This window comes from Python bivittatus, unplaced genomic scaffold, assembly GCF_059951505.1.
Source record: "Python bivittatus isolate LINGU-HERP-01145 unplaced genomic scaffold, Pbiv_v1 ctg000530_np1212, whole genome shotgun sequence".
NCBI classification, from domain to species: Eukaryota; Metazoa; Chordata; class Lepidosauria; order Squamata; family Pythonidae; genus Python; species Python bivittatus.
Window position 1 is genome coordinate 5620567 of NW_028277085.1, and position 257184 is coordinate 5877750.

The 257184-nt window shown below is 43.5% G+C and overlaps 5 protein-coding genes across 14 annotated transcripts; 3 read left to right on the plus strand and 2 right to left on the minus strand.

Annotated features, from left to right (window-relative positions):
- The first annotated feature begins 47630 nt into the window (after window positions 1-47630).
- ADPGK (ADP dependent glucokinase) lies at window positions 47631-61801 on the plus strand. 7 transcript variants are annotated; one of them, XM_088148460.1, is made up of 9 exons: window positions 47631-47875; window positions 48565-48715; window positions 49293-49625; window positions 50092-50317; window positions 52637-52699; window positions 54242-54362; window positions 56250-56446; window positions 57135-57233; window positions 58041-61800. In XM_088148460.1, the coding sequence occupies exons 3-9, from the start codon at window positions 49408-49410 to the stop codon at window positions 58590-58592; spliced, it is 1476 nt and encodes a 491-aa protein (XP_088004586.1). In that variant the 5' UTR covers window positions 47631-47875; window positions 48565-48715; window positions 49293-49407; the 3' UTR covers window positions 58593-61800. The 7 variants fall into 7 exon arrangements, with proteins under 7 accessions (XP_088004586.1, XP_088004590.1, XP_088004587.1 ...); XM_088148464.1 differs by having other exon boundaries at window positions 58044-61800; XM_088148461.1 differs by having other exon boundaries at window positions 48568-48715.
- Window positions 61802-62760: 959 nt separating this feature from the next.
- Window positions 62761-94810, minus strand: BBS4 (Bardet-Biedl syndrome 4). 4 transcript variants are annotated; one of them, XR_015797482.1, is made up of 17 exons: window positions 94627-94810; window positions 88414-88465; window positions 80776-80855; window positions 78905-78968; window positions 78218-78329; window positions 76416-76488; window positions 73229-73282; window positions 70921-71048; window positions 70337-70391; window positions 69476-69544; window positions 68086-68238; window positions 66747-66918; window positions 66370-66439; window positions 65251-65389; window positions 64715-64904; window positions 63417-63627; window positions 62761-63307 (listed from the first exon to the last, which is right to left on the minus strand). XR_015797482.1 is itself a non-coding variant. In XM_025169519.2 (16 exons), the coding sequence occupies exons 1-16, from the start codon at window positions 94648-94650 to the stop codon at window positions 63491-63493; spliced, it is 1557 nt and encodes a 518-aa protein (XP_025025287.1). In that variant the 5' UTR covers window positions 94651-94810; the 3' UTR covers window positions 62762-63490. The 4 variants fall into 4 exon arrangements, 3 of the variants coding, with proteins under 3 accessions (XP_025025287.1, XP_007432887.1, XP_088004585.1); XM_025169519.2 differs by having other exon boundaries at window positions 62762-63627; window positions 94642-94810; XM_007432825.3 differs by having other exon boundaries at window positions 62762-63627; window positions 94627-94809.
- A 4860-nt stretch (window positions 94811-99670) lies between these two features.
- ARIH1 (ariadne RBR E3 ubiquitin protein ligase 1) lies at window positions 99671-128544 on the minus strand. The gene is made up of 14 exons (XM_007432826.4): window positions 127904-128544; window positions 118066-118133; window positions 115048-115192; window positions 112652-112744; window positions 111824-111879; window positions 109819-109885; window positions 108349-108455; window positions 108016-108058; window positions 107136-107207; window positions 105472-105602; window positions 105098-105155; window positions 102432-102692; window positions 100976-101088; window positions 99671-100432 (listed from the first exon to the last, which is right to left on the minus strand). Exons 1-14 carry the CDS (start codon window positions 128300-128302, stop codon window positions 100348-100350), a joined length of 1698 nt encoding a protein of 565 aa, XP_007432888.3. The 5' UTR covers window positions 128303-128544; the 3' UTR covers window positions 99671-100347.
- A 3659-nt stretch (window positions 128545-132203) lies between these two features.
- On the plus strand, window positions 132204-146265 carry HEXA (hexosaminidase subunit alpha). The gene is made up of 14 exons (XM_088148466.1): window positions 132204-132511; window positions 135880-135972; window positions 136524-136589; window positions 136676-136722; window positions 137549-137659; window positions 138646-138747; window positions 139401-139533; window positions 140294-140474; window positions 141230-141316; window positions 141698-141770; window positions 142822-143002; window positions 144168-144258; window positions 145133-145237; window positions 145992-146265. Exons 1-14 carry the CDS (start codon window positions 132274-132276, stop codon window positions 146047-146049), a joined length of 1566 nt encoding a protein of 521 aa, XP_088004592.1. The 5' UTR covers window positions 132204-132273; the 3' UTR covers window positions 146050-146265.
- A 37140-nt stretch (window positions 146266-183405) lies between these two features.
- Window positions 183406-193697, plus strand: LOC148214785 (CUGBP Elav-like family member 4). The gene is made up of 3 exons (XM_088148685.1): window positions 183406-183930; window positions 191241-191323; window positions 193647-193697. The coding sequence occupies exons 1-3, from the start codon at window positions 183585-183587 to the stop codon at window positions 193695-193697; spliced, it is 480 nt and encodes a 159-aa protein (XP_088004811.1). The 5' UTR covers window positions 183406-183584.
- The last annotated feature ends 63487 nt before the right edge of the window (window positions 193698-257184 follow it).

The window sequence follows — 257184 nt, forward strand, 5'->3', positions numbered from 1 at the left end:
TAATTTGTGAGCAAACAATAATGTAAGACCCATCACTTATTTCAATTTATGAGTACCTATAAAAATACTGAGGTAGGACATGCCTACAGTTAATCACACCAACAGTTCTTTTGAGCTAGCATATTTAGGTCTAACGGGGGAGCAGGTACAACCCCCAAATTTCAAGAAGCTTTGTCCATCCCACCCTGATACTCAGTAGCTAAATTTAATATGCATAAAATGTGTGCGCTCCAATTTAATGTTTTTCCCTGCTCCTGAAAAAAATCAGTTTTCTTTAGTTTGTATCTTCTTTTTCCACGTATGGATGGCTTCCTCTTCTTTTATGATGTGTTTCTAGCCTTGTTCTTCACCATCCTTTGAAGAGTCTCTAGAAGCTCAGTCTTTGAGCAGAGAGAGGTTTCTTCTCCTCTGTGTCTGAGGGTGCATATCAATACCAAAGCAGAATGCAAATATGGCTACTTCATATACCAAAGCTTCAAAAATGTAGCCTGAACAGTTGATAGGGCTGGCAGGTCTATATTCAAAGAACATGCCCAGCATCAGAAGATAAACCCACTGAGATGCCCCACAACTCAGACATGTCTGAGACTAAAAAAAAAAAAAAATTAGACAAGAACCTTTTAATAGTGTGAGGTTCAAAAAGAGATAATGCTAGAGTCTTCAGCTTCCTTCCTCAAGCTTCCGTTGAATTTTTCTTTCTGCTGAGACAACATTCGCCTGAAGGTTCAGCCATTAGGGCTCATCTGGAACTTCCCATGGTCCTGTCTGAAGTTGTTTTTTGCATAAGGAGACTTCTCCCTTAATTTTGCCGGACTGGCATTGCCTGATTAGACAACATGTACTAATTTCTTCACTGATTTACCTTGACTAAATTGTACCGACCTAGGCTGGGCTCCATCAGATATCAAGAGTTTCCTTTATGAGCTCAGATAACTCAAAACAGGTCTTGCAGGCTCTTGGGAAGTTGGCCTCGCTATCATCCTGCAGAATAGCATGATATTCAATTCACCAGGCCAGACATTGTGACAGCATTAAAACTGTGCTTTAAAAAACTACAGCAGCCACGACTAAGTTTATGGCTTTATGCAAATGGGCTACCCATATGCAAATTACCTCATTAATGATTTGCATAAAATATTCCTACAACGAGAATGGAATGCATCTAGGTTTCTCCCTCCCTATTATTTTGAAAGATGAATACATGAAACCAGGAGATGCACAGGAAATAAATCGTAAGAGACAATCGGGTTCTACGTGCTTGTTCAGTCTCCCTTCCATGACTGCTACTAATAAATTGTGAACGTCTGCTCGTGGTTTGCTTTCATTGATGCAGAGCACAATTGTTTCTCTCTTAAGAGAGGTGAGATCCAAAGCTTCTTGATGCATCCCTCAGTTTTGGGACCAAGAATCCATTCCTCGATCAGGAACGGATGGAGTAACAGCTCTGAAAATGAGTTTGATGGCAAGAAATCAATGCCAACTTTTCTGCTCAGCTACGAAATTCATGGGGTGACATTGATCAAGGCAGCCTTGCAGGGCTATTCTAGAGATAAGTCCTATGAGGAAAGGCACAAATATCTGAATAGTACTACTCTGGAGAAGAGAAAAATAGCAATAGGGCAAATGGCTCTATTACAGCAGACTCATTCTCCAACCTTACCATCCCTCTTCAGTGGAGCGCCTCACTTTTATGTCCTCCCATCATTCTAGTTTGAAGTCATACATGGTCAAATCCCACCCTCCATTTGCACCTATCCACGTTCTGCAGGAATGGTGGCCCATGTTCTGTTCTACTTGTCCTATTATAAGCTTTTCAGGGGAACCAGTGCCTTCTTCTGGGTGATGTTCCTCGTACACCAGAAAAGACATTGAGGGATGATCTTCAATCTAATTGCTGACAAAAAAGGACAATGCTGGTAGCCAACCTTTGAGCCTAGTTCTGTTGGATTCTTTAAAACATGAGTCACAATACATTAGGACATTTGTTTTAGGTGAATTAAGTGAGTCATCCTAACTGAGACAGTATGCCAGTGGCTGGCTGGGGAATTCTGGGAGTTGAAGTCCACACATCTTCAAGTTCCCAAGGTTGAGAAACACTGGAATATGCTATATATTGGTGGTTCTCAAAATTTGCTCTCAGGACCCCTTTACCTTCTTAAAAATGATTGAGGACTCCAGAGAGCTTTGGTTTATGTGGGTTATTATCTATCAATGTATTTGAAATTAAAGCTGAGCAATTTTAAAATATTTGACTTCACAGACCTCCTGAAAGAGTCTTGGGACCCCAGACTAGACTTTGAGATCTGCTGCTATATATTTTGCTTTTTGTACTTTAGGGGGGGTATCTGATCAAGAGTCATAATAAAGTTTGTATTGCCATCATGATAGTAACTGATGATCAGCTGGGCAGAAAACTAGAACTACCAGAAGAGAAAAAGGGGAAGGATTTTGGTTAAAAAGTAAATGTTTCCTATAGGATACTGAAGGAGATGGAGGGACCCTTCTTGATGGAGGTATTTAAGGAAAGGATGGACAGCTTTCTGTCCGAAAGGTTGTTAACTGCATCCTCCAAGGCAGATCATGTAAAGAGTGGTGGTTAGGCTAAATGACCCATGAAGTCACTTCCAACTTTCTGATGTTATCTTGAGGTTCCTGGAATAAGAATAAAAATGTAGAGGTGTAATCTTTTCTGGATCCACTTGCTGTACTTTTCAAAGATCCAAATGGCATCAGAAGCTGAAATCATAGAGTCTATGGAGAGAGGGGTAAAATGGCCCTGCAGGAAGGCTTGTTCACTGCAATGTTTGGTCTAGCACAGTGTTGTCCAAACTGGACTTCAACTCCCAGAATTCCCCAGCCAGCCATTTCAAGAATGATCCCACCTCTTGATCCTCATGCTGGCTGGGGAATTCTGGGAGTTGAAGTCCACTCATCTTAAAGTGGCCAAGTTTGGACAACACTGGTCTAGCATCTTGTGAGTCTTAGCATTCCTGCATTTATCTCATCTCTTTTTACAACCATTCATCAGCCTCTACTACATCTTATACCAGTGAATTCCAGGAGTTAATCAAGGGTTGGGTAAAAAATTCTCTTTTCTGCATCCCAACGATTTTCTGAGTATGGCTTGCCCAGGAAGGTAAAGTCAATGCTGTAGTTTTTGATGTGTCATCTTTCGAAAACCAGTCTAAGAAATTAGAGCATTTTGTGCAGCTTTCTACAATGTGTCAGGGGTTGTTGTTGTTTTCCCAATTCCACAATCCTGTATCATTAAAACAGATTTTGCCTAAATGGTCTGAACCCTCTTTCCCTCCCTCTTCCTGGCCTTAGTCCCAATTCACTTCCCCAAATATCACAGGCTTTTCACGGTCCATATATAGAAAGAGTGAGAAAGAGTGCGCATTTGCGCATATTCTCCTTTCAAACTGAGTTGGCTCATATCTTTGAGAAGAAGTTGTTATTTCAAGCTTCTGCCAGCATGCATGAGCATACCCAAGTCTGTAGGGTAGTTATTTGTCTTTGGTATGGGAAAGCGGTAACAGCATTGGACTCGGACCAAGGAAATATGGGTTCACATCTACTGTCAGCCACAGAAGTTCATGGGTGATTGGAAACCAGCCACTATCACTCAGCTGGTTTCTAATCACCCTTAATCCACCCACTTATTCCTCAAGACTGTTATTGGAGCTTTGTATGTGCACTCCTGAGATCCTGGAGGAAAGATGGGCTTCACATCAAATAAATAAATATATCAAGATAGACATTTATGGCGTGCTGCATAAGTACGTTTGGCAGCACCATCATGCGTTGGGAAGCATGTTTTTTAAACTTGGTTGGACTTATGAACATGGACTTACAAACAGCCTCTTGGAATGTAACCTGTTCATAAGTAGAGGACTGTTTGTAGTTATAGACTGTGGTCAGCTGACCTTATGCTCGCTACCCAGGCAACTGTACATGTATAATCATCCCTGGGCAAATTCCAGGTTTCCTCTTCTCTTTGAGCTACTGAGTATTAAACTGGGTGGATTTGCAGAGCACTCCATAAAGCAGGTCATATGGCAATCTTCTGGTCCCTCACATCCTACAAGTTTAACCTTCCTCCTCCCACCATCACCAGGAAGTGAGCTGGGTTTTTGAAAAACAAGCATCAATTTAACTTTGGGATGTCCTTCATTAAAACCCACTGAAAGTCACTGTTTGTATTGGCCAGATCCCTAGTTCCAGCACATGTCTGGGGCATGTATAAAGAACAGTGCCGCATCCTGTCCAGATTAGCTCTTTCAACCAGCACACCAGCTTCATTAGCTACTTCCTGCCTCTCTTCTGCTTGCAGTGTTCATGCGGGGACAAATCAGCTTGCAGGAATAGAGCCAAAGATGCCACATGGCCAGGGAGGCAGCTGTTTCCTGGCTTGCTCTCTGCACATCACCGTACCCGCTATTTACTTGGTGGCAGCAAGAGATGCCTTAATACTGACATCTTAGGTTATGGTACTGGAAATATCTCTTCTGGCAAATCAGAGCCAGAAAGAAACACAGTCCGTGTGTGCTCCTTGCAAAAACCTTGCCCAATATCCATTCGGTCTTGTTCAAGTACAGGGCAGGTGGTAACCAGGAGGAGTCCAATTCTGGAACAGGGAGATATGGCTGTTTCACTGGGGATGAAATAGATGATGTGAAGGACCAGAACCTTTAGGGCTCTTTTATGAGCTCACAATGAGAAACCAATTTGACTATCTTTGCAAGCAAAATTTGCACCAAAATTCAGAATCTGAGCCAGGTAGCCAGTTCCATTCCTTCCCTCTTCCTCTACCTGATCATAGAACACCTGTGTGGCTCTCCTGATGCTCCAGAACTACAACTCCCAGCAAGTCCAGCTCTCAAGAGGTGGGATCGTTCTTGAAATGATTTCCCACCATTTTGGGCCAGGAACCCCAGGTGGGTGGGCACAACTTCTGTGAACAGATTCAAACGGCTGACCCAATTCAGAATGAGTCAATTCAATTGGACAGTTCCAATTAACCCAACTAGTTGCCCTGCTCAGATTTTCAAATCAGTTCTAATTCATCCAACTGATTTGCAGGCATCAGATCCTATGTTTCAATCCAAATCATCCGTCTGATTTGAAAAGTTGATTCAATTCAGAGATTCAGTCTAAGGGTTTTCAAACGGACCTCCAAGCAAAGCTCTGCATTTGCCCTTATGAAAACTCCTGTGTGATTGTTAAGATCATCTTGACAAAGGAGAAAGCCAACATTCCCGTAAGGACCAAGGGGAAAAATGGAACTTTCCAAACTCAGTGATGCTTGTATGCAGATTCATCCACTTGATATATGATTGTTTTGCTTTCTTATGTCTTCTTTTCCTGCCTTTCCTCCACCCCCAAAAGTAAGCATGGCTTCTCTTCAGCAAAAAGATTGCCATGTCCCTGTTAATGCAAACTTGTCTGAGACTAAGTCCCATTTAATTCACAAAGATGGCTTTCAACAGGTAGGGCTCCATGGGCTTTGGTTTAAATTATTCCACTCTGCTTCTCCCATGCTCCAAAGAGCAAACCCAAAAAAGCTTTGGTGACAGTCACGCCCATGACAGAGGTCACCTGTACCGACAGACAGGAGACTCGCTTCTTCCTGTGCTCTCAGGCTAGGAACACACAGACATCAGCTTCCCAGACTCCCCACCTGTGCGTCACTCGCATGGCTCCCCACTGCTCACGGCCAAATGGCCTCGGGTGGAAGGAAGTTCATCAAGGCAAACATAAAAGACCCTCTGGAAATGGGTCCCAGAGCTGCTGGGTTGTCCTGTTGACGTCATGCTTTGATGGACAGTCACACCCCTATATCCTGGGATGGGGTGCTGGGTGGGGGAGGATGCTTTTTTATAGCTGCTCCCTGCCGTAAAAGTACAATGAAGTCACGAGCCAACAGCTGGCTTTTTCCTGAGACAGCTGGATTGTTGGCTTTTCCCCCTGTTCTTCATCCACTTGCTTCTGGTTTTCTACTGGAGAAGCTCAGAACAAGGACAGGAGGTGGCAGCTATTTTGCCAGAAGGTAGCTAAGGGAGACACACCTTGACACATGTACCTGGTAGCCGCATGATTTTGGAGTGGCTAGCCTGCTCTGTGGGGAGGCCAAACGGGGAGGAAGAACTTAACTGTTGGACCATGGCTGCCATGATTTACTGACTAAGTTCCTCTCTTGCCATGTTTCCTGGGGAGGAGGCTGAAATAGTGAGACTCAGTAGGATGCAACCACGTGACTGTCTGGACTGACATATCACACTAGGCTTGATCAGGGTTTGATGAATAAACCATGGTCTGTTTGGGGTTTATGGAATAAACCACACGTTGTGGGGTTCATATGCCTTGCTCTGCCACAAATCACACTTTTGAAGCCACTCTTGCAGTGTTCTCTCATTCTGGCCTAGTGCGATATGTGTATCTAACCCCCGTCTTATTAGGAGGGGGTAATAAAGATGCACCCCATTGAGCATTGCCACCAGCAGCTGAATTTCATGTCTGAATAACAGACAAGGTTCTGCTTATTTGCCCAAAAGAAATAAAGTAAAAGTTACATCTGAATGGCGGTGACCAGGATACTTGCTCAGTGTAGGTTTGCACAACACTATAAGCCATTAAAGAAAACAAGCAAGGTTAAACTAACCAAGTTTAACGTGTTGTGGGACTGCTAAATCCTTCACTGACCAATGTTAAGCATGTCTTATAAACCCAGCCATTACTGTTCTGTCTGACTGGGAACTCAGGACTGCAGAAATATATAGACACCTAGTAGAAGCCATAATATGTGATGTCATCATTGCACCAAGGCCCCCAATCACGATGTCATGACACCAGTGACATCACTCCCCCCCCCCAATGCCCATCCAGACATGAGCAAGGTTCAGTTGTGTTTCTCAACAAACATTACTCCAGATGTGCAAAACAAACCGGAAAGACAAGCTTGTTCTACCATCACTTGTCCAGATTCATGCCATTCTCACGTTAGCAATGTCAGCTTTTTCCGTGCCTTCCAGCAGGGTTTTAATTACTTTCCCTGTTATTCCTTTGAATTTACATCCTGCTTTTCCATCAAGCAAGACAATCAAAGCAGCTAGCAATGCGATCAACACCCCCACGCCCAAATGCAAATGGAAAATAAGAAACACGGGATCATGAGAACATGATTAAACATACTGCAACAATCTAAAGTCATTTCTAGGAAATTCGAATAAATAAAAAAAAGGTCATCTGCCCCTTGGATTCTAGGAAACTGTTTCCAGTTGTAGAGTCAACCCAGATGGTGCCGTTTTGGACACCCTCCAGCTATTCAAGTTATTTTTTTCTACAGACAATAGTTTAAAAACAAAACAGAACCAAACCTGTGTTGTGTCTGCATCCTTTATTGCCTCCACAAGGTGGACAGAGGCGGAAAAATATTGGGTTTTCAGGAGAAGCACACAAGAAGAAGAATCCAGCTACTTTACAGTTTGGAGGAACAAGGATCTGTAACCAAACATGGAAAGGATGAGTCATCCTGGAGAAGATCGGAGTAGTAGATGATCCAAATGCACTGTTTGAATCACGAAGCATCTGTGCTTTTTGCACCACACAAGGCTTAGAGCAGTGTTTCTCAACCTTGGCAACTTCCAGATGTGTGGACTTCAACTTCCAGAATGCTCAGCAATGGATGTAGTAGCTGGAGAAATGTGGAATTTGAAGTCAGTGCACTGGAAGGTCATCCACATTGGGAATGCTGGCTTGAAGACATACCCAGCATGATAGATAGAGGTTTTCTATCTGTGGGATGGCAGACAGAATGCTCCACTGTTTTGGTCAAATGAATGTTACTCAGAAGACAACTTACAACAAAATACAGACTTTCCTCAAGGGAAAGTATCCTGTAGCCTTCCAGATTTTTCTGAATTGTAATTCCCAGCATGCCTCACCATTGCCCTTGCTGACTGGGCCTTCTGGGTGCTGTAGTGCAGCAATATCTAGAAGGCCACGGGTTCTCCAGTCACAACCTCATACTTTGGCCTTGTATTTAGGCTACAAAAATCCAGAAGATCCCTAAAAAGAGGTTATTGTATTTCTTTGCTGCGATCTAGTGGTTATCAGGGGTTTTGCAGCCCGCATCTGATGGCCAAACCAGGTTTATTGAATAGATCAGCATGGGCTGAATTTGCACAACGTGTTACATTTCAAGTCATGGTTTCTAATCCATAATGGATTGCCGAATCCATTCCCCCAAGACACAAAGCCCAAAGCAACAAATCCTAGCAGGGTTTATGTCTATGTTTCAGTGCAGTCTCCCGCAATTTCAAGTCTTTGAAAGCAGGGTGCGTGCAAAAAGCCAAGCAAATCAGCATCACGTATCCCCTATACAAAATTGGGGGTCCCTGTTTTCCACAACCAAGAAGCTCAAATTTGCAAAAGCTTGGAAAGCATTTATACCTGTAGAGTAAGTAGGGCTACATCTAGTTCAGCTACTTTCTCCCTTCTAAATTCTCTATTCACCATTCCCGTGTGTTATACTGCGTAATTCCAACCCAAATGCCAGCTTGAGAGAAGCCGCAATGAACGCTACACAATTCCAACTGCGTCTGCTAAATGTTGTTCACGTCTCAGATCAAACTGGAAAGTTTTGCCGATCGGGGTTCTTTGTACCACCAAAGACAGCCGAGTATAAGGATGGAGGGGGAAATGTCACATCTGGCTGAGCTTGTCTTTTTTTTACCAAGCTGGAGCCCAACCCTGGGAACGACTCTAGCCCTGACGTCATCAGTTCAGGCAAATATGCTGACAAGAGGAACTGGTTGGGTTCACACGATGCATGAAACAGTGAGCCACGGTTCAGAAACCACAGCAGCTGAGTTGGCAGAACCTTCCAAACCCAACCCACACTCATTATGGTTTAGCAGAGTGGGCACCCCAACCGCCCCCAGGGTTAAACGGAGCTGGTCTGTGCAGTTCTGCTGAGATCAACAGGGGACCAGCTGGAAAGGGAACTGCGTCTTGCCACCTAAGCAACTGAGGTTATGAACGCTCACTGCATTCTTGCCGGGGGCGACCGGTGCCTCTGAATCACGTTGTGTAATAGGCTATATCATTGCCAGGTTTAATAAGTCTAATGAGAACTGGCTCCCACCCTGAAGCGCAGGCTGTGACTTGCTCTGAGCCAGCTTTTCTAGGAGCCGCTCAAGAAGGGAGCCAAACTCATTGTATCTCCACCCCAAAGCTTCCCTGACAACCCGACCCGCCTCGTCCTGGGCTGAGGCACGGAAGAGAAACGGGTTCCGTCTGCGTTTTAAGGAGCACCGGTCACATTTTGCCACTCCCAGCGCAAAAACGAGGCACAGTACAGGTTTTCTGCGTGGGCTATTAAAAAGTGGCATCTCGCCATAATGAAGGCTCTCGCCCAAAGAAGCCTCGTTGATGAATTGTGTGAGCTTTGGCTCATTAAGCCATTGATTAATTGTATCTGCATAAAGGAGAGAGAAAGCATAGTCAGAGGATTACTACTTGAATGCTATGAAAGAGTTTTGTTGCCCCCATCACCCCGAATTCCTTGACTTCCCTTCCTGGGACCACGCCGATTTCTCAGGGAAATTATAGTTCAATGCCCCAAAGTATCTAAGAAATGCCTGGTTCCTTGAGGATTCTAAAGGGATAGAAGAATATACCTCCTCTCCCAAGAAGGAAGACATAATCTTGATTTCAGTGCACCTGGCTTGCAGGGTGCTAAGCCATGGTTTAACCTTGGATTGTTAGATAAGTCACATAATGCTAAGCCTTAAACCACCTTTTAAAATCTCAGTGGCTGCATTCACCAAAAATATTAGCCGAAACCAAATAAGCTGCTTACGTTTGACTGTGGTGAGTACAGTCAGCTTGTATGTTAAATAGGAAAGAAAACTAGCTTATGTGGGTGCATTTGTGTGTGCGTGTACGTGTGTGTGTGAGAGAGAGAAAGAAAGGCTATTTTGAGCTCCAGAAAGGCCCTACTATCAATGCTCTCGCTGTGGATCTGTGGGGAAAGCGAATTTGCAGCTTGCAACATTGTGAAGCTGGTTGACTCCACCTTTGCCCCTCTGGCACGGTTATAAATCAATCCAATTATTACAGAACCATCTGAAGCCTTCCGTGAATTCTCCTGTCAAAAGACAGCCCAACCTGGGCGAGGATTTGTTCTTCTGGAATTTCTCATTGCTCTGGACCCTCGGGAGGGTGGAAGAACCCTTTTCTTTTAAAGGGCACCTAGTGGGCAAAGGAGCAGATGGGGTCGTGGTGACTTCTCAAAAGAAGCAGGTCTTCTCCCACGGCTGGCTCGGCTTCTTTGCAGGTCCCTCCTTGTCTTGGAGGACTGGCTTGCTTTCCGACAGAGAAAAAAGGGGGAACTTTGGGGCTGTGTTGGGGGGCTCCATACAGGGCCCCTGAGAAGCCCAGCAAAGAGCCGATGGTTCAGCCAGAGCCAGGGCCACAGTGACCTTCACAAAATCTGGCATTTATGTGAACAGCTGTAACATCTGTGCTGACATTCAATACGCCGAGAATCATAACAGGCTATCGATTGATTCCGCCGTTGGGCTGCAGCGACCAGCCAGCTGGGTTAAAGCAGAAATCTCCCCCAAAGGATAAGAGTTGACAATTAGGTGCATTATTGGACCTTTTACGCCTTCCTCGACCGTTTCCGGCCCCGGCTGGCTGCTGGAGACGCAGGAGTACGGCTAGATGGAACGCAGATCGAGTCAGCCCGGCCAGTTTTATGTTCTAATTCAAAATTTATAACTCTCGGAAGAGAACTCAGCACAGCTAATAACTTTGCTGTCCTTCGGATAAAAGAGGCAAAGGAGGGAGGGAGCTGAGCGGTCTTCCCCAACCTGGCGCCCTCCGGAGGAGCTGGACGACGACTCTCAGAACGCCAGGAAGCCTGGCGACTGTTGACCAGGTTGGGGAAAGCTGCTTCATAAAACAGTTATGGCATTATGCTTCTGAGATTGCCACTGTGGCTAAGTACTGGAGGGAGGATTAACATTAGCCTGTGGTTAAACACGCATATATAAACACACGTGCAGGATAATCCATCAAGGAGAATATGCTACTGCAAGGCTGAGAGGCCTTGTTTCTTTTCAGGTTACAGGCTACACTGGGGAAGAAAGTTGGCATCTTGCATCATTGTGGGCAATCCAGTGATGCCCCTGAAGGCCACTTGGAACCTACTGCTGGTCCAGCACACAGCAACAGGGGCAGCGATGGGCGTGCTATCCCCGCGGCATGTGAACTACACTGGCGGCCAGTTTGGCTCCAGGTGCAATTCAAGGTGCTGGTTATTACTTCTGAAGCCCTTCATGGCATAGGGCCTGGCTCTTTGGGGGGCTGCCTCTCTCTGATAGTTTCTGCCCATCCCGTGAGATCAGGCAGAGGGGGTGCGCTCCAAGTCCTTTCGATTAAACAGCGTTGCCTATTGAGACCATCTTCTGTGGTGGCACCTGCCCTCTGGAACACCATTCCTCCAGAGGTCTATATGGCTCCCACCCTGGTGAAATTTCAAAAGTATTTGAAGCCCTGGGTGTTCTCCCAGACTGGGGGTAGGGTGGATATTGAGCCTTGTCGCTTGTCTTTTGCTATGTAGTATCTTTTTTTGCGAAGACCCAGCTCTCTGGCAAAGGCTGTAATGCTGGGAAAGGTGGAAGGAAAGAGAAGAGGATGACCAGCCACAAGGTGGATGGGCTCAGTTACACCATGGGTGATGGGGGCACCATTGGGAGACTTGAAAAAACAGGTTAGGGATAGATCGCCATGGAGAAAATCTATCCATGTGGTCACTAGGAGTCAAAAGCAACTTGATGGCACATAATTAATCCATCAATCAGGTTTTTTTTCCAGATGATTCTTTTTTTCCCTGTTTTATGGTTCCCCCGTACTTTTTAAATTGTAAGCCATCTTGAGTTGGAGGGGTCTCTACATGTAATTAATTGTTAAACATTACAAAAGTGGACGTAGCCTAGATTTCCAAGGGGGCTTGAATTAGGATTTCCAAGGTTTGTCGAACAACATTTTAATCTTTTTGCATCTCTCCCAAAGCTTAAACATCCCTTCCCCCCCCCCCCCCCATCTTAGAAAATGGCAGAACGCTGCAATTTTGGGCTGTCCACTGCCCACCTTTCATGGTCGAAGGCAGACCCGGGAACAGTAAGGGGAAACAAAGCTCTTTTGAAAGCACATGTAATTCCCAGGCTGTGGGCTGCCTCCTGCCGCATCAAAGCCTTTTAACTGATCTGCACATCTTCTCGGCACAAGAAAATGTTCATGCAAAGAAACAACCAGCCAGGATATCCTGCTTTTCCCATCTGCTAAAGAAAAATGGTGCAAATGAAGAAAGACGGTCACACAGTTTTCCTTGAGTGTTTATCTCCATGCTGATGTTGATTAGGGTGGCCACAAGGTATGGTTAAGAAAGTCAAGATGGCAGCTGGAACAGTGTCATCAAAGCTCTGCCTGTTTTTATGTACATCATGCACAGAAGGGTTCCTTTGAACGGAGTCAGAATGGGAGCCATATGAATCTCTGTGGGGCTCATACAATAAATTTAAAAAATGTCATTTGACAGCAAATGTGTTAGATGTTGAACTGAGAATGACTTAAGCTTTTCCTTCATTCTCCAGAGTGTGGATCTGCGATGCCATTTTTGCCACTGACAATGAAGGATCAGCCTCATTCCATATTGAACTAACCCCCTGTTCACTACTCTGAGGGGTAGCACCTCTCTACGATTTGGGGGATGGATCTTTGCTATCATCTGCTAGCAGAGCTTTTCCACTGGAGTTCTTGAGGGCCGGATGAGAGATCTTCTCGTTTCAAAACAGATGCTCTTCACCAATACGTTCTGCTCCCTATCCTGTAGAAGACCAGGAGGAGACTTTCACAAACATACAAAAGGCTTAATTCTCTTCTGTGAAACTTGGAAAAGGGCATGCTGTCAGGGTTCCAAACTAGGCTTTAAACCCAGCCACAACAGCGGCAGAGCTCATTCCTTGGCAGTGGCCTAACTTCCTCTCCCTGCCCCTGTCGTCTGCCTCCTTGAAGTCATTCTACCCCCTCCCCATGGCTTTCCATGCTCTTTCAAATCACAAAGAAGATATACGGTCATGGGTTCCGCCGACAGGCTGATCAATGCGCTTCATGCATAGCCGTGCTCTCTGCCCCTAATAAATATCGATCCTTTTTGTTCCCTGCAATGCTGCAGCAATGCGGCCTAAGCATCAGCCATATTTAATCTATCTCCATGCCTTTATGTGCGAGGACGTACCAAGCAGCACTTACTATCCCACGGATAACATTCAGGATTCAAAGCATATCTCAATGAGAAGGGCAGTCCTTCCCAACCTCTGGGTTTTCCCTAGTTTTTCAGACTACCTTCCCCATCAGGCCCAGCCAAAAGGGCCAGTAGTCAGGGCTGACAGGGGGCTGCAGTCCAAAATGTCTGGAAACCCCAAAGCTCAGGAAAGTTGAATTGGTAATCAGAATGAATTTGGAAATTCCGGTAACATTGGGGTTGAAGATGGGGGACTTGCAGTAGCTCCTGTTCAATTGACATTGTTAAAACTCAATGGCTTTGTGTGCGTGTATGTGCTGTAGCTAAAATAAAGGAAAAATAAGTGCATTAAACTCCAAAAGAAAAAATGTTTGAAGGATAGAAAAAAGGGGGTGCAAATCACTGACCACAAACCTAGGAATCAATCATTTGTAGGCCAGACAGATAAATTATATTAACGTGCAGCAGGTATCTCCAGATTCAACGCCAGCCACAGTCTATTAACTTGAAAAGTCAAGAAGAAAAGACCTACAATTTAAATCTTGGGAGTGAAATACACACACACACACACACACACACACACACAGGGAGAGAGAGAGAGCTTGATTCTTGCATGTGTCAGTAGACAGATCTTCTGAGTGTATATATAGTCTGCAGTAAAGCAACTTAACTAGCCACGCTGAATCTGTGAAGCTTCTACAGTTACTAAATGCAGAGATGATTTTGGAGGGTCAATATTTATGGCCATGCTCGATGAAGTCTAACACCCAGCCCTGCTGTAACGTCAGAAGGACACCAACATTGGGGAAGGGTGCTTCAAATGACTTTAGGCCATGTTAGGTAACCATATCCAGCAAGGGTTTCCCAAAAGTTACAGATCACCCCAATTTACACCAATAGGTGGGACTAACTGAAAGGTCCTGAATAGTTCTACCATTCTTCATGTACTTTATGAACTCCCTCACCATCTGGCTTGCTTTCATCTTGGCTTGCTTGGAGCTTTCATCTGTGTGGAAAGAACCAAATGGAACTTTGCAAGTTTAGTTTAAGTTTACACTAAATGAGAAGACTAAAAATTCTGCTCTTCTGGGATGGGAAAAAGGTCCCTCATGAAAGAATGCTGAAGAATTCCCCAGAGATGCTCAAGGCCAGCTCTTCTTAGGGTCACTGAAAAGTAGGAATAGCTGGGTTGCCCCAACTTGCACAGTCCCACTACAGCAAGGGAATCCCACTGGGGTATTGTGTGAGAAGAGAGATGTACGGAATCTCTGCCAAAGCCACCTGGAATGAATTCTCTGGGCAAGCAGAAACAGCTCAAGTTACGTTGCAGTTAGTTGTACAGTCTTTGATCAGATGCCATGTTGTTTGCTTCATCTGGCAACCCAGTTCTAGGGCAACTTATGCATGGGAAATATATTTTTGGGGCGGGGGTCCCTTTTCCTTGCAAGCTGTTTCTTGGGAAGCTTGCTGGCTAAGAGAAAGGAGATATGGATCTCACACAAGTCTCCAATGGCATTTGGCAGCTTCCACTCATCTGATGCCAAGGCACCAGCAATCAAAGACAACGACCTAGGAACCAGATGAGTTTTGAGGAAGCGAAGGCATCTTGGCTTAGAAGCCACTCTTCTCCTGCTTGAATCTGGGGCCAGAATCACACTATTTTGAAAGCAGGTATTACTTTCTTTGGCTGTGTGAGAACCATATTTCATGACTTGACCTTCGTCCAGAAAGTGATGATGATGGCGACATAATCAGAGTTCCAGGTATGGATAGGGTGATGGTGGGGGAGAGAAATATGTGGACATGGGGCTCTGCAACCTCACAGTGGCTGTGGTGGGAGATGGATTTTTCCCTTTCCTATTCTGCTCTTCCCATTGAAGTTAATGGGAGGAGAAAAATCATTGCAGCCTGGTGCAGAATTAGAATCTGATCAGGAAATTCCATATAGTTTAACATATAACATATATCTGCTCCATGTCTTTTAATTCCTCCTATTGGGTTCACTAGTTCATGTAGGTGGTGTCCTCAATGGTCAAGTTAAATTTTGCAAATATAATTGCCACCATAGTAGCATCTGAACAACTTTGGTGAGTTGACCATCTTCACTGACACAGCAAGTTTGAAATTTACACGAGCTCATTAAATCATGATTTAATGGAGGGTTGGTTAATAAACAGAGTTATCTGATTCAAAACAAAGCTAAACCAAAGCTAACGAACCTCACTATGGTTTGACTATAAAGAGTCAACTGGGCAGAAGTTCCAAAGCTATAGACTGTGGCCTTGTTTAGAAGTAATATTCCCAGTCCAACATACTATATTATTTCTTTAAAGGGGAACAAAAAAGCTTGAGTTTCCACTGCTCCCCACCTCCAACTAATCCTGCATCTGACTTCAGATAAGACTTCTCATTTCTTAAACCAGTCTAGACATGTAAACACTCCCCAGAATTTTGCTAGTTAAGGAAATAAAGGAAAAAATTGGAAGCAACCTGAAATATATGTAATGCTGACTTTCTTACTGACTCCAAACTTCTTTCGCTGCCTGCAAAACCCACATTGCACTGTTTATGCTTAGCATATCAAATTGTGCCATGCAGGAATGTTTATGAGACATTCTGGAGCAACTGTCTCAACTGATTGATTTGAATATTTTTCTAGGTCAACTTTTTCAGTGTTTTAAAAAAAAAACCCTCCAGGGAAATACCCAAGGACCTCTGCATTCTGAAGCAAAACCAGTCTGTTTAGGGGAGATCATATACAGATAAGCTCAACACCCTGATCCTAGCCTCAAAAGAACTGCTTTAGTTTTGTAATATCACAAGGAGCATCATAAAAAAGGTCTTTATAAGACCTCCAGTGTTACATGTTCTTACAGGTCGTCCTCGTTTAGCGACCACAATGGAGACTGGCCACTTGGTCGTTAAATGAAGCAGTTGCTAAGTGAAACATCATGATTTTACAATCTTACTTCATCTTTCCTTTGCTTTACAGACCTGCAAAGGTTGTCAATGCGAGGATTGGTCATAAAGTTACTTTTTCATCACTGTTGCAACTGCAAACGGTCACTAACCAAGGCAGTTGCTAAATGAGGACGACCTGTACAGGTAGTCCCCGGGTTAAGAATGCCTGGTTTACAGATGACTCATAGTTAAGAATGGAGTCTATTGTAGCAAAATTCAACTTAAATACACAATGATTTGAGTTAAATGCACAATGGTTCAAGTTCATTACACAACACCACTTATACGGCTGTGAGAGCTGGACCATAAAGAAGGCTGAGCGCCAAAGAATTGATGCCTTTGAACTGTGGTGCTGGAGAAGACTCTTGAGAGTCCCCTGGACTGCTAGGAGGTCAAACCAGTCAATCTTAAAGGAAATCAACCCTGACTGCTCATTGGAAGGATCGATAATGAAGCTCAAGCTCAGATACTTTGGTCACCTAATGCGAAGAGAGATCTCTTTGGAGAAGACCCTGATGCTGGGAAAGATTGAAGGAAAAAGGAGAAGAGGACGGCAGAGGATGAGATGGTTAGATAGCATCACTGAAGCAATGAGCATGAAACTGAGCAAACTCAGGGAGGCAGTGAAGGACAGGAAGGCCTGGCGCAATATGGTTCATGGGGTCACGAAGAGTCGGACACGACTTAACGACTAAACAACAACAAATTCAACTTAAGGACAGACCTTGGGAACAGAACTCATTCTTAAACTGAGGACTACCTGTATTTATACAGATACTCAGGATACCTAGAAATCAATATACAGTTATTGCTCACTTGCTGAACCAAAAGCTTTCTTATACACACCCATGCACGTCCACCCAACTGCAAATCAAAGTGACCTTTCTAGATTTTTGTTGCAGAAAAATTAAGGAGGAGACCACACCATGCATGGTACCTCATTCCAGGTGAAGGCTCCTAAGTATTACCATTTCTAGCAATTTCTCTAATATTCAGTAAGGTTTGGCAAGTCCCAGCTTGGATTTTTTCTCGCATCTCCTGGCCCTTTTCCATGTGAGTGTCATCCCCTCCTCTGGTTCACATGAAAACCAACCCCTTGTTTTGAGAACCAGCTCTTCTCTTGAGACCTATCTTCTGTCGCATCTCAGATGTCTTTATCCTGGTATATTTCCACAGGCTGCCTAAGTTGAAATCTTGCACCACATACCTTTTTGCTTGGACAGGGGAGCTTGGGAGCTCCATTTTTCACCCATGTCCCTTTATACCTTCACACAAACTTTAGACAAACATGCACATTAAAACAAAAACAAGCACTACAAACCTGAGAGCCAGTGTGAGGAAGGTGTTAAGGTGTTGGACTGGCGACAGGGGGAACCAGCTTCCTGTCCACCCTGTTCCTCCTGAAGTCTGTTGGCTGACTTGGGGCCCATCCTTCTCTCTCAGCTCTACCTACTCACAGGGTCATAGTTGCAGGGAAAATAGGAGAAGGAAATGTTTTGGACACCAGCTTAAAGCCCTTTTTGAAAGGTGGGATATGCATCTAGCAAATATTAAATAAATATATACACTAACTGCTGTATTGGGTGGGCCCAGGCAGAGCCCCAACAGCCATGGCTCAAGGATATCTGAGAAAGGCTCTTTTTGTCTCTAGAATTCTATCATTCTACAGGGCAACAATGGAACAATATGTTAATTTTAATCCAACATGAGGCAGGGGGTGATTTTGTGCTCCCTAGACACACCTTCCATTGTTATTAGCATTTGAGAAGTAGGAGAAAATTTAAAAAAAACAAACATTGAAATTGCTAGCATTATAATAAAGGAAAGCACCTCTATTATTCAGTGGGAAATATTTCCAGAAAGACAAAATACTGAAGTTTATGCTGGGTGGGAAAGTCAAGGTGGGGGTTGGGGCAGATTTAAGCTAAGTTGTAGCGATGAACAGTTGGAAAGCTCAGGATTGAGAAGGCCCTTTTTCGAATGCCTTGGGAAAAGATCTTCATGTTTTGAGAAGGACAATGCAGCTATTCAGGTCAAATTCAAAGGTGATTCAATTCATTTCTTGAATCAAATGGACTTTCCAAATTCAATCATTAGGTGATTTAGAAGATTCTGCAGGTACAGATGATTCATTTTTTTCCCTGCCTTGATTTAGAAAGCTATATCAACCCAATTCAATTATCTGATCTGAAGATCCACACTGAATCCATTCTCCAAATGGATCCAATTTGTTGATTGGAACTGGATTTTAGGACAGATTCACACAGGCTTAGCTTTGGATAAATAGAACCTAAGTCTTAAAAAGGTTTTGGTTCATTCTGGAAGACAACATATTTATAGGAGAGGTTTTCCCCCAGCGTCTCCCTCTTAGATCACTTAATCACAGCAAAGCTCATTAATCAGATGAAAAAAGCAAGCTCAGCCAGAAATTTCTTATGCTACCTGGCATCCTTTTTCAGAAATCACGGCACACAGACTGAAGCTCCATTTGATTAAATATTTGCCAAGAAACAACCCCCCACACACACCAATTTCTGGAAGTGTAATGGAGAGATTAATTTTCAGTGTATTTTTATATGTTTTGTATCGTACCTCCAGATCCATCAAAGCATTCTTATTTTTAAAATGGGTGACAGCGATGTGTGACGCAACACACTTTATAGGCTTCATGGTATCCAAAAGGTCCACAACAGTTGCCAGTACCGGCCCCAGATTCTAGGGCTGCCTGAGACAAAGAACAAGATGGCATCTTCTACTACTAACACAATATGGTCGCTTTTCACTTATTCCTTCAACCATGGGCTGATACCACTTCATTCTGCATCACACACACAACTAGAGCAGGATGGCAAAGGGGGATGGGGGCTGAGGAGGAAGAGGTAATGGTCCTTCTGGCTCAACAGATATTTAATTCACAGTTTTCATAGCCTGCCTTAATTAAAAGACTCTGGGTGGGTGGAGTTACACACATTCATTTTTTTAAAAAACATAATAATACAGTAAATCAAACTTCCTCACAAGATCGCGATTGGAAGCTCCGCAAAATCCATCTGTTTTCAGTTATGTCTGAAATGCCATGAGGAAGGGGGCTTTATGAACTTGTAAGAGAAGGAAGTTCAAAGTATGGGGGACATCACAGAGAAAGCCACTCTGTCTTGTCCATATCTCCCTAACTTCAGAAAGAGGGGAGACTCTGAACAGGCCTTCTTGAGATGTTCCCACCAAAGGGGCAGGAAGGTTTCTGCCCGGTTTCAAGCCAGCAACTTTCTGTTCACAAGGCAAGTATTCTAACAATCGAACTTTTGGAGAATTATACTTCTGTGTCTGTGTCAGTCTGTGGCCTGAAGCATTTTCCTCAGCCTGACTCATGGTAAGGCTGGTCCTGCAAATCTCACCTGAGCAATTTAATACAGAGAATCTAGAAGCCTTCTTTCCCGCCCTAAGCTTTCTCTGCCAGAAAAGCTCTAGCCCAACCTCCATGTGAACATCCTCAATACAATCTCCTAATCCCACTAAGCTTCTTGCTTAGCTCCTTGTGTATACAGCTCCTTCCTGTCTCAGAGTCCTATCCACAAAAGAGGCTACTCGCTGTGTGTAAGCTTTCCTCCACCACAACATCAGAACCAACCAGAAACAGGAAGCACGTCCAGATGTTTTTCAGTGCAACAGCTTCGCTCTTCTCCTGTTGGCCCAGCTAGAGACGGACCCTAGCTAGGGCAGGATTTCTGCAGTCTCTGAGAAGTAGGAGAAGCCAGCAGGCCTGCCCTCCCCTAAACAAGCCATGCCTTTTGCAAATCCCTTGTAAACTGTTTACCTTGCCCCAGAGGGGATGACACAGCAGAGGCAGCTGGTTTTGTTTTCCCTCAGATGCCCCTTGTTCTGGAGTTGTGCACTCACTCGTTCTGTGGGAAAGTTGGGGGGGGGGGTCTATGAGCCCCCCCCCCCATCTTCCTTCCATGTGTTCAGGAAATACCCTTCACTCTTTAGCCATTTTTCATGACCTTGACTAAAAGCAGCATCGGAAGAGATGGCCAAATCCTGCCTCATTTGAAGGTCAACCCTCCAATGGGACTTAAGGCCCAACCCAGGGATTTACTGAACCACCGTGAGCAATGAGGCTCATTCATCTGAGCTAAATCTGAGAGAATGCAAGCAATGACCTTCAACAGCAACAAGAATTCTCATGATATTCCAGGAGAATTCATAACCATGGTGTTGCTGGTTAGAGAGACGATACGCCATGGAGTTTGTGCTAAGGCTTTGCAAAGAAGCAACCTAGAACTCTAAACTGTTGTGTTCTACAGGCTAGTTGTATGCTGCCCCTGTCCCTTTAAGCTCCAGGAATAGGGTCTGTAAAAAACCACTAAGGAAGGAAGACACCAGGACAACTTCCCCAAATGGACAGAAACAGAAATCAGTCTTACAATGATGGGAATCACCCTAGGAAAAGGCAAAGAGAAAGCAAAACATGGGGAATTTAAGCAAAGCTTTGTTATCCTCAATACCTTCTAGAACAGCCACATTGAAGATTCAGGCTGTTATCTCCTCAGAGGTCCTTGGCAGGGTGCGATGTGGAGCTTCAGGCAGAGCACAGCCTTCTTTTGGCCTCTCGTCTCCTTCAGTCTTGCAGGTAACAAAGCTTTTTAGGATGAGGTTCCACGTTTCCTGCCAAGTCGTGTTCTTCAGTACTAAGTGCCTGCAGCTGAGGCAGGCAGGACAGTTCAACCAGCTGAACTTCACTCTGTAGAGCAGTGTTTCTCAACCATGGCCACTTTAAGACGTGTGCCTTCAACTCCCAGAATGCCTCAGCCAGCCATGCTGGCTAGGGAATTCTGGGAGCTGAAGTCCACATGTCTTAAAGTGGCCAAGGTTGAGAAACACTGCTGTAGAGGCTTTAAACTTTCTGAACCCTAGTGGTTGAAGTCCCTGACTAAGATGGCCTCGCTTGACGATTGTTTTTGAACGACTTTGTTTAAAAAAAAAGTCTATGCACTGCATTCACACAACACATTTAATCGGGTCAGTTAAAGGCCAGGTGGCATAGCACTCTACATTTGACTAGTATAAACCTAGGGTTCATTTGTGGTGACGAAGCATGTTGTCCAATAAACCCATTGGCTTAACTTAGGATTCAAGAGATCATGCAAACCCAAACAGTGGGTTGATTCAGTAACTGTGGGCTAACTGTGGGTATACAAATGCCGTCATTGTTGCATGGTTTCTCCAGCAACAGTGCAGCTACAAGCATCCACGAATATCAATGACGCGTCCCTTTTGGAGACTTGTCCTGTGAACAAGCTCTCAGGCCAGGGATGAGCAACTTGGGGACAGGAGATTGCTTGTTGACCCAAAAGCCAAGGACGTCCTCCAACGGCACCACTGAATTCTGGTTCCTTGCCATTTCAAGGCAGGAAACCCATAGAAGCCACAATGTAGGCTTAAAATAGGTGTAATGGACTTTTAAAAACAGACAGAAACCATTTAACCCCCCCTCCCCCCCCAAAGAAAGGAAAGAAACAGCCTGCTTGGATACATGATGGAGCCCACCCAATCTCATCACCAGCTCACACCCTGCAGGGCCTAAGCCATGCAATGTCATTAACTGTGGCCCCAAATGTTGCCCCCACCCCAATCTTAGAAGGTCCTCACTACCCAAACATTTCAGGCTGCAGTAAAGGTTACTGGCACAACAGAGGAAGGGCTGACCTTCCTTTGAAGAATTAATTCTAGCAGTTCCCCAGCTAGGTCTCGGCACTGCATGGAATGTTTTTCATACTTGTGGCTTTGACCACAACGGGCAAAAGCAGAAATCAAACCGTATGTCTCAAAAGCACTGGTTGTCTTTAAGCAGAATACTGTTCATTGTCTGAACATTGTTTTTTTGTTAAGATATCTAATCTAGAATCCGATAATGCATGCAGAAATATTCAGCATCCTCCAATAGATGGATTGATCTGAGCACCTTTCTTTCTGTCCCAGGGTTTCTGAAGCAATCAAAAGAGCAATGTACGAAAACAAGAAATTAATCAACTGCAAATACAAAGAGCAGCAAGGCACCAGAAATGGAAAACCAAGAATCACTAAGGCAATAATAGAACAAAAGGGTTGAATAAGAAAGGTTTTGCTGGCACCTCAATATCAATAAACAAATGCGGTTCCCAAATTTATTTGGGGAGGTGAAATGCTGCTAATGTAAATTCTCTTCCCTGCTTATTTCTCTTGCCAAGGAAAGAGTGGGACCATCAGAATTGGATTTTCAATCAGGTCTCCAAGCAGAATGAGCTACAGGTTCCCCATGACACCACAGGGCTGATATATTGTATTTCAAAATGAGCAAAATTAAACACCCAGAGCTCATGTGCACATAGCTATACATTTCGTTGCTATAGTGCTGCTCCTTCATGCTAGAGGTCTCAAGACCTCCCCTCTTAAGGGGGACTTATATCGTTTTTAATGCTATAATGGCTACTGACCAGTAGGAGGCACTATGCAACCAGTGTCATCCTGATTGGGATTCATCAGGCGTAGGTAGTCTCCCTATGCTAAAACCCTTCGCTGGGATTTGAACTCAAGGTCTTTGCACTGAGATGTAACGGTATGTGGGAATGACCTTGGGAGACAGGTGGAAGAGCCGCAGACTAGATCATGCTGCCCAGAGTCACTTAGTGTGAGATGGGCGACCATATAAGTTTGATAAATAAATAAAAATAAATAAAAAATAATGGTCAGACGAAAGGCAGCTGAGCCCACAGAAGGAATGTGGACCTGGCAAACATCTCAGAAGGGACCCTCCCTAGTTTCTTGGACTGTAAAAACAAGGGGGGAGAGATGTACTTTCAGACTTACAAGGTTCCATTAATGTAATCTTACAATAAAAGTAGAACTAGTACTTCTGAATGTGTTTCTTGTCTGGGCTACCTTGAAGGGCTGACAAGAACCTTGCAAGTCTCAAAGTACCTCTCTCTCCCCTTGTCTTTACAGTCTAAGAAACTAGGGAGTGTCCCTTCTGAGATGTTTGCCATGCTCCCATTGTTTCTGCGGCTCAGCTGTCTCTTATCTGACCATGGTCTAGTCTGTGGCTCTTCCCCCTGTCTCCCAAGATCATTCTCACATACCATTACACAAAGTGACTAGATAGCACTTTAAGCTTTAGAGCTATCTCAGCCTGGTTGTCAGTAGCTTCTAAGAAGGTTGTCTATAGGTGCTACGAGACCTCTCCTTTTTGATGCACTCTTAAACTAGAGAGCTACTGGGCCTCATACTAAATCTCAGTTGGTCAGCACATGTGGGAGGCCATTTTTACCTCTCTGGGTGATCTTCACTACTTGTGGATTCAGATTTGCCACACCATGGTGGTCACTACTTGTAGTCCTCAACTTATGACCACAATTGGGACCGGAACTTGCATTGCTAAGTGATGCGGTCATTGAGTGAGTTGCGTCTGATTTTATGACTTTTTTTGCTGCGGTTGTTAAGCAAATCCAGCTTCCCCCATTGACTTTGCTGGTCGGAAGCCCCCTGGGAAAGTCGCAAATGGCAATCACGTGACCCCAGGACACAGCAACCATCATAAATACATGCGAGTTGCCAAGCACCCAAATTTTGATCATGTGACCGCAGGGACGCTGTGATGGTCGTAAGTGTGAGCACTGGTCATAAGTCACTTTTTTCAACATTCTAGCTGAATGCATTGTGTGAACACAGCCAAGAAAAGTGAAGCTTGTTGGGAGGAGAACATCAGCAAGAGGTTACAATGCAGCCAGGAAGGAGATGATCCTAAAAGGAGGAAGGATTAAGCATTATGGGTAGCTCAGAAGTACTAGCTAATGAAAGGCAATTGTGCTTTTTATTATAGCCCAACTGCAGTATAATAAGTGACTTCAGCTAGGAATGGTTAAAATCAAGAGCCAGAACAGATTCTTGGGGCGGGGGGGAAGCTAAATCATAAAGCTGGGGCCAACGTCTTTTAAGCTAGCGACAGTATCTTATGAAAGAACTGTTTTCTTAGCTTAACGTGCATGTGTACCCCAGCAGTCTCTGTAGACTGAATAAAGTAAAGCAAAATTATTCCAATGATTAAGAGGGGAGATTAGGTTCCAATATGGAAAATATTTACTCAGCCGAAAGCTAGCTAATTCATTATCTGCCACAAGACATTTTTAAGTTCTGTATTATAATTGGACTGGATAAAGGCATTTGCTGCCTGTACAAATATGGATTTAAAAATCCAGTTTGTCCCCTAATTCTGGAGCAGGGGAAGATGATGCAGAAAAGCGAAAATATTTCATCTTGGTGGATCCAGCTAATTTTGGTGCTTCTGAACTTCAACGACAGTAGTAAATAGTAATTTTCTGTCAGGGTATAACCCAAGACTCTTATTTAAGCTGCTTGTTCCATAAGCAGAAACATTTGATTGACAAGCTGCTTGTGTTCACTCTAAATAGAAGAGAAAGATTTTATTTTTAAGATTAGAAGGAGAGAAAGGAACTGGGAGGCCTCCACCATCTTTAATGTCTACAGTATCCTGCCTTGGATAGATCTCCTGCAGTGGGTCCGGATGCTGCCAGCCACTTTAATTCCCCACAAAACGTGTCCTCCCTGAGCAGGCCTGTTCAAAGGAAGATCTAGAGCTCATTGCATTAAAACAGCACGTTCATCCTGGTAACCCAGAGGAGAGATTCCCTGGATCCTCTCAACCAGGCCAACAACTGAATGATTGGCCTGCTCTGAGGAATATCGGTAGCAGAGGATAAAAGCTGAGTTAATGGCCAGGAAATGGCATCCATTACAAGCCACAGCAACATCAAAATGACACGTCATGTTATCCTCATGAAAATGACCAAATTATGATCGTTTGCATCATGATATGCAAAGACATACATTGCATCTCGAGGGATACCATCATGACCCGTGTGTTGTCACGTGCCCTGGTTGCACTCCCCAAAAGATGCCCACAGGGCCAGGTGAAGGACTGTCTGCCTATGAAGTAGTAAACTCATGAATAAAGTTTTCTTCATAAAGAAGGCCTTAAAAAAGGATGCTTGCAAAAGCTAATGGCCTGTAATTAGGATTAGGGTTGTGGGACTATCTAACCATCCTGCATCTCATGGGCACTACGGAAAGGCCTTCCCCCTCTTGGACGTGGACCCTATTTTGAACCCACTGAACCTGACCGTCTCTTGGTCCAGTGGGCAAGGGGAAAAAATCAGCTGAACATGCAAGAACCAGAATGTTTCAGAAGCTTGAAACTAGAATACTGTAATGCAGTGTTTCTCAATCTTGGCAACCTGAAGATGTGTGGACTTCAACTCCCAGAATTCCCCAAGCTGGCTGGGGAATTCTGGGAGTTGAAATCCACACATCTTCCAGTTACCAAGGTTGAGAAACACTACTGTAATGACTAATAATGGAGCTGTCCATCAAATGGTGCTGGTGTCAGTCTTGCATACCAAAGGGCCAGGTCTGAACAGCAGGGGAGCTGTCCAGAGGTTTATGTATGTGAGAGCTGACCCAACTGAGAGTTGCCCCAGCAACTTTCAGGCAGGCTATACGGCTTAGAATTATTGTGTCTCTGAGTTCATGAGCAGGTCCTGATCACAACTATATGAACGGCAAGAATGTCTCTATCTTAGCACAGCTCAGGGCTCTCAATTCCTACCAGATGAGTTGGTTATCAGCTTCAGGCAAGGCTTGGTGGTAGCTCCACTCTAGAGATGCAGAAGGGGGTTACCATGCCCAAGCTTCAGCTTTCTATGGTCTATAATGCAAAGAGAGATCAGAGGAGTCAGAATCCTGGAAACAATTCGCCATATCACTCCAAGCAGTGGACCTTGGAGAAGAAAAAAGCAGCAACCATGACCCAAGAGTCCCACAACAATGTTGCTTCAAACATGGATGCACAACCAACTTGAGCAGCAGCCCATCAACTGCACCTCATCTGCAAGCATTTGGGCCTTTAAAAGTTGGCATTTTTAGCTTGCAGGGAGACTGGCTGGGTGTGGGCGAAGTTTGGATTGGCTCAATTTCTGTTTTTGAGTCTGAGTCTAGGAGGAGAGATGTCTCCATGCCTTCTGGGGGTGGAAGATTCTCCAGCAGGGAGTCACTGGGTCTGGGAGAGAAACCAAGGATCAGGACAGAGGTTATCCAAGACAGTCCAAAGCTGCAAGATGAATCCATTGGCAGTCTTCAACATAAAAGACACTTGAGGGACACGTCTCTTCCTAGATTGCAATCTCAGCTTTTCTTTTCTGTTTTGATTTGGCTGTCCGGTCCTGGTTTTTCCAAAGCTTTGGGAGCAGGGAGGGGATTAATCTCTGGTGAGCACATGAATTGAGACTGGTTGTGTGCAGAGGCTAGTGAGATTCGTCCCTCATGGAATACCTTGTGAGGGACCATTCTCTCTTGGAAGATGGCTGCAGCGAAGAAAAGGAGGGGGCCCTGTGCTCGTTAAACAACTGGCAGTGGGCAATAAAAAGAAAAGCTGGGGTTGGGTGAGCAGAGTATGCTGCATTCAACAAAAGAACTGGTTCTTTTTAGAAAGGACTTCTCCTTTAATCAAAGCACAGCTTTGCTCTAATTCCTATTATTTAATCTGATCACACTGTATCGACAGCTCTCTTTTCTCTGGATTAGGCAGCTATTACCTTATGCATTTCCCTACCTGCATATCCACCCCCTCTGTCTCTGCTCGTGGATTTCTCTCCTACCTTCTCATCAAATATGATAAGCAGTTCACGGGAAAGGCCGTGATCTAACAGTCCTCTAGGCTGAGGCCTCCGTTCCCCCGATTGCTCCACTCCTCCATGGTGAGGAGCCAGTCCCAGAGAACATCAATAAACAACCTTTAATCGGGGACTTATAATGAGACAGGAAAAAAGCAAAGACAGAGAGAAACCTTCAGACAAAGAAGTCTCTGTTTGGTCTTCCTTGTTTCTGAGTCATGGGATGTTCCAGTGCAAAGTCTAGCGTTTCCTCTGGAGAAGAGAGCCTCAGAAACTTAAGTTACCACCAAGTCACACTTTCCTGAATGTCAGCCACATGAAACACAGTGGGGTTTGCTTTTGACTGAACATGCCTTGCATTCGGTCGCTGAGACCTCTTTGTAAGCATTCCCACTCATAATCAGCTCAGGCAAGACGTGCTGGCAGCAAAGCTGGTGAGAAGTTAGAGGAAGTTCTCATTCCAGTATATGGGAAGGGAAGGCGATGCAGCCCAGACTTAAAGAGGTATGAATAAATTGTTCTATAAAAATCCTGCTCCTTATTGTGGGTTTGAGCTTCATATTCCATCCTTTGAGGCACTGGAATTCCCAAAGTGGTTTAGAAATCGTGGCCAAGTGGAATGGTCAAAGTTCACAGGATTGTAGAGGCAGAAGTGGGACAGCGAGGTCTTGGTTCAACCCTGCCTTGGGGCAAGAATTCAAATTATAGTGCCCAGAGAAAGGCAACCACCACTTCCTTTGCTTAACCAACTCCACAGTCCAATTGTTCATACTATTTGGATGTTTCTCTTAACATTCAACTGGAATCTGCTTTCCTGTAATTGAAGTCCATTATTCTATCTCCTGCATTCCAGGACAATAGAGGACAGCTTGGGGATGTCTTCTGTGTTGCATCTCTTCAGGTATGGAAGTCCCTGTCCTAGTCCTCTCCTTTCTCATTCTCAAGGCTAAACGTCTTCAGATCCTGTCTTCAAAAGAGTTAGTTCCCAGTGCTGTGGTCAAATGGGTCATCTTTCTTTGCTCCTCTTCTGGTTTTAATGAATCCTTCTTAAACTCTGGTGCCTTGGACCTGAGCAAAGAAATGGGGTCCAAAGCAGAACAGGAAGTATGGAGAGGCAGTTGGTCCACCAATGTTTCTGAATATCTCTGATGTAACAGAGAAAAGCTATTGACTTTCTGTCTCACTCAGCATCAGGTTAGTTGTTCTGAGAAGCAGGATGCCTCTGATCTAATTCAGGGCATCTCTCTTCCATCCTTTTCTGTCAGGATAGGAAAGATCAGCTTTATCTATCCTGGTACTTTTCTAGATCTTTTGGGCTACTGTATACCCCGTCTGAAGGCTAGGTTTGAAAACTTCCCTCAGCATAAGGTAAGAGTTGGTTCACAGATTGATAAAGATCCAGGAGACTGTTATGCAGCCAGGCAGCTGAAAGCTGGTCCCTTATAAGCAAAGGGACCTGCCTTCACAGAAAGGTGGTCAGAAAGAAAATCAAGACCCCAACTCATCCATCTCAATAAATCTTGCTAAAGAGAACTCGGTGAGCCTGTGCTTGGAAAGGATCATGATGTTGTAGGGTGCAGCCAAACAGCCTGATGGGTATTTCACTTGTTTGAATTCAGTTCCGCACTGAGGCTAAGAATGGATATAACCTCGATCTTTGAGCTGGACATTGTAGTCCTTATTCTTCACAAGGCAAACTTTCTCAGAAGCTCTTTTGGCTTTAAGAGTTCTCCATTCTGTGCCTTAAGAAGAACTGATTTGATCTGTTCCAGTAAGACAAAGAATTAATAGATTCTTTGAGAGTTGTGGACTGTTTGACGAACACTTCATTAAAGAATTGTTGAAACCCCGACTGTTTCTCCTGCAGAGGCTGTTCGCCACTCAAGTATCAATGCCGCCATTGAATGGAAGAGCTAAAATCCTCTGCTTCAAGCTGGTGAGGTTTGCTTGCAAAGACTTTTTGGCACCACAGCGTCTTGCCGTGGGTATTTGTTTTTCCATCTGCCAAACTTACCCGCCTGCCTTTTAAATCATGTTGTGCTAGCAAACAGAAAGCCTTGGGTGGCTGGAGCAATGATCTTTCGTTGGTCCTCCAAGCAGAGATACTGAAGCATAGGTTTAAGACTGGACTGCAACGGGCAGTTGCTGCAGGAGCAGACCGAGAGGCTGCCGAGGAGTTGAAAGTTGTTAACAAAATAGCCAACACCGCACTAGCACTCTTTGCTACCTTGTCAATTACGGTGAGGCATATACCACGACACAAGCGGATTTTTGCTGTATAAAGCGTTGAGAGAACAAAACTGCATGGCAATTCCCTCGGCAAAGTTGCTTTTCAGGGCTGACTTGAAAGGAGATGAGATCAAAACCTTTACATGAATATACTTATCAGAGATCTGCCAAACATGGAAGGTGTCTTTTGCTATTTTGAGCCCCCCTACAGACTGACTGGGGCAACACCTCAAACGTTGGCAACTGCTGATAGGGGACAACTTGGAATGCCCGTGTATGTGGCAATCTGGACTTTCTAGAGTTTGCGATATGCTCCGCAACTCTGAAAACTACAGTGCATAGGGGAAGGGAGGGAAAATGCACGAGAAAGGGGTTAAAACATGGAGAAAGGTGCATGCATTAAAGGTGGTTAAGTTTCTTTGCCCCGGGGGTGTCCACAGGATATGGTTCAAAAAAAGTCAGGAAGGCACCTGACTGTCCGAAGCAACGCATGGCAGACACGATGCTCATAAAAACTGATGGCACTTCAATCACTGCTTTGCAGCCCCTATGTTGACTTTTTTGACCATACCTTGCAGACCCTCCTGGTTTGCAGCCTCAATGCTTAATTCTTGTCCTGTTTTCCAGATGGTGTTAGGAAGTTGGGGAAGGCATTCCGCAGTAGTTAACGGGCCCATTGATGAAAGACAAGGCCCACTGTGCCTGCAGGCTCATAGTCTAACCCATTTGGCAAAAAAAGAGGGGAGGGGGGGAGAAAGGAAAGGAAAGAGGTTAAAAAACACCAGTCTTTCTGAGCCAGCAATACCCCTATTTTGGGATGCCTGCTGCTAAACCAGATCCCCTTACTCTGCACTGGAGAAGCAACGATCACTGGTTGAAAAATGAACAGATTGTTTGCAAATGATACGGAGAGGATGCATTTGAATGTGTGCGCGCCTTAACACATTGCTATATCTTGCAAATGAATGTGATGAATTTCCTCTTATTTAAAGGTAGGAGACAAAAGGAGTTTGCTGATTGGCTCATGATGATGTCATGCCAGAAGAATAGAAGGATATTCATTCTCTGCCCCCTCCTTTTCTTTTATGTGTACACGCACACACGCGCACACACAGGTTGTTAACTTACGCATAAAGAACCTTTTGCAGCCCTCGTTTCCAGCATTCAGTACAGGAAGGGGTTTTGTCTCCCCCGAGTGAGTGTTTGGTTCCTTTCTTCTGTGAGAACATAATATTCACTTTGGCGCATACATCGTCTTTTACAGACCAATTTTCAACAGGAGAGAAAGGTGCAGACCTGTAATTTGGGGGTAGGGGGTGGTTGGGTCAGGGTGACTTGCAATAAGCTGTTGCTGGGATTGGAAAGAAAAATAGGTTTTTGCTCGCTGCAAAGTTTTCAAAGCTGCAATCCGCTGCTCACTTATCTGAGAGTAAGTCCCATTGAACTCAGTGAGGTTTACTTCTGAGTAAAGGGTGGTATAAGGGCATAGCGTCCTCCTTTCGAGCACGTACATGCACGCGCATGTATGTTTGCGTATGAACGTATATAGGCAGCAAAATTTCTCTGGCACGATAGTTTTCCATTGCGGTTTTCCTCTGTTGAGTATGAACGTCCCGTTTAAGGGGATTTTGGCTGCTTGCCTGTCTGTCAATAGCTTGAAACTATTGGATGAATTTGTCCAGGAATGGAGTCTTTGGTGCTCCTTGAGCAATTTAAATTGTTTGCAAATCTTATTTCTCCAAAATGGTTATGGCTAGAGCGGGTCTCCTTTAATCTGGGCAGAGCTGCTGCTTGGCCTTTAAAATCTGGGATCCTGATATCCTCTTCCTCCTCCTCCCCTGATGTTTCCCCGGCAACAGTTCCACACATCTGGATACAGAAGGGTTTTCATGCAAGCATGTTGTAGGGGTTGGTTCCCAGCCTAATAAAGATTCTGGGGATTGTTATATGAACAGCTAGCTGTAAGCTTTTGTCCATGATAAGGCCTGCCAAAGCTGAGGAAGCTATTAGAAAAATCAAAAATTCTCTGTCCTCAGGTAAACAAGAATGTATGGGTTGTAAATAGGAATTCTGGCAACTCCATCTCTTTCATTTCAATAATCTTGTTAAAGAAGACTTTGAAAATCTTGCATGCAAAGAATCCTTTTCAGTCTGAGGGGGCTGTCAAAGAGCCTATCATGTGTAAGCAAGCAATCTGGACAGGCTTTCATGAAACACGATGCAAAGTAAGATACTTCACTTGAAGATGATAAGTTCTCCTATGACCATCCATCAAAATCCACCAAATAACTCTTCTATATTTGTTCTCAGGTTCTATCCCCCCAGGATCTCTATTTAAAAGGACCGAGTCACCTTTAAGGTCTGGAAAGACTTCTGTCAAGCTCTTTTTCAGAGCTGTTGCCACCTGAAATGGAGAAGAGTGTGGACCTTGGATCTACAGCAGCCTTCCTGAATCCAGTGTCTTTTAGATGTATGGGCTGGGAAACTGGAGTCTATAGCTCCAACATTTCTAGGGGACACCAGATTGGGAATAGGCCAAGCTCCTATGAATCAGAGAGCCTAGCTGGGGAATTTGAGGTTGGCTTCATGGATAACAGGTCTCTCAACTAATTCCTTGCTGCCACCTTCAACATCTGCCATGTAAGGCCACTAGCTCATTCTGCCTCACTGTAGGGCTGGCCTTGGCCAAGACAAGCAGGACCAAACAATCATATGCTTGATGTCCTATTGACATCTTACTTCTCACCTTGCCAATCCCTCGCCCTCTGCACCTTAACTGTCCTCAGAACGCAACCCCTACCTCTCCCTCTCTTCCTTGCAGCGCTTAGCAATCTTGGGCCTCTAAAAGAGAAGAGACTTGATTTCACATTAACTCCAAGCTGCTGGAGTGTCTCTTCTCAAAGCCAGGACAGATTCATTTGTCTTAAGGGGGCTCAGAGAAGGCACACAGGCTGTTAGGAAGATGGAGCGTGCCTAGCAGGCTCCCTTGATGGCTGTGTGGAAGACTTCTGGCATCTGGGCTGTCAGGAAAGGCTAAAGGTGCTGAGCGATCTGCCATTCTCTGAGTCTGGATTGAGGTTTTTTTGACAAGTGTCTGTGAGGCTATTCCTAGCCGTTGCCTAGCATCATGTTGATGCCGTGTGTGTGCGCACGCATGTGTGTGTGTATTATTCTCCAATTTGCTTCCTCTGATTTTGCAGAAGCAGAATTGCATCTGATGCACACTGAAAAAAAGTGGGGGAACAAAATTCTCCCATCTGTCCAACACGTTTTTAAAAAGCCTTTTTCCCATTTGCAGAATCCACAGGGCGGCTTTCAAGCAAATGACAAAAATGACAAACTGGCAAGTGGCAGTCCAGTGCAATATGTACCAGTGCCCGGGGTGTATGGATCCAATTCTCACACACACACACACACACAAAATAAGTTCTACGGTCTGCACGAACGGGTTGGATCAATCTACATCGGAGCTCCTCCAATTGCGCAGAGTAAAAGAAAGGAGAAAGCAAGTTGTATTGAAAGCTAATTTTGTAGGCAAGAGAAATGAATGGGAATGAATTGGGAACAACATGCAGGGATAGCCTTCCATCACTCCACTCAACGGCACAGGGCTCATCTGCGCCTTTGGTTTCCTGTGCAACGGAGTACGATTTTGGCACTGTGGAATCTGTCCTTGTCTATATTTACCACTCTCTCGGATGGGAGTTCTTTAGATTCTTAATTAATTTGTTTCTCATGTGTCAACCACTTCCCCCTTCTCGTTGGAGGGCGTTATTGGTTTATAATGCACAGTAGAGGCTGCTTGGAGAGTGACATGAATCAATTCCCCAGGTGGAGGATTGTTTTTAAGTAATCAGGGTTGTCAAAGCAGCACATTGATCCTCACCCCTCTCACTTGGAGGGCTTGCACTGTGGGGAGAGGAGAAACAAGGAAAGGTATCATTTCAGGGTGTTTTCAAATTCCAGTTGACACTGCAAGAATGAGGCGATGGAAGAGTAAATAAATGAGAGTAAAATAGTTTCCCTCTGTATGTGCAGGTGTGTGTGCATATATGTGTATATGATTATGTGGTCTGAATAATCAATAGCCCAGCAATCAGATAGTTCACTGCCAGGCAAAATTCCAAATAACCCAAAGATTAAGGATGGGTGATCCTACCAATTTTGATTTCCCCCATCATCTTGTTTTTATTGGTTTTTATCCACATTGGTTCATCAAAACATCAGAATTTATAGTTTGCATTTGGGGCACATTCAACACACTTATCTATGTTTCTAAGTTTGCCTAAGGTAAACAGTTGTTGCAGAAACCATGTTTATACATACTAATTTCATGACTATACGCAATTTTGATTCAGGCTTTTCCAACGTCTGTTTTAATGGTTGGCAAAGTGCACGTCTAAATTTGGAGATGTGCAAATTTTGAGTGATGATAGCTAAATTCCAGCTTGCAGGTAGATTCGAAAATAAGGAATTTGTATTCTAAATGCATTCAGATGAGAACAAAACAAACATTTCTCCCATTCCTACCAAATTGCTTACCTGAAGGTGGTTCTGCTCAGGCAGCGCTCTGAAATTCAGTCCCTACAACCTGGGTCAGAGGGAAGAGGAAAACTGAGAAGAGTCAAGAAGAACAGCAGAAAACATTACCCTACCTTCAGCCACTGAAAGAAACCCCATGAACATCGGAGCAACCAGGACAATGAAGGCTACCTTTGCATTGCATCCTGTTGATTTCTGCCACTCATCATCATTCCTTCCCTTCTCCTACTCACATTGCAAGGATAGGCTGGTAGAAATTCAGCTGCAAAAGGGTCTGGAGAAAGGAGATAAAAGATGCATCCCTTGAAATAAATAGTGGAGGATGATGAGAAGGTCTTGAAGACAACACGCACGAGTGTTCACTGCACAGAGATGAGAAGGTACTAACCTTAGCAGAGAGGGCACCAAAGAGTCTGGCCTTTTGCTCACCATCTTATGCATGCATGGTGGCCAGCCAGGTACATCATACTCAAAAGATACCCTTTAATCTCTTGAGGAAGCCCTGTGGTCACACACACCTTCATCATGTGCATAGCCAGTGTGGCTTTAGGGGCAATCAACAGGGGATTAGTAGAAGAGTCATTTTTGACTCCTAGTGACCACATAGATAGATTTTCTCTGTGACAACTTGTCCCTTACCTGGTCCTTCAGGTAACCTTCCAGTGGGGCACTCATTGCCACTCTGAGTCCATCCCCCTTGCTGCTGGTTGTCCTCTTCTTCTCTTTACTTCCATCTTTCCTAGCATTAAAGCCTCCTCCGGAGAGCCGGGTCTTTGCATAACATGCCAAAGCACAGAGAGACACAAACCCATAGACAGAGGGGCGAACTGGGTTAATCTGCGGAGATGAAAGCTTATAGCCCAATAATGTTGGTCAGTCTTGAAGTTGCTACCACTCTGTCCCTATTCTGAAACCTGCCTGTTGGTACAAGTTGGGGCTTTCCTCTGTTCCCCAACCTGCAAAAGAGGAAGCCACCAAACAGTCTGGCGTGCACCAGGGGTGAGCAAAGGGGGGTCATCCAGGTGCTTTGTAATTCAGTCGTAACCTTTGCAAGACTCCAAAAATCCTCCTGTTTCTTTTTACCTCATCTTTGGTTCTCACATCATATTAAAACCAAAAGTAATTTGCATGCTTGAGTGATGATAGCTAAATTCCAGCTTGCAGGTAGATTCGAAAATAAGGAATTTGTATTCTAAATGCGTTCAGGTGGGAACAAAACAAACATTTCTCCCATCCCTTGATGCTTAAGTGTGTTCGTGTGAATCCAGGCAGTGTAAGGTGGGAACTATGACCAAGGATTCATCATGGTTGTGTGAGTGTATGTGTGTGTGCATCATTAACCATGGTTAAACAAATCAATATGAATGCAATGTAATTAATGTGCCTGTTATCAAGTGTCCACTGAAGCCAATAGCCTAGTAAACAGGAGCCTGCTATCTTCTAAAATATATCCTGTATACTTTCTAGAATTATATTTTAATGGGTAAGTTTTACTATCCTGGATAAAAAGGATTCCTCCTTTGCATTTCACATACTGGCTCATATTTTCAATGAGGCCCCAGTCCATTCACGAGCGCAGTCTGGTGCAAATGACCCTCCTTGCCTTCTAAACAAAACTGGTCCTGATTTTCCCTCCCATGTTTCCAACTAGCATGGTCTGTGATCAAAGCTGGTGGAGTGTGCCTCTAGAAGAAGACGTCATCTGGACCCATCAGTGAAAGGGCTGGATGATTACCCAATGAGATCCTTGTGTGAACAGCATTTATCTTTGAATCGGTTCCATTTCTTGCCATAGATTGTTCCAATAGCCCCTGGTATAATGGTTCAACTCTGTATTGTAAATCCAACATGTAAAGCTTTCTGGAGTATCTGTTCTGCTCATCCTCCTTGCCACCTCCTGTTATCCCAGACTCTGTTTTTCACCTTGCATTATATCATCATCACCATGACCACCAGCATCATCCCTTTCAATTCACTGAGCTTCATGACGAATCCTACACTCCTATTTTCTGCCTGTTATTGCCTGGTTTGTGTTGTGTGCTGTCCTTAATCCATGAAATATGTAATGTGGCAATAAATCTGCTAGAAAAAACAGGATTTGCCATACCCTGAATACCAGAGAGGGAGTAAAAAAAGGGAAAGGGCAGAGCGCCCCCTAGTGTTTGCCCAACACCCTGCAGGAGAGCCCTGCAGCCTGAACACATGGAATCTTCAAGAATCTTTACTTCCCATCCATGTTCTAAACATGCCTTAAATACGTTTGCTGTTTTGAGTATCAAGCATAAAACTCCTTCCTTCAGCCGCTAGGTTTCCTCAGAAATGTAAATGGAGAACTAAACCATCAATCCAAAGACATTTTTGTTGATCTCATCAGGCGAGACTTTCAAGAAGAAAGCTAGACTCCATAGATTGTCCAGAATCCAACATAGTCTGGGACAATCCACCAAATCCCTTACAGTGACACTCTTCCCAAATCCATTTCTTTCTATAGTGTAGACCAGCATTTTTGAAACTTAGCAACTTTAAGATGTGTGGACTTCAGTTCCCAGAATTCTGTAGACCAAGGGTGTCTGCAGACCAAGGGTGCCATTGGCTTCCAAATGGCAGCCATGACCGGGCAATCAAAGCCCCACCCCCTTTTAACATACATCCACACACTACATGCATGTAGAAAGAAGTGGGGCTTGGGTCACTTGGTCATATCTGCCAGTTTGAAGCCAGGGATGATTGTTGCAGACACCCATAGTTTAAACAAAATAGCTATAAACTGGGGCTGTGTAGTGCTCTGAGTTTAAAGGGAAAATGTGCTTCATAGTACACCTGAGCACACACGTTGCTTCCCTCCCAATAATGCTGCAGATGTCAGTGGCAGCTGTGTGATCTCTGGAAAAGATGCAGCTGCTTTAAGAGCTGCTGCTTGAAAGCCTTCCGTTGCTCCAACCCATTGTTTTCCCTTTGAATCCAACATCCTTCTATAAATGCAGAGAAATTTGATTTTTGCTACCAAAGTCAATTAAAAGTAAGTGCATACTGTTTCAGCGTCCAACTAGGTTCTGCTGGTCAGTTTCACTGGAATAGATCCAAATCCTAGCCTAATTAATTTCAGTCAAAGAAAGCACTTCATTAGGTTGGTCTCTAAGTTACTTCATGGACTTTTTCTCTGCAAGATGCTTTACTTCAGCATGTTGGAGAAAGCATGAGGTGACACTGATGGATCAATAGAGAAGTTATATCCAAGGCAAGGTTGTTATCTAGCTGGACTGATCCAGTTTATGCAAACTAGTTATTAACTTTTTCTAAGTAATGAGCAAGAGCAACCATTTAGCACCTTTCAAGACCAATGAGCAGGAACCAGCGGCAAGCAAAATTGGGGGCCCTTTCTGCTTGGTTTTGAGTGGGAAGGGATGGACTAAGGGGGAGCAGCATGGCCCCATCCAAGGCAATGTTAAGGATCAATCTGAGTCTTCAGATTCAGAGGCTAGAGAGCTTGACCAGGCTGATCTTCAGCTTACATCACAGAAATTAGTTGAAGGACGCATACCTGAGAAGATGCAACTGGAGGCTGAGTCAGCAGATTCAGAGTCTGAGCTGAGTCAGCAACACCACGCAAAGTGAGAACAGAGGAGGAAAGAAAGTCAAGTTGTCTTCTTGAAAGAACGAACCATGACTTGGCCAATGATCAGGAGGTCCCTGGTGGCACCATTTCAAAATAACAAAAGTTTATTTAAAAGCTTAAGTTTTTGCAAACTACAGCTCACTCTATCAGATGCACAGAACCAATTAAGTAGGTAACCAGGATAACCCTAACTCTAACTGCAGTTTTGTGGCAATCAATATTCCAACCCCACTTGCCTGTGGCCCTCTCCTTCTGCTGCTTTGGATTCCTTGGGTTACCCATCTGGATTCTTGGGTCAGGCCTAAATGGGTGTTTTCGATCTGAAAAATTAGCTTTCATGTTTTCATCCTCTAAACACAGAGTTTACAGTCTGCAAGGAACCTATGTGACTCCAGTTAAGGATTTCTAACTGCAAGAAATACCTTGAGTTTGTATCAGAAGCTGGCTGTGGGTGTGTAAGTGGCAGTGCAGAACAGGTGTCTGGCAATGCCAGCCTAGAAGTATGCTGGCTGGGGAATTCTGGGAGTTGAAGTCCACCCATCTTAAAGTTGCCAAGATTGAGAAACACTGGCCTACAGGAAGAGGAGCAAGAAGGCATCTCTGAGCACAGGTCCTGCCTCTCACTCTTCAGTTGGCCCTACCCCTAATTTAGAGAACATCCCTAATGGATCTTTTTAGATATTGACCTCCAGTGGACAGTGTTGAACCTGTATCAGAAAGAGGATCATTCAAGCAACAGCGGAAGTAAATACTAAACTTGCTGACTGTCCTAGCTAAATCCGAAAAGAAACTTCCTTTGAAGCACTTAACAGCAGAGTGTAATTCAGAAAGAACTATCCAAGATGATTCTGATTACTTAGGATGTTGTCAAGAAGGCAAGGGGTTAAGATGTAGAATCTCGAAATCTGAACACACCCAACCTGTAGCACTCATTTATTAAGTGAGTGAATTCATTACGGCAGGATTTGATGAGCCATTTGAACTTCTGTTTCCCAGAATGCAAGACTGAAGTGCTAACCATCCTTTTCCCCAATAAGACTGACCATGAAAGATCCACCTCCTCCTTGTTAATAATATTTTGAGATCCTCCTATGTCTTTCCCAGCCCTAGAGATCTATCTTACACATACATCCTCTCAATGCATCTCAGGCAGGTGAGATGTTTCTTCTAGGATTCTAATTTCTGTAATATCTATGTGCTTCAAAAGACGAGGCCCCTTATTCAGGTAAGTGAAGAGACCTATGACTGGTCATTGTAAGCCCCACTGACTTGGGGTAAGGGATCCTCCAATATTCTATTATTATTTATTAGCTGGTAATTAATCAACTGAGATACTTCATGGGGAAAATGTTCTAAAAATGGATAATCAGTAAGCTTCATTAAGTGGGGGAGAGATCTGAGGCAGACCAAATTGAGCAGTAAGGATACTGTGAGAATAAAGGACCTGATTTATTAGTTTTAAACCCACCTGACTCCAGAACAACCCTGGGGGGCTTACATTATGAAGGAATAAGAAGCAATAATAGACAGAAGAAATCATGTATGTCCACACAAGTCAAACTTCATAAACCACACAAAATATAAGGAAAGGGGGCTCAGTAGCCACCCTACTCCAGGGCTTGGGAGAATTTAAAGACTTCTGGAACACCACCAGGGTGGGAGTCCCTACATTTGGGGGAGACTATTTCCAGAAAGCCGGCATCACAAGGAACCCCCTTCGACTGATAAAGGGAAACGTTTGAAAGGATTTGCTCATTTGCACACTATTGGGACGATCAGCCCTTCCAAAGCAAGTGTGATTCCAATTGGATGGCTGAGAAGCTCACTCCCATTTCAGTCCTAAATTCTAAATTCTGACAACCAGTGTTCAGTTGCTTATTGCATTCATTTAAAAAAAGAGACACACCTTGTTCTGTATGATATGACGGACCGCAGAACTGTCATGCATTTCACAGTTGTAGCTGTCGGTGACTTGGACGTGCTCTGTCATTAACACCTCGCCGTATAATTAGAAGCCCAGTAGGAAGTAAAAAGAGAGTTGTTCTTTGCAGCTGACAGCCCATTTGCAAAAGGAGGGTTGTGTATCCTGTTTAGGTGACAAGTGAAAATTAATCTGGCAATTCAAATAAAATAACTTGGCACCAATCTCCTCTGGCTGATACTATCTGCTCAGCCAAGGCCAGGAATGAAATTCCTGGAAGTCAGTGCACAATATGGAAAAGTCCCGGATGATTTTTGTATCCTGTGGAGCAGATACACAAACGTGTTCATCACTTACAAGTACTCTAAATTTCCCCTTTGGCAGGCATTTATATGTAAGGAAACCTTCTCAAAGCAACAGTTCGTCCCATTTGTCTTGGAGTTGGGGGAACCCCTTGATTGTTTTTGAAAATCCAAACTCCACTTCCCAATCTTTTGAGGAAGAAGTTTCAAATCCTCCAAAGGTGGCTAATATCCCACCTGGTGAACCCCTGGATTCTGCTGGGTAGGGGGTCCCTGTTCCAACTAAGCCTTGCTTGGGCAAGAAAACTCTCCTGACATTTTATCTATTGATTTATTTTCAGAACTTATATGGCAGCCTATCCCGTATAATGATTCTAGGTGGCTCATAACAATCAATAAAAACAAGTTAAAAACAAAAACACCCTCCCCCCCAGGCACCAGATCAAACAGCCTCCCAGCTCAACCCTCATCCTAGCCCAATGCTTGGGTGAAGAACCGGGTCTTCACGGCCTTTAGGAAGGCTAACAGGGTAGAGATGAAGTTGTCCTCGGTTATTCTTCTGCCTCCTGGTTCATCTTTGGGCTGTGGCTTGCTCTGAACTGTTTGGTTCTGGCACCTAAATTTTCAGGTCGCCATAGGCATGAAACTCTGACATATATATTGATTATGGAGTCTTGTAGAGGGCTTGTCATGGGTTCTTTCTTTTTTTTCAAACAGTACCCAATTTTGATTTACACAGACGCAAAAGCGCCAAAAAGCACTGGATCCTGGACACTTGGGGTTTTCTGTCTCCCATAAGGGTGAGGAATGTTTTTTATTTCCAACACTACCCAAGATATAAATGTGATATATACAAATACGTGTTGGGGGTTCTTTCTATAACTATTATCTTAACCTACACTCTATTTACTAAATGATTTATACTATATTCTACTACTACTGCTATTACTATACACTATACTATTATAGTAGTAGTAGTACTAAGCCTCACTAGAGAGCATTGTGCAGAGGCAGGACAGCCATCTGTCTGTAAGTGCTTGAATTTGAATTCCTGCACTGAGCAAGGGGTTGGATTCAAGGGCCTCAACAGCCCTTCCACCTCTATGCTCCTTAGATTCACCTGGTCATCCAACTCTATGGTTCTAATGAGCCTCAACAGCCCTTCCACCTCTATGCTCCTTAGATTCACCTGGTCATCCAACTCTATGGTTCTAATGGGCCTCAACAGCCCTTCCACCTCTATGCTCCTTAGATTCACCTGGTCATCCAACTCTATGGTTCTAATGGGCCTCAACAGCCCTTCCACCTCTATGCTCCTTTGATTCATCCGGTCATCCAACTCTATGGTTCTAATGGGCCTCAACAGCCCTTCCACCTCTATGCTCCTTAGATTCACCTGGTCATCCAACTCTATGGTTCTAATGGGCCTCAACAGCCCTTCTACCTCTATGCTCCTTTGATTCATCCGGTCATCCAACTCTATGGTTCTAATGGGCCTCAACAGCCCTTCCACCTCTATGCTCCTTAGATTCACCTGGTCATCCAACTCTATGGTTCTAATAGGCCTCAACAGCCCTTCCACCTCTATGCTCCTTTGATTCATCCGGTCATCCAACTCTATGGTTCTAATGGGCCTCAACAGCCCTTCCACCTCTATGCTCCTTAGATTCACCTGGTCATCCAACTCTATGGTTCTAATAGGCCTCAACAGCCCTTCCACCTCTATGCTCCTTTGATTCATCCGGTCATCCAACTCTATGGTTCTAATGGGCCTCAACAGCCCTTCCACCTCTATGCTCCTTAGATTCACCTGGTCATCCAACTCTATGGTTCTAATGGGCCTCAACAGCCCTTCCAGCTCTATGCTCCTTAGATTCACCTGGCCATCCAACTCTATGGTTCTAATGGGCCTCAACAGCCCTTCCACCTCTATGCTCCTTTGATTCATCCGGTCATCCAACTCTATGGTTCTAATGGGCCTCAACAGCCCTTCCACCTCTATGTTCCTTAGATTCACCTGGTCATCCAACTCTATGGTTCTAATGGGCCTCAACAGCCCTTCCACCTCTATGCTCCTTTGATTCATCCGGTCATCCAACTCTATGGTTCTAATGGGCCTCAACAGCCCTTCCACCTCTATGCTCCTTAGATTCACCTGGTCATCCAACTCTATGGTTCTAATGGGCCTCAACAGCCCTTCCACCTCTATGCTCCTTAGATTCACCTGGTCATCCAACTCTATGGTTCTAATGGGCCTCAACAGCCCTTCCACCTCTATGCTCCTTAGATTCACCTGGTCATCCAACTCTATGGTTCTAATGGGCCTCAACAGCCCTTCCACCTCTATGCTCCTTAGATTCACCTGGTCATCCAACTCTATGGTTCTAATGGGCCTCAACAGCCCTTCCACCTCTATGCTCCTTAGATTCACCTGGTCATCCAACTCTATGGTTCTAATGGGCCTCAACAGCCCTTCCACCTCTATGCTCCTTAGATTCACCTGGTCATCCAACTCTATGGTTCTAATGGGCCTCAACAGCCCTTCCACCTCTATGCTCCTTAGATTCACCTGGTCATCCAACTCTATGGTTCTAATGGGCCTCAACAGCCCTTCTACCTCTATGCTCCTTTGATTCATCCGGTCATCCAACTCTATGGTTCTAATGGGCCTCAACAGCCCTTCCACCTCTATGCTCCTTAGATTCACCTGGTCATCCAACTCTATGGTTCTAATGGGCCTCAACAGCCCTTCCACCTCTATGCTCCTTTGATTCATCCGGTCATCCAACTCTATGGTTCTAATGGGCCTCAACAGCCCTTCCACCTCTATGTTCCTTAGATTCACCTGGTCATCCAACTCTATGGTTCTAATGGGCCTCAACAGCCCTTCCACCTCTATGCTCCTTTGATTCATCCGGTCATCCAACTCTATGGTTCTAATGGGCCTCAACAGCCCTTCCACCTCTATGCTCCTTAGATTCACCTGGTCATCCAACTCTATGGTTCTAATGGGCCTCAACAGCCCTTCCACCTCTATGCTCCTTAGATTCACCTGGTCATCCAACTCTATGGTTCTAATGGGCCTCAACAGCCCTTCCACCTCTATGCTCCTTAGATTCACCTGGTCATCCAACTCTATGGTTCTAATGGGCCTCAACAGCCCTTCCACCTCTATGCTCCTTAGATTCACCTGGTCATCCAACTCTATGGTTCTAATGGGCCTCAACAGCCCTTCCACCTCTATGCTCCTTAGATTCACCTGGTCATCCAACTCTATGGTTCTAATGGGCCTCAACAGCCCTTCCACCTCTATGCTCCTTAGATTCACCTGGTCATCCAACTCTATGGTTCTAATGGGCCTCAACAGCCCTTCCACCTCTATGCTCCTTTGATTCATCCGGTCATCCAACTCTATGGTTCTAATGGGCCTCAACAGCCCTTCCACCTCTATGCTCCTTAGATTCACCTGGTCATCCAACTCTATGGTTCTAATGGGCCTCAACAGCCCTTCCACCTCTATGCTCCTTTGATTCATCCGGTCATCCAACTCTATGGTTCTAATGGGCCTCAACAGCCCTTCCACCTCTATGCTCCTTAGATTCACCTGGTCATCCAACTCTATGGTTCTAATAGGCCTCAACAGCCCTTCCACCTCTATGCTCCTCTGATTCATCCGGTCATCCAACTCTATGGTTCTATGATTCAGTGATCTCTTGTCCCCTAGCAATGCCTATCCATTTGCTTTCACTTATGCTCTGTACGTAAATATTACGAGAAATGCCTTGAGTCTCCATTTCTCCAAAGCGGACCCAAACGGAGCAGATTTCCCCCCTGAAACGTCTCCCTAGTCACGTGGCTTGTACAATCTCCTTTTTTCATTATCTGCGGATTACAAAGAAATTAAAAAAACACCCCAAACTGGGATGGAAGCTAATCACCTCTGGGTAGAAGTGGCAAGCAATCTGCCTGCAACACAGCCTCTGATAAAACCTTTCTAATGAAAGAATCCATGCGATGATGCTACGCTTGTTGCCGTTTTGCAAGCAGGCCGAATTACGATGTTTGGCATCAGCGGAAGAAGGCTCCTGGAGGTTACGATCCTATGAACCCAAATGGGGTCTATTTAGCAACTTCTCTGTTGGTTCTCTTGTACACTCTCTCTATACACTATACCAGTGTTTCTCAACCTTGGCAGCTTGAAGATGTGTGGACTTCAACTCCCAGAATTCCCCAGCCAGTAAGGCTGGTTGGGGAATTCTGGGAGTTGAAGTCCACACATCTTCAAGTTGCCAAGGTTGAGAAACACTGCACTATACATTTTTACCAGTTCTGGATTGATTTAAGACTGTGCACGCTTAACCAAGTTCATGAATTAACTCATTTTCTGGATTTGCCCAGGACACCGAACCATAAATGAACCCAAGTCCCTGGGTTTGCACAACATACTAGAACAACTTGTGTGTGTGTGCGCGCCTTCGAGTCAGTGTTGTCTCCTGTGATTGCCCAATGAAGTCCCTGCAGCTTTCTTGGCAAGATTTTCAGAAGTGGTTCGCCACTGCCTCCTTCCTAGGGCTCAGAGAGAGTGACCGGCCCAAGGTCACCCAGTTGACTTCGTGCCTAAGGCGGGACTAGAACTCACCGTCTCCTGGTTTCTAACCTGGTGCCTTCACCTCCAGACCAACCTGGCTCTCTAGATCTAATCTACCTTCACGCAAATGTTCTGTTCTGCAAATAGAGTCCTAACCTTCTCTCTGTCCCAGTTAAGGGTGCTAGGTGGAGACAGGCTAACTGTTGTGACTGTTGTCCAACATCCGGTGACTGTGGAAGGACCTTCCCTCTCCTGCAGCTGCTGGAAGAGAATACATTGCGCAGTGCATTGCTGGAGATTCCTTGGTGGCATGCCCAGATACCACCTCTATTTCAGTTCCACCAGGAGGGCACCAGTGGTGGCAATTCTTCTTCCCTGTCGCTTCCTAGCTTGCAGCCACCCTCCCTCCGTACCCCGCAACCACAGAGCTGCTCTCATCCACATTTACCACTATGGCCCATCGGAGGCCTCTGAGAACCCCCCATGTGGGGAGTAAAGGCGGTAGTCCTCCTCCTCCTCCTCCACTGCCGGCATCCAGGGGTGCTTTGGTTCCACCCCCCATCTTTTCCTTGACATTTGACTCAGCGGTCCCGTTCCCTTAAACTGCGTATTCTTTTAAATACCGTCAGCTGCCCAGAGTCTTGTAGCACCGGTTATTCGGTGGGGCTGGCGTTCGGGGGCGCCTCTCCTTGTAGGCTTCCCTTGGCTGCTGTAAGAAGAGAATGTCGCCCTAGACGAGCCGTTGGGCCGATCTGGCAAATTTGCAGCCTTATTTGCGATGGCTGGATATTCCCTGTGCTGGTGGTGATGGATAGGCGAGCCTCTGCTCCTTGTCACTAATCTGTCACTTGTATATATGGGGACATGGTGGTTATGCAAGAAATGCATTGAAAGAGCTCTGTTTTGCGGCAACAGTATAAAGTGCCTGGTTTTCTTCTTTAGGGACTCGGTTCTCCATCTTCACCACTTCAGTGAAATTTACTGTAGCTTATACTAAAAAAGATTGTGAGTTTTATTAAGAGTTTCTCGAGGGCAATTTTCCTTCCCAGGTGTTATATATCTTTGATTTTCAGGAGCTGCAAAGCAAGGGGGGCGAGTCCTAGAAGAAAAACCAACAGCTAATAAAAAGCACAGGGATATTTCTTAACAGGCCTTTTGTTTCATTTTTCTTTACAGTTTTAAAGAACACACACAACATTTCAAGCCCCGAGTAGAAAACATCACGAAAGGAAAGGAAACGCTGCACTGAAAAGGAAGACTTTGCAAACAAAATAGAGGCAAAGCTTTTTGAATTATTGATCTTTGCAAATGTAAAAGCCCAAAATGGAACACAGGGAGTTTTACATTTGGAAGAACCCCTTTTTACTACAGATGTGGCTCTTTATAGGCCATGGTTCATTTAACAAAGGCTTATTGTATATAAACCATAATTGGCTGGGTTCATACAACATGATAACCAGAAAGCCTGTTAACTAATCACAGTGGATGAGTTCACACAGTTCACTGAATTATGAGAGGATGCATGGATAAATTATGGAGGAATGCATAATGCACTGAATTATGAGGAACACACGGCTCATAGGCGACCCCCAAGGGATCCCATCTGCATTCCTTGGAGGGACCAAGCTCACGGCCCTAAAATCTGGCATCTGAGTGGTTGAATATTGCCAGCACAATTTTAAGCCCCTTCCCCCAACCCAAATCACCCCTCAAAATTAGGAGGAAAACGTCCCACGATGCTACTGCATTACCACAAGTCTTCTCATGCCCCTTTTATGAGGAGGAGGAATTATGGAGTCCCCAAGCAGAATAACATGGCCGACCCTGAGCTAAACCCAACCAAGCAATGTAGATGATGGCTTAAGTTGGAATAAAGCATTGAACCAATTTGTAGTCCCATTCTCCCTTGCCCCCTCCCCCCCCAAAAGGGTTAGGGTCTTTTTTTTTTTGGCCCTGCCAACTTCTATTAATAAATTCACATTCAATGTGGTGGTTTTATGACTGGATAAGATTTGAGAAGGTAGATGGTTAGAAGGAGATGGACTTATGTCACAAGGGGACTGGATATAAGAGGATGTGTGTCTTCTGTAATATGCTGGCACGCAGAGACCCCCTACGCACAGGCCTTTTTTGAATGTTGATAACAGATGATATGGCAATATGGGTTTTGTGGTTAACCCAAAGAACAAACACCAGTAAGCCTGATTACAGCAGTCAGCACACCCTCACACAACAAAGGGCGGGTTTTATTGTCTACAATTGCACTGGAGCTTCTACAGATCCCTTTGGAAGAGTGACAGATTGCCCTCTCACCAAATTTCTAAGCATGGCAGAATAGAGAAATCAGGCTAAATGGGAAATACTTTTGCCCGGCTCCAAATGGAGCTTTGACTGAGATAGGACTTGGGGCGAGTTGAGATGGGGCGCAGGACTTGCTAGATTTTGAGACCCTGAATTCTCGGCGTCAGAGGCACAGAACGTGCCCCAAAATACGTACGAAGCGTGTTTCTGTCAATGAGGCAGTCCAGTCGCAGACTCTGGCTTTGAGATAAAAAGTGGCAAAGGGTTTTCAACCTGCTGCTCCCTCCAGAGATTTTGGACTACAATAACCATCACCCTGAGCTCCGGTCCTCGTTCAACACTGTGACCCTCTGATGGACCCCAAATAGTACTCCAGTGCCCATCCTCTCTGGCTCCCCACCCCGGACCTTCCTCCTGCCCTTCCCCAGGGGTGCTGGGGGCCGCCCCATCCTCCCCAGCCGCTGAGCATCTTTCAGGGCCCTCCAGATCCGTGGGGCTATAGCGCCCATCATCCCCAGCGAACACACTCCCTTACCCTTCCTCCCAACCAGCTGGGTTGGCCACCTTGGCGAGGATGATGGGAACTGAGATCCAGCTAGCCCACGGGTTGCTTCTGGCGGGGCCGGCTACTGTAATCTCTGAATATTTTAAATTACATTAAATGAAAGATAAGAATATTTTAAACTGTCCGGAGCCTTGGTGATTGGGCGGTGCACAAAGGGGCGTCATTCGTGAACCCCTAATGCAAATACTGATCCTTCTACCAAGCTGCTTCAATCAGACCTAAATTTCACTAATTCTAAGCTTGCCGCCGCCGCCGCCGCCGCCGCCGCCGCCTTTGGCCGAGCGATGCCCAGCGTTAGCAAAGGCAGGGCGAACCCACGTCCCAAACCTCGCGCCTCCGGACCGAGAGCCGCAGCCGCAGCCGCAGCCGCAGCCGGCCGGAAGCAAAACGCGATGAAGCCGGAGCCCGTCCCGCGCCTTCGCCCTTAACGCGTCCCAGGTTTCCTCCCCCCGCCGCTTCTCAGTGGTTTCTCCGAGGTAGGCGGCGCTTCCTTTCATTCGAGGCATCCCATAGGCGCACCGTCCTTGCCTTTCTTTCATATTCGTTCCCCCCCGTTTCTGCTCGAAGGTTGGTACGTTCCCTTCGAAGGCCGGCGCGGGCCGCGCACTTTACGCTTCCGTTGCCGCATTCTGGGAAGGCCGCTGCGCCCGAGAAAGGCGCCGTGCGAAGCCGGCTACGCGACCTCCGTAGAGGCTCCGCTTACTCCGCCTCGGGCGGCGCGGCCGGGGGACGGAAACGGCGTAGCGGGCGCTCGCCCTCGGACGTGGCGCGGGGCCGGACCGCGGGGCCGGGAGGGCGCCGGCCGCCGAGCCGAACGGTAACGCAGCCCCGCGGCTCCCCTCCCGCCGAGGCCTCCCCGGATCTCTTGGCGGAGGGCGGCCGGGCCGGGGCGGCAGAAGTCCGGGGTCCCTGGTGGCAGCGGGGGGAGGGGGCAGGACCCCCCGATGGACCCCGAATAGTACTCCAGCGCCCATCATCTCTGGCCCGCCCAGTGCTCTCCTCCTGCCCTTCCACAGATACGCTGAGGGCCGCCCCATCCTCCCCAGCCGCTGAGCATCTTTCAGGGCCCTCCAGATCTGTGGGGCTACAATGCCCATCATCCCCAGCCAACACGCTCCCTTCCCCTTCCTCCTAGGTATGCGGGATTACAGCCCCCATCATCTGGGGCCTCTTCCTTTCCCCATCACCTTACAGGCCTGTGAAGCTGCAGCTCCCATCATCCCCAGCCAACACGTCCCCTCCCCTTGCTTCCTGGTATTTATATATTTAGTTTCAACCCTTCTTTATTATTTTTACAAATAACTCAAGGCGGTGAACATACAATTTCTGTAGGTAGAATAGACTATTCCATGATCTTAATGTTAGGAAGGGTTTTTTAAATATTTCAATGAAATCTAGGTTTTGGGGGGACGGGTTAGATTTTTTATCCCACCTTTATTATTTTTACAAATAACTCAAGGCGGTGAACATACCTCATACTCCTTCCTCCTCCTATTTTCCCCGCAGCAGCAACCCTGCAAGATGAATTGGGCTGAGAGCGACTGACCGGCCCAAAGTCACCCAGCCGGCTCTCGTGCCTCAGGCGGGACTTGAACTCACCATCTCCTGGTTTCTAGCCTGGGGCCTTCACCACTAGACCAAACTGGCTCTCAAACTGGTATGCTGGACTAAAAGACCCATCATCCGCACACCGCTCCCCCCCCCCGAATAATAACAACACTCATTCAGAAAGTCATGCTGGGTGTTTCTGTGCAGGACATAGGCACCACAGCTAATACAATAAAAAATAAAGCAGGAGCAACAGTTGCTCTTAAATTTTGTGCATGCCATTCCAAACCTGGTGGGCATCAATCTTTGAAGTTTTCTTCTGCAATTTTTTTTTTTTAATTTTTCCACCAGCCCATTCCTCTGAGCCTCTCCCCCCTCGTAATGCGTTGCAGGTTGAAGTTGCCGAAGAACCAAACGAAGCCACAGTGCTGCAGTTGGGAATAGAAAAATCTGGGAGGAATCGCCCCCAAAGGGGTGAACAACCAACCACCAAGTGGGCTTGCGAGAACCTTTGTCCGGGTTGCTGTACAGCAGTGTTGTCCAAACTTGGCCACTTTAAGATGAGTGGACTTCAACTCCCAGAATTCCCCAGCCAGGAGTTGAAGTCCACTCATCTTAAAATGGCCAGGTTTGGACAACACTGCTGTACAGGCTCCGCTTATTCGTGTTCAAATCTTTCTTTTTAGATTGTGATCTGTTCTGAAGATGGTGATCCCTGAACCCCCTTCAACTGCTGGCAGGCCTTGAGAGACTCGCTCTATACATCTCACTCATCCTCAGCCTCAGTGCCAAGACATCGCCATGTGGCACAAGGCCGTGTGTGTGGCCCTGCTGGCCTTGGCCACCGGCTACATCTTCTGGCTGGACCCTGCTTTGCCAGACGTTTTGTTGGAGTATCTCTCGGGTTCCTTCCTGTGCCAACTCTGGGGGGATCCTGGGTCCCCAGAAGTCAGCATGGCAGCGGCATGGGATGCCCTCATCACCCGGCCAGCTAAGCAGTGGAACAGAGTTGCTGTGGGGTAAGGAGTGATCAACTGGTGGTTTGTGTGACATAGTTTTGAAGAGCGCCCGACTCTCGATGACTCGGAGCGTTCTACATTTTTAAAAAATCAGAACAGTGAAATGACAAATGTGGGATATTGTTGTTTAGATTATCCCCAGCTAACAGAATCATCTGTTGTCTGCTATAAAGCAACTATCTCAGAAACTTGCTGGAGACGAAGCTTTCCAGCTGGGCGTCTTTGTTGGGGTATGTCTCCCTGGCAGAATCCATCTGTGGCTGCCTGCTTCTGTGGCACGTGGGATGTGGACTTTTTCCATGATGGGGAACTTTCTTGGGGGGGGTGTGAAATGCCCATGCTTCGTTTTTCCCACAGGAAAATTGCCATCCCACGTCCCTCTTGATGCAGAAGGGCCTATGCGAACGGAAGGGGGTTGCACAGAGAGTTGATGTGGGATTGCCCTCTCCCTTCGCTTGCTCTTCAGGGTCAACGCCTGTGTAGATGTGGTCCTGTCTGGGGTGAAGCTGCTGCAGGCCCTTGGCTTCCACGGCGAGGTTGGGAAAGACCATTCTGTGTTGCATTCCGCCGCAGATTTGGAAGAAGCCTTTGTCCACTTTATGCGGAAGGGAGCCGCTGCAGAACGGTTTTTCAGTGACGCAGACGCCTTCCACCACATCGCAGAGACGGCTTCCGATTATCCTGGCGCGCAGGTAGGTTCTTCAGTTCAGGGTTCCTCGACCTCAGCAACTTTAAGATGGGTGGACTTCAATTCCCAGAATTCCCCAGCCAGCCATGCTGGGTGGGGAATTCTGGGAGTTGGAGTCCACCCATCTTAAAGTTGCTGAGGTTGAGGAACCCTCCTTCAGTTGGAAAGGAGGTACTCGTGGCTCAGTTGGTATCATGAAGGCCTATTCTAGAAGTGTGCAATATTTGGATCCGAAACAGGCGTGCTAAGGATCCAAAGCATTCTTGCCCTTTCTGGATCTGAGTATTACACGTTACTAGCTTTTTTGTATTACCAACAATCACGTCAAAATAACAAAGTCTTGGTCTCTGGTTAGATTATTGCCATGTTTTTCAAACTTGGCCACTTTAAGATGTGTGGACTTCAACTCCCAGAGTTCCCCAGCCAGAATTCTGGGAGTTGAAGTCCACACATCTTAAAAGTGGCCAAGTTTGAAAAACACCAAGGTAGAGGAACTACAGTCTGAAAAAGTGTTATCTTACAAAGCTTATGCTACACAAGCTAGTATGTGTCAGGCATCCCCCAAGTTTTATTTTGCGATGGGCTTAAATGATGAGACTCTCCCATTTCCTAAAAAAACACCTGGTTTGTGTGCAGTACTATATTTTCAAAAAGCATTTTTGGCCTCGGCAGGTGACAACACCTCCCTGACCTGGAAGGACAAGCAGGATTGGGGCTGGTTATTACTTGAGTCACCTGGGAATTCCAGAGTTAAGCTGGGAAGTTGAAGAAATATTCCCAGATAGATTTTCTTCATGATGATCTGTTCCTTACATGGTCCTTCAGGTCTTCCAATGGTGCCCCCATCACCACTGTAACCGAGTCCATCCCCCTTGCTGCTGGTTATCCTCTTTTCTTTCCTTCCATCTTTCCCAGCATTATAGACTTTTCAAGAAAGCTAAGTCTTCATTTTAATTAATTATGTGCCACCACGTTGGTGTCGACTTTTAGCGACCACATAGATATACTCCATGACGATCTGTCCCTAACCTGTTACTTCAGCTCTTCCAATTCACTGAGTCTTGCTGCCGGTCATCTTCTTCTCTTTCCCAGCATCAGAGCTGGCTCTTCGCATAATGTGTCCGAAGTAGGCTAATTTGAGCCAAATTCCCAAAGAAGGCAGTGGCAAATCACTTCCAATATAATGCTGCCAAGGAAACTGCCTGGATGTGGTCAGCAGGAATCAACTCCTGCATTTTTCCCTTTTAATTTTCTTTTAATAAAGGCATTAGGGGATAGCTATATCTCTCTCTCTAACATGGGGATGAAATTGGTATCAGGCTGGCCTTGCAAATAAGCTTTTGTAATTAAACTTCCTACAGCTGGGTTCAGCTGGCCTAAAGAATGAAAATGTGAAACATTGCCCAATGCTACAGAACACACCAGTTTTCCAAGGCTACCTCGAGCCTGTGTTTCTTGAATAACCTGTTTGAATAATTTCAGGTAGATAGCGAATCTTCTGAAATTTATAACTATGTAAATTTCTGCAAAGTCATGCCAGTTCTTTGCTGCCAGCTCTACCAGAAGCTCTAAATCTGCTGTGAGTTGACAGCTTATTTTATCATTCATCAATCTCATTTTAATTTAGGACTTGATTAATAGGTTTAAAATTCTTCATGTTATAACACTCGCATTTACAAGACATTTGAGAGGCTGGAGGGCTTTCTGCATGAGCTCAAGGAGCTGTGGGTCAATTTTTCCAGCTCTATACAAACAAGCACAAATCTGTCCCATTTGTACTTATTTTGGGAGATTTAGTAGCAGACTAGAATTAGCGATATCTGATGTTCAGAATGTGTTTCTGAAAGCAGGAAGACTGCTGGTCCTCTCTGGGAGGTGGAGTTTGCAGTCTGTTCTTCATTAAAAAAAATATGTAGAGCAGATGAGCGAACCAAAATAAAACTGAAAGCAATGAAGAACTGAAAATGTCTGCAAGATTCAGAAGCAAATGTGTCAAGGAACTGAAAGCTTGAATAGAGATACGTCCAGCAACTGAGAATTCATAATCAAGAGAGCTCCCCAAACAATCCTGCCTGTTCTCACCATCTCTCCCTTTTTCTTCTTCTCTCGCTCTCCAATTTTAAGTATGTATAAAATTGTTCCCACAGAAATCTACAGCATTGGAAAATGGCACTGACCCATGAAACCTTATGCTTAAATGTAATTGGTTGATTTTTAAAATGCCACCTCTCTCTATCTCTCTCATACTATTTCAGTATTGGCAAAAGACTTAACAGTGTTTCCTCGTTGGAAAGTGGATTCATGAATTCTTACTTTCTTGCAGTTATATGTCGGAGGAAATGCTGCTCTTATTGGCCAGAAAATTGCATCTCATCCTGAGCTAAAGGTAAACCCTCAAACCCCAAACTTTATTCTTTGCCTGTAACTGGAGACTATACCGTCCCACTGGTTTTCGTGTTAAAAGCCTAGCACATAATATCGCATCATTCTCTCTCTCTTATCAAATACTCTTACAGCTATAGCAAGGGGTGACTGATGTCCTGCAGCTCTCATAGAGGTGCACGTGTTAATAGTTTAAAGCTACCCCATCAGCAGCCTCCCGTTTTTATTACACATTTGCAAATCCACAAAGAACAGGTTGGCAAAGAGTGGTAGGGAACAGCGGATGAATTTTTTTTTTTTAAATAAGCATGAGTAAAGGCCATTGTGCCCGTCCTTTTCATTACAGTGTAGCTGCTGTTTTTCTTCCACCCTCTCTAGCCAAGAAAGGCCTGCTTGTTTGCTTGGCTTGTTTGTTTATATATTTATGGAATTTATACACTATCTTAATCCAATTGGACTCCAGATGTGATGGATGCTACTCTGATGAAACATAAAAACAGCCCTCTGGCCACAGAAGGCAGTACATGGTGAGGAAAGCAGCAGGCCCTCATCATAGCAAGGGGGGGAAAATGTGAATAGGTGAATCAGGAAGTTAAAAAAAAAAGGCAAATCCCTAGTAACTTTTCAGTAATTATTTGTAAGAGGACTTACTTCTTCCCATCTGCATTTTGTATTATGGCTCGAGATGCGCTTGACACATCACAAAGGATTTATGGATTCATTCTTAGTAACGTAAACCATGTTTAGTAACAGTTTACTAATTGAATCAAACAGCAGCATTTGTATACGTAAGTATGAGTGGGAGATGTTTGCTGTTCTTCAGGAATTTCGCATACAGCTGCTGTCTGTATCGTGATGATAATGTAGTTTAAGATAATGTAAGCAAATTACAAATGGACAACGTAAATGGATTCTCCGTGCCCTTACTATGGCCAAAAGACTCATACTGTAGCATTGGAAAGATAAATGTATGGCCCCATTTAGTCAATGGATTGAAGACCTGATTGTACTTGCTACTTATAAGCGGATGGCCTACAGATATAAACTTTGTATGGACAAGTACAATGAAATATGGGACTCATTTATGCAAAATACAGTAGGTTAATTTTTTTTTTAAATGATAGCTGTATTAGAAATATATACATACTAGAATAACATTCGCATTAGATAAGCATATATAGAATTGGGTTGTATTTCTTTCATTTTTTTGTTAAAGCACTTTCTTTGTGTTTTATTTTTCCTTTTCAATAATAAAAACATTAAAAAAAAAAAGCAAATGACACAGGTCTGTTCCTTGGAGCTTTCAGTCTAAATTTAGATCTTGAGCAACAGAGAGGCAAAAGTAATCAGGGATGAATATGAACAAATGTGGCTTCACAAACATGTCATGATCGACCTTTATATCCTGTTTTTAATTTATCAATCAATACGGAAATGTGTTGCCTGCATATGCTATGCATCTATAAATGACCAGGATCAAAAATGGAAAATTCATTAAGAATGTAGCAAATTTGAGAGAAGCTATTATCAGTCTGTTCACTTGTAGGTTCTACTCTGTGGCCCGATTGGCCCTAAACTCCATGAGTTACTTGACGAGAATGTAATGGTCCCTCCAGAATCACTGCAAGAATTAGATGAATATCATCTTATTTTGGAATACCAAGCAGGTATGTGCCATTTGGAGATACAGAAAGCTCACTGGTAGAATAATGTAAATAACTATAATGTAAAAGGACTATAATGTAAAGGACTATATCGTTAATATGCAGCCGCGCAGACTATTGCTGGAGCCCCAAGGAGGGCCCATGTAACGCCTCTGCTCCGCGAGCTGCATTGGGTGCCAGTTTGCTTTCAGGTCCAATTCAAGGTGTTGGTTGTCACCTTTAAAGCCCTACATGGCATGGGACCAGGTTATCTAAGGGACCGCCTTTCCCCTATGACTTCAACCCGTCCCACCCGATCACACAGAGAGGGCATGCTTCGGACCCCCTCGGTGAAAGAACTTCAACTGGCGGGGTCCAGAAGGCGGGCCTTCTCTGCGGTAGCCCCCGCTCTTTGGAACATTCTGCCCCAGGAGGTGCGATTGGCCCCCTCACTCCTGGCCTTCCGTAAGGCTTTGAAGACCTGGTTCTGCCACCTGGCCTGGGGTGGGGAGGGAATACCTCAAGCGTGGGGATGGCTAGCCCCATACAGGCCTTCTGCCTCCAGCCTCAGATTTTTCATCCTCTTGGTCTCTCCTTCTTTTTAGTAATGTTTTTAATTAAGGTTTTATGTATTTATATATTTTATGTTTTTAATGTTTGTTGTGAATTGCCCAGAGTTCCCCATTGGGGGGAGATGGGCGGCTGAAAAATTTAATAAATAAATAAATAAATAAATAAATAAATAAATAAATAAAATGTTGTAACCACTAATGTGTCCAGTTTAAGAAAGGTCCTGGTTGTCAGCTGGTCACCATCACAAATCCACTGGTTAGCCATTATAGCTTAGTTTCAGATTTGTAACATGGGAATCACAGAGCTCTTTAAGAGTTGATTCATATGTTGAACTCTAATAGAGAAATGCCCAAATCCCAAAATAGCAGAAAATTAAAAAAAAAACATATTTGCCAATATTGCAGAAGTTTTTAAAATAGTTGCACTGCCCTGTTGCCTGTCTGGGAACTATATGCGGGAAAGGACCACTGGCACTTGGAATTGATTGCAATCTGTAATGGATTTCCTTTTGAACTTGAGTTCAGATGCTTACGTGTGATCAAACTGGAGAATGGGAGGCAAGCAGTGAGCATGCTCAGTAGAAGTCTGCCAAAGGTAAAAGATTTGGCAATGAAGCTAATTCACGAGACCTGTTCTTTCACGGGACTTTGATCTGCCACGCATCGTTCTGCTTTCAGCAATATTTTGAGTCCCCCGAGGCCTGGAATTTTCAGTAATGAATATGCATAGCTCTGCTTTAAAAAGAGAAAGTACAGAAAACTAAAACGGTGATGATGATGATGACCTGTTGGTGTTGGCATTGTTTATTTAGACGTTAGGAGCTGATCTCTGATTCATCTAGTTAAAGTTTGAATTGAGGGAATTTGAAGGACAAACCCAGAGGTGGACTTTAAAAAAAAAAGGACTCAAATCTGTCAAGGTTATGACAATGCATACAGCTAAAGGAACAATGCCAAATGAACAGGGCAGCTCAGAATGCAATGCGGTGCATTCTTAAATAGCCTCTTTACCTGGCACCATTTTGCATGGGTGGAATGGCTTAGGAAGCCAACTGTAGAAAGAGCCTTCTTTCTTTCACCCTCTTTGTCATATTCTACTTATTTTACCCTGCAGAGTAGCTACTCTGACTAGCGGAGGTTCCAAAACTATGAGGTTACAGCCTGAATATCCTTAGAAGGTGAGGGGCCTAGTGGCGCTCTCTATACAGATAAAGTTTATTCCTCTCTTGATAACAGAAGATCAGGAGAAGCCATAAGAGCTGTGATGAATGCAAAGATGCATCTGCAAAAATTTCATGTAATTGTGGGGTTTGTGTGTGTGGGGGGATGTGTTTATCAGGTGAAGAATGGGGAGAGCTGAGAGCTCCGAACGCCAACCGATTCATCTTCTCCCATGACCTGTCTAATGGGGCCATGAACATGTTAGAAGTATTTGTGTCCAGCCTGGAAGAATTTCAGCCAGACCTGGTGGTGCTTTCAGGGTTCCATATGATGGAAGGACAGACCAGAGAGCTACGTCAGAAGAGGCTCCTAAAGGTAAGACCCAAAGTGCTTTGGTTCCTCTTTTAAAAACTTCCCTACAACTATTTTGTTACTTTAAAAGACCGTAGATATAGCTTTATTGTCAGGATGCGGGGCATGGGATACACTCTAGTTGGCAACCTACAGTCCGCGGGCCAAATCTGGCCCACTAAATTTTTGTATGGCCCATGGGCTAAGACTATGTGGGCAGGCAGCAGATGGTCAAGCCCAAGCCTCGGCCAAGCTCCCAGGGTGAGGGGAGGGGCCAGTGGCAGGGATCCTGGGCAGTGTCCTATCAGCGGCCTCCTTGCTGGTGGGCCAGTGCTGCCAATGGCTGCCATGCTCCTTGGCCCACAGACCTGCCAGCCATGCCCACTGAGGCTGAAGGGACAGATCTGGCCCTTTACAGGTAAAGCTTGCTGACTCCTGGCCTAATCCATTATCCTCCAGCTTGGAGCATGTCTCCAGACTGCCATGCTAGCGATTATGGGAGTTGACATCCAGCATGACCAATGCAGAATTATCTAGGAAGATGGAATCATCCCCTTTCTTTTGCACTGCAAGAAGATATGCTTGAAGGTCCACCAACCAGCAGCCATCCAATCAGAAAGAAGCTGGCTGAATTCAGTGATTCCCTTCTGCTATCTTCCTATGCATTTGCTTCCCCTAATCTGTATTTTTTGGGGGGGGGGTGTTTCTGCAGGCTGTAACTTCCATTTCTGACATTCCCACGGATGTCCCGATCCATCTGGAATTAGCCGGTATGACTGACCCAGATCTCATGAGGGAAATAATTTACCAGGTAATCACAATGGCAGAGTATGTCCTTGCATTCAGAATAAATGGAAGCTGTGAGATGAATTTAAATTATCTGGAATGCTGTAAACAAGACAGAATTAACTATTTAATGTGGAAGAAAGACCTTGGTCAGAGATTAGCACTGCCTATTTTACATATTATGAGGCAGGAACAAGCATTCTCTGCCACAGGTCAAGATCCAGGTGCACCAAAATGGCAGGTCACTGCAGACTCCACAAGCCAAAAGTCACTTATTTGAGGTGGCAAGGATATCCAGCTGTCTTTTGGCACGCTTGATTCAAAATTTTGCTTTAATTTCCAAATTCTATAGTTCTGCAGGGCTGAGAGAGAAGGGGTGTGTTTAGAATATCTGATTTTTGAAACTGGCTGGCTAGTTGTTAACAGTCTAAGTCAGTGTTGTCCAAACTTGGCCACTTTGAATGGACTTCAGCTCCCAGAATTCTGGGAGTTGAAGTCCACTCATCTTAAAGTGGCCAAGTTTGGACAACACTGGTCTAAGTAATCTTTGAACATAGGCATAAATTAAGTCAATACCTTTCCTAAGAATGGAATAATCAACATCAAATAATGGTTTCTCACTTGGAGGGAACGATTTAGCTTTTTTGTAGTGCTGTCTGTGTTCCCTAGGAAGTTGCAATGGGGCTGCTGCTCCCTTGCTTGAGTTGCACTATGTGAGTTTCAGGACTGGCACATAGTCACAGCTTCTGCATTGATGTATCTGCTAGTGAAGCCCTCATCTTTAGATGTTGGACTCCTCCCACATTGTCCTATCACTTGGTCTGTCTGTTAGCAGATCTTCCCTCTTGTGAACTCCATTGGCTTGAACGAACAGGAGCTGCTGTTCCTTACCCAGGCAGCCTCGGGGCCTCACACCTCGATAACGTCCTGGAATGGTGTTCCGGATGTGGGTGTGGTCAGCGACATCATTTTCTGGATCTTGAAAGAGCACGGGAGGACTTCAGCAAAGGCTTCGGATCTCACTCGGATCCACTTTCATACGTTGGCCTATCACCTCTTGGCTACCGTGGATGGGTACTGGGCCAACCAGGTGGCTGCGGTGGCTGCTGGAGCAAGAGTGGCGGGGACTCAAGCGTGTGACACCCAGACCATCGATGCGAGCAAAGTCTTCCTGAAAGCCCCGCTGGAGTTTGCCACTTCCAAGATGGAGGGGGCCTCCAGAGTCTCCTTAAATCCGAAGGAGCCTGTATCGGAATGGCACAGGAATGGCGTCGCTTTCCATTACACCCCCGTGCTGGTGTGTAAAAGTCCTCTGCGGACTGTTGGCCTCGGGGACGCCATTTCTGCCGAAGGACTCCTTTATTCAGAAATCCATCCTCATTAACCACTGAATTAAGTGATCACTCCAAAATTTATACCAAGCAGGTACAGAGTGGAAGTTAGGGTTTGATCAAGAACCAAAAGGGGGGGGGGGGGAAATGGGTACTGTCCAGAAGCTGCATTATTGCCACGGGAATGTTTACAGTGCAATGGGAAGGTATGAGTTGTTCATTGGAGGGGACACCTTTTGGTCGGAGGGAGAAAGCAAAGGGGCCTATATTTTAATTTAAGACAATTTAATTTGCCATAATTTCTAAAGGGGCATTGTAAGAGGAGATGGTGGTGCCTGATTATCCCAGGTAGGATATATGGATCTTTTTCATATTCATATCCCCCAGGCAGAAGTAAAAAAACTTACTTCTTCACATTCCTGACATTGCAAGACCCAGCCTTCTACTTGTTTGACGGTGGGACGACCAATATATTTCTCTTTTATCTTTCCTATTTCCAAAGATGCACCAGCCTATAAATAGGACGCAAGAAAAGGGTTCTCCTCTCAGGCTCGTGAAATTACCAAGCCTGCTGTCAAAATATCAAGAGTATTTCCTTGGCCGGATAATGCTAAATTTCTTCTTCCTTTTTCTTTCGCTGTTGCTACTTTCAAAGGCGTTTTACTTTTATTGGCAAGGTGATTCTTGAATGTGAGACAGTTTATTTTATCTGTTAACAGCAAATATATGTGTATGCAAAGGCTGGGGGCTGGTCCTTGAAAGGAGAGCCTACAGTACAATCGCTGCTGTCTTCTTAGTGTAACACAGGACAAGTTGCAATAACTCTGTGCAAAATGCTGAAGTACACCTTGCTTAAGCCTTAACGTGGCTCCTAATAAACAACCGTAAAACAACATTTTTAACTGAAGTTTGATTAAGACAACTGGGCTTCTGGCATTCTTGGCTTGCTACATTAGCATCAGGCCTTGGACTCTCATGAATATGGACTTTAACTGTTCATTCCACCTTTTTCTTTGCAGTCCAGCATAGCAACAGTCAGCCTATGAGTCATTTATATAAATACATAAAACAGAGAATCTGCTGGTATCTAAAGCTGGATAAAAGGTGAGGGCGTAAGCCAGTGGAGGCGTGAAGCTTGGCTGCAAAAATTCAGACCTAAATCTGTGCTCGATAATTCCCACTACGCAATATTAGACTTCAGTGGTTTTAATATATACGTGGTTGTTATGAGATTAAGAGGTGTGTTTTTGTCCCAGAGAGGAAGGGCGAGATAAAAGTATAACTAAAGATGGAACTGAAATCTTCAGAGTGGCGTTTGATTGTGGTAGAAGTAAATCAGAGTGGGATTAACACCAGTAGACTTTAACAAGGTATGCTCTGCATTCCCTTCTTTTTAATGTCATTGTAAACTTACTCAGACTCAAGGAAATCGAGTAGTTTCATTCTAAATCTATTGAAAAAATTCCCCAGATTAGTATGTTCTATTTATTCATTTTTTAAAGTGGGGTACAATCTCTCTCTCCAGTTGAAGTAACCCAAATTTTGCATTGCTGTGAAATTGACAAACTTTAAACTTTCCCCTCTTGGGACTGAATAAATGTAACTTTAAATGCTTCTTTGGATCATATTTTGGAAAACTGCCCATATCTTTTCACTGAAAGCAATGATACGGCTTGCATCAGGACTGGTGGGAAGGGGGATGTTTAATTCTTCCCATTTCAGGAGGCTTTTTCCTTGCTTGGCTGAATGTTCGAGAACTCCAATGTAATTAGACACTTGGGTGGGCTTCCGATAGAAGACAGCTTGGAGGAGTGAGCACCAGAATGGTGTCACTGATGAACTAGCAGCTAAAAACTACAAGACTTGAATATCTTTTGCACTTGCTCTTTTTTATAAGAGAAATCTTGGCAGTTAAACGTGCAGCTTCATTCTACAGGTTTTTGCACTGCTTATAATGGTGCACTGCTTTCATTCCACAATGGCCACTATGTAGTGGCTCTACAGGAAAAGCACTTGATAGTTTTTGCTTTTACTCCTTACCTTAGTCCCTTTTAAATTTCAAGTTTATTTCGTTTTGTTCAAGACTAGCAAGCGTTTAATTTTTAAACAATTTAATCCTAGTTAGAGTCACACATGCTGTATTTCGAGCCACTAACCATGCTAATGTCCCATTCACATATTTCCTTATCTTTGGCCTTTCTGTTTCATTGCATTTCTTGTTCTTTGGAATCCAGCTTTCCCTACCCATTCCACTAGAACAATGTTTCTCAACCTTGGTGACTTTAAGATGTGTGGACTTCAACTCCCAGAATTCTGGCTGGGGAATTCTGGGAGTTGCAGTCTACACATCTTAAAGCTGACAAGGTTGAGAAACACCACACTAGAACAAAGCAGCAGCATGAGCTGAAGACTTGCACACCTTACTCTGTCCTCCTTAACATGATCTCCTTCAGGTGTGTGGGAGTTAAAAGTCCCAGCTGACACATGGGGCAGAAATTCTGTAAGTTGCCCAAATATATTTGAAGGGGAGGCTGAACTACAAATAAGGTGATTGCTTCTTAAGGTTACTGCTAAAGGAATTAAAAACATGGACCCGTGTGCCTTTCTGTATGCCTGGAGGCTTCTTCCCATTGTTCTCTTGCACAGTGTTTTCCTGATCTTTTTCATTTTTAAAAATACAACTCTGGCCCCAAACAATTGTTCCGCCCCCTTTAAGACCCTAGCTGCTGGGCGAGTCTGATCACAGGCCTTTCCCTGCAAGGATAATGGGACTGCCAAGTACCAGGGCTTTATACCCAGAGATAAATCTCCCTTACCATTCTCCTTGCCTCCAACTGTTTGGTTACAACAGTCCTATGTTGTAATTAAAACCAACATCAATTAATTGTAATCAAATTACCAAAATTCTCAGGGAGATGTTGGCTTGAGGACCGAATGTAGGATCCAGTGCTTTAAACTGCATAGTTTAAATGGGCAAAGCAACCATTTTCTTGGTGCCAGGCAGTTGCAAACTCAGCTGTGACATGAAAACTACCTTTTAATTTCTTTCTTTTTTTTTCTTTCAATAAATAACCGCAGGGATTGAGTGGACCATTTAAAGAGCGTTCTCTGAAGAGTTTCTTGCCAAAGTGTTCTGCCTGCATGGTTCCTATGAAATAAGTATTTTTTTTATCCTGTATGATGTCTCAATTATATGGTTGTAAAAATCCTACCATGCTATACAACAGTGTTTTCAATAAATGTTGTTTTGCATTTAATGTACAAAAGTAGCCTGTCCTGTTTTATATACTTCACAGGTTGGAATAACTGAAAAGGAAAAAAAACTAAGAGAACAGGATGCTACCTTTTGCCAAAACAGATAGCTCTCTAGGATTTCAAAGAAAGGGACTTTAGTTTTCTAAACTTACCAAGAAATGCGATTGAAGCTGGACCTTGTCTATGCAGCATATGGTAGACTAATGCCTTTCACAACTTCAGCTTTGTTCCTGCTTATATTGAGAGAAATTACTGTTCAGTAAAGGGAGGGCTACTATCCACTTCAGTGACACCGTATATAAAGGCCCACACAGTCCCCTTGGCTTCAATGTTCAAGCTTCAGTTTGTTCTACCTGAGTGTAACTCATAAGCTGAAGAACCTCTTCCTTGCTAATATGGGCAACTGGGCCTAAGTATGGGGTCTTGCTTTACTTCAACAAAGTATATTTCCCTAGTTCAGGGCAGGACTTTAACGAACCTAAGACAGTCCAGTCCCTGCTTTCCCCTTCAGACAGATACCCCAGATCTTCCAGGAAGCTTTGCTCAAGGTAACCTACATGAAACTCTCTTTGTTGCTTTAGCAGTTGCAACTAATTTAGGTGTGCCATCAGCTGGTACAAATGTGTTCATTTCCCAAAGGTAATTTCGCTGTCTTATTCTGTTTGCTATTGAGTCTTCTAATCCTTTTATATTTGTCTGAGAGAGTTGTGGACAGAGATATCTACAGGATCCAATGCTTTCATCAAAATGACAAAACAAGCATTGTGTCATCACACTACAAGCTCTGCCCCTTTTGTATCTCCATGCAATGTGGTATATGTACAAAAGGGGTGGGAATTATAGCACAACACTTGTTTTCTGTCACACACATACACACATTCCACAGCTACCTCTGGTTATGGACCAGCCTAATGCCCATATTATATTCACAATATAAGGGAGTTCAATACCAGGGGAAAAGTAATATATAGAAGGGATTTTAGTCAATTCATTACTTCTTTATTTATACAAAAAAACTTAGCCCATCCAATATATGTACTTTTCTACTATGTTGTCTGTAAGTAAATTCCACCATGAAGTAGTTGGTGAAGGAGGGAAGAATCTGTTCCTCAGTCACTTAAGTGGTCCCACTGGGTTCCAAAGAAGTGGCAGGAAACGCAGAAGTCCTATGAAAGCATTTGCAGCAAAAGCAGCTGGATTCTACCCAAGTTTGACAATCTTAAACAAGTTACTTGTTTGAGGAATATACAAGTGGGTACTTCTCGTTACCATTCAACAGAACAGTTAGGTGATAGGTTCAGAAATGCTACCCAACAGTAACTCAGCACCACTAGAAAAATACTAGAATAGGAAGGGCTATAATCTCAAAATCTAGAGGCGTCCCTCCGATGGTGCTGTCCTTAGTCAAAACGTAATATAATAGACTCACTTCTCTTCCTGTTGTGAAGGTCCAATTGCTTCCAGGAAAAGCTACTCAAACCTTGTCTCTATCTTGACGGCATCTTTAATTAGCCTACGTGTGGAATGTTAAGGAAACAACACAATTTCCAAGCATCTCATCAGCTAATTGTGTGCAAGAGGGCTGTTGCGCTCTTTGGTCTGGTGCAAAGTTTGTAGGATACTAAATGCACCTTGTCCCTATGCATCCAATAGGATGAATACACCACTCTACAAGCTGTCCAAGTTGGCCATCTCTTCAAGATTCCTTGGCTTGTTCAATGGGCTGAATTTGCTCCTGCCGTTTTATTGTAAGTTCCTCAGCAGTAGGCTCATTGGGTTTAGGCTCCAATGGTAGGGAAGGAACCTTTGCCAGCTGAGTTGAACTTCCAATAGCTGAAGAAGGAAAGAGCACAAATCAGTGATACAACCTTTCTTATCTTCCAGTTAAAAAGCGGTGAAATACATATTGATACTGATTATGTTTCTGTATTGCTTCCTTTATGGTGCTGGAAATTCAACACTTCTGTACTTCATTCTTCCCTTTATCTTCTCCACTTCATTTATTTTATTGATCTATTATGCTGTCTCCTTACCAAAGGACCTGAAATATTGCAAAGAATCTAAACATCCACACAAGTTTGAGACTTCTACAGTTCTACACTGAAGACCCCAATTAGGGCTTAGTCAGCCAAGAATTTACCACTTTTCCATTCTTCCCCCCAAATTGCCATCCTTTTTGTTTTACTGCCTTCTTCTTTAATTAAAAGTTCTCTTATACACCACTTTACTACTCTGAATTGGGTTCTTAAATAAATCAATCGCTTCCCGTTCTGTGGTCATCACTTTTAAGAGATACTGCTGACACTGTGCAGTTTCCTTAGGCTTCCATTCTGCTTTCTGTCATGTGCTGGTATTCTCTCTTTCTCCCTCTGCTGCCCTGCCATCAGCAAGACGAAAGAGACAAATCTTATGAGGGTACCTTTCTGCACAGCTGAGTTCAGATTTCATTGGGGGGTTCTCCCCCTTATCCTGGCAGTGTTTGGGCCCGATGGTTAGATGAGCTCTGCTGGTTAATGTTTTTTGACGGGTTGTGTTGTGTTTGTGGCCCTAGTTGTTGTTAAACTGATGTGGTTTTTAACCCTTGCATGGTGCCGAGAGTCACTTTTGTGAGATGGGCGGCAATATAAATGGTTTATATAGATAAGTATCTAGTATGAATGAGAAGACACAGCAATGGAATCAACATATGACGCTCTACCTATCTCGGGTTATGGTCACCCCTCCTTTTAATCTGGGCAGGTGCAAAACTAGATATAAACATTTGGCTGAAGCCAGCAAACTACTACCCAAGACATGTCAGGGGCCACTGAATTCAAGCTTTGTTGAGTAGCTCCCAGCTCTATGAGTTCTTCCCTAATATTCACACAACCAAGAAGGCAGGCCTGATTCTGCTTATGCAAACAGGCACAAGAAAACCTACCTTGACTCATGGTCTTTGCATACCCAGCTGCAGAAGACATCGCCTGTCCCAGAGCTTGATTAGAACCCAATGGCTGTGTGCTGGATGCTGTCCCTCTTGGCTTTGACTTTGAGTCTTTACCAGGTTTAGCCCAGATTGCAACTTCTCCAAGCTGTAAGGCAGTGCCCAGTTTCTGGGCTATATCCACCATCTGGCCATGCAAGAGAAAAAGAAGGAGAACTGAATGCCTGGTCAAATCCTGGAGCAGATTTCACCCAAGTCCCATACCAGTTTTCCTTTCACATGAAGAAAATAAGAACCTTGAAAGATGTCTACATATATTTGGAAAAACGTCTCCTCAATCTGTCAGCTGTTTCCAGAAGCAATTTTAATATTTGAGAGGGACACAAATTGAATCCTCTCACTTGACTAAGGTATACGTTTAAGAAGCCTACTTTCACTAATACAGATATCTTCTCTAATAGAACACCTTGATTAAGTCAACTGCTCTGATCCCCTGCTGTGGAAGCTCCCATTAGTAGTTTAAGTCAACATACCTCAGGATCAAATTCCAGTGTGCTTTCTTTTAACGCATGGACCTTTCTTTTCATCTCATAGTACTGAAGAACAGCCCCCTTCTTATCTCCTTGATTGTACAGCAGTATTGCATAATTCAGACTTATGAGAGGGTTGCATCTGTAACCCAGAAGACAAACAACGAGGGGTAGTCTTAACTTGCTATTGGTCAGTTAGGGGTAAAAGCAGACAAATGTGACCAGTTGTGTGTAGTCACCGAATTCTTTAATATAGATATGATTACAGAGGCTTGATTTTGTGGTCAGGTCCAGGTCAGTGAATTAGGCTAAGCATAGGAAGAGAGAGCATTTGTGACTTTGAAAAATTGTTTTCATTGGATTGTTGTGCTTTAACCTCTGCGTGTTCCATGCTTCCAGAACAGGACAGAAACTCAGATCGTTGGGGTTCAGGGTCCAAAACGCAGCTAAAAGTCACTCTTTGGGAGTTTGCTCCCATGCTGAAGTGGGATGAATGGCTACACAGGAGTGGGCCTTTCCCCCCCAACTTCTGGAATATTCCCCCCACTGAGGGATGCTAGGTGCTGGTCTTATTGTCATTTCAGCACCAGGCAAAGATATCCTCATTTTCCCAGGCCTTTTAATAATACGTTACGTCTGCTGTGATTTTTAGCTTTTTATTGATGCTTTTACTTTCTTACCCTATAGTTTTTAACTGCAACTGCTATTTTTAATGGTAAACCCCTGAGATTACTGTTACTAGGAAGCTGCATTGAAAAGCTTTAAATAAATCAATTAAATAATAGAATCACATCACTTTTCCCTGCCTTAGCATGTTTTTGTGATTACGTGGGCTAATCATTCTGGGGCAGGGATGCTATAGAATTACCCAATCCCAAGCAATAATGTTTACAGAGGAAATATCAGGGGCAAGAAAGGCACGGATCTGCTTTTTGATCAAGAATCATGGTCACCATCTTCTGGGCCTGCTTTTCATTTACAAAAATAAGTTAGGAAAGTTGTATATCTAACACCAATAAGCCTCACAATCCAGCTTTTGGCTCTGAAGGAGACAAGGCTCTACAGCATCATTTGCGTTGAGTACAGAGGAAGCACTCCCTAAAATTAGGTCAGTAGACATACGTGTCCAGTGCTGAAGCTTTCTGATAGGCTAGCCTGGCATTTTCAGCATCTTCAAGATTTGTCAGGGCAACTAAAATCAGGAAAGAAAAAAAAACAGAAGGGTTTATCTCCCTAATGTGGAGGAACTCTAAATTAAATTGTACACTTGAACCACGGTCATGTTCATTTTAAAGAATGAAGGTCCTCATTCTTAAAGTGAAATTATCTTAACATAATCTTTTAGGAAGGATTGAGACCATTAATAAGAACTGTATGCCTAAAAGACTGCATCGATTAATACTAGCTATCATAGCAAAGCAGATGTTTCTGGATGCCAGTAATCAGAAATTTCACTGTGGTAGCTAGGGAAGCATGGAGGGCAGGTGCAGCATTCATACCTGCTAACAACATGTAAAGTTCTGCCAACTTTGGCTGGAGATGGACAGCTGCACTGATGAAGTGGAAGGCAGAAGCATACTGATGCATTGTCAGATGGACCAGCCCAAGATTGTACAGGATCTTCCAGTCAAAGGGTGCAAGGTAGTTTGCCCGTTTCAGGCAGCTGATGGCCTGTGGAAGAACATTATTCTGTCACTAAGGGAGAAGACGGGGACCTTCCAAGGCTACCTTCTGGGGCTTTACTGCCCCTATGAAACAGCAGTGCCTTTCTCCAAAAGAAATGCTACTCTTCACTTGCAGATCCTGGCTAAAGTGAACTTAATGAGATGAAACTCGATCTACTCGCTCTCTGATAGATCAGTCCGTTCATTAGAACCCACTGAAGTCCATCCTTTGGCACAACGTATTTGCAATGTAGGAAATGTATTAACTGCTTTCACCCTAAGAGTCACATTTGGGCTGAGGGTAAATTCAGCTGCATACATATGTACATAAGTGCAAGAGCACAGATACACAGCTTTCTCTCTTGTACTGAACTGGGGAAGAGAGTAGGCAAGAATTAACCTTGCCCATCTTCTTCCCCAGTTCAGTGGTGCTCCCAACTCCAGCAACAGGAATGGGGCAACGTGCATCTGGGTTCGGTGGCACAGCAGACTTCTGAGGGTCATGTGTGACATAGAGATCATTGTTCATTCATGGTCATTTATGTTAGAGAAGAGCCAATAAAGTATAGAATGTTACTATATAGCTAAATAGTTCAGACAGATTAAAAAAAAAAGAGGTGTCAGAGCCATTAATTGCTCAGTGGGGAACTGGATAGTCTTAAAACATGTACACATACTTGGAACAGCTGCATATCAAACAGTGCGCGTACCCCTCTGAGGCACATGGCCCAGAAGACAAGGTTAGAGGTTCAAAGATTGAGAGGTACTGGTGCTTGATCAAGTATTCACAAATCCCCCAAGTCAGGATGCTCTGGTGAGAATGCCAGAGGCAGAACACACTGGGAAATGGAGAAACAGCAGGAGTCTCTTCCTTGCTGTTTCTTATTTTCTCCAAATGTTGGGGCGAACGAGATACAACCCTCCTCCCTCTCCCTGTGTATGCGCGGCCCCCCTCCCCAAGCCAGAGGCTTTGAAAAGAAAGCGGTGTGCTGGGAAACAGCCGAAGTAAAAACACTGAAGAAAGAGCCTCCTCTCTTTCTCACATCCAAGGAGCACGGCAACACGAGAAACACATGGAGGAAGAGAAAGAGCCAGTGGGAGACGGAGGGAGAAGCTCTGTTCTTCATCCTACTGAACAAACAGGGAGAGCAAGGAATAGGAAGCAAACACCTACCGCTACATATTTCTTTTTGCCAAAAAAGCACATCGCGATGTTGTTCCAAAGCGGAGGGCTCTCAGGAACAGCACAAGCAACTATTCGGTACTTGCTGAGAGCAACATCAAAGTCCCCGTGTGTTTGCATCATACTGCCAGCTGCCAAGATGGCCTTTGAAAGACAAAAAGCCCAACTGAAGTAGGCCAACTAAGGGAACTTTTCACTAATAGAGATTAAGTAAATATGGCATGAAGTTCACATTTTTAGAGCGCTAAATGGAGACGTGTTGCCTTAAGGATCAGGAATGCATCCAAAGGCAGAGACATTGCAAAAATTGTGGCCCAAAAGGTGAGAGGAATGTGATACTGCAAGCCAGAAATAACTGAATTCTTGTGGTCTGGAAGTGGGGGCCGAAATGATAAAGGTGGTTCATGCTATTCCATTCTTCTTTGACTCAGTTGCTTATTTACATACATACATACGTACGTACATACGTACATACGTAGTCTTTTGGGGTAAGCAAGTTTATACAAAGTACAGGAAAGCAGTAAGAAACAGTAAGCCAAGGACATCTAGGTATGAGGTAGGAAAAATAGAAGGAAATAGCTAAATCTAGTTTAGACCCTTCACTGTACCTTTCAAAACCAATTATCCTTGCTTCTGCTATGACAATGTACCACTTCATACATTCCCTTTTGGGTTCCTCTTTTTTTTGAAGATCTCTATTCATCCGCAAGTTTCATGGGAACCATTCACTCTTCTTTTGTTTATCTGCTTTGAGATTCAAACCGCATTTGTTCCTTCTTTCGATCTAACTACTCCCAATATACTTCTTTCATGCTATTCACATACTTTTGCATTTACTACCATTCATTCTGGAACTGCCTCTCATTTTACTACATACCCTTCTTAACTATCCCATTCTTGCTATAGCCAACTTACTTTCATGTTGCCCCTGACATACTCAACTCTCATTTCCATTTAACAAAGCAGAGAGAAACCCATTTCATACACAGCCATTTTTGCTTATTTCAAAAAACATTCATTACTTGCAACATTTTTACCATTTGCACATCTTAATATTTCTCTGTTTTCCTATTCTTCATAAACAGCCTATCAAGATAAATTCATCTACTTGTCATTTACGTATAACTTGCAATTGTTCATTTTCTAACCTCTAACACCGTCACATTTATACATTTATTCATAAATACATTAAACCAGCAAGGGGCCATCATACATCTTGTCTTACTTCCAGCTCAGCATCAAGCCATTTGCTAAGCAATCCATATACTTTCATGCCTGCTTTACTTCCACACTACACTACTCCTCACTGCATTCCACAATTATCTTTATATATGTATAAAACTATCATAATTTAAGCTTATCTTCCTATTCTCCAAGTTACCTTATAGTTGCAGGGGTCATATGTGAGTGCATTCCCAAGGTACTCAAAGGCTTTCTGATAAATTTCAAGCTAAGAAAAGAAAAAGCATGAGCAGAAAGTGACTTAACACATTGATCACTGTGGATTATTACACTGTCATTGCATCCAAGAAAGGTACTCCTATGCATTAAGTTCCAAGTAACACAGCATCAGAGGATCACAGCAGACTAGTAAAGGGGACATTCACTGCCTTCCCATCTTCAAAATTCAAAGTATGAATTTTGCATGTAACATCCAATGGAAGTGGGGAGACTCTCTCTTACTCACTCTCTCATTCTCTTTCTGTACTTTGCTCTTCCCAGAGATAACCTCATCTGAAAGATCTCCTAGACATCAGTCTATAACCAAAGGTCCAGGAAAGGGTCCTGCCCAGAACACCAGGAATAGAGCTTGAATACAGGCCCAGATTCTATAAACTCATTTTAGACAAAAGCTAGGGATTTGATGGAGCAACAGAAGTGATAAAATTGCCAGCAATAGCATCATCTCTTTATGCCCAGGAAAAATTGAAACTCATGTTTCTATAGCTCACACACAACCTAGTATTTTCAACCACCCTTTTTCCAAGGCCATGTAGTTACCCAGAAGCAATGGCAATGCATTTATATTAAAGGACATCTGGCCAAGCGTCTATTTGCCCAGCTTTACTGAATTCCTAGTTTGGGCATATAAGAAGACTGGAAGAGAGCCTTCAGTCTGCAAATTAGATGCGGGGTGGAGAGGATAACATGGTGGAGGTTTACTTTCAATGCAAAGATGCCTGAATGGAAAAGCCATCTACTGCCAACTATAACTACCTAATTAATTACCAACTTCTCATACCTCAAGGTAAAGTAAGCCCAGAGTTGTAAGGAGCTCTGTGTTTTCAGGAGAGAATCTGAAACACACAGAAATAGAGATCACAGGATTTTAAGGCATCTATTGCCATCATTAATTCCAAGCAGTATTCATTCTTACGCAGGGGAATGAATAAGCCTCACAACAGGTGGCCCAAAATATCACGGTGCTTGAGGAAGAAAGTACCAACGTTTTCTGTAACAATGATTAAAAATATATCTTCTTTTAATGGCAACATCTAATTAGCCAGTCAAAATAGCCTGTCTCCAGTTTAAAGTCAATTTAATTGGTTTTGGATTAAAAGTTTAGGGGTTTACCAAGCCATGCGCGTGCTGGGCTTTGCCTCTATGCTGGCAGTTGATGTTAAAAATACTATGCTGAATTATTGCACATAGCACAGATTCCAGTCAAATCCCAATATACAGATAGGTGTACATAGATAATTGCCCCAAACATTTACAGTAAGTATTGATCTTGGACTCTGAAATCAGCTTTACCATATGGAGCTATGCCATCTTTCCTGCCTCTCCCTCCACACCTAAAGAGAGGAAAGAAAGAAAACATCTTACTCCACTGCCTTTTTGTAGACTTCAATGGCTTTGTCTCTATCTCCCTCCATCAGGTAGATTTTCCCCAGCATTATGTATGTCAGGTCATGTCGGTTGAGCTGCAAGGCGTTGTTTAGTTGATCTTTTGCCTGAATGGAAGACAAAGAATGGGCTTGGAATTGGCAATGTTACCATCACCCTGAGCCAGCCTGAACACAGTTCTTATTCTATGGTGGCTTTTGCTGAAACAGACCTACCTCTCCCCAACAATGTCAAGCAACTGCTGGGGGGGTGGGGGAGAGAGGGGAGAAAAAACATATAAATGCTGGGCTTTCTATTACTTGTACTCTTCATGGCTGCCAAAAATGAAAGCAGAAGGGCAGTGTGTTGAAAGTTTGGCTACCCCTTCATTCTAGAAAATAGTAAGCAAGCCTAAACCTAGAACCAATTGGATGTGGAGTTCGATCCTGGGTCTATCAGGCAGCCCACTGATCTTCCTGGGCTGAATGAATAGTTGCTCCTCAAGGACCCCAGCTGGGAAAAGAGTTCCCCAGCCCTGCTATCACTACTGGGCTTCTTTTATGTGGAGAAAGAAAATTGCATGCAAATGTATGACAACCTTCTGCACTGTAGGATTGTCCACGTGAGTACTACAACGTTGGCACTACAATTCCCAGCATGTCCAGCCACGTTCCAATACATTTAGAAAGCTCCAGTTTGGGAAAATGTACCAGATGGTAAGCTTTCTCCCCAATTATCTGGCCCACTTAGGAGCCATGGCACCCTTATCTTCAGCCAGCCTTCTTCCACATGGGCTGTGTTCCTGCAACATGTGTCACATGCATCGAGGTAACTGATGGTCTGGGAGTGGCTGACCTGGTTTACCCTCCCATCCAAACAGATCCTTACAAAGCAAGCAAAAGGAAATATAACAGGTAAAGTAACAGCCTGTCATTCAACTGTGATTTCTGAATCCCCTCTACTTTCGACAATTATTTATGTGTACATGATTTTAAAATGTCTCTTGGCTGTTCATAATTTTTCCAGATTGAATCTGTCATCTATGGTGCTACTTCCGAGCCTTCTACCTTTGGCGCTTTATTCCCCCAACCCCCATGTAAAACTGTAATTCATTACATGAAGCTTTGAGGACGGGCTCTTTCTCTTTCTCTCTCATTCTATCCCTTTTCCCCATCCCCGTTCCCACCCACACACCACCCACCCACTCCAAATTCTGCAGTAAATGAGTTCTCATTTTCTCTCTCCTTCCTTAAATGCCACCAGCCAAGCTGGGGAGTAAGCTCTGGGCTGAGACTAGAGTTGCTCTGGGTTTGAGGAAGTGTAAAGAAGCTAAAGATGCCAGCCGACCTGGAGGTACCAGGGTTTTATAGGTCATCCTGCAAAGAAGTGCTGATGCCAGCATGAAGCTCAGAATTGATGAAGTGTGCCGAGACAAAACAGTTTCTTCCTGCTAAACCATCCCCATCAAAAGGCATTGATTCGAAGGTCTTCTTTTCCTCTCCTCCAGACCCAGCTGGTGGGAGGGAGGGGAAAAGTTTTGATATTTCTCCCCCAGGCACATTAAAAAGGGGGGGGGGTTGGGGGAGACAGAGAGAGAGAAAGGCGCTTACCATTTTAAAAAAAGAATTGCTGAATGCAGCACAGCATATTCATTGCTAAAAGGTATAAATGGCACAACACTCTGTAGACTTCATTATATTTTATAGGCTGATGTAAGTTAGCGCAAGGGGGACAGTGTGTGATGCGGGGAGGGGGGGAGAAACAAGAGAGTTCCTCAACCTAGCAGCAAAAAACACTAGCAAGCCTCCCATTGAAAAGCAAAGATCACCTCACGCAAATGGGAGAGTAGGGAGGAACCATTTTTCATGGCTGGAGAAAAGCAAGCCAAGGAACCTTCCTTAATAAAATCTTGGCTTGGTCTTAGCAACCAGAACAAGCAAACAAGTTCTGACTGCGATGTTACTGGAAGAGGCAGCATCGGTACAAGGAACAAGCAGCCGCATCGCTCTTAAATGTCTTCATTGGAAAGGTACAGGAACCAGTTGTGACCTGCACTTAGGAGGGTTGCGGGACAAAGCTGAAGCAGCAAGATGGCATAGTCCCAGCTGAAGATCCTTTTTCACACGGGCGCTTAAATGTATCAAGTAATGAGGTGCAGATTCTGGCATTCGAATCGGAATTGAGAAACGGCTTAGAATTTTGGAGAATTCCTGACTGAGCCAATAAAAGCTGGGACCTTGAGCCTCATGGATTTCCCATCATGTAAAACAGAGATGGTCTTCCAGAGAACTGAACTGCCCACGTTTACCTTGTTGAAATATTTCAGCTGCATGTAGCACACTCCCAAGTTATGGAAGATTTCCTAGGTATGAAAAGAGGGGAAGTTTATACACAAGGGAACGGAAACCATTTCTCATTGCATATTGCAAAATGCTGAGGTCAAGTTCATTATTTACCACAAAAAACAAACAGGCAAACACACTGCAAATAATCTCAGGATTCATTAGTAATTTCAGCCCATAAATCAGCCTTTCCCAACCTGCTGCCCTCCTGCGGGACATCTGAGAGGAGAATGCTGCATGTTAAAATCCAACATATCTGAACAGCAGGCAGTTGGGAAAGATTACCAAGATACAGATATAATGAAAAGGGCACCTTGGTAAAGATGTAGTCAAATATGCCAGTTAAACCTTCTTCTGAGGCTAACAGCCTATGTGGTGCAATGGCTAAGATGTTGGACCAGGAATGGAGAGACCCAGGTTCTGGTCTACCCTCAGACACAGAAACTCACTGAGACCAGGTCTCTCTCTGTCTCTCAGGTCAACCTAACTCACAAGGTTGTTATAGGGGAAAATAGAAGGAAATCTATTTTTGCTGCTTGGAGCTCCTGAATAAAAGGAAGGATCTAAATCAAAGGAATCCTGTACATAATTCCAATCTTAATCTAGACCAGTGTTTCTCAACCTCAGCCACTTTAAGATGTGTGGACTTCAACTTCTAAGTCCACATGTCTTAAAAGTGGCTGAGGTTGAGAAACACTGATCTAGACAGTTAAATTTTAATGTATGGATGCAGAAAATAAAATTTTGGTTCAATATCAATATCATGCAATAAAAAGGTAGAACTGTTTACCATATGACCATGTTATTCCAACTTCCTAGGTTTGCTGCTGGAATACTGCAGAAGTTCTAAATCCCACAACTGGCCAACATTTAATTGAGTCCAGAGAATAACCACCACAATGAAAGAATGCATGTTTAAGCTTCTGGGCCTATCCTCTGAGAAAAATATTTCTTCCAGATGAGGAAAAATTAGAAGATGGGATATAAAACAGAGCAATCAAGGAACATAGATTACATACCAAAATTATGCCCAAAAAATAGAATTCAATGAGGGTAGCAGCTAAATGCTATACAATAAATATTTGATTATAGTAACCAAACCCTACTTCTGACCACAACTTAGAATTCCCACAAGAGGTAAAACATGCTCTCCTGTACTGTAATTGTTTTGAGAAAGAAAATGCAAAAACTGCTATAAACAAGCAAAGTCCAGACTTGTATTTTTCTACTAGATTATTAAATGAGGAAGTAATCCTTTCTTAGAAGAAGCCTGCTGAAAACCTTGAAAGATTGAGAAAACTGAGCAATGTTGCTTAATAACTCTCTCTTAAAAGAATCATTAGGCAGATCATTGTGACCTTTTTGGACCTGACAAAGGACAGTCAGAAAGTTATCGTGCTTGTAGGTTGTAGCCTATTCAATTCTTAATGTTCAGGTAACAGGCCAGTTTCTCTCTGGGTGGATCATCTTTCCAATCAATATTGAATTTAACACCAGCCCACAGCATGAAAAGAGACATACAAATGACATACATTTTATAGCAACCATGTGGATTTAACAAGACAAAAGAGCCTATTCAAACAGTGGGTTGGCTGTTACTGAGAGTCATAAAGTGCTGCCATCTTTAATGTAAGAGAATGTCATCCACGCAAGTGAAGCCTGATTAGGAGAGCTGTTTATGCTTCCAAAGAGAAAGATCTCCCTATGGGAGGAGGGGGCACAAGTTACAAAACGTATTTTGTAATTATGAATTTTATGGAGGGTTGGAGGGAAGTATGTTGTTTGGGATTGCCTGGTTTGGAATTCTGGAGTTCTTTTTGGGGGGGGGAGGCAACATATAAACTTAGATAATAAAATCTTTGGGGGCATCTGCAATTTTATTATTATTACTTTTTATTTCCCCAGGCCTTGACAAGTTTTTAGAACTTTTATGTTTATTAGTTACAGGCAACCTGCCAACTTCAGCCTTTTGCAAGGATCAGTTGCTAAGTTTGGGAATAATGATTTTTTCTTTGCAGCCTACTGGTTAAAGATGAGGGAAAGATGGTGCACCAGAAGAGGAAGGAGAGGTAGTGTCAACTACTTCTGGATCTGGCCCTGGCTAGACTCAGATGTAGCTCCTAAGAGGTGGGGATGGTGTTCTTTATAATAATTTTAAAAATCCTCATTCCTGGTGTATTGACTCTTGAATTAACATGGCCTGGTACTGTTATGTTCCAGCAGTTCTGCTTATGCATATTTTAGCTGAAAATTTGGTTACCTACTCTAAGAACCCTATAAGAAACATCCTAAATCAGTGTTTCTCAACCTCGGCAGTTCGAAGATGTATGGACTTCAACTCCCAGAATTCTGGGGAATTCTGGGAGTTGAAGTTCATACATCTTCGAACTGCCGAGGTTGAGAAACACTATCGTAAACAAACAAACAGCTGTGCTTTGGCAGAGATATCTTTTGGCATCGGGAGCTGCAGCCTGTACATTTCGGCTCATGATCTTTGGCCTCTGCTGGTAAGCTGTGAAGAAGTGATTAACAAGCACCTAGCATTCAAGTGGCAGAGTCTACTAAGCCAAATTTTATTTTCCTGACCAGTATTGAGACAGGCAGCCAACCTCGTGCGTATCCAGCAGAGACACCCATGCTTCTTCCATTTTGTTCTACCTCTGGAGATGGCTGGATATTGCATCTCAGACCTTACGTCACAGGGCCTGAACCCAACCTTAACCCTAACCAAAGAACAGTCTGTCCTTGCTTACATGTTCATCCCATCCTAAGCCGAGCTGTTCACCTATACAACAGAAGCCCTTTGGGCTACCGGAGCAGCATTTTCTCCTGCAAGTTGTATCGCTGTCCTGCCAGTTTCATCTTAGAAGCTTCTCCACCTGAGCCATGTTTTTAAGGAGTGGTTGCTACTCATATAAAGAAGAAAAAAATGTATTGTCGAAGGCTTTCATGGCCGGCATACGATGGCTGGTGTGGGTCTTCCAGGCTGTGTGGCCGTGTTCTGGAAGTTCCAGAACACGGCCACACAGCCCGGAAGACCCACACCAGCCAAGAAAAAAATGGTCTAGAACTAGCCTGTGGTCCTTCCCTGATCTGTCCATATCCAACCCTAACACGTCTATTTAGGAGTAAGGAGGAGAGCCTTACACATACCCAGTCCTTCTGGTTGTGCTGAGCTGCATCGCTGTAGACTTCAACAGCTGCTTTGTGTTTGCCCAGAAGAAACCTGCAACAAATTCCCACTTCTTATTTTTCTCAGCTTGTTTACTGGAGAAGTAATGGTTTGTCAGCCACGGGATCAAAGGGAGCTTTAGGGATACCACTTGCATTCTCAGCCAGAACAGAGCAGCCGAGAGCTGCCTAAAGAATTATAATCTTTATCACCAGAGAGGGACAGTCATCTCCTCTGAGCTGGGTAAAAAACATTTTATTCGAACCCTTCACCCTGCTTTCCTGATCCAAGGCCAGAGGCAGTCATAGCATGCCGGAAAAGCAGGATCTCTCAGGTGGCTCTAGAGATACACAAAAGGCAGCTAAACACAAGGAATGACGTGAGGGGTAAAAATAAAATAAGATGACTGTCTTGGGAGCACAATCAAAACCCTGCCCTTTTGTACATGGGTGGGATGTTCAGGTGAGTACAAAAGAAATGAGGCTTCAAACCACCATCTTGCCCTTTTTGACTCCTCCCCGCTCCTCAGCCCTCCTTTAAATAAACACAGACATGAATTACAGTTTGTTAATAATTCCAAATCCAAAATGTGCTATGGTTGGGTTCACATAACATGTTAGGCTACTACTGGCTAAAGGAGAGTAGGAGTGTTTATGGCTGAGCCTGTGGTTAGGAACGCAGCCTTTCTCTTCGCAGGGTATGTGAGCCAGGTGCTCAGGTAAGATATCATGAGGTTCGTTCTGAAAAATTAACACAACAAACAGCTTTGAAATCTCTTAAAATGAAGGATAAACTTAATTCAGTTTTGGTCTATACCAGTGTTTCTCAACCTTTAGGACTTTAATTATTATTATTATGCATGTTAGCTCAGTGTTTCTCAACCTTGGCAACTTTAAGATGGGTGGACTTCACCTCCCAGAATTCCCCCCCCCCCAGCATAGCTGGCTGGGGAATTCTGGGAGGTGAAGTCCACCCATCTTAAAGTTGCCAAGGTTGAGAAACACTGGTCTATAAAATACTGCTATAGTTAGAAATACTGAATATGAATGTTCAGAACGTTTGCATTTCTCCTTAATATTACAAGTGTATTCATATACATCTGTCTGCACTCCCAAGTTTTTATTCTTTTCTTCATCATCTGTTTTACACTTTAGCTTTTCTTTCAGTTCTAGTTTGCTGAGTTTTACTTACATTTTTCAATTAAATAAACAAATAAAAGAGCATAATATGATTTGCTTGGGTTTAGCATGATATATGAACATAGCAATTGTATTTGGTTAACCTAGGTTTAGTGTTTTACATGTTGCGTGAACCCAGACGCTCTGTCTTCTGGGGATGATGGTCAGCAACTTCAAGGGTTTGAAAAAAGCTTTACGACATATCTCCTTTGAGAACTGGCCTATTAATCATTATACAATACCTTCAAATTCAGAAGAAATATACCAGTGTTTTGGGCTTCACTTGTGTGAATCAAACTAACTGTGGTTTATTAAACCACAAGCTCAGGACAATATGCCAATAGATAGAGGGGGGTTCGGGGGGAGGAGAATAATAGAATGAGTTATTGTCTTCCTGCTCTGCTTGCATGCTTCCTTGACGTATCAAGATCGCTGGGCTCCTGAATCATTGGTCTGATCCAGCTGGGTTCTGAAGCATGCAGTCAAGAAAAATATATGACAGAGGAGTTGGATCATGCACACAGGGATACAAATGTCATTGACACCATCTTGAGAAGCTCCACCCCATATGACATCTCAGACCCGAAGAATAAAATTACACTTACAGGGACCGGGCCACCTGCTTGAGGTTGTCTGCACATCGAGGCCTCAGAATAGCACAAGTCTGGAAAAGCTCCAGAGATTCATGAATTTTCCCTTCCAAGCGAAAGATCAAAGCTGAGAAATAATATTGTCATAGCACATTAATCAGGAGAATCCCTTATTAATATTTTAATTTCTGCTAGCTGTTTTACGGAACAGCCCTAAAGGCTGTTAAGTTCTGCCCTAAAGGACAGCCTAAAATTATTTTAAATACATAGATAAATGAACAAGGAGGGTAGCTATCCTCTTCTTGGTTACACTTCTATTCAAAACTGCACTTTCCCAAAGCTATTTTTAATTTTAAACACACACTGGGATTGCAACACATGACCTGATGAGTAACATATAAATTGCCCCTATGCTGCATGGAGGTGTGATCCAGATTTTCCAAGTCACCATATGTAAATTACTTTACCTCCTCAAAGGAAGAGACTGGCTTGAATTTCATGCATCTCCCCTTCCCTTAAATACCAAACAGCCAGAGATTGTGCAAATATTCCACTTTCAGATTTTTCTAGAAAACAGGATGTGCTGGATTATTAAAGCACCATAAACTTGGACAATCCCCGAAGAGGTGGCTGTGTGTTCTTACAAAACACACAAATTCAGCTTGAAACCTGTTTAACCATGGAGGAATCATTTTTGCTTACCTTGAACGTAGACTGCGTACTCACACATTCCTTGGGTCTCCTGCAGTTGCTCTTTTATAGTAATCTGAACCACAAAGGAAGAGAGATTCAATAATGAGAATTTTTATTTCAGACAAGATGCAGAATGTCATTAACAACCCAATGCCTGGTCCTTTCACAAGAGCAACGCAACACTGAGCTAGCATTTGTTACGGAAGATCAGTCTTCGGGAAAGGATGGCACTGATGTTAGAATGTCTTTCCTAAGAATAAGAGATGGTGCTAGGTTGCGTACAGTATGTGTATGTTTTTATTATCATTACATTTTATCTTATAACAATGTTGCCTTATTTTTTATCAAACTTTGTAAGCTGCTTGAAGTCAGTCTGATTGTTTATGTATTAACTTCTATGCTGCTTCAAACATTTAACCCAAACTCTTGTGAAACGGGCTTAGATAAATATTAGAAATTTCTTAGCACAAGTAATAAAAGCTGAGCCACATTCTAAGAAAACTGCTCCAGTTAGGTGCAACATGGGATTTGGGCAACAGGACATAAATGGCCTGCTAAAGGCCAATTAATAAGCATTTGGCTGAACAGAATAAATGTTCTTGTTGATCAGCCTAACACATCAAGAAGAAACTCAGTTGCAGAAGCAATGCCTCATCTATGCCTACAGTATATCTCTTTTGTATTTTGTATTACCAGTCAAGCATCATTCTAGCAAGTAAAAGGACTGTCTCTGAAATGTTGACTTAGAGACCCACTGTGACAGAATCATGCAACTTTTGTTCATCCAGTCACTTACAAAACCAGTCCTGTACAATCGGCAGACAAACTCTGTACGTGGCCATTTCCTCACCGTGACCCATCTATTATTGAGGTTCTATAAAGCCTGTGCCCCATTACTGATATATCAACATAGTGACAGTTGGAAGATGTGGGAAGCTGGTCCAAATCACTAGTGAGGAAACACTGTTCTATACTTTACTTTTTTATGCCTGATGGTGAAACAAATAAGTTGTTCTCAGAAGAGAAGTCCCCTTCCGAAACATAACCAGCTAGAAAAGTCAATATTTGTCTGGGCAAAGGGGGGGGGGGACATAATAAAGCTGATGCTTCCACTGAATCAGAATGAACAAGTCAGAAGAGCAACTGCAACCATGAGCTTGTTAAATCAGAGCAAAGAAGGAAGCATGCAGACACAGCTGTTCCTTAGGATGAGGGAAGAATGGTAACAAGTGATTCTATGGTATTATAAGTAAAAACAGTCCTTCATCAGGAAAAAGGCCCTCCAAGTGAACACAACTTATGTGTCACATATTTCTTCCCCTCTTGCATGACAGGTTTCATGCTGTCACACAACACTCTGCAACTTGGTGCAGATCTCTCTGACAAACCACTGGCTGGGAAAGACTACTTTCCACCATTCAGCATCATCCCCAATTCAGAGTTATCCCAAAGAGTACCCTAATCAACTTCAGATCATCCATCGGATAGCAATCCTGGTTAGTACTAACCACAGCTAATCACATTAATTAGGACTCTTGGGGGAACAAGGGAATTTGCATAAAGAAAGGAGGGAAGCTAAACCCTGGCTTGGAGAACCATGGAAAACCAAACTGAACCCTATCCTGAGAACAAACACCTGGGTTCTTCCTCCTCCCTAAAATTAGGGTCTCTTGTTAAATGGTTGTTCAAGGAATGACATGCTCTCATCTGGTTTGCGTGGTTTGTTTCCTTGGCAACATTTTTGCAGGTAACATTTTGGCCCTTTCCTTCTTCTTCCTAGGGCTGAAAAAGAATGACTGGCCCAAGGTCATCCAGCTGGCCTCATGCCTAAGGCTGGACTAGCCCAGGGTATTTAACCACTGCACCAAACTGGCTCCTACCTTACATGCATCATAATCTTTGCGGACGTAGTACAAGTGGATCAGCCAGTTCCTTTTCTCCAGAATGGGAAGGTCAGGCACTGTGAAACAGGATGACAGAATAAATATTTAGAGAATAAGTGACTGTCTCTGTTTTAAGACTCGGGCCTCCAAAGTTGTGCCCAGAGCAACATGAGGCAATATCTGCTTTCCTTGCTCCAATGTAGCAGAAGGCAGCAGCAGGAGAAAGATGTCATGCTATACAATGGAGAAGATTTTTGAAAGATTACAGCGGGAGACCCAGGAATGCTGAAGATGACACAAAGTCATGGAAACCACTACGTATCTAATGATCTTGCATTCCAATCTCATTTCTGAGTTGTTCAAAGCAATTAATATCACACTGAAAGCAATCTCATAACAAAAACAAATGTAAGACTAAAAGAAAAAATCTCCTTTCTCCAAGCCAACAAATAGACATTCAACAATATTTCAGGTCAATGACAGACAAGAAGTTCCACAAACTGAACACTGTCACAAAAAAATCCATTCCCTGATCCATTCCAACTGTACAAGAGCAGTGAGCTCTTGGAGGGGGTGACTGTGTAGGAGCAGATTATCCTTCATCCCAAAGTCTAAGGCTGGGGGGGGGGGGGTGTTTCACATCTGTCAACCCCCCACTGCCTTTCCAAAACCAGCTGCATGGTAATTTTCCTGTGAGAGATGGGGAAACAGTATTACACACAGGCTGTAATTGTATTAACTAATTGATTTCCTCTTATTTTAATTACATACAGGTTAACCCATATTTAATTCTTATTCTGGTCCTGCTGCTTCACACTTTTTAGATTATAGCCTCTGGTTTGAAAAAGGTTGCTCGTTCCTGTTCAAAAGCAATAAAGGTTTTTAGAGATAATAAACAACCCTTTAAAGTAGGCCCTGAACCAGACTAAATTTTACTCCTTTTTGAATTCTATGGAGCATCAAGCTGGCTATCACTAGAAGGGCAATGAGACTGAGATACCATGACAAATCTTTTCCTCTTACTGTGGAGGGGGGGCACGGGCGGTCAATGTTAAGCTCTCCAGCGCTCTGGCTCACAATATGATCAATAGGAGGGAGCCCACAGCAACTAATTAGGATCCGGTATTGCTTTTCCCAACCACCTCTATGCTGGATTGAAAGTTTTTAAGAATACTCCTCCGTTCCCATCATACCAACATGACTTGGAGTGCACCAAACCCATTCCTGCAGCTGAAAGGTTGGTAAGCCAAGGTAACCATAGCAACTAATAGGGGAAAAAAATGTTTGTAAGTGGATATTATGATAAAAGAGCTCAGCAGAAAACAAGGGGGGAAAAGCTGCTGAGACAGCAAACGCAGAGGTGATGGTGAAGAACCTATAGGGCAAGTGTTGGCAAAAACTTTCCCTCTTGAATCAGGTAGTTCTTAATTCATATCAAGAAAAGTCTCCTTCCAGATCACACTGGCTCAAATTCAGCCTGCCTCCACTATGTCTCCGACTCACCCCTTCCTTGAGCGAAGGGGACTGGTTTGCAAAAAAGGGAATAAACCATCTGAAATAGGTTGCTCGGGTGCTACAATGAATGCTAATCACAGAAAGCATACCTCTAGAGCTTTTGCAATATGTTGGACTAGCATACTCAATTTGTCCAATTTATTTTCAAGGTGGCAGGAAGGACAAGCCCTCTATATATGGGGAATCACTGCAGTCACCTTCAGTAGCACTGGAGCTCCACTGTCAACCAATGGACAAATGTAATGTTTTTAGCAGTTTTGCTGCAGGGTAATCATCAGTGGACGTCCTAAGAATTGGTATTCAAGCATAATTTCTCTGAGCCTGGTGCAACCAATATAGTATGTTTCCCTTTATTTAAAAGCCAAGAAAAACTGAGAGATAAAATTGTACTGTAATTTCTTTCAGTTCTCTTTGTTTAAACTGAGTTTTTTGAATGCCTAAACTGGATTTACGATCAGGCATGGAAGAATGATACAGCAGATGTGACAGCGTGATCTTTCAACCCAGATTATCCAGGGACAGGGAACAGTATCAGCTCTTTGGCTTTGGAGATCAGAAGTACAACTCACATAGGCTATGCTAAACATATCTTCTCAGGACTTATTCCCAGGTAAGCAAGCACAGAATTATAGGCTCATTTAGTTATATCTGATCTGTGGCCTGTAAATCATGGTCACAATGTTGTACCTGGGATCCAAATGAGCTTGACTGTTTTTGCCCATCCTTAGTAGTGCCATATCCACAGTTCATCTTCTTGTGTGCACAAATGCCTATGGGAGCTAAGGAACTCTGTATCTTGAAATTCTTGAGACACATGTCCTACAGAGAGGCTTACTTCTTCTATCTCAATCATTATAACTATTAGGATTTTCTAGGCAAATGTGCCCGCACAATCACTATCTCTCAGAGCATGTCACCCAGCAATATTCCTCCAGCTGTTCTAACTCTGCCTCAGGTTGGCTCCAGCTGAACTTGTAAGACCTTGACACCATCATATAGTTCCAGTGAAACAAATTTGTAAAAATGTCCTTCACTGCATCCTTCTTCCTCAAGCCCATTTCTGTCCTGCAGACAGTCCAACAAATGCATCAATAGATTTCTTTAAAGCACAAAATCTTGGCAACCCCAGTCTTCAAACACAGCAGGCCCAAATATGGAATGTTTGCTTTCCCAGTTTCAGAGAAAGCCTACTGTCGCTGCTTGTCTCGTTTTAGCTTTGCCTTGTTACATTAAAAGTGTGAGGAAATAAAAATTATGAATGTTTCCATTTTGTGGCAGCATTTGGATTTTTTAGCCCAGTGGGACTCATGCTTCATCTTTAAAAGAAGCCAAGGAAACTACGGGAACAAGGAGAGAGATGACAGCAACAGAAGAGCAAAGAGGAAGAGCTCTGGCACAAGTTCAACAACCTGACATTAGTGTGAATTAGTCTTACATTGACAGCCAGGTGCCTTTGATTCTCCTCAGCAAGGCACAAGGGAAAATTAGAACATACATACATACTCTATTTTCTTTGCACACCAACATTTTAAAATTATAATCTCTTTAAAACAAAAGAAGTTGGAGAAATCACCATATTATATCGGTCTTCCCCAATCTGGCTACTCGAAGTTTGCCACCTAAAGAGAATGCTGGCAAAGATCAGTGATTGGAATTGTAGTCCAATATTTCTGCAAAGTTCAGGTTGGTAAGATTTATATGCATCAGTTCCCTTTATCTAATGCCAAGGTTAATCAGAGATGCATAATCAATTCTCTAAACAGAGGGGCCTTACTGCATCACACTGTACATAATCCAAATATCTGAAGGTTATAGACATATTTCTTCCCCTACGCACACACAGCAGGTAGCTTTGAAATCTCTGTATTCCCAAACACTGTTATTGTCTCAGTGCTTAATGTTCTCTTTGCTCACTTTTTCAAACAGCCACTGGAATCAACTCTAAATCAAACAATAAACCTGTATGGCTTACAGTTATTTACAGTCAACTGGGTTTAATAAAACCTATCATAAACAATTCTGATGCTTGCAACAAAGCTATAATTCATCTCGCTATCCTGTATTAATAGTCCCTATACACCAGAAAAGCAAAAGTTTGATTGAAATGGCCAAAAAAAAAAAAAGACCATTTAAGCGAACAAAGAAAAGGAACACGTTTCTGACTCTGCATCTCCCCTTAGTGGAAAACAAGCAGTATGACAAGGTTTCTTTTTTCTTTCCAGATGCCTCCAAATGTCTGAAAGAGAGGGTACAATGTGGGGCTTCTGCTGATATTAGAAATAATTTGTCTCCTGATATAGTTACACCAATAGCAGCATTTGTAGGTATCAGCTTATTTAGAAACCCTCACCATTGTTGAAATTGAACGATGCAGTGTCTTAAAGAGGTTAGAGCTATCCCATTTGCCAGATGGATCACTTCAGGCTGACAGTGGCTCAGTTCACACAACTCATTAAATCAAAGCCAATAAAACAGATGATGGCTTAGGGTGCTATCTGAAGCCATTTTACTTTGGCAGAATCCAGAGCATACAAATCATTTAGACAGCTTCAGAATGGAATGGGGAAAAAATGGGATTTCCATGTAGGATTATACATTTATCTACTTCTTAAGTCTGAGTATTCTTGTAATATTAAAACAGATTATGACCAGTGTTGAAAAAAAGAAGGGTGAAATCATATAAACAGTGGTGCTTACCTATGCAAGAGTTACACTTATTCTTAAGAAGTCTCCCAAAGTTAATCAGCTTTCAAAATACTTGCGAAACATAAACCCCCAAATATACAATCCAGTCCATTAAGCATACAGTATTTGTTTTCAGCTGAAATCAATTCTGCACTATCTTAATCTTTCCACTGAAACAGAGATATAAAACAGGTAAGCTCTACCCATCAATGCTTTAAAAGGCCTGGAGGGTCTTAAAACAGAAACTTTTGTGATGGTACAATTTCCCAGACAAAAGCAGAAGCAGTTAAATTCACCTATCACCACTGGCCCTTTTGATGTTGTAGCTGGCATGTGCTAAATCTCACGGGGTGCTCTATGTTGGCTGGGAAATGCAGCTCTGGAAAAGTATGACAAAGAAGCACTTACGGCAAAAAAAAAAGAAAAAGAAAGCCACTCTCATGCATAATTATCAATATGCTCTGCATTCACCCAGCAGGAAATTCAATCTACCTCAACCTTATTCCATCAGAAGAGATTTACCATACTCCACTGTTCCGCATTTATTTCAACAAGAGAAAATTCAAACGAGCAATTCCATTTAGTGTTCTGCTTCTGTACAGTAAAAAGCCTGTGATGAATCTGCCTAAAAATCAGGAACCTTCCAGTTGAGTCTTTCATTGTACAATTGCTCTGAAATCGTTCTCAGAATTTTATGGCAGGCCGAATGGATAATGTCATCCTCTAATTATATTAATCGTACGTTCTCCTACTGCTCTGTTACATTCATCTTTTTCTCAATCACAAAATACTCAGTAAGGAAATAAGGAGCAGAACTGCAATGGCATTTATAGCAGAGGCAAGCAGGAAAACAGGCAATTGAGTCAAGACAGGAAAGGCTGTTGGTGTGCATGGCAAGTTGCAGATACCCTTTCCTTCTCAATGTATTTACTGCGCACATACAGTAGCAATGAGGCCATTACGGCTGGCGCATGTCCAGAGCCACATGTCCAAGAGGCAGTGGTGAAACAAACGCAGCAGACTTTGCTCCCCAAGAACAAACATTTCACTGTGAGGGGAAAGGTCTTTTCTCCAGCCCCCTTCAACTTGGATCTCCTATCCACTCCCTCTCCCAGGATTTTTATGGGCTTACAAACAGACAGCAAATGCCCCAAACACGGCAGAGTTTCTTTCTGGGTAATCATGAAGGCTGTAATCTGACTGTAAGGCTGCAATCCACTTTCTGGTGTTCACTGAAATTAATATCCTAATTTAACATTTCCATATGAAGGAACACAGGAGGTTTCAAACTATCTTTACTGCTCCCATTACAGTATAGATACAGAGTTTGGGAATAATGAATCAAAGGAACATGTTCCATAAAATGGAAAGGGAGACAGGTAACTGAAGATGTGATAAAGCTTTTCTTTCCTTCCCTCATTATCTGGAAATGGAACAGAATCCAGCTTTATTATCCCCATGCCAAGATCCTTCTAAAATTGTTAACCCCAAATCAATCATTTTAAATAAAGATCCTTTCCAATATTAATTAAAGCTTTCTTGTTTGAGAGCATTCCTTTTGATCACAGCTGAGGAATTAAGAGATGAATTGCCTAATGAAGTACAAATGCACCCACGTCAATTTCATTTCCTGCAAAATGAGGGAAGGGTTTAATTACTGGGTTTCTTGCATCATTTTTACTTTCTCTTTCTCTTTGAAATGTACAACCAGAACAAGCTCTCAGATCTGAGACAATATTTTGTAGAGCAAAGGCACTGGCTGATTGTGGCCGTCTGAAGTATAGGATGGTTTAAAGCAAGTAAAAACAGACTCCAAGTGATCAGGCACAGTCCGAAGCTTTAGAAAAGTTGGTTCCAGTTAAATTCTAGGCCACAAACGCAAAGAAGAGACAGTGGATTAGTAAATTTCCTGAGTTTACTTCCAACAAGTACAGTTTCCAATAAACTATTTCAGCCACAGTTATTTGCTCTTGCTGCTGCTAAGCTGCAAAAAGTTATAACAGCAGGATCCCTGTTTTCCCCTTACTACATCTGGTTTGAATTATTTCAAAGGGAGGAAGTTTATTCTTAATACTCAACTGCCTTTGCATTACTCATAAATTCCAGAAAGAGAGCTTTATTCTGTTCCTCTTTGCCCGCTTGGAAACAGCACACAAGTAAGCTATTGAGCTTCACAATAAAGCTGACACTGCCACTACTTCTGATGTGATACATTACAAAGGGATAAAACAGGCACTATTGGTTTGTATCTCTCAATAAACCCACCTAATTGGGAAACTTAGTAAATTTCTCATTTTTTAAAAATCATCCTTGATATACTGGAAGAACAATTAGGTAACATCACCACTGTGAATAATGCAAGACCTTTAAAGGACTTCAGTGGGTGGGTGGCCATAAAACTAGCAATAATGACAACCAAAATACCACATAATAAGATTAATCAAAGCACCCACAAAAACAGGGGCTAAATAGTTCAAAATCACATGGCTGGGTATTCTTAGATTAAATTACCAATCCTCAACCCCACCCCACTCATTTATACAAGCAACATCCTGAATAAGATATGTAAAACCAAAAGTATACATCTCTGTACTTCTTGAGAGGATCTGTACTGGGGGAAGAGGAAGCGCTATGTGGGCTATGTGGAAGTTCCCACGTATCTTATTCCAAACCAACAGATTACCCCTCCTTAGTGGCTTCATTTAAATGTTAAACAGCAGAAAGGAGAGAACCAAACCCTGGTATCACATCAGACTCTGCCCACAAAGAATCAAGAGATTGGCAGATCTGACTGACTTTATTGGGAACACACTGTGCAAACTGGTCAGAGCAGCCATGCAGGAAATCTACCTGTTGTTCTCTCCCCAGAAGGGAGTGGACCATCCTAAACAAGGCTCTTGACTCACAGCTCATCAATATAACAAGGGCAGAGAAGTGACAACTTTTTGCCTCCCCTGATCATCATAGAATCACGCTTGAGTTAAGTATTCAACAGAACTGCCTGTCAGATGGCTGGGAAACTCCCCAAGTGCCCACCAGAATCTATCCAGATCCATAAGGTATATAGGGCAGACCATGTGAATTAACCTATTCGTCCATGGCTGGCAGTGAATCTCATCCAGACCACAATGACATATCAAGTCAAGTCTCTTTATTTCAGTCCTTTACCAGCAAAACAAAGCTTTGAAAAATAGGATGATAGCTGTCCCATTGAAATAATAGTGCAACCTATATAGTATAAAAATTGACTAATTTTTTTAACTGCTAACACAAACTATAAAAATTATGATACCAATACAATTAAAACTCTAAATATGTCTAAAATTTGTAAATTTATTAAACTGAAGCGTTTCCTACACATACCGACAAGTGAATACATTAGAGGCAGTAATTAAAATGGGTAAAATAACTATAGAGATATAAATTAGAACAAACCTCTTCCTGATCTGGCTTTGGGAAGTTCTGTTGCTGCTGGCTGGGATGCAGTCTGAAATAATATAAAAATAGTAGCAAAAGTATGTCAGAATTAAAAATTTAAACGAATCACATTATTCACAAGTTCCAAAATTTAGATCAGTAAATACACACAACTGTGGAAAAAAAAGAGAAAAGCCAACAGCATATTCTCACGCATATTTTTTGTTAGAACCTAGAATTCAAATGTATTACTGCCTCTGAACTCAAAGGTCTGATTTAGCTATTATAGTTAAAATCTAGTGCCTTTTAAAAAGTTATTTAACCCAAAGCCCCTCTTCTGTACTTGCAAATTCCAAACATAAATGGCATTCTATATGAAACTATATTTCTTCTTGTCTAGTCTAAATCTTTCTAATATTTGAATTCTGATACTGGATGGGAGGGGGAATCTCTCTGAACTACAGTAACCGAATTATGCTGCAAATTGTGTCCAACTTTGCCATCTCATCACATATTTGTTTTTTAAAAAATAATAACCTCCCCCCAAATACACATGTGTTTTCTTGAGAGAAGGTACCCTACAAGCTCAGTAATTCTGGATGCCCCTTCCTAAAGTTTGCCAGTTCTGTAGAATGAATATTATACGTGCCATCACAGAATACACCTAACTGATATACCTTGTGACCTCTTAACAAAAAAGTTGCTGGTAATCAGCTGAGTATTAGCTGATTAGTTATTATCAGCAATATAATAGTTTAATTCCATTCCCTTCCAGTTGCTATGTTCCCTCCATTATTATTAACACTGAAGATTATTAATTATTCTGAAGTTCAGAATTTTCAAACATGAAACAATGATCTCACTTGTCCTGGTGGCTGCAATTCCCAGCAGCAACGGCATGAAAGAAGCCAGAAAAGTTTTGTTTTTTTTGTCTTTTTGGAGACCAGAGGACATGCCTGTTTGTTACACACACACACACACACACACACACACAATCAAATACCTTGTGGTATTTTAAAAATTCATAAATGTAGAGCAGCTAAATCATTGTCGTCTACCTAATTAAATACATGAAGTGTCATTCTAGGTATCTATAAACACGGAGGGAGATAAAAATGAGATCAGAGAAATGAAATGCAGAAAACACAGGAAGTGATAATTACCTAATCGTTGATAAGGTAATTGTCACAGCCAATAGCTCCTGCATTTCATTCCCTTTGACTCCTTTGGTTACAGTCCTTCCCTTCCCTATCAACCATCTATGGTCAGAATAACATCTTATATCTCTCATGGCATAATACAATCATTAGACACTAAGGTGCCTTCAGATACTTCCTTGTTTTTGGCGCAACAACCTAATTCCGCTACCCTTTTGGAAACTGACTGCACGCAGATACCTTAAGAACCCAAGATGCTGAGCTGCACTTCTTTTTGGCAAGCACACATTGCTTTTTAAACCAACTCTGCTCTCTTCTGAAAGCTGAAGATGCACCAGGGATAAGAAGGGGCAGAACTGCTGATTAGGTTCAAAGCAAAGCACAAAAAAGTCCCTAATCTGTTCTTCAGCGAGTCTTCCTTTGTAGACTCAGCATTCAGTTAAAACATGGCCATTTCAAGAACAAATAGTGGCATTAATCATAGTCAGTGACGTCACTAAATCAAGAGAACAAAGCAAATATGAAAGTATTGTTTTCCTTTTTAACTTGGCAGGTTTAGCCTTTGCCCTGAAGTTTGTAATTCCAGTAAATAAGCCCCACTCCCCACCTCTAACATCACAGGCACCGTCACCTAGATATATATAGGTGATAATTTTTACCTAATAAAAATAGCATATTGCCAATATCATATCTTTGAAAACCAGAGAAGGGTGGAGGGAGAGAATGAATTGTTTTAAAAAAAATCAGTATCTCACTGTTGAATCATAGCTCATTTATCCTAAATGAGCCAGATGTCCTTCAGGGAAAGTACTATATATAAGTTATGCCAGAAAAGGTCTCCCAAGGCCCTCTGAAAGAAGAAGCTGCAGAAGGAAATACAGTACTTTCAGTCTGGTAGTAGGTCCTTAAACTCTCGCAGAAAGAAATATACTGACGTTTCTAAAACCATGTTGATTTAGGAGCTGAGATTGGCTGCAAGACTGGCAAAGGGTCTACCTTCATGCCAATAACAGTAATGTTATTATTGTCCTAATCAGTACAATCTCTCCCCACCCCCTCCTTTTAAAAGTAAACATCTTGATGATCAAAAACATGATCCAATAGCAGGAAGCAGTGAATGAACCTAGACTACTAAATGTTGTAACTGTGCACACAAGCTTCTCTTTAGGGCAAAGGAGCTGCTTTGTTATCCCCTACGGAGCCAACAACATTGGCCTTTTCACTGGAGGTCTAGCAGCACAAAGCACCTTTTATCAGCAAAGACTGCCACATCAGTCAACCACCACTAATAGGGCATTTTTTGTGCTTTGGAATCAATTGGATTATTATACCATGTTGGAAGTGGATCTGCCGTTGAGGACAATCTGCAAAATATGGGTAGCATAGCTCTGAGGCCAGTGAACCCAGTTATATGGAATGTACCTTGTCAGCCACAAAGTAACTTCACCGACTCCAGAGATATTTCTGGTCTCCATACAAAGATTGACTTGTAGCAAATCCTATTTTGTTTGAGACCACATTACCTTAAGGCAGTCTTATAGGTAGGCAGTTGAGGGAGTGGATGAATCACTTCCAAACAGAAGTTCATCCTTGCATATGAATGAACAAAAGGAAATGGCCTTATTTACAATCTGCTTTCCAGACCCCCTTCTCTCACACAAACCTGCTGGGTGACTGAGATTCTGTTTAGATGCTTGCCAGTGACCCCACAGCAGAGCTGTTTTGGTTGGGTTTCACTGCTTACGGCATGGTTTTCCCTGGGCAGTTTTAGCTGGCAGCAATTCCATCTTTCTTTTAAACCTTTTAGAGAGCCAGTTTGGTGTAGTGGATAAGGTGCTGGCCTAGAAACCAGGAGACTGAGTTCCAGGCCTCCCTTGGGCATGAAAGCCAAGTGGGTGACATTGGGCCAGTCCTTCTCTCTCAGCCCAACCCACCTCACAGGGTTGTTGCTGCTGTGGGGAAAAGAAGAGGCAGGAATATTACGAATGTTGGCTGCCTTGAATTATATATAAAAAAGGCGGGATAAAAATCTAACAACAAAAACAGTAATAATTTAAGAGATGTTTGCCCAGATTATTCTAAAAAGTGGAGTATCGTAAGGCTTTATCTGCTGCTATTGTTTGATGCTGTTTTACAGGGTATGTTTCTTGGTGATTGGCTTCATTTTGATACAGTATATGAAGAGATTTTTACTTGAAAATAGCTTAGAATTCATTCAGTAAAATTATGTGCCATCAGACAAAAGGGGTCATACCTAGGGCAGAGCTCCGGAAACAAAAAGAAGTTTTGTTTAGGTAAACTGTTGCTTTGATTTCTTATAGCCCATGTGCTTCACTGCTCAGAGGGGAACCTTTACATTTGAACTCAGGTTTTTTAGAATCACTGCTGTTAAGCACTTCTGACTTCAATAGTGCTGTAAGGTAATACAGAACAAGTGAACAGATTTTTTAAAAAAATAGTTTGAAGCTTTCTCCATAATACCTTGAGACGCAGAGTTAACTGTGCTGGATGGAAACGGTGCTTTAGTGAAAAATTCAGTTCCAAAAATCTTACCCCAATTAAAATGTCAAAACTTTCCTGTTGTAGTACCAAATATAGTCAAGCAGAATAGATAATCAGTTGGCTCGTAGATTGTAATTCTTTTGCCAAAGGCAGCATGCTGAGCTAAAGCTTTTATTAAAAGAGCTATTAAAAATCCTGGAATGTGTTTATAAAGAACCAAGATTCTAAGTACACTCTCCAGCTGTGACCAGCAAAAGAAAAAAAAGATACATCCATGAGTCATATCTTTTGAAGAGAAATACTGAAGAATATTTTAACAAATTCAGTAGTAAACCAGGTTGCCATAAACAGAGAGCAGAGTTTAAAATCTGCAAAGGTACTGATGAAATTTTTGTGTGTGATCTTCTCTTTACTAAAATCTGGTTTATATTCACAGCAGAGTGAGATGTAAAAGTTCTGAAGTTGTAGAATGGACTATAGTATTATCATTTTTGAAACACCATTGGGGGAGGGGAGAATGAAGATTTTTTAAAATTACCCTTAACAATATTAAGCAGAGAAAAACAATAAAAAGATTATCGTCAGCCTTCTGGGAAACTGAATGGATTTTTTTTTTTTTTTTACTTTTTAATGATTATCCAGCAACCATTTCATCAGAGCAGTAAAGGGAAAAACTGAGATTTATATAACATTCAGAAGTGGTACCTGCAGTTTCTACTTTTCCTTCTCATTCCCCACTCCATATCTTTTTCATTTTGTATCATCTTCTTGGCTTTTAAATGTGACTGCAAAATCTGTCTCTTTTTATAGATAGATAAGTATTGTTGAGATCCTTCCAGGAAAATGAGGAGTCAGCATGGCCATTCCCTAAACATATGATTTAGTATTTAGGATACCACAGGATGCTAATTTGTATAAGTGTGTGTGTTTGATAATAAACAAACACTACCCCCAAAAATGAGGACTACTATATATTAGCTGCAAAAATCTAGAAGGCAAGAACATGGCAGCAAATATCTGGTTACACAGATCTACTTGGAATCAAACCTAAAGGACAGAATTTATTCTAAATGAAGTTAAAAAAACAGCACTTGAACACATATAAAACATCAGAACCTGAGATGCTTCTTTCCTTATTTTCTCATGTTTCCTTCCTTTATTCTTACTCACTGCCTTTTAGACCAGAAGCTTAGGCCATGGCTCTTTTTTTTTTTTAAAAAAACTTGTTTGGCCAAACATGAACTAGCAAAAGATCTCAGATGTGGAAAACCAATGTAGCATTCCAATCTAAAGTATCTTAGTCCTTCAGTGAGTTACAAAATTCTGCTCAGAGGATCAGTGGGCTTTAGGAAACTACAAAAGTTGCCTGCAGAACTTCGATGGGACTCCAAGTCTCCTACTTCTTTTCAAATATCTGCTCCAAAGTCCACCTTTTCTATGAAGGCTCTGGCACAACTTTCCATAGTTACCACATCTGGCTGTAACTAAACCTAATAATGTATAAGCAAAATAACCACAAATTTGCCCCCACAGACACTTGGCTCTGCTTCTCTCCCCCCTCCGCCCCATTATTTTCGCTGCATCAACTTTTAGATGGAAAGCCCCTCAAGGGAGAGATCTTGTCCACATGGAGAGCTTCCAGCTGGCTAGATCTCTAGCAACCAAAGCATATTGCTCGGTCATTATTACTATAATATTTCATCCTACCGTTCTTATATATATAACTCAAGACAGCAAACGTTCGTAATACTCCTGCCTGTTATGTTCCCCACAACAACAACCCTGTGAGGTGGGTTGGGCTGAGAGAGAGGGACTGGCCCAACATCACCCAACCGGCTTTCATGGAGGCCTAGAACTCACCGTCACCTGCTTTCTAGGCCAGCCCCTTCACCACTGCACCAAACTGGCTCTCAATAGGCCAATATCTCATGCCAGTATTTCCTCTTTAATAGAAGTACTGCCACAGAAAAAGTCAGACAAAATAGAGGGTAGGCTTAACAGAGGGATCCGAGTTGCCTGGGGCCCAGAGTTATTGGGAATTGGGTGGTGTACAAAGGGAATAAAATGAAATAGATGAAAACCCTACTTTTTAAAAGTAGTACGTGCTTGGCAGGGAGACTAAGCAAAGACTAAGTGTGTCCGTGCAGGGGTCGCAGAGGGTTGAGCAGGGGAAAGAGAAGAAAAGAGGCAGCCCCTCGCAGGAGGCCAGGGGCGCCATAAAAACTCCCCCAGGTTCTGGCTGCGCTCCTGCACCCCACAGTAAGCCGCAGTCTGCCTAGCCACGGTTTGCTGAACAAGCCACAATAGGCTGCTCTGGCACAAAGACGCTAAGCCGTGGTCCGCAGCTAAGAAACCACCGCTAGCTGGGTTCCCACCGACCTAGAACCACTCCGACCACAGCAGGGCAGGGCCTGCTGGGCGAGCCGGCCCAGGAAGACGGCGGGAGGAAGGGCAAGGCGCAATCAGGCCACGCAGGCGCTGGAAAAAAGGGGGCCCGTCCCCTCCCCGGCCCTCCCTTGCCCCCCAGGAGGGGAAAGCGGAGCAACAGTCGAGAACGGGGACTCCCGCTCACCGGCCGGGCTGTCACCTCCGCCATGGCGTCTCGGCTCCTAGCAAGCCTCCACCAGCTGCCCGTTGCCTAGGTGACCAGCCATCCCGGAAGTAATCGCTCCGCGGCGCGAAGGGCCCGGATATTTCGTTGCCACGGTAACCAGAGCTTCCGGTCTCTCTGAGCCCCACCTCTCCGGCTGCGTTGCGAACCCTGAAGCAGGCGGCGATGTCAAGGCGAAGGAGGGAAGTGACGCCACAGACTTCGGCCGGGAGAGGGGAGGGCTCGAGGAAGTGAGGGACGGGAGATTCCAATGTTTCGCTTGCTTCTAAAGGTTCCCCCCATTTTTGTGAATTGAACTCGCCCATTGAGAACGGTGGCCCCCGACAACAATAAGGAGCGAACTATTTTAGATAGCCAGCAGGGGAGAAAAAGAAAAAGACCAAAAATCCCCCTGCAAGATTCCAGAGACTTATTTTGTATTTTTGCAAGATCCCACGTCGTTCCTACAAAAATGGGGCATGGCAGGAACACGGGTGCCAGGTGTCGCCCCTTTGGAAGCGGGAGTTTGAGCCGGGGAGTTGAGTTTTCCTCTATGGGTTGTTCTTCGTCGTTGTGGCCCTTAGTCTTTCTCAACCTTGGCCACTTTGAGATGGGTGGACTTCAACTCCCAGAATTCCCCAGCCAGCCATCTCAAAGTGGCCACCCATCTCAAAGTGGCCAAGGTTGAGAAAGACTCCTATAGCTTATCTCAATACATTCTAATCTTCTGGAGCCAGTTTCCTCATCTGGAAAACTTGAAAGTTTTTTCACCCTGAAAGTCTTGGAGTAACCCTTATTAGGGATGATTCAATCTAGAGAGCTTTTTTTTATTATTATTAAATCAGTGTTTCTCAACCTTGGCAGCTTGAAGATGTGTGGACTTCAGTTCCCAGAATTCCCCAGCCAACCATGCTGGCTGGGGAATTCTGGGAGTTGAAGTCCACCCCTCTTAAAGTGGCCAAGGTTGAGAAAGACTGCCTTAAACGGCCCTTTCTTGTCGATTTGCACCGTCAGATGCAAAGATGAAAAGAGCAACTTCAGCAAAGCCCAACAAGCCATTCAGGATTGGTTTTCTCCCATTGATGCCCTGCAATTCTGGATCCAGGGGTGTCCCAAACAGCAGGACAAAGTTCGATAGCCTTCATCTGTTTGATGAGGACAAAGTTGACTTCATTCAAGCTTTAAACAGAACATGGTTCAAAGCAGAGCTGCATAATTATGGATGTAGAAACCCTCGCCCATTTCCTTCATACTTAACCTTTGCTCTCCTAAGTTGAATTTTGAACATCCATTATTAAATAGCGTTTACTGAAACCGGTTTACCCAGGATGCAGTGAAAACGCTCTCCTACCACGCAGTTGGCAAGCCTGACTGTTGTTTAGCAGGGCCCGTGTTCAACACACTGCAGAATTGCACTTGAATTCAAAATTTAATAGTGATCAAAATTTAATAAAGTGAGAGGTGGGGGGGAGAAGATGGGGGGAGACAATACTTTGATCAGCACAAGGAAGAAAAAGCTGCTGTTTCTATGGGAACAGGCCTGGGCAATACTGAACAGGTTGGCAGGGTTAAATTTGCAAGCTACAGAATTAAAAATAACAAGGAAAGCGCGGGCCGTCAAATCCAACACCATTACAACAGGATATGAAAGAAGTAAAGTAACAAGGGCTTTTCACTGAACACATCGACATGATTCACTGATATCTCCCAATCCTTTCAGTGCTGGTGAACAAGATGTTATGAGCCTTGAGAATTCCTCTAACTCATAATAGTTAGAAAATATAGGCCTCGTGAATCTGCAGCATGTGGACTTCACATTGTTATTAACAGTCATGAGATCTTAAAAAAAAAAAACTCAGAGTCACTTTAAAACAATAGGGTTACTACAGAGCAGGCTAGCTTTGGGAAGGTTACTAGATTTGTTTATGACAGGTTTTGCCAAACAGAGGTTTTAGACGGGGATGAATCAATCAGTTACTTGCTGCATTACTCAAGAGGCAAAATCTTAGAGCAGGAATCATAACGTATGGATGATATGAAGCAGCAAGGTATATTATAATGGTTTAACTACTGAACTTCAGTTCCATCATCGTCTGTGAAGCAATGGTCAAGCTTATGCTCATCTTAGTCGAGCCGTTTCTTAAACTTTTTTCTCTCGGGACCCATCACTTTTAAAAATTATGCAGAACCCCAAAAGAGCTTCTGTTTGTATGGGTTATCCTTATCGATATTTACCGTAATTAAAACTGGCGGCACTCGCCACTTCTCACAATTGTTTGTTTTAATCTTGTATTATTTTTCAATGTAGGCTGGCAAATAATTCTGATTTCATGGACCCCCGAGAGGGTCTTGGGGGAATCCCCCGGGGTCCTAAGGACCACACTTGAAGAAACATTGGTCTAGCCTATGGACAAGATTGTTGTAGTACTAAGGGAAAAGCCAGCTAAGTTATTCTGCATTTGATGGAGGAAAAACAGTCCCCAGATCAGCTTAAGATAGATGAAGGAAGACAATGTGACTATGGGGCCTATGGCAAGCCAAAACACAGACTAAGTTGCATCTGAAAAGCTACATTCCCAATGACTCTACTCAACCAGTTGCTTCTGAAAAGCTACACGTCCCACCAAGGACTAACATCTGCTTGGTGCCTTCCAGCCGGTCACCTGCCCAAGATGCTTTCCCTAATGTGTATGAAGATGCAAGGTTACTGCAAGCAAACACACTTAAAAAAATAACAAATGAAATAACAAAATAAAATTTATTAGAATTAGGAACGCAGTTTCTCCCTCCGATTAGCCTTAACATGGAACAGTCCGCCAGTTACAATGAAGTCTAAGAACAGTTAATTCCACAGCAGGAGGTGCTCTTTAGATGGGGGGAAAAAAGGAGAGAAACTTACAAGCCTTCAGTCTAGCGCAGTCCGTTCCAATAGTCTCACCATCTTAAATGCTGGATTACAGGAGCTTTTTATACACGGAAAGGTTTGCCAAAGAACAGCACTCTTGTCTCACACAATAACTGGTTTCTAATACAGCAGTTGTACTACAACACTTGAGTTAAATGGTTCTGAAAACTTAGACTGTTTTGATACATACACGAGCAATAAAACCCAATGCAGTCAACTCAGTGGAGTAGAAGAGGGCGGGCGTGAGAACGAAGGCCATGTCCGTCCCTGTCCTGTGTGGCGAGAGGCCCCTCATTCAGTCAGCCCGTGGCGAGGCAACACAAACCATAACTTCAGCAGGTTGCACCAACCAAGGTTTGAAAGTGGCCGAGAATTTGCTTTTTTAAAAGAAAGGTCCTATTTGCTTTATCTTCTAAAGGAGAGGAAAGCAAGGGAGGGGAGCATAAGTCTAGGAGTAAGACTCTATAAGAACTTCCGATTCAATGATCTCCAAATCCCGGTTTTAGGAGGCTCCCCTCCCGGCCCCACATTGCATGAGCTCCTGAAATAGAAGATACAGTATAACAATGCATTTATATACAGTTTGTTAAAAAATATAATACAGTAAAGGGGCAATGGCAAAGTATTCAGAAAAGAGCTTAGAATGCAACAAATGTGGGGAACATCATGGCCGTATTCAATGTGGCATTCAAAGAATGACTTGTTCCATCAAGCTAGCTCCAAGCAAGGATGATGAAGAAAATCAACACACACACACACACACACACACACACACCCTGACATAATTGCATTGGAAGCACTCAGTCATATCTTGATTGGGAGCGTGCAAAGACGAAGCCGGAGGCGTGGCAGGAAACCTAAACATTCAAACTGTTGGCGCGTTGCAGTTTAATGCAGAATTTCTTGAAGAAATAGTTGCACCTTTCCAAAAGGAACTTTTCTTCCAGGTAGAAATTCACGAAGGTAAAACTGAGCCCTCCCCCCCCCCCCATAGAGATGTTCTTGGGTTTGCTTCGATCGCTCTGCAGGAAAGCCAAAAAGAGACTGAAAATCTCATCAAAGGCAAAGCTCAACCTCCAAAACAGGACAGCGAACAGTATCCCAAAGTTTGCAGGCGACCCCTTAAAATCTGATAGCAGATGGTGCAAGAGGTACGTTAGATTTCCTGCAATGACAGAAATATTGGCCAGGGTGGGGAGTGGGCTGTTCCTAATACACAATCACAAGCATCACTGGCACACATGGAACTAGCTGAACAATAGTTTCTACTTTAAAAAAAAAAAAAAAGCAGTGGAAGCAGCCCTTTGGGAAACAGGCTAAGTTTTCAGGTAGACCCAGCTCTTTCCCCTGAATTTTAAAGTAGAAATACTGCCTTAGTGGGCTGGGAAAACTCACAAGAAGCTCCCATACAAGAGCAGATGTAATAAACAGCTTCCAAGTGGTGCTTGAATGTAATTTTTATTACAAAAAGAGAGCGACTATAAATGACTGTATAGTTTGAAACTCATGATTTCCTCCCAATTCAGGGGGAAAAAAACCAAACCACCCAACGGCTTCAGAAACTGTAGACTTTTGCAACTAGATGGAGTGTTTGCTGTATCAGGCACTCTCCCCCCGCCAAACCACCAAACTCTACAATTATTCCCAGCAGCTCCATCGTTTTCAAGGTCAGACAGGTAACAAGGAATGTTCCACACCAACACTTTAACTCACAGGAAACATCCCCAATACTTCCTATGACTGAATTCGGAGCCAGTCACGGATACTGGATTTTTGCACGGGCGATGGCCCTGGTAGGGGATGGGCCACCGTAAGCAAAGAGAAAAGGCAGCCGGAATTACAACATTCTGATTTCCAAATGGAAAACGCGCACCAAAAAAGCTGGAAGGGCCAAAGGGACCGTGTCCGTTGCCAGCAATGAACACACCCAAACCATGGAATAGTTGCAAAGGAGTAGCAGAGGGAGGAAGAGAAAACCCAAATCGCTCTTATTTTTCTGTTTTGAGCGAGAGAACGAGAAAGAGTCGTTACAGCAGCGCACGCACGCTGCCCCCGCCCCCCATCATCCCCATCCCCAGGTAAAAAGCAAACTGAAAGAAAAATGCACAGCAAATAGACATCTTGAAGGTTTTTAAAGAATAAATATTTTTGTAATTAAACATTATGCAAACACGTGCCACGCTTGCTCTTTGTCCATGCATATGCGCTATTTACAATTTTGAAAAATACTGTGTTGTCCTCTTTTTGTTTTTTTTTTAAAAGTCATATACAAAGTTTTTTTTCCTTGTCTGTGCCCTTCCTCCCCCCTCCCCAAGTCTTCTTTACAATAAGCCAAACAACATTCACCCATGAACTGGTGTATGTGTAGGGGGAGCAGGAGGGAAGGGGGGGCATATGGGGAAATCTCATACCAAAGTACATCAAAATGGCTGGTTGGACATGAAAAGCAGTGTCAAGAAACTGTTTTAAATTTCATCGGTCATATGCACAGGAGGAGAAAAAAAGTCAGCTTGGAGAATGAAGCTACGTTACAAGTTAAAGTTGGAGGGCTGTTTGTTTTTAGTGCATCTGTCACACTTACTGGCCACCTAGAATACTGTTGTACAATGGTTTATCTACCTTTTTTTTTATTACAATATAATTTACTTAAATTTTTCCATTAACAAAAAACAGAATTCCGGTACTACAGACCAGCGGTGTAATAGGCGTAGTGCCCTTTTGTCTGTGGGTTTTGTTTTAATTGTATGAGCACTCTAGATGGGAAAAGATTTTCAGAGTTCGTTTTATGCAGGCCACTTTCAGTCCTCAATATACTCCCACAGGTCCTTCTCATAGCCTTCATGCACATGTTGCAATAACACCCTTCGTCGACTCTCGCAGTATCTGCAAGGGAAAAGGTACACAAGCACCTTTAGATGCCAAGGCCTAGCCACTTCGGGCATAAAACATTTAAAAGCAACAAGGTTTTGCCCTTTGCTGGAGTTGAGAAACATGGCATGGTCTTGCGGGCCATGTGCAAACAGGAGGAGGTGCTGAGAGACACCCTCCTGCTTTATAAATCCGTCCAGCGATTAGGATCTTCGGGAGAGATCCTTTTGCAGATGTCCCCACTATGCGTTTATTTAGCCCAAAGGAGAAGGCATTCTCACAATCCGCTTCCAAACTATAGAACACAATTATTTAGGAGCTGAATTAGGCCCCCAATCTCTCAGTAGAGGAACATGTACCTCTTTCATCAGATTTTTACCATTAATTTAATTCCTATTATGCAGTTTTTGGATTTTTTGTTAGCGGCCTTGAATGTCTGCTTAAAGACAAAGTGGGCATAGACGGAATAAATACATCTCCTGCCGATCAGCCATTATATAGCTTAATTCAAAATTAATCATAAATATTTTGAGCCATACTGTAAGAAACAAGGTATACCTGTATTTATCTTGCACTTTCTGCTTTATATCTTGCAGTGAATCTTGAGATATATCTCGTTCCAGATACCCAGAAAGGACCTCGGTAGCATTTTCCAAATCTGCTTGATTATTCTAAAAATGGAAAACATTCTGATAAAACTCAGAGCGACTCTTTGAGTAGAAAATCATCAGAACACCAGCCAAAAAACCCTGGTCAGTGTGGTGTTTCCATTAGCAGGCAATGATGAGAGCTATTTTGGAACGTCTTCAAAGCTTAAGGTGTTTCTCTTGTAGGGACTCTCTTTAGAGAAATCAGGAAGCATCTGCCTTCCTAAATCACCAACGGATTAGGATAGTTAACACTTTTGAATCGTTTGGAACAGAACATTTTTTAACTATTCACCAAGCAGATGAAATCCTGCCTATTTCTAAGTGGCCAACGATAGATTTCTTCAGCTAAAATTGTCACTATTCTCCAATATGAACAGCTCTTTTCACTGCTCTAAGGGGCATATTCATTCAACGAATAAAAAGAAAACAAGATTCTTGCCTGTCCGAAGGTTACCAGTGAAACAATCTAGATTTCACAAGCAGATTGGGGGGAAGTCAGTATACAAATATGTTAGGCCCAGACCAAGAACAACAGAGAAACAGTCCAGCCAAGTTCAGTTCTTTTATTCCTTACACCATATAGACAGAATCTTGCCAGACTGAATCTGTAGTACTCTAACTTAGTGGATATACTATATACTATACTAGATTCTAGCGAGTGGCTCTCCTAAATCTCTTCCTTTTCCCATGATCCAGCCCCAGACTGTGTTGTCTCTTGTCTCGCCCTCCTGCCCCGCTTCCTGGAATGTGCTCCCTCCTTCCTGAGAACCTGCTGCGTTACTGTATTCCATCACACATGGTGCAGTAAATAATAATTTACATTAAAAATCCCAAGAATCTCTCCGATTGTTTCAAGTTTACTGAACATATGCTGATAGAGAAAATACTAAGGGCCACAGAAGAGGCTATCAAATCAAAGTCACAGAGGGGGGGAAAAATGTCAAGAGGCTGCCTTGGAGAACTCCATTTTTTATTTTCAACTTTGCTGAAAATATAGGGCCTGGTTATTTGCGGAATCACCTATGTCCAATAGTTTCTGTCTGTCTCGTAAAATCCTGGGTGTACTTAGAAAAGCCTGGGTGTACTTTGAGTCCCTCTGATTAAACAACGTCATCTATCGCAATCGTGCCATCTCTGTCCAGGTGCCCACCATCTGGAAGAATACCCCCCCGAGAAATCCGTATGGCTCCCACCCTGTTGATGTTCAGAAAGTTTGGTTTATTACAGAAGTTGCCTTCTGGACACATATGATCTGCCTCTTTATGCTCCAACCAAGTCCAGGCCAGCAGACAGCAGGACTGTCAAGCATCTTGGGAGAGTCCACCCCATCCCCACTCTTAAAGGGAACTGACACATGCTCTTACCTCAAAGATAATGGATTGATTATTCTTTTTGAGGTAGAAGGCAAAGACATAGGTGTACATGAGCGTGGCACGGCACTGGCAGAGGACGTCGACCGCTTTCTTCAGGAACTGGACTTCGATCCATGACATGTTGTGCTGCTGCATCTCCTCCATCTTCTGCTTGACTTGGGCGTAGAGTTTGTGCTCAAAACGCAGGCTCTGCATGTGGTTCATGTAACGGTTGCAGTAGAAGAGGTACCTCTGCAGGGCGGCTCTAGATCGCTGCGTTAATTCCCATTAGATGAAACAGAAAAGCAAGAATTAAAACAGAGCAATCGTAACGGGCTTCCTGTGGAAAGGAGGAATCCCAAGACAAACGGGGTCAAAAGTGGGCAAAGGTCTTTGCCTCATTCAGCGAGTTCCCCAAGTGGAACTCTGAATCTTCTGATCCTCTTATCACCACCAGACACACACAATGTCCCCTGACAGCAAAGATCCAAATTAACTTAAATAACTTTAAGTGGCCGAAATCTCGTAAGATCATCATCAAGACTCAAAGGGTTTTCAAGCTTGCTTGCGTCCATCCTTGCCTTACTTGACCTCTCGGCGGCTTTCGATAACATCAACCATGGCATTCTTCTGGGTCAACTCAGAGGATTGGGGGTGAGTGGCACAGTGTTGTGTTGGTTCACCTCCTTTCTCTAGGGTCGATTCCAGTCGGTAGTGATTGGGGAGGAGAGATCCTGCCCTCAGCCCCTACTGTGTGGGGTGCCGCAGGAGTTGGTGCTCTCTCGTCTCCTATTCAACACCTGTGTGAAACTTCTGGGTGAGCTCATCCATCGCCCTGGGGTGAGGTATCATCAGAATGCTGATGATACCCAATTATATATCTCTGCTCCTGGCAAATTAAGTGATGCTGTGGACGCTGCTCTGTTTCAAGGTAGCAGACAAAGTAGCCAAGGAGCAGAAGCAGATAACAGCAGACAAGCTGAAGAACAAAGACTTATCAAAGTAAAGTACTGTTTGTAGCCCGAGAAGCAAAAGAGTAGTCTAATTACAATGCCAAAAGTCACAAAGCCAAATCAGGTAGTCAGCCAGTTCAGAAGTCAGGAATTCAGGATACACACAAGACACGAGCTAGGTTTTCAAATGGTTGTTTTCCAACAGAGAATCAAGGCAAAGCAAGCTACGCAAATCTCTCTGCTGACAGCTGGTTGCAATTATTCGGGCCTCACCCTTTGCCTTGCAAGGAGCCTCCTTGACTGACGCTGCTCTGCTCCCCTCTGTGTGCATCTGGATCTGGGGCTTGGGGGTCGTGCCTCGTCATCTGACTGCTCCAGCTGATCAGGAGATGCCTGGGGCTGATCAGACTCAGATTCCACAGGAGCAAAAATCAGATTCAGAGTCAGACTCTGAATCGTGGCTCATGACAGATGTCTTATCCCAGTGTCTGGAACAACGGGCTTCAACTGAACCCTGGCAAGACGTAGCGGCTTTGGGTTTTGGGTTCCTCCAGTTCTAGGACTATGCCATCTTTGGTGCTGGATGAGGTCTCACTACCCCAAACAGACCCTGTGAGCAATCTGGGGGTCTTCCCGGGCTCATGACTCCTGCTCATTGAGGAGGTGCCAGTCGTGGCTAGGAGGGCCTCTGCACAACTTTGCGTTGTGCACCAGTTGCGCCTGTTCCTAGATCAAGAGGCCCTACTCACAGTCACTCATGCTCTGGTCACCTCCCAGTTGGACTATTGTAATGCGCTCTACACGGGGCTGCCCTTAAAGAGTATCCAGAAGCTTCAGCTGGCACAAAATACAGCAGCACAAACAGCTGTGTGTGTTTCCAGTAGAACACATTACACCTCTACTTTGCAGGCTATATCGGTTACCGGTTTGTTTCCAGGTCCAATTCAAAGTGCTGGTGTTGACCCTTAAAGCCCTATGTGGCATGGGACCAGGCTACCCGAGGGACTGCCTCTCCCTGATTATACCTGCCTGTCCCACCAGATCCAGCAGACAGGGTATTTTGGTGGGCCCTAGGCGGCAGGACTTTTCTGCTGCGGCATCCGTGTTGCGGCATATTCTACCCCCTGAGGCGAGGCTGGCTCTATCACTTCTGATCTTCCGCAGGTCCCTCAAAACCTGGTTGTGTCATCAGGCCTGGGGACTCCAGGGGACTGGTGAACTAGTGAGGTGGCTCCATTATTATCAACGTCCCTTCATCTACTTCTTTGTCTTAGCTTTGTTTTCTATAGTGTTTTATGTTCTGAATAATAGTAATGATAATTGTTTTAGGTATTTATTAATTGTTTTAGCTTTGTTGTACGCCGCCCAGAGTCACTTGTTTGGTGAGATGGGTGGCTGTATAAATTGCACAGATAAACAAACAAACCAACAAACCACAAAAAGAGCGACAACATCCTATGGAGGAAAGTCCGTCTAGTGCAAAACATCTCAAGAAGAGCTGCTTCAAGGAAGGAGAGGGTGGAATGCGTTAACGCTCAAATGTCCTCATTTTACAAATCAGCCAGAACTCTGACAACAGGAAGCAATAAATAAATCAGCCACTTGTGTGTATTTAAGGCTGGAAGCTAACACTACTCCACATTCACCATCTGGTCAACAAGAGAGAGGTTAGCAAACAGTCAATTGTTTCCTGATGCAGATGGCTGCCACGAGTTATGGACTCACCTCTTGGGCATCTCTTGCTGCCTTGGCATCATCCTCATTGTAGCGATTGCAGTTGTACCTGAAAGATGTTTATGAACATGTAGATTTCTAAACAGGCCCCTCTCATTTGTTTCTGTCATTCCAAGTTCTGAAACAGCATTCATTCACCGGCATATTACTGTAAACACATAAACTCTTGTGGTATCTTTGCTAGCCTCCAGGGCCTACAACTGACTAGAGGTTCACTGCAGAACTGATCTTCTCACCCTAAGTAATATACAGTTAAAAAAAAAAAGAACTCTTTCATCCATATGCATACTTACAATTATCTTATGAGACTCACTCATAACCATCAAACAGCCCAGAAAGCTCAACAAGCATTTATTTAAACATACCAGGCAGATCCATGCGGCTCCCATGGGCCAAGACACACCCAGCAAAACTCTGCTTTACAATTCTGGTTCCGACAGACCATGTGGTTGCAGCCACCATCTTTTTCTATGGTCACGTGGCATTTGGGGCATTCCTGCAAATGATATGAAGGGTGGTGAGATCAAAACCAGCAGGCCATTATTATTAAAAAAAATTATTATCCCTATTACTATTTTTAAAAAAAAGGGTTAAGGGAGAAGCAGATAGTCACTTGCTAGCGGATGAACTTAAAGAGCTCTTCTGATTACCCATTTAGCTGTCCAAGTGGCTTCCTGCTACTGCCTTAAACAACACAAAAGTTGATCTTGTATCAACAGTGACATCGTACAACAAGAATAATACCAACAGGAATTCCATTACTTCCAGCTCAAGGTCAGCTTTTATAGAAACAAATGTACATGTAGTACATTGTATAGATTACTAGTAGATTAATCTACTATTACTAGATTAATTTTCTTTATTTGTAACTAGGGCTTATAATATTAAATACATTCTGAACTCACTAACAAGCCCTCTGGGAAGGGTGGTGAAGGTACTTAGCATCCATCTATAATGTAAGGAACACATGGGAATGTACAAATTATCACATCACGAACAGAAGGGCAGCCTGCTGGATCAAGGCAAGGACCACCCTAGTCCAGCATTTTGTTTCTCACACTGGTCAGCCAGATGCCGCTATGATGCTCACCAGAAGATGGAAACAAACTCCTCTCCCACCTTTGTTTCCCTACTACTGTATTTGGATTGTAAGCCTGAGTCTACAAAGCTTCCAATCGACCTGTCCTCCATGAATTTATCCAGTTCCCTCTCAAAGCTATCCACGTTAGTGGCCATCACGTCCTGAGGTCATACAGTCCACAGGTGACTTATGTGCTGTGTAAATAATGGTTTGAATCAGTTTCACTAGATGGCCCTTATCCCGGTATTTTGAGAGGGCAAAAAATGTCTCCTGTCTACTTTCTCCATGTCATGCATCTTTTTATACACCTTAACCGTTTCCTCTTCTCAGTCACCAACACTGAAAGGTTGTACAGAGTTTTCTGAAAGCAGTTTGTTTCCTAGAAAGCGAAAAACAGGCCACCAGTTTTGAGGTTGACACCTTTCCAGAAATCTCAGATCAGCAAAACCTGAGGCCAGAAAGGGCTGCCTATGCAATACATCACATTTTGCAATTCCCAGATCTAGAATCACCAGAAAGGGCTCAGAAAATATTTGCCTGAAGCCTGGGAAAGCCATTGTCTATCAATATGGCAATGGATTGATAGTCTGACTGAAGTAGAAGGGACCTTTCTGCACTCCTAGAAACAGAAAATGTGAAAATATTCCTGACCTGCATTGCATCCAATAATTGCAAATCTGTTAGTTCTCCTTGGTTAGACAACAATCCCTGCCTTTGCAGCAATAATAATAATAAAAAAAGAAAACAACAGAGGCAACACATACTGGTATTTTTTTGGCTCTCTAGTTATTGAGCTGGAAAGAGGAAACCAGAGAGCCATTGTTTACATGCAAAAATTATCACTCACTATATGCAAAAGGAGCTGTCAGATTTCACAGAATGTTCTTGTAAGGGAGAAAGGAGGCTCTGCATGTGAGAGTGTCAAGCCAGAGAAACAAACCACCAAACCTTTGTGTTTGCTGCAATCCAATTAGAAGTTTCACTGTCATCATCACACTTCTTAATCCATTTCTTTAGCCACTGTCCAGGAGGGGGGGGTGGGGGGAAAAAAAAGAATTGTTCTGATGGAATCATAGCAGGGTCCCTAAATCAACAGTTAGCATCAGATGTTAAGGAACTGCCTACAGAAATATGGATAAGCCCTTCAAATTCTCTACAATAAGCAGCTTTGTAAAAGTTTTTTTAAAATTTATTTTAAAACATTTAAGGAATAAATGACCATGTAAAAGAAAAAAGAAAGCGAGAAAGGGAAGAAAGGGAAATAAACAGAGAATGTATAATTGTCATAAAAATTAAAATTCATTATTTCACTGATTAAACAATTAGTTGAATACATAAAACTAGACTCGTATCATCCTGAGAAATAATTGTAAAATTCTCTTCAGTCATTTAAGCCATTTCAAGAGCATTTCAGATCCAAAGCATACTTCTCAGGATCAAAAAAACAATGGGAAATAGTCAGAAGTGAATTTTGAACCTTACCATGCTGAGTTGACCACATAACGTTTCTTCAGTTTATATGAAATGCTTTCTAAGCAGAGAACTGTTTGTTTGCTCAAACTGATTTTGAATTATTCATTAGGGGCAAAGGATCTGGGTGGATCATACAAACTAGGACATGGGTGGCAACCTGGAGTCTCCCACACCTTTTGTGCACAGCACTCTGTCTCTTTGCCTATCTGAGTCTTTTTCAAAAGGCATCTTCCTAATTTAACCTAAGGCCTTTTTCATGTATTGTGGCTGTTTTATTTAATCCCTGAAGCTATGTTACTTTTCTACAACACCCCCCCACATGTTATATGCAACCCAGAAAGTTTAAAAAGCTCACCTTGCACTTAACAGGATCATGCCAGTTCTCGCCACAGTTAAAACTGCAACAAACGTTTAAAACATTTTTACACAGTTTTCCAATTAAGCAATACCAAAATAATGGAACTTTAAGGCACAGTGCTTTGCTATATAACCCACAAGCTTAACTTGTGCAGTTGGCAAACGTTCCCCGGCTCCCAAGGAAAAGACATTTAGCAGCCCACGTTCACGTTGAGCTTGTTGCCACAGGAGGGAAAGGCTGACGTCCACATGGTTACCCCACCAAGACAATGTGTCATTTTGAGAGGGCCAAAAGCTAGCCTCAGCGGTCTATCATCTATAACCTGCTTACCAGAACTGACGGCCGCATTTACAGCGAACGGGCTTAGCGTCAGGATACTGTACTTTAACAACATGGTGGCAATCTGGAGCAGGACACCATTTTAACAGTCGATTGCACTGGAGAGAAAGAAACAAATTCACCCATTGTTAACATGGAGAAAGCAGAGAACCAAAGGGGCACAGCCTCACTACTTTCAATGGGGGTTTACTGCAGAGAAGGCATGTACAGGATTGCAGTGAAAGATGGCTTGTAACAGTCCATCTCTTTCCCCTTTCTTCCCAGAAATCTTTCAGCCAAAACTTCATCTCAATAGAGATTACCCTGCTGTTATCATCTGACCTTCTTTTCCTTTCCAAAGACAATTCCACAGCATTAGTTTATACAGTTAGAAGGGAGTCCTAAAATTATTTAATCTAGTTTTCTCCCTTTCAGGTATGTTGGGACCATTACCCCAGAATCTGCAAGAATTCTGGAAGTGTTAGTCTGGGCACATTTGGGGGGCACCTAGTTGAGAAAGACTGGACTGATCATTTAATTTCTCCAGAAGCATTCCAACTTCCACCTGATGTAGTTTGCAAATGAACAAATTATTACTTTACATTTGTTGGAACAAACAGGAAGTTGGAACAAATGCATGCACATAAAAAGAAAAAAAAAAGGAGGGTTAACTACAGTTCCTCCGAAACACTTCCAGCCATACATCTTAATGATTTCTTACTTAAGATTTAAATAAACAAATTCTGAACTCCAAGCAAGCAAGCAGGGTTGGCTGAAGAATTGCTATATCCAGGACTGGCCCATTCCTGTCTGCCTTTTCAGTTCAATGACACCCTGTTGAGGTTGTGGGTTCAGCATCACACAATAGATCAGACATTTCACAAAGCCTGTATTGAAGGCTGTTCAATGTGGGCTGTTGAAATTTGGCAGTAGTTGATTAAGCATCACTGACATTTCACAAGTGCATACTTGCATACACACTTTTTGACAGTAAAGATCTAAAGACTGTATAGTTGCTTGTACATCTTCTAGAGTTTTGAAGCATCCTAGTCTTAACATGTTATTAGCTACCATCTAGATCTAACACTGAATTCAATTCATAAATAGCCATTTCAAGTTATTATGAAGATATAAGATGCTAGTAAATGGTTTCTCTCCAACGGCTGATTGAACCAAGTGGTTAAAATCCTCTACAATCCTAGCTCTCACATGGCCAGGAATTTCAGATTTTGAGCCAAAGCAATATAATAGCTTTGTAAATGCTTTCTCATTAGAGCAGCAGTTTAGCTAAAGACAACTGCACCCGTTACAAGTACTTCAGCATCAAAAGCTGAGTATGGAACCACAAAGTGAGTCTGCAAAACCAACACCTCCCCACTTACTCAAATGCTGTCTCCTGACATACCAAGACCTCCTAAAGCAAATGGAGGAAATTCCCCTACATCGGTCGCATCAGCATGTAATTTTAAACTGAACACTCACCTCTACAAAACTATTAGTTATTAAATGCTGGTACTTTAATTTAACTTTTGAATCTGTGATCAGGCGCCTACAAAGAGAAGAGAAAGATCCATTGAGAAAAACTTGTTAGCTTCATCACTTAAAGTCCAGCCTTTTAACCCATTAATGTACTTTCAAGGAAAACAATATTCTTACTTAGCTGTCCTATTCAGAAGCAGGAAGGAATGTTATGTTTTCCTTATTTTACTCAGCGAGCCCACCACTTCCACAGTGCAAAAGAGTACTTGAAAGTGTTTACTCTGCATTTTGTTTCTACTGTAAGTCAGTAGATGGACAGTCAAACATATCTGTTCAGACATTTGCATCGAGAAAACTGTTCAAGGTGAGGTATCATCATTAGACTGATAATACCCTGCCATTTGCTCTGCAAAATCAGAATAAGATGGAGCTACGGAGGTGCTGATACACTTTTGGGACGCTGGGAGGTTCCTTGACCCAACACCGTCAGCAGAGACTCAAGTACTTTTCATGGCTCAGAGCCTCTAGCAGCTTTTCTTGGTCAGGAAGGCCATCCCATGGTAGAATGTTCATACATAGGACAAGTAGAAAAGATTATGAAGCCTCAGTGGGTAGCAAATTCAACTGCTAGAATCCCGTCCAATTTTCTTAGGTTGAACTAAATTAAACTTACTTGAAATAATTATACTAGCTCCCTACCTGCAACTGAGCTCAGTTCAAGGTGCTGAGATTTTAGAGAGGTTGGGGCCCAAATATTTGAAGGAGTGGCTCTTCCCATACTATCTTGCCTGTGCATTCTTTTTGTTCTACCACAGAAAAAATCAAATTAAATCTTTACAGAAAAGCGGGCCTTTCTGAAGGTGGCACCCTGACTGTAGAACATCCCCTCCCTGAGCGGTGCCAGCAACATACTCATTGAAATGCCAGGCCAAAATGACTTTGTTTGCCAGAGCAGTTTAAACTTACTGGGTTTAATTGAACTATTTCAGACTTACAAAACATGAAACGAATTGCTAAACTTTTTACATGAGTTACACATGGGAACACCAAACTCCCCTGGATTTGCAGCAGTAATATAATCTCCCCCCCCTCAGTTTAATATGCAAACAGTAGAAAAGACTGTTGAAAAAAGATCTCTGCACTCATTTCAGCAGAACTACAATAGCAGCCTCAAAAGGGCCAAATGGATTAATTCAAACCCGACATTTTATTCCTGGAAAGGATTATGCAAGAACCCAACATGTAATGCAAGGCTGTGAGATGCTGAACTTGATTTATTAGATGACCTAATTTGGGCTTCAGAGTCACTTGCTTTGCTTTAAAGCTGTGGAAACAGCAATGAAAAGTTCAGCCACAATTTTTTGTGACTTAAGAGAAACATGTCTTAACAACCTCAACCAAAACCTTTAAAGTTCTAAGCAATGTCCAAGTTTACACCACTGTCCTTCAGCCCTTTGTCCATCCCTCCTTCCCTTTATTTCCTTCCATTCAGCTCCACTCCCATTATGACTCTGTAGCAAGCATATGTCCTGCCATCTTCCTTCCCAAGCTTTAGAAAAGAAGTGCCCAATGCTGCATGTTCTTTCTTGGCCAAAAAGTGGAGCAAGTAAGCCTAGCAACCCCCGACAATACATGCCATTTTTCTTTAAGAATGATCCCTCTTAATATGGTTTCTGTAAAAGGATTCACTGAAAGACCTTGACCAATGAACACAATGTACTGGTAGAAGCAGTTGCATTGCGCATCCTGCCTTCAATATTATCAAGCCCCATTCTCTGAACACCTTCTATTTTGCTTTAAAGCAAGCTAAGAGAGGAAGGGGCAGGCAGCAACAGCCAGGGAAAAGTTCACTGTTCCCGAGAGGCCCACAGGGACAAGTGCCTTTAGACCTACCAATGTGACTGACTTATCCTTCCATACAATGTGGAGCCAATCAACAGGCCTAAATCAACAGCAAAGCTTAAGGAAATGCAAGCATTACTGAAATGGTGTCGACCATAATACTTACATAACTGTATTGTCATCAACCAAGATATCACAGCCGTGAGCCGGGCATGAAATTGTCTGGCAAGGACAGCAAAGGGGCCATGGGAAGAAACAGAAGACAGAGAAGAACACATCTGATTAGCTTAAGTGTTGGTGTCTCTAAAAAAATCTACAGAGAAGCACTTCAGCAATTCCAGACCACTGCAAGTGGTGCCTATTTATTTTATTCGCATCCCTCTTTTTCATCAGGAGTTCAAGGTGGCTTACATAGGAATCACCGTTCATTTAATGCCCCACAACAGCCAGCTGTGAGGTGGGGTGGGTTGAAAGAGAGTGAGTTGTCAGAAGTCACCCAGGGAGCTTCAAGGGCTGAGTCCCGGGTCTCCCCAAACATAGTCCAAACTGAAAGGGCAAGGCAGGCCCATTGCCAAATTGCAAAAACCCTTTTCGCAAGAAATTAGTTCAAACTGCTAACAATAGCTCTGGCATACTACCAAGCAGTAAGAGGGAAGAAAGGGAGTGAAGGGAGAAAGAAGGCCCTGCCACAAAATTCTCCCAGGTTCAGATATAATATCCTTCCTCCTTCCTAGCTTCCAAGGGGGTAGGAAGGCTGAGATGTACTTGGGTTCCATGCTTCCACCCTCCCCACAGGTCTTGAAAGGAGCGGGCCAAGACATGTCAACAAGATCCCACCCAACTTTTCTCAGTAGCAAGCTTCTCAGTTTCTACTGCTTGTACTTCTGAAAAGTGCAAACAGTGCAAATTCTCAGCTTCTTCCCAATTTTGGGGGCTCAGCATAGGAACAACGAGAATATTATTTCAATATAAATACAAGAGGGAAGAATTTTACCTGTCCCATGCCCTCCTCCATTATTTTGGTAGTTAAATATTCACTCCAGCACTGCATGCAAAACTTATGTCCACACTCCAAGCCAGTGAAATACTGTAAAGACAAATAATTATTAGCTTCACTCATCTTCACAGCTCTGAAACTTGATTGTGCCATCTTTCGCAGGTGCAGAAGACCATAGCATGTCTGAACCCACAGAATGTGTATTTAGGGACCTCTACCGAAAGTATAGATTTCTCCCACCACCCAAGGTTCTGCCACCAACATTCATCCCAGCAGCCGCTGACCAAAGTCCCAGGAAATGTACTCAAACTTACTGACACCACTGTCCCAATCTTGCTACCACACTTCCTGAGGTTTACATGCTAAAGCAATGTAATGAAAATGGCAAAATGAGCAAGCTGGTATATTCACCAAAATCTCCCATCAGTGGAACATGTTCAGAACTGGCGACACTGCTGGATACCACTAGCTGTTGGAGCCATAGGCCCTGCTTTGCCCTAGCATACCAAGCACCAACTTCATCCCCATTTACAGCCACTTGTCAAGCCTACTGGGCAATCAAGCACTGACTTCCAATACTCTGAGGATACAGGATACAGAGGAACCTTGATCTGATCCAGAAAGGCCACTTTCAATATTTTTGTGATCAAAACATGTAACTATGGGAGACACTGATTCCGAATCTTTACAGTTCTCCCCCTTTGTAGTACCAGCATTGTATTTTCCAATTCTGCTGCTCTACAAGGTGTATCCTGATTTTGATCATCATGAATTTCTACCATCCTATGTGAGCAGATCTACTTGTCTCGAAAGCCCTGTATGTAGAGCATATTCAATGGTTTCTAAGAAGCAGGTCACAAGACAGTCATAATAAGCAGAGACAGGAGAGGGAAATGAAATTAGGAGATACGTAATGAGGTGGAAAAAACAGAATCACTGGTATCTAATTCTAATGTCTCCTCTACTGAAGAAGAGGTCCAATATCTCAATTAACTGATAGCTTCTCGCTGCTTTTCTCATCTTTCTTCCTCAAGATTTTGGATATATTTGATAATAAAAACTGCTAGCGAGTTTTTATTACCCACTATTAATAACAACAACCACTATCGAAGTTAACTTTCAGCTAAAGAAATGAAACAGCATAATTCACTCTCCTACTGAGATTAATGAAATTTAGATTGCAGCCACATACGCATTTACTTGCAAGTAATCCTCTCTCCCATCTCTGAGAACTATAACAATTCCATTATTTGAATGTCTAGCTTTCCTTGGCTTATGAAAACACTTACTTGAATTTTATTCTATGCTAAGTGCAAAAACCTGGAAAAATAGACTTGGGATGTCTGAAATTTCAGAACAGACCAGAATCCTCAAAATTACAAGAACTGTGAGACACGCAAAGCCTTCCCCCCAATACTGCTTTTAGTATTTTTAATAAAATTTGCAATTAATCTATGTCATGGGAAAAACACCCTGAAAGGTGCCAATTATCCCTCCTCCCTTTCTGCAAACATGGAGAAACGCTTCAAAAGGCCTGTACATTGCTCTCTTTTTATTTTAATTGTGACAGAGTGACCTTCTGCCTTTTCTCCAGGAACACATTATGGCTCGGGCAGAGGAAGAGGGTGACTGGCCCAACATCATCCAAAGAATTTTTATGGCCGAAAATGGATTTGAAGCTGGGACTCACCAGTTCTATCCAACAACACAATAATTACAGTTCACTGAGTATAGAAGAGGCTTCAGAGTACAGGTAAAGAAAGGGAGGTGATCAGACGTAAGTTCTAACTCCTGAAAAGGAGCCATAAGTATCTAGACAAAGAAATAATATTTTGCCTTTCTCCAGGCCATGAATGCTTCCCTTGGCCCTCAAGAGCTCACAGGAACAAGAGAACTGCACAATAGCCCAAAGTTTCAGTTGGACCCAAAACTGCAGCTGAATTTCAGTGAGCAACATACAGCTCTGGGTCCAAAAGCTCACCCACCACTGCTCTGTGGACTGAATTAAGTGGATAAGCTTATGGAAGGAGAGCTAGTAGACAGTGCATTCTTCTTAAGGTTAGATTAAAATGGCAAATCAAATCTCATGTACGGATAGATATTTATTTGGCACTTGGAGTATTTGTGCCATTTTAGGTCTTACCATTTATCTATTTACACCTGCAGATTACACAAATAGTTAAAGAATAAAGATAATTTCAGACCAATCTACAGCCTAGGTCTTACACCGAGGATTATAGAAACTTTCCTGAATGCTTTTCAAAGTCATCTAAAACCAAAACTCCCAACTTTTAGAATATTAGATTTGGCACAGGATTGAAAAATCCAAGCTTAAAATCAGCATACAAAATATATATTCAAGTTACAGATTGCACAATTCTGAAGGCACTCACCGAATTAGGATAGTTGAGATAGCAGATCTGACACGGCATGTCCTGAGCAGATGATCTTGTGTTCATTTGACGTGTTCGAGACTTTTTACTAGGATTAATGACATGACATTCTGCAAACAGCTTCTCCAGGTTGCCATCAAAATACCTACACAAGCAAAATGAAGCCTAATGAATAAAAAGCCTCTGGAAAATCCACCTGTTTTTTACCTGAGAATCATTCCAGTAAACGTGCAGGAGCTCTGGGGACTGTATATAAAGATGAAGGGTCTACTTCCTAATTAATCTCTTAGCTAAAACAAGCAGATTATCTTGGTTCTATAAATCTACAAAACTATTGCACATAGTTATGTTTAAAAACAAAACAAAACGTACCAGCAGTGATATACTATGAAAAGTAGTGGGCCACCCTGCTTCAGAAATCCCCTGCTTCAAAAGGTCAATTCAGGGTACAAATGCACTATCTATCTATCTCTCAACTGAGAGTTCACTAACATATTAAAAAAATTAATTATACAACTTTTTCTCTTTATCAAGTTTTCTGCTTATCAAGGAAGCCACCATGCCGATAGAATATGGTGAAACAAACTGGCTCCAGGTTGGCAAAGGAGTGGGACAAGCCTATATACTCTCTCTTTATTTATTCACCCTTCATGCTGAATATACACTGAGGGATGCTAGATTAGAAGAGGATGAACATGGTTTTAATCAATATTAAATATTGAGTTGCAAACCTCAATAACCTGCTCTATGCCGATGACATTATTCTGACAGCTGAAAATGCAAATGATCAGGAAGGACTAGCAATGAAAGTCAAAGAGCACAGTGAAAAAATGGGACTACGATTCCATATAAAGAAAACCAAATAAATGACAACAGGTATAGTAATCAGCCTTAGAAATGACAATAAAAACACTGCAATGGTGGATAGCTTCTGCCTTTTAGGATTGACTATCAACAGTACAGGAAAAATCAGCAGTGAAGAAATACACCACAGACTAACAATAGCCATGAAGGCCTTGGAAAAGCCATTCAGATGCCCTGGTAGACCTATACCTACAAAGATCAGAATTGTGAAGGCAATTATTTTCCAACTGACGCACTATGGAAGTGAAAGTTGGGGTCTGAAGAAGCAGTATAGAAAGAGTATTGATGCTTTCAACCTTTGAGAATACCATGGATAAGTAAGGAAAAAAAAATAGATCAGAGAACAAATTACTCCAGAATTCTCACTAGTACAAATGACCAGGCTCAAATTATGATATTTTAAACACATTATGTGAAGACCCAGCTCTCTTGAGAAGTCCATAATACTCAAAAATATGGAAGGAAAGTGAAGAACAGGACAATCAGCAGCAATAATAGATGGACTTGACTACAATGGCAGTGGGTACTTTGTTGGGAGACCTAAAGGGCCAAGCTAGGGATAGATCATCCTGGAGAAAGTCTATCTATTCGTTACTAAGAGTCGACATCAATTCAATGACCTATAAACAATCAATAAACACATTAAAAAAATTCAATTATACAACCGCAGCCCCATGTTCTAAAGCTTTCAGAATAACACTACATTCAGTAATTAGACATGAAATTAAGGCTGTTAAAGACAACGCAAGTTTTCCTTCTCTCCACAGAAATGCCTATTAGTTCAGCAATGCAAGTTATGTCAAAGCAATTTGAAAAATGTCAAATTGACACATTCTCTTAAACCGTCTGTGCTGTCCCTCGTGATGAATAAATATTTTCTAGCCACTCGCTAGTTATTTGAAAATTGTGAATCAAAAACCGAAAGTGAAAACCATTGCTTGAGCAGATTAATACTTGTATATAACCTTTCCAACATGCAAAGTTTTCAAAATGCCTGTAAAGCCCTACTATTTCAAGAGATGCTGAACAGGCCATCCTATCAGTTCTGGGTGCAACTCCAAGATTTCTAGGGAAGGCTGAGAAAGATGCCAGTTTGATTAGTTGCATGCCAGTGTCTAGATAAAGCCAGTGAATTAACTATAATGATAAGAAGGGCTCCTGACTAAGCTGCTGGTTAAGCATTTAAGTTATAAAGCCATTTTAGGAGCTGTTCCAAGTTTGGATTTATATATCACATTAACCCAAGGTGCATTTTACCAGTCTGTTAACTAAGCAACGTCTTGGTTCACCCAACATATGAAGCCGAAGCCACATTATAACCTAACTTAATTTTTATTAAGCTAGTTCCAACACCACGGCAGCTTCCTACAACCCTGCTTATGCCTCTATACCAGCTGATTCTGTCACCTTAGTAAAAAAGCTATTTATCTCATGATACAGTTATCTCAACTTTATTCCACAACGAATTCCAAAAGTCTTTGGTAATGATGGCATCACACGCTTTTTAAGCATGTTGTGAGAAATATGGAGTATACCACCCAGGCCAAATTTATGAATTGTTTTCTTCCTGTAAGGAATTTTGCAAAAGCTAAGGCCATGCCATTTTTCCAGTAACTAGCCCAAGTGGGGAAACTTTGTTTTCTCCTCCTCTCCTCCCAAGAGAACTCAATGGGTCTCTTTGATTTCTAAGTAGCCTCAAATGCCAAGCTATGATGGGCCTGGCTTACAAACATGGCCCATTTTCTACTCATATTTGTTTAAAGAAAATAGGAATCACAATAGCTATTTCTTGCTATTCTAACTATCCAGAAGGAATACCGAGCAGTCATTGAACTGTTATTTTGCTTGTCTGTCTTTAGCTATATTATTAGTGTGCATTGCCTTGTTGCTGCAGGATGAAGAAGCAATTTTAGGAATACATTTCTAACCAATATTGCATAATTTCTATTTATTATGGAAGTTTCTTGACTCATGATGGCTGCATTGCTGCTGAGGATAAATAGATGGTGAACCCTCCCTGTGGAAGCAAGTAAATACACCCCATGCATATAAGCTCTTGAGAACAAGAGGACAGCTTCTCCTATCCAACTCTTGCCTTCTTTGCTCACCCAGAACATCCAGTCAATATACACACAAAGAAACCATTTCCCTTACCTCTCCATCAGCTTTTCTTTATCCCAGTTGAAATGACTAAGGAGTATCCTGGTGATGGTTGCCGGATTCTAGAAGAGGGGGAAAAGTCATTATAAGTAGTATGAGCAGCAGACCCACCCTTCCTCCCAAAACTTCAACCCCTCTCCCAATTATATCTTCTCAAAAACTGTGATGATTATTTCAAAGGCAATTCAAGTTTAAACCAGTTGCACAGTCAGTACTGGTCAATTTTGAGTAAAACCTAAAATTGTGGAACTTGAAATTTTCTGATGACACTTCTCTTCTCACTGGCAAATATGCCCAAGGTAGTTCCCCAGTCCTCTAAAGCACACTAGAGAGAGTATGGGGCCTGCAAAGGAATGGGGAATCACCCCACCCCCTGAATATACTAGGTCCAGAGCTGCTCGGCTTTCATTCATTTTCTATTTTAATACATTCATACATGCAATGTTAAGACCAGACTCCAATAGGCTAACTCAAATATAGAGTCACACTAACCTTAAAAAAATCCAGATTTTAACGTTATTCTGAATGTTGAATGTTATTTACACATTCCACAGATCCCAATGAAACTAAAAAGAATTATTAGTGCAGATTTCCACTAAGACATATACCTATAATCCTGCTGGCTATTAAATGTTGGTTTAATGTTTCATTGTGCTTCTGGGCTTACTGTTGCATAAGAAAAGGATCCCTTTTCAGGTACATGAAATGGCTAAGCCCAGTTGGCAAATACTGGGAACATGCACATCTCATAATAAACAAAGTATCTGAGAAGTTAGGCTTAGTGCACGCACAGCAAACTCATGCATGCAGCAAAGTAGCTCCCACTTCGTTCCTCCTGCAAGAGGGAGCTGCAAAACTAACCACAGAGACACCTTCTCTACTTTACCTTGACATATGAACCCTGCTTTGTCTCTCCCAAACAAGCCAGGAATCAGAAACCAAGGCCAACCATAGCTGCTGGTTCTGGCTTGTGAGAAGAATAAACCAGAGCTCTGGGTCTGCATGCAAGGGGCTTCCATGTTTCTCTTTAGTTGTACCTACTGGCTGAAGAAACCCAACAGATCAAAGAAGGGTGCACCAGAACACTAGACGTCTTGGAAATTCCATCCTATCATGATCTGTGAAGCAACCACAGTATTTGGGGGGACATGCAGAGGGCTGAAAAATAAGCAGTATACCTTCTGTCTTCATGATTTTGGGCTTTATTTCATATTAAATGTTTACATTTTGAGTATTTGATAAAGCAGACGACTATCACATTCAACCTAGTAATCTTTTTCAGGTGCTACAGCACTTTGGGGAGTTGCTGTCACTGAATTCCAGATAATGTAAAAGAAACTGGAATGGAATATACCAGAGAACTACAGAATGTTCTATTCCCCATCCAAGCTACACCATTCCTACAAAACATAGAATACCATAACCTATATACTAGCTGGTCAACTAACTATGTTTACTGCAACCAGATCTGTCAAGTGGGCAATCCAGCTTAGGACAGTACTCTATCCTTTCTCCTTCCCACACCAGCCAACTAACACAATCTTGTTTCTTTCCCTACCCCTTTTTCATTTCTTAAAAATATACCGATGAGTAACTTTTACTATGGATATATCATTCCAGAATCTTGTACTCAAGCTAAAAAGTGGGCACTTAAGAGAACAATTTTGGCATTTCAATCTGGCTATTTCAAAGAGGATATGAGTTTGAAACAGGGTGCTGCAATTTAACTTTTCCCCCAGATGAAATACACAGAGAGAGCTCTAAAGAACTGCCTGTAAAGCAAGTTTTATTTGGCTGCCAATCCCATGCAAACATTATCTGGCAACATGTCCATTAAGGCCTTGTATATTAACTGCCCAATTCTGCCTCACAAGTAGTACACAAAAAAGGGTCAGGTTCTTGTTTGTATTTATTTTAGTGCTAATGTTTACCTCTTTGTGCCATTCATTAAAGCTAGAATTAATATTACAGTTAGGAACAAAAGGGGAAGAATGAACAGAAATGGCTTAGGAACTCATGTTCAACAAAGTTAAATAATCTCTACCAATGAAATCTGTTAGCAGTTCTGAAGCTGCACTGAATTGTGTCTTTCAAGAATGTAGATATTTTTTTTAAAAAAATCTACATTCACAGATGTTCCTTGAAAATGAGACTATAGCTCTGCAGTGCAATACGTGCTTTACATGGAGAAAATCCCAGGTTCAATCCACATTTGTAAACAGAAGTGGCAAAGACTCCTGTCTGAAACCCTAGAAACTGTAAGGCCAAGCAAACAAGGCTGAGCCAGACAGAGGAGCAATGTAATGTACTCTAAGTTAGTTTCCTATGTTGAATTACATATACCACCAGGTTGAAGGAGGCTTTCATTTACATGTATTTGATAAATTATAGGATTATTGCCTTTCACTGAAAGAAGAAAGTATCTTTCAAGGAAATATTGTTCATATAATAATGCAAAGCCTACCAATATTGGAAGGTTGTTACCCTCTGCAATTTCTGAATCTACTCAGAGGTTAAGTATGTAAAAATCACTAAATGTATCAATATAACATCTATACAATGAGTAGGAATGCCAATACATTTGAATACCAGAGAATGTAAAAGAAACTGGAATGAAACATAATATGATTTGATTAGAATACAAGTCTATTTTTAGGATATGTAAGATAAATGCTTCTACGAAGTCAACTCTGGTGAACACATGGTCATATCCATGCAATTTTCTTGGCAATTATACAGAAATATTTAGCCAATGCCTTCGTCTGGGATTTTTTTACTTCTCAAAACAATGAATTAACGAAACAATCTTGTATCAAGGTTACATGAAAGATAAAAGTAGATGTTTGTTTGATGTTAGCAACATAAATACTTTTGAAGACCAACTCTTTCTACAAATACCTTTACAGAATTCAGAACATATATTGCAGGCATTCTCAAAATACAGCCAAAAGTCCTGTTATCTTCAATCATTAGTCAAGAGTCTGTACATACTGTATTTTGAAAATATCTGCAGCCTACAAAACATGCAAGTTCAGTCATCTTATTCTAAGGCAACATGTTACATAACATCTCTTTTCTAGTTAGATCTGGGCTAGCATGATAATCTATGTACTCTGTTGCTCTAAGACTGCAAGTGATTAAAAAATCAGCTGTCCAACTCTTGCAGACAACCCTTCTGAAGTTAAAAATATATCCAGGATCTGCAAGACGTTTTAAACATTACAAGTGACAGCTTCAGTAACAGTCTTAATTTCTGGAATGGCTGCCATAATTAGTTCAGGGTCTATTTTACAGCCTCAGACACTAAGAAATATTTTAAAATATACCAGAATCTACAGTGCTGATAAATAAATAAGATAAAATACAGAATTTGCCATATCACTAAAATATCACATGCATATAATTTTTAAGTATGTTTGTGCACACATGAAAACTGGGTTGGCAAACTGCTAACTGCACTGATAGTGTTTTCAACTTAGCTACAAATTTCTCCATTGTCTTAATATTGCTCTTCTTTCCAAGGAACATCACGTTATTCTCAAAACAATGAGAAAGACTAGTTAGCTCAAGGTCAGCCAGGCACATCATGGCTGAATGAGATGCCTACAGTTCAAGCTCAACAACCACACCACTACTCCCCAGCATCAAAATATTGCTCCCCTATTTACTGCAAAGTATAAATCAATTGTTCTCGCAGTCACCACTATCAAGAAAGAAAAATACTAATCCACTTTCAAGAAAAATACAGTGATATAAAAGTAAACAAGCTGAACACAGGCTTACACATATAGGTCGATGCATACTTAAATATCTTGCTGTAGTGTTGCACTATTTGCACAAGCAGGTAATCCTTTCAAACGTTCAACCTAAACACCAGTGTCATCTATTTCTAAGGATAACAGAGTAATAATGAAGCACCTAGCCATAACCCTTTTTAAGGCACATTTTCATGTATTTGAGCACTTATTGATCTGTTTTTCTTCAAATAAGCCACCACTCCCCTCTCAGATTGAATTGCAATATGTAAATTGGTCTCATTTCTTTTTTCCATGTACACAAACATATCAGATGGTCGCATTTCTTCTCATTCAAACACACAACTATTCCACAGCTGTTTCATACTCATCCTGGAATGCCAAACAGAAAAGGCTTTTGCACCTTTCACAGTCAGATTCGGACAAGCTTCTAGAAAAAAGTAGTCCTACAACTGCTGGGTAAATACAAAAAACTATTGTTGGCTCTGCTGCTTGATCTTTGAACATCAACATCAGTCATTTCCCATCTGGGATAAACATGCATTAGGAAGAAATACACTGGAGCACAAAAATATTGGGCACAGTAACTAACTTGGTTAAAAATCACAATTCCAAAAGCACAGCACTGGTAAGAGGTTTCTGTAAGAGCTTTCAGCAGAAGATATATTGACATATATTGTCAGTATGAATCAGTTCACTGCAGGATGAAATACACTTCATTGAGGGTCATGAACCACGATCAACCTTCCTGGTCCAGAGCAGGTTGGTAGATAGATGTTTTTCAACTTCGCAATCTAGGGGTGAGAGAAAGTGATTGGCCCAGCCAGCTTCCTTGCCTAAGGGAGGACAAGAATCTGGGTCTCCCTAGTCCCAGTCCAGTATTTTGACCACTATACCACACTGGCTCTCACAGACAGAGCTCTGCTTATAGCTGAAACAAGGTCCATCTTCTTGCACTAAAGCAACAAGTCAAGCAAGGTACTTGCCCCAAAGGAAACTGGGTAGTTTGCCACAGACCCCCAACGTCTGTCTTCAGAACATACAAGGGATGGGAATTTAATGGCAAGATTTATTTTTCTTCTTGTCCTGCTTCAGATGTGCCTAAAGACAAGCCCACATGTCACTAACAGGCTAGAGGCAACAGTAAACTGGACTGGGCTGACTGCAGGCTAGAATTCACTTGACTGAATGATCGTCTCTTTGAAAAGTCACACTGCGCAGAACACCTGACATCAAGGAGAAGCATTCAAGCTCAACCTTCTCTATGACATGCTAGATTTCCACATGCAGAATAATACAAGCTACTTTCTACAGTCTGAAATTGTGCATCCAGATGGGATTACCACCTCTGATGCAGGTTATAATTAAGCCAATTCTTCCCACCTGCCCTCCATGGAGGTTCTGATTTCTTACTTCTGTCATAAGAAGCCTATATCTCAGCTGATCAAGTAAGTCACCCTAAAATCTACTAGTGAAACCTGGCAAGATCACACTGGTTGGAGAAAGGATGGAAAATGTGGCAGCTAACACAGGCTTGGCTGCTTCATAGGAAGGAGAATCTCTCACCCAGAATGAGGGATGCACACCTTTTTGTATCAGAATGGATCAGAAGAGGAAAAAAATATGGAAAAGCTCACAGTCGTTTAAATTCATTTTCGTTCTCTTTCTCTCTTCCAAATTTAAACAACTGTGAGCTTAGGGAGGCAGTTGATCTGGAGAAGAAAACTCAAAGTCTGGGAATTACAACTCCCAGAATTCCCTAGCCAGCATGAAAGGCAAAAACCCAGAACTATTTTCTTCCTGACAAGACATTTGCCATCCTCTTTCAAGTCTGAGCTGCCAGTTGAGACAGGCCAAAAAAGTTTAGTAGTAGATCTGGAACACATAAATATCCTACTCCAGAGCTGTGGAGGCCTACATTACATACTACAATACTATAGCTGTAAAGTTCTGGAAAGCAAAGAGACTTAGAAGTATTCTGGAGTTTTAAAAAATCCTTCCTTGTACAGACCGGTATAAGACTGGGGGAAAACCCCAACAACTTCAATGGGACTGGACAGAAAAATAACGCTAGTTGCTCTATAGGGCAGAATTGCAAAATAAATCTACAGAGACTACATACCTAAGTGGCAACAAATTGGTTCATATCAGTGTCACACTAATAGCTTTAAGTGTTTTTTAAAATCTTTTTTAAGTTAAGTTGGAAGAATTCCAAATGTCAAAACATACCCCTGGCCACTTGTTGATAGTGACTTCCTTTACAAAGTGGCTATGTACAAATTTGTAATACCATTATTAATTAATGCTCTGTAGGAAACATCTGGTTTAGTTCGTACACCAAGCTAAGAAAATCACAAGGCTAATTGTTGTTACTTTCAAAAATGTACAATCCTTTTGTAAGTAGATTTTCTTATGTATAGCTAAGCAGCTTGAACTTTCTACCCAAACCAAAAATGTATGCAACGATTTGAATCAGACACCAGGCCATAATAATGTGTGCCTACTAAATATAACACATTTCACGTTCAATTTTCTTCTTCTCTGCAGTCTTAAAAAATAATGAAAATAAAATGTTCAGAGGCTTTGATTTTCCAAAAATATTAAAACATGTTTTTCAATATAGGAAGGAATCTGGCCCCATTATATTTAAGAAGGATCAAGACACACAGACCTGACTTAGCATCCTTGTGTTAAAATGTGGCATTATGGTAACTAGTTGAAAGATCCTCTCCACATTATGTCCTCCTGACAGAGCTCTTGACATTGGGCTAGTAACAGCCACCTCATTTTGCCACTCAGGGTGGCAACTTGTTCCTCTGTCAATCACAAAACAAAACAAATAAAAAGAAACAAAGAAACAAACTGTGAATGGCATTAGTTCTAATCTGTTTTCTTTCATGGATAAAATTCAACTGACTATTCAGCAACCCGCAGTAAAGGGCAAAAGTTGAGAAACTCATTCATGTAACCAAACATTGTGACTCTAAGATAAGACAGTCAGTTGACCAGTTGTCTTAATAACTCGGTTTTAAATGTGACCTTGGACATGCCAGACACAAAGACATCCTTCACTGTCAATCTTTACATTGCCTCCGCATTAAAGATTAGAGCAAGATAATCTTGGGATTTGGGTCTGTTCAATTAGAACTGGAAGGAGGAAGGAATACAGTCCATCCACACCCACTATTACTCACCCAGCATTAACTACCACTCAGTTCTTGTAATTTGGCATCAGGATCAAGCTGTTCTTCCTTTTCCTTTAGCATATCTTTATAGAGGATTAGCATACCTTGTATACAGCATTCAAAGTGAGTTCTCATGACAAAAGTAAATCACTGCTATATGTTTAGTTCAGATATTTTCCACTTTCCTAAATTCAGAATCTATAGCAAATCTCCATGTAAGCACAAGGCTGTAAGTACTATAAACCAGAGTGACTAAATGTGGGGCAGGGAGGACAAGGAAGAACAGATAATGTCACAGGAGAGCTCTAATCTACAGGCTAAAGTTCACTACCTCTCTTATTCTTGCCTAATGCATCATGAATGATTCTTGGAAGTCAAAAAACTGTATAGTTTCAGGGACATGAACAGAAATGCCTGGGCCCATCAAACCAGTCCTAGAGAAGCTTGTGACAAAAAAGGTGGTTTCATCTCAGGTCATGTCAACAGCACCACAACAAGGTCTCATGTACTCTTTTTTTGCAGGGTTACAGGTACACCATGCAACATTTACACAGAAAATGTAATATGGATAGGAATCCTTGTGGACTGTCTGAATGCTTACTCAATAGAAGACCAAGGTCCTGTGGCTCCTCAAGAGTACCTGTCTGAATAGCTCTTCCAGTTAAAAGAAACAGAACGATGATGTTCTCCTTCCCTGTAGCTTTCCCACCTGCTGGGCATACATCTCTTATTTGAATTGGACATACTTGTAGAGAGATAGGATTCCAGATCACCACTCCTCTTGCCCACCGGAAAACACAGTATGGCCATGTCATCCCTAGATGATATGGACACCTATCCCCCCCCTCCCATTTTAGCAACTATTTCTTCCCCAATTACATCCGGAAAGTGTTGCTAAAAAAAAAAAAAGGAAAATGTGTAAACGTGTAAACATTTGAGTTTACACCTGACTCAAAACAGAGCAATTATTTATGCTAAAACCAAGAGAAAGAGTTTTCAAACAAGAAAATCAATTCAACCAAGCCTATCCATCATTAGCACTCAACAATTTTCATTACCTCAGCTAAAATTAGAGGCAAAACTTTTGCACAGCTTAAAACTTTCCTTAGTAATTAAGGTCCATTTCATGAACGTACTCATCTAATTTGAATTGTCCTGAATGCTAGGAGTGCCTTGCTCCCTACAAATCAACCTGACCATTACAACTGCAGGTAACAAGACTGACTTTTAGAGCAGATTCAATTAATGCCTTTATGCTAACAACAGGAAATGCAATTACATGCCTGTCCTAACTATTTTAATTTGTACAACTTGTGCAATTTTGGGTGTCCAATTCACCAGGAAGGCAGGATATAAAATGCCTAGATTATGAATATCTCAAGCCCAAACCTGGGATTTTCCTAATCTTGTGTTAAGAGCCAGCAACTGTCAAATACAATGTGTGAACTGGATGGTATCCCGTAACCCCAATGTGAAAGATTATTTATAACTTCTAAAAATGCTTAGCCCCCATTTATATCATTGACATTAACAGCAAGCTATACAATCTCCATACATTGGCTGGTGTGGGTCTTCCGGGCTGTGTGGCCATGTCCTGGAAGTTTTGTTTCCTAATGTTTCGCCAGCACCTGTGACTGGCATCTTCAGAGTGCAGGAGCACAGACAGGAGCAGTGGGCCCAGAGAGAATTGCTCCTGTCTGTGCTCCTGCACTCTGAAGATGCCGGTCACAGGTGCTGGCGAAACGTTAGGAAACAAAACTTCCAGAACACAGCCACACAGCCCGGAAGACCCATACCAGCCATCGTATGCCGGCCGTGAAAGCCTTCGACAATACAAATCTCCATAGTCGATCCTATGCAAAACACACTTGCCTCCTATGAAGGGTTTGTTAAGTCCCAGGAAATAAGAAGGACCATCTCTCTTATCAGTTCCAGAATATTTTTGGAACTAATGGAAATGTCAATATTTTGTAGACTTAACTTGTATACAGCATGAGTCAATCCCTTTCAACAAGTGGGTATACACAGACCGAGTTCTGTGAAACAGTCCTGCCTCTCATGAATGCCAGGACACTGAGATATGTACACATTCCTGGGCCCTGCCCTGTTGTCATCATTTTGCCACCCTAAGCAGCTGCACAGGGTAACCCAAAAAGATTCTTCATGCCTTTATCACCCAGCTGCAGGATCATCAAGCCTTCATATCACGGAAACCTTCTGGAAATTATGTGAGATCGTGGGTGCTGAAGCAAAGGCCTGAGGTTCCCTTCTGGGGGATGCCCGTATTCGGGCAATCATCCTCCCTTCACCATTTCCCATGCCGGCTGTGGCGACCACTCACTGCTTACCTGGCATACACTGAAACGTGACACTGAACCACCAAAGCTTTACCTTCCTGCACGTCCTGTGCAACCTGGCCGCACGATTACTCCTTCTGACAGAGGAGGAGCCCTTTCACCCCTCCGCCTCTGGAAGGGGGCCACGTTAGTGACCACAAATCGTCTTGGGGGGCACCTGAACCCTCTCCTTGGCGCTCCCTGCAGCGCCCCCTCTCCGCCCACGGCTCTGGCTCCAGGCCTGGAGCTCGCAGGCCACAGGCTCCCCTCCGCTCCGCCCGCGGCTGCGGAAGAGCTCAGCGTGAGCGGCGGGGGCTGCCGGCGGCCTGGCGCCCCGGGGCAAGGCGCCCCGCGGCTCCCCTCGCCCTTTTCTCCCTGGGGGCGAGGGGGGCGTCCGGCTCCGGCGGCAGCGGCAGCGGCGCAGCGCCCGAAGGCGTGGCCGGCGAGCCCGCTCCCGCCGCCGCTCCTCGCAGCCCCCCCGCCGCCGGGCCTGCCTCTGCTCCAGCCCGCGCTGCCCTCCTCCGCCGCGGCGGCCGCGCGCGCCGGGCACGCGCACCTGGATGACCTCGTTGACCTCTCGGATGCACTCCACCATGTGCTGCAGGATCTGCTCGGCCGTCAGCACCTCGTAGCGGTAATCCTCCTCCTGCTCGTGGCCCAGCCCGCCGCCGCCGCCGCCGCCCGGGCCTGGGCCGCCCAGCCCGCTGCCGCCCAGGCCACCGCCGCCGCCGCCGCCGGGCCCCAGGCCGCCCGTCTCGCCGCACAGCAGCCCGTCACGCTCGCCGCCCACGCCCAGCCCGGGCTCGACCAGCTCCACCTCGCCCAGGTCGAGGTTGTCGTCGTCGGGCTCGTCCTCGTCGTCGTCGGGCTCGTCGTCGTCCTCCTCGGCGCCGCTGTCCTCGCTGCACTCCTCGTCCTCGTCGAACTCATAGTTGTAGCCTTCGTCCGAGTCCATGGCGGCGCGGGCTGGAGCACGCGAGGCGGCGAGACGGGCCGCGAGCGGGGCGGCCCACCGGGATCCGAAGGCTTCGGCCTGGCCGCCTCCCTTCGGCGGACCGATCACAAGCACCCGCCGCCGCCGCCGCCGCTCCTCACAGGCGCCGCTGAGCCAACAAAGGGACGCGTCCGGCCCGCTCCGTCACCTCGACGCACGCCACCACGCACGCACGCACGCACGCGCGCGGCGGGACGCATCCCCGCGCCGCGCGGGGCGGGGCAAAGCCGCGCCCCGCCCCTTCCCAAGCCAGCCCTCTCGCTTGGCCTTCGCGGGCGGGCGGGGTCTGGAGAAGGGTCGCGCGGCGCCGTCCATCTTGAGCGTGGCTGAAGGGATTCTCTCGCGGGAGCCATCTTCGCGGCGCGCGCGCTCGCCTTTCCTCCCAGAAAGAAGGGGGGAGGGGCGGACGCCATCTTGGGTGTGGCTAACGCTGGAAGTCTGGGTTCTCACGACGCCCGCAGTTAAATGCGAGCCAGCCTGCCTTCCGGATGCTCGTGCTGCTTGAACCCTGCCTTTGTGACCCACTGAGGCCCTAATCTGCCTTGCAAGCCCAGGAAACGGGGTTAGGGAATAATCATGGGCAACAGTGTGATGAAGTCCAAGATTTCATTGTGAGCCTCTGGAACATTGGGCTAAATAAACCATGGTTTAGTGTGCTGGACAACCTCAGTCCTACCCGTTTTTTTTCCCCCTGCATTTATTCATGGAGGCATTTTGCAGTTTTAATCCTTAAGAAGTTCCGCAGATTCTTTTCAGATCTTTCTTCCATGCTGATTATCTTTTTACTTCCTGATGACGGTGACTCATAAATTCACAAGAACTAAGCTGAGGAATAAGCTTCGTTTAGAAACCATGATGGCTGGTTTCTGACAATGCCCTAAGCCAGTGTTTCTTAAACTTTTCACTCTCAGGACCCCTTCCCACTTTTAAAAAGGACCCCAAAAAGCTTTTGTATGGGTTCTATTTATCGATATTTACTGTATTAAAAATTCAAATTGGCACATTCACAGAATATTTATTGAATCTTGCAAAAATAACAATGTTAAACCTGTGAGACATTAACATAAATATTTTTCATGAAAAACCTCTTTTTTTTAACAAAGAAAAAATAATGCAAAGAAAAAATGTTTTAAATGTTTGCAAATATCTTGAACATCTGGCAAATAATTTTGATTGAGCAGGCCCCTGAGAGGGTCTTGGGGACCACCCTTTAAGAAACGCTGCCCTAAGGCAAAACCAGACAAACTATGTTATAGCTTAGCACAAAATGTGCCCCAGCCTCTTCCATGACCCACAAGGGTTAACCTTCCATAACAGGAATGATGTAGCCAGCTTCAAGGATCTAGCCTGCTTCCAAGCACGCTCACAGCTATCATTTCTGCCCTGCAGAACTCCAAATGCCCACTAGCGGGTAGCAAACAACAAAAATGCTCAGTATCCCTTTGCTGCCCACCAATGGGCATTTGAATGTTTGCAGCCCAGATGAGATTCCACATCACTTGACGGTGGCAAATGTCTAAAAACAGCAACTGCAGTTCACATGCCCACCGAGAAGTGGGTGACCTGGTGGCTGGTTGAAGTGCTGTCTGATCTGGGATGGCTTTTGCTACTTTGTTGGAGAGAAATGCTCATCATTGTCTTAATGACGGCTTGAGAAGCTCCAGAGGTGGCCCCACCAAGTTAGAACTTATCCAGGATCATCTCGGGCATTTGGAGCTCAAATTAAGACAGCGTCTTCTTCAGCAGAGTCATAAAAATGTCAGCAAAAGTCTACTTAGGAGCCAAACAAAACCTTATGGAAAGCCACCAAGGAGAACATTGGCGCCACGGCTTTGCAAGAACTGATAAATTCAGAAGCCTAGAGCCTTCATAATTAAGAGTAGCAGTCATTTCTCTATTACTTTACATTACTCCTCTAATTCTCATTCAAAACTGTCGAATGGATCGCCATCACTATGATTCGGCTTCACACACTGCCCTACATCAAATTGCGTGGCGTGTTTGGGGCTTAGCACTGCTGTGCAAACCCAGCCCCTGTAGTTTGTTCATGGCTTAGAACAGTGTTTCTCAACCTTGGCAATTTTAATGTGTGGACTTCAACTCTCAGAATTCCCCAGCCAGCCTGACTGGCTGGGGAATTCTGGGAGTTGAAGTCCACACATTTTAAAGTGGCCAAGGTTGAAAAACACTGGTAGAAGGTTGTACGGGCCCAACCAACAGTAGCTTTGCAACAAGCCATAATGAAGCAAACTGTGTCTTAACGCAAAAAGTGTTGTGTGAATCAGGTCTTCTTGTGTTTGCAAATTCCATGCCTTAAGTATGAACATCAAAGTATTTGTGTGTGTCCGTGTCCTGAATTTTCTCCCCACAAAAATCAAATGATCTTGGGGTTCTAATATATATATCTCCATTTTCATTGCATCTTAATGTTATTCACCACATCACGGAACATCAAATCCAGCTGCAACTCTGTGAAGGAATCCAAAAATGGCAAGACAGCAATGGCCAAAAGTCTGTTTGAACAGATACAACAAAGGGAAACTCACCATCCCTTCTCTTAGTAAGTGGTTCTACTCTCAAATTATCTTACTGCTAGGCATTTTTCAGTCAGAACCCGTTTCTCTGCCCCTGAGCGCCATTATTTATTATTTTATTTATTTATATTTCAACATATTCAGCGTTCAGGACTCTTGGTCCATCGAAAACATCATCTGACTTTCTTTTCTCTAACACCGCTTTGGATAACTGAAAAGTGGCATTTATTTATTTATGTGGTAAATCTGTATGCCGCCCATCTCCCACAGTGGGTGACTCTGGGCGGCTCACAGTAAAAGCCACACATGGTTAAAAAAATAAATGCCCCCATTCATTAATTAAAATGAATTCATTAAAAAGTCAGACTACAGAAACAAACCCTATACATGAAAACTAAATAGCATTCAAGATGACGGGGGAGTAATATCAATTACCCCACAAGCCACTTCCACTGGTGTGAACCCCCATGCGGCCCCCAGGCCATCTGGCATAGCCAGGATTTCACGCTCTTCCTGAAGGCCCTGAGAGCGGGGGCACACCGACCTCGGGAGGTAGGTTTATCTAACCCTGCTTCAGCGGCCTGTTCTCAAAGCTGACCGTCCCCGTCCTGTCAATCTCCTCTTTTAAGACTTCGTTCCCTAACTGCTCGGTCCCCTTCACTGCCATTCCCTGCACTCATTCCTGTTCCTGCAAACCTTTCTTAAGTTGTGCAGAACCAGATGCAAATGTGCGGCTGTATCTGCCTGTGGCAGACCCAACTCCTTCCCGCTGATGGACTTGTCATTTTTAAACCAGAACAGGGTTTCCTAACTTGGGGTCCGTGGGCCGCTTGGGGGTCTGTGGATAGTTTCAGGGGGTCGGTGGGTTTAGAATGTCGGGCATCCACACACAGAGCCCTGGTTGCCTGACTGCCCCGCCATCCTGACTTTTCTTAGCCCGCCCTGCAGACCCCCCTGCCAAAAAGTTGGCCCGCGGGTCTTGAGGGTCTTGAGGGAGTGTTCACTGCAGCCCCGCGACACCGAACAGCCGCGGCCGGCTCGCCTGCACAGGGGAAGGGAAGCTGACCCTGGCAGATGCGTGGATGGGAGACCACCAGGAAATGCAGCTGTCAGCTAGAGTTACAGAGCATCCTGGGGAAAGGCGCTAACCGCTGCCAAGAGAACCACCGGATGGGCACCCAAGCCCGCCCATGGCTTTTGCTGGCGGGGACGGAGCTGGGCTTTTCTCCGCAGGGACAGCGCCCCGCAAGGCCGCAGGCAGCCCGGCAGAGCGCCGGTCCCGCCCCGGCGGGCGTTGCCCGCTCCGGCCGGGCCCTCTCACGTGATCCGGGTGGGTCACGTGACCTCCGCCTGCCTGCCGTTCGACTGCTGCGCCGGGCAGCTGCGCCTCCCGCACGGATGGCGGGCATCGCGAGCGCGCTGGCCGTCCTCCTGGCTGCCGGCCTGGGTGCCGCCGTGTGGCCGCAGCCGCAGCGGCTCAGCGCAGCCCCGCAGGGCCGCTGCCGGCTCAGCTCCCGGGGCTTCGGATTCGCCTACGCCAACGCCTCGGCGGTGGCGCCCGGGTGCGACGTGCTGGACCAGGCGTTCCGGCGCTACCGGGCGCTGCTCTTCCCTCCCGGGCACAGGGACCCAGCAGGTGCGGCTGGCGGCGGGGGGGGGCGGCGCGCCGGGGGGGCCCGCGTTCCCCGGGCTGCCCCTCTGCGGAGCCGGGCTGGGGCTGGCTCGGGGCGCTCTGCGTGGGCTCCTCTGCCGCGGAGGGAGCGCGCAACGGGGCGCGGGCAGTCGGCTCCTGTGGGTTGCCTGGACCCCGAGCCCGGCACCCCTTTTCCTTATTGTCTCCTGCGCGAAGTTCAGGCTTCGGGGTCCGCCCCCTTTGCCGAAGCCCCTTTAATCTAGGGCAGCGGGCAGCCTGACCAGTTTCTCAATAGGCTCGGGAGGCGTGCTTTCCGGAAGGGGGCCCGGGGCAGCCCGCTGGGGCAAGCCTGAGCGTGCCAAGCGGGCCTCCTGCACACAGAGACATCCTCGTGCAATGGCCTGCCTTAGGCGCTGGCGTCCTGACCTCAGAAACAGATTCGTAAGTGACGGCGGCATTCGCCTGGTGCCCGGTGATACTGTTCCTCCGTGGCCCCCTCCCTTGCTCTCTCCGGAGAAATCCCCGCATTTCCCCTGCATATGGAAAAATAGGGCTGGATTCCAGGGTCTGCTGACTTGGAAGTAAGCCCCTCTGAAGCTCCAGTAGGGAAAATCTGCCTCGAAGAGATGCAAGCTTGCATCTCCAGGTGGCAATGAGGTGCCTGGGTCTCCAGGAAGAAGCTGTCCGCCCCACCAGGGAAACCAGAGCTGGGAATCAACACCACAGCAAGGCTAAAATCACTTTTATTGAGGGGTGCTCTGATACCAGAATCGTGCAAGCCTGATTGTGCTGCACCTTCTTCCCCTTCTTATATGCCTGTGAATTAGGGAGGCATCTGTCTGAGTCACTTCCACGTGTTATCCCTTTGCGCTGGACCAGTGTTTCTCAACCTTAGCAGCTTTAAGAGGAGTGGACTTCAACTCCCAGAATTCCTCAGCCAGCATGCTGGCTGGGGGAATTCTGGGAGTTGAAGTCCACCCGTCTTAAAGTGGCCAAGGTTGAAAAGCACCGGTATAGAGGGACCAAAGTTGCAAATATTCTGGATGTCCAGTTAGATGGCAGCCAAGTGTGAAAGCTTTCAGTATCTCTTTGCTACCAACAAATGGTTAACCTACTACTAGTACTACTAGTAATCTTTCAACTTTATTGATTAGTCTTACAACCATATCAACAAGAATAAGAACCATCAGCAAAGGTAAAACAAATAACTAATACACAAAATCCATGATACAGTAAAATATTATAATAATAAAATGGGATAGTACTAAATATAATACTACTATAAAATAATAATATATCGCCAGTATCATAAATCCAGATTCATATAAGACCATCACCCCTACATGATACTCCAATCTGTTCTATATATCAGGCTGTCACCTGGGCTGCCTTGTTCACAAACCTGGCAGTCCTACTCACAGTAAAGATATTCGTGAAATGGTTAACCTGCATTTTTGCATTCCCAATCTGGTCACCCACAATGTATCTGACCTGAGCTGGTTTTGTAGGCAAGGAACTTCCTGATGGTGAAAGAGGAATTGATAAGAACAAGCTGTCACAAATATATTACAGCTAAACATACTTCCTCCTTCCTCTATTTTCAAGTTAAAGGCCACACTTCTCTCCTAGAATGTGCAGTCTCAAAAATCCATCTGAGCCTGCTGCCAGATTTCACACCCATCCTCTGCCTCCAGGCCCTTAACTGTTAGTCCGTTTTTTCCATTTGACTCAGCAGTAGACTCACAGATCCTACTGGGCTAAATTAGAGGATACATAACAAAGTAGAATTAGCTCATCTGATTGTGATTCCTATCTGGTTTACCCTGCAAGGCCAGCATCAATCTTGCAAGTCTCAAAGTACAATTTCCCCCATCTCCTTTACAGCCAGAGAAACTAGAGAGGGTCCCTTCTGAGCCTCTTGCCCTTCCCATTATCCAGCTGTGGGCTATGCTGTCTCTTATCTAACCATTCCCTAGGCAATGTCTTTTGGCCCAGCCTCCCAAGGTCTTTCCCATGTACCATCACATGCTGTCAGCTAACAGCTTTTGCATATCTTTGCCAACTTTCTCTCTCTCTCTCTTCCTCTACAACCAGCTGCCGCAGTGTCTTTTCTTCTCTCTGGAAGCTTGCTGGCATCATGGCCCCTTCACTAGCTTCACTGTGATCCTCTAAATCCACATGTAGCCCCGTGTATAAGGCTGAAATGGTTAGTTTTGTTCTTGCTTAGCACAGGGAGAGACCACTCAGCTTCCCCATCTTCTGCAGGACTGTTGGGTGAAGGGGTGGCTGTGGCTGAAACCAACTCTTTTGGGGAGAGTTTCAGGGTGAGAGCAGGAGAAGGAAACAAATCTCTTCCCCATTGGGCTAAACAAGTGGAAATTAGCCTGAAAAAAGACCGTTGAGAGGAATTCAGAGTGGAAATGGAAGTGATTAGTCCTTTGGGGGTGGGGGGAAGCAACAGCTTTCTGACTTTCTTTGCATTTCCCAGCTGAGTGGGAAAATAATTGTTCCATAGTTGATAAACTCATTGGGACTCATATTTCCAGCACACGGAGGAATCAGGGAGCCAGAATTGCCTGGGGAACGGTTGACTCAGTGGGTTGTGTCATCTGAACCTTTGCATACAAAGTACCCAACAATATTTTGACTGGCGCACTGTGTGAACCCAGCCGTATGCTTGCTTTCTGGGCAATGATTCCTTTTTGACCTGAGGCAGAGGGTCATGGAGGAGCCTAACCTGGAAATGGTCCTCCCCGGAAGAATCTTGTTGAAATAAATGATACCATGCTTTGGGGGAACACAGGCATGACTCACTTCCAGCATGCAGACTCAGTTTGGTGTAACTAGACATTCCTTGACATCATTCCTTGTCAAAGATGTCAAGGAATAGTTGTCGGAAATGTGTGATATATCACTTTTGGAAAAGGCAATATTTTCTACTAACCAAAGGATGCAACAATACTACGGCACAGATTTTGTGATATTTTACAATAATATCTTGTATTGTTCATATTACAGTAGTGAATTCATTGGTAAAACTATTGGTAAGTGTAAAATATATGTTACCTAGTTGGGTAATGAAGCCATCAACCAAGCTCAGAGAGCCCCAAGAATTCCACCGTTCAACCCTGAGCTATAGATATTCTTTTCTCTAAGTATGAAATAGAAGAGATTTTTTCTTTTCTTTTTTTAATGTTCCATCTTAGTTTGTATGTTTGGTTTGTATTTTTAATTTTTTTTCATTCTTTTTCTCTTTGAGATTCAAGATTGCTTTGTTAAAAAAATAAAGTTAAATTATTTTTTTAAAAAAACGCGATGTAACTAGAAGTTGGAGAGATTCCCTGTGCCTTACTTCCAATTGTGTATTGCAGGGAGCAACTTGGAAGTCCTCTGTCCTGATCTTCTCGTCTCCATCACCCAAGCAGGATGCAGTGGCTACCCTACCCTTGAATCCCCGGAGAACTGTAAGAGAACGGCATCTATCTCAAAGTTAATGGCAGGGTTGAGCTCGTGGGCAGCAGGGTGCTCCTAAGACATCCTTGGTCCCTACCTAGCTGCCATTGATATTTTTATTTTCAAAGATGGTCTATATAGGGGCCAGGAATATTCTTATCTACTAGGAGTAGTCAACTTTGGTTGGTTGGAGAAGACATCTTTAATATTGGGGAAAGAATAAGAGTGGCCATGGGTGGGGCTGACCCATTTGGGGACAACCCATGATGACCCTTTTCCCCCCAGACGACGACGACAACAACAACAATAATAATAATAATTTATTAAACTTGTATACTGCTTATTTCCCAATGACTCTGGATGGCTCACAACAATCAAAAAAATTACAATAAGATCAATAAAAGATAAATGATCACAAGTGAGATGAAGTGAGGAGGTCACGTCTGGCTGGGGAATCCTGGGAGCTGAAGTCTACACATCTTCAAGTGGCCACGGTTGAGAAACACTGCTTTAAAAGTTCTAACTCCACTGTTTTTTGTTTTTTTTTCAAATGAACTTTTAGACAAGCTCAGCGTTTCAGGAGAGCTGATGCTTCTCACAGCAACCAACATCTGGGGTGCTCTCAGAGGTAAGATGGGGCAATTTTCCATCGCTGTCTTTGTAGCCTCATACTCTGACTTGCTCCAACTGATGTGGTTGTGCCTTGTTGTGTAGGATTAGAGACCTTCAGCCAGCTTGCCTGGAGGGATGATGATGGGACAGTGAGTACTGCTCTTTTTAAACAGGGGATATTAGGGTGGGGTTTACGATTTCTGTTCAGTTGTTAAGTGCTTTGTTGGGTGTGACTTTGTGTGTTGAGTGAGAGCAGGTATTGGGGTTTGTAAATGGAGCATGTGGTGTAAACCCAACAGTTGGGGCTTACTCAACAAGCCATATTTAACCAAAGTCGTGGATTAGTGCAGTCATGTCAAGGTTGAATAAGACCCAACTAACTGGATTCATCCAACCTGCTGAGGCAGAAAATCCAAATAAGTTGCATGATTTAATGTGATCTATGAGAATAGACAGCTGGTTTGGTGTAGTAGTTAAGGCACCAGGCTAGAAACCAGGAGACCATAAGTTCTAGTTCCACCTTAGGCACAAAGCCAGCTGGATGACCTTGGGCCAGTCACTCTCTCTTGGCCCTAGGAGGAAGGCAATGGCAAAGCACTTCTGAAAATGTTGCCAAGAAACTGCAGGGACTAGTCCAGACAGTTGCCAGGAGTCAAGAATGACTCAGACACACAGACACAAATGAGTATTTCCTTCCTTCCTATCTGAAGCTTGATCTCATTCAAGCTGTCACTTGCAACTTGCTTTGCTAGCTGTTACTTTGTTCTCCAAAGGACTTTCCAGCCTAGCAGTGTGGGTCCAGGGAAGAGTGTGTGGCAGCTAAGTGCCTCATAAATCCTAGACTGGAATTCTTGAAGAGCTTGTCCTCCAAACACAAGGCCTGATTTTCACTCCCTTTGGAGAAGGCAGGATTGGCCCCTGGAAGAACTCTACACTGGACATTGGGTCAACTGTGCTATTTTCTCTCTTATATAGTTCTACATCAACAAGACAGATGTGGTTGATTTCCCCCGCTTCCCTCACCGAGGTCTGCTACTTGATACATCTCGCCATTATCTACCTTTAAAAATCATCCTGGAGACTCTGGTAGGTGAATCTGGAAGCAATGGCGGGAAGATCCTGAGAGCTCTTGTGTAATCTTGGCCACTCTGCAGAAGCTCTTGGTGTGGCTCAAATCAGATGATTCCTCACTGAACATGTTGTTATATTGGGTGACTTAATTCATTTTCTCTATCACCACCATCATCATACCTCCACAAATCTTGGGGTCTTCTGATGTTTCCCTCTCATGTTTGGGTGGCACCATGTTGTCTGTGCAAGGAGGTGCATTCATGTCTGCACTTGAAATGGAAGGATTGGTAGGACAGCCGGTGTGGTTTAGTTGTTTAGGGTTGGACTCTCCCAAGGGAGACCCAGGTGTAGTCCACATTCAGCCATAGAAGTGTTGGCTTTGTGCCAGCCATGTTCTCTTAGCCCAATCAATCTCCCAGAGTTGTTGTGGGGAAAAATGGAAGGAGGAATGCTATATATATTGCCATGTACTTCTGAACTAATGGTGGCATATGAAACTAACAAATAAATTCAAACTATCTGGTCTAGGTTGTTTTCACATGAGATCACCAATAATCCTGCTTCAGCATTATTCTGCCTTTCATAAGGAAAAGAAAAGCTGTGTGAAAACCTTTTCTTCAAAATTCCTATATTTGTGTAGAATTTGAGGGTTTGTCTATGGCAGTTTTTCTCAACCTTGGCAACTTTAATACATGTGGACTTCAACTCCCAGAATTCCCCAGCCAGCCTGGGAGTTGAAGTCCACATGTCTTAAAGTTGCCAAGGTTGAGAAAAACTGGTCTATGGTATAAGAAAGAAAACTGTGTGGAACAATATCTCAGGGCAAGGTTTAATGGGTGGGGAAGACTTCTTATAAGTAACCACATTCAGAATATCTTAATGGTCTTTGTGGGTTTTCTGAGCCATAGGTGAACTCTTGATCCATCTCACAACTGTTACTAATGAATGTCCCACCGGACATGGGAGCAAGGGGCCTTTCTAACCTCCTTCCATTTCCTCAGGATGCCATGGCATACAACAAACTTAACGTGTTCCACTGGCACATCGTGGATGACCCATCGTTTCCATTTGAAAGCATGGTATTCCCAGATCTCAGCTGGAAGGTGAGCTGTCCCATCTCCCTCTGAGCCTCTGCCAATCTGAGTAATTGAGGGGATTCCTTACGTCCTATGGAGCTTGGAGGCCTTTGGGCCTCCGCCCCCCAATTTGACCCGAGAACAACAGGTGAAAAAGAACGTTTTCACTGAAACTGAATGTTTTCACTTTGCAGCATTCTTCTCCCAAAGGAAGCTGAAGAGTGATTTGTTAGGGGCATTTCATCTTGATTTCTGTTTCAGGGTCTCAGTGGTTCTTTCTAGGTGTGTTAAATCAGGGTTCCTCAACCTCATGGGTTGAGGGTGGACTTCAACTCCCAGAATTCCCCAGCCAGCCAGGGAGTTGAAGTCCACCCATCTTAAAGTTGCTGAGGTTGAGGAACCCTGTGTTAGGTAACATTGATGTGGCATGCAAGCAATATTGCCTTATTTTCTAGAAAAGATTTCTAGATCAGGGCACAGAGTATGATCTTCTCGCACTATCTTGTATGCTAGTTGAAACTGCCTCGGTTGATTTAACCCTTTGAGAGCCAGCAAGAACTCTGCCAAGCACTATAGTCCTCACCTAGATATAAAATTTGAAGGGTGCAGCTCTTTCACTCCACCATGACTTTGCCACTCAATAGGAACCTGTGACAGTCTTATTTTTTTTGTTTGTTTAGGGATCCTATAACTCGGCCACCCACGTGTACACTGCCAGCGATGTGAAGACGGTGATTGAATATGCCCGGCTACGTGGAATTCGAGTGATTGCAGAATTTGATACTCCTGGACATACCCTCTCTTGGGGACCAGGTAAGAACTGTCTTGGGGTGAACAGAGAAACATGAGCTCGGGTTTCTTTGAACCCACATCAGTGCTGAGTTGGAATCTGAATAGACCCATGTGTAACCTGAAGGATTGTGCTGAATGTGTCTGAGAACAACCTGCTTCCCAGGAAGGAATATTCAACTGCTAAAGGCAAGATTTTAGTCTGCTTTGTCGGTTGAAACAGAAGGAGAGAACAAAGCTGTGCATCATTTAAACATTCCCATCTGGATCAGCCGTTCCCAACCTCCAAATGTGCTGGGCTGAAAATGCCCTGAGAAACCGTTAGCCTAGGGATTCTGGGAGCAGTAGACATCCAGAGTTTTTGCACTTCACCTTCTTCCCAAAAGCGTTAGGGCTCTGATCAGCCTGAGCCACAGTGTTGTCAATAAGGACTTCATTCTTATAAATTTGGGTGTTTTCAAATGTGTCACATGCATGAGCAGAACGTATCACTTAAATGCACTTGATCAGAAGGCGTCTGGTGGCACCTTTGCAGGCTAGCAGATTGTATTAAAAGGCCTAGATTTTTGTGAACTATAGTTCACGAAAGTTTATGTCTTTTAATAAGATTTATTAGTTTGAAACAGTACTACCTTTCGATTTTTGGTTACCGTAGACTAACACAGCTCTCCTCCTATAATATCTAATTGCACTTGGTGGCTTTGTGGGTTTTTTGTTGGTTTATTTATTCCCTTATCCATCCTTCCCTCCCTCCCTCCATTCCTTCCTTCCTTCTAAATCCCAGGTGTCCCAGGCTTGTTGACTCCATGTTACGTGTCCACAAAACCCTCCGGGACCTATGGGCCAGTCAATCCCATTCTCAACTCCACTTACCAATTCATGGCCACGTTTTTTGCTGAAGTTAGTGCCGTCTTCCCAGATTTCTACATTCACCTGGGAGGAGATGAGGTGGACTTCACCTGCTGGTGGGTTTTGTTTTTCCCTGGGGCATGTGGAAGGGGAAGGATGGTGAGAAGGCAAATGTGTGGCAGGGTGAAAGGAAGCGTGTTGCGGTGGTGGTTGATGACATCCTGGGATGGGACCAGCTAGGAGATAAGTGGCCATAAACCATACATTGAAAAACCTGCCATGTTCACACATAATGTTGCACTAAGATGGATTCTGATGTGAAAATAGAAATGTGTCCCACACAGGGACATAGATATCCATGCTTCAGAGGCACCATGACTCATCAGCAACTAACTTAAATACATTAATCAACAGCCCTAACTGTCTGGTGGCATATTTTACTCCAGTGAATCATTGGAGACAGCTGGGATGAACACAGGTCAGGTAGAAACCAAAGGAGTGGTGGTGAATGGGTATTAGATACCTGCTGGATTCACACTTTTCACCAAGCCCTAATATGTTCTAACCTTGCTTTACTTAAGTAATCTTGTTTTGTCAAGTAAGCCACAATTGGTGGTGGTCACACAGCATGCTGTGTCACAAATCACAAGGGCTGAGTTCAAAAACATGCTAAGGTAAATCTTGTGGGCTGGAATCATGATTGGTCCAAACGTTAGTGTGATAGTTTCCTCTTCATGTAGCTGAGGTATTTATAAAGCATGAGGATGCTTCCATTTTTATTCTTGCTGGTCTACAAAAGAGTCCTTTATGGCACTAGGGTTTGGAGATCTTGAGGACTCAACTTTGATCCAACCCTTCTATTTCCATATAGGAGGTCTAACCCAGATATCCAAGCTTTCATGCAGAAAATGCAATTTGGGCAAGACTATGCCAAGTTAGAATCCTTCTACATCCAAAGGTAAAGTGGTCCTTCCTCTCCATTGCTAAGAATTTGTTTAGGGCAAGAACATAGGGCCACCCTCCCTCCAATCGAGGCCCTCCCCGTAGATTGTGCCACACCTCCCATCACTCTCAGCCAAGCCAGGGTGCAGATCGTGTCAGTTCTCCAGACAAGGCTTCTGAGTACACAAGGGTAAGAATTATGCTGGGAGGCTGCCTGAGCTGAGCCTCCTGTTTTTCCTTGCCCTCAAATGTACCTCCCACCCCGTGTCAGGAGACACTCCCGACTTGCTTGATAGTTGCCAAGTGAGGGCAGGCACAAGGCAAAGGTCTGATGCGGGAAACTGGAATGGGCTCGCAAGATGCTCTCTCCTTTGTTTGGTTCTTCTCTTTGCTCCAGATTGCTGGCTATAGTCTCAGCCTATCACAAAGGTTACATGGTGTGGCAAGAAGTATTTGATAATGGTGTGAAGGTAAGGATCATGCTAGGAGAACTCAAGATGCCCTGTGGCCTTAGGCTGCTTCTCTTCCCTCCCATCCCTCCCACAGCTTTGCAGAATTGCTTCCTCTCTGTTGAAGTGGAAATGTGTTTTCTTCTCCTGCCTCTCCACCACCACCCACCCCTAGACGCTACAAGGCTAGCTATGCAGTGGTTCTACTCAAAGGCTGTAACATTTGGACACATTACAGGCACAGCCTTGCTTCACGTCTTCCTCCCAGCTTACACACAGAGCTCCTCTTCATTTCCTATTTTATCATCTAAAAGTCTTAGATCAACTGATTTTCATCCATTTTTGTAGCTGAATATTGTTATAATATAATCTGGGAAGAGATCTAGCTGTCCTTAAGTAGTTCTTGATCATGGAAGTTCTCGTCCTGACTCAGTCATGCTTTGATCTTCTCCTGATCTTTGGCACATCATTGTTTTAGCCCAGTTTAGCTTGCTATTGCCTCTCCACGCACCCGTGCATTCGGATGGACTGCGTGAACTTCATTGGACTGAGTATTCATCATATACTTCATTAAGCTCATTATCTATCATGATGACTGGAAAAGGCCATTTGCTGGACAAGCCTGCAAAGAGGCAACATTCCAGTCAAATAAGGATGGATTCTGGTTCAGCTAATCCTTGGATAATCTGTGTTTCCAAAATGCCTTCCCAATACCAGGGTTGAAAGTACGTGACGGACGTACTTTGAATGAATGCAACAAGATGCCTTTGAACCTCTGCTCCCTCCAGAAATGCATTTATTATTTATTTGTTGCATTCTTAAAATGCTCAAGGAGGCATACAGGGGTGTCGTTTCTTCCCACATAACAATCCTTTGAGATGGGTTGGGCTCAGAGTGAAAGCCTTTAAGTCACCCCATGATGTATGTGGTCAGTTGAGACTTGGACCTGGGCCTCCCAGTAATGTCAATGTTGGCGCCCACTGGCACACAGATCTTTTCTTATGCACATACCACTCCCATCGATTGCCCCTTCCTGGACCTCAGTCCTTGTTCCATTCTCTGCTTTGGCCAGGTGAACCCTGATACAATCATACACGTGTGGAAAGGGAGCCCCATCTCCTTTCAAGAGGAGATGTCTCGTGTCACCGAGGCCGGTTTCCGGACCCTGCTCTCCTCCCCTTGGTATTTGAACTATATTTCTTATGGGCAGGACTGGTTGACAGCATATCGGGTGGAACCCCTGGCCTTCAAAGGTGAGTTTTTCCCCAATGTAGCCCCATCTCCATGGAGGTGTGATTGGCACCAACCTAGTATTCTATGTAAGTTTCAAGTCAAACCCTGTTTGCATTAACTGACTTGTTTGCTCAGTTGTGAACACTTATTTTATATAACCCCTGCTTTTTTGTTATATTTGTCTTTAGTATTTATGTATAGGGTTTGTTTTTATAGTGGATTTTTATGGATTGAGTAATTTAATTATTATGGGGTATTTTAATTGTTTCTGGACTTTTGATTTTTAATTGTGAGCCGCCCAGAGTCTCCCGTAGGGGAGATGGGCAGCATACAAATTTAAGAATAAATAAATAAATATAAAAATATTTGGCAAGGTTTTGTTGGCGTTTGATTACCTTTTTGTAATCTGCTCTAAGTCTGGAAAAGAGCAAATGCTACAAAAAATATTTGAAAGCAATATTTGTTGTTGACTTATTCTGTTGAAATATAAAAGTAGCAGAATTGTGTATGGCACTTTCCAAAATACACCCTTTTTTCCTTTTTGTACTTTACTCTGACTGTTGTATTGAATCCAGGAGAGATCTTTCGTGTCGTTGTTGAAGGGCATATACAGTATAACATTTTCCAACTTAATTTTTTTTTTAGCACGTTGCATTTTCCGTGATAAGTTGTGCTAATGTCAAAATACATTTGAGAACAGTTTCTTGCAGCAAATACAATGAACCCTTTTTAAGATTATTTAATAAAACTGGATTAAGACAGATTTTAAGGCCTGCTTTGTGATGTTTTCAATTTCCCTTTTCCTTTGGATAAAGCACTGTGTTTATTTTTTCTCTTTGGTTTTTAAATAAATATGATACTAAATGAGTTTTTAAATGTTAAAAATTTACTTTTTAACCATTTTAAATTTAAAAATAAGTTTTTAAATGGTTTTTAAATGAGTGTGACAGCCAGGCCTTTGGCAAGGGGGAGTGAGACCCCTCACTTCATCACGTTTGCCATCATTTATCTTTATTTTATATGTTTTACTGGTTTTATTGTAATTTCTTTGTTTGATTGTTGTGAGCCACCCAGGGTCATTGAAAGTCAGGTGGCATACAAGTTCAATAAATTATTATTATTAAAGGAACTCTTGGGATAACTGAATTGGTTGAACGAGAAATAATTGAGCGACTCTTCCAACAGGCAGCGCAGAACAAAAAAAGCTGGTCATTGGTGGGGAAGCCTGTATGTGGGGTGAATACGTGGATGCAACAAATTTGACCCCAAGACTGTGGTAAGACCTGGATCTGCCCACCTAAGCTGCACCTTGTCTTGTGAAAGCATCAGCCCTTCAAAGTAGACCAGACTAGGAAATCAAAGTTATGAATGCCATTACTACTTTTATTATAGGGTTACAGTAACGGAATCTCGCAAAATGAATACGCCTCCCCTCTCCCTCCCTTTATCTTTAAGAAAATCAGGGAGGGACAAGTGTGAGATGTTTTCTCAGATTACTGTATATTTCTGCTTTGGATTCAAATCTCTTTTATCTGACTGTTGTGTTGGTTGTGGCTCTTCTTCCTGTTCCTCAAGGTTATTCTTACAACCCATTACAGAAAGCAAACAAGTCCAGTTGTGCAAAAGACGTGTTTCTGCAGAAATGTTAGCCCGCTCCCCCAAGCTTCATGCACTTCCTGCCGGTCAGAGGGTCTGTTCCTCTTCTGATGCCCACAGGTGTCAGCCCCAGATGGAAACATTTTCAGTGGTTCTGTATAGGAACTCAAGCATGGCTGTCTTATAGTAGATGTTGATCTCAGGACATCTGCAGAAAGGGCAGCAAACAGGGCAAAGGGGGCGGTACATTTGACATTTTCATGCAAATAATTCAGATTATCCACTAATCTGCATTCTTCGTGCAACCACACCTTGGCCCGTGGGCCATTATTTTAATGTCCTCTTGGCTTTTCCTGGTCATCAATATGCTGATCATTGACTTAGCAGTTGTACAACTGGATGTCGCAGACAACAGCATTAGTTACAGCAGAACTCTAACCTTTGTTATTGGACAGATGTTTACCTTATTTGGGGAGCCACCTGGGAAGGGTTTGTATCCTGTAAAGCAGCCTATAAATCTTCCAAATCAAACATCCCCTTTTTATCTCCTCAAGGCCCAGAGCTGGAGCTGTCGCTGAACGTTTATGGAGCAACGAGACAGTTCGAAGCCAGCAAGATGCTTATGTCCGGTTGTCAGATTTCCGGTGCACCTTGCTCAGGTAATGCCCCTCTTCCTCCTGTATTCCTCCTAGCTCTGCATTGCATCCATTGCAATGGATGTGATTATTCCAGCATCCCGTTGCCCGTAACTGGATACTCCTGGAAAATCCATCTTCCTTGGCTGTTGCCGTACATCAACTGTTCTCTGTTCCATGTTGCCGTTGTACCAAAGAAGCTTGCTAAACTGAGAACTTCTGATATCATCCTTGCCCAATGTGGAAATAGCTTAACTATAAAATGTTGGCTGAGAATTATGGAGATTTCAGAGCAGAGGTACATAATCTTGTCCAAGCTAAGAGCTGCAGTTAGGCTCCAGGTAGCATGCCAGGGGTCAGAGTCCAAAACATAGTGGATAGAATCAGGAGAGGAACTACCTTTTCCAGTTGCTTACATTTAAAATTAAATAAAATGAAATATAGATGACATAATTATTCTCTGGTAGTTTGGCCCTTCAGTTGCTTGAACAATGCAGTTGAGTAACACTTCTGGAAATCTCTGTGGATAAATCTCTCATTCTTTCAGAATCAGAAAATTAGAGGTGGAAGTATCTGGACAAGGTTAATTTTTGATAAAACTTCCATTTCTGGTCTTCTCCTGTGAGCTTTTAGCTTGACTGGCCTTCTAAAAAGGCGCGGGTGATTTCTTTAAAAACATTGTTATGGGCGTCTCTACTTTTTACATAGATTCAGCTGCTAAACTCTTCCCTTAAGTATGATCTTCTAACAATACATTTTGTTTCTTCTTTTTTTGCAGGCGAGGGATCCAGGCTGAACCCCTTTTTACAGGATATTGTGAATATGATGCTCTTTGATTTTGCAATCACCCCCCGTCCCCATATCTGTACTATTTCCACTTGTGCAGGGAGAATAGGCTTTTTAAAAAAAACAAATATTTCAGGAAATCAATTCCCTATTATTTGGGGGCCTTTTTTTAAAGAAGCACATTTAAAACTGTGATCCAGGTCTTTTTTTATTAAAGGAACAAATCAGTTCTCCAGACAGAGAAAAAACTTTTGTTGTGGTCGTTGTTCTATGCTTGTGGTTTTCCTCTTACCCACCGCCACCCCCCCCACTGCCAGAGGGGTTGTATTAAAGAATTACAAGACACAGGTCACCCTGCAGTGTCATGAGACACTTTTTCTCTGAGCTGTTTTTTCTGATCTACTTCGTATAATAATAGCAAGGTCACTTTTTTGTATGTTGGATTTTACCTAACGAAAATGACACCCAGGAGGGATGCAAACCTTGGGGTTTTCCTAAAGCTGCTGTTTGCTGAAACGCAAAGCCAAAAAAAAAAAAAACCCTCTGCAAAAGAAACCTCGGCATAGAGAAGAATCCCTAAGTAAGAACTGGATATGTTCAGTGGCCACGGAATAATGACAAGAGAGACCTTGGCAGGCTTAGAGCTTGGGGTGGGTGAACTAGAATGAAATGAGGTCCCAGGATGTTCTTTGCTCAACCCATGGCCATGATCTATTAGGTTCAGTAGAGAAGAGCATTCTTTCCACCACCCACTGTAAGTTCCTACCCCAACATAGGCCTTTTTGCAATGGGTAAGTTAGCCCCATCAACCTATAACTCCAAGCTCGGCTCCATACGATCTGGGTTACCTTATCAGCTGCTGCGATCTGGAAGAGTGATGTGTTGGCTTTGCTGGGGTTGTCCAAGGCCCACAATCCCATAAGAGGTCCTTTTCTGCTACCAAGTCCTGCCAATCTACTCCTTGTCATGAATGAAACCCTGGTTATCAGAAGTAGGAAAGGTGTCTTCCCTTGAATTTGTCTTCTCCTTCTGCGTGGTGGCTTGGATTAGGCCCAGAGGAGAGTGAGGGAGCAGATGGTCAGAAAGACTAGTACGGAGTTGGTCTCACCTAGAAAAATCCAGAGTGGGCCATCAATCTATGGATATCAGCCCTTGGAGACAGGCCTGGTCAAGAAACAGGCACCGTAAGGATTCCAGGAAGGCTCTTTCATGTAATCTGGTAGGAAAACAGAATCTTGAAAGCCTATCCAAGTTCTTCTCTATCCCATCTTATACTGAACAAAATCAAGGCAGAGGGATTTTGAGTTTCTTTCTCACACTTCTTCTTTCTCAGGACCGTCTGATCTTTTCTGCAAGCCCCTACTTAATGGTTCTCTCCTTCCTTCCCCAAGATCAGTTCTATATTCCAATAGATCAGCATCCTTCCTTCATCTTAACAGCATCCTTTTTCTATTCCCAGGGCTAAAAAACATTCCTGTTTGCATATATCTAAACAGAGTATTGCATTCTCGTGAGGGGTTGAGTTGCTCTGAGCCAATGCAGGAAAATAAAATGGGGATGCGAATGAAATCCATCTCTCCTTATTCCATAACGGCAATTGTTTTCAGGGAGGGGAAATGCTTGAACGTTCTGGTTATCAGATTTTTTTTCCCCCCTGAACTCATCTGCAGTTCTCTTTGCTGGGTTATTTCAGTACTCACCCAGCCTGCAATCACTGATCATGCTGAGCCATAGTTTATTTAACAAACTATAATTGGCTGGCCTTGCACCACACAAGAAGCTGTGGACCATGGATTATGAAGCACTGAGGCTGGATTGAGGCAAGATGCAAAGCCCAGGCTGCTTTACAGTTTGTGTTGTGTGAATCCAGTCAAAAGTAGTCGGAGAAGGCTACCTTGTAGAATTGCTGGAAGGATTGCAAACAAGCAAGCAGAGAAACGAATATTCTCCAGAGACAGTATTTCCTTGGACATCAGGTGGGATATAAATGCAATTGCAAAAATTCGAGGCAGAAAAAGTGCTATTTGATCTTGGAAAAAATTGCTTGAAAAACATTTAAATACACATTTTATCAACAGATAAAGGAAAGAAACAGAGCTAACAGAGACATGCACAGAGTTGTGGGGTTTGGGGCATTGATACTGCAAGGTCCTTACCAGATTTTTATAGTTTCATGTGATGCCTCGATAAGATATTTCTCTCCCAAAAGAACATACAATATTAAATTTTTGAGATTGTTTGCCTTTCTCTGCATTGTATTTTCCCCTCTTCTTATTATACGTATATCACTATATTTTATATTGAATAGAAATCGTCGGGGTTAATTAGGAAGCTGTGAATTCAGCTTCTATCTTAGCCATCAAACTTAATGATCTGATGTTGGTTTGGATCACTATCTTTTAGCCAAACCTACTTTGCAGGATCGTGGTGAGATCAATCGAAGGAGGCTCGTGCAGGTATTTTCCCCTGCTTCTTTGAAGGAAAGGAAAAATAAAAACCTAGGAAAAATGGAGAAAACCTTTGAAATCATCTTAATATGACGACGTTTCCACAATCTCGGAAAGCAGAGAATAGCAACCAGGGCAGGTCATGTATTGTTGAATGAGAACTCCAAATATTCTTCCCCTTTGGCTGAGTGGGGAGTTTGAAATCCAATAGCAGGACGCAACTCTTACAAAACCCTCCAGTTGCATCCCTATTTTTGCAAGGCTTCTGGCCATCCTGCAAAAACGAGCCACTTCATTGGCTTCGTGCGGGAAGGCCCTTCTGGTCTGCTTCGGGTAACACTGCATTTCTTGCGCCAGCCCTCGGCCCTCTCTCGCCAAACAAATGCACCACGAAGATGCTTCTTCCTTCTCTGGTGTGCTCCTCTGTTACTTCTAGCGGTTCTGCCAGTGGTTGGCATTTGGCGTGCAATGCCAGCAGGTGGCAGTGCTAGTCTAGGAGATTACCCCCCCCCTTTCTCTCCCCTTTGGAGGAAAATTTTTGGGTTCCTAGGATGGCAGAAGGAGTAATTATTATGCACTGCTATTCTTTTAAAAATTGCTGTCACTTTGCTTGGCAGCGCAAATTGTTACCTTTTGCGTGAGCCTTTGTTCCAACAAAGGAGGGGGGGGGAGGCTTTGAGTTACAAGAGCTACGGAGTTTTCTCCCCACCCTTTCTCTCTCGCTCTCTCACACAAACACACGCGCGCGCACACACTTCACTCCAGGACTGCAATAGACATTTTGCAGGTCGAGAGATGCAGAAAGCGAATTACGGTGCGGAGCTGACGAAACCTGTGTGCACAAGTAACTCTAGGCACTTTAACAAGCCTCCCTTCTCAATTTAGCACACGAGCCCTGAAATGACAAAGTGCCAGGAAAGAATGAATGGGTTGCCAGTTGGGGAAGTTTTGATTTCTATTCCTTGCAAGTACGAGATTCGGGGCCAGGGAGCTGCTTCAATTTCCCTATTTTTGGTCCCCAACTTAATAGCATAACCCTCTCCACCCTTGCATAGGTGATGTCAGCTTTACAAAACATTAATAACAAGAGAGCCTGTTGCTTCCTTCCTTCCTAGGAATTCATCTAACCTTTATTTAAAATTTTATTTAGCCGGTCAAAGTCATCTTCCTCCCTGCAGAGAACCGAACGAGAATAAACACTTTTGTTCCACTCCCTTGCCCCTCATTTTTGGCATCTCTCCTGGCGTGGCAGCCAGGCTTCAAACCTTGCCTGAGTGGGTGCCAAATCTCTCTGGCTTGGCATTATCTCATCCATGAAGGGTAGTGGGAGCTGATCCCCAAGAGCAGGGAATGGAAGAAGGAAAGGTGAAGTTGGTCTCCTAGCAACTGTTTGCCCATTGGAGTAGCAGGGTCTCTCCTGGTTGCTATGACGGTTGCCGGGATACAGCTATTACTCAGCTGGGGTGGGAAAGAGTAGATGGAGGAAGGGGAGGGGGATGGACAGGTTAGACTGGGGGTGCATCATACCCTCTGAGCCAATCAAGGCCATTTGGGGGGGGCTGTTTCCACTTATGCCAAGCAACGTCAGGATAATTGGTTTAGAAACACTGGCATGGTTCACACGGGCAATCAAACCAGGGAGTTCGCTAGTCCCACAGTGGACTGAATTAACTGCCAGATTCATAGACTGAAGCATAAACTAAGCCCACTTGGAGGGTGGGGCAGTACAGCGAGTCACCAATTATCTTTTAACTAAGACTGTTAATCAAATTTAGCCAAAATGTGCTATCATAGGTTTTCCCTTACTGTGATGGGTCAACTTAGCTACTGTGATGTGTAACCTGCATATGATGGCTTGGCGTGCCACAAACACTCCACCGCTGTGGCTTGTTCACAAACTGTGCTTAAAACATGGTTTTGTAGGATTTGCGAATCCAGCCGTTATCTGGTGATGAACAGAAAAAGATCATGGATGGGACCACCGTCTCTGAGCTACAAAAATCCATACTGCCATGAGATGGCAGCAAAGGCTCTACTGTCATCTAGTGGTCATCTCAGTTTTGGTGGCCCAGGTCTGGTGGTCTTAGTCTTAGTCCTGGGAGAAATGATGTTACGGAAGCTGTAAGTGAACAAAAGTTGGTCTTTGAAGAAGCAGGATAGAAAGAGTATTGACGCTGTTGAATGATGTTGGAGAAGACTCGTGAGAATACCGTGGATAACCAAGCAAACAAACAAATGGATATCCAAACAAATCAACCCAGAGTTGTTACTTGAGGCACAAATGGCCAGGCTCAAACGATCCTACTTCGGACACATTATGGGAAGACCCAACTCTCTAGAGAAGTCTATAATGGTGGGAAGGAAAGAGAAGAAGAGGACAACCAGGAGCCCAGTGGATGGATTCAATTACAGCAGCAATAGATGCACCATTGGAAGATCTGGGGGGCCAGGTTGGGTTCACCTCTATTGGTACAGATCATCTTGGAGAAAATCCATGGGTCCCTAAGAGTTGACACCAACTTGATGGCACATAATCAGGTCAGCCCATTAGGAGGGCACTGGACTGGAGAAAGCTGGGGATGACTATTTCAGTGGCAAATGAAGATGGATCTATATCACATGCTTCAGTTTGAGCTGTTCCAGCTCTTGTTTCTTGATTCCATGTGTGTTGTTTTGTATTTCTTTAGGGGTATAAGTAAATAAATGAATAAACCCCACTTCTATGTGGTGTTTCATTCTTAACATTAGGCTGAGTCTGCACCGCAAACTGATTTATTTAGATAGGTTGTTGTGATGTCTGTCAATGAGAACTCTTAATTTTCTCTGTGCCCCCCCCCAACATTCTCTCTCTCTAGATCTCTAAATCTTTCTGCTTTGACCATTTCAAGACTGTCCTGTTGATGAGCACCTGTCTGCTGCTGTGGACAAGATACATCAAATGTATTGATGGGTCAATCAATCCATCATGCCATTTCCTAGTTATTTAAGCACTCAGGTTGCTCAGGTATCCTGAAATTCTTGTGTTTTTATTCTTGTTGGGAGTGTTGTAGCATAGCAGACAAATCCTTTGTATTGGCCTTTCCATTCCAAACATTTGGTGGTCTGGTCTTGCTAAAAAATTAATGAATGGATGGCTGGGGCTGTGTTTATCCACTGCATTAATTCATGATTTGGTTAGGGTTTAGCATGAACTGAGAACACAGTATTTTTATACTGATCTTTTGCAAGCTTCAAAAGACCTGAAGGGCCAGGTTTGAGACAGATCATCCTGGAGAAAGTCTATGTGGTCACCATGAACTGACACTGATTTGATGGCAATCAACCAAGCTTTGAAAGATTCACTACCACTTGCTTGCTTACAGAGTATTTTTTTTTAATTCCTTCTTTCTTTCTAGATAATCAACTGACCGATAGCATGCAGACATGCAGACATTTATTAATATTGTGATTATAAGGCTTGCCTTTTAAATGTTTTTATTATATTGCTCTTTGGATGGTGGTTGACTTCATAGACGGCCTACAGCCTCTGGAGTTAGGCGGCTTATAAATCTAATCAATCAATCAACCATCGGAAAATTTGAAAAAGCTAAACTGCAGAGGAAATTGCTCTTTCTTAAAAAAAAAAGGGGGCTCCTTAAAAAGCAAAAGGCATTGTTTACCTTTTTCTTTTGGAGATAAATTCAATATAAAAGTATGATTTATTTATTAATTATATTTATAAGCTGATACAGCCACCCATCTCACCATAGCAACCTATAAAATAGATAACTAAACGGGCAATAGGAATAAGCATTTTAAAAACCACAGTGTATGACAGCAGAGGAGAAAAATCAATGCATCACCAATCTAACAACCTCACTGGCTCCAACTAACCATCTGGCCCTAACTGGGAATGTATCCAAGTCTTTCCAAAAAGCTGATAAATTCCGGGCCAGTTTAATCTGGGAGGGGAGAGGGAGGGTATGGTTCGGATTCAAAGCAAATCCTACCGTGGGTTAAAAGCCATCCCACTCACGTCAGGCCTGGGAAGTGTTTCTCAACCTGAGCCACTTTAAGAGGTGTGGACTTCAACTCCCAGAATTCCCCAGCCAGCCTGCTGGCCAGGGAATTCTGGGAGTTGAAGTCCACACCTCTTAAAGTGGCTCAGGTTGAGAAACACTGCTCTAAATAAAGCTGTGTTTAGGAAAATTTGCTATGTTACAGCAAGGAGAGAGTTGATGGGGCCAAGGTGCTTTAAAATTTAAAATTCTGGCTTCTGCTACTGCTCTTTTGGGAGGGGGCAGCCTCCCTGGGCTGCAACCTCCATGGCAGCTCCCGATAAAGGTATTTCTTTGGCAGGACAGCAGGGGCAGGAATCCGATAGATAAATAATAAAGCCCCCCTCCCGCTGCAAAGATCAAAAGAACAGTGGGTTTTTAATGAAGCCAGCCCAGGGAAATAGAGGCAATCACAGGTGCAGAGCGGAAATGCAGGATCAATACCTGCAATCCAATTCATTAGCTGGCTTTTAAAAGACACAGACGACCTGTCGATACGCCTGTACTCATCCAAAGCCCATTAGCTCTTAACGGATAACCGTTTTCCTGGGTTTGACAGGCAGAAATTGGATTTGCAAGGGCCCTTTTGTAAAAGACTTTTACAAAAGGGGAAAGGGGCCGCCCCGGTGGAAGGTTGAGGCCAGACCCCTGAGAGATTGTCCTCCCACCAAAAGTCTAACCTCTTTGGGGCAACTGGGAGAATCCCCTCCCTTTAAACATCTGACTGGTCAACAGTAGAACTATCCTCCTTCCAAACTTCCAGAAGGTGTGGTCAAAAATGTCAAGGGGGCCCCATGGTGGTGCCATCAAAGCTCTGCCATTTTTATGCATGTGTCCCAGGCAGAGCTTTGATGGCAGCCTGGTGACGGCCATCTTGACTGTTTCGACCATACCCTGCAGACATCCTTATGGGTTTTAGGACAGAATAGTACCTTCAAACTGAGCTATTTTTGTGCTTCATCCAATACCAAATGCTTCTGGTCCACCACCCTTGCCGGAGAGGTCCACTGGGGAATCAGGCCCTCTTGGGGTCTGCCCCATCCCCTTGAAATACCCCTGCCCATCCAAGAATTCCCCATGCTGGGTAGTTTCAGGAAGGTAATTAAAAGCAGATTGCTTAGGTACTATTAATTGTACTGTTTTCCTATTTTTTACAGTGGGCGATGCCCAATTCTATTGTTACTTTTATGGTGTTCTTTAAATGGGATTGGACACAAGATGTTGGTTTGTGTTATGGATTTTTAGTGTGAACTGCCCAGAAATGTTAGACTGGAGCGATATATCAATACAGTTCATTTAAAAAGTTAATAAATGTTAAAACTAAAGTGAAGGATCCACCTCACCTCTGCAAACTTTACAGGTTTAGAAAAATGTTGGTATAGACTAAGGTCACACTCTGCGCTACAGTAAGCCCTAAAGAGGCTTGTTTGTCTGTTACATGGACCCACAGATAATAGCTTGTGAACCATAATTTATGGCTGAGCTTGTTTTGGGAACCTAGCCAGTTGGGATATTTTAAGCAGATCAGGATAATTAAGCCGTACATCCTTACATTTGGTTTGTAGGAAAGGATTAAAAGTTCTTGGATCTCAGTTGGTTCATTTCTAGAGATGGCACCAGGGATGTCCATGGGGGGGAGAGTCAAAATATGGAAGCCATGACTGTACAAATGAAGCCTTGCCCCTTTGTTACAGATGGGGCTTTCATCACATGGCCACAGCTGCCATCTTGACATTTTTTACCTCCCCTGTGGACACCCTTGGATAGCACAGCTGTTTGAGGCGCAACAGCAGGAATGAACGTCAACAAAAGTCCATTTGTGATCAGCTTCTAGGTCAGTGTTGTCCAAACTTGGCCACTTTAAGATGAGTGGACTTCCACTCCCAGAATTCCCCAGCCAGCTGGCTGGGGAATTCTGGGAGTGGAAGTCCACTCATCTTAAAGTGGCCAAGTTTGGACAACACTGTTTTAGGTGGTTTCAGTAAACCTCTACTCTGAGCAAGCCATCAAAAGTCTCTCCTGCTAAAATCTGTCTGGAAAAGAAGAAAAATGCACGAGATCCTGAACCCCAAAAAGACATTTGCTAGTGAGCAATTGTACTCACATGCTAATTTTTTTTTTTTAACAATTGGTCCAGCCCCATCAGGCTAAAAGACACATAGGCACATGCCAGTTGGTGTTTCAGGGAGCACCATGTGAGCGCAGCATGAGAAGAACAGCCTTCCCAGCTCAAGATCCTCCAGATGTGTTGGCAGACAAATTCCCCAACAGCACAGGGACCACAAACTGTATCAGCATGTCCTCATCCTCTGCAGATGGGTGATTCTGCAGCCCTGTAGTCCTGCCCGACCATTCCCTTCAGCCAGCGTAGAGGAGCCGAGAGGATGATAAAAATGACTAATCCAACTCCTTCACCCAAATCCAAGCATCTTGTTCTGCTGATTGACACCCGATTGGCAGCCAACTGGCTCCCGTTTGTACGCTTCACAGCAATGCCGATTCCCAGCTTGCAAGGCCTGCTATTAACAGCGCTATTGATTTGGCTGCTATTCAGGCATAATTGAAAACTCATCAGGAAAGTGGGCCAAATGTTGCCCTTTGCCTACCTCAAAACAAGGTTTAGAAGAGGGGAAGGGGGAATCTTTTAATATCCAGGGGTTGTCGCAAAGAACTTTGGAGGCGCAGGGACAGGCGGTGGGTAGGGCATGTCACAAGGCTTCCATTTTCCCCATTTCCATTTTTTTTAAATGCCTATTTAGCAGCCTTCAGCCTCTGCAAGCAGAATGCCCTTCCCATGCGTGCATTTCCAGTCCTGGAATGGCTGTTGCTAAGGGTTGGGAAGTTGAGTCTGCCCATCCAGAGAGCATGTGCAGGGACTCCAACGGTTTCTCACCTCAGCATGCAACATCCATCTTTAGCAGCCATAATCTTTAGCCTTCTTCATTCCAAAAGGGGAGATTCAGGGGTCATATGTATTTATTTTCATTTGTTTCCTAATGGTTATGGCAGGCTCAGGGCCAGAGATTGTGGAAGTCTCACATCCAAAAGAACAACCACAACAGAAACATCACAATAATAATATAAAAATAATCTTAGAAGGAGACCAAGGGGGCTCTGAATTCTTTTGCCAATTTCACCTCCTCTTGGATTATGCTTTTTACCAACTTCCCCATCCTGAAGTCCTCCAGATGTATTGGACTACAACTCCCAGCTTTCTTCTGCCTGTGCTTGCTGCCAATTTTAATTCAGAAGACCGGGTTTAGCCAGGCTGGGAAAAGCTGTATTCAGATTTAGAATATTGATACTGACATTGTCGCAGATACTCAGGGACCCTATTTACATTTATCATTTGGGCTTGCTTAAATGGCAACCCCCTTTTTTTCTAGGGACCGTTCAAGAAGTTGGTTTTCATGAAGGAAGCAAAAGTCACTGGCAGGGGGACGTGTACAGATAACCCTACACAAGACAAGCTGGATCCCTCCTTTATGCACAGATGTTCTTCAGCAGCTGTTGTAGTGCTGGAATTCTGGTCTGCTTCCCTTGTCCCCACCCCATCTCTCAAATTATTCCCAAACCCCTCTCCCTTCCACTGTTTTCGGTGCATGGTGCTAGCCTAGGGCTACCAGATCTGGGTGGTAAAAATCCAGATGAGGACCACGAAGAGTTAGGAGTTCTCTATAAAGCTTTGCTGCCCTCGAATAGTCATCTGATTTCCTCAGCCCTTGGCTTGTGGCAAGATCGAATCCATTGGAGATGTCAAGACCTTGGTTCTGTGGGTTTCTCCTGCAGTGGAGGGCTTTAGCTTAATTTGCCTGTGTGGGTTAGGTTAGAGCCGTATTTCTCAACCTTGGGAACTTTAAGATGTGTGGACTTCAACTCCCAGAATTCCCCAGCCAGCCATGCTGGCTGGGGAATTCTGGGAGTTGAAGTCCACACAGTTCCCAAGGTTGAGAAATACTGGGTTAGAGTCTTGGAAATGCCTCTGTCCCCTGCAACAATTCTCGATTTTAAGCTCTGAATTTCAGTCCTTGCAAGGAGGGGGCCCACAGCTGGCTGATTGTGACATGGGGGGAACCACAATTCTCTTGAGTCTTTGATCCGTGAACTTTTGGCAAGGATTCCTCAGTCTCCGTCGCAGCCTAGAAACAAAGCCGTAGCCAGGATGGGACCAGCAAATGTAGAAATGCAAATTGGTTCTCCCAACCTGGTATTTTATTTAAAAACAACCACAATCCCCCCCTCCCCAGCCTTTTAAAACCTTTACAAATCTATGACCTGCCAAGTGCCAACTAAAGAAGGAGAAGCTGCGTTTAGAATTGGCAAGCATCTCATACAAGATACGTTCCCCCAAATTGTGCATGACTAACAGAAAGAAAGAAAATTCATCATAGCAAAAAAAAAATTTCCCCCCACATCTAACGGGGCTTACCCAGCCCTCTTGAGTTAATAACAAGATGAACATGATGCTTAAAAAATAAACCCGAAATTACTTAAACTTGAAACACGGGAACCAGTTCTGGCACTATATTAGAGGATTGTCTCTCAAAACTAATTTCCTTCGTGTTTGTATCTGTTGTCGGGCTAAGGAACAATTGCCAAGGTGTTTCATTTAATTAATTTTTTTTTGGGTAGATACAGTGTGCTTCTTCAGGCTCCCTGTTACTAAGACCCACATCTGAATGACTTTCCATGCGTTGGCAACAGTTCTGTAAAGGGGCATCTTCATTGACTGCAAGGAAGGGAAGGGAACCCTGATTGGCCAGGTTACCGATAGGAACAGTGATTGGCCAGATAGAAAGCCTGATTGGTCAGGTTACAGATGGGAACTGTGATTGGCCAGGTTACAGATGAGAACAGTGATTGGTCAGGGTACAGATGGGAACCCTGGTTGGCCAGGTTACAGATGGGAACCGTGATTGGCCCTCTCGGCCTCAGCAAATCATACAACAGTAACTCAGGTATGTTGACAGAATGAGCAATATCATTGCGGGTGGGGGGGGTACAAGTAACCCCCCATGTTGCCATCAGTCTCCTTGCACATTCAGAAGTGGCTATCTGAAGAGGTCTCTAATGCGGGAATGTCCGCATTCTTTCTCCATTGCTAATTCAACAACATCACCATTTCTGTTACCAACAGCATTGCGGTTCTTCAGCCTTTTTGTGAAGTTGCTGCGCACGTATCTTGACCAATAAATAAGCCGAACCGTCCATCCCATTGACAGAGATTTAACCAGGGCAGAGAGCTGAATCCCCCAAGGATTGACAGGTCTAGCAAAGCATATTTCACATGATATCTTCACAAGGTGAATCCCTCCCAACTAGAAAAGGCTGATGGTTTCTGTAAAGACCCACCAAGAAACTTAGGAGAAGTTGCTGAGGGTTTTCGTAACAGAGTGGCGTTGTTACTGGCAGACCTCTCCTTGCTTGGGGCGGGGGGGTCATGCCTAAGCACCATGCTCCTATTTTACAGAGGATAATCCTTTATTTGAAGGGCTCTGCCTGTCAGGTTAAAAATACAGAATCATGAGATGTCGGACTTGATGCTGCATCGACGGTGGCCACACAGACAGCAGGCTTAACAGGAACCTGAAGGTCAGACAATCACCATCTTCCCCACGCCTGTGAGATGGATTGTCTTCCTCTAATTCCCAACATCGCTTCAAGATGTGCGTCTTAATCATGGCTACATAACCTTTTTGAGCTAAAGGCCACCTCTGGTTCTTGAGCAGGGTCTCCGGAGGTGCCACTGAATGGAAGAAGGGGAACCATGGATAAGATGAAAGCAAGAACAGGTACATCCGGGATGCAAAAACAGCAACTTGTTATTTTTCTTAAACTTCTTCATTTTGGAAATGTTGATTCCCACCCACTTATTCCTCCCTAAAAGCAAAAAGAGAGGTTTGTTGTAGCTTTCTAAAAACTGGCAGCAGCTGAGCAGAGGGCAAACCACGGTGGGGCGAAGGTATGGCTTATGCATCCCCAGATTTCAGTTAGTAAATGGAAATTATGAACCAACCTATTTGTGTGGGGCAAATTAAGCATCCACTCTTCTCTTGCTGTTGGAAATGAAATGGCCAACCCCCTTCCACTCAGCTGGACTAGCTGGCCTTTCCCAGGATCCAACGCAACTGATTGTCTTCCAACTCAAGTATATTTAAAAGCCAGGGGTTGCAACAAAGAACGGTTAAGCGCGTGGGATGCAGAAATGGGAAAACTTGCTTCTTGTTATTCTTCCCTTTGACTAGGGCCCGTGCCCTGCCTCTTCTGAGAACTCTGCATGGCCATCAACCTAACAAGGGCAAATTCTCCTGCTGCTGACCTTTTAAGACTGCAGTAATTTATCTAAGTTTACCCATAGTGACATGTGATCCCTGCTGGGGATTTAATTATTAACCCAGATTGTGCCAATAAAGCTGCAGGGTGGCAATTACTAGGTGGTATTTATGACCAGGTAGAAGTGCCTCTCGCGCTCTCTTTCCTTTTTCTTTGCCTTCTTTTATCCTTCCTGCTTTGCCTGGGTCCTGTTTCCATCATCTTCAGGGCCAAACAGAGGCTGTGGGTTGAGCGTGAAGGCAGTTTTGGGCCCACAGGCTAACAAAACAATGGACCTTTGGAACAACCCAGGTGGAATTCCAAGCCCCATGTTCTCTCCAAGGGGTGCCGCATAAGCAGGAAACAAGCCAGCCAGAGCTGTTATGATGCTTTTAACACCACTTTAATCTTCAGAAAGGCAATCTTCAGAATGGGTTTGTCTGTTCCTTGATCAAAAGTTTGTTCAAGATCTAGCTATTTTTATTCATGCTCGTAACAGAAGAACTTAGAGATGAATAGGGCCTTGTTGATGTAGAACTCTGGTTTGCGTTTTTGGTTGACATTGTTGTGGTAACTTTGCTCAAGAATCCAATTTGTTCTGGAAGAAGAAGTGGAGTTAGAAGCTTGGTAGATGCTAGATATGAGAATCATATCTCAGAGGTCTGAAGAGCAGTCAGATTGTAGCTGTGAATCCATTCACACACTGTGCTAAGCCAAAACCAAATATATTCTGGGTTTAGCATGACATGTAAACTCAGCCATTGTGACTTTTTGACAAACTATGGTTAACAAACCATAGCTTGTAATATAATGTGCAGAGCCAGACTTGTAATGTATTTCCTCCATGGATTTAATGGAATTGAGCAATTTATTCATTTATCGGGTTATTTATATCTTGCCCTTCCTGAAATTTGGCAGTCCTACCATCTGATCCTTGTGGCTTTTGGAACTGCGATTTAATGAAGGCGGTTCTTCTATTTTCTCCCCCTTCCCATCCCAAAAAATAGAAGGGAGAGACTGCTAATAAAGCTGCTCCATCACAAAATAATATTGCATAAAGAGGGGAGGGAAACATCTGTGCAAAAAACAATACGTTGGTTTAATGTATTCCGCCCCAAAATATGGCTGATGTGTTTAGATTTTGGAGACATTTTGTTCAAGGGCAATTTCAAATAATTCAGCCCTACGTTTGCAATCCTTTTTTCCTCTAAAGCATTGTTAAATCCATCGTGAATCATAACTAGGAAGTGCCTGCCTATTTGAGCTGTACTTAGTGCTGGAACCTCTGATTAACAAGGACATTTAAGTTACCACTCAGTTGTTTCAGGAGCTTTGTGAGTTCTTTTCTTTCTCAGCTCCACAGGATGCAGAGAAGTTTCTTTTTATAGCAAAGGATGGGGGGAAACCAACTTTCCTCTCCTTAGTTCAGAATTGGCCTAGGTGAGAGGACCTCCAAAGCCTTTTCACTTGATATTGCCTTTTTTCCAAACTTCTAAAAATGTTCCTCCCACCTTGGCTTTAAGAAGCCGCTTCTCTGCAACAATCTGCAGACGTCTCTTCTTGTTCATGAACGGGAAACTCCTTGGCTCATGACATTGAATGGATCCAAATTCCACTTCTCTTGGATCTTAGGTTATTTGGAGAAGCTGGAGTTCTAAAAAATATAAATTTTTAACCAACCCTGCCAGAGGGAATATCTGCAGACACAATTCCAACACTGTTTGCATATGTTCTGACCTGACCTGGCCTGTTCTTCTCAGGTTACCGACAAGAGAGGGAAAGACGCCCCTCTTCCCCCAGCTTCAGTCTTCTGCCAAGGTCTCTGTGGGTTTATTTTCCAACTGCAGAACTAACAGCAGCTGATAATTTTGAAAATGGCAAAAACCATTGTTTTGTTTGTTTCAGCTGAAGTTTCCAGAGGAACGCCAGGAAAATGTGACTAGATGAAACACGCACACACATGGGACTAATCTTTACCCCCTTGTGGATGACTTCTCAAATCAGGGCAAATGTTTACCTCTATTTGAAATGGGACAGGAAGGAGGACCTGGGTATTCCCCACCAGCAAGTCATGGAAAAGACCCAACCCTTTCTTATTTGAGAACCCTTTTCTTTCACTGGCTGTTGCATAGCAGCATTCCCCACCCCCCTTATTCCAAGTTGGTGATCTGCTGCCAATGGCATGAAGCCCCACCGTTGACTCCAGGGTTGGAAAGCAGGAAGAACAGCCAAGTTCTCCGATTGCCCCATTGGGGGCTGTATTTGAAGTGAACTGAAACAACGCTTAATAAGACTTTGCCGTGATGCTTGTTTATAGCTCTTAAGAGGCCCCTGGGAGGAGAAGAATCCATATCTTTGTAATCATGACATAAAATCCATAATGGTACGTCAGTTTTAAAGTGCCCCTTTTCTACTCCACTCATGCATTTATTAATTATCTGCTGGGGTTCTCCCCCACCAGGCAAACCATGAGTCAGTGCTACGGGGTCAAGGGCCAAGTATCACCTCATTTTCTTTTCGCTTAAACAGGCTTCTAGGTTTGTCCAGAGTGCAGAGGGTGAGGCTGACTCCAAACACATGCTGCTGTTGCTCCTTCTCTCTTGTGGATGAGCCCAAGTGTCCGAAGAACTGTTCTGTAGCCTGAGTCGCCAGATGGCGCACACACGCTATTGCTATCGGCTCTTGCTATGGAGGAGACCTGGGATCTTGGAAGAAACAGCATCGTGGTGCTGCTGTGGTGGTTTGGTTCAGCTTTGTTGGGGAAACTGAAGAAGGCAAGAGGACTTGGCCTCAAGAGGGTTGGTTCTCCAAGTTGCTTGGGAGACCAATCCAAGGGATTTTTGGAAATGAAAATGGGCACAGCTGGGCATCAGTTGCTGAATGATTATAATTGAAATGGAGCCATGTGGGAAAGGACCTGGCTGGCAATGCCATTAATTCTAATGCAGTTGATGGGCACCTTGTTGGGAAGGGCAGGTCTATATCCCCACATGCTGCAGATGCACTATTGGGGCGTTGATTTTTTGTAATGTTTTGATTGCATTTGATATGTGGAGCAAGTATTTTTGGTATAAGTAGGTTCCTTCAGAAAAGGTGACCATGTATATTGGCAACTCCCCCACCCCCTTGTATGTGCTTTCAACTTACATGGTTATAGTATGTGCATTATCCAATAATGTGTTTGAGATTCCACCTACATAACTAGTTTACCAGGGGCCTACAGTGTACTGAGCTATGGTTCAAAAAATGATGGTTGGTTGAATAACCTATGATTGTCTGGATTCACCTTATCCTAAGCCATAAAAACCAAGATTAACAAGGAACAGTAGCTAACATAAAATGCTAAACCAAAGTAAGTCGCACGATGGCTTGGCACAAGGAGTGAACTATATGAACATTAGCTTGTAAACATGACTGTTCCAGCTCATTTATGGATGATGATGATGACGATAACGATACGTTAAACGACACCAAGTCAGTTCTCCTGCCTGTCTCTTGCTGACTGCTCACCCCCATCTAAATCTCAGCCTTGTGCATTGTGTCTCTTGTTTTTTTCCTGGAGATGGGTGACTCTTGTGAAACTTTTTTTCTGAAATGACAATGTGGAAGCCGATATTACATGAGTGACTTGTAAATCAGAAAAGCGCTTAAGAAAACATTAAACTTCGTTTTATTCCCTGCCAATGAGTGAGTGTGTTTCTTTGATTTATGATCTTTCCCCAACTCATCTGGAAACGTTCAAAATACACAATAGATTTCCCAAAGGGGAGTGATCCAGAATTTAAGACGACTCTCCCATAAAAGCAGATTAGCTGCAAAACAAAATCTCATCTACCTCCATTACCCTAATCTCAGCAGATCCATGACTATTCTCCCCTTTTAAAGTTAAATTATTAGGTGGTTAAAGCTGAAGTGTGGGGAGTAAGTGGTTTTTCTTTCAGGCAGATACAGTTCAGGGGCAAGTAGGATTTAAGGCTGGAAAAGCTCCACCTACAGCTACTTCTCAATCTTGTCCTTCCTCATCTCCTGCCTATAAGCCAAAGTCTATTTTAACCAGCATGCTAAACCATACAATGGGATTTGTTAGATTTTGACCCAGCATCAGGGACACTGAAGCTCCCCTTAGAAAATGTGCAACGTGTGTAAAAAAAAGGGCCAGGTTTTGATATGCAGTTACAGTTGCCATCTTGACTTTTTCACTCCTCCATCTCTGACTAACATGCTGGGTAAACCCAGCCACTGTGATTCAGTAAGTGAGGGCTAAATAAACCATACCTTTATGCCAGGCCCTGATTAAGGCCAACTGGTGCCCTAAGCACAGCCCAACAATGGTGCCCCTCACAGAAGTGAAAATCTCATCCATGAGACAGAAGCAAATGTGATATCTGACCAACCTTCAAATCAAACTTTTAAACTTTAGTCACTCACCGTGCCAAAGAGAACATTTTTTTTTAACAATGCAGATTAAAGTTGAGCCTGGCAGATCAAGACAGTTGCAAAAAAATTCAACTAAAGCCAAGTGTGGCAGTGAAAGAGTTAAGGGCACGGTAGCTAGGGAGAAAAACTCCATGGTGCCCCCCTTCCCTAAACACGGGCTTATTTTGCTTAATCCAGAGCTGCTTTATGCAACAGGAAACCTTTTAAAAATGGGCTCTTTGCCTCCCGAAGTTTGAAGAGGCACTCTGAGATTGAGAAGGTCCAAGAAGACTTCCGGCCATTGACTCAGTTGAGCCAGTAGCCCTCCCTGCAGCCAAGGACAAGGCGTTCATCAGCATCTCTCTGGTGTCACTTACTGTGGAGGGAAAACAGCTTCCCAGCCAAGGCTGCCCCCTAAAGCTGGAGTCCTTGAATGGAAACCGAGGGAGGCTTCCTTGTGAGTAAAATCAAACTGGCCCGGATTCTGGAAAGGGAGGGGACGAAGAAGAGAAGTCAAGCTTCCTGCTAGCCAGCTACAGGTGGTGGCCTGATCACCATCGGATGCTGCGGCGAGAAGCGCTCTGATTGGTGGTTGCCGTGGTGACAGGCGCTGCTCCTGTTGCTGTGAACAGGATCTCAGGTTTGTATCTGCTGTTTCTAGGGTGGTTTGAGACCCGAAGGATGACAATCGCTCCCTTAGAGATGCCAGAAACGAATCGCCGTGCAGGAGCAGGAGGAGGAGGAGGAGGGGGCGGTGGGAGGGCAACTCTCGCCTTGCACGATGTTTGCAGGAATAATGCCTGTTTGCTGACTCACATGCACACAGGCACCAAGGTCCTCGCAGGCACGCACGAGTACCTAAGGATGCGAGGTGTCGTGGCCCCTGTCCTGGCATCTGGCGCTCCCTGGCCCTTCCTATTTGCCTGGGGGCTCCTAATGATTAAAGCCCCTTCATTCGTTTCTTGATTGCGCCTGCCTTCCCTCTCAGGCAGCCGGATGACGGCTCGAGGGCGGGTTGCAATCCCTGCAATTCAAAACGGCAGGGCTTCGAAACAGGGAAGGAGCGAGGAAGTAAAGAAAGCAAAAGCAACAGGCAAAGATACAGAAAAATAATAGTAATTGAGTGAGGAAGCAGCATCCAGCATTCAGCAAATAGGGCGAAAAAGCAATCGCTGTACTGTGACTCCCCCCCCCCGCCCCTTCTTTCAACAGGGCATATAGAGGAAGAGATCAAGTCAACTTTCCAAGGTGTGGCAGTTTTCACATCTCTCTGAGTTGGGGATCTTTTCTTCTGGATGTCTCTAAGTTCTCACCATGGGAATCTTCTACTGCAAAGTCCTTGCCTTCGAACAATGGAGTCTGCTAGTTCCAGATTCCGAGAGACGCCCTCAGAGGAGATCCTCTCAAGGCTTCTAGCTCAAATCTGCACAACTTTCCCTGGTCTTTGAGAAGAATGCAGGGGCTGCCCTTTAAAAAAAAAATAAAAGTGTCTTAGGTCAGGAGAAGAACTAAATTTGACTTCCCTTCACTTCCATTCAAGGGTAATAATGCAATTCCAATAGAGTGAAGAGCATTGCATGAACTTAATAGTTTCCCTCGTCTGTCATCTTAAATGCTGCACTTAATAACCAGTTTTGGAGGAGCACCCAAAGAATATTTCTGGAGGCAGATCCTACATCTGAGAGGCCACTGCCTATTTATTTGGTCTCTCTGCCTGGAGACGGTCACCCTTTCTTCCCAGAGAAGACAGAAAGCATTACTCCTCTTTCTGTACTTCTCATTGCTTGCATGCTTTAAAAAAAGTGGGAAATGTTATAGCTTTGCAAATATCCCGTGCAAAGATTTGATTTAAAGAGGAATCATCCCTTTGACTTGAATCTTAGCATCAAACTGTCCCATCAGTTTGATGGATGAAGCCAATTCCTTTGAATCAATTCAGAAAGGGTTGGGATCTGACTGGGACATTAGATGAACTTCTGAGCCTACGCTGACATGCATTTTCTGGATTTATTTGGAAGTTCAAAACCGCTTGATGACTTGAAGTGTACAGTAAATCCAAGTTGTTGGTTTTTTTCCAAATCGATAACTATAATAAAACTAACTCAACTAATTTAATTGGAAATGTGAATAAGACTGTGCCTGATTTGTATACTTGGGATACAGACAGCAATAGCAAGAAAGAGGATCCACAGAGATCCCAAATGTCTATGATCTCCTGAGTTTCCCTTTCGTTACGGGGCTGAGCAGACACTCAACTACCTAATGTGTGTTAGGCCCAGCTGAGGAACCCCTCCAATGGCTTCTTGATTTTTTTTCCTGATGTTATGTGATGCTTCCCAGAAGTTTGACTGGAACCCATAATTTGCTCATTTGGGTCCTCCTTAGCATACAGAAAGAGCAGACAGCAGGAAAACCTTCCATTCCCAACGTCTTCTCATTTGCGCTCAAATCCCTTTAAAATGGCTTTTTAAGGCAACAAAGATGGCTGTCCAATGAGGCATGTGCAAAGACATTTGAGTTAAACATAAAATCGCAGCTGGACAGGCTCATCCAGTGCAGTGCACAATGGCTGGCCATGCGATGGATCACACCGAGGGCAACATGCATACATTTCCTGCTCACAGCCCATGATGGTAGTTCCTTACATCCATGGTGGCTATCAAAGCATCAAAACAGCCAACCAGCCTAGGGACTCGCCTGAAGGGACTCTGATCCAAAACTGCTGCTTTGCCACATTCCTCAACATTTGGCTCCCTGGCTTAATTTAGGTTTTTGCTTCCGTTCTTGCCATGAAGTTTTGAATGTCTGGATTTTGAGGGAGGGCTCTAGAAAAGAAGGAAACATCTAACCCTAACCCTTGCAGTATAACTCTCCCTGATGCTCTCTGGGAGGTGGGAGGCCGGAGAGTCACCTCACCTGACTTGCCTTTCTTTTCCTGATCAGGCACAGATTTCTCTGCCTTTTCATGTTTGTCGGTGGCGAATGTAGGTAAAGAGTGACAAAAATGCCTGTTGTCAAAGTCCAACTCCATGGCAGAGGAACTGAGGAAAATATTCCAGATCTAAGTAGCTCAGCTAGAGTTAATGGGGCCCAGAGCAAGTTGGCTTCCAAGACCCCACACGTACATTTTAGGAAGTTGCTTACACAGCATCCTTAACCAGGTCAGTTAAAAACTTCATAGCTGCTTTTGCAAACAATGCTCATGATTCGTTAGTTTTAATTATTCTGTGTGTGTGTGTGTGTGTGTGTGTGTGAGGGGCTTAGAACATTGTGCAAAACCAGCCCATTTGGTTAACTTACACGTCCATATCTTGTGCATGTAGAAAATGGTTTAATTTGTAGCAAGGGTGTGGTGTGAATGCACCATCTGCCTGCAGTGTATGTCGTTTCTCGCTAGCTCCATCCTCTTCCGAAGGGGAACAAGAGCAGAGAGAGAAAGAGAGAGACAGAGGAGAAGACAAGATCTCATTTGATGGCTTTGAAAATTAAAAGATTTACGTGATGCTGCATTTGGGGGTCCCTCCGAGCAGTGGGATGCTGATTGTGTAAGGTTGAGCAGGTGCATCGGAGGAACATTTCACATGCTGTGCGTTCAGCCAGACGGCAGTTCTCAGCCAGCTCCCTTTCAAGTTGCAAAGAAGATTGCCACAGAATCTTATCTCAGCTTCTGTTCAGAAGTTGCAATTGATTTTGCTCTTCTCCATGAGGCTCAAGTTGAGACGAGGCCAGGGGGACGTGACATGATTTCATGGGGCTGGGTGGCTATCTGGGTGACTGACAGATGTAACAAGTTGGGGATTACACATCCTTTCTGATTGTTACAATCCCTGTAGATCTATTCTTTAGGAAGTAGCTGTTGGCATGCCGGCTGTGAATCCAGGTGAGTCTTCTTCATCGTTGGTCAGGAGAGCTTTCTGGAGTCCCTTGAGGAAGGCAGAGAGGTTCGCTGGTCAGATATGGAGGGGAACGTGTTGGGACCCTGCTCTCATCTTTTAAAGACTTTCGTTTCCAGGAGCATCTACAGCAAGAACGCACAGCCTGAACCCATAGAATTCTATGTGGCTTTGAAAGCTGGGGGTGCTTTACATGCATCCCTTAGACATGTACAAAAACGAAAAGAAGACCTAGATTACAATCCAGAACCTTCTTTGGAAGTTGGCCCACTTGCTCAGGAAAAAAAACAAAACTGGAGTGGGTGAAGAGCCTCCAGATGGATTGGCCCAGAAGGGTCGGTGGGGAGCAAGCTCCCTAGTTAGTCTTTGGAGAAATGGGTGTGGTAGTAGGCCATGGCCACCATGTGGAGAGAGTGCCCACAAGATGCTTGCAGTATTCCAAATGGGCTTCCTAACCCAAAATGTTCAACTGTCCTTAGCTTCCATCACCTGTGTGTGTCTGAAGCTGTAAAAAAACCCAACCCTCTCTCGAATACAAACATGCAGGATTGGCTCAGTGTGGTCCCATTGGCTAGTTAGAATTTCCAGTTAGGGGACGATGATTTGACGTGGGAAAACTGAAATTAATTTATACAGCATGAAGCTCCGTTTAATTCACACCAAAACCCAAAGGCGATGTGGGATTATCTTTTATCATCTTAACCTGAGCAGGGAATTATTGATTCTTGCTGCTTGTTGTGCTAAGAAATACATTTGTCCTTCATTCCACACTTCGGTAATTACTTTTCTAATCTTATTTTTGACATACGAGGTTTTGTACAAACACTGTAATCAATTCCCTCTCCCCCACCCAACTCTTTTCATTTCCATTTCCTGCCAGAGTTTGCACATGGGCACACGTACGCAAACAGACACGATGGTGTCACTCGGCTGGGTTGGAAGGAACCAAATGCCTTTCTCTGGTAGCAATCCTTTTCCCTGTAAGCGAGCTGCAGTGGTTTCTGCTCAGATGAATGCCTTGCAGCTGCTGGAGGCATACTGTGTCTTCCAGATGTTGGGAATATGATTCCCATAATCCCTAGCCATAGGCCATGCTGCCTGGACTTCTGGAGGAATTGCCTTTTCAGATCTGCAGCTCATAATTCGGCCTCCCTGCAGGAGGAATGATATAATTATTTATTCCTTTGCTGGAGATGAAACAATTCCCTGTACTTTTTCACTTCAACAATGTAAGGGATGGGGTCTTCAGCTGAGAGATCCTCACTATAAAAATTAAATGTGTTCCTTCAGTCTCTTACAGTAGAACTGCCTCTACCAAGACATCAGTGCCAACACTGGAATATTTTGCACATATCTTAGCTTGTGAGGATAGGACTCACCAACTCCCATAACTTTGCCCTGGTTGGACCAAGCCACACTCAACAGTAGGGAGCCCTTTTAACCTTTATGTAAAGCATGCTTATCCCACTTTTCAGTCCAAAGGGCTCCCACAACAACTAACGCTCATTCACTGGGGGAAAAGAACCATCAGTCCCTGCTTGAAGGCTTGCAGTCTGAAAAGTTTCACAGTCTAAAAAAACATGATATGAAAGGAAAGAGGGAGGGGGAGGGGAGAGGAAAAAAGCAAGAGGGGACATGAATTCTTAATGTTCAATATTACAAAAAGGCTATGAAGATACAGTTCAGAGAAGAGAGAAGCCTGATGAAGTTGGTTTTGCAACGGAGCTCATGGAATAGCCTTGTTTCTTATCTCACTTCCCCATCCTGCTGTAATACCAGATCAGCAGCCCACCCTGTCTCTTTCCTAGAATAAAAGTAGTCAGAATAAGCACCCTATCTTAAAAGAACATGGGGCTTGGTCTTATCTATTGGGCAAAGGAGCAAGGCACCCAAAGGGCTACTGAAGCGAGAGCTCCAGGAGGGAAAATTGGCCTGACCCAAATACCAATAATCTGAAAAGAAAGTTAAAAATACAGTCAGTTACCAGATGCATTGCACTGGTCCTGAATAAAGATTATGATCCTAGCCAGTCATCATTGATTCAGGCAGGCATGGTTATATAATCCATTCCCAAACCAGCTAGGGAATTCTGGGAGTTGAAGTCCACCGGTCTTAAAGTGGCCAACTTTGAAAAACACTGGCTTAGCACAAGGTGAGCACCGTGTCATTCAGTGAGTAAGTGTTAGTAACTTTCTTCAAATGTTTCCATAAAGAGCTTCAGTGTTTTTGTTTCTTTGTTTGTTTTCATGGCAGTCTTTACGGTCAGGTGCCGTGCGAAACCAAGGATAGTTTGGAGAAGACTTTCAGGATAAGGAGGGGGCTTGTTTGCTTTGAAAATATTGCAGAGGCTTAAGGTTCTGCCTGTTTGTGTTCCAGCAATATCCTACTGGAGAGCTCTGACAATGCCATCCATCTCCTGCCTGCCTTTTGCCACTTCTCACTGGCATCTTCTGCATCTGGGAAAGCCAGACTTCCTGCCTGCTGGATGTCATCCTGAGAAGGTGCTCCTTTGGGACAGAGCAGCCCCAACTTGTCGGAAATATTGTCCAAGATAACATATTTATCCCACTTAATTACAGTCTATGGGATTGCCCCTGGACAGCTGTGCCAAGCACAGTCTGTGCCAAATATTCAAGTCAAGGGACTGTTTGTTTGACTGAATCTTCAAAGCCAATGAGCTGACAGACCAGCTGGAGTGTTTCTCTCCTCTCCCCAGCCAACATGACAGCCCTTGAGGAACAGATCTTCCTCCCCTTAAAAAGCCAGGCGCCTCTCTGTTTCTCCAAGGCAGCACCCCACTGTGACTTCCATTCCTTCCTGAAATCACCGTGAGCACGTGCAGAGTTTGGCAAGGCTGCGGGGCCAGTGGGGTAGAGGCTGATCCCTGCCAAAGGACTCTGCCTTGTCATCCATTTCCACCTCCAACATCTTGGGGATATGTGCCAGAATGATGGGAGGAAGGCACCAGCCAGCTGACTAGTGTAGAGATGAACATTCAAGAAGCACTGCAGCTTCAACAGGAGATGGACAGCAGCCTGGAACCAGTAGCCTCTGAATGTGCACGGTTTGATTGTATTGTTTTAAGGTCTTTGTATTTTTATTCTTTGTGTGTGTGTATTTATCGCTGCAAACCATCTCGTGCTTACTTGCTGAAGTTAAATGCCATCCGAGCATGCCCACCATGTAAATGTAAATAATAACATACCTCATAATGATATAATAAACAACGCTAATAGATGGCAGCAAACAGTAACCTAGATAGTGGTTTTCTGCAGAAAAGTGATGTGGCTGTCTGATCTGAAACAGGGTAACAGATCCAGAGTAAGTCTCCACAGCAGTAAAAGTGGGTACACCTTGGTAGCACCCAACACTATGCTTCTGGTTGTGTTCATTAGTTCCTGATGCTTGATGAGAGACTCTGGGATAACTTCTTAGCCTTCTTAGTGCTGGCCCCTACCATATGGAACCCCTTACTCCCAGAAGTACAGGCACCCTCAACCCTCCTTGTTTCAGAAATGAAGTTAAATTGGTTAATTTAGCTTCAACTTGCATTGGACCTTAAGTTTTGTTTGGGAGACCATCGTAGTTAGCCTATTATTCTTTTCATTGTTTTGACGTTGTTGTGTATTGCACTCTCGTATGCTCCTCAGAGCCCCTAAGGATTATGGTGGGTCATAAATATTGTTAAATAAACAAATTATAACTGCAGGTCACACAAGAGTATTATCCACGAAGATGTAGTTAGAGTGACTTGGGTTTCCAAAAAGATTTTGAAAAAGTTGTGTGTTTCTCTCTCTCTGCGTCCCCTAGTTTGGGATGAAGAAACTTTAATAACTGACTTCAGCAGCAACCCAGGCTCTCTGGCTCATTCAGTTGAACTTAGTTTAAATAAACCATGGTTTAACATTATGTTTAAACCTGGGCACTAAAACCCTGGCAATTACTTTAAATTCACTTTTAATCGGCCATATATGCAGTATCTGCAACTGCTGTCCAGGGTCCTGAACTGACCTCTGCTGTTTTCTCTGTCCTCTGAATCATTGCTGATCGTGTTAGTGGAAGTCTTCCTGTAGCAGGACACTGGCATGAAAATCTGAGCTCTACAGAATGGTGTTCTCCAAACATTAACCAATGTTATTTTTTCAAGCCATGTGACCCACATTGTTTCCTACAACAGCTGAGTTTCTTTCTTGCAAAAAATTGAATCATTGAAGTATGCAGTGAGGTCTTCCATGAATTTGTCATTAGGACCAGTGTAGTTTCAGCAGTACCATCATGCATCAGAAATGAGGAAGATGTTGCTGAACTACAACTCCCAGCAGCCCCGGCAAGCATGATCGACTGCAACTCCTAGCACCTTGCACCATTGGCCATTCTTTTGGGGGATTCTGGAAGTCGTAATTCAACAACATCTGGAGGGACAGAAGTTTCCCACCCCTTATTTACAAGATCTAGAATCAAGAGATGACCTAAATTTGTGGCTGACACTTAATTATTAGGGCTGCACAGACAGTCTCTGATCTAATTCAAAATGTCAACTCAATTCAAGCTGACAGTTCAGTCCTCTTTGATTATTTGAATCAATTAAGAAGATCAAGTTGATGCAATGCTTCAGTCTGAAGTGTCAAATCAGGCTGATTCGATCCAGTTTTTAATCAACTTCAAAAGGGGGAGGGGGCTTTACATGCATCTGATTCAATTTGATGATTCAGTGAGAATCATCAACCCAGTCTGGAAAGTCAGTTTGATTCAGTTATTCAGTTGAACTGCCTTTGAACTGAATCCCCAACCTGAAGCTTTGCCCAACCCCACTTAATATTAATAGAGTAATAAATAATAGAAGACAGTGACAAAACACTTGCATATTACTGCCAAAAAAATCCTGCATGGCTGTGGCCATGCAGTCACCATGAACCAAGCTTGAGTTAAGGGAGACTTTATCTTTTCTTACTAAACATTGAAGATGGCGAACTAGAGTGTGATGAACTGAAGATCTCTCCAGATTGAGGCAATGGGCAGTAATAACATATGTAGCAGGCCCTGGTTGATATAAACACATCAAATTTTATTTGATGATTGATGATGATGATGATGTCTGAATCATTATGACACCCTGAAAAGATGTCTCATGGTGGGAAAAATTGGAAATGCTAGGAATTATTAGAGGAGGAATTTGTACAGAAGAATTTGTCATCATTGCAGCACACATTTTGAATGATGCACAAATATATGTCTGGTTTCTTTGAGGACATTGCACCATTTGGATATTGTCCAGTGCAACTGGAACTATAATTAGCATTTCCTGCCTGTGAAGAATCAGATTCTTGCCTCAAAAGCTCATGTCAAAATAAGGTCCGTTTCTTCTCCAACCACCATTCCTAATCAAACCACCAAGATCCACACTGAAGGTTAAGGCAATAACAGTAAACCCACTGTCTAACTTCCAAATAGACACTTTAAAGACAATTATAAGCCTAATTCTAGCCTTGCAAGATGAATTGGGCTCCCTGGAGCCTGTCCTCTCTGAATTCCTCTTAGTATAACAGGGCTGCTAGAGCCTAATTTCTCACCCAGTGCTGTTGCACAGATAAAGAGTGGCGGATGAGTTAGCTGGAACAATTCTAGAATGAAACAATTCTGGGTTGCTAAGTGAAGGTTGGTGCCCTCTTTCTTTTAGATTCTTTGTAGAATGCTGATGGTTGATGAGGAACACAGGTTGCCTTGATGTTGACTAAAGGTCTAGTCAACTAGTGTATCCTAAAGAAACATTGAAGATGCACCCGTTGAACGTGAACTGAAGTAAATAATTGAACAGTCTGTATTTAGGCCAAGGAGATACTAGATGCTGGGGCTTCCTGGGAACAAGTCTAAGCCCATCTAGCAGCTATTTGGGTTAAACAAACCCAGAACTTAGTTGGATTCATCTTGATGCTAAGCCATCATGTGTTTTGCTTGGAATTAGGCTTAGTACATTGTATGAACTCAGATATTGTGATATATAAACCAGGGCTGGTGGCTCAACATGCTGGGTAAATCCAGCCAATTATGATAACTAGAATAGTATAGCAGTTAGTGTTAAACTTGTATAAGGGAAACTCAAGTCCAAGTCCTCACTCATTCATGGAACGCCTTGTGTGATTTTGGGCTAGTCACTCTTTCTCAGCCCAACCTATCTCACAAATCATGATTTAGAAATAATGGCTTAGCATGACAAATGGATCCAATCATATTCAGTATTATTGTTTGGGGATGTGATGTAGAAGCATGGCTCAGTGATGCTTCTACCAAATGATACTCTCTCAAGTGTCAAACCTTCAGTACAGAACAGCTTCCTAAAAGCCTCTGGTGATCTCTTCCAAAAGAAACCAAATGATGAAATTCTTCAGCACACACAGAGATGGGACCGAAATATCCACAGCAGGAAACATCTGGCATCTTGTGCAGCTCTTAAAGAATCTTTGTCAACCACAATGACCTAAAGTGGCAACCAGGACTACTGTTGCATGGGTTCACTCCAAAGGTACCACCTATTTCTGGATAGCCTGGATTTCATACTTAAATTCCCAATTATCTTCTTGCTTGTTCATTAGGACTGTACAGATAACCACCAACCATTGGTAAAGAAGTAATTTCTTTCCCACCATGATGGTTGACACTCGGTAGCACTGGTTTGCAAAGAATCTCCACCAGCTGGGACCTTCTCTCTCCTCCCACTTCCCTTTTGGTTCTGGGTACAGATCACTTGCAGCTGGAGCTCTTCAAGCATACAGCTCTTTGGTTCTTCTGGAGCTCTGGATAATCTTTTCTGGCCCATTGCCCATTGGCTGAGGACCCCGTGTAGAGATGGCATGTTCAATGAGCTTTGTCTGCTTGTACTCCCTGAAGGGGACTAAGATGAGACCAATTCCTCAGAAGTCCGCAGTTAACCTGATATCCCTTGTAGGTATGGATAGGGAAAATTAAAACCTTTGCTTTCTCTGAAGTCCTGGTTTCTAAATCATTTCTGTATTCCTGCAAATGTTAAGACTTCTCTCTCCCCCACCCCCACCCCCAACCCAGCTTGCTTTTAATTGAAGGTTTCTGCTATGTACAACTCAGCAGCAGGGAACTGAGTTCACTAATAAGCTTATTGCCAAAGTAAACACCCCATCATGTTAAAAATCATGTTAGTGTTCTCTGGTTGAGTCCTTGTTTTCCTAAAATGAACTCAGATATGTTTTTGAGCAGCCCTCAGAGATGGCACTCTGCAACTCCTCTTTCTCTTAACTCAGCCTCCAAGCCGAAGCACCCAAAGAAAGATTTAGGATAGCGTCTCCCAAATGTCTGTGTCTTTTTTCTGACTCCATCCCTTGCTTGCTTGCTGCATTCTGGTGCCTTTAATGCCCCCATTAGAGGTGAAAAGCCATTTGTGATTTTGCCAAGTCAGCTTTATCTGTCCCGGGGGAAGATGAGTATTAACTGGTTGACTTTCTGCAGTTATAGAGTTGTAAAAGTTCTTCCCCTGCCCCCAGCCACCCAAGATAGACACGCTTTATTTTCCTTCTCCTTATTTTTCTTCCTTCCCCACTTTTCTTTGAAGCCAGGAAGAGTGCAGAGAGAGGTGACTGCATATATGTATAGTTAGGATCATGCAAAATGTCTGACTAGTTAAAAGAAAGACCTGGCTTCAGAAGTTAGGTTGGGTCTTATATTTTTGTTTTCATTGGGAAGCCTGGTGAATGACCCTAGGCTGTTGGGCTGGTCTTGTGATTATAGTGGAAACCTGAAAAATGGGTTAATCCAGTAATCACATTAAAAGTGTTGTGAATGCAGCTTGGGTATGTGTCAGAAGGAGATGATAATAAGGGGTGAAGTCAATGTTGTCCTGAAATCGGCTTCGTAATTTCTCAAGAGATTGCTTCCCAGTGAAAGTGGCTTCTCGCTTTCTACCCTTATTCTCAAAGTATCTGAGGATTTAATTCAAACTTCTGTTGCTAGTGTTCTGGAGGTGACTTTATTATGGCAGATGATACTGTGGTGGTGGCTGTCTTCCGTTAGATATCTTTCTGTCATTCAGAAACTGTCCTGCCTGCCTACATTTCTCAGTCTGAGAAAGGCTTGGAAAGAAGGTGCCTCCTCTGGTCTTTCCTTTCTGATTGGTGAATCATAGGAAGCCAAATCAGTTCTGGGTCAGAGAAGAGGGATCTGTTGCCATGAAAGACAGAATCTTCATGCACCTCTTGGCCATCACCATTGAAGAAGTGTTGGGCTGCCAGATACCACTTGTGAAGATTTCACTGAACTCCCCCTTCGAAAGGGACTCCCCAGACAAATCCTCTTTCCTCAATTTGAATGAGAAGGGCTAAGAAAAATGCAAGATAATGTTTCTGCAAGGCCCTAATTGGAAAAGAAAGATGACCAGGGCAAATATTTGGAAAGGGGGCGTGTTGGGATCCGTCGCATTAAAACCAGGGTCTATTAGGAAAACTTGCCAACAGAACTGCAGCTATGCTAAAAAGTTGAAAATGGCCATAAATGCAGAGTTCTTTTGTTGTTGTTCATTGCAGAAAACTTGAGAGGACAGAATCATTAGTGAGTACAGTCAACATTGACATGAACCAGATATGCCTGTGTATCCCCAAAGGATGGCTTTATGGAATGAGCAGTCCAGACCATCTTTGGTCTCTCAAGCCTGCCTCTGAAACAGGCCAGCAGGAGGGCAAACTGAGCATGCCTATTTCTTAAGAACCTATATTCATTATTTTTTAATCCTCTTCCAATTAAGCTTTATTAAACTTTAACTAGTTAAATATTTCATTCTCTATTGCAGTAATAAACTGTTGCTGACTCTTGTTATATTTGCCCGTGTTTAATATCCTGCTTAACAGTCTCTGATTGTTGGCCAAAAATATTTAATAACAGAAAAGAAAATCCAGTTCCTTTCTTTAGCGCAAACCAGTCGATTCAGCACATCTTTGGGGCCTGATTCTGGTTTTTCAATCTCAACTCCTGGATTATGGCCCAGTTTTAGGATTTGGAGGGATGGAAAAGACCTAACTCTTTCCCCACTAATTATCTCCAGAGAGAGGCAGGAAATCACACACCTAAATAAACCTTGCAAGTGTTGGACCAAATCTCTTAGTGGAAAACATTTGGTTAAATTTATCAGAAGGGAAGTTAACTAATGAAAAGGGGGGGAATCATTTTTATCAGGTAACCTCCCTTCCAACAAAGAGTCCAAACTGTGGTACAGTGATCCTTTTCACAGTCATTTCTCCCTCCCGCAAATCCCAATGAATTACTCCCCATTAAGAGGAATGTTGGTGTAAAAATGAAATTGCCCCTTGTTGCTGGACTAGAGATGTACAGTTGAATCCTACCTAGTAGATTCTGCATTGAGTGTGTGTGTGTGTGTCTGTTTGTGGACTGCACTACTAAAGTCCCTCCCAAATCTACAGTTCTATCATTCTTGGAATAAATAAATAATCAAAAATGTGATGATTCTCCCTGGTCAATTGTGCATGCTGATTAGAAGCACTTTGGTGAACAGATCCCCCAAGTGCTTCTTTGACATCTATCCAAGGGTTTTCATTTCCATCACTGGCTGAAATTTGACACCAGACTGCAAGCACATAATCCCTTGAAAATTGTAGAGAATATATATTTCTTGATGAATATTCCAGCACTGTCATGGCCTCAACTGAAGAAGATTCATTAGAGATGGGGATAGATCAGGGTGAAACTTTTGAGTACTCTACGCCAGATGAGTGAGGCTGGACCACAGGATCTGGGTCAGAACCAGCTGCCCCCAAGCTTGGAACCTTCTATCCAGGTGTCTAATCTAAATACACTGGTTCAGGTACTCAGCCCTTGTGCATGGCAGCACCACTAGGTTGAAAATCAGCTGATCACAAAGAATGAACCTGTTCAGTTACAAGGGAGAGCATCTTGAAAGCAAGAGTGTATTCAAGAGAGTTTAGGGACCTTGCATCAGATCAAGCTTGGTGAATACCAGCTGAGGATGACGACAGCAGCATTCTTCAATATACATTTATTTGCTGGAGAGCAGCTCAGCCCTGGAAAATTGTCTCCAGCTTATGAGTTTCCACAACCTGTTACCCTTAAATCCTGAAGTGATCTACAAACTTACTCATTGGCATCCCTGTCTTTTGTGGAATTAGCCATTGGACTGTATACTAGTACAACTCACTGGTCCTACTCCCAGCCCAGAACAACACAATAACCACCTGAAGAGATAAGGCTACTAGTCTCACAGCAGACATTGAGGGCTGTGGCTAAGAAAGCAACTGAACTCCATCTTTTTGCCATTACAGATTTTTAATGGGTTCAATGTTCTGTGCCGGAACATTAAATTTCAAACAAGCCAGGCATGGAGGTTCACAGACATGCACATAAGCTGAGCATCTGAGAAATGAGTATGCCCCTCAGGACTCAGGAAAAAGGAGAGGAGCAGAAAAAAGGAGAGTTTGAGCCATGTTAAACTAATCCAGTGTCCTAGTGCTAGCTGTAGTAACAATATAGGGCTTTATGAACTGTGTTTGCTAAGAACTGGGAACATCTGCCCTTCAGACAAGCATGAGTACCTGACTTCGTGGGCAAATGTCTTCTGTCAACCAAATGACATTCTTTGCAAAGCAAGCCCTTGAGCAAAAATGTTCTTTTGAGCCAGTATTCTTCAGAAACTTGTGAATAATCCTGTTTATTTCTAGGACAATCTTCTCCAACCAGGTGCCCTCCATATATATTGGAGTACAAGTCCCATCGTGCTGGATGGGAACTCTGGGGTTGTAATCCCAGTGTATCTGGAGGACACTAAGTTGGAGAAGTCTGGCCTGGCAGAACTTTGTAGTCTTAGCAATTGTTGAGGGGCAACCCAACAACTGGAATATCTCCAGCAAGATGATATAGAGATGATAACATTTCTTCTCAACTCATCATCTCCATTGCATGTGACCCTTAGGATCAAGAGGACATGCCCTTCCCCCTGTAGATTTAGAACAACACTTTGATGTTAAGTGTTGAAGGATGGAGAGCAATGTTCTTCAAAAGAGAACAGAAAAAAAGGGAGAGAACAAGGAAATAATTATTAAAACTCACTCTAAAATAATTATGGGAAGGTACTGCAGGAATATGTGCACTGGCTCCATGAGAACACAGAAACAACATACAAATGCATGCTCAAGAACATATAATAAAAATAGTAAAAAAAATGCCAGAAAAGTGTACTTATCAAATTATGTTTTATTTTTTTTTTATTTTTTTTAGTGTTTGCAATGACACTTCCTGGACTGATGCACCCTGACATGGTTTTTCCACCTGGGGAAGCTCTCAGACATATTTACAAGTACCAGCATGACCCTTGAGCACGTAAAATAATTGCCCAACCCTGGCCACAAGGCCATAATCTGCTGAAGCAACATTTTTGGATAGGCCTGCATTTGGGATACTGAAAATACTCTACATTTTTGGAAGATGGATGGAGGAGGTCTAATCAAGGGGCTTTCCATGGGTCTATATATCTCAAGGTATGACCTAGACATGATAGAGTATCAATGTCTTCTCACAAGCAGAAGATAAACCTCTCTATAAGGCTCTTTGGCTGGCTTTGAATACTCTTATTGAATTATTGACTGCCTGGATTCACTTAATGAACTAACCAGCTTTGCTGGGGGTGAGAGTGAAGACTGTGGTTCTCCCATCTGGGAGAGTGTCCTGTGCTTGTCTACTTGGTTTCCTGGATGATGCATTGATCTAAATTGGAAGGAAGGAGAAGAATAGTCTTCTCCTATGTGGTCCCCTCTAGAGGCATTGGGTCCAAAGCTTCCAAAACACTCACCAGAATGGCCACTGGAAATTCTGGGCATTGTAAACCTAACACATCTGGAAGGGCCAGATTGGCCTGCTTGAGAATTGAATCAGCTAAACTTGAGGACCAAGTTCTTCCAGCAAAGAGCCAAAACCTTGATTTGGATCTTAAAATCAAATCCAAGTTAGGCTCTTATTTGCAATTAAGGTGTTTTGGGTCCCCCCCCCCCCCCGGATTACTGTATACCCCTTGAGTCTGGAAATCTGATGCCCAAGCTTTAGCAATCAGAGAATCCCAGCATGATGCTAGTGAAGCGATGGGGATTATTTGTTTTAGCCCCCCTAGGTAGCTCTTAGTTATTTTTTTAAAACAGCATCCCCTGAGGATGTGACTATAACGCCAGCAAGATCACACCATTTTGGGTCTCACTTTTTTTTCTTGTCAATCCTGCTTTCCCCAGTGGAATGGAATTCCCATAATGGCCGGTGAGGATTCTGAGTCAATATCCAGCCCTGCTGGAGAGCACCAGCTTGGGAAAGGCTAAGCAGGTCACCCAAGCCACTGTGAATAAAATCCTCTGATCCCCCTCTCCCTCCAAATCCAAATATCCATGTAGCCCTTTCCCACTCTTTCTTGGATCCTTTAGGTTGCCCCAACAGTCAGTCAGTGTTTCCCTGGCTGCATTTTTAGCAACAATAACTCACTAAAAAACTTAAGTGGCAAAAGGGGGGGGAAAAAAGGCTGTCATAAACCTGAATGTGGTACTTATGATTTGTTTTATTGGACTTGCCAAAGAAGATGAAGATAGTACAGGCCTGGGGAACTCAAGTGAGCACTCTGAGCCCTGAAAACCTCCAGTGTATTTGTCCAGTTTTTAGACTAATAGGAGATGTCATAATTGTACTTCCCACATTCCATGTGATTTTGTAAGGCAGTTTGTACTTTGGATCCAGCAGAAAATCCATACATGGTAAGTGGTGTTGATCTCTGCCAGCAGTTAGGATGACATAGGTGGGTAGGACTTAGAAGAAAGGTGGAGAACTTTGTTCCTTCAGATCTTGTTGGACTTCAGCTCCTATTATTCTCAACCAGTAGGTCTAACGTTGCCAAGAGTCTCAGCGCAACAGGGATATCGTAGTACTGACTACAAGGATGTCCCTACATTCCAAACTCCTGCTTTAGAGAATAGGCAGTTACAAGAATAAATGCTTTGGGATAACAAGCTCTTTTCCCTCCATGTACATTTAGAATGGGGACATGAATGTGCAATTATTAGAAATCACCAAACATAGCATGTTCTGCAAATGCAGCTAAGTTGAGCAGACTTGTTTGAGCATGTTCTACAAATACAGCCACAGTGTTATTTTGTTTTTCAAAATCTAACCTGTGAGATAAGCAAACAATGGAGAGTTGAGGTCACATGGGGGCCTTTGTGTAAAGGCAGGGGGGCAGTAGTGGTAGAGCAAGGGGAAGCGAGCATGGTTAAAAGCAGGAAGAGGGAAGAGCTAGAGTATCCTCCCACTATTTTTAATCCCCCAATATATTGATTCCTTCCATCATCTTCCCCTACAATATCCAGTTTTAAAACCTTGAAGGTCAATTTAAAATGATTGAAAGTTGATGGTAGAGTCAACGGCTGCAGAAAAAGCCATGTGGTCATGAGATGTGCATCTGAATCTTAAACAATATGAGTATTGGACCAAGAGATGTTCTTCTTCCCACAAGGCAGCCTGGAAGTTCTGCCTGTGTGCAACTCTGCTAGGTTCACGTCACTCCCTATGGTAAGGTAATCTTTCCAGCAGGAACTGTTTGCATTAAATCTGATTTGGGAGAAGTGTATCTGCTTGCCACAGGCCTGGTTTCCTATCAGAAAGGTTGGCACTTTCCTCTATTCAGATCCCTTCCAGATATCTGATGTAACAGGAAATGGCAGTGATAGACAAGATTCTGGAAACCACCACTATCAATTCCAACCATATTCTGGAACAATGCTACATTGGTGTAAGAATGGGTGGGAAGGCTGGGAAAGGCATGGAAGAAAGGAGACATAAGCAATGAAGAGATAGAAGAGGAGTCTCCCCAAATCCCTAAGCAGGACTTCTTCAAGCTGAAGGCCATAGCTGAGCTGGTGGTGACTTTTGAGCTTTGAGAGATGATGCTCTCATCTCTGCCTTGGTGGCTAGTGGTCTGGCCTGAGAGTCTCTGCAAATTATTCCTCCCCCCCCACCCACCCCCAGGCCTCCCCAGCTGACGGCCAGTGCATTTGGGGCTTTGAGGATTCCCATTAAATCAGGTCACAATAGCATCCCTCATTTACAGGTAGTGTTTGATATTTCCTATTCACAGAGGGTATATTTATAGAGACGTGGGCAGGCGCCCTGAACAGGTGTGAAGGATGTTGAGCTGAAGCAACGCGTCGGCTAGAAGCGACAAGCCCTTCGAGACAGAGCTGTTCCATTGCGATGTTAGGAGCCAGAGAGGCAAGAAACAGGAGTTCTTGGGCAGCCATGCAAATTTGCAAGTCTTTCCAGGCAAGGTGGGCTATGTAAAAGGCGAGCAGGGTCACAGCCCCCACCCCAATCCCTTACAAACAAACAAATACACAATATAAACTTCAAAAGAGATCCGCTTGCTATCAAGTTTGGCAGAAAACCAAGCCGTTGCATAATGGCAATAATCCTGCTGTCGAAAATTAGGGCAAGAGGGCTAGATTCTCTGGAGAGCTCTCCAAGGCCTTGTGGAGGCTACATGTGGCCCATGGGGCTATCACCTTTGCTTTATGGTTGGCTACCAGAATTGCACTGAGACATCATACCACTCTGGACTGGTCCCATGAGGACAGGCCACTGGTCCCTTTAAAGGTTTGAAAGGGTGGCCTGTTACAGCTTGGATGAGAGCTGTGTTAGTCTACAGGGGCAAACAATCAGAAATCTGGTAGAAGGTTTTCTGGCTAACAAATGTTATTAAAAGGCATACACCACAGCTCACGAAAGCTTATCCCTTTAATAAAATGTGTTAGTTGGAAAAGGTGCTACCAGATACCTGAACTTCTGAGCTTGGACACTGTCTGAATAACAGTCTCTCTTCCAGATGTTTTTCATCTCTGATTTATGGCTTGACCCCGGTCCTTGCCCCTAACAGTAATAGCAGGTCAACAGTGGAACCAATATGGACTCCCCTTCACTGGATGTGTTCAAGTGGTGGCTGGACACCCATAGTTTGGGAGGGTTTAATCTGGATTCTTGCACTGAGCAGAAGGTTGGACTTGATGGCCAAAATGTTCCTTTCCAGCTGGAGGATTCTATTACTCCCTGATACCATTCATATTTTTCCAGCTTTTCCAAGTAGCTGTCTAATATATATTATTATTATATATTAATATATATATTTAATATATTATTATTATTATTATTATTATTATTATTATTATTATTATAAACAACAACGTGAAATCACAGCTGCCAGTTCTTTAGCTGGTGTAGGCCTTCATTTGCATCGAGTTCTTCCCAAGAGCCTAGGATGTTGTTATGTTTCTGTATTGCTGAAAAACTCTCAGCTGTTCTGAGCTCCCAATTTCCCCAGCAAGGCAGATTTTCTCCCTTCCCAACACTGAGGTATCCCATCCATGCAAGTTTTGGGATGTCTCAAGGACATCACTTTCTTTGCACGACCAACTTATTTGCTCAACGAACAAGGATCGTGGCTGCAATAGGCCCTTAGGCCAACATTTCCTTGCACAAATGTAAATGTCCACACCGCCCTGAATATGCACACAAGGACATGAGCCTGTGTACGGGCACATCGGCAGCGATACAAACCGGAAAGAAGACCTTCTTCTTGTTATTCTTGGCCAGAAGTATATAATCAACGATAGTAAATTCTGCCCTGAGAATTTCAAGATTTGGTCTTTGAAGTTCGCTCGGTCTTTGGAAAAAGCTAGCGAGGGCAATGAACTCTGCACATGCTCACTTGCCAGGAGGAGTTCGGCCACGGAGAAGGAAGGGAGACAGACAGTGGCAGTGTTCCTCTAACTCTCCATCGCCAGAGCCCCGGTGAGGTCCCGCTTCTCCTTGGCGCTCCCGCCCCGCGCGCCGTGGCCGGGGATGGGTCGCCCCAGGACCTCTCCCCAGACTGAGGGGAAGGGGCCCCTCCGGCTTGCCCTGCAGGGCCCCGCTGCCGTGCGCCCGCTACCTGTCCAGCCGGCTGCCTGCCCGGCCCCTTCCCCGGAGCCTCCTCTCGCTGCCCCGGGAAGCTCGCGCCGCAGCTCCGACCTACCGACGTTCCCTCGGCTTCCCTTCCTCTCCGGGCGCGCTCCCACCCCTCTCCCCTTCCTCCCGCCCTGATTGGCCGGAGCTCGTCCTTATGCTAATCATATGCGAGTAGTCCAGGGCTAGTCAGCTGACGTCACCGGGCCCAGTGGCCGCCGCCGCCGCCGCCGCCGCCGAGGGAGGGGGAGGGAGGAGGAGGCGGAGGAGGCGGAGGCGAAGTGGAGCGGAGCGGAGCGGAGTGGAGCGCCGTCCGTCGCCCAGGCAAGGCGGGGAAGATCCGGCTGAGCGCGGCGCGGGGTAGTCCGGGGTGGGCAGCCCCCTCCCTCGCCCTGCTCCCGCGCGGCGCAAGCAGGCAGGCTCGCCGGGGCGGGGCGGCCGGGGCGGGGCAGCGCCTGCTGGGAACATCATGGCTACTCTGGCCAACGGGCTAGCGCAGCAGCAGCAGCAGCAGCAGCCGCCTCCCGCCGGGCCCCCGCCGCCGCCGCCCCCGCCGCCGCCGCCGCCGCCGCCGCCGCAGGCGGAGAGCGCTGCCTTCAGCACCACGAACAGCGCCGGGAGGATGAACGGGCTGACGGCGCCGGCGCCCGGCCCGGGGGGCTCCATCGCCATGAAGGACCACGATGCCATCAAGCTCTTCATCGGGCAGATCCCCCGCAACCTGGAGGAGAGCGACCTCAAGCCCCTCTTCGAGGAATTCGGCAAGATCTACGAACTCACGGTGCTCAAGGACCGCTTCACCGGCATGCACAAAGGTAGGCTGGCCCGCCAGCTCGCGCGCCCACCCTCCGCCGGCCCCGGCGCCGGCGCCGGCTCCCGACACCCGCCACGCCTGCCCCGCCTGGCCGGGCGGAGGGGCCAACAAAGGAACCGCGAGCCGCCGCCGCCGCCGCCGCCGCCGCCGCCGCGCTCTGCGTGTGTGCCCGCCCGCCCGCCCGTGTGCCAGCGAGGGAGACGTGCAGCTCTACTCGGAAGCAAGCCAGCCCACGGAGCCCCGGCTCTCAGGGCAGCGCGCGTGGCCTGGCGGCCCAGAGGGAAACAAAGTGCCCGCGCCCCGGCGGAGTCGCTCCCCTGGCAGGAGGCATGTGGGGTTGCAACCGATGGGGGGGGGAGGGGTTGTGTAATCGAGGGGTTGATTCATGCACAAAGAAATTACACGTTGTCTGAGAGTGAGGGAGAAGGCCGGTCCTCCCACTCTAACGCCCCCCCTCCCCGATACAGATTGTATAAATAATCCTGTGTACAAACTTGGGTGACAGGTAAAACCTGGGCAAACGGAGAGAATGGAGTTGTAACACGTGCAAGAGGAGACCATCCCCCCCCAAACCTTTTTGCATGAAGAAGTTCATATCCCCAGCAAAGCCCCTTCCCACGTTGTTCTTCACAATTCGATTACCGTGGCTATAAATTTAGGCATCTGTCCGTCGCGATTGTCTCTCCAAGTAAACACACCTTAGAGAGCACTGCATGGCTTCTCACAACACACCTTGCTAAAGCTTGCTTAGTGCTAACCTCCATTCATCTTTTTCGCAGCTTGGCCTGTTCTCCAAAGGCAGCCCCTCTTGCGTTAATTTATGGTTCGGTGCATTGCACAAGCCCCGAAAATGGGTTAAAGGAATAACTAGCTTTCAAGTGTTGTGCCAATACAAAGTTGGGCGGGGTGAAACATTGGACCAATTATGCGCCCCCCCCAAAGCATGAGCCGGATTGGTGAGAAAAGAAGTGAATGAATCAAAAGTGTGTGTGTGTGTGTATGTGTAAAAGAGAGGGAGAGAGAACAAGAGAGGCAGATTTGTAAACACAGACAGGAAGCGGATACCTTCTGAATGAGGAACGAAGATGCTGTGCTAAAGGTAGCCCCTCGGTTTCGCTGCAAAGTTTCTTCTGATGCATTTGTGTGTTACGGGTGGGGGGGGGGAAGGTGGCAGTGCTGCTCATGCTGGTGAAGGAACACATGCACTTGCAGGGGAGGGGGGGCAGAAATAATGCACAAACACTCTGGATTTGCATAATCTGCTTCCCTCCTTTACCAAATTAGCCCAGGTTGTTTCGTTTTTGGAGTTCTTGCCATACATTAACTCCTAAAGCAAACAAACCAGAGAGGCCCCCAGTATTTATTTATTTACTTCTTTATTTATTTCCTGAACAAGTTTGAGTGTGCTACGTGAATATAGATATTACATCTTTGGCAGAGCTGGTGAAGTGTGTGGCATGAACCTAGCATCCCAAGAAGGTTCCTACAAGGACTGGCTCAGGAGGTGTAAAGGTAGCTGTTAGAGGATTTCCTGCTTCCTGTCCCCCAGCTGACTTAGATCCAATGTTGATGCTGGTGAAAATGTAGGTAGGACGTGTCTTTCTGTGTGCATGGTGTATCTTCACTCCCGGAATCCATGCCTGTGTCATGGCATGACACTACCCTATATTTGTATTTTTCTGTGTTCAAGTCAGTCTTGACTTCTTGCAACTGCCTGGACAAGTCTCTTCAGGTTTCTTGACAGGCTTTTGAGAAGTGGTTATCATCGCCTTCTTCTTCTTAGGGCTGAGAAGAAGGGACTGGCCCAAAGTCACCTTATGTCAGGACTAGAATTCATGGTCTCCCAATTTCTAGCCCAGGGCCTTTAACTACTACACCAAACAGGCTGTCCATACCATGTCCTGGCTACTTCTGAATGCAAGCTCCTAGGGGACCTGATTGCTTTCCTACCCTGTGGAATTTCTTGGAGGCATCTAGTTGAGTGTATGGAAAATAGGATAATTTACTGAGCTGGCATCGTGCCTAAGGCATGACTAGAACTTATAGCTCCCAGTTTCTAGGCCAGTGACTTTAACCACTATACCAAACAGGCTCAATACCACCATACCTACCTAATTTTATCAGTATCCCATTCTTAGTGCATCTCTTTTTTAACAGACAGCAAAGTGGTGTGTGTGTGTGCGCAAAAGAGAGAGAGAGAGAGTGTATTCTGCAATCTGCTTTGACTTTTCCAAACAATACCACTCTTCTTTGTCACCTCAAAGTTAGAAAGAGGTCGACTTGCTCATAAAACTTCTTGATGTTAATTTTACTGAAGGTCAGAAATCAATTATCATGGAATTAGTGCATTCACAGAGGCAAAATGTCCTGATAGATACCTGTGAGTGATTTCTAGGAGCTAAAATGGAGCATAGAGGAAAGTGAACAGACACAATAAAGGAAGAAGTAGGTTCAGTGTTGCCTAGAAGGCTTGCATTTCATTCTTTCTCCCACCAAATAGCAGGTTCTTCTACGCCGTGTTATATTTTTAGCTCTACTTCTTGGAACTTATCAGCAGAAGGCTCTCCACTGTCCATTAAATGCAGAGATAAAACTTCTCGTTACGTGTATGACAAACTTTATTGTTTTCTATGCCAGAGAGATAGCATTTGATTAAGGCTGATCTCTTACACATGCTTACCTGCTCCCTATTCAGCAAGACTTATTTCTAAGTAAATATGTATTGGTTCTATTCCTAGGCAAATGTGAATAACGTTTTAATCAGAAGTTATGACGCTGTGTTTAGCTACCTGGAAGAAACACTCTGAATTCAGTGAGACTGACTGTGAGGAGTCGTGTTTTTGTATTGTTAGCATCCTACAGAGATGGGTTACCACGTTTCAAGTTGGTCTTTTCTAGATGATCCATAAGTTTCAAGGGTGGAGAACAGCAGCATTTTAAAACATATCTTATTCCAGTGTACCCCATTCCCTTGAAAACAAAAAAGACTACCCCAACCTCTTTGTGTTTACAACTTTCTCCTGATTACCTACAGCATTTTGAAAAGTGTACTTTCTGAATCTAGAACAAGATTTTGATACCTGGTGATGGTTTTGTGTTGCAGAATAAGTCATAGCCAGGAAGAAGATTCCACCTTAAGTTTCTATCATCTCCAAGGTAGATTGATGGGGACGATCTTTAAAATAATATTTTAAAAAGCCGCTTCATAAAATCTAGGCCTTTAGGTGTGATGGAAGGAGACAGGGATACAGATAAAGCAGTAAAAAAGAAAAAGAGTGAACAGAGATTTCACTAAGTGAGAAACAAACAAGCAAATAGGCGAGTTTCTGTCTCTTGCTACATAGGAGTGAAACAGGAGATAGTTTGTCATTAAAATGAATAAATATGAATATCACGTTTCTTCCTGGCAGACTGTGGGAAGTTGGCTAGCCCCTGGAGTTTCTCTAGAAAGTCATATGCAATTTGGCAGACTGAATCAAACAGTCTTTACTCACTTGTACACTGTAGCATGTTCAGGGCTTTGCGGCAAGTTCCTTCCTCATTTAAATACTGAACCTTATCCATATTGCCATCCTCACCATCACCACCGCCAGCACCGGTCCTGTCCTAGATATTTATCAATACTGGTAGCTGTGCCAACCCAAAATAAAATCCAACTTGATCCCCCATTTAAAAACGTTGCTTGATCAATTCAATTCAATGTCATCATTCATTTAATGAAGACTCTGTTTGGTTTTGTTCATCTATCCAAGTATGTGTCTTTGGGGGTCCTATCTGCTTCAAGGTAAATCTATAGGAAAGAAGTTTAGGATTCCTTCCTGAATGAATGAATGAACGAATGAACTCTTCCAGCCAGAATTGTTTTTCTGTCTGTCACCCGGCTTGTCCGCAGGCTCCTTGCTCTGGCTATTGCTTTCTCTCATTCTTGATTTCTTTCTATAGGAAGACAAGAGGGTTGCACTTATTAAGAGTTATTAATACTTAATCATCTGGCAGATTTAATTGTGCCAATATTAAAAATGCATCAATGTCAAATTTCATTCATTAAATATTTACATTTTTGAAGGGAAACTGTTTTGCTGCTGTTTTAATATCATTTCAGGAAGCTTTATATATGATTTAATTAAAAAAGGGAGGGGGGAGCTCAGCTAATGATGCGAACGGTGTCCTTTGAACTGAGCACCGTGGCTGTTTCTCCCCTTTTACCAAAGGGTGAAGCAAAATTCCCCTTCTTCTGTGCTGCGGAAGCAAGCAGAATTCTGCTCTGGCCACATTTCCAGCAGCATTGCAAAGCTGACGCAAAATCCCGAGGGACTAATCTCATTTGTGACTATTTAGCCATAGCAAAATGTCAGCTGGGTCTTCCTGGAAGTAAGAACCTAAAAGGTGAGTTGGTGCCGGGCCGTCTTCCCCACCCTGTGTTTTGATTCACTGTCCGCAGTGTGTGCAAGAGAGACGTGCGATTCTTGCCCAGCTCAGCAGGTCCAAGAAAGTTCAATCGAACAACTCAGTGGTCATGTCTATATAACACGCTTAACCAGCTCAATTAAAATTGTACTTAACAACTGTATTTGGATCATAGGCTCAGCTTGGTTTGTGTCTATCTTGCTTTCTGTGGATGAGGGGGTGACTTTGAATTTGGGTGTTGTGTGAGAGTTTGGGTGTTTGTTTGTTTGAGGCATCAGCTTATTAGGCAAACTTAGAAAATGAGTTAATCAGTGACCAGGTTATGAGTGGGGTGCAGGCTACAAGTCAATTTACTCATGGCACTCAGCCATCATGTTTGGCTTGGTGTGTAAGGTGGTTTGCTTGTCTGTTTATTTCTTTGGCTTGTATAGCCACCCATCTTACATACGTGTCTCTAGGCAGCTAAAGTCTAGCAAAGCAGGTTGAAAACTAGGTTTGCTTATTCAGGTTTATGACTTAGTGGGTTGTAGGAAGGCAGCCCATGATTTCTTACTCAGGAACACCACAGTCCAGCAATAAATAAATAAATAAATAAAATTTCTTCATTCGATTTATAGGGCCACCCACCCATACATGACTCTGGGCAGCTTACAATAATTACGCCTTGTATAATGGGCTTCTCAGAACTCGGGGAAGAGGATGAAAGTTGCCAGAATATTACAAGCAGGACAGTCTTGAGATAGCTATCTCCCCAGCGCATCAGTTAGCAAAAGGCTCAAGGAATCTCTGCCCTAAAAAACATAGAGATAAATTGGATGCTAAAATAAACACATCCAGTTGTCCTTCCCTATTCCTGGATGGCTGCTTGGACATTTGATAACTATGAAAGTAGTTTCATTAGTGTGGTTGGTGACAAACCTTAACCTAGATTATTTGCTGAGAGCCTCCTTTGGGGCTGAATTCCAAAAACATAGAGGACTACTGCAGTTCTCTGAGCGAGCTCTATAACATGACCTATTCTGATGCTCCTAAAAACTCTTGGTTGTATTCGCACAACACACTTAACCTCATGGATGAATGAACTCATTTTCTAGGTTTTCTCAATACATTGAACCATAAAATAACCAGATATGGTTAATGATTCCATGCAAAGTATCTTATAGGATATGACAGCTGTCTTATCCATAATCAACTCCTGATATAACTTGCACACTTGGGGTCAGGAACAAAGAGGGTTGCCAGAATCCCACCTATCCCACTCTTTTCTGGGAAGCTTGCAAGTGCCTGCCAAGCCCTAGGATCTAGGATTTGAGTCGATCAGTCCCCAGATCTCATCACATTAGGGGAAACTGTCAGTGATTTTTGCAGACCTGACAATGCAACCTGCTATTAGACTTGGACCACAAATCCCCCACTGCCTTCTTTTGTTCTTGGAGTCTTGGGCTTCAGAAATGGTCCCAGGCTCTTTAAGAACCAAAGTCAGCAGACAGAAGGGGTGGGAACTACTGGATTGACTGGATCTGCCAGATTTCATAAGGTCTCAGTTGTCTAAGCCTCCTAGAAGGTGCATTCAGACAGGAAACGTGGTGGGTTCACCTTCCAAGATCCTGATTGGCCCAAAGATGGACTTCACTAGCTATACTAACCATCATGGAGAATGTGGAACTCATAAACATCTGGGACCCAAGTGAGTAGATATTGATGAGATGGAGAGGTAAACATGGCTAGTATATACTTAATGAATATGACTGAATATGGATTACAGTCCATTTGAAGATTTATAGCAATGAAGAAATCTTGCTTTTCCTTCACCTCATGATCCAATTTGCATGTGTTTGGGATGGTGCTTCAAGGCTATGTTTCTGTTCCCAAGAAGGGATCAGACTTGCATTCAGGGGAGGTCTACTCTTTATTTGAACTTCGTCCAAACATCTTTTCAGTTTAGAGAACATCTTAAAAGGCCAGTGCTTCCTGAGTCAAGACAGATGAGTGACAGAGAAAAAACCTTTTGGTGTCTTTGATATTTTTTCATTGTTTTGTGGAACTGTTTTGGTTTTTATAACCCAGTTCACCCAATATTGCCCACTTAGAGTGTCAGCAAATCTTTTTCAGGGTCCTCTTTATTTGGAGACATCCAGGATTAAAGTAGGACCTTTTGCATATAAAGCACAGAGCTCATGATACGCTCGTTAGCCCCCAGTGGCAATAGCTGATCTGGACTATATGAACGTCTGATGTGCTAATCTGGATGATTTTTGCACTAATCCCAAGTGTGTTGGCTTCTTCCTGCTGATGCCAATTATCCAGGCTCTGCTAATCCACACCAACTGTGTGAAATCAAATTCTCACTGGGTTGCCCGTTGACCTGCTGCCAAATGATATGCATCTCTCTGGCATGAAACAGTTTTCCCCAAAGTATCTAGCTGTTTCTGACCCTGCCCATGACCGAATCTGGGCTTTTGTCATTAGTCTGCTTTGTTTGCTGCAGGACAATCTTTAGGCCCTTCCCCTAAACAGAAAGTAATAGTCTACTTACTTTAGAATTTGGTAATAGCCTCCATCGTTCTGAATAAAAGAACGATTGAAACAAGAAGATAGAAATCGCTGTTGGCCAAGTTGGACCTTCGGTTGATGAAGACCAATATTGTTGGCATGGATAGGCAATGCCTTGCCAGGATTTCAGGCAGAGGTTTTCCATCCTTATCTGGTGCTGCTGGGGATTGAATTGGGAACCTCTCCATGCAAAGCTATCATTGCATTCTGATTGTGTTCTTTGCATTTCCACTTCAGCTGCAACACCTGGCCTTTCGTTCGCTGTTGCATAGGCAAATATGGGCTGTCAAAGCCCGTTGGCCTACAACTAAGTCTACGTGCCCTTGCTCATCCCTCCTCTCTTCTCCCTAGGTTGTGCCTTTCTTACATACTGTGCCCGGGACTCAGCCCTGAAAGCTCAGAGCGCACTGCATGAGCAGAAGACACTGCCTGGGGTAAGTGATGGTGTCCTTCTCTGATCAATGCCCATCTTCTGGTGCAGAGTTTTTGATAGGGATTTGCAAGGGCATTAGGGTTCCACATAGCAGATCTGGTCTAGATAGGTGATCTAAACCAGTCTTCTCCCATTTGGCCCCCTCCAACTTCCTTGGAATCCTCAACTGCTTGCCTTGTGACCTTGAACCCACAAACATTTACCCCACCCCCAATCTTTTCTCCCTTTTCCATGGTTGGGAAACTCCCGTCCCATACACAGACTTTCCTGTAAACTTTACATAAATCTTGCAGCAGGGAAAATAAAGGGGGGAAAAAAGCAGCCACCAACATCTTTGGGTTTTTTGAAAAAGAAATGCTGGGCCTTTCAGTTGGGCTGTGTTTGCATGAACGTGATTACTGAATGAATCCATTTAGAGGGTTTGGGCAATCCCTTGACTCAAAAACTAGCCAGGTGGACTGGTTTAATCCCTCCTAACAACTAACCAAGCTTAGCATGTTGTGAGAATAAAGTCACTGGGTCTTTCACTGATCTGGTTAATCAAGTTGTGCAAATCCAGCTATCATCTGTCATTTATCCCTACCCCTCCTTGAGTTTTTGGCACCTTATTGCTAGCAGGTGGCATGTGCAAGAAAATTGGATAAAATGTTACCTTTTCTATTATAATTTTGGGGCAGTGATAAGATTGTGGCTCATTCTTCCACCACTTGAACTTCCAAGTTTGTTTCGCAATATAGGTAGCCCCTAGTTTAAGAACGAGTTCTGTTCCCAAGGTCCGTCCTTCAACAAATTTGTATGTAAGTCGGAACAGTATTATTGTATAATACTGTATAAGTGGTGTTGCGTAATGAACTCAAACTATTGTGTATTTAACTTGAATTGTTGTGTATTTAACTCGGATTTTGCTATAATAGACTCCGTTCTTAACTATGGGTCATCCTTAAACCAGGCGTTCTTAACCCAGGGACTACTATGTTTTTCAAAGGTCACATTTGCCCCTGCTATTTGGGGGGGAATGAAATCCCTCCTAAGCGTACTCAAGCTTTCAATGCATATTCTGACTTTAATGGTCCCTGATTTGTTTGCCTAAAGCGAAATAGCTCCCAGCAAAGGGGTGGGAGGGGGGCAGGAATGAAAAGAAATGGTTTGGCATTGCCAGCACAGTTCTCCTTTCTAGTACCATTGTATGGCTGAGGATTACAATGTTGTTGAATCTTGGTTTTCAGTAACGGTTCCATCAGCTGTCCAAACAGCTAGTAAGGATGTGCCGATAGGGTTTGATGAAATCTGAATGTTCAGATCAATTTTCCAAACTGATCTGATGCCAACCGATTCGATTCAGGTTGACATGGGCTCCTGAAAAGTGCCCAACCTTGTGAGGAATGCCTCTGAACTGCACCAGATCGACTGCAACGTGTTCAGTGCAGAGCGTTGAATCTTTGGAAAGGTCCAGAAGGTAGCAACTAAGAAAACTTGAGGCTGCATGGATCATGATCTAGATGTTTGTGTCTGCTGGAAGCATTTAAAGAAGAATTTTGTGTAAGGGCAGAGTTTCAGGCAGGCTTCTAAATATTGTGCTCTCTTGTTAGTTTAACCGTTCAAGCATCTATTGACCAGTTTAAGACAACTAAGATGACGATGTGGGTGTGAGCATGTTGGTTGCTCTCTCTCTGTCTCTTATTTAATTTCCTTCCTGGCAGCTGCTTCAGGCTAGTAGTAAAAATGAAGGGTCAGTAATCCTTCCTTGATTACTACTGCTAGTTAAATATAATTTGGCGGGGGGGGGGGATAGTTAAGGCACACTTTCTCTTAACTTTGGGGGATCAGTCCTTCAGATTCCACTTATCCCAAATCTGTATTAAGTATAAATGAAATCTCAAGGACTATCATATATTTATGATAGGTCAATATATCAATTAGTATAATAAAATCAATGAGTGAATAAAGAGAAACAAACCTAAATCAATCCCAGAGCTATGGTCCAAGTAATGCATGTTCTACCATTCGGAATAACATCAAAAATACATAGAGGGTCTCAATTTTATTTTTCTATATGGAAAGTTTTTATTGAGGATGTAGGAGAGAGCTGATGAAAACTCAGAAAAAAGAGGAATGGTTAAAAATTTCTCATGATTAGAGGAAGTGGGGTTCTCAACTTCTAATATGTTCATATTTTTACATTGGTGCAAATTGACATGTACATCCCACCCCATTTTGGACAGCTAACCCAAGATGGGCTATAATTGTTTTGTATGTATTTTTATGCTTATGTAACGCTCTTAGGGCTTAACTCATGATACCTTCTTCCGTGTTCCATCCTCCAGTATAAGCTTCCCAATTTTTTGGACGACAATGAATGTTCCCTTCATTACTAGCCATTGGGTGTTCTGAAAGAGGTGGATGGAAATTTTAATTCATGACATGTGGGCACACTATGTCTGGGAAAGTGTGATATTAATATGTGTGTGAGTGTATGAAGCGTGTGTGTGCGCGTGTGTATACACACACACACATGCATCCTACACACACACATATTAATATCATACTTTCTACACACATATACATTACTTCATATTAATGATTAATAATAAATTAATATATCCACACATATACATATGCATAGTATGTATACACACAGACACATACATATGCTTCATATATATATATATATATATATATATATATATATATTCACACATATACATATGCATTATATATATATACACACACACACTACATTGCAGTCCGACAGCCTCACTAACACAGTGGGAAAAGGGCGAAAGAATTCACCTTTGGGATGAATTCCGCTCGTTTGACTGCTTTGTCCTGGTGCTTCTAAGAAGGCCGGTTTCTGCTGAAATCCTCCAGGCTGATTTGTGTTGGTGGACGCAACACGAACCTCACAAAGAGCGTAGAATAACATCACCCCAGGAGAAGATTGCTATGGGTGGAAGGTGTAGGTCAGGTAACTGAATCACTTCCAAACCAAACAGATGATTGTCTCTTGGACTGGAATATGGATACCCCTCTACCTTTATTTATTTTTAATTGGACTTCCTTACTATAATTGGTATCTGAGTTGGTAAACAATCATGTTCTCCTGGATTCTACCAGCTTGCTGTCGTTTAGATGGTTGCTTGGGAGATTTCCAATTACGTGTGATCTGAAACCTGCCGTTCCATACCGCCCTTTGTACAACGGTCTTTATGCAGAATCTGGGGTCATTTGGGTTCAAACGAAGCACTAGCGTTGTTTTAGAAGGCATTGGCTGTCTCAGTGTAAAGACATTTCTTGCTGACCTAAGCAACTCTGCCCCAGTTTGAGGGGAGAAGTAGGCTTAATGGATCCCTGCATGTCGAAAAGTAGGTGGCAGTCTCTGGAAAGCAAATGTCAATGTCCTGTTTTTTTTTTAATTTAAAAAAAGCAATTCCTCTATGCACACATCCCACCTGAATGCTGAAATCCATGACCTCAGAAGCTTACCTGGGCATGTGTATCTGCGCATAGGAGAGGCTCTTTCATACAACCCCAGGCTTCTACCTAGGCATTGTGTGCACCAATTTGGTTGAATTCCAGGATGCAATATTTGATCTCTATTTGGTGATAGTCCCTTCTGTCTATCATTATAATGGCCTTTGGCTTTTTAGAAAGCAAAATGCGAAACCGGTTAGTGACTTAGGTAATCAAAGCGACGTTTTCATATAAATTGCTTAACTTTGATTATTCTGAAGATCTGAATGAATCAGCCAGGGACAGATTTTTTTTTAAATTACATTTCTATCGTTTAATTGACTTTTTGTTTTTTTCAATGGACATTCATCACCCCGCTTTCTCTCTTATACAAATGCTACACATGTAAAGTGAAGGTAAATATTTCAGGAGGATTCACCGGGGGAATCACATTGCAGGGATGAGAGATGGGAGACTTTTAAACTGCAGGGGCCCAAAATAGCCTTGAAAGCATTTTCCAGAGCCTATCCTGAAGTTGTGAGCCCTTTGCAATGTCTTGTATGACAAGAGGGGAAAATTATTACAAGCATGGGGAGTAAACAGATCAACCCTCTTCTAAGGTCATGATGGACATTCGTCAATGACTGGAAACCCCTTATGGGCTTTTGCTTAAAAAAAGAAAATGATTTTGTGATTTTTGGTTTTGATGATTAGAAAGAATAGGTTCTAGAAGGAAAGGAATTATGATGTAATCTTAGAGAGAGAGGCTTGATTAGAATTGTATATATAACTGCCAAGAGGAAGATTGGAAGATAGATAGATAGATATTCTTTTCTGTTCTTTTTTCTCCCTTTGTCTTTCCTTTCCTTTCCTTTCCTTTCCTTTCCTTTCCTTTCCTTTCCTTTCCTTTCCTTTCCTTTCCTTTCCTTTCCTTTCCTTTCCTTTCCTTTCCTTTCCTTTCCTTTCTTTTCCTTTCCTTCTTTTTCACATTTACTATATTTTTTTCATTGGATGTATTTCTTATTTTATATATATAAAATCTTTTAATAAAAACTATTTTTTAAAAATAAACATATTAACCTTTTTCTGTTCCCACCATGACTCTATCTGACATTTCTGTTCATTCTGCTTTTTCTGTGGCAGAGCGTATATATTGACAAAATTGCCCCCAGAGTTAAGGATTGCTTCTCCCTGTGACAATTTAGCAGAAGGCTTATAATATATCTTTGGACTGCATTTATATATATATATAAATCTAGATTTATATATAACACCCTAATCTGGATTTCATTTCATTAACATTTCAGTGCAATTGAAACTGAACTGAATCATAACTGAGTACATTTGTATCCCATCCAATCCCCAACCTCTGCGTGAAAATGGGGATTGGAATGGGATACAAATGTACTCAATTAGTGATGATTCAGTTCAATTTCAATTGCACTGAAATGTTAATGAAATGAAATCCAGATTAGGTTGTCCTATCTTTGACAGGTAATGTCCGCAGCCCATGATTCAAGGGCCAAGTGTAGCCATTTATCTAAAAAAAAAAGTGCCCTGACTTATTAGAATGGAATCTCAATTGTCCTTGGCAAGAACATTGGTCAAGTTCTTTGATCTCACCCCCAGCCCCCTTAAACTCAACAGTACCAAAAATGTAGGATTCAGAAATCTAGGCTTGACAAACCTTGATAGCTCAGCCATCCTTGGATGTTTAGGATAAGCAAAATAATGAAAAGCACAACTCTTGTAGGAATGGCTCCAGTTCTGGGTTATCAACTCTCACCACTATCACTAAGGTATGTTCCAGGGGGACCATCAGTTGGTGCCCCCCATTGGGTCCTGCTCCGCAATGCTTCAAGGCGTGTTGGAAGTTGGATGGTGACTGGGACATGTTTCCAGAAACACTACGGACAATGGAGTAAGTGGGAAAAATGGTCCAGAGCAGATATTGATGCCAGTGGGATAATGTAGGCAAATACTGGTTGTAGGGCTGGTACTGTTCCCCCTTCTGCATCTCCTTCTTCCAAATTCCCACCACTGTGACAACTGGGAAGACATTTCCTTGTTTTTCAGTCCCTACACCAGTACATTGAGAGCCAGTTTGGTGTAGTGGTTAAAGAATTAGAAGCAGGAGAATGTGAGTTCTAATCCTGCCTTAGATCCAAAAGTCAGCTGGGTGACTTTGGCCAAGTCACTCTCTTCAGCCCTAGGAAGAAGGTCCTGGCAAGCCACTTCTGGAAAAGGTTGCCAAGAAAACTGCATGGACTTGTTTCTGTAGTCACTAGGATTTGAAGGATTATAACAACAACCAGTACGTCATCCTCTGCTGTTCCAATTATATCATCTATTTAATGAAATTTATTATCTTTTTAACCTGGCTGTATTATAACAGCGATTAACAGTCAAAGATGTTTCCAGGCAGACATGGATTCCCAGAAAATATCCTACCATGTATTAGAAATGTTTTATGAGAGACAGACAACTTCCTTGTGATTAAAGATGTATTCACTGTACCAAATCACAATAGGGGCTGTTTATCAACTTTGCTGAACTTTTATAGTCCAACTTGACTGGCAGCAGGCATCTCCTGAAATCTTGGGGGGTAAAAAATGAGGTGAATTCTATAATCTGAAACACCTTAACTGGAGATATCGGAATTTGATCCTGAAGGATTAGAACTGGAATTTAAGTCCATGTATTTGAAGGGTGCCCTGATTGCGGAAGACCACTTTGTTATGCTCCTCCATTGATCCCTGAGCCAGATATTTCAGATTCTGACCAGCAATGGTGCATGCATAATTTTTTTCCTGAAATCTTTTTAGTGGGCGACTTTAAAACCTGAGATACTCTTGTATGCAAGCATAGAGTCTCTTCTCTGAACTTTCCAAGGCCCTGAACACAAAAGAATGGGTCACCCACCCAGGTTATCAACCTGATCTTTGAAGATCAGGATTTGTCAAGGCCCGTAGTTTAAGACTGAGAGCAGACACTTCAATAGATAGGCAGAAGTCTTGTTAGAACCATATTCAGAGTCTATTGGAGTGGCCCACTAGTTTTTTAATTACTATTTTTCAGTGACTCTGGACCATAGGGATTATAATGGTGACACAATAACATTAGTGGTGGATGAGAATTGTTGCCTCTTCTTAACCACTTTGAGGGTATTTCTAAAACTGAAATAGGCTTCTTAAGCCTACCAAAAGCTTAACACAACTATCTTACTTGTCCTTTTGCCCCCAAATTTTGAGAAATGATATTGCCACTTTTTGGTGCTTTGCCGCTGAATTTTAAGGAGCATGAATCTGAGAGTGGTAGGTAGCAAAAATAGAAAAGATCAAAGATAAGTGAAATGCCAGTTTTGAAAGCTCAAAATGAGAAGGAGAGGATAAATTGGAACCTGAATATTCAAGTAGAAAACAGCATATTGTCTTACTTTGCAGCACTTCCCTGTGTCTCTCCATCTTTTCCTAACACTTCACATCAACATACATACATACATACATACATACATACATACATACATACATACATATAAATGCAGCTGAGTTTCCAGGTCCTGTTCTCACTCTATAAGGGGGGTGAGGTGGGGAGTCAGAAGGCTAGATGGAGGTGGACAGATTATTCTCCAGAACCTCAGCTTAACACTGCACGCAAATCCTTAATATCTCATTGACCCCCACACATGAGCATTTGGCTGCAGAGAAAAGGAGAAGACGAGAGGTTTCCTGGTGAGGAGGAGCTGTTGCTGCATGGGAGATCCATATAAATCCCAGAGAATATTTGTTGGGTGGAGATGTCCCATTTCAATCCAGGATGCTGGGAATTTCTACTTCAAGAGTAGAGTAGATGCTTTTCAGGCAGATGGTCTTAGTTTCAATCCACAAGTATCTCTAGTTAATCAGATGTTGGTACTCTGAAAGACCGCTGTTGGTCAGAGTCAATAAAACTGGACTGATGGAAAAACAGATTGATCTAACCTAAGACAGATTTCTGTGATTCGTATGGTTTCAGGTTTTAAGTCCTGCTTATACAGTAATTCCCAGGAGGGAAAATAAAGACAGCTTCCTGCTTAAAGCAATTTTCGTTGGTTAATGGTGTCAGTTTTGGTCAATTAATCAATTAAATATGTACATAAATAAAAATTATACATATGAAGCGACAAGAAAATTCATTGCACTTCCTAATTTCTCTGTACTTTTAAAAAACATTATTGTATTTGTGAAATCAACCAAATCTTTGTTGAAGAATAACTGGCTGGTTCACTTCTCTTGCTGTTGTCTTCAGCTGTTGAGGTAGCTTGTCTAATTGATGTTTCTGTTTGATGTTTTATTGTTTTAATGCTTTTAATACTTGGAGTCCCCAGACAGAAAAGTGGGGTAAAAATAATAAATTGAGCCAAGTTGGGTTGTGTACCATTTTTCAGACTTATTGACATATGGTTTATTAGTGTTCTTAAAAGCAACAAAGCGATGATTGGAAAATATGCTTGAATTTGCCCAGTGTGCTGTGATGGTTCACTGGGGTCTAATAGAAAGCTGGATGAGCAATTATCAGAAATGTTTGATCTACAAGATAAGAAGATTTGGGAGAAGAATGAGGATCGAGGAGGTGATGCTATATAATTCAGGACCGAGAGCTCTGGCACTCCAGACGTTGCTGAACTACAGCTCCCAGCATTCCTCACCATCGTCCTTGACAGGCTTGCTTTCTAAATGCAGGGGAGAGAAGCCACTGAGATGCATGATCCTTCCTCTTGCATTTATGAAATGGCATTACCCGGATGAGAACGGTAGCATTTCATAGATAGGCTGACCCCTATGTCTGTTTCTCCCAAACTTGCAGATTCGTTTATCAGCATCTATTGCTAGCAGCATTTTTTAATTATTGCTTCTCCGAGGCTGTATGGACAATGTTCATTGGGCCAGGCCTATGGCCTTGGTGGGCAAACGCTGTGTCTCCACTCCAACCGGTGATCAGCTCAGTCTTGGGGATGGTTCATCTTCCCTTCCTCCCTCTAGGTTGCTTATGGTGCTCCTGCCCTTGGACCAGGTTTTCTACAGGAGGGCTCACATCTTGTCTTCAAAGAGGTGACATGGAAAGCTATTGACCTGCTGTTCTAATTGCCTGACATTCTGTTTAGTAAACCCTAATTACTGGAGCCAGGAGTTAAATGCAAGGCTGTTAAACGAGGATTGACAGCTGTGGCCGTGGATCTAATTACAAGAATCTCTAATGCGGGGAGTGAGCTTTGCTGCTTCGGTTACTGTGGAAACACAGAGGCTCATGGCATGCACCATGCGGGGGCAGCCATCAGCATCAGCCATGCGTACTCCACACCCCAGAGACGCAGGTGACTCGTGGTTGGGTTTCTCAAGAAAGCAATATCAAGGCAGTGAGTCTGAAGTCGAGTCCTACCAAGGGCTAGAAATGACCTGATGCTCCAAGGGGGAAATGGAGCTGTTTGCTTGGGCGCAAGGGAAGGCCTATAAAAAGTGTTGGCCACCTTGTGGGTGAATGCGGGGTAGTGGTTAAGCGGTTGGAACTAGGAGTGGGGAGATCCAGATTCAAATGCTTGCTCAGGCATGGAAGATCCCTGGGTGACTTTGGGTCAATTCCTCCCTTTCAACTCAACAGCCAGTGTGGGATGGTGGTGAAGATGCTGGGCTAGAAGTAGGAAAACCTAGGTTCTAACCCACACTTTGCCATGGAGATGATGGGAAAGGGGGAACACTTTGAAGGTGTTGGACTGGGACTAGGGAGGCATGGTTCAAATCTCCCCTCAGTTATGGAAGCTTTGGGGCTAGTCCCAAACTTTCAGCCTAAGATCTAGATAGGAGTAGTGGTGCAGGTGCTAGACTAGGAGTGGAGAGACCCAGGTCCTAACCATCACTCACGTTGGCATACTGAGCACGTTGCTCTCTCTCAGCCCAACCTCACAGGGTAGTTGCTGAGAGGGAACTGGGAGGACAGGTGCTATATTTAATGCCTTGAGCTTCTGAAAGAAAGGTGGGATATAAGGTGGGGATGGTGGCTGGAACTTTGGTGCTTAAGCCATAGTTTGACTTTTCCTTTGTGATCCTTTTGCCTGGGCTACCTGTCTTGCTTATTACTCAGCATCTGACCACAAGGAAGAGAAGGTCATCTGGGCTAAGGGCTCAATCATGCTGCATAAAGCAGGAGCGTGCAGTCATGGTGAGATAACTAATCCTCCAGCATTTGATAATTCCAGACATTCTCCCAACCAAATACTAACCACGGCTGAGCTGGCTTATCTTCTATGCTCAAATGAGATCACCTGTGTTTAACATAGGCCAGAAGTATACAGAACTCCTTGTTCCAATTGAGTAAAGTTTGGGTGTTCCATAAAATGTTTGTTCTTCTGAGGTGTGTGTGTGTGTGTGTGTGTGTGTATGGGGGAGAGAGACAGATGGAGATGGAGATGGAGATGAAGAAAGGGAGAGATGCAGATGAAGCAATAGAGGTAGAACTTACTTGTGATGCTTTCAGTTTGCAACTCCTTGCTGTGATTTTCTCAAAATCTGGAGAAACCCCGCACCTGGGAGGTTCAACTAGATGGTGCATGTTCCCTTTAAGTGTAGGTCTGTGCACTGTGAACATGCGCCAGCTGAAAAGGTCTGGACAATGGTAGAGAATCCTGAAGAATCAGCCAAAAGGAGGCTAGTGTAGAGCTGGGGCGGGGGGAGGTTTCAAGAAGACAAGGGAGGGTTGAATACCGACTGCTTGTGTGCATGAAGACAGAAGCACTTCTAAGGATGCGCTAATTCTCCTCTGCTGCAGAGGAAGGTTGAGGATATGGAAAGGACCACAAAGCCTGCCATCACATCTACCAGGAGGGATTTCCACCTGTATTGTTGATGAGCAAACTGTTGTCCTTTGGAAATCCAGATTTCTCTTCCTCCGGCAAGGTTGGCTTCTTTGATTAAATGTCCCCTGTTTTAATATCTCTGTGTCTTTGGGGTTGCCTGGAAATTGACTCTTCAGAACAGGCACATATCTTTGATTAGCTAGTTCTGTACCATGGCCTCCTTCTTTGCACTGTGTGCCTCCCATTTGGGAGAACTTTAATGAGATGAGGTGGGTGGGCAGACTGGAGAGTGGGCTACCCTTGTGATCCCACTGTTCCTTACATAAGGAGCTGCCCCCGCCCCCAGCCCAGGCTTTCCCTGATGGGACTCAGTGGGGGGGGGGTTCCCCCTGCCCTGCACAAACTCTTCCCACAAACACCTACCCCCAGAGGCTTGAAAACCTCTCAATCTGCCATTTGGGGAATTGGTGGCAGAAGGACGTCAGTTGATCACTATTGTTTTTCCCCCTCTGTCTGTGCATGAGGGAGATTGGCAAGGCTGGCAAGAAAGGGGGGGAGTGAGAGCAAGGCTCCCTCCCTGCTGCAAAAATCCACAGCTGGGGAGGGTTTCTAAGCCTAAAGGAAGGGCAAGATAGTCGGAAGCAAATTGTCTCGTATGCAGACCACAGGCTCATTCGGGCTAATGTGATCTTCATGGCAGCTTCTTCCAAGCCTAGTTGGCCCAGAGGAAAATCCCCCCCTTTCACTTTTGCTCTGGGTGCCCCCATGGATGAGAGCAGTACTGATTTCTATGTCCAGCCAGGTTTTTTAGCCTCCAGGAGCCAGATAAAAAGGTTTGAAACAGGCATGTCTACAAGGCAGGGACAGAAAAGTCAGGATGGTGGCTGAAACTGAAGCTCCACCTACTTTTTATGTACAATGTACCATCATGGCCACTGTCTTGATCTTTTTGATCATGCCCTGCGGAAGCCCTGGCTTGAAATGAGGTCAGTGAGGGTGCAATCTGGAATCACCAAGGGTGTAAAGGACATGGGAAAAGTGGGACCTGGGACCAGCTTTGGCTTGAAACAATCTGATTCTGTGACATTTAATTCCATGGAATCCCATCCAGTTGAGTTCCATAAGTTTAGATTCAGTCCAGAAAAGTTCCACGGGCAAGCCCTTGGTTATCGTACTTGTTTCATTTTCTTCCGAAGAGCCCTAAAACTATCTGCTGCAGTTTAGAGTCATAGCACACACGCATACATGTGTTGGCTGTGTTTGCAAGTCATTGATTGACCCATTGGTTATTTATCTGATTAACCCAATTTTCTGGTTTCTCATGACACACTGAACTGCAAACAACCTACCTGGACTTGCTAGGCTGAAAATGTGGTTAGCTATATATTTCAGTACATCATGTGAATGCAGCCATAAGCTGGTATCCTGATGAAAACCCTAGGAGACAGAGTAGGTGAAAATGGGGATCTAAACTCTCTAGGCCAGTGTTTCTCAACCTTGGCAGCTTGAAGATGTATGGGCCAACTCCCAGAATTCTCTAGGCCAGTGTTTCTCTCTAGGCCAGTGTTTCTCAACCTTGGCAGCTTGAAGATGCATGGACTTCAACTCCCAGAATTCTCTAGGCCAGTGTTTCTCTCTAGACCAGTGTTTCTCAACCTTGGCAGCCTGAAGATGTGTGGACTTCAACTCCCAGAATTCCCCAGCCATAATGGCTGGCTGGGGAATTCTAGGAATTGAAGTCCACACATCTTCAAGCTGCCAAGGTTGAAAAACACTGCTCTAGGCTTATTCCAAGTCAGCTTTCTCTAAGCCGGATCCTTCCAAATATTCTTGAATTAAAGCTACAGCTGCTGTAACCACTATTCCATGCCAAATCTTATTTATTTGTGCATGAGTAGGTTTATCCAGTCCTGTGCTTACAGGTGCATCCGTGCAAAACCACATTGCCCTGATTTATCTGTTATAAGTCTAATTCTGTTGAAAGGGTTTTCAAGCAGCCAATGTTTGAAGAGGCTGCTGACTACTTTTCAGTGATATTAGAAAACAACATTCATGTGTCTTGAGCAGTTTCTTTCAACCAAGTATCTCCCAGATATGTTGGCTTAGATTCCCGGAATTCTCAGAAAAGCCATTTCAGGCTAGAGAATTCTGGGGGATGAAGTACAGCAGCCTGCCCTTCTCAGAAAATGGGTGGAAACAAGGGGAAACCCACCCCACTATTTTTCCACCAAAAATCTGAAGGAGCCTACCAACAAGCCAGAAACTTTTATGGAAGAGCTGGGCAATTGTGCCCCATTAAAGGGGCAATATGCTTCTCCACCCAGTTCATTTCCTTCTCTCCCCACCTCTTTGCTGGAACTGATGACATCTGCAGCCAAAAATGACCCTCCTATCAACTTGCTTGTTCTCCCCTCTTGGCCACAATAGCCTGTGATTTTCCTGGATTTACCGCACATGGAGAAAAGCTTCCCAAACATCTACATGGGAGTTGAGAAACTTAGGTTCTTGTTCTGGTTTCACCCAAATCCCTGCAAGATCTCTAGGAAGAGAGAGGAGAAACTCACTTGTCACTGCCCAGAGCCCCGCTGTTGCTTTGAATGGGCTCTCAACAGAAAAATCAGGTATTTCCATCCCTTCCTGGACTACATGGAAGCAGGGATACCTGCAGGGAGAGGAAAAAGGCCAAGATGGTAGCTACACCCATGCGATGGAAGCCCCACCCCTTTTCTACATGTGTCATGCATGTAAAAAGGGGTGGAACTTCCATCACACAGGCATGAAGCCATATTAACTTTTTTTACCCCCTCCCTTGGACATCCCTGCATGGAGGCAAATCCCACCCAAGCAGGAAGGTGGTCTACTCCAATTTATATCATCATTTCTGAGCAGTAGATAACTTGGAGGAAAAGTTAAATTTGGAAAAGTGGCCACATTCTCCATCCCAACAGTCTAGGTCATCTTCTCCTGGTTGAGATGTTTCTCTCCTTTGATTTCCTCTAGCTTTTTCCTGGGCCTAGTTTTGATCCAAACCTTGGGCTGCTCAGTGCAACTGCTGATGGTGGTGTAAAGCCATGTGTGTGTGGTGTGTGTGTGGAGGTCTTTCTGCCAGGGGCTCCCTGCCCTTAGAGGCAAAAGAGAAAGAGAGAGAGAGAGAGAGGAAAGAAGAGGCAGCTTTTACAAATACTTTTTTTGCAATAGGCTGACAGATGGCTGCTTTACAGAATGAGGGAACTGTCCATAAATTACAAGTGAAACATTTCTCTGTCCCTACAAGCCTAGGCTCCAAGCAGAGAGCATCAGCAGCTGTACTTGGAGCCATGCTGGGAATTGTTCTCTTTGCTGCATTTCAGATTCTGTCAGCCTTACCAGGTAGACCAGACAGGAAACACGACCAGATGAACTAATTCTACTTTATTGTAAAGCTACATTAACAGAATTTCGCAAGTCTGAAAGTACAGTTCTCCCACCGTCACCTTTACAGCCCAAGAACTTAGGGAGGGTCTCTCCTGAGCCTCTTTCTCTGCCCACTATGCAGCTGCGGGCGATGCTGTCTCTTATCTGACCATTCCCTTGGCAGCGTCTCTTGGCCCCATCTCCTATGGTCTTTCCCACATACCATTACAGATTCCCCCTCATTTAGATTCTCAAAGGAATATGCTAGATTGGACTTGGAGAGGGGATGGATGGATGGATGGATGGATGGATGGATGGATGAATGGGGTGGACAATGGTAGACCTCGTGCCCCGCCTATCAGAGGCTCCTACACTCTGTGTCCATCCAAAAGGATCTTGCATGGGAGGGAGATCCATGGAGAGCTCTCATTAGCCAGAAGGTGGACTCGGTTTAGGAGCCTGGTTCACACATTACATGAACCAGGGGCCACACTAAAAACATGATGTCTATCTGAAGCATCAAATACAGTTTTTGTCTGTTCCTCACCTCAAAGTGGCAGGAGACTCCAGTCCATAATGAGTTGTGAGATGTATGTAACCCAGAGGGAAGTTGCTCTTAGGGATGATGGGGCCACCTTCTCAATCATGTCCAGAAGAAGCTCCAAGGCCCACCTGAGGTCTCATGTCTCCTGGGACTACCGGCTGCCCAACCTTGCATTACCTTACACCAGAATTTGGATTGTTTCATCTGGATCTACCCTGTTTTATGAATCCAGCCACTGTCGTTTGTAAACCATGATAGTATAGCTTAACACAATAGGTAAATCTAATGAACAGTGGTTTGTTCAACCATTCTCCATTGTAGGGAAGGGATACTGCTCTTTGGGAGGGCAGGTGTGTTGCATGCGGAAGCACTCCTGCTATCTCCAGTTCAGGATCAGACAGCAGATGACAGGAGTTACTTTCTCTGTTTGGTCCTAGGTAGGCCCAGGACCAGTAGAATGGGCAGTACTGGGTTTGATAGGCAAATAGCCTAGCTGACCTACCCTAACTTCAGTTTCAAAGGAAACAGACTGCAGTAGAGACACTGGTTGGTTTAAATCAGTGTTTTTCAAACTTGGCAACTTTAAGATGGGTGGACTTCAACTCCCAGAATTCCCCAGCCAGCCATGGGTTATTCTGGGAGTTGAAGTCCACCCATCTTAAAGTTGCCAAGTTTGAAAAACACTGGTTTAAATCATATCAGGTAAAAGCAGCGTCATAGCAGGCTAGGTGAAGCCAAGTGAATCAGGACCTTGGATAGCTCTCTGATGGTGCATCTTCTCCTTAGAGAGTTGCTATTAGCTCATTAAGGTCCTGAGGCCTTCTGAGTGCTAATTTTTTGGCCCTACAACATAATCTGCTGCTTTCAGAGAAGCTGTTTGGACCCATAAAGACCCATATCCTTGTAATGTAGCAACTGGCTTCTCCAGGGTGGAGGAGAGTTGGACCAACGGGATGGTGTTTTTTTCCATCTCATTTTTCCTTTGTGGTTGGAGGGGCTGAAGAGGAAGAACATGATACTGGCTGGAAAAAAGTAGATTCCTACGTTCCCAATGTTGATTTGTTACGTATGAAGAAGAAATCCTTGAGTTGCAATTGCATGCATTGCAGCCACACTGAATAATGCTCCTGGTTAGCCTAGTTCTGTTTTTAAATAAATCTGTAGCTAACACTTCCCAGATGGCCTTAAATGATGCATTATGCTCCAGCTGAGTTCCAGATGAAGAACCGGTTGGCCTCTCTTTTCAATCTAATTTCTAGCCTCCGATCTTTGAAATCACAGTGAGAGTCAGAAGCAACCTCACTTTGTTAAACTGATTTTTTGGGAAAGGGGGGGCAGTTGGCAGATAAGTTGAATAATACTGTTTTGTCTCCACCTAATGACAGCCACTGTAGAAAGCCGTCCAAATGGTCTAGTGCTTTCAAGTGCTCAAAATGCTTCACATCTCTTATCAAATTGCGAGCCTTACAATGGTCCTGTAAAGTCAGTCAGTCAGTATTATTATAGATGGGTTTTTTATATTTTTTTCTGTCTTTTTTTTTGCAGATAAAGGACAACGGCAGAGGGGAAAAAATGACTTTTGTGGCAGAGGCAAGGTTCTGTTCAGGGATTTTCTAATTCGTAGTCTTTCTCATAACCACCGTGTGTTACCAGTTCATAGAGCTGCCAAGATTTATTTCTCTTGATAGTAGAAAACATACTTTATAATAGGTTTTCAAAACTAGCTTCAGGAATTCTAGGCAGCTGCCAATATCACTTATGTCTATAGTGAAGCTGGATCATTATCTCCTATGCCTAGCAGGAGAACAGACTTTTAAATGTGAGAAACAGAGGAAACTGATTTTTATTGTCCATCTAGCACGATATTCTCCATACTGATTGACAGAGGTGGTCCAGGACATTAGAAATACACTTGCCCTCTTCCCCAGTGCTGTTGGGAGGTTCCAGGGATTGGGCTGACAAAATTGGGATCTTATGCAAAAAAAACAAAACAAAGGGTGTGCACAAGCTATGCCTTTCCGTTGAATGTCACTGCACATTTAAAGCTGCCTTTTACTAAGACGATGCATTGGTCTGTCTTGCTTGGCATCGTCTGTCCTGAATGAGAACAGAGTTCCAGAGTTCCAGACAGAAATCTTTCCTAGCTAGTCCTGGGGATGGTGGGGTTAAACCTGGGATGCAGGACTATAATGTGGAATAGGGTGGGGAAAGCCTGCACAGATGAAAAAACAGCCTATGCAGGAAAGATGTGCGAAAGGGGCAACAAGAATATGCACACTTATAAGAAGTCACAAGAAAAGGATGAAAGAACATCAAAATTTGCAGAGAAAGGTCGTGGTCCTTGATTGTAGGATAAATTGTCGGAGCTGGTATTGTCAGGGTAGCCTTTCCCAAACTTGCACCTTTAAGCCTGGTGCCCGCTAAGTGTGTTGGGACTACAACTCTCAGAATTCCCATATGGACCACATGCATGAGGTTTTGAGGAGGCCAAATCTTTTCCAGCCCCAGGGCGATTGATCTCCTTTTCCTTGTGTGGAGTTCTGTGGGCTTCAACCTCCCAAGCTTAACAAAGTGAAAATAAATATTTAATTATTCTCCTAAATAAAAAATCGATAGTACTGCTGGTTGGCTAAGTAAATCATGGGACCCATAAATTTTCCCTGCATGCAGCATGCAGTTCCTCCATTAATAGCTATTTTAAAGGATGCTGCACAGAAGCAATAATTAAAAATAGGGAAGGGAAGCTCCAGAGCCCCACGAGGAACATGAGAAGCTGAACCAGGTTTTCAGCCCTTGCTAAAATCTTGCTATTCCTCAAGATTCACTGGAACCAGATCCAAGATCAAGCAATGTCTGGAAGTCGATGGGTAGCACCTTCGGTAGGAATGGGAGGGATCAAGCAAGATGGAGCATGAATGGCAGGTAGGAGAGTCCACCTTGAGTCAAAATTACACTGAGTCCAAAATTACAGATGCCCAACATGTTCTATTCAAGAGTGGGTATACCTTTGCACATGAAGCTCTACGTTTCATTTGCAGCATCCCTATTGAAAAGGTTGGAGGAAGAGGTCATAACTTTCTTTACCTGAGAACTTAGAGCTCTGCTGTCCATCCAAGTAGATATAATTGCACTAGATTAGGAGGACAACTTCTCAAGGGTTGAGGGCAGCCACTTGACCGCTTGATCTTCTGGAGGCTGCAGGAGACCTTCCCATCCCCAGAAGGGAATGATCATATTCTTTTGACCTGTTTTTTAGCTGAGGCTGGGAAGAACGATGACCTGGTCAACCTTCTTCACAGAAGGAGGGCAGACCTTAAGGCCTGTCCAGCAGTTCTTATTTCTACTAAAATTCTTGTGCTTGTGCAAAGGAGGTGGCAGAAGGGTGTTGGTATCAGGTGGCATTTTACAGAGCAAACTAACTTTTCTATGAATGAAAGGCATTTCACATGTTCAGAAGGTATCATTTTATCCATATTAAGGAGGTGATGCTATCTGAAAACTGTGGTGTGAAGACCTTTTTCCTCAGAAATCTAGGCATTGGTGACTATGTATATGTGTGTATGTCAGAGAGTCACAGTAGAAATGATAAGTATTCTGGATGTGTTCCACTTTTCTTTTGTAGTAGTGATATCACATCTTGTTTATGTTTTGTTTCTCTCTCAAGTTAAACTAGAAACCACCCAAGACTGTCCAACTCCAGCATAAATAATTTTGAACATTATATACTTATATATATGGCTTATCAGCTGTACTTTCTAAACCAGCCCCCCTTTTGCTCAGACACACACATAAACCCATCATCGTTCTGTAGATGATTTGTCTACTTCAATTTCAGCCAGTACTTCATTAACACTTTGTAAATACCTTTCCTGTGATTGAGCACAAAGACTTACTTCAGATCTCAACATTTGAGCTGGAATACTGCAAGATAAACAGCCTAGGATTGAAAACAATGAATGCAAACATACAATGAAATAATGACCATCAAGTGTTTCATCGTTGGGAATCGTTCATGCTAGTTTTGGATAATGGGAAAAAAAAGAAAACTGAAAAAATTAAGTGTTTGCTGAATGTCTCCATACTGAGGGTCTCTGTGTCTGCTCCGTTTTCTGAAATTGCCACTCCTTATTCACTCATGGAGATATTGGATGATGTCATTTCCAACCAATCATATTCTAGTATTTCCCATGTTTTCATCATCTTTTGTTGGATTTGATTTTGGTGAAAGAAAGAAAGAGGGAAAGGGAAGGGAACTTAAAATGCAGTTGGAATACATTGAGGCTTCTTGTGAATACTGTTCTTCCATTGTAAAGGGGTTTCTGCTCTTGTAATTAATTGCTTCCTGTTCACTTGTGCAGCTATGGCAACTTGAATTGCCTCATCATTAGCCTGCTCCTTTCTGTTTGCAGTCAGGCAATTCATTTTTATGATGTCAAGTCGTTGGAAAGATCAAAATTCGCCAGGTCCCTATAGGCAATAGCAGATGACTAATTAAAAGAGCTAACTCAGGAATGTTGCAGTTACATAACTAAACATAGACAGTAACTAAATTGTAGTGGCAGGGAACTATTTTCACAGAAAAGGGCAAGGAATGTGCTGTCTGGAGTCAGTCAACTGTATGAGGCTAATAAAATGAAGGTGAATCTTGACAAAAGAGATATCCTTGTGTTTGGGTACATCTCCAGTCCAAGGAATTAGTGCAAAACCAATTCTGAATAAGGTTGTGCTCCTCTGAAGAATGTAACTGTGTCTCTTGGGAGTATTTCTAGGGCTAATTTCCCAGGTTTGTTACTTGTAGCTTTTCTTGGAGAGGCCTAGCATGGTGAGTTCATCAGTTGTATCTTTTCCAGGAGAAAGGCTGCAACAATCTATATTCCAATAATGTCTAGGTTAGATTACTCGAATGTGTTGCATAGGAGTTGCCCTTGAAGGTTGTCTGAGAAATTCATCTAGTGATGAATCAATGTCTCCGATTCTGATTGCTTGAATAGATGAAGTTCCAGACCATTGCTGAATTAATTACTTTGGCTGTCCATTCACTTCCGAAAATCTAGTTTAGGGCGCTGATAGTTAATCTTTACACACTGTATGGCTATGGAATTCAACTGCTCATACCAGCTGGTCCACGCAATAGGTTCATCAGATGTGGCCTTGTTTAAGCCCTTTCAATTACAAAGAAAAGAGTGCTTTTAGATTCTGATTCTGCAGTGTCTCCTCCTGGTATCCTTTTAATTGTAACACTCAGGCATTTTAGGAACGTGTGTCTGGGTTCGTATGTCTTCTTCCAGCTTTTTGATGCCTATGCACCAAAATAGCAATTTGTGAATATATATATATAATTATATCATATCATGTAATGTTATAACATTCAATCGAATGTACTAAAAATACAAGAAAGGTGTATCTGGACAAAGAAGTCTTCAACTGACTGATGACTCATTGTTCATCCCACTTTTTATTCTTTTCATCAGTGTATCAATAGATGTATTTAACTGGCGAATTTTGTGTATCAACATGTTTTACTATAAGGAATTTTTTAAAATCATAAATGTGTATTTAATTATTATACACTTATGCAGATTAATAATAATAATAATAATAATAATAATAATAATAATATCTCTGTAGTAGAATTCAAAGACTTAGAGAGCACCAGGATCACAAAGTGTACTTCTAGACTTATGGGCTGGAAATTTTTCAGGGCAAAATATTTTATTTACCAAACATTGTTTCCAACATTCCACTAAAACTAACTTTTCTCCATACATCAAAGCTTTTAGCTTCTTTCAATGTACTGTTCAGAGCTCATAAAACATGTTAACTGCAATTTTTTTTCACATCAAATAATAGAGTTATATACTTATGCTGAGTATGCTAATTGGAATCATCTTCAATCGCATAGGATAATTTTCTAGAAATTTTTCCGATTAATTTTTTTCCAGAAAATCTACATGTGCTGGGTCAGGGTGTGTGTGCAGGGACCCACTTCTTGACTGTATTAATGACTTCGGATTGATGTTTCTCGGCTGCTTTGTATTTTAATTTTTGTAATATTTGTAATTGTTTTTATTTTATTTTAATTCTGTTCGCTGCCCAGAGTCACTTGTTGAGATGGGTGGCCATATAAATTGAATGAACACATGAATGAATGAATGAATGAATGAATGAATGAATGAATGAATGAATGAATCAATCAATCAATCAATCAATCAATCAATCAATCAATCAATCTCTGGGCTGATGGAAGCTATACCCAAATTCTTGTAGTTGGAAAGGTCTGGTTTGTAAGATATTTTGGACCACCTTACCCCAGTCTGTTAGAAAAGGCTGTGGCCTCCTGCAGATTCTAAGGAGATACCTGTCCAAACTCCTTTGCTGTTTCTAAGACTCCAAGTGGGGAGAATGCTAGGCATCTGGGACACAAGGATGGGGAGTGAAGACATGCACAGCATGATGTCATCTGCACAATGCTGTCATACCGCAGATGTCATCATTTTGAAGTCATTTTGGCTTGTACTGGACCCCTATGGTACAAGATGCAGACTGGGAGAGAACAAGCTACATTTTCCAATCGTTGTTTGTGTCTAACTTTCCCCCTTTTTGACCCCAACTGTGGCCATGACAGGTAACTTGACTGAAATCAAGCTCTGGCTAAGGCAGGGAGAAGAAGGACGAATGTCATACCAAACATTCATCCATCCATCCATCCATCCATCCATCCATCCATCCATCTATTTATTAAATTTATATGCTGCCCATCTCCCCCAAAGGGTGACTCTAGGTGGCTCACAATTAAAATCAAACATCAAAAACAGTAAAAAAAATATAAATATCCACTTTAAATTAGCTTAAAAAATCATACTAGATCCAAAGACTATGTACATAAGAAAACTATACAATTCAAGATGACGGGGGGGGGGAGCAGAATCAATTACCCCATGAGCCAATTCCAACAATACGAGCCCCCATCAGTCCCCCAGGCCATCTGGCACAGCCAAGATTTCACATTCACATTCACATTTATTGACCGTCTTCCTACAACATGGCAGTTAAGGATTACCTGTAGTGTCTGCGCAAGATGCAAAGCATGGCTAGCTTTAATTTTGGTTTATTATTTTCCTTTCTGGTGGGTTGCATGACTCAGCCTGCATGGAATGCTTGTGGATCAATGTATTGTGCCGATCCAGAGGATGGGAAAGTGTTGAACAGGCTAAACAGGTGTTGTTCTCGCCTAGCCTCTTTCTAATTCTCACCCTCCTGCCCTGCCTTTCTCCTTTCCCCTTTTCCTCTTTTCTTTTCTTCCATTTTCTCTTTTCCTGCTCATTTGGCCAACAAAAGTTCAAGGAAGTTTTCCTCTGATGGAAAACCTGCTCCTTCTTCTCACCATCAGACCACAGAACAAAGATACGTTTGCTTGAGAATCCCCAGGCCTTGCCAATCTTTCAAAGGCCTCAGTTGACCACAGGCTGCTGCTAGAACAACAGCTCTCCTGTTGAAAATATCTCAACCTGAACTGTTTGTGGGGAGCTCTCCAGGGCCCCAAGAGTGCCTTCTTCTCTTCTTGATAATAACTCTTTTTGGTGAGTATCCAACCTCATGTGCCTTCCTTTACATGGCAGGCTCATACGCTGTATATTGATGACCATTGTTTGTCTATTTATTGTATTTACTGATATCCTGCCTTTCTCCCATCACGGAAAAGAAGGCAGCAAACATCTGCTGAGTTTCCTAAAGGGTCTTCATTTAGGACTTAATTTTCCCAGGCTTAGCTTCAGGGAAGTTGCCGGAGATATGCTTTCAAATCCAAGGACCTTTGAGATGTTGCGATCCCCTTTGCCTTGAGGTAGTAGCCACACCCAACTTGGCAAAGCCTACAAGTTGAAGGGAACATACCAATGTGTTTCAACATAATTCTTTTGTGTAAACAGAGCAACAACTGAACTGTGCTGAACATCACTTTCAATGAGAACTATGTCCCAGAAGCTGCTAGGGAGACTCAATTGATTGCTTCCCGCTTTCCTGCTAATGAGAAGGAGATGGATGACAGAATCAACCATGGAGTAATGCTTTAGTCCAGCATCATTTTGTGTGCTTCATTGAGAAGGAGAAGGAGAAATAAAATCAAAAAGAGGAGGAGGAAAAGGCGGCCCAAGCTAGATGTTGAGATGGAAGAAGGGAATTATCCAAGACAAAGGAGAACTCATACTCCAGAATTAATTGCAGCTTCCTCAATTACAAGCAGGATTGAGAATTGCTCAAGGTTTTTTGTTCCATTTGCACTGTAAGCAAACCAGCCTAATTCACTCATCCTGGACTGTGGATCAGAAGGCACTTGGTGATATTGTTCCCTGCTCAGAAAGCATGCTACTGGGCCTATAAAAATATCTGTTTTGGGGTCTCAGATGTCTGGTAGAAAGCTGACTGCTGCCAAGTAACCATAATGATCTGTGTTTATTGTTGCAGTGCAAAAATGGGAATGTGAAGTTAGCAGGGCTATCAAGGGGATTCAGTAGGTTTGCACTGTCTCTGGCTGATGACTTCAGGGTGCGTGGCACCCTTGCAAATAAGTAGCTCTATTGAACGATATGGGGATTGCTTCCAGGGAGCATGCATGAAATTTGGCTACACGTAATGCAACAGCCTGGTTTGTGTATCACTACTCAGAATGGTCTGTCATGCTCCAGGCAGTGCATATTTACCAATAGCCTAACCACTGAAGAGATGTCTTGTGACTGCTCTGTTTGCCAGCCCTGCCTCTGTGTCTTTGGCCTTGAAAGCCCCCTCTTTTTTTCTTTTCTTTTTTTTAGCATTCCACCCACATGCCCAGCTGCCATGTAAACCCTGGGGTTCTAATAATCTGGTGCATTTTAACATCCCAGTTAAGTCAGTTTATGTAAATGTGACATTTGTATCAGGGAGCCCCCCTAAGCTGCTCAGTTCCACTGAGCCAAATAGAAGTGGATCCACATCTCAAGCCCTCTAGTGTCTAGGGGGTAAAAAGTTATTCTGCAGCATGTTTTCCTCACTCCTCTTTTCCTCCTCTGACTGCACCTTCTCCCTCTAGCTTCGTGGTGCGAGGGCTTAGAGAAGCAAAGCAATCTAGATTTTAAGGTCACAACCCATGAGGGACTTGCCATTTTAATTAATAGTGACAGAATCATAGTTACTGTTTCTTTGGAGGGATGGGGCAGGAGTTGAGAAAACTCTCACACACGTTGGAATCCAGCCTACCAAAAGCTGAATTTCATCAGCCAACCCAGCGGTAGATTAAGTCTTAGAAAATAAAAATGGGCAGGAGGCTCAACGTTGACTAGGAAGGCATGGTAGCTACTGACCCAAGAAATAAACTGAAAACTTTCTTTAAGTTGCTGTTAACTATGATATCTACAGACTTGCATGTAGCCATGAATCCCATAGGTATAAGGAATATCTACATGTACCATGACAAGTAGAAACAATTTCATTAACGTATCACCTTCTCTGATACTACCACAAAAGATCTCTTCTTCCCATACCTCATCTCTATAGATAAGATTCAATAACAAATTGAATATAACAAATTCAGATAACAAATTCTCAAAGCCTTGTCATTGAGTCCTAATCAGCAAAAGTCCACCAAGAGTTACCAGAAATAACAACATACATATTTTAACCTTCGTCAGTGATGAAGGGGGAAGTCATTTCTTCATATATCTCTTTTCTTTTTTACTATATTTTTTCTTTTTTTTCTCTGCACTTTTTCTTTTTTCTTTTGACGCTTATATATTTTCCTTCCTTTGCATTAGTTGTTTATCTTTGTAACTGTAAACTTTAATAAAAAAAAATCATAGAGGACTATCTTCATGTATGAGGCTGCATGTATGAAAGTATGTATACATGCCCAGCGGAAAATGAGATGCAAATTGTGGGGTTGACATTTCAATTGATGGAGTAAAGAAGCACTGCTTCCCATCTTGACTATAATGTGCATAAATTAAGCAGAATTTCCCTTGTGCTGTTTGATTCTATGGCATTCTGCATTCTTAGTGTTATAAGACATTTGGTCTCTCCCTCTGCCACAGCTCAGTGGAATGGCTGCTGTATGATCATTCAGGGAGGGCAATGCCTGATGGATCTCAGTCTTTTGCAGTGCAGATGGTGGTCCTACTTCTTCATGCTGTAGCATATCCTACAGTCCCATTTTTCCTGGCTCCCTTTAGATTGCTGACCATAACTTATTTCTGACAGCATAGAAGTGAAAGTCTACCATTGGATCACTGCGTCCCAATACAGTCAAATGTGCGTTGATGCTTCAAGTTATTAATGTAGTATAAAGTTGCTAAGGCCTGTCTTCAGATCAGGGCTATCTTCTTGGGTGGGGAGATCCAAAAGTCAAGAGGGCAGCTGTTACTGTACAATCAAAGCCCCCCCCCTTTTTTTTTTTTACTTGTGACATGCATACAAATCTGTTTTTAAAGATCCTGGAAGAAGGAAGTATAAATTACTTCCATATTATTACCATAAAAATGACATGGATGTGCCAATAGAGTTGCCAAAAGTCAAGATCAACTTGAAGGAGACTTTACCTATTAAATTATGTAGTCATCAGTTAGAGAAATAAAGAAATAATGGAATGCGTACCGATGCATACACACACACACACACAATCTTCCTGAGACCAAAGTAAGTTTGGGGAAGATAAAAGTTAGGGAACAAGCAAACCATAGATGATTGCATTCTGCCGGAGGTTCTTCCCAGCTAGAATGCATTCAGAAAAATGAAATGAATAGCCTTACAGTCCCCAAAATTGCATTTACTATAAAGAAAGTAGCACTCTGTATAATTTAGTGAAAAGTGGAGTTTGAGAAGACACTATCTTCACCATGTATGTATTTTCCTCTTGCATGTCAGGCATTATGGAGTTGGAGATCTTAGTTGGCACTAAGTTCTTATGTGTAGCTAGCAGGAACTTGAAAATCAAGACCATGGAGAACCTGCAGATTTCCTTCCATAAAATGCAACAACCAGCAGTAAAGGAAGTATGCGACTTGGTTCATCTATTGTGCTAAGCCATGTTCCCCAAGGCCCCCCAACCAGTCCCATCCCAAGCATCTCCTTCCCAATATCAGAGAAGCCCTTGAAAAAAGTGGAGGGGGAGGGGGAGGAGGAGGCTGTATTACTGTGCTCTGCATCAGGTGTCTCTCTCTGTCCTGGAATATGGACTTTGCTTTTTATTATTTGTACAATGTCCTGATACAGGATATTGCAGAAGAAAGAGAAAGGTGCTGACTCCCTCCCTCCTCCACTATGAGAGAGGCAGCAGATGAAGATGCTCCATCATGTAGCTTCAGTGGGTATTCACAGATCTAATAACTAAGCCTCCACCGGAGTGTCTTCCTGTCACTCATGTCAACATCCTGGGCAAATGTTATTAAAGGGAAGGTCAGAGCAATCTGGCACTGTGTACTTTGTCAGAAGGAAGGAAGAGGTGATGAGAGCTGCGAAAGTCATATTAATTTCTTAAGGCTACAGCAAGACGTGACGGAGCTGCACAGAGAGAGGGAGAGAGATTTGCTGGTGGGTAATAAAGCACATGTTTTTGATGAAAAATGTCCCAGGTACAGTGCTTGGAATTTCTGGTTAAATGATTAGGTATGATGATGTGAAAGAGGTTAGCTGGACACCTGGAGTTTGAGGAAGAAAACCTTTGAATCAAGACTTTTACATTCCATTAAATTTGCAACATGTTAAGTCCCAGTGTGGTTGGTTTAGGGATGAATCCAGCTATGGTGACTTGTGAACCAGGCTTTGTTTTAGCATGTTATAGCTACCCAACTATAATAAATCATCATTATGTCTTAGTATGATGTGCACACCAGCCAACAGTGACTTATTCACAAACGGTGGGCTATTAAAATTGGCTCAGTGTGGTTTGAACTCAGCCACTGTGTTTTTAAAATCATGGTTTAGTGTTACATTCAAGAAACAACAGTTAAAATAAGCCATGGCTTTGTGCAAGGTATGAAATTCAGTTATGGATTATACATAAACCCTTCAGATCTGGATTTATAATTTATGAATTCTTACTTCAAGGGTGTTGTTGTTATATTAGATCTGGATATTTAAATGTCATGGTACGAAGATTGGAAGCTGTTTCCTATTAGCTTAGGTTGGCAAAAGGTGTTCAGTACCAGCTTTGCTCATCTAGCCCATAACTCAAAGCTGGGGGCTTCAGGGCCCCTTGTGGTTTTAAAAAGGCTTAAACACAGTTCCCTGAGAGCTCCAAAAGTCATATACATGACTGGAATGTATCCATATTAGCTGTATTTTAGTTTTATTAACTTTCAAGGTCAATAAGATTAAATCAGAGGTGATTGAATCCTGGTGCCACCCACTCTATTTTAAAAATGCAATTCCCAGAACAGTTCTTGATCTGAATGTGGCCCCTGACCTAGCAAAAGTTGTGCACTCCTGATCTGGTTCAGCCTTCCTTGGCTTGGCATTTTCTCATTGGATTGGACTTAATTTAGCATCTTCCACATGTGTTGGAATCTGGAGGGCTTTCAGCCAGCATCACCATTTTAAAACTAATCCACACTCTTAGAAGAGAACATTCATATCCTCTAATGTCTGGATTCCTGGCAATTGGACCCGTGACCTTCTGTGTGCCCTGTATGTGCTCTAACATGGAGTGATGGTCTTTTTAGTCTGCTTTGATGTATTTTGAGATCTTTTTCCTCATTCTCTTCCATGGCACCCTGGCTTCCTGACTGATAGCAACATAGCTATCCCCCGCTAGGCTTGGCATCTTCTCGCTGGATTGGACTTAATCTCCCTTCCCCCCACCCCCAACTCTTATTTTTATTCCAGATCTGCACTGGAAACAAGTCCTTGGAAGTCCATTCACTATTCTGACCTGTTTCCTTAGTCTTTAAAAAAAAAAAAAAAGGCTCTTTTTCAGTGATGACTTATGCTTATTTACCGTAATGACACAACAACTTCCAACATTTGCCCATCTCTAAGATTCAAACAGGGCATCAACAAAGCTTCCCCAAGACTTGGGGCTGTGTGGGAAATTTATTTGCAAACTCAACCACCCTCTTTATTCTCACTGTCATTCCCACACAGCTGCTCCTGCTGTGCAGTTAGTGGAAGATTTTATGACCTCGAGGCCACCCTGCTGGCATTCACTTCTATTGCTTGTTAGCCGGAGTTCAGCTAACGAAGGAAGCTGGAATGGGGGGAAAACAGCTCCCTGACAAACCACATGCATCACAGCAAAGGGTGAAGAAGGATCAGCTGTTCCAGAAAGCTTTACCCACCCCCCAACAGAGTGTGTGATTACAGATGTTTAGTGAACAGCTGGATTTCTGTATCTTTTGGAAAACTCTGGGCCACCTGGCCATGTTTCAGATCTCACAACCAAATATCCAGGCAAGTCCCCTTTTCTTTGGTGAAAAGAAAAAAATGATTAGTTGGGCTTGGGACAACAGAAGTTATCATTCTAAAGAGGGAGGGCCCTGAACTCAGTATTGATGTACTTGTGTGAGAAGAAGGTGCCATTTTTTATCCCTAGCATCTCCAGTTAAAGCAGGGGTGACCAGCCATGCATCTTGCAGCTTGCAGAGGCTGAAAAATAAAATGCTGCTAATCTCTAAATTAAAGAATCAAGTAGTAGGGAATGGGGGAAAGTCTACCTGTAGAAGGGAGCTTTCTATACATTCAGTAAAAAAAACCTTTTTGCTCAGATGTTTCTATGAATGATTTAATTACCTCCTTTGAACCAGCTGATGAAGCTTCTTCTGATGAATGTTTGGGTACCTGATTCCAAGAGTCTGACACTTAATAAGAGAATAATATGAAAGGTGTCACCCTCACTTATTTCCTTGGTCCCCCAAGTAATGCAGAACAGAAGTGGTGTTGGTTGGGATGTCTTTCCAAACATTCCTCTCTGTCTCCAAGACCAACCCCCCCTCTTTGTATTTTTAAAAAGGCAAAAATGGTGTCTTAAGCCTAGTTCTCAGACCCATTTTGAGTCTTTTGTTCATCTAAATACAGGCATGTGTGCAAAGCCCAAATTAGCTCTCAAGCTAACAAAAGCTGTACACCTCTGTCCTAGGGAAAATATTATGAAACTGATTTTAATCACTGTGTGAAAAATAGGACCATAAAATAGTAGTAATAATAATAATATATATATATATATATATATATATATATATATATATATATACACATACAGTATTGATGTGGTAATACCAGGGAATAGTAGAAGAGAAGAGAAACAATTGGAGAAGATCACAAAGTATCAAGATCTGAAAACTGAAGTTGAAAGATTATGGCATAAGCCGACAGCGGTGGTCCCAGCAGTTATTGGCACACTGGGTGCCATTCCAAAAAAACCTTGGATGGCACTTAGAAACTCTGCGCATTGACAAAATTTCCATCTGTCAATTACAAAAGGCCACACTGTTTGGATCTGCACATATACTGTACTACGCTGATACATTTCAACATCTTAGGTTCTTGGGAAGAACTCGATGTGAATGAAGGCCAACACCAGCTAAAGAACTGGCAGCTGTGATTTCACACAGTTGTGTATATATAATAATTATAATAATAATTTTACTTTTAAAAATTGGGTAGAGAACATATTTCTCCCATCCTTTCAGAATAGAATTTGGCATGACTCAATGAAACTGAGGAGCAAAACATGTGGGGTGCCCTGCACACCCGCACAAAAGTAGTGCTTCACGCTACATGTATTTATGGCATTTAATGCCGTAAATATGGTGACTGGATTTTGTTCTGTATGCATGTAAAAGGGTGGGTCAGGAAAAAATGGAAGGATGCTGCTAATATTGGCAATGATCTGGAAACTCTATTCAGAGTAACTGTGTGTTCAAGCATCACAAAACCAGGGATGTTTAAAAGAAATTTGTCGAACAAGCCATAATGGACTGGTTCTCACATACTGCTAATTCAAAATGGGTCCACACATTGTATTAAGCCGAAAACCAACAAATCACATCAGGATTCCTCACAGTGTATAGCTGAAGTCTATGTCCTGCATTTCTTGTGTCTTCAGGACAACTGATGTGAGAGTGCAGAATGACAAAGGAGATGGAGTTTTGATTTGATTCAGCAATGCTAGCCTGACATTTTCATGCGGTTCAGATTTTGTTTTAAAACAATGGTATTCCAGATGATACCCAGAGCTAAAAGACGAAGAGATAATTGAAAAAAATGCTGGGCAAGTACATCGTAATCCATCTTCATCCATGGATTCGGTTTGCTACATATTTGTGTTAGTAACGTCGTTCTAATGCTAAAAGGCTCGCAATGCACTCAGGCAGAATGCGTGCTTTCAGCACCACAGACAGCAACCTCACGTCCAGACCCTTCTCAGAAAGAAAGTTGGTCAGATTTCAGGGCGGTCCTGTGGACTGATCAGTTTGCTTGAAGCTAGAATCGGGCGCTCCGGTGCAAAATAGTGGTTGTTCATACTGTACTGGATGTGGATCCTAGGAACTGACATTTGGAATCCACCAGGTTGGTAGGAAGAGCCATGAGACCCCCGTTTGTCAGCGGAGGCTAAGAGTTAATTTAATGAAAGATGTCCAGAGGAGAATCCGTGTTTTGCATCAAGAGCAACAAAGACTCTTGTTCTGAGGTTAGTTTCTAAGATGCCACAGGACTGTTATTGGATTAAGGAAATGTCAGGCGGCTGAATGTTGTGTGGATCTAGTCACCCCTACACTAATTACAAAGCAGAACGATTCTACCCTGGCCATGCTAATGAATTGGAAACACGACTTGCTGTACCATGAAGTGACTCAAGCAATCATTTCTGGAAGCAAAATTCAGCCTGGGGATACCTCATTTGAGTGATGCATACACATTAGAAGGGTTAGAAATGTTTTAAACACATACCATAAGTAAAAATAAATGCTCCTCTATTTCTAAGGACCCTTCAAAAACAGAATGAGGAAGGGGCTATTGATTTTTTTTTTTCTAAATATTCAGATGCAAAATAGTCAAAGGCCATCCCCAACTGGAAGCATCAATGGGATGGCCTTCTAGCTTCTGATTAAAAAGTGTCTTGTTAGTAGGGGATTATGAAAAGACAACGACTGTAAACCTTGTCTGCTGATGATTAACTACAATGGAGATTATGTAGCACAGCCAAAGGGGACAACTGCCTGTCTCATTAGAACCTGCAAAAGTGCTTGTTTTTACTGTAGCATATCCAAGGATTCCACTAATTAGAATTATTGTTCATTTGTTTATATAACAACCTAAATTCAAGCACTTCATCACATCTTATAGATGGCAGAATCCTGGCTATCTGAATCTATATCTTCCAGTAATTTTAAAAAATGTACCCGAATTCCAGCCAGGAACCTAGGCCTTCCTGGCAGCCAGATCAGATGAAAGCTGAGTTTTGCCAGAAAGGAGGAGAAGGAGGATTTATGAATGTTATGTCTAGAGGCCAACTCCTTGGATGGGGCTGTCATTAAGGAAATAAGGTGATCATCACATTTTCTAATCCCATGCATTATAAAAATAAGTGTAATAGCCTAAAATCAATAATCAATAATGAGGTTTGAAAAGAGCTGTGCATGGGATAGGGTTCATCTCAGAGCTACTCACCACCTGCCTTGGAGTCAGCCTAAATGAAACCCATAGCTCTGTTTCTGAAGAGCCATGTGTAGAATTCTACTATTAATAAACGATACAGGGGTTGTCAATACATCAGGGTAAACATCAGGAAGTGTTAGGAGAGGGACAACAGGCAATCAAATGGCAACGAAGGCTGGAGACATCTTAGAATCGAAAGGTCGGATTGGCTGAAGGGCCCAGGGGCCGAAGTCTAATCAAGTTTAGAGAAGGCTGGTATGGGTCTTTGGTTTTACCCTGGCACTGAGTTCACATATGCTAATCCACCGGATGCTTAACCCAGACTTTTTGAATTAACCATAATGTCTGGGCTCCAGCAACCCATTAAGCAAAAAGCAAACAAGCTGTGTTATAGCTTAGTGTGATGTGTGAAGACAACCTCTACATGAATGAATGGTCTGGGATTTTTTTTAAAAAAAATGCTTTGCACAATACTTTGAAATTTAACATGACAGATGGCAGTGCAGGAATATTTCAAGGAAGAATGATCTGCTGGCTCTTTTAAAACACTCCCGTTTTGGCCTTGGTCTTGGCAGAGGCTTTCACTGGGACTCTGAGTAAGAGTGGGGCCAACCATGCTAGAATGGGGCATGTATGCTTGTCCTGTGTGGCAAACCCCTTGAATTTGGAATTGAGAGCATTCCCCTTGGCAATCTGGGGTGCCTACTTTCTGGATTAGCCTGATTCAGGCCAAGCTGCCCGAGGGAGAAATGCTACAAAAGACTGTCTGTAGTACAAGTGTGGGAGACTGGTAGGTCTCCACGTTTTGCTGAACTACTACTCCCAACATCCCTCACACCAGTCAGCCATGTTAGGCGGGATTGATGGGAGTTGTAATTCAGCCACTTCTTGAGGCAAACGTTCTCCAGTCCTGCTGTAGACGTTGGGTGAGATTTTTGCCATCGTTATCTTGGATTCTGGTTTGTTCCCTGGCTTTGTCCTTAACAATGGCTCCTGGCTTCACTGTCCTCCTCATAGACCTCATGTCTAGAATTATTCTGGGCTCCCCCCACCCCCAATTTCCTGCAGCTTGGCTCAAGTGATGCCATTCCCATCCTCTGAACAGAACATTGAGGTCTGGGCTTGCTTTGAGCCACACTGGCACTATGCAAAGCTGTCCTCATGAGCTTGATAGCTAATGCAATCTTAGGAGGCATTAACAGACATACAAAGCTTCCATTTACTGGGAACAGCTATTCCATCCTCTTCTCTAATGGTCAGGCTATATTTGCAGTATTGGGTCTAGTTCTAAGTGCCCCATAGAGAAGATCATCAAGATGCCAGGAATAGGGGTGAGGCTAGAAACTACATCCTATGAGAAACTGGCAGCTTCTTTTGACCCCGTTAGTGCACATGTAAGGCCTGAAGCTGGTGAGATGGAAACCAGCAGATCTCAGGCTATAGAGGGCCGTTATGTAAACATATCTAACCAGCCCAAGTCCACCAAGCTACCCATCAATTAACAGTGTCTGTTAATTTGGAAGGATGGGATGAAGAAGCTTAGAGTTTAAGCCCCAGAGAACAGATGTGCAAGTCTCTGATTTCTTTGCCCTGCTGTGAGCAATCAACTGTTATACATTAGGCTTCATTCTTGTCTGCAGTACAGATTCCAATCCAGCCAAATCATGACTGGAAGTCTTCTCCCAGGCCTATCCAAGAACTGAACTAAGAGTTAAACATCTGGCAATCTGTCATTTACTGCCAAGCCTGGGTGTGAAGCCTGGCTCTGATGGTGTGCTGCTAAAATTAACTCTAAGAGGATTCCACCTGGTTAATAGCTGCCTGATTTAAATCTATTGTGGGAAGGGGGCCAGTCAGACTCATGGCTGAGTGGGGATTTATACCCATGCCTCTTCAGTCCTAGCCCACATCTAATCACTACACTATGACGTCTTACAACAATCTCAGCTGCGCTATAAAGTCAGAATGGAGGCTGCTGAAGGCCTGTGCTCAGTAGAGAAGAAATAGTGCCTCTGCCCTGGTTCAACAGCTCGCAAGTGGTCTTCTCCTCACTAGCTTTCTGCTGGTTCACCTCTACTCATCAGCCCTCACATTGAAACGAAGGACTGGAGGTCTTCAGACAGAGGCTAGTCATCTGCCTGAAATGCTTTGCCAGATCCAGCCTCAAGCAGGAGGTTGGCCTACATAACTCTTAAAATACACTCCAACTCTATGTCTGCATGCCTCAATCAGCCCACCAACATCTTCACCCTTCATTAAAAACCCACACCTGCCCTGCAGTCATTGTGCGGTATAGTCCTTGCCTAGAACAACTCACAAGGTCGTGAAATGTCAGGTGCATTGGAGATCCATTGCCCTCCCTTTTAAGCAGAGATGCATGACTTTGGGGTCCGGGGGCACGCTTTCCTTTTCATGTGAATGAGGCCAGGAGACCCACGACATTTTATTGAAATGGAATTAACCTCACCAATTCATTTCCTCTTTCCATGACTTCAGAAATTACAATTTGGTAACAACTTTTGGAAGCACTCTGCGGAGGAGCAGTCCCACGGCTTTCCAGGGCCACAGGCAGCCCCCAAATCTCCAGTTATTCAGCTCTGTTTTAAGCAATGCAAATTCAGCCCTGTTCAGAAATCACTTGAGATAGATCAAAACCAGCAATTGTTCCCTTTCTTGCAGGGAAGGAAGGCCTTTAATTGACTAGACAGTTCAAAGAGGCAATTAGAGCAGCGGTTACATTCTGCCTCTCTTGCAATCATTTGCTGATTATATATGCAAAATATTTAACACGATTTATAAGAAGGATGAGTTTTGCCATTATTTGTCTTGCTTTAGGTTGGGGGCAAATGAGTTATTCTCTTCTAACTTTGGACAAGGAAAGAATGCCCCCTCCCCTCCTATGGCAGGGTCTTCCTGGACCTTATTTTCCTCTTTTGTGTTCAAGAGACTTAAACCAGTTTTATTTTGGGGGGGGGGGACAGTTATTTTGGCTGTCTCTGAATCGATGTGCTTAGTGCTGTATGAGAGCAGTGATTTTATTTTCCAGAGAAACCAGCCCTTGAACTTACTTACCTCTTTGGTCCTGCCCTCCTTCCAAGTTGCTCAGAACGGTATATTTAACGTTCACCCTGTCGTGTGCTGCTTTTCTTATACCAGAATTCGTGGCTGGCTGGGGAATTCTGGGCGTTGAAGTCCACACATCTTAAAGTTGCCAGGTTTGAAAAACAGGCTTTAGACCCCCCTGCCATGGACCCTCTGGTGGAAGGAGCCGAAGCCCTTGATGGGCGGGACCAAACCAAAAGTGGGTGGGCCACCCCCTTTCTCTGTCTTAGCTGTTCCTTGTTCTCTTTTCTCACACCCTTTTCTCTTCCTCTTTGCCATACCAGCTGCTGAACTGACCGCCGGAGCGCAGAGGGCTTTTCCAGTTCAGCTGAGGGTTATAGGTGGCCCATCCTTGATGCCACTCCTGTGACTGTCAGGAAGTGGCTGCCCTTTCCTTGATGGCAAAGCATTACCAGAAGAACCGTGGTTCTAATCAGCGCTTCTGACTCCTGAAAATCAGCGGAAAGAGGTTATATAACAGGAGGCCAGGCTGTTCCGGCGTGTGCGATTGTCTGCACACAAGTGCACACGCAGCCGAGAGTCGCCTTGAGCAGAAGCTGTCTTTTGTGGTCCTGCTGGAAGCATCCGTTGCTGGGTGACGCTGAAAGCCCGGCATTTGCTCTGCCCTGACCTCTCTGCTTATGTAATGGGCTTACTTCTCCCCTCGACTTCCCCTACGATCCATCTTCCTCTCACAGAGGAAGTCATCAGACCGTCCCTGCACCCCTGACATGCGAACAGGAGACAGGACGAGATGCTCAAGCAAAAAACAAACAAAAAAAGCCCTTCAGTTGCTCTCTTTCCCGATAGTGAATGGAAATTGCAAAGCAGTCCCCTGGCATTCATTGAGGAGACTCAGATGCTGTTCTGGGTGAATATCTCCTCTAGGTCAGAGGTGGGCAGTAGGAGACCTAGAAGGACTAGTCTTGCCTCCAACCCCCCCCCGCCATGATGCCTGCCAGTTTCCCTGACTCCCCCCATTCTTTTTAAAGATCCATTTAATTGGATTTACTTGTTTTGAGGAAAGTGGGTGTGCCACCAAGAAAGGGCCAGTTCCGAGCCTCATTTAGTTTCCAGGAGTGCTATGCAGCCCCACCCACCACCCAAACAATCTTCAACCAGGAATCCAGAGCTTGGTTCAGAAATGGGCCCATCTCTTTGTCCAAGGAAGGGCAGCGAGAAACTGAAATGCTCCAAGGAGCATCTTGAGGGTAAAAACAGAGAACAAGGAGTCACCTCACCAGCTTGCGCTGCTGGTAAATGGATGCTTTGCAGGTTGGGGCCCCCACCAACTTGGGAAAAGAGGAGACCCTTCCCACAATATATTCTCAAAATGGCAGAGGTGGCCACCAGCCGCAGGCAGTTGCTGAGGCTAATCTAAACTCCCTGAGATACATCTGGAAGGCCTCCGATTGAGACAGCCTGTTTTAGAAACATGGCAAAGAGACAGAGGAAAACTTCATGCCACTAGGCAGGTTCTAAAATAAAGATTAAAATGAAATTCCTCCCCAGTATCCTAGGAAACTGAGAACATGCATAATCATTGCCTTCCTCCCATCCCAAATTAATCATGATGTTAAGCATTTTCTGGGATTGGTCCTCAGCCAAGAAAGAATCTGGGCTACTGAGTGCCAGTTCAATTGTTTTTTTTTTCCCTCCTATCCTCCGTAAGGTCTCAAAACACAGGGTTTCTATTGGACAGGACAGAATAGGCATTTTTTGTGTGACTTTAAGCTGCATTGTCATCCAAACGAAAGGTCTGGAATTTTTAACCAGCACGAGAAGAGTGCTGAGTGCCGTGCTGCGTTATGAAGAATGGTGCTAAGCCAAAAAATTATCTTTCTTCTCCTTATCCTTTCTCATTCAGTTGGATGCAAGAGGATTGGTGTTTGAGTTTCAGTACAATCATCCTCGTGGAGTGGTGCTTTTGCACTTAATAAGGGATGAAAGGGGGCAGGGGGCTTCTATGGGAATAGCCCATCATTCATAGCTCAATCTGCTCTCTAGTGATCTGCTGCCTTTTGGCTTCCTACATTTCCAATCTCTCCCCAAAGAAGACATCAGGAGGGAACCTCTTTTAGGAGCTTTTTCAGATGCATGAGGCAAGGAGGCTTCTGAAAGATGGAAAGATGTATCACAGGAACTCCTCTTCCCAGTGGTCTGCAGCCTCCCCGGCTTCCCACACTGCCATTAAATCTTGAAGGAAGTCATCAGGTGGAGCTTCTCCCAAGGGACTTTTTCAGATAGAGAAAGATGGGCAGTCAGGAAGGCATCAGAAAGATGGAAAGTTGTACCAAGGGAATTCCTTTTCCCAGTGGCCTTCCCAGTGACCTACAGCCTCCCTGGCTTTCCATTTAATCCCAAAGGAAGACATCAAGAGGGAAAGTCTTCTGGAGGTTTCTCAAATTCTGGAGGCAGCATAAGAGACTCCTGAAAGATGGGAAGCTCAAAATGTCAGTCCTATCCACTCCAGGTGGGTTCTGAGGGCCACAAAAGCAAAGTTGGAGGCCACCAAAGGGGCCCCAAGCAGCTCCCAGGTCACATTTTTTGCCATCCCTCTCCAAGCCAAAACTAAGCCAGCCACATTGCAACCCTGACCATTATCAAGCCATTATAGCATTATGTACTTGTACTAAGCCAATGTTGTTAGCAACAGTTCTGTGGATTATGTCTTTGAGCAAGTGAGTACAATCATCCTTTATAGTAAAGGCAGAGAACATCAGCCCCAAATTAAATGTGGATGTGTTCCATGATGACTTCAATGCATATAGAAACCAAGAGCTGGAGTTACTTAAGGCATCTTCATCCAATAGAGGTTTTAAATTGAAATGCTTGCAGTGTCAACACATGCAATTCTGTAGCTCGCAAAGGTGATGGTTTGAAAATCACCATGCCTCCTATGCCTAGCTGTCATTACCAAGATCTCCTTCCCAATACATCATAGGACATACGAAGAGAGAGAGATGAGGAAACATGGTTTCCAGCTCCTCCGCACCAGAACTTGCTCCAGATTCAGACCAGATATGCTCCATGCCAAAAAGCATATTTGTACAACGGCCTTCTGTTGCAGAACTTCCTGCTGAGGCCGGGTGTGTAGGAGATAATTTTCTGTGCTGGACCATCCATTCGTTTTCAGAATTTTCTCTGTAACTCCTGCTGTTTCATCTTTTGCTCCTTCTAACAACAGGACCTGGATTTTCAGCATGGCTTTTGGTTTATTCCACTGCAAATCCAGGAAAAATTAGAGTCAAAGGTGGCAACCCTAGATATTATTAAGGGTATCCTAAGATTCCCCATGCCACCAGAGCAGATCTGGTGGCCCTTGTCCATTAATTTGTTCAAATGGCATCCATTTCATTACTTGCTTACATCTCCTAACTTCAGTGCTGAAGCTGAACTAGAAGATAACAAAGGAAGAGCCTTGGAGAATACTTCCTAGGAGACCCCTTTCCACTTGTCATCCTCAGACAAATCAACAGTTTTGTTTTGCAGTAGCAGAAACCTGGCCTTCTTGATTTAGGCTCCAGTTCTTTTGGGTGATTGGCATCCTCCTACCCATCTATGCCATACATGCATCACTCTTGATTGTTTTTCCTAAATTCATTTCTCTAAAGCTATAGAAGTGAACACTGCACTGCTTTATAACAAATTAGACAGTTGCAATGATTGGATTAAAACTAGAGTTGAGTTTTTCAACTGCAACACTTTCCTTTGTTGGCTCACCCATCATGGGACTGCAAACTTAATGCAGTTGAGCATAGCCTTCCCCAACCTGGTATCTTCCAGATGTGTTGAACTGCATCCCATTATCTCATTGGTTATGCTTGCTGGGGATGACGGGAATTGAGAAGGGGCTGGGTTGGGAAGGAGAAAGGCTGGCTTCAAACTTCTTGGAATCTGACCGGGGAGCTATCCAAAGCAAATTCTTCCTCCCACACTGAGCTTAGTGGCTCTCATTGAGCCTTAGCACAGCTCATGTATTTGGAGACTTAATGTCATACATAGATTGGTCTTGGGCTATGCTAACCTGGATTTAGGATTTATCCTGTTAGAGGAATACAGCTAATAAGGAATCTTAGGCTAGTCACTGTAGAACTGCTTAGAGATCCTTTCCAGGCATTCAGATGACATGTGAAGAGGAATGGAATCACACCTGTGAGACACACTTCCTATCACTAAAGGTACCCATTGGTGGTGCCCACCCCATGCAACTAAATGGTCTTCTGCATCAGTATGGAAGGGTGTGTACAGCAGCACCTACATAATCTCTACTCCTTGAGTAGTTGTTCCCTCCAACCTTAGACTCTTTGCTCATTCCATGAATAAATGATAGGAATAAGACAGCTTGCAAAAGATGGAGGCTTCTTTAGAAACAGTTGAAGGAAATGGGTATGTTTAGCTTGCAGAACAGAAGACAGAGGGGAGATGCCATTGCAGTCTTCAGATATCTAGAGACCATGAAGAGAAGAGAGTGGCTACTTCAGCAGCTCCCGAACTATGGTGAAGTTCCTTCAACTCACTAGAGTGAAAAAGCCTTCAGTGATCCACAGAAGGTCCTCCTGCAGCTGAAGTCTCATGCTGAGGTGCTAAATTTGCTTTCCTGATTCATTTCTTCCGATGCAGTGTTTGGATGAAAACAAATTATTTTTTTATTCCTTCCCCTTCATGACTTGGGAGAAAATGCAGATAGACCAGGAGAAAGGGAGTATTTCCTGAGTTGTTTCCCAAGCCTTATATGACACATCCAGAAGAAGCTTCAGAGGTTCTCCAAGTGGCAGGGTTTGGTGCTGAACTCATGATATTTTACATTAGTTTGAGAAAACAGGCAGGACTTAGAGCAAGACCTTGATTTGGTTGTTTCACTGGTTTTTCTTAGTGGTTAACAAGCTGATTAATATTATCTTAGCTGCAATTTCCCATTTCAGTAGCTGTGGATGCAGGCCAGGTAGAGGCAATGTTGGCCTAAGAATGGGCAGACTCAGTCCAAACCCTTCCTTGTACATGATGGTACACTGGGCTGGTTACATCCTTTCTTTACTTAACCTACCTACAATGGGTTGTTATGTGAGTAAAAGATTGTGCATGCAACCCATGGTTTTTCCTAGAAGGACCAGTAAGATTTCAGTTGGTGGCATCCAACATCTTATCAAAGTACATCAAATTTAGGAAAGGTTTGGAAAGGGTGACCTCTTGCTGATTTCCTGAACCTGCATTTGCATCTTTGATGGTCTGCAAAAGTTCTCTGTCATTGCTTTGATGGGGAACTTGTTCTATATCTGAAACTGCTTAAAAGACACAAGTTTGAAATCAGGAAGGGTAGGTGGGAAAACTAAGCAATCAGCAAGCATTTTTTTTTCACAATATGAAGCCAAACTGTCATCACTTTTTCTTGCAAGATCTCTTGTGGTTCTTCTCGAAGGCTGCAGTTCTGTGGATGTCCTTATCTAGGGGTGCCAGTGAACATGGGGGTCTATTTCCAAATTAAATATCCATAGGAATTATCCTGTGAGCCTTTTGTCTTCCACCTTTTGATTATTTGCACTGGGAACACTTTGGGGCCAGAAACTGCTTTCTCATATTGGTTACAAATCAAGATAAGGACCAAGGTTAGTGTTAAGATGAAACTCAGCTGAAGATTGCAAGGGAGATTCTGCATTAAACAATGCCAAAGACCCATAGCCAAGGTTAAAAGCATTACATTTGCACCAGTTCATGGCTGAGCAAAAGACAATTTAAACAGATGTGTGCATTTAAATCAAATAGCAAACAGACTTTATTTTTCCCTTTAGATAAAGTGGCCTCTAGAGGTAAGAAGATAGTTATGAGTGTAGAAAAATAAAATAGTGGAAATCTAAGTTTGCCACTAAGGTTTCAGGTGTGAATTCCTGTCTGTCAAAAATGAGTGGGGAGTGATTCATTCTTAATGGATTTTTTAAAAGAAAGAAAGAAAAATTATGCAAAAGAAGTAATGGAAAACCAGGACCAAGATATGAATAGGAGACTAGAAATACCTGGACCTCTTGGAAGAAGAATGATTGGGTTCTCACAACACACTTAGCCAAGTTGGTCAAAGTCTTCAGAGCTCCATTCCCAGAACATGTTCAGTTGGGTTAGTTTATGTGTATGTGTGCAGCTTAGTGTGTGTGATTAGATGCAGCCCATTCGGCTAGTGCACAGTTCAAGGAATGGTGCAATGCACAGCAGAGAGATGCTGTGCTCTTCCAAAGTCCAAAGCGTTTCTTCCAAAGCATTTTCAGAGCACGTACCACATTACTTTCAACCATCTAGGTGGGCCGAAAAGCACAGTTGCTGCTCAAGATGATGGGTCTTCTCCTTGTTTTGTCTTAAAATCATCTTTCGAAAAGTCAAGTGTGCGGGGAGGGGTCTGGAAACAAGTGGTGCCATGAGCAAACCACTATCTAGCAGCAGGAAAATCTTATCCAAACTCCTCCTGCTCCAAATATATACAAAAGATGGAGCAAAGCACAGCCACTCTCTGAGTGATAGAAACACCCCAAAGAAGCATCAAGAAGAGGCAGAAGTTCTCCTGTTCCAAGAGTACCACCAATGGGGATCCTGTAGCAGGGCCTTCTCAGTGGTGGCACAGCTTACCCTCATGTATAAGAACTGGTGCTCCCCTAATGAGTTTCCATAAAAAAGTAAAAGCATGGCTCTGAGAAAGAGCATTTGAGGGATGTTAGGTGTTGCTATTTACCCATGTTAGCTAGTACCATTATAATTCACAGTGCCCTCTTTAATCTTCTGTTTTGTATTATGTGTGTCTCTCTGAGCCACTGGGAGTGAAGTGGCATATAAATGTCAGTAAATTAAATAAACATAAATGGATTCTTTCATTATCAGTCTTTTACGATATACTCACTATGGTAGAAAAAGGGATAGTTGCTTCTGGAAAATGACATTAGTTTTGTTTTAGTTTTCTCATTTTATTCCAGGAAATGTTGAGGTTTATGGTTTCTACTCCTCATGGTGTCTTTGAATCTTCTGAGTTTAACAGACTACAGCCTGCATAGACTTTATGGAGGCCAAAACCATTTACAAAATCATCCTCAGCTTTTGAGTTTCAGGAGCTCTTAATCAGATAAGTTGGTTAGAAAACTAAAAAGTTGGAGCAGAGGTGAGGAATAACTGGAGGCTGATTGTACAATCATATCTAGACCAGCTTAGGTGAATGGAGTTTTGAAGAATCTCCAGATGTGGAAGATTATAATTGTTGAATTATAATATAGAGTTTGGTTGCTCTGGAAGCTATCTGAAAGTTTATGGGGAGGAAAAATAAAAAGTGAGAAGAGGTTCTTTGGCACAGAACAATCCACTGTAGATACTTTTTTATTTGACACTCCATCCCAAAATCCGTAGGGATCTCTGTCCCGGGCAATGATTCAGATTACAGAGTCCTTCCCTGTATGGAAATCCAGCTTGTCTTCTATGACACCTTTTAGGTAGGATGGATCCTCCATGTTTGCAAACTGGTTTTTTCTTGGCATGAAATTTGACATCAGCTTCTTTTTTTAGTTCTATGTATGGTTGTTATTGTTGTTCTAAAAACGATGTGGCAGGTTCTTGTGGTTTTCGCCCAAAAGGAAAACCCCAGAAAATGCTACTTTATTGGTTTGTTTTAAATTTATCTATTGAAACCATTTATATAGGCACTCATCTCACAGCGGTGACTCTGGGCAGTGTGCAGAAGATTAAAACCAAAAAATAGCAGCTTAATAGACTAAATAAACATCCTGAGTGCTGGGAAAAAAGGAAAGGAAAGGAAAGGAAAGGAAAGGAAAGGAAAGGAAAGGAAAGGAAAGGAAAGGAAAGGAAAGGAAAGGAAAGGAAAGGAAAGGAAAGGAAAGGAAAGGAAGAACAAAGCCAAAAGTGCAGAAAGAAAAGAAAAGAAAAGAGAAAAGAAAAGAGAAAAGAGAAAAGAAAAGAAAAGAAAAGATTTTTTTTTCCTTTTTCTTAAATATTAGTTCTTGTTTAAAAATTTAATAAAGTTATTACAAAAGCTGAACATTAACCCAAAATAACAGTAATAATAATATAATATCCCCCACACACACACACACCCCGGTGTCTAAAGAAATCCTTTCATTTTCAATCACGGTAGACCAAAAGAGACAAATCTACCAACAAAGCTGGTTTAACCTCCTGACCAAACCGCTGATGGAACATCCAGGCCTTTAATGCCTTATAAAAGACCAGAAGGGCGGGGGGCATCCAGACCTCCAGGGGGATTCTGACTTAAGGGGACCTCTTCTCTGCAGCTAGACTTCCAACACCTTGTCCAGCTCACCAGTCCTCTTCCCAAGCTGTTATTTTCCATCCTTAGAGAAACTCGTTGTAGGAGGTTCATCAAATGCCTCTCCAGTATCCTGTTTGTTTCTCGTGATATCCAAAAGAAACCTTCAACCAGGGACAAAGGAGGATTCCTGGAGACAGGAATTCCTAAACCTATTATGACTCGTAGCTACAGGGAGCATCCTCGGAGTCAACACAAACTTTTCTGCCCCTTCGGATGTCGCCTCTGTTCCCATCTCCCCTGTCTGATCTCAGTCCCCGCACCCTTCTCCCCAACTGCCAACTTCAGGATCCTTCAAGATGACCACATTGTCATCTCGGTTTGGCAGTCTCAAAGCGCGGGCGGGCTTGACATCTGCCCAGGATATCTCACGTTTCCCAAATGGGCATTTCCTGGAACCCGAATTGGGATGGGGGAATAGATCTAAAGATTAGGGATGGGGGCAAAATGGAGCTTGTCTGTTCTTCCAGGCTGAGCCATCTCTGGTAGGTTTAGGATTAACTAGCAAGTTGGTTGTTTCTTAGAGAGACCATGTAGAGACCAGGGACGTGGAGAGAAAGAGAGGGAGAGAGGGAGAGAGAGAGAGGCTGGCTGCTTTCTTCCTTCCAGCAAGCCAGCTGCTCTTGGCTGGGCAATGCCGTGCGTTCTTCCCCACGCCCACTATCCCCCATCCCCCACCCCTGCCAGGAGCTGACACTGTGATGTATTCAGCAGCACAGCCAGCTCAGTGTCTCTGTATGTGTGCGCGTCTGTGTGCGAGCGTGTGCAAGTGTATGTGAGTGTGTATGTGTGTGCGTGTGTGAGTGAGTGAGTGTGTGGGCGCCTATGTGCCTGTGTCTCCTCTCGCTGACTCCGAAAAGCAGCAGTGGCAGCCGAAGGAGCTGGGGACCATGCAGCTGCCCCAGCTCGTGGTCCCCCCTCCCAGCCGGGTCCCCCTTGTTTGGATGCCCGCCGGCTCCAACTTCCTCTGTGTCGAGGTAGGCTGAGGCTTTTCTAGCTTCCTCCTTCTCTCTGCCTTTGTCTGTCTCTGTTGTGGCCTTTGTCTGGAATCGGGCGGCAAGCCCGGCCAGCCAGCCAGCCAACCCAACCCAACCCAACCCAGCCTTCCTTCCCCATAGCCCTCTCTGCTACTGGAGCCCCCTGCCCTGTCGCCTGGCATCAGCAGGAGATCTGCCAGATGGCACAGCCCCTCTTGAGAGAACCTTGCCCAATTGGGGTGAGAACCGGATTGGGAGGGCAGCCTCCAACGGGTGGAGGTTCCCATGGAATGAAAGGGAGAAGGATTGGGACCCGACACCTCCAGGCAAATTGGCTGATTTGATGGGGGGAAGAGAGTTCTTTGCTATGTCTGGGGAGGAAGCTGGGTTCCTTGGGTGTGGGGAAGGACGATGCTTGCTGGCATTCCCCCCCCCCATGAGTGAGGGAAGGGGGGTTGTCTGGCTGTACTGTGGGCCACATGTCTTCTTGTGTCTGTCTCCAGCCTGAGAAGGGACATTTGTGTTGAACGCATGCTGGATTTGCCACTGAGTATTTTCTGCACAGAGATGGAGCTCAGGGCGGGTGTGGACGGTGGCAGCAGCTTGGGCTTGTGGGGAGGCGAGCAAGCAGGGTCCTGCAGCCTGTGCTTGGCTTGCGACTGGCATTGGAGAACAAGCCCCCCTCCCACGTGGGTGTGGCTGAGGCAAGGTTTATCCCCTGAGTTAAAATGGAGGGCCTGGGAGTTGAGATGGTTGAACTAGAGCTGCCATTAAGCTTTCCTGGACCACCTCTTTGAAAACCTCCCTCTCCCCATCAGTTGGCATCTGCCAGCCCCACCCCCTCTGTGTTCGGGGCGGGGAGGGATAGAAGCTGCAAGGTGGAGTGAAGATGTGGCTGAAGATGGAGGGAGAATGCCAGGCAGGAAGTGGGTGCGCCACTACAGGAAATCCCTCCCATGCATCTGATCCCATAGCAGTGGGGTGGGATCAGAAGTAGAGGGTTTTGGGACAGGCACAACTTTGGGACTGGGTTATAACAAGGAAGAGTAGAGGAAGAAATTACTTTCCATGCTGGATTTCCCCCCTCCTTCCATGTCATCTCCTTCTACCCCAAGCCACCCCTTTTCTCTCACCATCTTAACTTCCACCCATGTTGGTTCCAACCTGTCCCCCCACCACCACCATAAAAAAAGACCATGGAAACTGAGATATGCTTCCCATTTTATTCTTACCCTCCCTTAATTTTTGGAGTAAAACCCAAGGTCTGTCCATTTATACATGTCAGTTGAGTTTACACGGAATGCTAAACTTGGTTAAAATAAGGTTGGGTAGATGGTGCTTCAGAGCATTCGGTAGCAATTGTCTTCGCACGTGATGTGAAAACGTGTCTTTGTGCTGAGCGATAATACGATGTATTCATTTAGGCACATTATGTCCTATGAAGACAGAAACTGTTTAGGAGTTAGTGTCTTGTGTGAACCCAGCCATGAATATAAATATGTTTTGTTCATGTGTATTGGTCTGATGAATTTGCTGAAGTCACTCTGGTTCCTGATTTATGTGCTTATAAAAGACAACACAAGATATTCCAACTGTCATTTGTACTGGCGGTCCCTATTACTACTATATCGATCTGAGGGCTACTTGTGTTCATTTGTCCAAATATTGGCCAGAAAAGCAATGCACCCTACAGCTATTCCTCATAAACAATGACATTACTTTGTCCGTAACCTTGTGAAGCTTTGGTATAAAATTGGCACCACGTTCCACAAACAATAGCTTCTTTTACTGATCCTCACATCAAATTTTAGGTCGATCTGTCCTAGACATCACTTTTCTCTCTTGCTATTATGAGCCAGTTTTGAGTACATCAGCTCCTACATGACACTTCTTCTCTCTTCTTTTAATCACTGCCAAAGATTGCCAGAAGATTAGAAGTCCAATTCTAAGGGAGAGACGTTCTTATCATGTAAGTCAGCCAAAGAGGAAGGGTCTTTAGATAGATGCAAGATTCAAATATGGGATATGTGGGTCAAAGAAGCAACTTTATATATAGCTTAGCTTAATAGAAGTATAGGAATATCTGTTTCTGTGTTTTCCTTCTTGGTTAGTGTGGACATCCTTTTCTGTTTTATGTGCAAAGCAAATACATACAGAATACTGGGCCATCACAGACTTTTAGCCTTCAGAGTGATGGAAATATTGCCCTGGGTACAAACCAAACCATGTGACTTAAATTCCCAGAGACAATGGGGCTGGATATTCTTCTGAAGAATGGAACTCAGGAATAGATAAAATACTGGATTAGCCTATACCAGCTCTTCTTGTGTTGTTAAGTTTTCCCTTGGCTCTGGAGATGTCAGAGAAACATGGCTTAGGAAGGGGAAAGTATGGGTCTGGTCAACATCTTCTCATCTGCTTAATCTCCACCATCACAACTCATTATGTCTCATAGACTGAGATTGCCTAGATGAGCCAGGTGCCTGGAGAAAAGAGATTGTGTCTATCACATTTGGACTTTCTAGAGAAGAGACATAGGGGAAGCATTTTGGGGAATAACAATCAAAAGGCCCAGTCCAACATTTCTTCTTCATGGATTTTTTCAGGAAAGAAACACAGAGTGATGGAATAAGTGGTGGAGAAAGGGAGGAGATTACAAATAGAGAAGGGTGACGTCTGGACTCCTTGTAAAGCAGGATGAATAAATATCTGATCTGTAAGCAGCCATTGCTCTTCCATTTCAGCTCCATCTGAATGAAAAACAGGCAGGCTTCATAATTAGGTAGGCCAGCTCAGATGCAGAAATACAAGATGGGTGATTCCAAATTGCTGGCATTGCATCTGAGAAGAATCTTGGGGCCTTGGTAGCCTGCAAGCTAAGTATGAGTCAGCAGTGTGATGCAGTGACTAAAAAGGCTAGTAGAACCGATAATGGTAGCGCTTACTCTAGTTGGGTCAAACCCCACCTAGATAGTTGTATCCAGTTCTGGGCACTTCATTCAACAAAAATATTGACAGATGAAATGTGTCAAGAAGAGGCTGAGAAAGAGAGCGAAAGGCCTGGAGGCCAAGGTTAAAAGTGCTGGACACGTTTATCCTGAAGAGGAGGTGACTGAACAGTGGTATGATAGAAGCCTTCAGATATCTGAAAGGCCCTCATTGAAATGATGGAGCCAATTTAATTTTCAATAATCCACATACTAGAGCTTCCATTTGCCAACAAACAAGCAAGAGTAATATCCAGAGGGGTGCTCGATAGTGAAACTGTCTGCTTTGGAAAATGGTGAATTGTCTTTACTGATCCTTCTAAGAAACGGCTAGATGTTGTCTATCAAGGATGGTGTGATAGTCCATTTTCTGCACGGACTATCACAGGGAGTTAGATTAGATGACTTTTGTGGTCCCTTCTAAATTTGCAGCTATCTTACTTAGTGGTTTTACTAGTGGTTGTAGAGCCTGGCATGTGAGCAGAAAGCTGGCACAAGGTGGGGAGCTGAGTTGGGGGTGCAAGAAACTGGGTGCAGTCAGCATCTTGTGATGGGACAGGTGTTTCTGCAGGAGGCTGTGGATATCAATGGTAGAGATGCACAAATGCTGAAGTTCTCTTAAGGTGGTGCTTTCAAAAGTCAGTTAAACTTCAGATATAATATAAGTACTGGTCTACTAAGTGATCTTAGAGGCAGGTTCCCAGTCACTCAAACTATGACATTTCCTGCAGCAAAGATCTGATAAATGCCCAGCTCAAAGTTGTGTGCATGAAATGCACACTTGAGGGTAACTTGCATAGGGTTGGTTCCTGGTCTCCGAATGTCCACTGTACATATGTCTGTGTACTTCGCAGTGCAGAACCAAATCATTGGTCTGGCCAAAAACCGTAGGCAGCCTGGAGCCAGAACAATAGGGCAAGAAAACTTCCTGGCAAACCCAAACCCTTCTGCCTTGACCATATCTGGTTTATGAGTGATCAACAAAGTTGGTGGAGCCAGTTCAGAATGTGAGACCATTTCAGTAGAAAACAAGATGCTCTATGCCATTCTTCTTGTGGCTCACCACAAAGGGCATGTAACAAACAGAATCCAAGTTCCAGATCTGAAGCTGAATGATTCCACAGAGATCTATGGAGCTCTGGGCAGAAAGAATTGGATGTCCCTGTTCCTGCAATAAACTCTTTGAAAATGGCTACAGGTAGTCCCCAGCTGAAGAATGAGTTCTGCTCCCAAGGTCTGTCCTTAAGTCGAATTTGTATGTAAGCCAGAACAGTATTATTGTATAATACTGTATAAGTAGTATTGTGTAATTAACTCGAACCATGGTGTACTTAACTTGAATCATTGTGTATTTATCTCGAATTTTGCTACAATAGGCTCTTTTCTTAACTATGGGCTGTTCTTAAACTGGGTGTTCTTAACCCATATTGTTTGATTACTGCTTTCCCCCAGCATACAAGCAGTGAAGAAGCAGCAGATGGGTTCACCTCTACTATTTGGCAGAATGAGGCCACTACTTCAAGGGTAGCCTCAACTACTCACCATTTCCCCACCTAAGTGGATGGGTTATGTTTCCCCTAATTTAATCTGTTTGCTAAGGTGCAATGGAGAAGCTAATGACAAAAGAATACTGAGTTGCCAGTCTAGATTCTGTGCACCCAGTGGGTGAGTAGGCACCATCATGTCCTCTGCAACAGATGAGGCAGGACATGGCCTGGTTTGCACCACACACTAAACCTTAATGTAATGCATTTGTGATTTGAAATTCACAACTGTTGGTTGAACCAAGTCAGTGGTGGTTGAATCAAGCCATGGCTTAGTGTACTACATAAAACCACCCAGTACATCCATACTCTCCTTTTTAGATTATAGATATGGACAAAGAACAATGGAACAAGTAAATAGAGTCTTCTTCTCCAACCTGGCACTTAGGAGGACTACAATTTCCAGAAATCTCAACCATCTAAAGAGGATTGTTGGTCCTTGAATTTGCTTGCCTTTAGAAGATGGGAGTTGGCTGGGCACATTCAGGCATCCTAGCTTTCAACTGTATACCCTTAGCGTAGGAGGAGTCTGTCCATATTCACTTACGGGTGCAATAATGATAATAAAAATACATTTCCCCCTCATGCTTAAAAGAGGTGAGAACTAACAGAGTCAGAATTCATCTCTTGCTTTATTATTTCAGCACACTGCTGTTAAAGACATTTATTGTTTCAGGGAACAAATTCCTTGAGTTCTCATTTTCACTTATTGTATTTGCACCAGATGCTTAACTTGGTTACCAAATTAACCCATTGTATGGGGTTGAAATAGTACATTGAATAATAAATGAACAAAACAGGCTTGGTTTGCACAAAACTGAGGCTCCCCCCGCAAAAAAAATCCTAGTCAAGATTAAAACTTAGCAAGCTTTGCATCCAGGGTAAATATAGCTTGTTTGTAGCCTCTTGGTCTTTAACTAAACTGGGTTAAGTACACAGTACAAACATAAATGTGTGGCGTAGGAATGTAATTGACATGATGGTGGCATTCCAATAATGGTTGGAAAGAGCTGTTGATTAGAGAGGGGTCTTCTGTCCTCCTGAAGGATTTGCATGCATATTTTATATTCATACTTCATTTGATATACATGTGCAGTTCATCCTGTTTATTAATAGAGAGATGGTAAGGTTTTCTGATGCTCTGGGCAAGACTGTCCAGGCCAAATGAACACCTGTGCTGAAGAAAAAAAAACATGTATTTCAGATCTTGCAGGTTGTATGGGTGTGCAAAAAAAATTATTTAACATAGACTAGTTATCCAGCAGAGTCAGTGTGGTGTAGTGGTTAAAACATCAGGCTAGAAACCAGGAGACCAGGAGTTCTAGTCCTGCCTTGGACACAAAGCCATCTGGGGGACCTTGGGCCAGTCCCTCTCTCCCAGCCCTAGGAAGGAGGCAATGGCAAACCACTTCCAAAAAACCTTGACAAGAAAACTGCAGGGACTTGTCCAGGCAGCCTCTGAGAATCAGACACAATTGAACGGATGGAAAAAAAAGTTACCCATTACAGAAGTGCCCTTGTATCATTAATAGTGCCACATATCATTAATAGTGCTGAAAGAATAGCAAAAGGATCCCTGGTCTGCATGTTTACAAGTGAAGTGTGCCTTTCCTTTGTTTTACTTAGTATCAATGCCCATCTTAAAAATCCACTTGGTTAAAAAAAGGAAGGAAGGAAGGAAAAGCGGCACAAGAACCTTATATTGGAGGTCCTCCGGGGGTCTTATTACCAACTACTGTATATTTTACATCTGCCCTTTGAAAGTAAGTGCAAAGAGGTCATGATGATCTTTGCCTTAACTCTAAAGCCTTCTAACCAACTTTGGCTGATTGAAAAAAAAGCTAAGCAGGGTTGGATCTAATGGGATGGGAGACCACCAGGAACTGCCAGAGCTAGATTGAAAAACAGCCTGGAACAAAGGATCGATAACAGCTCTGCAGTATTGCTAAGAAAACATGGATGTTTTCCTCCCTCTTCTTCAGTGTAAGCATACCCAACTTTCATTTTTGATGCCTTGAACTTCAAGGGAGGGTGGATTATTTTCTTCTCCCTTTTGGATGGGTGAGTGGGTGCTGACGGACTGAGCTGAAATTCCAACTTGAAACCTAAGTAACCTAAGCGTCAGAAGTTGGCCTTTAAACTGGCAGACCTGTGACCTCAAGAAGCTGAGCCCTGTAAGACTTCAGGTCCACGACATAACATATTCAGGTTAACCTCATCTGACAATCCTGTTGTTCATTCCTGCTGTGTGGATGTCCAAACATTCCCTTGGTATCGTTCTAGGAGAACAGATGAGGGCTAGGTTCACATTCCCCTGAGGTTAGGCTAAAATGGGATTAGGAGGTTGGTGGCTCCATATGATGTGGGAACTTAGCCACTAGTGCCTTGGTGGGTTGGGTGAACCAGGCAATCACATTAAGCTATGGTTTGTTTGGCCATTGTATGTTACATGTAGTGGAGCTATTGTGTTTTGTTACCCTGGTTTAGGATATTAAGTGAATTTAGCCAGAAAGGATAAAGAAAGAAGCATTATTTTCCCCCTGCCAATGTTCTTTACCATCTTTAAGCAGCAGAAGCAACAACATAGGTTTATTTGTATGAGGTGCTAAGCACCAGCCAGCCTGCAAACCCTTGTAGTCAGCAAGCCAAGCATTTTTTCCACCTGAATTTACAGCACTTTTAATGCCCTAAGGAACTGCAAAGGGTATGAATAGATTTAAAAGCAAACGTAAAACAGCTTGTTAAAATTAGATTCCAATCCTGTACAATGTTGGCGTTTGCCATGTGATGGGCTGGTCTAGGATCACATCCATATTTGGGCCCATCAGATGGAATGTGTTTTTAGGGCAGGGGCAGATGACTCTTTAGGGGGCATGAGAATGAGTTTTAAGGGGGGGTAGATTGGAAAGGGGTGAGCTTATTGTTTAAACCAGGGAGCACAATTCTTTCCAGGCTGAGGGCTGGAGTGGGCTTTTGACTGGCCTACCAAGCTCAGTTTAGAAACAGAATTCTATCTCTCTTGATTTGCATTTCATTATTTAAAGATCACATACCCAACATGAATGGTCTCCAGTCATGTATTTAATACTTCTATCATTCTGTCATATTAAATGTTGCAATTAGATTAAAAATGGGTGGGGGGAAATATATAATATAGGACTTTGGGGATAGCATGCAGTTCTGGGGCCTAGGAATCATGGAATTCTAGCCTAGGGTAAACTGAGATTTAGACTAGGTTGGGCAGAAATTTCTCACCCTTCTCCAAAAGGATGGGCAGCCAGGCTCTTAAAATTAGGACTTCCTTGAATTCTTCTGAGTATCTGTCTCTGAAAAAGGCTAAGAGACACTTTGCCAGGCATGAAGTGGGCAGTCATGTAAGTAGTAGTATAAGGTTCTATTATATAATGGCCTGTTCAGAGCCTGAGAAAGGTTGAAGAGATGGTTGGGAAAACACCCATTTATACATTCCTCAGTTATCTGGGAAAAGAGCAGTTAACAAAGGCTGTTAGGAAAAGGGCTGTGCCCTAACAAACTGAAAAACCAGTGGGATTCTAAAGTGAAAGTAGTTCAGTTGCTGAAATTTCTGTAACTTTATCTTTCAATAAATCTTGTTAAAGAAGACTCTGGGAGAACCTTGCTTTTGGATGAGTTGGCTGCTAACAGCCTGACAATTGGTTTCCATTCTTCCTGGCCCTTGAAATGCCTGATTAGAGCGCTGTGTGCTTTAGCCCAGTCTTCTCCATCTGGTGGCCTCCAGACTGGATCGCCACTGCCATCATCCTTCAACCATCCATGGCTAGTTGTTATTAGTCATTCTTGTTAAACACAGCTGCAGCTTGACATAGCTGGAGAAGATGCCAGCCAAGCCATGGAGAAGGATAAACTTTCAGATAGCCTTTTCATGGCTTTAAGAAAACATCTGCTTCTGGTTTTGCTAAACTTCCATGGAATCCCCACCCTTCCTGACAGATTGTTGTATTCCTGGGCGGGTTTTGGCAAATGGTCCAGATTTTTTACTGATGACCTGTGGAATAGGTCATCTATTCAATCTGGTCTAGATTCTTGGGAATATTTGCAGGGGCAATAACAAACAACTGGCCTGTTAAAATGTGACCACAGTTCCCTGAAGGTTCAATGGTATCTTCCTTAAAGTGCTGAAAACAGGTTTAGTAATTTTTTTTTAAGAATGGATTTGAATAATATTCTCCAGTAGCAACCCTCCAGAGCCTATCACTAGAGATGAATTTAGCAAGTATATTTTGAACAGCATGCAATGCTGGTCAACAAGCACTGGTCTTTTTCTAAAGCTTGACTTGATTCTTTCATGACTTATGGCTACTCTTCATTCCCCCACCCTACATACAGCACTACTAGCATTGTAGAAGAGTTATGAATGGGAGATGTCTTCCCCTCCCTCCCAAGAAGGGATTTTAAAAATATCCAGAAGATATAGATCACAATGAAAACATGGGAGGTCTATAGTAAGCTGCCGTGGAACAGCCAGTACCTTGTCCCAATTAAACTCAGTGCCACAAAGAAGTCTATCGCTGGGAACTTGGGGAGATTCTCTGTGCTGTGCTAATCAGAAGTGAGAGATTTTCTCCTTGCTCTTTTACTCTCTGTCTCGTTTGCAGCCATTTGTAACTGGAACGCTAGTAGCCAAGCCAGTGTTGATATGACTACCGCTATCAGACAATACCACTGAAATCAAAGAGGTCCACTGTTTTCTGCTGTTGAGAAAACGGGTGGATGGAGGGATGGCTGAACTAAATCAAATAGGTCTGCTGTTCTTACATTTTCACACGGGGGGAAGATTTAGGGCTTCGAATGAAAGAGATCTCGATTGGATGCAGGCAGATTTTCTTCCAATGCTGCTCTTTGGGTATTCTGTTCCTCTTGTAGTTTCCATCCTGCATCACTTGTAATTTGTGAATGCTTTTCAAAGGTAGCCAAGAATACTGCTTTTTGGAGTAGTCCTACCTATCTGTGACCAACCGATGAGTGAAATAATCATCACCCACAACTGTTAGATGTCAACTTCATGTCGTTGCTGGCAGACACCCTCCCCCCCCTCCCCAATTTGTCCTGGGATCCTGGCATGGCAATCTTGATGCCTTGAATATTGACACAGGGAGTAGTAGGACCTTTCCACAATGCACACCACTCCATCTATTGCTAATTTATTGGCAATTGATCTCCAAGGCGCCAGAAAAGTTAACCTCTTTTGATGTCATTTCCTCTTCTCTTCTTTGACTGGGGTAGAGAACAATGACTGCACAATTTTTAAGCCTACTTAAAACTCACAGTTGCACATTTGATTTTAGAAGCACCCTCCTAAAATGGTACAATTCTATTGGTGGGGGGAATGGTTAAGTGGGGAGGAGAGGGGAACACAACCCATGCTTCTAACATTATATATGACGTAGAAAAAAAGGACACTAACAAGAAGTCTGTGGTTGATGTTCACCCACCATGGTTAACCACCTGCACAACTGAAACAAATGGGCTGAATTTGAACTACACCCCAAGATGCAAACTAACCATGTTTAAAATTATCCAAGTTTAATGCATTGTGCAAATGCAATCACCGGGTTTCTAACGGACCTGGTGAAAACAGCCTATATTTTTACTGCTTCAAAACATGGTGATGATCGTCAACCAGAATGGCTTTAAAAGGGGATTAGATAAATTGACGGAGAGGATACAATTAATGCCGTACTGCTAGACTTAATGGCATGTGCTATCTGCAGAATGCCTCTGAATGCCATCTGCTGGGGAAGATAAGTAAGAAGATGCTCTGGCTCTGCTTGTAGGCTTCTCCACAAAGCCAGATGTGGTTCCCCACAAACTGTGAGTCCAACCACCAGGGTGGAGAACCTTTGGCTCTACTGTATCTGCTGGGCTACAGCTTCCAGCATTCCTAACCTTTGTCCCTGTTGGCTGGAGCTGTTGGGAGTCATCATTCATCAGCCTTTGGAGGGATATGGGTTTCTACCCTTGTAGATTTAATGCTGATAAAACTTGTCTTCCATAGGGGGAAAAAACAGAGTGCCAGGGAGACAGTTGTACGAGAGACTGGATTTTATTGATTTATTTTGGAATGCCCTCTGGTTTGCCTCCAGATTTTGTTCTAAGGGGGGGTGGGGAAGAAACATAGAATATTTCTTCCGATCAGAACAGGATGGGAATATGAACAATGGAGGAGCATCAGGGAAAGATGGAAAGACAGTGTCTAGACAAGTGCTTGCTTCTGAATGGGCGTTGGCATCATCATGCATTAAGCTGGGTGCCCAAGAATGCTTCAGGTAACACTGTTTTTTTCAGGATTCTCTCCTTACACTAGAGCTAAACACGCATTTCTGCTCTGCAGAAACCTAGCCTTATAGCTATTTTTCTCCCCTTCCAGAAGCTAGCCAGTGTTGGCCTGCATATTTTGTTCTTTGTGAGCAGAGAAGCATTGCAATCTCCATCTCACAACGGAGGGAATCGAGAGGGAGAAAGAAAGCGAGAAAGAGAAATGTGCGGTTTGCATCTTTTGGCTTCCCGTGCTAAGTTAACGGGAATCTGGTCGCTTTTGGAAATACAGAGCGGCCGCCTCGCTCGCTCGCTCACTTGTTCTTAAGACGAAGCAAAGCCAAAGGATGTGGGTTGCTTGTGCTGAGGCCCCTCTTTTTCCTTTCAAGAAAACCAGCCATTTCTGCATCACAAATAATCTGGCTGCTAACTGAGCAACAATTTGGGGGAAGCAAATAAAAGGCAACCACCGGACTTGCCAAAAAGACACCGTCCCTTGTGTTGGACTTGGATGGGAGAAAGAATTGCACAGAGCGATGACTCAGAGTTGCAGTGTCCGTCTCTGCAGCGGAAAGAGCAGTGTTTTGGGCAAACAGCCTCCCAAGAACAGCTCCCCCATCCCCAGGATCCAGGCCAGGGGTGGCACCGTCGGCGTGCAGTCTTGCAGCCAGCCCTGCGAGCCACCTCTCGGATCAGTGCTTTGCAGCACATGCCACATCATGCTATTCCTTCTGGGATAAGGAGCATTATGCAGAATGCAGAAAGGGAGGAAGAAATAGGACGCCGAAGAAATGAAAGGCACGGGAGAAGAAAAAGAAAAGGAGACAAACCACTAAATCTGAGACTGATTCTATTCGCTGTATCTCTCCTTTCTTTCTTTCTTTCTTTCTTTCTTTCTTTCTTTCTTTCTTTCTTTCTTTCTTTCTTTCTTTCTTTCTTTCTTTCTTTCTTTCTTTCTTTCTTTCCTCACTTACCAACCATCTTGGCTTCCATCACATCCACACATTGCTTCATATATGGCCTTTTGTTCTTTAATTTTTCGTTTTTTAGGATCTCAACTCCACCCAACCCAGTTTACCCCTTCCTCTTGATCCATCTGCTCCCCCTTTATCTGTTCGTTTTGTGATTTAATTCTCATTCACTCCATTTGCAGGACCAAACAACCTCCACATAATGATTTCATAGTGGTCGTTCATTTTTTAAAAATCACACTCCACGCCCTGCCTCTTCTCATTTTAAAAACACGCACGCTGAATACAGTTCCCACTGTATTCAGCTTCTTAATAAAAATAAAGTTAATAAAAGCAACTCTTTTAACTTCCTCATAACAAATTGGGCAGAAGCTGTCTCTTGCACATAGCCATTTTTGCTTCTTTTGACAAATATTCATTCCTCTCAATAGGCCACATATTATCCATGACTTTCTACCAACATTTGCATGTCTTCCAGATTCTCCATTCATTTTCCCAGCTTAGTATACATTCTACCAAGGTATACAAATTTTCCTAGTTTTTCATGATTTACATATAACTTGCAATTATTCACTCCATTATCCCTGTCAAACACAGCTCTCTTGGTCCTCAATACATTAATTTTCAGATCCATAACTTCACTGCATCACGCAGTCTAACATTTCCTGCAAATCATTCAAGTTCTCTGCCAGCAACCTGGCATCATCTGCACACAATACTACATGCACCTTTATGTCCCTAACACACCACTGGCATCATCACACCAGCATTCCTTGCACATTTCCCCATAAATACATTCCACAATCAAGGGGACATTACACATCCTTGCCTTATTCCTGCTTAATGTTGTACCATTCACTAAATCTTCCTTTTCTTCTCATGAGTCTCTTACTTCCATAATAAACTGTTACTCCATTCAGCAACCGTTAACTTCATATTTGCACAAAACATTTTATAGTTCAAGCCGGATAACTTTATTGCATGCTTTCTCTAAATCAATGGATGTACAATGTATTTCATACATTCCTACATTTCTCAACAATGTGTTGAAGGGCAAAAAATCTGGTCTTCACATTCCCTGCCCAGCATCAAGCCACCCCACCATTCCCAGATCTTGCTTTTTGTCATATTGATATCCTTTTGATTAGAATTCTGCCCAACATCTTCCCAAGTACATTTAACAAAGCAATCCCCCTGTAATTTTTGCATGCACTCCTGCTACCTTTCCCCTGGAGAAGGAGAACAGTAAAGATGTTCTTCCAAGTGCCATGCACAGATCCATTCTTCACATGCCCATTAAACAAGTTGCACAGCCACTTCATAAGCAAGCCACATCCAGATGTTAGCATTTCTCCAGTTATACCATCTGCACTGCAGCCCTGGTCAACTCAAGCTTTCACATAGCACTTTTTAATAAGAGAGAAGGTATAGACTAGGTTAACCCATCTAAGATGTACATTCTGGCCAGTATATCACAAGTGCAACCAAACCCCAGTTTTATCCCAAGCATGCTCACATTATTCTGTTCAAACTAGGATCTCTAAATCTAGAGATTGTTTTGCCAGCCAACAAACTGTTGGTCACATCCCATCAATTAGGCAGTACAGGCCACCTTCTCACACACAAGCAGCATCTTGCTTTAGAAGAGATCCATTTAAATCTGGAGGACAATGTGGGTACAAACCCAACTTAAAGCCCACCACTTTCAACGAGACTGTCATCATTAATGCTTATATGACTTGGGTTCAACTTACTGTCTCCTGTGGGTGGAATCTGTCCAACCCTTGGGTCCTAGTAGGGAGGAACTCCCTAGGATCTCATCTCCATGAGAGATTAAAGGTTATGAATTCTAGCACACGCACCCCTGGATTTGGAAGACTTCATCGCTAGCAGTAAACCCAAACTTCTTCTGGCATTCAAGGACTGATTGTTGTTGCAGGCTGATGGTTGGGTTTGAAAGCCAACTTCATTCTTCTAGATCAGTGTTTCTCAATCTTGGCCACTTGAAGGTGTGTGGACTTCAGTTCTCAGAATTCCCCAGCCAACGTGGCTGGCTGGGGAATTCTGGGAGTTGAAGTCCACACACCTTCAAGTGGCCAAGGTTGAGAAACACTGTTCTAGATGCTACATTCTATAGTATCAATGTTTAATTTGTAAACTGCCGTGGGAACCGGGCAGTGTAAAAATTCTTATTTGTAAATTAATAAGACAGACCAAATTGGGCAATACCCCATTTGTTGGCCTCACACTCCATCATGGCTGTATATTCAGTCTTTGATTAGTGCCCGACCAGGGTTGAAGACAGACAAGTTTTGATGCAGCTGGGAAACTCTTGGCTTCTTAGCCCAACCAATTCTGGGAGTTGACTGGTGGTTGGGGCAAAATAAGAGAAGACTGTAATAAAAGCTGCCTGGGATTTCCAGAGGAAAGGCACGCTGTTCAAATAATAGCATCAGCAACAATAATAGTAAGAACAATTCCTCACCGAACTGGCCCTTTGAGTGACAAGTAGGGCATTCCAGAAAATGTCCCCATTGCCCTCTTTCAAAGGTTTGAAGGGGGGAAAGGAAAGGGTTTTCTGGGCACTCTAGCAGCCATGGCTGCAATAAAATGTAGCGTGTGTGTGTGTGTTGGCAGCTGGCTGTCCTGTCCGTAACAAGCAACTGGTCAATTGGTATTCAGAGGATGGAGCTGGACAACAGAGGTGTCTGGTTACTTTGCACAAGCGCTGCAAGAGCAGAGAAGGAAAACAGAGGGAAGTGTAAGGACAGATCCAAAAGGGAGATCCGGCAAAGTCGAGGCAGGGCCGGAAGGTCAACTGTATTGTCCCTACAGGTAATATGCAGAAGTAGCCATTCGTCTCTCCATTTTCAGGGTCCAGATTGCAAGTGCTGACCTTGATACAACTCCAACGGCACCGTCTGTGCGTAAGGGGGACAGAGCTACAGTACAAGGTTAGGGAGAAACCAAAGTTTGCTGATCGACTACAATTATAAAAGGGAAAATCCTGAAGACTTTTCCTGAAGAAGGTCCCCAAAAATGAGGAATGAAATTTAGTAGCCTGAAAATACTGACCTAGTGTTTGAAGTTGGGGGGGATATGCATCACCCACTGTCCTAATTTTATGGGACAGGGGAAGAAACATCTCTATTATTCATCCACATTGTGCATTATTTTGTACATTTCAATGAAGTTCCCCACCCACCACCCACCTATCTTACATTATTACCTTCTTTTTCTAAACTAAGGATGGGTGGACTTCAACTCCCAGAATTCTCCAGCCAGCCATGCTGGCTGGGGAATTCTGGGAGTTGAAGTCCACTCATCTTCAAGTGGTCAGGGTTGAGAAACACTGTCCTAAAGCATGGGGTCATCCCCTGGTGCCTGAGCGCTTTGACATGCAGGAGATGCAGAAACTCTCCCCCTTTCCCTCTCCAACAGGCCAATCTCCAGCCCGTTTTCTCCGCCATGCCAAAAAGTGAGCCGGCTCCCGAAGTTCAACATACGCCAGGCAGTTTGACATTTATAAACATCAGACAGTCCCAAAGAATCAATAGAGTTTAATAACCGGCGAGCAAAGCAGAGAGACACATCAAAATGACATTGGCCTGTTCAGTAAATGTTATTCTAAATCATACTCACTGGAGTTTTATTACATTAAGCATATAGCATGGGAGCTGGGGAAACGGATGCCATCAAAGGCCACTTTGCTCATAAAGGTGATTGGCAGCTTGGCAGAGGGGCCCCTCCTGTTCCACCCACCCTCCCCAATCCGACACACAACACACACATACACGCACGTGCGCGGACACACACATGTGCAGTCATAATAACCACAATTTGTTTCCACCATGCTTAATAACAGGAGAAGAATTTAGATGGTGCTCCAGGTTTTTGCACCCAGGATCCTGCCAATTCCTTGAAGTGCATCAGTTTGTTGGGCAATGTTGAGTTTCAGAGCACTGGTTTGGGTCTGTGGCAAGAAAGTGGGAAGATTGGAATCATCATCAAGAGTTGATGTACTTAGTTTTTTAAATCAAACATTTGAACTTTTTTTTAATGGAATCAGATGGCTTTTTCTGATCAATCTTATGTTTATCATAACAGTAATTAATATATAGAAATTAATTAATATATGGAAATATACTGTAGTTTCTATGTAATATAACGATCCTAGTGATGCAGAGGTTTCATTAAAATTGCCTGCTGTATATTTTTTCTCCCACTGGAAATTTCACTTAGCAAAAACACCCTTCCTTCCTTCCTTCCTTCCTTCCTTCCTTCCTTCCTTCCTTCCTTCCTTCCTTCCTCCCTCGATACTGGCTTGTGTGTCCCATTTAATATGCTTAAAATGTAGCTTCATCTATAAAGTTCTTGCCAAACAAACTTTGTTTTTCTGTACTTTTTCTATTTGAATTAAACAGTCAGTTTCTTTTCCTCCAGCTTTTATTTGAAATGTCAGACTTCCTCTTTAAAAATTTCCTGGCCCTCTCTACTTTATCAATACTTATATTGCATTAATTTGCTTATATTACATTAAATTAATAAAACTCCCATTTTTAACAGCTCCCACCCACATATACTCATATGCTTCTGTGGGCAGGATTACAGCCTGGCCCTTTTTTACCCTGATGCTAGAGAACTCTTCAGCTACAGCCTAATCAAACTCATTCTGAAGATTGGACTCCAACCTTCTAAGTCAAAATGTGGTTTGGATTTACCCTAGCACAGGGGTGGAGAATGTTTTTGTGGTTGAGGGTCACTCTTAACATTTTTTTTCAGAGGCTGGGGGCTACAATGTGGGGGGAGCTTTAGCAGCTTCTGTAGGTAGGACTTAGCTTGGGGAAAATGGCAGGAAACTAGGCATTGGTTTTTAACCAACATGGTCTGAGCAGGCTCCAGATTCCAAAATGGCTCCTAGGTGAGGTGGAACTCTGAGCTCCAGACTGTCCACCCCTACTAGTGCCATAGCTTCTGGTAGGAACCCAGGCACTGGAGTTCATCAGCAGTGGTTATGTCTAAGCAGTGTGTACAAAATCAGCTAATTGTGGCTTAGCCAGGAAGCTGGAATGTAAAATAAACCTGAGTTAGCATGATTTGTACATACTCAGCATTTTAGTTCCAGTGTTAGCTGATAGTAAATATTTACTTAGACTCGTCCTCTTCTTTTAGCAAGAGTTAGTATATACTGTACCATTTCGGAAGAGACATTTTGCTTTGAAAATGAGAAAAGCAATCTTCACCTTGCAAAGGTGCATTTGAAAGCAAATACTTGCCAAAGGAAAATGGAGTTAATATATGTTGTGCGATGCTGGTGTGAAGATCTGCAGATGGAGAGAGAGAATCTGAATGTTGTGGGTGAGCATTCTAGGGCATTCTGACCTCCAGATATAATATAGTAAGATTAGTCTCTCCTTTCTATTTTCCCCTATCCAGCTTTTCCAGAGCTTCTAGTCTGCCTGGTTGTTCTGAAAATATCATGAATTAGATCAAACCCCAATAGATCCTCTTTCTTCTCCATTCCTACAACAGTAGTAATCAAACATCTGTCTCACTTTAGGTCCCAGGTTTCCATAACTCTTTGCCACTGACATCTACAACAACCATTTTCTTTGTTGTAATTATGTCATACTTATCCTGAAAATTCTACAAAGAGCTCAAGGCAGTAATTACATTTCTTTGTCTTCTTTTAGACTCACAACCACCTTGCAAGATCAGATAGGCTGAGAAATGCTAAGTATTCTAAACTCGTTCAGTAAAGCTTCATCTGATACTCATGGTCACGGGAGTTTTATGTTGAGAAGAGTCCACATGACCTAACCTCCATGGTTCTGTCCTCAGGAGAAGTTGTGCATAGGCAGACTGTCTGTGCTTCGCCTGTTCTCATATATTTCTGATGCAAGGGAATGGGATACCAGGCACAGCAGCATTAGAGAACATAGGATGGTACCTTCTACCTGGACAGCCCATTGGTGCCAGATCATCTTCTCTGCTCAGCAGCCATGCTCCAGGCTTTCAGCCAGGAATTTTGCCAGCCCCACCTAGAAATAGGACAAGAAACCTGGAGGTCTTCTGCATACGAAGAAGGCATTTCACCACTAGAGCCACAGCTCGTACACCTTTTTTGCACCCATGGAGGAAAGCGTGCAGGCTTCCTTGACATGGGCCCTTCCAAAGACCTGCACAAGCTCCACAGGGAGGCTTCCATCAACGCTGGTTTGAGCAAAGCACCCTTTTCTCCCTTCTAAAAGCAACGTGAAGCGAAGCCACCCCACTGCTTCTCTTGATATGCTCCAACTGGTTCCTCCAGCAGTACCAGTCACCAACAAAGGCTGCTTCACATGCATTGTGTTTGCACAGAGGCCTCTTCTGGCTCTTTTGTCAGTCACAGAAAGCACCGGAAGACGTTTTTGCCTATGTGCAATGCACAGAGAGAAAAACCTCTCCCGACTCGCAGAACTGTTGGGTGAGGTTTCAAAGCACAGCTCCCTTGCACACTTCTAGGGTGCAAATTTGCTAGTGAAGGAGGGAGGGTATCTCCTTGCTCTGTGTGTATTCATAGGCATGCAGTGAAAGGAGATTGTTCTATGTTCGGTGGCGTTTCCACACCTCCCCGTCTTTCGACCACGTTCCCAGCAGGCCCTTCTGACACCGCCCTTGCTCGCTTCAACTCTTTCCCTCAACCTCCCCCAAATTACGATCAGCTGGCACGGCGAATTGTTCATCTGTGTCCGCCTCCCCCAGTTGCCATGGTTACTCTTATCAAGCACATGACACATCTCCACGGCGACACCCGGGAAGCACTGGCTGTTGGCTGAGTGACAGATATAATGGTAGTGTTTGTAGGATGGGGAGGGCGGATCCAATGGCGAGCAAGGGTGGGGAAGGAAGACCAGGTGACAATGCATGAAGGGTTGGACAGGGGAATAATGACAAGGTGAACGATCCACATCTCCTTGGCGCACACACGGCGAAGCGAGGTACGTCCCATTGGATGTGAATGATGCCACCAAGCAAATGTCTCTTTCCATGGGGATATTACTCAATTGTTTATTGGTTCTTAAGTGATGTGCTTTTCAGCATTACATCACTGGAGTAAAGTTCTCAAGTCTTAGAAGAAAAAGCTGCGGGTCATTCTTCTTTGCGTCCTCCAGTTTCCCTCAAAGGACAGAGAAACCCATCTGTTCCATCAGACTGAAATGAATTCCAATATCGTGCAAAGCCACAAATTACTTAAGGGTGGTTTTTGAATAAACCACCATTGGCTGGTGGCACACAAGGGTGGTTTTTGAATAAGCCACCATTGGCTGGTGGCACACAAGCCACTAAGCATAAGCAGAGTGTACAAACCATCATACTTGGCTCCTATAAGCTGCTAAGCAAAGCCAGAGACATCCCATTATGCTGTAGCATGGTAGGTGAACCCACCCAAAACGTTTAAAAATCCAGAGCCATAATTAAGGATCAAATTTGCACAGACTTGTGAGTGAGACCATTAATGATTCCAGATCATCTCTTAAATGAGCTTTTTAAAACAAAAAATAAGGGAAACGGGGGAAGTTTATTTGATGCTGAAGTTACAAAGTGTCTGCTCCAAATGAAAATTGTTTGGAAGAATGAATAAGCTGGTCAGTTGGTGAATGAAAGGAATAGGTGATCTAATGCATTCTGGATGTTTTGGACTTCTTTTCCCATCATCCCTTGCAGGGATGGAGACTTGATTGCACCACTGCAGCTGCCAACTTGACTTTTTCAACCATACCCTTCAGACACCTCTGATCTCTTGCCTTTAGGCATCCTGAATGGGGCAGTTTAAGCCCAAAATATTATCTTTTGCCGGATTGGATTCTACTAGGACTGGTTGGATAAAACGGATGGTTCTCCTATTTGTGTGTGTGTGTGGGTGTGCATGTGCATTTAAATCCTTTTGGCAACCATTGGATGAAGCCTCATGGCAATTCTCTTAGAGGAGAAAGAGGAACTAATCCATCTGCCAGTTGTGTATGTGTGTGTAAGAGAGAGAGAGAGAGAGAGGTGGATAGCAAAGCAGACTATTCCACCACTGAACTAGAAAACAAAGCCATTACAGAGAAAAACTTGACCAAGGCTGAAAAATGAAGAATACAGTTTGACAAGACATGATACATGCTTCACCCAAATACCAGCCCTTCCTTCCTTGGGAAGTACTGTGGGACCATTCATCTCAAAGTCATGAGATCACGGGGTCTTTGGGGATGATTAGCACAAGACTATTTTCTGATAACGGGGGTTGGTGTGCTTGTTCTCTGGTTTTGTAGTTTTGCTGAAGGCTCTTCTTAACCTTTATAGCACACTAATCTTTTCATGTTAACAAATGGATGTGCTTAAAGAACGGTCATTATTCTAGGACAGAGGGATGGAATTTTTCAGTGTCCTTTTTCCTTTTTTTCCCCAGTGATTGGAGAGCCTCCTTCCTTCCTTCCTTCCTTCCTTCCTTCCTTCCTTCCTTCCTTCCTTCCTTCCTTCCTTCCTTCCTTCCTCACGTCCTTGATTAATTATTTAATTAATTAATTGATGGATTGAGAGGCAGGGGCCAATCATGAGCCCATGACCTGATGTCACTGTGAGAAAGCAAGGCTGGATGGTGTGTGTTTTTTGAGGTTTGAGCATTCTTAACAACTTTTTAAAACTGGGCTATGCCTATCCAAAGAGGTATGTACCCTCTCACTTAGCTTTTTGCCTGATGATCAGCAGGAAATCATGTCTCCACAATGTAGTGTTTTTCTAATGAATTTCAGCAGTGGGAGCTCCCGGGAGTCTGAAAGGAGATTCAGGCACCCCAGACAGCCTAAAGGGTCAATGAGTTTGCTTGCGATTCTTCCCCTCCACTTTTGTGCATGTATTCGGAAAGAAGGTGTACAAAATGTAGAGATATTTATTACTTACCGTTCCAGTGTTCTCATGTTGTTTCAGAGTCTTTCCCTGCCTCATGTTGATTGTTGCACTTCCATTACTGAGGCTCACAGAGAGGAAAGACTAATCCTGTCTGCCTTGAAGAATATTTCACACGGTGTTCACTCATTTGAGAGCAATTTATCTAATTTCATGCAGGGCTCTGCATGGCGAGAGGGGCAAGTACAAGAAGTTCAGAACAGATACACCCTTCCAGTTTCCAGGAAGGTCCACACGCTAGCTATAACTATCGTAAGTGCAAGGCCAAATCCCCTCCTATTCATTGCACCTGTATGTTCATAGTTATCTTTTTTTTTTAAAAAAGAAAAACTTCCTAACTAGTTTATTTAAAGTAGTTTTTATTAAAAGATTGTACATATATAATAAGAAATACATTCAAAGAAAAAAATGTAGTAAATGTGAGAAAGAGAAAGAGAAAGAGAAAGAGAAAGGAAAGGAAAGGAAAGGAAAGGAAAGGAAAGGAAAGGAAAGGAAAGGAAAGGAAAGGAAAGGAAAGGAAAGGAAAGGAAAGGAAAGGAAAGGAAAGGAAAGGAAAGGAAAGGAAAGACAAAGGGAGAAAAAAGAACAGAAAAGAATATCTATCTATCTATCTATCTATCTATCTATCTATCTATCTATCTATCTATCTATCTATCTTCCAATCTTCCTCTCAGCAGTTATATATACAATTCTAATCAAATCTCTCTAAGATTACATCATAATTCCCTTCTTTCTATAACCAATTCTTTCTAATCATCAAAACCATAAGTCACAAAATCATTTTCTTTTTTACACAAAAAAGTCCATAAGGGGTTTCAGTCATTGATGAATGTCAATAATGACCTTTCTCTAATCAAAGAAGTCCTAACTTAGTTTTTTAAAGATTTTAATGTCACTGGATCCATCTCAGGAACTTCCAGAGTGTTTTTTTTATTTTTTTTATTTTTTAAGAAAGCCAGGAAACAGCATGAAATGAAAAATGGATAATTAGAGTCAAGGAAAACTAGGTAACCTGGCCATCAAGGTCTGAATGTTTTCTGATCCTTATAATTTTGGTTGTGATGGACCTGAGATGCTCAGGGAGATCTTGATGATGTCATGGCCATCCCCGCCATCTTCAGGCTCCGCTTCTCTTCTTCCTCAGACAGCCAGTCTTGTGGCATCTGTGAACAGGGGAAGGGTTATCAGCTTAGCTGGTTACACCATCAGAGAGCAGAATGGCAGTTCCTCCCTTTCTCCATCTTTGTCTCCATTGCCAAGCCTGGGAGGGAGAAGGGCATTATAGGAGTTCACCCCCATTGATTTCTGAAGATACACCCCAAGAAAATGAGGCCTCTCACCCAAGATGGGATTGCAGGTGCGCATTTTGTTTCTGTGAAATAAACTTTCCACGAGGCAAGGAAGACCTATTTTCCTCTGAGTTGTATCTGAACAGGGATTGCTTTGTTTTTAAGGAAGTGGGCTTCAGTAAACCATGGAAAGTTTCTACTGCATTGGACGGATCAGTCTTCCAAGCGTTACAAAGCACGCTGCTGTTTTTATGACTTTGGGGAGTTAGGGGAACATTGGGTTTACTGGCAAGGAAAAGGTGCTACTTCTAATGAAATTCAGAGACCCAGCTACTCGATCGTCTCTGGCTACAAATCTGAATGCCAGGAGGCTATTTTTTTTTATGCTAATAAGATCTTGGGCAGAACCCTCTTGTGTTCGGTAAAGCATACGTGTGCTGATAGAGCCGTAGTAGTAATGATTGGGACTACTACTGCCTCTACAACTGCTATTACTATTAGTGTGAGCAACAATAATAGCAGGAATGGTATGAGAGGGAGGGAGGGAGACCTGGGTGAAATATTCAATCTACTGGCCAGATTTAGAGTTCGGCATCAGGATTCCTGAAGTGCAGTAACTT

Coding starts and splice junctions, on each gene's coding strand:
- BBS4 (XM_007432825.3), bottom strand. CDS start 94,650: ATGGCGGAGGTGACAGCCCGGCCG. Junction 80,856..88,413: donor CAAAGCCAGATCAGGAAGAG/GTTTGTTCTAAT, acceptor CCTGTTTCACAG/TGCCTGACCTTCCCATTCTG. Junction 71,049..73,228: donor AGCTGAAATATTTCAACAAG/GTAAACGTGGGC, acceptor TCTTCCATTCAG/GCAAAAGATCAACTAAACAA.
- ADPGK (XM_088148460.1), top strand. CDS start 49,408: ATGTGGCACAAGGCCGTGTGTGTGGCCCTGCTGGCCTTGGCCACCGGC. Junction 52,700..54,241: donor CATCTCATCCTGAGCTAAAG/GTAAACCCTCAA, acceptor GTTCACTTGTAG/GTTCTACTCTGTGGCCCGAT. Junction 56,447..57,134: donor GTCAGAAGAGGCTCCTAAAG/GTAAGACCCAAA, acceptor GTGTTTCTGCAG/GCTGTAACTTCCATTTCTGA.
- ARIH1 (XM_007432826.4), bottom strand. CDS start 128,302: ATGGACTCGGACGAAGGCTACAACTATGAGTTCGACGAGGACGAGGAG. Junction 108,456..109,818: donor TAACTAATAGTTTTGTAGAG/GTGAGTGTTCAG, acceptor CTTTCTCTCCAG/TGCAATCGACTGTTAAAATG. Junction 100,433..100,975: donor AAAGTGCAAGATAAATACAG/GTATACCTTGTT, acceptor TTTCCCTTGCAG/ATACTGCGAGAGTCGACGAA.
- HEXA (XM_088148466.1), top strand. CDS start 132,274: ATGGCGGGCATCGCGAGCGCGCTGGCCGTCCTCCTGGCTGCCGGCCTG. Junction 136,723..137,548: donor GGAGGGATGATGATGGGACA/GTGAGTACTGCT, acceptor TCTCTTATATAG/TTCTACATCAACAAGACAGA. Junction 138,748..139,400: donor TCCCAGATCTCAGCTGGAAG/GTGAGCTGTCCC, acceptor TTGTTTGTTTAG/GGATCCTATAACTCGGCCAC.
- LOC148214785 (XM_088148685.1), top strand. CDS start 183,585: ATGGCTACTCTGGCCAACGGGCTAGCGCAGCAGCAGCAGCAGCAGCAG. Junction 183,931..191,240: donor CTTCACCGGCATGCACAAAG/GTAGGCTGGCCC, acceptor TCTTCTCCCTAG/GTTGTGCCTTTCTTACATAC. Junction 191,324..193,646: donor AGCAGAAGACACTGCCTGGG/GTAAGTGATGGT, acceptor TCCATCCTCCAG/TATAAGCTTCCCAATTTTTT.